Source organism: Sturnira hondurensis, unplaced genomic scaffold (genome assembly GCF_014824575.4).
Source record: "Sturnira hondurensis isolate 20B ecotype Veracruz unplaced genomic scaffold, ASM1482457v3 Scaffold0013381, whole genome shotgun sequence".
Taxonomy (NCBI): Eukaryota; Metazoa; Chordata; class Mammalia; order Chiroptera; family Phyllostomidae; genus Sturnira; species Sturnira hondurensis.
This window is the reverse complement of record NW_028086012.1, coordinates 2,955,806-3,223,310: the sequence shown is the minus strand read 5'-3', so window position 1 is coordinate 3,223,310 and position 267,505 is coordinate 2,955,806. Positions and strand designations below refer to the sequence as shown.

At 47.6% G+C, this 267,505-nt stretch overlaps 16 protein-coding genes across 29 annotated transcripts; 11 read left to right on the top strand and 5 right to left on the bottom strand.

The window, feature by feature from the left end:
* The first annotated feature begins 3,960 nt into the window (after positions 1-3,960).
* KPNA6 (karyopherin subunit alpha 6) lies at positions 3,961-48,759 on the top strand. Its single transcript, XM_037061584.1, has 14 exons — positions 3,961-4,060; positions 30,707-30,840; positions 32,510-32,602; positions 33,009-33,108; positions 33,983-34,077; positions 34,748-34,879; positions 36,645-36,733; positions 37,583-37,682; positions 37,991-38,154; positions 38,326-38,404; positions 40,002-40,127; positions 40,443-40,570; positions 42,423-42,601; positions 43,634-48,759. Exons 1-14 carry the CDS (start codon positions 4,057-4,059, stop codon positions 43,819-43,821), a joined length of 1,611 nt encoding a protein of 536 aa, XP_036917479.1. The 5' UTR covers positions 3,961-4,056; the 3' UTR covers positions 43,822-48,759.
* A 3,866-nt stretch (positions 48,760-52,625) lies between these two features.
* TXLNA (taxilin alpha) lies at positions 52,626-68,589 on the top strand. 3 transcript variants are annotated; one of them, XM_037061578.1, is made up of 11 exons: positions 52,626-52,771; positions 53,308-53,517; positions 54,289-54,627; positions 56,000-56,091; positions 58,632-58,802; positions 60,651-60,845; positions 62,764-62,883; positions 63,112-63,186; positions 63,990-64,082; positions 64,442-64,537; positions 65,214-68,589. In XM_037061578.1, the coding sequence occupies exons 2-11, from the start codon at positions 53,340-53,342 to the stop codon at positions 65,538-65,540; spliced, it is 1,686 nt and encodes a 561-aa protein (XP_036917473.1). In that variant the 5' UTR covers positions 52,626-52,771; positions 53,308-53,339; the 3' UTR covers positions 65,541-68,589. The 3 variants fall into 3 exon arrangements, with proteins under 3 accessions (XP_036917473.1, XP_036917471.1, XP_036917472.1); XM_037061576.1 differs by having other exon boundaries at positions 54,286-54,627; XM_037061577.1 differs by having other exon boundaries at positions 53,259-53,517; positions 54,286-54,627.
* A 2,934-nt stretch (positions 68,590-71,523) lies between these two features.
* On the top strand, positions 71,524-76,269 carry CCDC28B (coiled-coil domain containing 28B). 3 transcript variants are annotated; one of them, XM_037061579.1, is made up of 6 exons: positions 71,524-71,596; positions 72,777-72,963; positions 74,822-74,988; positions 75,108-75,301; positions 75,515-75,537; positions 76,073-76,269. In XM_037061579.1, exons 2-6 carry the CDS (start codon positions 72,800-72,802, stop codon positions 76,125-76,127), a joined length of 603 nt encoding a protein of 200 aa, XP_036917474.1. In that variant the 5' UTR covers positions 71,524-71,596; positions 72,777-72,799; the 3' UTR covers positions 76,128-76,269. The 3 variants fall into 3 exon arrangements, with proteins under 3 accessions (XP_036917474.1, XP_036917475.1, XP_036917478.1); XM_037061580.1 differs by having other exon boundaries at positions 71,542-71,596; positions 72,757-72,963; XM_037061583.1 differs by lacking the exon at positions 71,524-71,596 and adding an exon at positions 72,498-72,517.
* A 195-nt stretch (positions 76,270-76,464) lies between these two features.
* On the top strand, positions 76,465-79,157 carry IQCC (IQ motif containing C). 2 transcript variants are annotated; one of them, XM_037061567.1, is made up of 5 exons: positions 76,465-76,556; positions 76,981-77,124; positions 77,343-77,628; positions 77,837-77,955; positions 78,076-79,157. In XM_037061567.1, exons 1-5 carry the CDS (start codon positions 76,479-76,481, stop codon positions 78,802-78,804), a joined length of 1,356 nt encoding a protein of 451 aa, XP_036917462.1. In that variant the 5' UTR covers positions 76,465-76,478; the 3' UTR covers positions 78,805-79,157. The 2 variants fall into 2 exon arrangements, with proteins under 2 accessions (XP_036917462.1, XP_036917461.1); XM_037061566.1 differs by lacking the exon at positions 76,465-76,556 and adding an exon at positions 76,563-76,670.
* Positions 79,158-79,536: 379 nt separating this feature from the next.
* On the top strand, positions 79,537-84,542 carry DCDC2B (doublecortin domain containing 2B). Of its 5 annotated transcripts, none has more exons than XM_037061571.1 (10): positions 79,537-79,859; positions 80,962-81,013; positions 81,423-81,499; positions 81,726-81,857; positions 82,153-82,299; positions 82,404-82,443; positions 83,236-83,371; positions 83,546-83,600; positions 83,786-83,886; positions 84,137-84,542. In XM_037061571.1, exons 1-9 carry the CDS (start codon positions 79,609-79,611, stop codon positions 83,850-83,852), a joined length of 957 nt encoding a protein of 318 aa, XP_036917466.1. In that variant the 5' UTR covers positions 79,537-79,608; the 3' UTR covers positions 83,853-83,886; positions 84,137-84,542. The 5 variants fall into 5 exon arrangements, with proteins under 5 accessions (XP_036917466.1, XP_036917465.1, XP_036917468.1 ...); XM_037061570.1 differs by having other exon boundaries at positions 83,783-83,886; XM_037061569.1 differs by lacking the exon at positions 83,546-83,600 and having other exon boundaries at positions 79,543-79,859.
* A 5-nt stretch (positions 84,543-84,547) lies between these two features.
* On the bottom strand, positions 84,548-89,068 carry TMEM234 (transmembrane protein 234). Its single transcript, XM_037061575.1, has 5 exons — positions 88,983-89,068; positions 88,538-88,689; positions 87,738-87,804; positions 85,456-85,548; positions 84,548-85,294 (listed from the first exon to the last, which is right to left on the bottom strand). The coding sequence occupies exons 1-5, from the start codon at positions 88,996-88,998 to the stop codon at positions 85,200-85,202; spliced, it is 423 nt and encodes a 140-aa protein (XP_036917470.1). The 5' UTR covers positions 88,999-89,068; the 3' UTR covers positions 84,548-85,199.
* Positions 89,036-96,765, top strand: EIF3I (eukaryotic translation initiation factor 3 subunit I). The gene is made up of 11 exons (XM_037061574.1): positions 89,036-89,119; positions 89,213-89,305; positions 90,610-90,697; positions 90,984-91,049; positions 91,960-92,109; positions 92,192-92,319; positions 95,135-95,245; positions 95,373-95,462; positions 95,771-95,844; positions 96,340-96,432; positions 96,585-96,765. The coding sequence occupies exons 1-11, from the start codon at positions 89,117-89,119 to the stop codon at positions 96,664-96,666; spliced, it is 978 nt and encodes a 325-aa protein (XP_036917469.1). The 5' UTR covers positions 89,036-89,116; the 3' UTR covers positions 96,667-96,765.
* A 7-nt stretch (positions 96,766-96,772) lies between these two features.
* Positions 96,773-103,504, bottom strand: LOC118997727 (myotubularin-related protein 9-like). Of its 2 annotated transcripts, none has more exons than XM_037061565.1 (10): positions 102,818-103,504; positions 102,540-102,648; positions 102,187-102,255; positions 101,898-102,071; positions 101,175-101,401; positions 99,266-99,427; positions 98,967-99,108; positions 98,666-98,886; positions 97,209-97,360; positions 96,773-97,134 (listed from the first exon to the last, which is right to left on the bottom strand). In XM_037061565.1, exons 1-10 carry the CDS (start codon positions 102,997-102,999, stop codon positions 97,004-97,006), a joined length of 1,569 nt encoding a protein of 522 aa, XP_036917460.1. In that variant the 5' UTR covers positions 103,000-103,504; the 3' UTR covers positions 96,773-97,003. The 2 variants fall into 2 exon arrangements, with proteins under 2 accessions (XP_036917460.1, XP_036917459.1); XM_037061564.1 differs by having other exon boundaries at positions 102,187-102,312; positions 102,818-103,503.
* Positions 103,505-105,912: 2,408 nt separating this feature from the next.
* Positions 105,913-107,667, top strand: FAM167B (family with sequence similarity 167 member B). The gene is made up of 2 exons (XM_037061414.1): positions 105,913-106,543; positions 107,191-107,667. The coding sequence occupies exons 1-2, from the start codon at positions 106,283-106,285 to the stop codon at positions 107,419-107,421; spliced, it is 492 nt and encodes a 163-aa protein (XP_036917309.1). The 5' UTR covers positions 105,913-106,282; the 3' UTR covers positions 107,422-107,667.
* Positions 107,668-109,349: 1,682 nt separating this feature from the next.
* Positions 109,350-130,639, top strand: LCK (LCK proto-oncogene, Src family tyrosine kinase). The gene is made up of 13 exons (XM_037061563.1): positions 109,350-109,464; positions 121,832-121,941; positions 122,266-122,350; positions 122,537-122,627; positions 122,868-122,966; positions 123,125-123,228; positions 123,394-123,543; positions 123,795-123,947; positions 124,072-124,251; positions 126,390-126,466; positions 126,554-126,707; positions 126,791-126,922; positions 129,414-130,639. The coding sequence occupies exons 2-13, from the start codon at positions 121,837-121,839 to the stop codon at positions 129,614-129,616; spliced, it is 1,533 nt and encodes a 510-aa protein (XP_036917458.1). The 5' UTR covers positions 109,350-109,464; positions 121,832-121,836; the 3' UTR covers positions 129,617-130,639.
* Positions 130,640-133,388: 2,749 nt separating this feature from the next.
* Positions 133,389-167,248, top strand: HDAC1 (histone deacetylase 1). Of its 2 annotated transcripts, XM_037061560.1 has the most exons (14): positions 133,389-133,535; positions 143,643-143,755; positions 154,557-154,674; positions 159,116-159,190; positions 160,805-160,943; positions 161,402-161,543; positions 162,631-162,723; positions 164,104-164,212; positions 164,291-164,431; positions 164,979-165,087; positions 165,181-165,311; positions 165,595-165,747; positions 166,290-166,338; positions 166,614-167,248. In XM_037061560.1, the coding sequence occupies exons 1-14, from the start codon at positions 133,487-133,489 to the stop codon at positions 166,639-166,641; spliced, it is 1,449 nt and encodes a 482-aa protein (XP_036917455.1). In that variant the 5' UTR covers positions 133,389-133,486; the 3' UTR covers positions 166,642-167,248. The 2 variants fall into 2 exon arrangements, with proteins under 2 accessions (XP_036917455.1, XP_036917456.1); XM_037061561.1 differs by lacking the exon at positions 143,643-143,755 and having other exon boundaries at positions 133,438-133,535.
* Positions 167,249-167,433: 185 nt separating this feature from the next.
* On the bottom strand, positions 167,434-169,797 carry MARCKSL1 (MARCKS like 1). The gene is made up of 2 exons (XM_037061562.1): positions 169,510-169,797; positions 167,434-168,673 (listed from the first exon to the last, which is right to left on the bottom strand). The coding sequence occupies exons 1-2, from the start codon at positions 169,594-169,596 to the stop codon at positions 168,161-168,163; spliced, it is 600 nt and encodes a 199-aa protein (XP_036917457.1). The 5' UTR covers positions 169,597-169,797; the 3' UTR covers positions 167,434-168,160.
* Positions 169,798-188,971: 19,174 nt separating this feature from the next.
* On the bottom strand, positions 188,972-191,033 carry FAM229A (family with sequence similarity 229 member A). The gene is made up of 3 exons (XM_037061557.1): positions 189,567-191,033; positions 189,334-189,480; positions 188,972-189,157 (listed from the first exon to the last, which is right to left on the bottom strand). The coding sequence occupies exons 1-3, from the start codon at positions 189,704-189,706 to the stop codon at positions 189,055-189,057; spliced, it is 390 nt and encodes a 129-aa protein (XP_036917452.1). The 5' UTR covers positions 189,707-191,033; the 3' UTR covers positions 188,972-189,054.
* TSSK3 (testis specific serine kinase 3) lies at positions 190,289-191,960 on the top strand. The gene is made up of 2 exons (XM_037061558.1): positions 190,289-190,433; positions 191,108-191,960. Exons 1-2 carry the CDS (start codon positions 190,289-190,291, stop codon positions 191,770-191,772), a joined length of 810 nt encoding a protein of 269 aa, XP_036917453.1. The 3' UTR covers positions 191,773-191,960.
* Positions 191,961-192,949: 989 nt separating this feature from the next.
* On the bottom strand, positions 192,950-216,309 carry BSDC1 (BSD domain containing 1). 3 transcript variants are annotated; one of them, XM_037061554.1, is made up of 11 exons: positions 216,270-216,309; positions 215,947-216,007; positions 210,821-210,937; positions 209,062-209,229; positions 206,371-206,425; positions 204,328-204,443; positions 203,787-203,855; positions 203,541-203,619; positions 201,770-202,249; positions 195,421-195,524; positions 192,950-193,957 (listed from the first exon to the last, which is right to left on the bottom strand). In XM_037061554.1, the coding sequence occupies exons 1-11, from the start codon at positions 216,278-216,280 to the stop codon at positions 193,925-193,927; spliced, it is 1,293 nt and encodes a 430-aa protein (XP_036917449.1). In that variant the 5' UTR covers positions 216,281-216,309; the 3' UTR covers positions 192,950-193,924. The 3 variants fall into 3 exon arrangements, with proteins under 3 accessions (XP_036917449.1, XP_036917450.1, XP_036917451.1); XM_037061555.1 differs by having other exon boundaries at positions 201,770-202,246; XM_037061556.1 differs by lacking the exon at positions 192,950-193,957 and adding an exon at positions 194,998-195,349 and having other exon boundaries at positions 195,417-195,524; positions 201,770-202,246.
* An 8,078-nt stretch (positions 216,310-224,387) lies between these two features.
* ZBTB8B (zinc finger and BTB domain containing 8B) lies at positions 224,388-240,268 on the top strand. Its single transcript, XM_037061413.1, has 4 exons — positions 224,388-224,462; positions 229,452-230,464; positions 236,155-236,333; positions 239,326-240,268. The coding sequence occupies exons 1-4, from the start codon at positions 224,401-224,403 to the stop codon at positions 239,641-239,643; spliced, it is 1,572 nt and encodes a 523-aa protein (XP_036917308.1). The 5' UTR covers positions 224,388-224,400; the 3' UTR covers positions 239,644-240,268.
* The last annotated feature ends 27,237 nt before the right edge of the window (positions 240,269-267,505 follow it).

Sequence of the window (267,505 nt, the reverse complement as noted above, 5' to 3'; positions counted from 1 at the left end):
AGAGTCACAACCGCCTAACTAGCCTTTCTGTTTCCTTTGTCCATATAACTTCTTCCATCCACATATACAGTCCAGTCTGCTTCTACTAAAGGATGGTCCTGTAAATCAATTCAGCTAGAATAAACCATCAATTGTTTCAGTACAGTCATGTATTAGAGCAGCCAAGTCGAGATCCGAGAGAAGAGAAGCAGGATTTAACTTACACTTTTGAGGGACATGTTGGGATTGTCGAGTAGGATTGCTTGGTACCTGCTCATTTTTCCAGCAGTGAGTCACAAATTTCCCTTTTGCTCCAGCAGGCTCAACATTTGGTGGGGCATGTAAGTGGTGACAGGCTGCCCCAAAGAAAACTTTTCAGCTTCCTGTAAAAGCTGGCAGGCCCTGGCTGGTGTAGCTCAGTGGACTGAGCACAGGCTGTGAACCAAAGGGTCACCAGTTCGATTCCTAGTCAGGACACATGCCTGGGTTGAGGGCCAGGTCCCAAGCAGGGGGCAGGTGAGAGACAACCACACATTGATGTTTCTCTCCCTCTCTTTCTTCTTCCCCCCTCTCTAAAAATAAATAAATAAAATCTTTTTTTTAAAAAAGCTGGCATGTGGCTGACACAGCTCTCAAGCAGGCTGGCCACCCCTAAACAGTGTGATCTAATTTATTTAAGTATGTGATAGGCTGTGGAATGTCACTTGGCATTTGGGTGAGGACTCCTAGGGCAAGGCCCTGCCTCTCATGAATGTATAATTGGGAGCACTTTAGTAGGTTTAGAAGCCCCAAGGCCAGTGCAAGAAGCCAGGTACACTTTCAGGAACTCGAAAGCCTGATTGCACTCCTTCATCCATTCTAAAGGGATATATTCTGGCCCTTTCAGAGTTTTTCCAGTTTAATAGATCTGATATAGAAAACAGAGGACACACCAGTAATATCTAGCAAGTTGGCCCTCTGTCTCTACTTCCACTGGAAGTCTTCACAAAAGCCCCTGGAAGGGGCTTGTCCTCCACCGAATTTGGGTTCAAGACACAGACAAGTTGGGGCTCACTTTCCCCAGTTCCCTCAGCTGAGTGAGAAGGACGATCCCCCAGGGTTGGAGGGGCCATGGGAACCATGACCATGCTCACAGCAGCCATAATATGCAGATCTTCCTGGGGCCTCTGCTCTGAGCTTCTGCTATTTTCACAGGCAAGTTCCTTTTTCTCTGGACCATTAATCTATTACCTTTTAATCCTGCATCCTTATTCTGTAAACTCATGAAAGTTTCTAGGTAAGGCACTTTGTTCCACTTCCCTGATCTTTGACAAAACAATTCCAATTGCAGTCTAATACAGTAATTTCAGCAGCCAGTACTCTCCTGAGTCTAAATTATACAATATATAAGCCAAACCGTATTACAGTAAAAATCACTTTCTTTTTAGTCACAGGTTTTTGAGCATAGGTGGACCAATCAGCCAAAACTTCCCAAAAGGGCTGTTTCCTGAAGTGGAGGTTTCCCCTGCCCCCCAATTCTACCAGACAGATCTCTGGTAAAACCAGAAGGAACCTTAATTAAACCAGAAGAGAACTTTTTACCAGAGTTCTATAAACCAGAAGGTACCTTAATTCCTGCCGATCTAAATCATGACCTGGGATTGTAATCTGAACCAGAAAGAGCAGTGATTCAATCACAAGTAAAGACAAGGTGCAGACTGGAGGAGGAGAGTCCCCAAGTGAAATCATTTGGCAGTTGCTAGGGAGTCTCCAAATCCACATTCCCCTCTCTCCCAGTCCAGGCAGCCAGGGGGACTCCCAGCCAAATTCCCAGACTTACTGGAGAGTTCCAGACTCTGTCCCAGAGGAGTGGCCAGAATATGAAACCAGAAAAGCCGGCATTGGCACTGCCTGTCACCGCCAGAACCAATAAGCAGAGACAGGTATTAAATCTTTATGGGCACTTTATTCAGATGGCCAGTGATCTAGGAAGATAGCAGGTGATGTACCCTAACAGACTGTCTTAAATTCTGTTTTCAATATATTTTATTATTATTAAATTCCTTTTTAAACTGACTGTTTATAAGGAGAGGAAGAAGTGTAGGTAAGGGGTTTGGAATTCAGGGACAAAGTTAATCAGATAGAAGGTGGAGCACTCTCTCCTCTGTGTCCTTGGAGGCAGACTCTCACCCTGGAGCACAGTGGCTCAGATACCATCTTGAATTGCTTGCAGTCCTCCTGAGGCAGAAAGGTGGACCTGTTTACAGTCTCCTGGAGTAAAGGTGGAACTTCAGTCCTGGAACAATAGCTTTTACCTATATTGATTACTAAGCTTATTAGCGATTGCTTAAACTAAAATTTTCCAACTCTTGAGTCCCCCATGAAGAGCATATCTGTGGAAAACTAGTCTCCTAAATATGGATGGAGCTTGGTGTGGCCCAAGAAGCAAGGACTAGCCTGTGTTTCAGATTGAAATTTGGGGGCATTTCCTAAGGACAGACGGTAGGAAGTGCTTAAGCAGAAATATAGCCTGATAAGGAATGTGGTGGTTTTTAAAAAATTGAATTTATTTATCTTTAGAGGGAAAGGGAAGGAGAGAGAGAGAGAAATACCAATGTATGGTTGCCTCTCATGTGTCCCCTGCCAGAAACTGGCCTGCAACCCAGGCATGTGCCCTGACTGGGGATCGAACCGCAATCCTCTGATTTGCAGGCCCACACTCAATCCACTGAGCTACACAAGCCAGGCAGGAATGTGTTTTTAAGGAGGTGGTAGGTACAAATGGAAGAGCCTCAGGCCAGGTGAAGGCAGGTAAAATGGACCAAGAGATAATAAAGAGGTCTGACCTTGAGCAGTGGAACTAGAAAGAAAAGGCTAGTATTCCCTTTCCTGACCCTGAGATCTAAAAGTTGGCTTTTTGAGTTGTTTCCCTTAACAGAGGAGGCACACAACTAGAACTGGCAATTTGTTGTGACAGGACCTGGAAGCCCAGGTTCTCATTCTGCTTCCAAAAAACAGCTCCCTCTTGGGGTCAGCTTTTCCTCTATGTGTGGAGGTGAGGAACAGGAGGAATGGCCTATTATTATGCAAAAACAGAGGCCAAATGTATACCAGCCATAAATTCCACGATTCAAAAGGCACAGGAATACTCACAGTTTCAATTTTCTCATCTCTAAAAGAGAGTTCACTTCCCATGTTTTGTGTAAGCCGCAGAGCTGTTCGTTTGTTTGTTTATTCATTCAACAATTTTTTACGGAGCACATGGCACATACTAGATACTGCTCTAGGTGGAGATTGTGATGAAAAACACAGAACTGACCTCTGCCTTCAGACAACTTGCTGTAAAAATAGGTGAAATAGCTCGGTCAACTTTAAAGCACTGCACTGGTCTCATTTTTCTACTTTTATCTCCCAATAAGATTGTAATCCTGTTTACTTTTGACTTCAAGAGTCCTTATTCATATCCAGTTCATGGTCTATGATTGGCTTCNTGCTCTAGGTGGAGATTGTGATGAAAAACACAGAACTGACCTCTGCCTTCAGACAACTTGCTGTAAAAATAGGTGAAATAGCTCGGTCAACTTTAAAGCACTGCACTGGTCTCATTTTTCTACTTTTATCTCCCAATAAGATTGTAATCCTGTTTACTTTTGACTTAACTCTATATCCTTAAGCATGTCATTTTCCCTCTTCAAGAGTCCTTATTCATATCCAGTTCATGGTCTATGATTGGCTTCAACTATGAAAGTAAGGATTACTTTCTGGGAGAAAAAGTTTGTAGTGCAGGAGACTCCTCTATAAGGAAGAAATAGAGACAGAAAAGGTTGAGAACTCCTAGACAGGCTTTTTTTAGTAGATTATCTCTCCCAGTCTCCACCCATCTCTTTCATATTCCATCCTTACTCCCCTCCTTCAACAGCTGCGGTATCTTTAAGGGCTTTCCTGAGTAAACTAGGCGGTGTGGCCGAGGGCGCATTTCTTCTGGGGTTGAATGTTAAGTTGTTTGTCCGTTTCGGGCTGCCGTCCCGCAGGGTCCGCCATATTGTCTGCTGAAGCTGCTGCCGCTGCCGCCGCCAAGCAGGAGCGAGCGGAGCCGCGATGGGTGAGTAAGAGTACCAGGCAACTGGGACTCAAGAGGAGGCAGTCTCAGGGCTTGGGCTCTGGGGACAACCTGTCTCCAATCTACAGGGGGTGTCTGAGGTCCCTCTAGATAGGTTTTGGGGCGAAACCAGACCGGGAGTGCCGCTCAGGCCAGTTTGGGGCCGGCCAGGGCCCATGCGGGCGGCAGTCTTCGGGGGCTGGTTCAGTGTTGCCACGCCTGGAGACCCCCACGTGGTGGCCCTGGGCTAGAGCCCAAGCATTCCTAGGGGCTAGAAAGGGGCCAGCCCTCCGGCCTCCGCCGGGGAGACTGGGGCTGGGGGACGGGCACCGCGCCGCAGGCCCTGGCGGCGCTCAGGGATCCTCCTCCCCGCGTGAGATTGAGCGACGCGCATCTTGACTGTATTCAGTGGTTCCCCTGAAGTCAAGGAGATCTTACCTACGTCGCAGGTAGACTCTCCTCTAGTGAGGGGAGGCCAGGCGAGCCAGCTCCCGGCCCGGAATCAAGGGCAGCCATGCCAAAGACAGCCTGGGCTGCTCAAGGCCGGGAGAACTTCCCGAGCCGAGGCGGAAATGCGGTGGTTCGGTTGGGCTCAAACTGACAGCCTTCGAGGTGGTAGAAAATTAAAGGCCAAGACCTGGGGCCACACATAGGTCGGGGTCTTCAGGTTTCTGGGCCTGGCCCTGGTTAGGAGAAAAGGAGCGACCTGTTGCTCTTTCTTAAGGGACTCCCGGCTGGCAAGGTTTGTGTTCAGGGAGATTACGGCAAAGCTTTTGGTCTTAGGGACAGAAACATCAGTGGTATTTACTCTCCAGCAAAAATAAGTAAACAAATTTACTAGGCACTTCCTACGTGCAGGTATTTTTCTGAGTGCTTTACATGTCACGTTTTACTTAGTATGCGCAACCTAATGAGATTGATACTACTGTTATCCTTATTTTATGCATAAGGAAACTGAGGCTAAAGAGATAAAGTAACTTACATGTTTTAGACACACAGTGCCTAAAACAGGGTGATTACTCCAGAGCCATAGTTTATAGTCTGGCCCCCTAATGTTTGGGCTGTAAAAGCCGGAAAGAAAGCTTTTAACCCTAGGCAAAGTTGTAAAGATTTTTTTTTTTTTGGCTAGTGGGCCCACTTTGAAACCTTTAGTCTGAAGGAAATTGGAAATGTGCAAATTGAATTGCTAACACCAAATATTGTTTGTGTGGGGGGTGGCGGGGAGCTAAATGAGACTCCAGGGTTGAGTTTTGTTAAGACCCTGATCCTGAGAAAACAAATTAGTCCCCTGAGCTGCAAGGCAGTCAATGCAAGGCATTGACTGTAGAAAATATAGCATAGTCCTGCCTGCGGCTTTCTAGCTCTCATCCAGAGAAGTCACTTTGATGTCAAATGCAGTGATACATATGGAAAGCATTTAGTGTGGCCTCAATAAAATGTTATTTTTCTTTTTGATCCTTTATTTCCTCATCTCTAGGAAGAGGAGAATGGGCAATGTTCTTAAGATATTTAAAAACGAAAGATACAACACAGTCTTGGAAGTCTAGTAAGAAGTCTAGAAATATCGGAACAACCCTGGCTGGTGTGGCTCAGTGGACTGAACGCAGGCCTGAGAACCAAAGGGTAGCCAGTATGGTTCCCAGTCAGGGACATGCCTGGCTTGCGGGCCAGGTCCTGAGTTGGGGGCACAGAAGAGGCAACCACACATTGCTGTTTCTCTCCTTCTCTTTCTCCTTCCCCCCTCTCTAAAAATAAATAATACCTTAAAAAAGAAAGAAAAAGTATCAGAGCAGATTCTTTTCCACCTCCGGTAATATTAGTTCCTTTCTCTTAAATACTCTGGTTTCCAGAATCCTCCATGAAGACTGATGAGCCTGTCTTTGTAACCGCAGCCTTAGGCATCGATGAGAAATTTTAGGGGCTTTAATATTGCAGATTTTGTATTGGCTTTCAACTTCAGGAGCACTGATGCCCAAAGGGAGTGAGCTGATGCTTAGTTATTAAGTTCAGTGAAATACAATTGGTGGAGATTTACACAGTTTTTACAGATTTGGAAACTACCTCAGAGCAGATAATACACTAAGCAGCAAAGCCAGAAATGAGATTCTTACCCATTTTGCAGCACATAATCCTCTTGGAAGACTTAAGGTGTGAAGTAAAGTATTCCTTTTCTGGTAGACTTGGAAAGTTCTTCACTGGGGCGACAAAACCTGACCAAGGTCCTGAAAGAGATTTTTAGCCTAGTGTCAGACTGCCTCCCGTTTTCTTTCTGACTTCATTTCAGGTACCTCTCCCCATCCCACCCTGTCTTTCTGACCACCCCCATACCATGGATTTTTTTTTGGGGGGGGGTTGTTTTGTGTTTGGCTGATCCTTATATCATGGAGTGAAACTAGTGTAAAGATACATTTAATTCTAACACTGAATCAGTTGGTTTCTGTTTTCCTCATTTATAAATGGGTAAACTGAGGCTTTGGGATTAGGTAACTAGACCAAGGCTGGTGGCCTCCACCACACCTGCATGGATCTAGGACTTGCTGTGTTTCACCACCTCTCATACTCTTCTTCAGCCCTGGCCTATACCTCCTATGCTGTTTCTCCTCTGCCAGGCTTCACTGGCCTTAACAGACCTTTGTAGTGGTTTCACTGCCACAGGAGCCCCGTGGAGGTGCTGCTTGCAAATCTGGAAGTTAAATATTCTAACCTTTCCTAGCAGAGATGGCAGCCTCTCAAGACTGTCTTGGCAGACACTGGTGGGGTTTTTGTTGTTGTTTTTGACACTGGTGGTTTTGTCATCATTCCTTACACCTTGTTAATGAGGAATCTGGCAGCCCCTCCCCAGCCCCAGGGATAGGTCTTGATTAATATAAACTCAAAACCGGTCATTGTCATTTTAACTCCTTAGGCGGTGATTGGTTTAGGTGTGGGCATGTGTTGCAGTTCTGGCTAGTCAGATGTAAAGGGAAGTCTGGGTGACTTCGGGAAAAGCTTTCCTTATTTATTTCTATTTTACTTATCTTTTTAAAGAGATTTTGTTTTTTAGAGAGATGGGAAGGAAGGAAGAAAGAGAGGGAAAAAAACATCGATCAGCTGCCTCTCACACGCCCGCAACTGGGGACCTGGCCTGTAATCCAGGCATGTGCCCTGACCAGGGACCCCTCTGTTTGCAGGCTGGCATGCTGAATCCACTGAGCCACACCAGCCAGGGCCTTCCTTATTTAAAAGAGATTTGCCAGATTTTGTCTTATCATTTTTTGATTAAAATGTGTGTGTGTGTGTGTGTGTGTGTGTGTGTACCCCTCACCCAAGGATGTGTTTATTCATTTTAGAGAGAGGAATGGAGAGAGAACAAGACACACCAGTATGAGAGAGAAACATGGATCAGTTGCCTCCCATACATGCCCTGACCAGGAATTGAACCCACAGACTTTTGGTGTATGGGATGACACTCCTACCAGCTGAGCCACCCAGCCAGGGCCCAGTTTATAATCCAAGTATCACCAAAGTGTGAGAACTTCAAAAACAAACAAAAAACCCAGAGATTAAAAAAAGCTATAATAATAGCCAAAAATATATGGAACTTCATATGTGCTAGATACTAAGTACTATAATATATTTTTTGAGGTCTAATACCTAAGTACTATAATATTGACTCATTTAATTCTCAGACTCTCATGTTCTAGTTGAGGGAAATGAAGCACAGAGAGGTTCAGTAACTTGTGAAAGGTCAGAGATATAGCAAATAGAGGAACCACTTTCTCAGTTAGATGGTTCTACCCAAAATATGGGCTATTTGTAGGGCAGGGGTTTGCCTCTGGAAAGGAAAGAGCCCTTTCTGACTCTGAAATTGCAATTAGCAGTACTGGAATCATGAGGCAGAATTTATAAGAGCAGGCAGTTGTAAGTGTGAGGGTAGAGAAGATGGAAAGAATTTGATCTGGCCTTAAATAGTATACTGAAGACCACTTCTAGTTTGCTTTTGGGTGCAAGTAACCTTTGTAACTGATCATCCTTATGGGTCAGAAAGTAATTTAGCCCATTTCTTCTTTTAGTTTCCCTCCAGCCTGGCCCACCCACCCCACAGTTCATAACAGCTACTTGCAGAGAAAGCACTAAACTGTCACCACCTAAGTATCTCACAAGCACTGAACCCCCTCTTCTTGGCCTGCTTTTCCTGTATTTTTGTTAATGATTGTGCCATTGGCCCAGACACTAGGGTATAAGACAGAAATCATAACTATCTTTGGTTTCTTACTCTTTTCTTCCCTTCCTTTATTGGCAGTGGTTGGACACTGTGTGATGTTTTACTGAGGTCCTCCCTAAATTGCTTTGTGTGGGTTTTTCTCACAACAGAGTGCCACTAAGAGTCTTAGTTCTGTGGTCTGCAACCTTTCTGAGTGTCAGGCTCCTTAAAGTGAAAATATGGATAACACTATTTATTAATGTTGCTAGTGAAGATTCAATGAATTACTAAACGTCAAAAAATAGTGTCAACAGAAAAGGCGTTACAACCTAAGAGGCCCTCCAGGTCTTTTCTGTAGCCTCCCTGCCGCTACCAGTTAGCTCTGCTGCAGCAGATGGCTAAACCCCTCTCTTGTCACTCTCCTCCTTAGTTAGAACCTTCGCTGATTCCTTATTGTCTGCAGCAGGGGTGCCAACCTCCTGGCCCCCGACCTGTACCCGTCCAGGCCTGTTAGGAATAGGGACGCACAGCAGGAGATGAGCTTCAGTGTATCGTGCTTGAATCTTCCAGAAACCATTCCCCCCACCCTGGTCCATGGAAAAATTGTCTTCCACGAAAGCCGTCCCCGGTGCCAAAAATGTTGGGGACCGCTGTCCTACGGGATAAAATCATAACCCATAGGGTATGATATTCAAGGCCTCCTTCTTGACTTTACTAGTCTTACTCTATTTAACATTTATCTACATATCCTGCATTCCAGTCAGACTACCGCCTTTGTACTTTTCCCATGGAAATCCTGCCTGTTTTTCAAGGTCCAGTTTAAATGCTACCACTTTTGTGAATCTTTCCCAAATATTTTATGCCTTTTAAACTAGAAGTGAACTCTCCTGAATTCTGTAGTACTTTTGTTTTTGCCTTTTATATAGCCCTTTTCATACTCATTCTTGTTACAGTTATTTCATTCTACAATAAAGATAGTTCTTCAGCCTGTTGCTTAATCTCCAAAACCTCATTTTCCTCACCTCTACAGTAGGGATAACAGTATATACCTCAATGGAGTTTAGGGTGACTGAATGAGCTAATGTGTGTAAAGCATTTTAGCATGGTATTTAATCCAGTACGCACTTAATAATTACTAATTGCTGTTAGTCACTTAGTGAACACATAAAGTGCTTACTATGTGTCAGGCCCTATGCTAAATATAAAGGTGAACCATTTGTCTTTGAGCAGAAGGCAGAAACATGAATACTTGTCAGAAACTCATACTTTTAGGGCCATGCAGGCAACAGTTATTTATTAATTTCAGCAAAATGTTTATTGAATGCCTGTGTGCCATGGACTGTTCTAAGGCCCTGGAAGTACAGTGGTACATAAAATAGACAAAAGTCTGTCTTTTTGTTGAAATCCCCAGAGTTTATATTATAGTGGGTAATTGAGTGAAATCAACCAAATAGAAACTGGCTGCCAACTAGAGAGCCCCATGCAGCCTACTCACCTCTCTGCAGTTGTTGCTGTGGGGGAATGTAGGTCTAGTGGTGCCTTACTGCTTCGTTTCCCATCACTTTCCATTAGCCCTCTCCCCCTCAAAGCTGGAAATCCGAGCTTTCATATGGTATTAATGGATTAAACATTTGTAAACATTACAGCTTAACTTTAAAATCTAAAAACATTAAGCTAACCAAAGATAAGGATATTTGAGGCCAAAAGTAACCCAAGAATTAATATTCCATGTATTATAAAATATTTCTCCTTTTAAAATTGATTTTAAAGAGATAGGAAGGGAGAGAGAAACATCGATTTGTTGTTCCAGTTATTTGTGCATTCATGGGTTGACTCTCGTGTGTGCCCTGAAGGGATCGAACCCACAGCCTTGGCGAATTGAGACAGTGCTCCAACCAACCGAGCTACCTGAACAGGGCTAAAATATTTCTTATGTAGTCTATGTATTTTTACCAAATTCTAAGTATTTTTTTTAGATTTTATTTATTTATCTTCAGAGGGGAAGGGAAGGGGATAGGGAGAGAAATATCAGTGTATGGTTGCCTCTTGTGCATCCCCTGCTGGGAACTGGCCTGCAACCCAGGCATGTGCCCTGACTGGGAATTGAACCTCGGTTGTTTGGTTCGCAGGCCTGCGTTCAATCCACTGAGCTACACCAACCAGGGCCAAATTCTATGTACTTAAAACTACATATTAAAATGATAAAGACGAGTATTTTTAAACATCTTGCTGATCATGGTGGCATTTTGTATTCAGTAGGTATTATTTTTTTAAGCATAATATGTGTTTGGAGCGAGATAAACAAGAGATTATAAGTCCATATTTTAAAGTCTTCTAGATAATTTAAATGTTTGGCTGACTTAGTTTTGATTAGTTGGTCATTATATTTTGTTTTGTCTTATTGTGATACAGCAGGTGAAATTTTGGTACTTAGTAGCTCATACTTCCAGAGACATCAACTCTGCTGGGGGGGAGGGGGTTGTTCCTTTTGTGCTTAGATTATTGTCTTTCGTTTAGTTTTTTTACAGGACTCAAAACCATTTATCCATTTTGTGAATGTTAATTTAGTTAAAACTAGATAACTTATAAATCCTCTTATAACTATGCACATAAACTACAATATGTTGCAAGTATGTTGAATGTGAATGAGCCAGTGTCCTCGCCTGCTTGATATAACTCTCAGACTTTCTTCAGGAAAACTTGGCCAGCTGACCAAAATTGCTGGTATAATACAGGGTCTGGCAGAGATAAGGCCTGCCTGAGTGTGGTTGGTCAAGTAATAATATGGGTGTGACAATTTATAGTTTTAATTTGAACGTTTCACCTAACATATTCATATGGTGTGCTTGAGTATGATATTGTTATGTTACAAAATTACATACTTATGATTTTGTAATAAAAAGGGGCATTATTTGTGCTGGACCCTGTATATGTAAAATGGGTGTGTGTATCTATCTATCTATCTATCTATATATATATACATATATATATATATATGCTTGTTAATACTGGCGATTTTATTTATTTAAAAAATATTTATTTATTTTTAGGGAAGGGAAGGAGAAAGAGTGGGAGAGAAACACCAATGTGTGGTTGCCTCTCATGTGTCCCCTACTGTGGACCTGGCCTGCAACCCAGGCATGTGCTCTGACTGGGAATCAAACCAGCGACCCTTTGCTTCACAGGCCTGTGTTCAATTCACTGAGCTACACCAGCCAGGGCTGTATACTGGCGATTTTATGTACCAGTGTATATAAGCCACACCAGCCAGGGCTCAGAACTTTTTTTTTTTAAATCAGTGTATGGTTGCCTCTGCCAGGGACACACAATGTATTGTGTGTCCCCTGCCAGGAACTGGCCTGCAACCCAGGCATGTACCCTGACTGGGAATTGAACTGCGATCCTCTGGTTCTCAGGCCCGTGTTCAATCCACTGAGCTACACCAGCCAGGGCTAGAACTCTTTTGAACTCAGAATTCAAATAAGGAATCGTGGACCATGAATTAAGAATTAAGAAAAATGGCCCTGGCCCCAGCTGATTGTGTGTCCCCAGCAGAGACAACCACACATTGATATTTCTCTCCCTCTCTCCTTCCCTTCCCCTCTGAAGATAAATAAATAAAGTCTTTTAAAAAAAAGAAAAGAAAAAGAAAAATGGCCCTGGATGGTGTAGCACAGGGGATTGAATGCCAACCTGTGAACCCGAGTGTCACCAGCTTAATTTCCCATCTGGATTGAGGGCCAGGTCCCTAGTAGGGGTGCATGAGAGGCAACTGCACATTGATGTTTCNATTGTGTGTCCCCAGCAGAGACAACCACACATTGATATTTCTCTCCCTCTCTCCTTCCCTTCCCCTCTGAAGATAAATAAATAAAATCTTTAAAAAAAAAGAAAAGAAAAAGAAAAATGGCCCTGGATGGTGTAGCACAGTGGATTGAATGCCAACCTGTGAACCCGAGTGTCACCAGCTTAATTTCCCATCTGGATTGAGGGCCAGGTCCCTAGTAGGGGTGCATGAGAGGCAACTGCACATTGATGTTTCTCTCCCGCTCTTTCTCCTTCCCTTCCCCTCTCTAAAAAAAATGTTAAGAAAAATTACCCTGGCAGTTGTGGCTTAGTTGGTTGGGTGTTGTCCTGCAAACTGAAGGGTCGTGGGGTGGATTCCTTATCAGGGCATGTGCAGGGGGCAGCCAGTTGATATTTCTCTTCCACTCTTTCTCCCTCCCTTCCTCTCTCTTTGGAATCAATAAAAGAAAAAAATGTTTTAAAGAATTAAAAATGTATAAGGAGCAGGTTTATGGAGATGATGACTTTTAAATTAAAAAAAAACATGTGAGGTACTTATGGGACATGAGTTGAGGGAACCTCTTGGGTATTAGATGTGGGCTGCAGATACAGATTCAGAAGTCATCAGCATTTGTTTTCCAAAGAGACAATAATTGTCTAATGAGACATTATTAGAACTGCTCATCTTGGGGTAAAGCAAATGATTGAAAGCAGGGTTTTAAAAAAAATTCTGGCTTACTGGTCCTTACAACCTAGCTTTGTAGGGAGCAAAGGTGGAATAGAAAGATAAAGATTAAGAGAACGGAGCTATAGTGTTAGGAGGAGGGAAAACTACCTTAATAGAGAGCAAGAAAATACAGCTGTCGTCTTTGACCCAACTTCCTAGAAATTGCCCTTATGGGCAATTGAGGCCTTTCAGAGTAGGAGCTGAGAAGAAAAGGGAATTAACCATTGATTTAGCATTTTTTAAAAATTTAATTAATTTTCATTAAAGTTATTGGGGTAACATTGGTTCATAGGGTCATGTAGGTTTCGGGTGTACATTTTTGTGATACATGATCTGTATATTGCACTGTGTGCTTACCACCCAAAGTCAAGCCATCTTCTATCACCATATATTTGGTTCCCTTTACCTGTTACTATCCCCCTTCCCTCTAGTAACCACTATGCTGTTGTCTGTGTTGATTTAGCATTTAGGCCCTAGACACTTTCATACTACCTCAGCAATCCTCTAGGGCTGTAGAGTGTATTCTCATGTTATAGTTAACAGAGATAGTAACACTTGGACTGTAGCTGTCCTCAGTCCTCTGCTATGTCCCTTGCCACTCCTTGCCTTCCATCTCTAGGTCTGAGCATTGCATTTACATACAGATTCAAGGGCTAAAAGGGCCAATACATCCTAGGAGGAAATTAGGATTAGAGAACCAAAGAACTGGGGCTCTCAGGTGTCTGGTTGGTTTATACCTCAATGTGCCATACCAAGCTGAGACCTCAAGCTTTGAATATTCCATTGTATGAGCAATGGTATATTTGATCGTTTTTCCCACATGGTCTTTTCAGCAAACCACCTACTATAGTTTCGGGTTTGTTTTCTAGAGTGATCCCATTTTAGCCCAGTCCTATGAGGATCTGCTAGAATATGAGCAGCCTTGTTGTGGCCCCATCGTGAACTGACCCAATTGTCCCCAGAGGAGTCCCTCTCATTGTCTTGGTGACTGGCAGTTCTGACAGGTTTGCAGATAACACCCTGAGCACCTCATGTAGTCAGACCTGTTCCATGCTGTTTTCTTGTTTCCAGTAGTTCCTTGTCATGAAGCTCTGAGAGAAATTCCAGAAGTTCTAAAAGTTGTTACCAAACTTAAATCTACCATATCAGCACAGCCTCTAGCTATTTACAGAGTACTTGCACGTATTTCCTCGTCTGATCTTCACTGTATCTCTGAGGCACACAGGGTGTGGGTAGGAAAATGGAGACACAGGTAAGTGAGACACGAGGTGGCACGTGCATTGAGTAGCAGGGCCAGAGATCGCATGGTCTGGCTTCGTGGGTCCTCACCCACACCACACTTTCTCCAGCATGCCTCTTCGTGGTCCTGCCGGCACAGCTGCCTTCTCTCGCCTAGATATTTCCAATACAAACCCTTGAAAATGGGCCATCCATCTACATAATGTTGAGGTTTAAAAAGATTTTCAAACCCTACAGCAGACTTAAATGGTATTTATCTCAGCTCATTTTGTTTCCCTCAGCTTTGTGTTTCCTTTAACACAGCTGCTGCCATCACCAGTCACTCCCTGCACACAGGCACGCATGCACGAACTCTGCAGAGTGGTTGCCAGAAAAACAAGAACAGGGAAATTTAACTCAAATGTTTTTTGTTTTTTCTTTGAAGTGGCAGACAACCTTCAAATGACTCCCTGACTACCTGCCAATCCCTACAGTTTTCTGCCTCTGTTCATATCAGTGTCGATATCATCTGATATTTGTGTTCCTTGTTCTTGGCAAGAACTAGAACACACATAGTATTTGAGGTATTGAGTCAGGCAGTGAAACATGGACACTCCTTCCAAGGGTTCCCTTGTGGCTGTGCAGGTAAGTATTGTAATCAAGAAAGCATTGGCTTTAGCCAGAAAGGCCTGGATTAGAATCTCCCACTTACTAGCTGGGACCTTTTGCAAATTATGCTTAAGTTTCCCCACCTCTAAACTGGGGATTCTGTAAGAGCTTAGACTTAAAAGCCAAGCAAATCATTACTATCACAGTTTTCCCTGGGAACTTCTGCCCCTCTCCCAACCATAGAAGTCAGAGATTGACTCTGGGATATTTGAAGGATCTTTCAAAGGGTTATGTTAGTTCTTAGTCTGGATTTACTAGAGGCAGTTGTGCACCGCTTAACACAGATATGTTCTGAGAAATGAATGCGTCCTTAGACAGTTTCATCGTTACGGGAGCATCGTAGAGCACGCTGCACAAACCTAGGTGGCACAGCCTGCTGCTCTAAGTGTATGTGCTATGCTCTACTCTTTTTTTTTTTTAATACAGAAGCAAAGGTAATTTTTTATTAAGGAAAAAAATGCCTTGTTTTAATACAACATCACCGTTTGGGGGAATGCACACCAAATTGGCCTTTTCAAAGAACCCATCACCATAGCAGAATGTTTGATATAGTACATCTTAAGCCAGCAACCAGTCCACCATAGTGTACGTTTGAGCGCGTTTTCCTTCAAAACATAGAACAGGGCTTTCCTTCATTTGACTTGGCTCTAAGAAATTCTCTTAAACTATTTCTTGTCTAGTACAAGGAATAGTACATCGGAAATAGCACAGGGCAAGTTTACATTTTCCCGGGAGCAGTTACTTGGAAGTATGAATTGTTCTGCATTTTTAAAACACACACATACAAACAGAAGTTATCATACAGTGCTTGTGTGATAACTTCGAAGTGTGATGTTCCCAAAAAGCTTTCTATACTACTATGCACAGCACAGAAGATGTATGTGCTGTACTCTTATCCGACTGGCAGAAGAGTGGGTTTCTTTACACTGGCATCACCACAACACTTGAGTAATGTGTTGTGCTATGACATCAGGAAGGCTATGATGTCACTAAGTGATAGGAATTTTTCAGTTCCATTATAACCTTATGGGACCATCTTCGTATTTATTAATAATAGGTAGTTTGTCGATGACTGAAAAGTTGTTATGTGACATATGACTGTAATACCTTCTCGCCATGTCCAGAAACTTTTGAAAGCATTCTGGACTAAACTTGAAGACTTCTGTCCATCTAGCAGTAAGGACACAGATGTGCCATTTTCTTGGCAGGAGTATCGTGATCCTTTTCAGCCTTGGTAATTGGCACAGGCCTCCTAGTGGGATGTGGAAATATTGAGTTGGCCAAAAGTCCATATGGTTTTTTCCATAAAATACACATTTTTCATTTTTGCTGATTTGGATATTTTGTGTATGTCTGCTATCTCCTGCATGGTAGAACATTAATTGTTCTCGATATCTTGATTTGATCGCTGTCAACTTCAACTGGTCTACCCGACCATGGAGCATCATCCAGGGAGAAATCTCTTCAGCACGAAATTTCACGAACCTCTTTTGATACATTCGATCCGGTCATAGCACCTTCTCCACACACTGCACAAACCTTTTATTGTGTTTCAGTTGCATTTTTATCTTTCTTGACGTAATGAAGCATAATATGCTGAAAATGTATATTTTCTTCCATCTTCCATACTCAATGGCCACACAAAAATTCACCAATTTTGATTTTTTTTTAAATGTGTGCTGGTATGACAGCTGTCACAATACAGTCTAACAAAATTGTTTCGAATGAAGTTAAAGACAAGCACTACTAGAGCCACCTTATGGAAAAAATCAATGAACTTTTTGGCCAATACAACAAATAACTTGACACAGGAAAGGAACTTGTATATACTGCAGTAGCCTGTTGGTTTTATTATCTTAATTTTCTAATTCCTATATATAATGCCTAAAAAGAATAGGTACCCATATGGAAAAGAATGAAGTTGAACCCTGGCCTTATACCATATACAGAAATTAAGTCAGTGGATCAAATACTTAAATGTAAAGGTCTAAAACTATAAAACTCTTTCAATAAAACTCAATAAAACAGGAGTTATTTATTTAATTTTAGAGAGAGGGGAAGGGAAGGAGAAAGAGAGGAAAACATCTATGTGTGGTTGCCTTACTGGGGACCTGGCCCACAACCCAGGCATGTACCCTGACTGGGAATAGAACCTGTGACCCTTTGGTTTGCAGGCTGGCATTCAATCCACTGAGCCACACCAGCCAGGGCTATATCTTAATGTTCTGAGATTAAGATAACATATGACAGGAAAAGCACAAGCAATTTAAGAGGGGGGGTATAAATTGGACTTAATAAAAATATAAAACTCTTGTGCATCAAAGGCCACCATCGTGGATCACGGGGTTACGTCAGGGCTCACCTGTGTTGCTTTGTTTTGGCTGTCAGGTAGACATGTCAGAGTGCAACTCAAGTTTAATAATTAAATGGGTCTTTGGGTCCTGCTTATCTATATTCATCCTTCCCTATTTTCTGTACAAATTTGTATATTTTTATTTCAGATTTTTGTTTTTGTATTTTTATTTTGTTGAATTTATTATAAACCACTTCACATCCTTTGGAAAATTAAAGTTCAAAATGTTGATTGGGCCCCGGCTGGTGTAGCTCAGTGGATTGAGCACGGGCCTGTGAACCAGATGATCGTGGTTCGATTCCCAGTCAGGGCACATGCCTGGGTTGCAGGCCAGTTCCCAGCAGGGGACTCATGAGAGGCAACCATACATTGATATTTCTCTCCTTCTCTCCTTCCCTTCACCTCTAAAGATAAATAAATAAAATCTCTTTAAAAACAAAAAAATAAAATGTTGATTGGAACCCTGGCCAGGTAGCTCAGTTGGTTAGAGCATCATCCCAATGCACCAAGGTTGTTAGTTGGATTCCCAGTCAGGGTACATACAAGAGTAAACCAATAAATGCATAAATAAGTGGAACAGCAAATCGATATTTCTCTCTACCTCCTCTCTCCCTTTCTCCCCCTTCTTCTCTCCAAATCAGTAACTGAATTTTTTTTTTAATTGACGATGTTGAACATACAAAGCCCTATACTGGTTAAGTGGTGAGAATAGATTTTATTACAATAGAAGTAAGTATGAACTGATCTCAACTTCCACCTGTACAGAGGCAACAGGGTGTTTTAAAGGGAAGATTAGGAAGTAGAATGGGGTAGGAGGAGGCTCAGTAGAGTCAGAGAGGTGAAAAATTACAAAATTTGAGGAAGGGGTTCCTTCCCTTCCTCACCTGGGTTCCCTCACTGGCGCTTGTTCCTCCCACAGAGACTGTGAGACAGGCACCCCGTTTTCAGGTATTAGCTGGAACAAAAGAAATTCTTTTAGCAGTCTTGCGATTCTCAGGCAGGCACTTTAAGGAAGGGCTAGGGTCATTCTAGTGATGTGACCTTGAGCTGTTAGAAACTATATGTTAGTGTTTTGTTCAAGTCTTTTTCTTTTCTCTCTCTCTTTTTTTTTTTTTAAGATTTTATTTATTTTTAGAGGGAGGGGGCAGAAGAAAGAGAAGAGAAACATTGATATGAGAAACATCAATTGGTTGCCTCTCTCACATGACCTGACTGGGAACTGACCCCACAACTCAGGCTTGTGACTGGGAACCAAACTCAATGACCTTTAGCTTTGCAGGACAATACCCAACCAACTGAGCCACACTGGTCAGGGCTTGTTCAAGCTTTTATAGGCCAAAGTTGAGGCATAGTTGAGAAAGAGCTGAAGGAGACTGGATAGAATTTGGTTAAGGAGAGATTCTCCGGTACAGGTAGAAATCAGTTTATAAACCTGTTGTCTTTGGGGGAGGTGAAACTTTAGGCTGACTTGAGGACTGTGTGAATGGTAATGGCTTTAATTCCAAACTAGGAAGATAGGAGAAGAAACTGTTTTAAGGAGAAAGTGAGGTAGAGAGACAGCAAGTGGTCATTTGCAAATGTACTTTTAGGTAGGAGGTTGTGACTGTGTGGAATTGGTACTTGATCTGAAAGTGGAGGTTGAAGCCAAGGGAGATTGCTTGGGGAGAGGGCTGCTCCTGCTAAGACGACAAAAAGTAGAATTTTGATACACACTGACATTGAGAGATTGGCATTGGAAGAGGAACTCAGTATGAAACCTGAGAAGGAATGGCTGGGAAGGTAAGAGAACTGGGGGAGCGTAGTACTGTCCAGAGTCATGGGTAGCGTTTCAGGAAGTGAAAGTGATCATTAGTGACAAATTAGAAAGTAAAATAGAATAAATACTGACAAGATCATTGGGTTTAGCAGTCTGAATGTCTTTTTCTGAGGCATCTGTACCCTGTAGTCCTAAAACAGAGTTTTTATTTGGTTTCCCTATCTATTCTTCAGGAAACCTGTGGTTTCTGGTTTTCTAGTAAGAAACCCTTCTAAAATCTTCCTTTGGAAGTTCTCCACTCCAGTCATAATGAAGATTTTTTTGTGCTTGTGTAGCTTTTCACTTAATAAGAAGCTCTTATAGGTAGGCCTTGTGTCTGGGACAGTGCCGATGTTCATTAAGTATTGAATAAATATTTGAACAGTGATTCATTCAACAAATACTTATGAGCCTATGGTGCTGGGTATACAACAACCTCTGGAGAACTAATGCAGCCTATGGAGAACAGATTCATTGTAAATTGTGTAATGGAGGAAATAAAACAGGTGTTCTGAAAAAAATAAAGTAGCTTTCTTTGGGTTAGGAGGGAAGGATCAAGCAATTCTAAGAGCTATAGAAAGAAAACAAGAAGTGTGAAGACTGAAGCAGGAAACAGCTTGATGGGTTCCAAATACCGAGAGGACATCTGTGACAGGAGCATGTGATAAGTGAGAGTAAAGACTTGAATGAGCCCTGGCTAGGTAGCTCAGTTGGTTAGAGCATTGTCCCTATAACCCAAAGTTGTGGGTTTGATCCCAGGTCAGGGCACATACAAGAATCAACCAATGAACATGTAAATAAGTGGGTCAACAAGTCAGCATTTCTCTTTCTCAAATGAATCAATTAAAGAACAAAACAGCTGAGTGAGATGAAGATAAAATAGGACCATGAATTGGGAATATTCTACATGGGAGCAGTAGTAAGCTCTGGTTTTATTGTTTGTTGATGGATTAGTGGGAGATAGGGGGGCAAGAGATGATAGTGACTTGGATGGGGTGGGGGAGTCAAGAGTTGAGAGAATTGTATTTCGGAGGTAAAACTAGGAGAAGGATTTGGTGGTAGATTAGATGAAAGAGATGGAGGAAAGTCTCGGGTAAACATCTTCATAACAGTTTTTCGATTGCTCCCTGTTCATCATATACACTAATTAGAGATTTAATTGCCAGTAATTCTCAGGTTAAAATGACTGTGAGTAAGTAGATCAAGCTAGACAGAATCTAGTCTAAGGGCAGGACCCAAACTGGATAGAATTTTATGTGTATTGTAAGGATGAAAAGTAGTAGTTCTCAGAGGCTGGACGAAAAGAGGCCTTTGGAATTAGAAGATCTAGGTTGGAGTCCAGCTACACAATTTGTGCAAATCACAGCACCTCTGAACCTGGTTCCTGAGCTGTTAACTGGATATGCTACTAACTGACAATCTTTCTGATTGGTTGTCATAGGGGTCAATAACATCCTGTGTATGAAAACCTTTTTTTAAAACAGAAGTATGATGCTAGGATTTATTTTTACTACTTAACAAAGCCCCTGTCAAATTTTGTTTGGCTGGCACTATGTAAAAATTGAGAATGAGAGCAATCTCTGTTGTGTCATTGTAACTGCCCTGTTAAAAATCATTAATCTCTTTCTTTTACCTTTTAAGGCATTTGAGTTTGTGGATAAGCAAAATTCTGGGATGTGAGCAGATTTGTTTCTTATTTGGTGTTGGAGCAGTTTCTAACCTAGAATTCTGATGGATTTGCTGTTACCAGTCACTTCTGCTTTTAGGAAATAAGAAGAATATGGGTTTGGGGCACAAACAGGTCAGGGTTGACTTTTTACCATCATGGCTGTTACTTAACCTGTGAGTCTCATTTTTCTCTTCTGTAAGGTATATTCTCAGGATTGTTGTGAAGATTACATATTCCATCTACAAAGAATTTGACAATTATCAAACCTTACTAGCCTGCTCAGGCTATGGACTTACACTCTATTTAAGTCCTTTCTTTTTAAATTAACTAGCATGTGACCATGAGTTCCTAGTGAAAAGCCAGAGGGGCCAGCTGAAAAAAAAATAGCAAGTCCAGCCTGGGAAGAATTATGTTTCCAACATTGTAGAAGAAAGAGGTCTTAAATTGGGAAATAACAGTGTATCTCTTTTCTATCTCTTCCCAGTGCCATTAAGTAACTCTCTATGCATTCTGATAAATTGTAAAACTTTCTTAACTGTAGCATATCCCAGGAGTCAATCTGCTTGATTTAAATTAAAGCCTTGGCTCATTCTCTTTGCCTGGGCAGCTACAAATACCATTCTATTAGAAAGCCCCAAACAAGAGTCCAGCGTCCTTTTGGTTGCTGATTCCAGATGTGCTTCTGCAGGTATTTCTCCTTCCAATCTAACCTTCCCTGCCTGTCTTCTCCAGTGAAGTCATAAGCAGCTATTTGTGATAGTTTCTTGTATCCATGGTGACCAAAGAAGCACAGATTGGTTCTCCTTTCAGCCTCACTGTCAGCTGTGCCGGAAGGAGAGCCCAGGCTCAGATTCAGACAGATGAAAAACCATCTGTCAGGTAATGGGGAGCAAGAGTCAGCAGTGCCGGCGTTAGGAGTCCTTCCTATGCCTGTTAGTCCCTAGGCACAGAGGTAACTAGGGACCCCAAAGGGAGGCTACTGTAGTCCTCTAGAACTTTTTTGTTTTTATTTTTGTTTTGTTTGTTTAACAATAAATCTACTTTGGCTTTGCCAAGTGGGTATGGAGACTTGCACATTCAAAGACTCAGCTGCCACTATTGGTTTGCTGTGCTACTTTCTAGAATGACCAGAGGCACCATTTCTGAAGTTTCATTCTCTCAGTATCAAGCTCCAGAATTCACCTCTCTCCTCAACCTCGTTTTCATTTCTCTTTCACTCATATTCTCTTAACAGACTACTTTCTCCCCCGCACACTTATTTCATTTCTACCCCCAAGGTTCATTTCCTACTTGAAGAACCAGCCCAAATCTTATCCTTGGGAGATGTCCTTTTTTTCTATTGAAAAAAATTATAAAGATATTTTTTATTTATCTTTAGAGGGGGAAGGAAAGGAGAGAAGGAGAGAAATATCAATGTATGGTTGCCTCTCATGGGTCCCCCACTGGGAACTGGCCTGCAACCCAGGCATGTGCCCTGACTGGGAATTGAACCACGATCCTTTGGTTCCCAGGCCCGCGCTCAATCCACCAAGCTACACCAACCAGGGCATGAAAAAATTTTTTTGAAGATTTATATTGGGAGTAATAGACAGAAAAGTGTACTTGAAAAATAATTAAATAAATTTTTAAAAAATAAACCCTAAAAAAAAAGATTTATTTTCGCATGCCTGACCAGGAATCAAACCGGCAACCTTTCACTTTGTGGAACTATGCCCAACCAACTGAGCCACACCAGTCAGGGCACAAAAAGTGTTTTCAATTACGGTAGACAGTCACTAACTATATTACTTTCAGGTGTACAGCATAGTGGTTAGGCATTTTATATGGGGAGATTTGTTTATTTACTTTCAAGAGTACTGTATTTTCCTGGGTATGATGCATGCCCACAGTTTTGTGCTCATTATACATGGGATTGTATCTATTATACCCATGGTATATAATCATTATACACAGCAAGATACAGTATGCTTAAAGCTGGGGACAATGAAACAAGGAAGGGCTTAGGAAAGAAGAAGCAATAGGAGAGAACCTAGGCGGGCTGCTTTGGCTCTCTAGAAACATTTTGGGGGAGAAGTGAGCCAAGGCCAGGCTGCTGTCAGCTCACTGGAAAATGAGAAAAAAAAGGAGATAGGTTCCAGAGGTTAGTCCAGGATGAGCTGCCGCTGCCCATTGATCCCCTGGTTGTAAGTCTCATGGGGACCCTTATAGTTTAGGATAAAGTTCATTGGAAAAGAAGATTCAAGTGCCCCAAGGAGGGTGTGTGCCGGGAGATTTTTCTTTCTTTTTTTTTTTAATCCTCACTTGAGGATATGTTTATTGATTTTAGAAAGAGGGAGAGGGAGAAACATCAGTGTTAAGAGAAACTGTTGCCTCCAGCATATGCCTCAACTGGGGATAGAGCTCACACCCTAGGTGTGTGCTCTGACTGGGAATCGAACCCACAACCTTTATGGTGTGGAACAATGCTCCAGCCAACTGAACCACCTGCTCAGGGCCAGCCCTTTTTTTTTGAACTCACATCACAATTACCCCAACCACTCCAGAAAGGGGCAGTATTAGAGTTAGTTTTTCCTTTCTGTGTGCATAGAAAACATACTTTTAGTAACTTTCAGATTAGAAATCTAGAGGAAAAGAAATGTTTATAAAGGGAGAACCTAGTAGATAAGGCTTCCTCTACTTGTGCTTAACACAATTAGCTTTTATCAGTTTTTAAAATACTGAGTTTGTTTTAAAAATGTAAAATGTAAGGTGTGATAAAGTCACTGCAGCCACAGGAGGAGACAAATGTAGGATTTCTGAGAGAAAGCGAAGACAGGGCAGAGTAAACAGTTTAGGATTGAGCTAGTTTGAACAATAACAGAGGGCTTGGGATATAGTATGGAGTGGTCTTTAGTTGCCTACCACCTGGCCACGGAGTGATTAAAGCAGAGGAATATTGTCATCTGGGGTCTGTGGCTCTGATTGGTTAGTTTGCACATTAAAGACATGCTCTCAGGAAAGTTATCTTTAGGAATCAGTAGACCTGAGAGGGGCAGGCTCTCCCTGGGTCTGTAAGGCTCCAAAATCAAATACCAGAACTTCAAGAACATAGGAAATAAGAAAATGCAGTTAAAGTAATTGGCCCTGTGATGATGAATGCAAACAGATAAACACAAACTCTAAGAAAACATAGAACAGGATTCTATGTCAGATTTAACTGGATGCAGTATGCTGCAATTACAGATTGTGTGCGTGTGGTAAAATATAGCAAAATTTATCATCTTTACCATTTTGAAGTGTACAATTAAGTAGCATTAATTACATCTACAGTGTTGCACCACCATCACCAGTGTCTATCTCCAAATTTTTCATTATCCCAAACAAACTCTAGTCTCTAATCTACTTTCTATCTTTATGACTCTGACTACACTAGGTACCTCATATAGCTGGAAGTAATATATTTGTCTTTTTGAGTCTAGTTTATTTCACTATCTTCAGGGTTCGTCCATATTGTAGCAGGTGTCAGACTGCAGTTGCTTTCTGCGGCTGAATAATATTCCATTGTTGTGTATGCCACATTTTGTTTATCCATTCATCTTTTGATGGACACCGGGTTTGTTTTTTGTAAAAGTTTGTCAAGGGTCATTCTTGGACTTCTGCCAAGATGGGGGCATAGGTGGAAACACTGTGCCTTCTCCCACAACCAAGTTTGAATACAACAAAGGTTTGGAGAACAAAGACACAGCCAAAGAACAGAAAATTGGATTATACGGAAGTCCAACAACAGTGAACCGTTCAACCGGGACGGTAAGAGGAATAGAGCCAGCAGCGGAGCACGGTCGGGCAGGAAAGATCCTCGACCTAGGTGCACAGGTAGCCCGGACTCAGTCGGGGTGTGGGGCAGACTGACTGAGGTCGCACATTCGTGCACAGTGAGACGGACCACACAGGCCCCAGCGGTGAACCCAGTGGTGGAGGGCTGACGGTGGTGGCACACTCGCGTGCAGTGGGACGAAACGGGCAGGCCCCGGTGACAGTGGCAGGTGTGGCGGCGGCAGGCGGCAGACGGGACGCCATTGCTCCTCTTTGACCCCACCCCCACATACAGCATCGCAACCCAGCGACTGAGTTGCCCTGCTCTGGTGAACACCTAGGACTCCAATCCTGCTACATAACAGGCACGAACAGCCCAAAAGATGGCGCAAGAAGAAAAAGATGGCACAAAAGATGGTGCAAGAAGTCCCAGAGCCGATAACTCTAAGCTACTAAGAGATTGCCAGCCTCTCAGATGCATAGTTCAAAACACTGGTGATCAGGATGCTCACAGAACTGGTTGATTATAGTCACAAATTAGAGGAACATATGAAGGCTAAACTAATTGAAATGAAGGGAGATGCATAGGAAACCAACAGCGATGGAAAGGAAACTGGGACTCAAATCAATGGATTGGACCAGAAGGAAGAATGAAACATCCAACCAGAGAAGAACGAAGAAATGAGAATTCAAAAAAAATGAGAGGCTTAGGAACCTCCAGAACATCTTTAAACGTTCCAACATCTGAGTTATAGGGGTACCCGAAGGGGGAAAGAAACAGCCACAAGTGGAAAACTTATTTGAACAAATAATAAAGGAGAACTTCCCCAGTCTGGCAAAGGAAATAGACTTCCAGGAAATCCAGGAAGCTCAGAGAGTCCCAAAGAAGTCGGACCCAAGAAGGAACACACCAAGGCACATCATAATTACATTAGCCAAGACTAAAATGAAGGAGAGAATCCTAGAAGCAGCAAGAGATAAGGGGACAGTCACCTACAAAGGAGTACCCATCAGACTGTCAGCGGATTTCTCAAAAGAGACCTTACAGGCAAGAAGGGGCTGGAAAGAAGTATTCCAAGTCATGAAATCCAAAGACCTACAGCCAAGATTGCTTTATCCAGCAAAACTTTCATTTAGAATGGAAGGACAGATAAAGTGCTTCTCAGATAAGGTCAAGTTCAAGGAGTTCATCATCACCAAGCCCTTATTATATGAAATGCTAAAGGGACTTATATAAGAAAAAGAAGATGAAAAATATGAACAAAGGACAGCAAACTCACAGTTATTAACAACCACACCTAAAACAAAAGCAAACCAAGAGGACAGCTAGATCAGGAGTGGAACCATAGAAATGAAGAACACATGGAGGGTTAGCAATAGGGGAGTGGGAGGAGGAGAAGGGGGGAGAAGGTACAGAAAATAGCATAGACAGTAGGTAGAAAATAGAGGGGAGGGAGGGCAAGAATAGTGGGGGAAATATAGAATCTAAAGAACTTGAGACACGTGGTTATAAACTAAGGGGGGGGAGAATGGTGGGGGAGGGGGTGTTCAGGGTGGAGGGAATGAAGGGGGGAATAGAGCAACTGTAATGGTATAATCAATAAAATATATAAAAAAGGGTTATTCTTATCTTTTGGCTATTATGAATAACACTGCATTGAACATTGGCATACAGTGTCTGTTTGAGTCTCTGTTTCCCATTCTTTTTAATATACCAGAGTAGCCCTGGGTGGTGTGGCTCAGTGGGTTGAGTGCTGGCCTGTGAATCAAAGTGTCACTGGTTTGATTCCCAGTCAGGGCACATGCCTGGATTGTGGGCCAGGTCCCCAGTAGGAGGTGCTCAGTAGGCAACCACACATTGATGTTTCTCTCCTTCTCTTTCTCCTTCCCATCTCTAAAAATAAATAAAATCTTATTTTGAGGTTTTATTTCTTTTTAGAGATGAGGAAGAGAGGGAGAGAAACATCAATATGTGGTTGCCCCTCTTGTGGCCCTGACTAGGGACATGGCCTACAACCCAGGCATGTGCCCTGACTGGGAATCGGACTGTGATCGTGTGGTTCACAGGCCCATGCTCAGTCGACTGAGCTACACCAGCCAGGGCTTATTTAATTATTTTGAGGAAATGCCCTACTGTTTTCTCCAGAGGCTGCACTGTCTTACATTTCCATAACAGTGCACCAGGCTCCTTTCTCCACGTCTTTATCACGTTGGTACGTTGTTTTCATTACAGCCCTTCCAGTAGGTACAAAGCCATATCTTGCTGTGGATTTGATTTGCATTTCTCTAAGACTAATTGTGTTCAGTACCTTTTCATGTGCACATTGGCCAAAGGTCTGCTCAGATCCTTTGTATATTTTAAAAGTGGGTTGTTGGTTGTTTGTCTTTTTGTGGTTGAATTGTAGAATTATTTATATATTCTGGGTTTTAAACCCTTATTAGACAAATTATTTGGAAATAATTTCTTCCGTTCTCTAAGTTGTCTTTTCACTTGTTGTCTTTTGGTGGTTATGCTTTTGGTGTCATAGCTAGGATCACAAGATCTTAGTTAGATCAAAAAATTTACTTCTATTTTTCATTCTCAGGGTTTTATTGTCTAAGCTTGTATATTTAGGTTGTTGGTCTTTAATTAAATTTTTTATATTGTAGGATCCAACTTTATTCTTTTGGATCTAGAAATCCAGTTGGCCCAACACTGTTTGTTGAAGAGACTATCCTTACCCCATTGAATGAACTTGAGACCCTTGTCAAAAATCAGTTGACTATCAATAAATGTGTACATTTATTTCTGGTTTCTTGATTCTATTCCATTGATCTGTCTATAAGCTTATCCTTATTTCAGTACCATACTCTTGATTACTATAGCTTTTTAGTTACAAAATTAGAAAGTGTGAATTTTCCAATTTTATTTAAGAATCTGTTGTTTGGTCCTGACTGGTGTGGCTCAGTGGATTGAACACAGGCTTGCATACCAAGGGTCACTGGTTTGAATCCCAGTCAGAGCACATGCCTGGGTTGCAGGCCAGGTCCCCAATTGGGGGGCACATGATAGGCAACTTCACATTGATGTTTTTCTCCCTCTCTTTCTCCCTCCATTTCCCTCTGTCTATAAAAATAAAAATAAAAATAAAGCCCTGGCTGGCGTAGCTCAGTGGATTGAGCACGGGCCTGTGAAGCAAAGGGTGCTGCTTCGATTCCCAGTCAGGGCACATGCCTGGGTTGCAGGCCAGTTCCCAGCAGGGGACTCATAAGAGGCAACCATACATTGATATTTCTCTCCTTCACTCCTTCCCTTCCTCTCTAAAGATAGATAGATAGATAGATAGATAGATAGATAGATAGATATAAAAAATAAATCTGTTGTTTAGCCCTGGCCAGTATGGCTAAACAACACTAGTTTAGCTTCATCCCATAATGAAGCTAAATTATGGGATGGAATTCATCCCATAGCTAAAAGGTTGCAGGTTCGATCCCATCTGGGCACATGTGTCAGAGGCAACCCATTAATATTTCTCTCTCCCATTGATGTTTCTCTCTCTCCCTTCCTCTCTCCTTTCCTCTCTCTAAAAAGCAATGAAAAAAAATGTCCTCAGGTGAAGATAACAAAATTAAAAATTTTTTTGAGTATTTTTTAAAGATTTATTATTAGAGGGGAAGGGAAGGAGAGAGGAGAGGAATATCAATGTATGCTTGCCTTTCATGCATCCCCTGCTGGAAACTGGCCTGCAACCCAGGTATGTGCCCTGACTGGGAATCGAACCGCAATCCTTTGGTTTGCAGGCTTGCACTCAATCCAGTGAGCTACACTAGCCAGGGCAAAGTTTTTTTTTTTTAATTTAAAAAGAATTTGTTGTTACCCTGATTGGTGTGGCTCAGTGGATTGGGAGTCATCCTGCAGACCAAGGGGTCACCAGTTGGATTCCTGGTGCGGGGCACATGTCTGGGTTGCTGGCCAGGTCCCAGTTGGGGGTGTGGGAAAGGCAGCCAATCAATGTTTCTGTCCCTCTCTTTTTTCCTCCGTTTTCCTCTCTCTAAAAATAAATAAATAGTCTTTAAAAAGAAAAAGTCTATTGTTTAGTCCTTGGCCATGTAGCTCAGTCAGAGCATTGTCCTGATACTTCAAGGTTGGGTTCTGTCTGTGATCAAGGCACATGCAAGAATCAACCAATGAATGCATAAACGGAGGCAACAACAAATCTGTCTCTCTCTCTCTCTCTCTCAAAAATCAATAAAAACATATTCTCGGGTGGGGATTAAAATAAATAAAAATAAAACGACCATATGATCCAGCAGTCCCACTTCTCTGAAATGAAATCACAGCATGGATGAATCTTGAGGCCATTATGCCAAGTGAAATAAGCCAGACAGTGAAAGACAAATCAAATATAGTTGGCCCTTGAACAACACAGGTTTGAACTATTCGGGTCCACTAACAGTTTTAGAATATATGCAGATTCATTATTAAAAATCTGCATTAGTTGGGCCCACACAGTTCAAACCCATGTTGTTAAAGGGTCCATTGTAGATTTTTATGTGGAATCTAAAAACAGAACTCATCGAAACAGAGAGTAGTGGATCAGTGGTCTCCAGGGGCATGATGGGGGAAATGGACAAAGGTAGTCAGAGGGTACAGACTTCACATTGAAAGGTAAGTTCTGGGGGTCTGATGTATGGCATGGTGACTGTAGCTATACTCTATTATATGCTTTAAAGTTGCCAAGAGAGTAGATCTTAAAATTTTACCATTAAAAACAAAAAGGTAACCATACAAGGTGATGGATATGTTAACTAACTCTATTGTGGTAATCATCTTGCAATATAGAAGTGTATCAAATCATCACTTTGTACACTTTAAACTTACACGTTATTATGTGTCAATTATATCTCAAAACCAGGGAAAAATTTAAGGTGTTGCCTGTTATTTTCACTGCATGTGACATTTGTACTGATGTTTTGAAAGCAATGGTAAAACTGTTGGTACCTTAGCACAAATCAAGACAATGACATTGAAGTGTACTAGTAATCGATGTATTCTTATTCTTCACCACCACTCACTCACTGTTAGAAAAAGATGCTAGTTGCATTTAAGAATGTCCCTGATGTAATAGCACAAATTCAACCCTTGAAAATGTGTCTGGCGGACAATCACCTTGTGGGCTTAAGTAACTAGCAAAACTAGACGTGTTTTTAAATTGACACAGTTTTTACTTGAAAGAATGGCTGGCAGAAAAACTTGTTCAGACTTACGTATTGGCCAGACATTTTCTCAAAATGCAATGAAGTCATTTAGTATTGGTTGCAAATGATAAAACTTTAGCTTTCAAGTGAAAAGAGAATTTCAGAAAACTTGTATATACCACCTGATGCTCAACAACTTTTCAAAAGGTTTGTAATAGAATAAAATGGGGTGGGGTGGAGCGCCAGACCAACATAAAAATGGTTAAATTATTATATATTTATACAGTGAAATAATACAACAGGAAAAAGGAATGAAATACAGCTCCATGAAAAACATGGGTGGATCTTAGGAACCCAGTGGAGTTGAGGAAATTCTCAGAAGACTAAATACAGTAAGATACTGTATTTAGGGATATACTTATATAATTAAATACAAAGATGACAATTCAGGATAGCATTTTCTTTTGGCTGGAGTTGGAGTGGAGATGAAGGAATAGGGAAAGAATACGAAACTGAATTCAGGTATATTGATAATGTTCTTAGATTTGGTGGTGGGCTTATAGATCTTACTGTACTATTTTGCTTGGTTGGTAACAGCATTGTTTCTTTTTGTATATATCAAGTAGTATAGATTAATTTAAATTTCTTAGTTAAAATATGGCTGGTGGGCATATGGGTTATTGTAAAAAGACTTATCGTTTTCCATTAAATAGTATATACTATAATTGTATATACTATAAATATATCTGAGTTTATTGGGAAAGTCATATAACTTTCTCCTGTCATCATAAGGAGGTGATCATAGCATGTAAGCATTTACCACATGCTAAGCATTGTTCCAAAAAGTATTTTATATGTATCAACCTATTTAATTTTTCTAACAACTCTGTGAAGTAGGAACTATTATGTCCCTGTTCTAAAGATGAGATCCTGAGACATCGAGATTAAATCAGTTTATTGAAGATTTGCACAGCTAAGAAGTAAAAAAGCCAGAATCTGAACCCACACATTCTGGCTCCAGGGCTTACATCTTTGACTACTATGCTTAATATCAATTGCTATAATTACATTTATTTAACCAGCTTACTATGATTAAAGGTAACTGTGTGCTGGTAGCGTTAGAGATTTCAGGTGCTGCTGTTACTGAGATTATTGAGATTATTAGGCCTCCTTGAGAATCTGTGGTCTCTGAGTAGGGAGCTGGGTAGGGACAGAGCCCAGTGGGAAAGAAATTCTGTCTTAAGAGCCTTTGTCAATGTGTTTGTGTCTTCTCTTCTAGAAACCATGGCAAGCCCAGGGAAAGACAATTATCGAATGAAGAGCTATAAGAACAATGCCCTAAACCCTGAGGAAATGAGGCGAAGAAGAGAGGAAGAGGGCATTCAGCTTCGGAAGCAGAAGCGGGAGCAGCAAGTGGGTTAACTCACATTCTTTTTCTTTTTTCTTCTTCTTGTTGAATATTTTTTTAGAAAATGTATTTTATTGATTATGCTATTACAGTTCTCCTATTTCCCCCCTTTATTCCCCTCCACTCTGCACACCCCCCCTCACCGGCATATCCCCCCTTTAGTGCATGTCCATGGGATGTACATGTAAGTTTTTTAACCAAATATTCTTTTTAAAAATATTTATTTATCTTTAGAGGGGAAGGGAAGGAGAGAGGGAGAGAAATATCAACGTATGGTTGCCTCCTATGTGTCCCCTGCTGGGAAATGGCCTGCAACCCAGGCATGTGCCCTGACTGGGACTCGAACCCTGGTTGTTTGGTTCGCAGGCCCTCACTCAGTCCACTGAGCTACACCAGCCAGCACCATATATTCTTATATGTACTGTTTAGGGAAAGGACCCAGATGCCACAATTGGCCTACACCTGGCACTCTCACCCTTTCTTTAAGAAAGTAGCTAAGCTGCCATGTTTGATAGTTTCCTTTGTTGTAAAGAAATGTTGGAAGCTTTGAGAAAAAAGAAAATCACGCCCTTATTTTTCTATAATCTAGAACAATTAAGACACCATTTGTGTCTTCAATATAATTTATTCTAACCCCTTGTTGCCTTCTCCCATTCTTACCCTATAGTGACTAGAACTATAGTATAGTCAGTGTAAACCTGGCCTTCGGTTCCCAGCTCCAAGCCTGGCCCTTTAAGAGGTTCATCAGCTATTCTTGGCTGCCTTGCTTCTGTTTATTGGGTCCATTCTTTGTAAGTCATTCTAGGCCTGAACATATATTAATGGCTCATCATTTATGCTCTACCACACACTCACTAAATTGGTGCCTTGCCCAGTCTGACACGCAGTCACTAAGCCTGCTTTTGTCTACCCTCCTGCTTTACCATTGTTCTTTCCCTTCAAAGTCTCTTATACCTTCACCTTTTACACAGAGGACATTAGAATCTATAAAGATTTTTTTACTTATAAAAATGCTCCCTTAGCCATGGCTAGATAACTAAGTTGGTTAGAGCATTGTCCTGATATACCAAGGTTGAGGGTTCAATCCCCAGTCATACAAGACAACATACAAGAATCAACCAATGAATGCATAAATAAGTAAAACGACAAATCGATGTCTCTCTCTCTTGCCCTCCTTCTCATACCCTCTCTCTCTAAAATCAATAAATAAAATTTTTTTTAAGTTTAAAGTTAAAAAAAAATTTTTTTAAATGATCCCTTGGCCCTGGCAAGGTAGGCCAGTTGGTTAGAGCATCATCCCAGTATGCCAGGGTTGCAGGTTCAATCCCCAGTGAGGGCACATACGAGAATCAACCAGTGAATGCATAAATAAGTAGAACAGTAAATTGATGGGGGTTTTTTTTTTTCTCTCTCTCTCTCCTCCTCTCTCTGTAAAATCAATAAATTAGATAAAAATAAAAATGGTCCCTTAAAAAATACAATGAATTAGATATAATAAAAAGTAAAACCCGTGAACATCTTCCCATGTCAGTATGTTAATCTTGGCATTTTCTCAACCACGCTAGCATTTCCTTGACAGTTACGCCATAATTTAACATTGGATCCTTGTTTGATTTTGTTTTTGTGTTTGTTTCCGTGAGTAGCCTTACCACCATCTCTTCTCTTCACTTGCAGCTTTTTAAGCGGAGAAATGTGGAGATGATTAATGAAGAAGCTGCCATGTTTGACAGTCTCCTCATGGACTCTTATGTGAGCTCTACCACTGGGGTAAGGCCCTTGCTTCACGCAGGCCTCGCACGTACCTACTTCTGCAGAACAGAAATCGAGCCGTTCACATCATTCAGTAGTTTCGCTGACAGCCATGCTAAGCTCTTTCTTCTTTGGGCCCTTTCATAGCTGGTCAGCTTTAAGAGTCAACAAGGATTCATCTCTGATTGAGACACCTGAGGAAACATTTAAGGAAAGCTATCAGTTGCCTCAGAAGTTAGGAATCATTTTCAAATGTCCCAACTTGAAGCAGCCATGGACTAAACAAATACCTTCTCCTGAGCCTGTCTGTTGGGCCTTCCTCTTGCCCTCAACTCATTACAAAGCAGGGTGCCACACAGGATTATGTGCTGGTGTCTGGCTCTAGTGTTGGTTTGCAAAGCCTTGAACCTCTTTTGTGTTCTAGGAGAGTGTGATCACAAGAGAGATGGTAGAGATGCTCTTTTCTGATGACTCTGACCTGCAGTTAGCAACCACACAGAAATTCCGGAAACTGCTCTCCAAAGGTACAAAGCCTGGTCCTCCCCAGACACTCCCTACATGATTCAGTGTCTCGTTGCAGCCCACTCCCATTCACTCGTTCTGCTCCGGTCCTACTGGCTTTGATGTTCAGACAAGCCAGGCACATTTTTACCTTTGCACCAACTATTCCTGCTTCCTGACAGCCTCCACCGGGCACGTCTGTGTGACAGCTCCCTCACTTCCATGATCAGATTCTGCCTTCTCAATGAAGCCTACGCTGGTGCCCTGTTTAAAATGCCGGGCCATCCTCCCACCCTCGGCATTTTTAAGCTTCTTACCCTGCCTTACCTGTTCTTTCTCCCCTCATCATATTTACTATCTTTTATTATAATAGAACGTCTGTCCTCACCAGGACATAAGCTCTTCGAGAGCAGAGACTTTAGGTTTTGTTCACTACTGTATCCTCAGTACCTGGAACTGTGCTCAGCACAATGTGCGTGCTCGGTAAAAAATTGGTAGTAAAAGTACTTCTTGCCTTAGTATATGAAGCAGTCCTCCCAAGAAAAGAATGCTGGTCTTAGAAGGAAAATGTTTAGACTAGCGTTGCTCATCCCTTGAGCTGTCTTCTATCCCTTACTTCCCTGCTTGCTTCGGTAAGTAAAGTGGCTTACTTGCTTAGGTCCAGTAAGCAAAGGTGAGCATACTTAAATTAGGATGGGCTTTACTCTTTAGCATACCAACTGTATCATACAGTTCAACAATGACCAACTGTTGTTAAAATCACCTCACCAAAAGGGCGTTTGGGAATATTTGTAAGGATGCTCAGGTGTATATAGGAAGGATGGTGGGTGAACTCCAATGGATTCATCTGCTAAAGCCTATCCTGAATTTCTCTCTCCTTCCTTTCTCCTCCTCCAGAGCCTAGCCCTCCAATAGATGAAGTTATCAACACTCCAGGAGTGGTGGATCGGTTTGTGGAGTTTCTGAAGAGGAAGGATAACTGTACATTACAGGTGAGACCTGAGGTGGAGGTGCCAGATGAAAGCCCTCCTTTCAGGAAGTTGCAGTGGGATACCTCTGTCGCTGTTTCTCTCAGGAAATAGACACGTAATATGAGGAAACATTTAAGAGAAGCTGTTGCTATCAGTTGATTGCCTCAGAAGTCTTGGCCTCAAACAGGAGAGCCCAGATCTCTTCCAAATAATCTCAAAGGAAAGATAAAAGAATATTACAGATTGATCATTCAGTTATAAATCAAAGGTTCTAGTCGACTTCCACATTACCTGTGTGACCTGAGGCAAATCATTTAGTCTCTGGAATGGTTGGTGGGCTGATCTTTTAGTACTTACAGAAACACAGCCAAAAGGGGTTTTGAGAGCTCATCGCACTCTAATCCTGGTTTCAGAAATGGAAAGTGAAGCTTGGGAAATAAAGCGGTTTGTAAAAGGCTCAGGGGTGCTATGGTAGTGCAGGAATGTCGTGGGCCATTGAAGCCCAATTCTGGCTTCCCATACTGTTATGTCACTGTGGATACCTCTTCCTATCATTGAAAGAGGGAGAGGAAAAGGCTTGTGTTTTGATTTTTTAAATCAGGAGTAAGGGACTTAGAGCTGTTAGGCACCTGGTAGGCGTGACTGCCCTGTCTGGAATGACCTGTCAGTCATGGCTTAATCTCGCTTACAGTTTGAAGCTGCCTGGGCCCTGACGAACATAGCCTCTGGGACCTCTCAGCAGACCAAAATTGTCATTGAAGCAGGGGCTGTCCCCATTTTTATAGAGCTGCTTAACTCGGACTTTGAGGATGTGCAGGAACAGGTAATGCTCAACTTTGGCTTATTTTTTAAAAGATTTTATCTATTTTTAGAGAGGGGGGAAGGGAGGAAGATAGAGAGGGAGAGAAATATAGATAGGTTGCCCCTCCCACACCCCCAACTGGGAACAGGCCACGCAACCCAGGCATGTGCCCTGACTGGGAATCTAACTGGCGACCCTTAGGTTTGCATGCCTGCACTCAGTCCACTGAGCCACACCAGCCAGGGCAAATTTGCCTTAATTCTTGATGGTACCTGTGGTATAATAAAAAGTATATTTGGTCTTTGCTTCCAGTTCTGGCAAAGAGCTCTTAAAACGCATAGAATTTTCTGAGTGATAGTAGTATCTTTTGTTATTTGTGACCAGCCCCTTTGGAACACACCTGAGTCCATGTTAATGCGATGACTCAGAGTGGGGCTCCTGAATATCACATTTGTGGGGGTGGCTGGTCATCAGAAAGACCAAACATAGGGTTAGGTAGTAGGGACTCTCAGCTCCACCCTTTCCCTACCCCTCCACCCCAACTTCCCTCCTTCGTTTAGCTTTTTCTGAGTTGTGGCCATTATAATAAACTGGTACGTGTTGTTTTCCTGAGTTCTGTGAACCTCTAGTGAATTACTGAACCTGGGGAGGACATTGTGGGAACTCCTGAATTTGGAGCCAGTGGGTCAGAAGTACAGGTGGCACCTGGGAATTGCAGCTAGTGTGTGAAGTGGGGGCAGTCTTGTGGAACTGAACTTTAACCTGTGAGGTCTGTTCCAACTCGAAAAGTTAGAATTTAATTGAATTATTGGGCAGTTGGTATCAGATAATTAGTTGTTTGGTGTGGAAAAATCTCCACACACTTGGCATCAGAGGAGGTAGTGGAAAACAGACACCGCAGTGCCCGTTTCTCAGCGCCTGTAGATCACAGAGGCAGAGGTGCGGCTTCCATTTCCTCCACTGGCGTTTTGCTGNTGTGGAACTGAACTTTAACCTGTGAGGTCTGTTCCAACTCGAAAAGTTGGAATTTAATTGAATTATTGGGCAGTTGGTATCAGATAATTAGTTGTTTGGTGTGGAAAAATCTCCACACACTTGGCATCAGAGGAGGTAGTGGAAAACAGACACCGCAGTGCCCGTTTCTCAGCGCCTGCAGATCACAGAGGCAGAGATGCGGCTTCCATTTCCTCCACTGGCGTTTTGCTGTTGGGACAGAAGTGGAGAATGGTAATGGGGTCTGTTACAGTAAGGCCGGTCCTATGAGACTACAAGAGAGCAACTTTTTAAGATTTTATTTCTTTATTTTTAGAGAGAAGTGAAGGAGAAAGAGAGGGAGAAAAACATCAATGTGTGGTTGCCCCTCTCACACGCCCCAAACTGGGGACCTGGCTCACAACCCAGGCATGTGCCCCAACTGGTAATCAAACCAGTGACCCTTTGGTTCACAGGCCTACACTCAATCCCCTGAGCTACACTAGCCAGGACAGAAAGCAACTTATTAATCACTTTATCCTTTCCTGGGGAGCGGGGATAGAGATTTGGGTTTGATTTCTCTGTACAAAGGTTAGTCTTTCTTTGCCACTGATCCAGGAAGGCCCTCACAGAGCAAGTGCTCAAAACGGATGTCAGCAGGCATGGTATCTGAGCTAACTTAGTGTGTCTCAGACTTGATACGGTTTTCATTCTCATTATTGGTGGGTACTCACTCTGTAGTTACAAGTATAAAGTACTCAAAGAAGCCACTAGGCTCCATGGGTGACAATGTCATCATCCATCCTCTTTGCAGGCAGTCTGGGCACTGGGAAACATAGCTGGAGACAGCTCCGTTTGCCGGGATTACGTCTTGAACTGTTCCATCCTTAACCCTTTGTTAACGTGAGTAATTAATGATCATCTGTACCTGGGCATCTGTAGGACAGCTTACCTTAAGATGATAAGTAAATACAAAAATGCTAAAAGTACGTTTTGATTGCCAAAGTAAAAGCTATCTTTTAAGAGCAAGAATCGTGTGCCAGTGGTCTGCGCCAAGGTAGACCTCGTGCTTCTTCACTTCAGGGCACTGTGGGATTTCCTGTTGGTCACACCTGCCTTGTTTTGAGCCAGAGAGGAAGGCAAGATTAGCCCATCTGAAAAATCCAGCCTTCTCTACAGTGTATATTGATTTGCTTATGATTTTATGCATAGATACATCAGAGAGCTCTGTTTCAGACACCCCATGAAAGGTCAAAGACCCCATGAAAGGTCTTCTAGATCCTTCTCCCATCCCTCCCTCCCTTACCATTAAAGTAGAGCTACTTTACATCTAAACAAAATAGATGGACGAGTTGTTCTTCAGAGACCACAATCTCATAGGCTACCACTACAACTCTTCTCGGGCCCTTCTCAGAAAATATATCTTCAGCTTTCATTTCCAAAGAGAACAAGTACTTCTTGTTTAGAACTTTTGGCCATAGTTAGGGGCACAGTATGTCCTATCTTCCAAACTTTGCAGGCTTTCTTAAGATCCAGCCCTCTGTTTGCCTTAGTAACTATGGTCTTAACTAGCCGTAGCGCTGGTCCTAATCCTTTGACCCAGACGGGCTCACTTAACTTAGTTCAGCGGGTAGGAAGAAACTGAGGCTGCCAGAGTCTTAGGGCTCTGGTTGGATTTGCTCCTGGGATTTATTGGCAACAACTCTGTGCAAGGACATCATTGCTCAGGATCTGGTTTTGCTTTTCTTTCAGACTCCTTACAAAGTCCACACGACTGACAATGACACGGAACGCAGTCTGGGCCCTGTCGAACCTCTGCAGAGGAAAGAACCCCCCTCCAGAATTTGCAAAGGTGAGAGAGCTTCTTACTGGTCCCTGAGGGGGATAGCAGGTTTCTTCATATGAACGAATATTTATTTGGGAGTTTTCAAGTCCTTGGAGAACCCTAGAGTCTCTCAATCCATGGGAAACTGAAAGAGGCCATTGTCAGTGAAGTGGGTGATCTCGTGTGCATGGACTGTAAAGTGGAAAGTTAGGCCTCATGGTTTAATGTAGTAGGGACCTCCGGGGCTTAGAATTACCTGAAAGGAGGGAGGGGGCAGCAGTGTTAGTGGTGACAGAGCTGATGAGCCCTGAGCCCTCTCACTCTGCTTCCAACAGGTGTCCCCTTGTTTGCCTGTGCTGTCTCGCCTTCTCTTCAGCAGCGACTCAGACTTGCTGGCGGATGCTTGCTGGGCCCTTTCTTACTTGTCCGATGGCCCCAATGAGAAGATCCAGGCAGTCATAGACTCTGGAGTCTGCAGGAGATTGGTAGAGCTTCTAATGTGAGTGGTCTCAGAAAGGGTACAGATTCCCTAATCCCCTCCACTCTCAGACGAAAGAACTGCTGCCCTGTTCACAGGTCTGGAGCCAGGAGCGTGCTCTCAGCGCGGTGGTCGTCAGGGCTGACTACCGTGTGCTGACCCTCTTACTCACCACATCTCCCTCCTCTGCAGGCACAATGACTACAAAGTGGCTTCTCCTGCACTGAGAGCTGTGGGTAACATCGTCACTGGGGATGACATCCAAACCCAGGTAAGGAAGAGGGGAGCTGCCTGTGGACAGAACCCTTCCCTGCCAAGGACGAGGAGCAGCAGCATGGTCTAGGAAAGAAAACGTGGGCTTGAGTGGAAAAGTCCAGCTCTGCTGCTTACTGTATAATCACGAGCAATTTGGTTGCTTTCATTTTTTTCTGTAAATTGAAAGCAAGACATCATCCATGCTGTGCTTTTGAGGAAACACTAAATTAACCTAACTTAGTACCTGGAACGTTGTAAGGTGATTGTTAACAGTTTTTGAGTCCTGGTCTCTTTGAGATACCAGAAGCTATGGAACCTTACTCCTACTTCCTAGACCTTTGGGATCCCTTGGACACTACCTCGGGTTAATCTCATGTTAATAACACCTCCAGGGAGGGCGCTGTGAACAGGATTCTCTTCTGTTCAGAGGCTGAAGATCTGGGTGTTCTTTGGTTCTGGAGTAGTTGGCATAATTTGGGGGGATTCTTGACATTCTCTTACAGGTGAGAAATCTCACTCAAACCCACATTCTCATTTTCTAGGTCATTGTTATGAGTGCATGCATGAGTAAATATTCACAACATAAAATCCACCGTTTTAACCATTTTCAAGTGTGCATTTCAGTGGCATTAAGTACATTCATATTGTTATTCCACCCTCACCACCATCCATTTCAGTTTTTTCATTTCATATTGAGAGTCTGTACACGTTAAAGAATAATTCCCTATTTCCTCCTCTCCCCCAGCCCCCGGTAACCACAGTACTACTTTCTTATGTGTTTGACTACTCTAGGTACCTCATATCATTAGAACCATATATATTTGTCCTTTGTGTCAGTTTATTTCATTTAGCATGCCTTTGAGGTTCATTCATATTAGAGTACGTGTCAGGCCTTCATTCTTTTTTATCTCTAAATAATACTCCATTGTGCGTGCACACCCCGTTTTGTTGATTCATTCATCCGTTGGTAGGTTGTTTTCACCTTTGGCTGTTGTGAATAGTACTGCATTGAACATTGGTGTTCAAGTTATTTGTTTGTCTGCTTTCATTTCTTTTCTTTTGTGTATGTACCCAGAAGTAGAATTACTGGATAATACGTTCATTTAGTGCTTAATGTTTTAACAACACCCGTAGGATTTTGTGTAGTGGCTGCACCAGTTTACATTCTCACCCTCAAAGTACCAGGCTCCAGTTCTTCCCGTGGCCTTGTAGGCACTTCATTGTCTGGGTTCTTCAATAGCTGTCCTCCTACTAAGTGTAAAGCTGTGTCTCATTTGGGTTTCGGTTTGCAGTTCCCTAATGACTAGTGATGTTTGCCACCTTTTCATTTGCTTTTTGGCCATCTCTGTATCTTCTTTGGAGAAATGTCTATTCACATCCGTTGCCCATTTTTAAATTGGGTTGCTTGGATTTTTACTGTTGAGTTGTAAAAATTCTCTATATGTTCTAGGTATTAGTCCTTATCAGGTATATGATTTGCATATAGTTTCTCTAGTTCTATGGTTTACCTGTTCATTCTGTTGATGGTATCCTTCTGATGCAGAAAAGTTTTCAATGTCAATTAATCTATTTGTCTAATTTTTGTTTTGTTACCTGTGCTTCTGGTGTTCTAGGTCATTCTCAACTGTTCAGCACTCCCTTGCCTCCTCCACTTGCTGAGCAGCCCCAAGGAGTCAATCCGGAAAGAAGCTTGTTGGACCATTTCAAATATCACTGCTGGCAACAGGGCTCAGATACAGGTAGGACAGCAGGAGGGAGGTCGGGGGGCGGGCATGTCAGGTGAGAAGGCTTAGGGACATGATAGGTTTCGGAATATTTGTTTCCAGAGGAATTTGTTTCCCTTTAGAAATCGGGGTCTGCATGTACTATTGGTTAAGGATTCTGTGTAGCGGAAGCCGGGTTCCCCTATAGCCTCTCAGCCGTGGAACAAGAGCAGAGGGAGACTTCCAGGAAAAGAAGATGTATAAATATTAGCTGATTCATGGGCTGGATCTGATTTCTCTTCTTGAAGTGACTTACTTTTTCCTTTCTACCCCACCCCAATCCTGTCTCAGGCTGTCATAGACACAAACATCTTCCCCGTGTTGATTGAAATTCTTCAGAAAGCAGAGTTCCGTACAAGGAAAGAGGCAGCCTGGGCTATCACCAATGCCACATCTGGAGGAACCCCTGAGCAGATCAGGTATCACCTTTTTACCCTCTCAGCTCATGGTTTACATGTGACCTCCAAACTGCTCTTTCTGGGATAGTCTGCTCCGTCCAGCAGCATGGGTTGTAACTGATACCTGCTGCAGGGGCACTGGGGTCTGGAATAGGTAGCTGTAGACTATGTGCTTCTTTTCCCTCTGGAGAATAGAAGCCTATGACACGTCTGTCTGTCTCCTGTACCTCTTCCTGCCTGCCAGAGAATACACAGTACAAATGAAGGAGAACCATGCTTGCTATGGATCATCAGAGCAGGTTCTTTAGGAAATCATTTTGGGGAGTGATGCGTGAGAGAAGCCGATAGCTGCTTTGAGTTTGTGTGTTTTGTAGGAGTGGCAGGAATTGGACAGGTGTCTTGCGCTCAGCAAGGGAAGTATATTCAGTACAGTTCACATGCCACTTAATGACAGGAATACATTCTGAGAGTAGGCGGTGCTGTCATTGTGTGAACATCACAGAGTGCACTTACATAAACCAAGATGGTCTAGCCTGCGACACCCCTAGGCTGTATGGTGTAGCCTGCTGTTCTAGGCTACAAGCCGGTACCACACGTTACCACACAGAACAACATGAGGTGAAGTCACGCACAAGAGAAAATGGTGCGATCGAGAGGCGCAGTAAGCACGAGAGGTGTGAGGCTGCTGCCAGCGTAACACAGCACACTGACAGCAAACGTTTTTATGAGTAGAAAGAGAATACACTGTAAAATAATGATAAAAAGTCCAGTGTAGTAAATACAGAAAGCAGCAACATAGTCATTCATTATCTTCATCAGACACTATGTACTGTACATAATTGTGCGTGCTTTTGTACGGCTGCCAGTGCAGGTTTGCTTACACCAGCATCACCACAAACAAGTGAGTAATGTGTTGCGCTGTGACATTGTGATGGCTGTAATGTCACTAGATGATAGGAATTGTTCAACTCCATTATAATTTTATGGAACTGTTGTCATACATGAAGCCCATAGGTGACTAAAATTTTGTTTTGCAACACCTAACTGCATGTATAAAGCTGTAGGAGAAAAGGCATAGTCATTCAGTTAATCTTTGAAGGGTAAATACTGGGTTGTAAAAGGCCTTTAGCCACCAAGCCACACCAGTCGGAGTGCCCTTTTGGATTGGAAAAGACATAAGTATAGGTACAAGAACCAGACACCAGGAAACCTTTGCGTGTTTGTCTGGAATGGAGTATCCTTAGAAGGGAGTGATGAGAAGTGATGCCAGAAGAAGAGAATGGGAGCCAGATTGGAGAGGGCCCGTGTTGTCGTCCCTGTAGAGCTCAGACTGTGAAAACATTTACGCAGGGAAATGACGTGTTCAGAATGGTAATACTGCAGCAAGGAGACATTAGAGATAAGAAGAAGTCTGCAGCAGACTTTCACATGGAAATGAACTAGACCAGAGATTTTCAGCCAGTGTGCTGCAAGAATTTTTAAACATGCAGTACTTGACTGTTCAGTCAGGAGCACTGACCTCTTTTCCCTTAGATTGCCCACTTAAAAAAATGACAACAGCCAACACAACAGTAGCCATATGGTGCACACGAATCAAAAGGCTTTTTTGGTCAGATCAGTAAAGACATACCTACAGTGTGCCACAGAATTTTAGTAACTGGTTTATATGTTCCATGAGATGAAAAAGGTTGAAAATTGCTGAACGAGACCATTAGCACTGGGAAGGTGGAGCGATTCAGATACAGGTAGATGGTTGGGAAGGCTCAGGGGAGTGGATTGCTCAGCATGTTGACATGTATGGGGGAGATCGGAGGCATCAAGCACCTCCCTTGCCCTGCAATAATTTAGAACTTGCCTGGTCTCTGGTTCCCAGGTACCTGGTCTCACTGGGCTGCATCAAACCCCTGTGTGACTTGCTGACTGTGATGGATTCAAAGATTGTGCAGGTGGCTCTTAATGGACTGGAGAACATCCTTCGGCTCGGAGAACAAGAGGGCAAGCGCAGTGGCTCGGGGGTGAATCCCTACTGTGGCCTCATCGAAGAAGCCTACGGTATGTGCCCGCTCCCCATCGTCATCTCTGCCTTAGGTAGAGAGGTTCCAGGTCAGAGTCCTGGGACTGTAGGCCTCCAAAGTTGAATACATATGTGAGGGTATATGTTTTTTAGAGTCATCATTGAATGCAAGGTTGTTTTTTTTTTAACTGATTTGAGAGAGAGAGATTTGTTGTCCCACTTATTTACACAGTTGTTAGTTCCTTCTTGTATGTGCCCTGACTAGAGATCAAACCCGCAACCATGGTGTATCGGGACAATGCTCCAACCAACTGAGCTACCTGGCCAGGGCCTGAAAGCAAGGTTCTATTCCACCAGTTCCTTTTCCCTCAGAGAAACAATTAGACCCGTTCTTTCTGATGGACTGGACCCAGTGATTAGATATGATAGGAATGCAAAAAGAAAGCTCCAGAAAATAGAGTCAGACATCGGAGGTGTGTTTTTAGCTGAGTTTCTAGCAAGTTCCAGTTAGAATGTAGAATGTGCTTATCATTCATCTCTTGAGAGATTCAGAGAGGCTGATGATGTGCCCAGGTCACACGGTAGTTAAACACAGAATGAGGACTAGAACCTCTGCTTTATAACTGACATTTTGGTCTTTTCCTTTGGGGCCATGTAGTTTGGAGGGAAATGTTGGCTTTTCTCTTTCATAGAAGAAAAAGAGATTTGAGCCCTGGCTGGTGTAGCTCAGTGGATTGAGCGCGGGCCTGCGAACCAGAGGATCGCGGTTCGATTCCCAGTCAGGGCACATGCCTGGGTTGCAGGCCGGTTCCCTGCAGGCCAACTCCCAGCAGGGGACGTACGAAAGGCAACCATACATTGATGTTTCTCTCCCTTTCTCCTTCCCCTCTAAAGATAAATAAAATAAAATCTTAACAAAAAAAACAACAAAAAAAAGAAAAAGAGATTTGATCATATTTGTGTTTGTAAATAGCAACATACCTAAGGGAAAGAAAAATAGGTAAATGTTTCACAGAGCCATAGAAAAGCACTTGTGCAAGTTCACTCTGCCTCCCTTCTCACCACCACAGGCTTGGATAAAATCGAGTTCCTCCAGAGCCATGAGAACCAGGAGATCTACCAGAAGGCCTTCGACCTCATTGAGCACTACTTCGGTGTAGAAGATGATGATAGCAGCCTGGCTCCCCAGGTGGATGAAACGCAACAGCAGTTCATCTTCCAGCAGCCTGAGGCCCCCATGGAGGGCTTCCAGCTATAATGTCTGCCTCCGGGAAGGGGATGGGATGGGAAGCACCACCAACCAGCGGAAGAGCAGCCCTCTGGTGAGGGGGAACCAGCCCCCCACCGTCAGCCACCACACACCTCTGCTGCCCTGGAAACTGTGCTCTTGACCTGCTCCACCCCCTTCCCTGGAGGGAGCACCCTCTGGACAGACGGAACCATCTGAGGCTCGAGTTTGGGTTTTGTGACAGAAGGGGACGTGCTGGGTTTCTCTTCCTCACACTGTATTTCGGCTGCACGTGTGTCTTTAACCCGGAGCCCAGGGGTAGACAGAGGAGGACTGAGGTAATCAGTTTTGCACCTTTTTATTTTTATTTTTTCTTTAGTGGTGACTTTGTTCCCTTAATCTTCCTTCATCCTTCCCAGTTCTCTGCCCTGATCTGTGTAACTCTTATCTTGGGTACTTGAGCAGGTGGAATATTCCAGAAATGGGGGTGGGACGGGCGGGGAGAAATCCAAAACAAGTATTCTTGCTCTGACAGAATATTAATCTTGTATGCTTGGATTGAGTTATTTAATTTTTTTTCTTTTGCACATTTTCCTTGTATTAAGATTGCTCTTTCCAAGAACCGTGAGTTGCTGGTTTTAGGAATCCCAGCTGCCAGCGCCGTCTGGGACTAGAGGCTCAGGGGAGGTCACCGTAAGACAGAGGCCCTTCCCTTCCTGCCCTCTGACCCCTTCCCAGACCTCTTTAGTTTGGGAGATCCCCTCACTCTCCTGGGACAAGTACACCCGTGGGAGTGGAGCCGGGGGTGCAGGCCTTTCAGACGGGGCTTCCCATGTGTCGCTACTGATCCCACGTTTCCTTCCCACCTTCCAATGGTGCGACCCAACTTCATGTGTTTACTTGAAAATTCCCCTCAGAGATGAATGAGCCTCTGAGGTAGCTGTATTTTCTCCTAAGCATGAGACAGGGGGCTCTAGTCCTTCTTTCTCCTGAGGAGAAAGTCCTTGCTCTGGTGACCCGTAAGTTGCAGAGGAGGTTGGGGAGAGAGTGTCCTGTACTGGGGTAGCCAGGGATCCCTGCCTTGGCCTTTCTTCCTCTTCTGCCTCTCCCATAGTTGGATCATGTATATTTTACTTCCAAAGGAGAGAATGTCAAAAAGTTCTGTATTTTTTTATATTCTATATATTAAGTAGGTCAATCTGAATTGGTCTCGAGAGGAAGAACTCCTGTAATTTCTGTACGTGGAATACTGTGAGGAAGGCTGAAAGGGACTGTGGGAGCTCCCTCACTCGGAAGGCCTGAGCTTGATCTTTCCTCTCTGCTTGGGTTCTGGGCCCCACCTGGGACCAGCTTCAGCTCTGGAACCTTTCCATAGCAGGTCAGCCTGATCTGACTGTCCCAGCACCTGAAGGAAGCAAGGACGACCCAGGGTATGGTGAAGTCTACCACTGTAATCCTCATTGCTGAGCATCCCGCTTGCATCGGGAAACCCAGAAGCAGTCTGCCTTCTCAGATTTGGTCTCAGAGGCCCTTGTTCACATAAGTTAATGTACATGGTTCCTCTATTACTATGACAAAAACGTGGCAGCCTCAGGACTTTTGTGAGTTATTGTTATCTTCCCTGTTTGGGATCCTTGTACCTGGTTTGGGTTTTGCCTTTCCTTGTGACAATTATAATCCCGATGTCTTTTTTTCTGTTCAAGTAAAGCTAATGCAGTGCCACAGTGGCTTACCTGTGCTTTGGTGGATTACATATGAGAGTAAAGCCCAATTGTTGGGGGATGGGGGTGGAGATAGTTGTCAGCTGCCTGTAGAACAACCGTGAGAAGGCACGGTCTGCCTGCCTCCCTCCCTGCTTTGCAGCTCTGGTCCAGTCAGCCGTGCCCTGCTCAAGGTGTTTCTTCCCTTCCCCAGAAACAGTGCCATTCTCGCTCCCGTCTCTGCACACCTCCTTTGGCTCAGGTGAAATCCATGCCCCTGTATTTACAGATCTAAAGTTCAGGTGCTCACTGTCAGCCATTGGTGTTGAATTTGCCCTCCTACTAGTGTGAGATCCAAGTCCACAGCCACTTTCTGAGAAAGGTGGTTTGGGCTAAAGCTTTTCACTGAAAAGTCACACCGATGCTGTACCACCTCAGTGAGTGAGATGCTACTCTTCGGCTTGGGAATGATGACTGTCAACCCCCAGTCTCCCAGGCAGGCAAGAGGCAGGACCTTTTTCACATGGCCTGCAGACTCCATTACAAAATTATTCTATAGTTCAAGGGAAAACTCCACCCTCGCCCCACCCCAACCCTTGTCTAAAGGGGAAAGCACTTTACTAGGATCTACTTTGTACATCTCAAGCAATAGTTAAGTCCCTGGCATTGGGGCCACATTCTTACTGTGAGACATACATATCCTGCTTTTCCCAACTTTTCCTCCAAAATCTATTTTCCCTTTAGATCTGGGCCCTGTACCAGATGGAAGACTTTTGATCCTCAAGCTGCTGCTTAAAGTCAGTTTTCCTTAAGGACTTTAAAGGCTGAAGTCTCCCAGGGCACAATATGAGGACAGATTTCTCATCAGATAAAAGTGGCCTCTAGGAGCTTTCCTTTGTTAGTGTCTTCCTTGGACCGGACAGTGTTTTCCCATAATCTTCCTCCAGCCCCTTTCCATTGGCAGGTGAAGTTCTTCCAGCACACTGAGGGAGTGACATCATCCTTTGAGTCTCCTCCTCCCCTTTGGCCATCTTGGAAAGCAAAACAGTATTTCTTTAACCACGGCTTGACAGCCACTCTTACTGGGTGGCTCCCATCGGACTCCAGACCCTGGCTTAGCTGAGGTCAGAGGCTTTCTGGTAGATTTCTGCACAGATGTGGCAGAGATGGAGGGCTGCCAACCTCCTGTAGGGAACAGCCTGATAAGACATGGTTTTGGAGTCTTCGTATGTTGGCACATGGCTGGTATGTCCATTTAAAGATCTTTGGTGGGGGTGGAGGTGTGGATGAAGGGGACAAGGAGCCTTTTTCTTAGCCAAAGTATTCAAACCCCATTTTGAGTAATGCCAGCCGTTCTTTATTGCCAGCCCCTCTGGGCTTCCCCTCTCCAGTTCATCCTCTAGTACTAACAGGATCTCTAGTCTTAGAAGCTTGCCTTCAGTTCTGAGTGATCCCCAATGATCAGCCTGGTTATTTGGGTCATTGGGTACAAATGACCCAAGGAACAAGTAATGATGACTTCAGCTTCCAGAGAGCCTTGTTCCCCGTTATTACGACCCTTAGAGCTGTTCCTTCTACTCTCTGCCCTGGAAGCTATTTTCCAGGAGCCCATTTTTTGGGGGGAGCTGAACTGCCAGAGTATAGCTGCTACTGTACTGAGTCAGGGAAGAGCAAAGGAAGGCTCTCAGGCACAGACTTTGTTTCTCTCAAGCCAAACCAGCTTAAAAGGAAGAATGGTCTACAGAGTGAAATGGGTTTCCATTTTCTCGGGTCTGCCTGCCTTTTCCCTACATCCTGTTTCTAGCAGACTAGGAGGGAAGATGAATGCCAGGCAATACTTCCCTCATCTACACACGCTTCTTTGAATGCCTCAGCGCCTATGTTCAGGCCACATCTCTTCTCCCTGAGACTCACTCAGCTTGGTGTCCATCATCTTGGGTATTCTGTAGATTCATCTTAGGGGCTCAGATTCTGGGTTCTCAGTTGAAAGCAGACAGCCACATTCTCCAGGTCCTTATATGAACTATAGGGACCTATAGGGAAACCAGGCTGGCCGGGGGCCTCAGGAATGTGTATGACCGCCTACTTCCTTGGCACACTAACCCTCAGGAAAATGCTCATAACCAGTAGCAACATCTTCTATATAGGACTATCCTAGGAATGAGTGAGTGCCAGACTGCAGAATTGCTCAAAGTAGGGTTTTCCCATAGTCATTTTAGGATTCTAGACCAATCTAATCCAATAATTCTTCTGTCTTACCTTTGGGGTTCTTTTGTTAGACTAACAAGCTGAGAATGTAGCCCTGTGGGGATCCATGTTGTGGGCACTAGCTGCTCTGTGGCCAAGGCGTCACAAATGACTCAGTCATCCTGTTGTCTAGCCACCAGCCCAGATTAAGACCATAGCAACGGAAGAATTTGAGGTCAGTACCAACCAACTCTGAATTAAAGCTGTTATTTTTCCTCTGAGGGCATTTTGCCTCAGGTCTGGGCTGTTTGTAGAACCAAAACTGGGTATGAGAGAAGAGGCAGCATTAAATTTGGGGCCCAGAACACCACAGGAGAAAGGTTTGTGTAGCGTATAGTTTGGGCCTACCTTGCTATTTCTGGGCCAGCCTGACTGCAGGTGTCCACATTAGAACATACCTGAACCCCTCTGCTAAATGCTAGTCCTGCTCCCCTGTGCAGGTCAGATTATCAGCCCCTGGGTTTGAGGACAGAAAATCTTGTCATGCCCTGAAGAAAATCAAAGCTCAGATCCTGGAGACAGGCTGGGAGCCTCAGACTCAGAGGACGGCTTAATGAGTCCACCTGTATGAGAACTCTCAGGCCCTATAGTTGGGTATTGACCCTCAACTTCTGTGGGAACTGCCTTTGATTGAACCACTGAAGAAGTGAAGGGGTTACGAAGTCCCAACCACCCGAGACAAACCGGATGTCCCTTGAAAGCAGCTTGGGTTACCAGCTACAGACCCTAGGAAGGTGAATCGAATCCTTTTTCTCACTGGCTTTTCTTTCTGCACCCGTTTGCTTTTAGTTTTCAAAGAACTATAAACTCTGGCTATTTTCTATATTCTCAGGACCCCTGGGTAGACAGACAAAGCTTGATTTCAGAGCAGACAGAGGCCAAGAAACGGTGGCATTGAGTGTGCTGAGTCCAGACAAATGATATTTATATACACATCCAACTTTGAAGAGAAAAATGTATTTCTTTAGGTTTCGAACACTGTAATAGATATAAAGCAAAAATAAAAACCTGTTGCAAAGTTCTAAATTGTCTTTTTTGGGATGGTCCTAGACTGGATTTTTTGAAGTGAATGATGAGAGGGTAATTTAAACGTCTGGGCCTAACAGTGGAATTAAGAATTGCAACAGCTTATGCCCTGGCTGGTGTAGCTCAATGGATTGAGCTTGAGCCTGTGAACCACACAATCGCGGTTCGATTCCCAGTCAGGGCACATGCCTGGGTTGCAGGCTAGTTCCCAGCAGGGGACACACTAGAGGCAACCATATATTGATGTTTCTCTCCCTCTCTCCTTCCCTTCCCCTCTAAAGATAAATAAATAAAATCTTTAAAAAATGGAGTCTTAAGAAAAAAAGAATTGCAACAGCCTACTCCTGCTATAAAGATATTTTTTAAAACCAGCTTTATTGAAATATAACTGGCATACAGTAAATGGCACATTTAAAATGTACAATTTGATAGATTTTGACATATGTACCCATGAAACCATCACCTCATTCAAGATAGTGAACCATATCCATCACCTCTAGAAGTTTCTGCATGTTTCCTAGGAATCCTCACTCAACCCCCAGCAACCAGATCCGCATTTTGTCGCTACAGTTTGGAGAGCCCATAAAGGTCATACAGTTCACAGACTAAGTTTGAGAATTGAGGAGTTCTCAAACAATTCGCTCCAGAAAACTGAGAGGTGACTTGTGTGAAAACCTCATTTCCTCTGTTGTAACTGGTCGCACAGGTATCAAGCATGAAAGGGTGGTCGAGCGGAGAATCGACACCCAAAATTTTGTTAGACAACCAAGACGTTTTTCCCGTGAACAACTTGGTCAGGAACCAAACTCCTCAAGAACCAGTCAATGGAGGTTTGACTACACTTGCTTCTGTTTAAATCCATTCTTAAAGTAGGGATTATAGACAAGCAGCCAAAAAGTTGATTCAACCCAAAAGGAGGATTTTGGTTGCCTGATAGTGTGTTTAAGGTTTGATATGTTGCCAACATTTTAAAAAATAAAGATAGCCCTGGCTGGGTAGCTCACTTGGTTAGAGCATCGCCAAAGTGCAGTTTCGATCCCTGGTCAGGGCACATACTAGAAACAACCAATGGATGCATAACTAAGTAGAATGACAAATTGATGTCCCTTTTTCCTTTCCTCTCTCTCTAAAATCAATTTAAAACATAAAAATATCTATCTTGAAAAATACCTGGCAATACCAGTCCTGAGCTTCTACTTGAAAACCTGCAAGAGCTCTATTTGACCACAATCACCACCATTCCGAATGGTCTGTCTCCCTCAGGGAGATTTTAATATTGTTGCTATTTTCTTTGACAGCAATTTATTCCTTGCCTGCTTGTTCCACTCATTACCCAATTGTAGGCTGTAACCTATAGGCTGCTGTTGATCCCTATTACACTATTCCACCTCTCACTTTGTTCTTGATTATGTTCTTTACCTGCCTCGAACACCTTCTTTCTCTGGAAATCCATCAAGGCCTGATTTATATATTAATTCCTCAACAGATTTCCAACATGCTTTTCAAGAAATAATCAGGCCTTGGCTTCTTGAGACCTGGATTCCAAAACTTCTGGGCTTGATTTTCACCATTACAATATTATACCATATCACCTCTGTGTTACATGAACTTGTGTCACCTAAAGGAAGGGAAAGACCACTGCCCAGGAGTCCCTACCTGGGAAAAAACACTTAACATCTTTTTCTTTTTAAGATTTTATTTATTTTCAGAGAGGAGAAGGGAAGGAAGAAGAAAAGGAAAGAAACATCAATGAATGGTTGCCTCTCATGCGCCGCCCCCACCCCCACCCCACCTGGGGGCCTGGCCCACAACCCAGGCATGTGCCCTAGACTGGGAATCAAACCAGCAACCCTTTGGTTTGTAGGCCGGCTCTCAAACCACTGAGCCACACCAGCCAGGGCTTTTTCTTTGTTTTTTACTAAGAGATTTGTTGCTGCACTTTAACATCCTTTTTTCTTTGATTAAAAAAAAATTGAGCCCTGGCTGGTGTAGCTCAGTGGATTGAGCGCGGGGCCTGTGAACCAGAGGATCGCGGTTCCATTCCCAGTCAGGGCACATGCCCTGCAGGCCAACTCCCAGCAGGGGATGCACGAAAGGCAACCATACATTGATGTTTCTCTCCCTCTCCTTCCCCTCTAAAGATAAATAGATAAATAAAATCTTTTTTAAAAAAAATTGAGCCCTGGCTGGTGTAGCTCAGTGGATTGAGCGCTGGCTTGCGAACCACACAATCGCAGTTCGATCCCCAGGCAGGGCACATGCCTGGGTTGCAGGCCAGTTCCCAGCAGGGGACGCACGAGAGGAAACCATACATTGATATTTCTCTCCCTCTCTCCTTCCCTTTCCCTCTAAAGATAAATAAATAAAATCTTTAAAAATTGAGTTGTATTTTCTCCATTACTATTTATCCTCCCATAGCCCCTTCTACCTCCATCCACCCACCTCTGCAATCACTATACTGTTTTCCAGGAATAATATTTCACTTTTTAAAAATATTTCACATCTTAAGGTCCCTAAAACGATGCTGATTTGCACAATTAAAACATTCTCTGCCCCCTAGGCTTTAGGACCAGAGGATTCTTGTAATGTTCATAGATTTGTTGGCAAATAATTTCAACACCTAATGCTGTGTTAGAACTCTATATCCAGGCGTTGGGAGCTAGGACAGACTGCATGCAGAGCACTGGAGGGCGCTGAGGTAACCTTTGGGCTGGGCTTCAGAAGATTTTGTTTTTGCCAGAAGAGCATTTTGGAAGCTGAATAGCCACTGCAAAAACCTGTAAATAATAATAAAAGTGTATCTGGAGCAAAAATACCGCAGAGGGGGGTGGGCAGGATTGGCTGGAAATCCAAGCCAGGCTTGTGCACATTAAATTCTAGGAGCGTGGATTGTTGGTTTTCATTCCATTATCTATAGGCAACTGGATAAAGAATTGTTATCTCACATTTAGAGAAAAGTTTGACTTTTCACCTTCATCCCCTGTGCAAAAGGAGGGTGGGTCAGTCATAGAAAAGGCTCAGGAATCTGCTGAGACTAAAGTTCTTAAGAGGGTCCTCTCAACCCCTTCCTAAGAGGAATGCGTGCTGGTAATGGAGAGGGGGAAAAATATACTTTCACAAGTTTTTACGTTAACTCGTCCTCAGGATAAGTGGGCCATGAGGGTTATTCCTTCTGAGTGGGAGGCAGGGTGTGCAGGCGTTCCGGACTTTCTGCTCTAACCAGTCAATAGCGATGTGACCTTGGAAAAATTACCCAACATTTGCTTTACCGTCCTCACCTGTAAAATAATAACAAGTACTACTTACCTTAATGAGTAGTTATGAGAGTTAAGCTAATATATAACGGTAAAGCACGTCGTCAGCGCTCAGAGAATTGCTATTGTTATTAAAAGCTTCTATTTGAATACGGAAATTGAGGCCCTGGGAGAGAGAAGAATGCCTAGTCACAGAGCAAATGAGTAACGAAGTTAAGACTGCAGCACAGGTTTCCTGCTTTCCTGCCCAGTATTCTGTCCCTCGTCCTCAGTTCCCAGACGGTCGTACACGTTCACAGCAAAGGGGAAGGGTTGGTGGAGGTGTGCTAGAGAGAAAAGCCAAGCGTAAGGCTTTCGGAGCTGAATTATAGCCTCTGAACGACTGAAACGAAGTTGACGTGGATGCCTTTGCAGAAGGACGGGATCCTTCCGGACTTCCAGAGTATCCGGCTCCTGGAACTAAAACCCTTTCTATTGCATTTTGGGAATTGGGACTCATCCCTGGTGCATGGCGGGACGTGTAGTCCTTTCCCCTCCTCTCCTTCCCAACTCGCCTGCTTCAGAGGCCGCGTCCCTTAATCTTTCCCATCAAGCCCCGCGCGAGCGCCGGCTATTGATTGGCTGCGGGGAGCAGGAGGCTCTGCCGGCAGCGGTTACCCAGGGTTTCCGGTGCGAGACCAGAGCAGGCGAAGCCGTCAGGACGTCGGTGGTGGGGTCCGTACCCCGAAGACTAGTGGGACAAGGCTATCAAGGGTCTGTATTTCTAAGCGCTTTCGCCCAAAAGGGAAAATCACAGATTCTACGCGAGAGTTCAGGTCGGGGGGCAGGGCTGAGGCTTGTGCGCGTGCGCGGGCGGCAGGAGGGCGGGCGGCGCCCGCGGTGGGAGGGCGCGCGGAGCGTGGGTGGCTGTGCGCGCGAAGGGGGGGGCGCCCACGTGGAACCCGGGAGGCGGGGGAGGGACCGGGAAGCTAGTGTTCCGCCACGTCAGTCACCGGCCGCAAGCCAATCCCAAGCTTAGCGGATCCTGAGGGGTCCGCATTGTGCCGGGAAGAGGCTGCTGCAGGAAAAAGGAGGCCTTTCCTCCTCCGCTGCTGGAGCAGCTCCCCGAAAACCTGCCAGGGCACACCAGGCTCCCCTGACTCGCCAGAGACCAGGAGAGTACTGTTGGTTCCCTCCGGGAAAGGCCGGCCAGTTTGTTTTCAGAAGCTTTGTGCATCCGGTGTCGGGATTTCTTTTCCAGGTTGAGAATTTCGAAGCCTGGAAAATAGCGAGAGTGCTTGTTTCTGTAGGATCTGCTCCTCACCTGACATTGCAAACCACAATGAAGAACCAAGACAAAAAGAATGGGGCTGCCAAACAATCTGGCAACACTTCCAACCCAAAAAGCAATCCGGGGCAAGCGGAAGCAGGAACAGAGGGAGCCCAGGGGCTGCCGAGCCAGTCGGCCTCTGCGACAGAAGCTGAAGGTTCCGCCAGCCAGGCTCCCGGGAATACCGAGGGTGTGTGCCGGCTCTGGTTTTCTAGCGGGCAGGGGGAGGAGTTTGTGGTGCACCAGTCCAGCTCCTGGAGTTAGCGGGCCCTTTTTACCCAGAAAGAAGAAAATGCAGAATGACAGAAAATGTAGAAGAAAATGGGAACGACAGTGCTGAGTGTGAGATCCCCACCGTGTCCTAGGGGTAACAGGATTAAATAGGGTGGCAGTCAAATGAGACACCAAACTGCAAGTCTGGATTAGAAACGCCTCATGTAACAGTGGGCAACTACTCTTTAGACTTGAGGCATTTCTGAAAGTTTTTTTTTTAATTTATTTATCTTTAGAGGGGAAGGGAAGGAGAGAAACATCAATGCATGGTTGCCTCTTCTGAGTCCCCTGCCGCGAACCGGCCCTCAACCCAGGCATGTGCCCTGACTGGGAATCGTGGTTCGCAGGCCCGCACTCAGTCCACTGAGCTACACCAGCCAGGGCTCTGGAAGTTTTTTAATATCAAGAAATTATTTTCCTAGGGAGGAGAAGGGGGTTGGCTAGACAGTGAGGTCCTGCTACACGCAGTCTCTCTGTGCTGGATGCTTTACTTACTTGGTTTCTTTTATACTCAAAACAAACATGGTTGGGTGGTAGTGGAAAATAGTGTCATTTTATCGGTAAATAAACAGGCTTTAAAAAGTTAGGCAACACTTAAACCAAATCAGTTAGTTTGGGCCTGAAAAATCTCTGCCAGTGATATAACCATCTTATTTCGCACTCTGCCCCTCATCCTCTCCTGCAGTAGGAGCACAGGCCAAAACTGCTCAGTCTGGGGCTCTCCGTGATGTCTCTGAGGAGCTGAGCCGCCAGCTGGAAGATATCCTGAGTACGTACTGCTTGGACAACAATCAGGGCGGCCCAGGTGAAGATGGCGCACAGGGTGAGCCTACTGAACTGGAAGATGCAGAGAAGTCCCGGACCTATGCCACAAGGAATGGGGAGCCTGAGCCAGAGACTCCAGTGGTCAATGGTGAGAAGGAGACCTCCAAGGGGGAGCCAGGCACAAATGAGATCCGGGCAAGTGATGAGGCGGGAGACCGAGACCACCGAAGGCCGCAGGAGAAGAAGAAAGCCAAGGGTCTGGGTGAGCAGAGGGCTGCAACTTACGAGTCGGGTGAGGGGAGGAAGTTTGGACCTGACACTCCTTGGGCTGGCCTGCTCTGCTAGGATTCAGAGGAAACCCCGCTTCCCAGAGCAGTGTATCCTACTGGTTTAATCATAGCCGGGGCATGGGGCCATGGCACAAAGATGTGTGTGTTCACTGCACAACAGCTTTTGGCCTTGGGAGCAAGTGAGAACCAATATCCAACCTGCTGTCTTGAGAAAATAGAAAGTACGGGGCCTGGTGGACTCCTATGCCAGCCAGCACCATTTCTAACCCGTGCAAAGTTGGGCAAGGTCTTTCTCCTCCCTGAGCCTAGGTTGTCATTTCTCTGCGGTAAGAGAATTGGACTAGACAAGGGCTGAAAACTCAGATGAGCCAAGCTAGCCAAGAGAGTCATCCAAAAGGTTGACTGTCGCTTGGTCCCAGCAAGTCGATAGCATGCAAAACTACAGGTTTAGTCTAGACAGCCTTCCTTTTTTTTTTTTTTTAAAGAAAAGCCAGTTGCATGCAATTTCTAGATTTTTAACAGCTGGCAACTGAAATGCTAGGAGCCACACAAAACCCATTGATGGGGTGAATTTGGCCTGTGTACCGGTGATTTGCAGGCTCCACACTGATCTCTTCCCTCCCAGGGCTGCCACTTTGGAAGCCTGGTGCTGTGCTGTGTATGCAGCCCTCTAGGGAGAGAGGGAAGAATCTGGCTCAGGCACAGGCAGTGGGTGAAAGTCATTTGGGTGAGGGTGGAGATAGGGAGCTAGTGTGTCTAAAGAATCAAAGTTAGGTCTTATACCCATGCCTTAGTGCCTGCTGACCCGCCCCCTGTCATCCTGAGTTAAAGGAAGGTTTTTTTGTTTGTTTCTAATTTTAGGGTTAAATATTGGAAGTTCCTTGTTTGGCTACCTCCATTGATAAAGTAGTTCTAGAGGAGACCGATTCCTTTTTGCATTCTTTCTCTTACAGAAGGGCCTTCCTTGCATTGAACAGTAGTGGTGAATTCACAGGTGGGAGGCTTCGTAAACCTGTTGGCAGAGCAGGCAGGTTTTTTCTCCCACTTCTGATACTCACCAAGGAGATTCCACAGAGATTCAGTCATTCATTTAGTGTTTGTTGAGCATGTCCTCTGTGATGGGCACTAGGGGCAGCAGTGGGCCACAATGATAGGCAGAATTGGGTTGGTCTCAGCCCTCAGGGAGCACACAGACTAGCAGGGAAGGCAGCCAGTTCAACAAGCGAGGATAAAGTATTGGTAGGGGAGGGCTGTCTCAAGGTGGAAGAGTATAGCCCCAGGACTGGAGGGCTCTACCAGAGAAGGGGGTACATGGTACATGCCTTTACTCCCTGTACTTTGCAGGAAAGGAGATTACGTTACTGATGCAGACGTTGAACACACTGAGTACCCCAGAGGAGAAGCTGGCAGCTCTGTGCAAGAAGTATGCTGAACTGGTCAGTCCTCCCCCTTCTCCCTGCACCATCTCTGCCTTGGAAAGTCAGCACACCGCCCAGCATGGGGTTGAGGGTACAAGGGCAGATGGGTGGCTTAATTCCTGTTCAACTTCTTTGAGCCTTTTCCTCGTCTAACTTGGGGGTCAGGTCCCAGCCATCCTCTTCCAGGATGACAGTAAGAGGAGAAGTTTCACATTCCAGTGGAAGAGACCTAGCTACTTGCCTGAGTCCCACATATCATGTCACCTCTCCCCTGTGTTCTTCAGTATGTCTCTCCCCCAAATATGGAAATGCCCAGTGCCATCATCACTCTTAATAAAATTAGTCACATAATGATCTCTTAACCCCCAGGCCATAGTTAAATACCCCAGTTGTTTAAAAATGTCAAGTTTGACCAGTCAGGGTCCAGGGGAGGTCCATGTATTACATTGGGTTGTTACAACTTTTTTCCCCCTCTTTACTCCAAAGCAGTTTTCATCTTTCTGCCCTGCTCTCTTTCCTACAACATTGACTTATGGCAGATCAGTTGTCCTGTAGAGTGCCCTCCTTTCTCGCTTTGTGGTGGCATTTCACTTGTCCATTTACCTCCTTAAAGAGGAAGTTAGCTCTAGAAGCTTGATCCAAATCAGGTTCAAGTTTTTTGACAAGAATTCTTTGTGGTTGCATCACTGGAAAAACAGTGTAGTCGTTCCCCATCAGAATTTGAATTAACAGATTCATCCACTGAAGGTTAGTGTGTAATTAACGTGATTTTAAATTCTTTCATTTCATTCACATTTAGTAGCTGGAATTCTGTAAGGAACTTTTCTCATCTATAAAGTGGGGGAAATCATACCTGCTGAATGGGTTATTATGATGCTTAAGTAAAGCAAAGGAAGTGAAAAGATACCACTCTTTCAGAGCGATCCAGCCATGGAAAGATCAATGGTGGCAGAAGAGGAGGAAGCGAGTTGCTAGAATGATGTTCTAGAGAAGATGGGGTCCGTTGCACCAGGAAAGAGGTTCGCTGTGGTGCAAAGCAGGGCAGGGTCCTTGTGGCGAGAGGACAGGTATAGGTGGACTGGCAGGTGTGGGGCTGTGCCTCTGCTCCTCTGGTTGCTTCTGTGTCCTCGGGAATGGAAGTGATCATTTTAGCCGGAGCAGGGGAGATTTGAAGAGAAGGATGAAATAGTCGTCTACAAGAATGTGAATAATAGGAGAAGTATAGTAGAGCTGCTAGGCAAACCAGGGGCGGTGTGGTCATGAATTTTCAAGTGAGATTCTTTAAGCAAGGGTTGCTTCAGGGCCAGTGCAGGGTAAGCAGGAAGTTGATATGCTAGGTTTGGAATTTTTCTGGAAAAGAGGGACAAAAGAGTGGAGGGCTAAAGGAATCTAATCTGGGTAAGAAGATAAGTGATTGTTTCAAGGAAAGTGGAAGGCCCTGACCAGCATAGCTCAGTGGGTTGGGCATCTTCCTGCAAAGTGAAAAGGTCACCAGTTCGATTTCCGGTCCGGGAACATGCCCGAGTTAGGGGCTTGTGAGAAGCAACCCATCAATGTTTCTCCCCCTCTCTTTCCCCCTCTGCCCCCCGATCTACCCCTCTCTGAAAAATAAATAAGTCTTTTAAAAAAAAATAATAAAGGCAAGTGAAAGGCTGTTTGGGTCAGTGGATTAAACATCCAGTAGGGCAGTAGGTCTTTTGGGACCACAGATAGTGATTAGAGGGGCTGGGCCGGGAAGACAGGTGGTGGTGCTGGCTGGGGTGAGATTCTGGAGGTGAGTGTGGTTCTAGGTGCTGAGAGAGTGGCCAGTTGGAATGTGGCTGGCCAGATGTGCTGTGAGTATAAGGTATGCATCGGGTTTAACAGACCTAAGAAAAAGGAAAACTGTAAAATATATCAAAAATGTTTACATTGATTACAGATTGAAATTATAATATTTAGATATTAAAGTTAATTTTACCTTAAAAATTTTTTTAATGTAGCCACTAGGCAGTTGTAATTGCACACTTGAGCCTTGTTCTGTCTACTGTGCAGCAAGAGCAGGCTCATGGGAGATGGAACTGAGCTAGGAGAGGATGAGGTCTGAGGGGAGGTTAAGGACTATGAGGTCAGGGAGTCAGAAGGATTGTCTGTTGATAGTGAATGAAAAGGCCGAGATGATGATAGGAGTCGTGTTGAGGAAAGAAATGGTGCACCAGTGCTAAAAGTCTTGGAGGCGGGAGCGATGGGGTCTGTTGAGCACGAAGAGGGGTGGCAGGTGGTCTCATCTGAGGGCCTGAGTGTCTCCAGAGTTGGGGGAATGTAATGGTCTGAGAGTCCTGAGAGCTTTGTCCCTCGGGTCAGGGCTGAGAGGAAAACGGGGGTGTACTGGCTGCATAGCTCTGCTGGCCTTGTCTGAGTGTCCATCTCTGTACCCTTGAGGTAAGGGGCCCTTCAGTTATTGTGAGGAACATGTGGATCACCTCTGGAGTCAGGGGAGACGGTCAGGTCAGCTCAAGAGACCCTGGATCGCCACAGGGAGAGCCTCACAGGGCACTCACCTGCCCTCCTGTCCCCAGCTGGAGGAGCACCGGAACTCCCAGAAGCAGATGAAGCTCCTACAAAAGAAGCAGAGCCAGCTGGTGCAGGAGAAGGACCACCTGCGCGGCGAGCACAGCAAGGCCATCCTGGCCCGCAGCAAGCTCGAGAGCCTGTGCCGGGAGTTGCAGCGCCACAACCGCTCCCTCAAGGTAGGCTGCCTGGGCCCCGAGTCAGCTGGTTACCTTGACTTCCATTAATCTTTGGTGGCTTTCCTCTTAAAAACTAGCACAGGCTTTCAGTGTGGAAATAGGTTTCCCTAGTAATGCCCTACCTTAGCAAGAACTACTTGCAACCATTTGATGTGTACTTGTATTAGGTAAGGCAAAGGCTAAGGAGTAGCCCTGGCTGGCGTGGCTCAGTGGATTAAGTGCTGGCCTGCAAAAGAAAAGATGCTAGTTCGGGCGCATGTCTGGGCTGCAGGCTGGGTCCTCAGTTGGGGCAACAGAGCGCTATTTCCCACTCTTTCTCCCTCCCTTCCCCGCTCTCTGAAAACAAATAAATAAAACCTTACAAAACGGGTGGGGTGGCTAAGGACCAAAGAGAACCCAGAGGGCAGGCCTTCAGGAGTTCTCAGTTCCATCACAATCCCCAGCGAAGTCCAGAGCCAACCCGCAGCTCTTCTCCCAGAGTCGGTCAGGAATGTGGATCCTTTATCCTGTCCTAGGGCAGGGTCACTGGTGTGACCTCCAGGTCATGTTTGTGCATATATCCTTTATATGTTTCTTTTTTTTTTTTTAATGGAGGTTCCCTACTTTGTTTTCATTCTAACTGAGTAACATTTTTTTTTTAAAGATTTTATTTATTTATTTTATTTTTAGAGGGGAAGGAGAGAGGGAGAGAAACATCAATGTATGGTTGCCTTTTTGTGCATCCCCTGCTGGTAGTTAGCCTGCAAGGAACCGGTTTGCAACCCAGGCATGTGCCCTGACTGGGAATCGAACCGCGATCGTCTGGTTCGCAGGCCCGAGCTCAATCCACTGAGCTACGCCAGCCAGGGCCTTTATATGTTTCTTAATTTGGATCAGTAATATATGGTATTTTGCAGCTTGCTTTCCTTGTTTTTAGTTTGTCTTTTAAAATGTTACAATTTTAATATAAATTTGGTATAAAGAGTTCAAAGGTGACAGAAGCATAACAAATCAAAGTAATAGTCACCCACCCGCCTGCGCCCCAGTGCCAGCAGAAAGCACTGGGATATAAACCTACTAATATATGTTTAAGTGCAACCTTTTAACTTCTGTCTATAAATAAAATCTTATGAAGCTTTTAAAATGAAAGTATTGTACACGTATAATACCATGTTCTCTGCTGTAATGCCTTGACACAGTGCCTTCTCTTCCCAGTTTATATAGGGCTGGCTCATTCTTTTTAACAACACCCTTGTATGGACATACTATATTTCATAAGTGTTCTAATTTGGGTATTTTAGGTTGTTTTCATTTTCTGTATTAAGTATGGAGAGCTACAGTGAAAATTCTTATTACATATGTGCCTGGCTAATTGTAGAGATTTTATCTAGAGGATAAATCTCAGCAGTAAAGTGTCTGGGTCAAAGAGTGTACAAACTTTAAATTTTAATAGATTTTCCCAGGTTGCCTTCCCACTAACAGTGTCTGGGTGCCTATTATGCACAGCCTCATCAACCCTGGGCATTACTGAATCTCACCTACTTGGTTCGGGGTGGAGGGAGTCAAAGATGAAAGCATGTTAAAATGAGACTACTTAATAGGTCTGGAAGAACAGGCTTTAGGAGATCCAGAGTTCTCGAGAATGGCAGTTATATGCCTGCCTGCATTTTTCTGGAGAGAGATAGTCTCACTTGATGTCACCTGAGATACAGAAAGGTCCGTTAGGAGCCCCGTCGCATGACATCTCAGAGCGATGGAGAGTAGGGAGGGCTGTTGACAGAGATCATTCTGGGCTAGTCAGGGGAGCCTTGTAAGGCTGGTGGCTAGGGAACAATAGATGATGGAGTGAGGGCTGACTTCTCTTCTCAGGAAGAAGGTGTGCAGCGGGCCAGGGAGGAGGAAGAGAAACGCAAGGAGGTGACCTCCCACTTCCAGGTGACGCTGAATGACATTCAGCTGCAGATGGAGCAGCACAATGAGCGCAACTCCAAGCTGCGCCAGGAGAACATGGAGCTGGCCGAGAGGCTCAAGAAGCTGATTGAGCAGTATGAGCTTCGAGAGGAGGTGAGGTGTGCAGACAGCCGCCATAGCCAGGGAAGTGGGAGGTTCTGGCTGTGTGGCAGGCGTCGGGGGAGCCTTCTCCAGGCTTCCTTCCATTCTCTGGCTCTTCCTGCTTCCTTCCTTACAGGGGAGCGATATTGTGCATCCTTGTGTAGACAAGGAATTGAGGTCAGGAAAAGAGAATGGCCCACAGCCACACAACCACACAACCACAGATCCACAGTGTCTGTCCTAAATGCTAGGGCCAAGCATCTCGTAGAATTAGAACTGTTCTACTGTTGAGATGGGGACAAGTTCACCTTCTCTGTATTACACAGCACAACCCCAGCCGGGCCTTGCTTCTGGCAACACCCCCAAATCAGACACATTAATATTTATGCAATTTAAGAGTATACACACCTAGATCATAATTAGCCATATAGAGGTACAGGTCAGGTTTGTCTGCCAACTTCCGACAATTTCCGTTTTCAGAATTGCTGTGATTTTGTGGGGTTTTGGGGGGGTTTTTTAAATAATTTTTTATTTAATTCTTGTTCAAGTACAGCTTTCTGACTTACATTCCCAACCCTGCCCGCCCAGAATTGCTGTGATTTTGAAATCACAAGGGAGGAGCAGGACCTGTGGTCAGTGATCAGCTCCAAAGACTACATCCTCTTGATCTCTTGCTGCTCTGCTGCCCCTGTCCCCAGAAAGGGCAGGATGTCACTGCCTTGGCTGGCATTGGCTGCTTCCCAGGGCACTTGAATCACTCTTTGGTCCCCATGTGACGGTCACTTCTCTCTTCTGGACCTCTGTTTCCTTGTCATGAAAAGGGAGACTGGCAGCTACCTTGTAGCTCCGAACCAGGTTGCTGCCTAGGCCCTGGGGGTTTGGTGGTAGGCGATGAGTAGGCTGGGCAAGACCCTGCCTCCTTGGGCTCACAGTCCAGTATGGCAGTCATTGTGTGCAGAGCCTAGAGGGGCGTCCCCTGACCCACCCTGTCTTTTCCTATACTTTGTACTCTGGGAACAAGGCTGCTTGTGATGCATTTGGTTTGAGAGGAGTTGGCCTGGTTCTTGTCCCTTAGCACTGAGAGACGTGGAGGCTTACTGAGCCACCACATAGAGAGGCACCTACTTCAAGACTCTGAGGACTCCCTTCCTCTCCTGCCACCTTGCCCGCCTGCCTCACCCCAGGGCAAACAATAAGACTCGGTCGTGCCTGCAGAGGCAGACATATGGGAGCCCAGGCCCTGTGCTCCTCATTTACACCCCAGCCCCAGTCAGAATCAGGTACTGCCATCCTGCCCCCTCTAAGCCTCTGGGCTTCAGATCACAGGTGACTGAAACTCATCATGTCCCAAATTGGACACATGCCCAAGCCACCTTCCCTTCTGATTAAAAAAATACATAAAATTCCGCTTTTCAGTTGCTTTTACCTTTGAAGTATCTCTTGAGTCCACCATCTTTGCCTTCTCTCTGTTCTCTCGCCCTGTCCCAGTTCGCAGGGCTGCTCCTGCAGTTGGGACAGCCATCCCCCCGGAGAGCAAATCTTCACCTGCAGGCAGAGCTGCGCTGTTGTGTCAGCAGGGATGTCATTGTTGCCCTTCTTTCCCACTGACAAGGGAGTCGGGCTACAAAAGTGAGGGTTGTCAGCTGGTGAATTGGTCTTTCTTGGGGCTAGCGATTTAAATATTTTTTGCTTAGCTTCCTGGGAGCTGATTTCATCCGCAAACCCCTGTGCTTACCCAGAACTGACTCAGTGGAAGAGAAATAGAGTGAGGTTGGGAAGCAAAACTGGGGGCCCACACCCTACAGCACACGCGGGAGTCCAGCATGTTGGACCTAGATGGAAGGCTGGGCGGAGCGTCTGTAGCCACTGGGCCTCCCCCAGAAAGGGAATTGCTGACAGGTGGACCCCCCCCCAACATGCTTTCCTGCAGCACATCGACAAAGTCTTCAAACACAAGGACCTGCAGCAGCAGCTGGTGGACGCCAAGCTCCAGCAGGCCCAGGAGATGCTGAAGGAGGCAGAGGAGAGGCACCAGCGGGAGAAGGATTTTGTGAGGCTCAGGCCCTGGGAGTGGGGGGTCTTGGAAGAGGTGGGTTGGGTTCTGACTGTAGTCAGGTTTATATGGGAAAGGTTGCTACCTGGTCAGATCAGGGCACTGCTTCTTCAGATACCAGTCAGAGAGCAGGAAGCCGCTGTAGGTTCTGACCTGTATTGCAACACGCAAACACAGAATCCCTTGAGGCTTCTGACCAGGTCTGGTGTCCTGTCTTGGAAATAGCTCCTCAAAGAGGCAGTGGAGTCCCAGCGAATGTGTGAGCTGATGAAGCAACAGGAGACCCACCTGAAACAGCAGGTGAGACTGTGTGTCCTGACCCTGTGTCCCCAAGGTCCCCTCACTGGGCCCCATCCTGGGGGAGCAAAATGGGACCCGCGTTCTAGGACTGCCATGTGACTTTGTTGAGTCTTGTTCCCTCTGGACCCGCCCAGCACCTGTGTGGTGGTGACCAGGTGGCTAGGTGAGCTCGAAGGGCTTTGTTCCTAGTCAGAAGTGTGGTGCTGCTTTTGAGGAGGTGGAGACAGATGGTGGGGGTTTTATTTGGTTTTTTGTTTTGTTTTTGTTTTAAGATTTTTTATTTATTTATCTTTAGAGGGGAAGGGAAGGAGAGAAGGAGAGCAATATCAATGTATGGTTGCCTCTCGTGTGTCCCCTGCTGGGAACTGGCCTGCAACCCAGGCATGTGCCCTGACTGGGAATCGAACCGGGATCATCTGGTTTGCAAGCCCATGCTCAATCCACTGAGCTACACCAGCCAGGGCAGATGGTGGTTTTTAATTCTATAAATTATACTGCATTCCAGAAAAAACATTTGAAAACAAACATAGGTGGTGTATCTCTCCACACCACGGCCCCCTCCTTTCTTAGAAAGTGAATAAAAGCTTTTTTCTCTTTAAAAAAAAAAAAGGCAGGAAGAAAAGAAAGAGAAAACAAACAGAGGCAAAATCTGTCACCCCGAATTCTCCTTTCAGGCTTCTATAAAGGAAAGCGGTATCTCAGTAGAACTATCGGGTCAGAGGGCCAAGGGCGGGTCCGAGTCTGTGGATGGGAAGTGCCCACAGGGAAGTTCAGACTTAACCTGTGGGCTGTTTCTCACCCAGCTTGCCCTGTACACGGAGAAGTTTGAAGAGTTCCAGAACACTCTTTCCAAAAGCAGTGAGGTGTTCACGACATTCAAACAGGAGATGGAAAAGGTAACACTGCCCCAGGCTGGGTGTGGCCTTCAGGACGGGGCCCTCCCTGGGCGTGGTTCACAGCCGCAGTGTGATGGGGCCCAGGGAAGGCTGTGAGGCGGGGTCACCGCCTTTGCCCCGTGAAGGACATGTCCGTGGTGTGTGCACCTTCCAGGTTTTCCTGGAGGAGGGGCTCTCTTGTCATTTCCTGCTGGGGCAGTGGACATTTACCTTGAGAGGCCCTACGGTGGCACAGAAGGCACTGGCTGTGTCCTGTACCCCTTGCCTGCCCTCATGGGACCATTCCCCACCTTGGCGTCACAGGTACAGATAGTCTTGTGCCCTGACCATTTATTTCCTCTGTCTGTTGTGTAACCCAGATGACTAAGAAGATCAAAAAGCTGGAGAAAGAAACAACCATGTACCGGTCCCGGTGGGAGAGCAGCAACAAGGCCCTGCTGGAGATGGCTGAAGAGGTGGGCCGAGTGCACCCTGCAGCCAGGGGCGGGGGGTGCAGATACCAAGTATTGGGCTGTTTTCTGTAGTTTTAGGTGAGTGGTGCAGCTAGCATGGAGTGGGGCCAGGTACTTTCGTCCAGGTCCAGGGTGTGGCCAGTTTTTCCCAGGGGAGGTGGTGAGGCCTACGGTGGAAGCAAAAAATAAACTAAAGAAAGGAATAAAGGAGTAGGGGAAACAAGGGGTGCCAATGATGCATGTAGTGTGTATGCAGTGGCCCTGGTTATTTGGCTTTGTGGCTTGAGATGTAGGAGAGTAACTTAGTGCTGGGGCAGCTACTGCAGCCAGACCTGCTGAATGTCTTTGATATGCCCTTTATTGAACCTTTCCTCCAGACCGGTGAGGTTGATGTTAGTAGACAAGTTTAACAGAGAGAGAGAGAGGCTCAAAAGCCAAATACTTTGCCAAGATCATCTGGTAGATAAATGGAGGAATATATTGTCTCTAAGCCATGCCCCTCCCCTACACCACACTGTCCTCAACTGACAGCTGAATCTTGGCATAAACTAGGGCTATTTACTTGAAAGGAGCCAGCTTTGGACTCTAGTCTGTTCCCAGCGTTGTTAAAGTGTGAATGTTTTCTACCAAGTGGCAGTGTCAGGTGGAGGGTTGATGGCAGGCCCCCTTTTCTCCCTAGAAAACACTCCGGGACAAAGAGCTAGAGGGCCTGCAGGTGAAAATCCAGCGGCTGGAGAAGCTGTGCCGAGCGCTGCAGACAGAGCGCAATGACCTGAACAAGAGGGTCCAGGACCTGAGTGCTGGGGGCCAGGGCCCCCTCACCGAAAGCAGCCCCGAACAAAGGCCAGAGGCTGCCACTGCGTCCAAGGAGCAGGGTGGCGAGGGGTCCGGGGCCCGAGCACCCAGCTCCCCAGGAGCCACAGAAGCTCCTTGCTGCCCTGGAGCACCAAGCACAGAAGCATCTGGCCAAACAGGGCCCCAGGAGCCTGCCTCCACCACTGCCTAGGGAGCCTGACCCTGGGGGCATGCTGGGAAGGGAGTGAGCAACCCAGCCAAGCCTGTCCTGTGCAAGGCTCCCACTGCTAAGCAATTCAGTGCTGAGGCCTAGGGCACTCTGACCTCACTGGCATCTGACACTTACAGTTTTGGATTTTGTGGGTCAGTTTTACGTACATAGGACATGTGCAAGGCCTTGTACATTTATATCTGTAAGTGTAAAATAGGCTTGCATTGGAGGTGGGGTGTGTACAGGTGAACTCAGTGGCTCTTCTGTAGCTAAAGTGGAGCTGTCATCTGTGTAGTTGCCTTCACAGTGACCTGGCAGGACAAGTGACTTGAACATTTTCTGCCTGAGTTGAGGCTCAGACCCCTCCCTCCCTGCCCTTCAGGGGTGGTAACAAGTGACACACCCAGGCCTTGACCATGTTTCTCTTGTTCGCGGGGCTTGGGCAGCTCTGGCTCTCTTAGCTCCCCTGGAAGCTCCTTTGCTATTCTTAACCTGGAGGAGGTCCCCAGGCAGAGCCTTGGGGGGGCACTCAGAGCTGGTGTTCAAACCACTTTCCTGCCCAGGACAGGGACCTGGAGAATGTTTCTGTGTGGGATGGTGCGCTGGTAGGGAGCCCCTTGGGCACCGCTTCTCCTGCCCTATGGCAGTGTCAGGACCAGGCCAATGATGCTTCTCAGTAGCCTTATCATTCACAGGTGCCTCTAGCCTGCACAAATGATTGACAAGAGATCACCCAAAGGATTCTTTCTGAAGGTTTTCTGGTTTTTGTTTCTGTTGCACGTGACAGTGTTTGTGTTGAGGACCTTCGGAGGGAGAAGTGCTCTATCAGTCGTGCCTGGGTTCCTGGCCTCTGGTGACCCCACCCTCCCCACCCCACCTGGCACCTCTGTCCTGTTGGTGCTTAGGTTTCCCATCTGACGGAATCAAACTGTAGCAAGAGAAAGGAAAGGGCTTCTGATGGTCTTACCACAAGCGCCTGTGTGGGTCTGAACCTGGACGGCCATCGCCAGTTCCCATCACTGCTATTGCCGTGCAGCAGTTGCTGAGGCCCATGGGATCAGCTGTCCCTGCTGGCAGTGTGGGTGGGTGTTTCTGCTTCCTGCCCTTGCCCTAGTGTGTAGTCCTTGAGGTTTGTTCTGGTTCTGTTGTTCAAGGAATAAGATCTGAGGTGTATCCTTGATACCCCACTTCTTGTGTGGGAGCCCCAGCTCTCATCTGACAACTGATGGGTAAGAATGAGACTCGGCAACTGACTGAACTCCAGAAATCCACAGAATGTCTGCAGATACTTGTCAGTCCTCCTCCCATACCCCATACCCCCCACCCCTTCCATGTTACCCTGGACTCTGGAAGTTCTGCTGGCTGCACACTTGCCTGGGTATCACCCAGTCTTTGAATAGAGCGGTTTTCTGGAGCAACGCAGTCTTGGGTCAGGAAGCGAGGCTCTGCTGGGCGCGGGTGCTACACTCCACCTCCATTTCATACAGGCCTTTCATCTTTCACAACTAGCCCCCCTTTCAGCCCTTAAATCCCTCTTATAAAATAGGTTCGTGAAGAGTGTTAAGTACTCCTAAACCGTGTTCTGACTTTGACCAGAGATGGCAAATGCAAGGTACACCGTTTCTTCTCTGCCCCCGTAGTAGGTACCACTAATCTGCTTTGGAGTATTTCCTGCTCATTCCTGGTATTTCCTCATTTCTCATGGTTTGCTCAGCAGCCAGTGGAAGTGCTGAGACCTGTTTACCATCCCTGGCTAAGATACTGCTCTCCTGTGGAGAGAGAAGTGTTTTCTAAGGTCGTCTTCCCCCCTGAAATGCCTGTGTCTAGAATGGTCCTTGCCCGTGCCTCTTCCTCTTCCAGTAAGGCTCTGTCCCCCAGCCTCTGCCAGGCTGAGGTACACAAGAGCCACAGCCCCATACAGGGTTTGCTGAGCTATGGAAACAGGGAAGAGGCAGAAGCTTCCACCTGCCCCCTTTATAGATCAGGTAGGCCCGCTGTGGCTCACGTGATTCCCTGCCTATTTCAGCTACCTCTTAAAGCCCGTGGGGGTTAGTGGGGCAGGGGCTGTTGGAGCCCGAGTGATGGGATGGGAACTCGGCACAGCAGCCCTCTGAAACCAAGTCTAGCTTTGCGGAGCTACAGTGAGCAAGGCAGCCCCAGCTGGGCTTCCCAGGTCTGAAGTAATAGGTCCTGGGCAGAGTAGACCGCACTTTTGCTCTCAGCTCTGGGCATCCTGGCCAGGCATGGGTGGGGACCCCATTTCTCTAACGCCATTGACCAAATCTTAATTACTACAGCTGCTCTGCTTGCTCTGCTTTCCAAAGTCAGCCCAGGTACCTGGGTGCTACCCATGCCAGCCAGGAGCCTGGGCCAGATGCAAGGGAGGTGGCCTGTCGAAAGGCCAGTGCCTTCCTCACTGGGGTGGGTCCCATGCACATGACCTCAGTTTTAGGACCAAGAGCTGTGCTGGTTTCTTAGACTGCTAGCTTTTCCTCCAGGGACCCACAGCGGGCGAGGCGCACGCAGGGCCTTTGGCTCTGCTGAATGATTTGTGTTCAGCACCATGTTGGCTGAGAGTTTCGTGTGCACCAGATTCTGAAAGGTGTCACAGCACTTTTTTTTTTAATTTGTGTTTGTTTTCTGTGAGGTCTTTGGACTACAGCCAGGGCTCAGGCACTTTTCTGTAAGAGGATGTTACATCGGTGAAGGTGGTTATTTCCCCTCTCCCACCCCACTGTGGCGCCCCGCTGAGGGCTGCCCAGGAGGCCGGTGGGGCTACCCTGGTGTCTGGGGGAGGGCCGAGGCCTGCCCAGCTGATTCTCCAGCTGCTGCTCGGCCCTCCCACTGTGCACAGTACAGAGGGTCACCCCAGGGACAGCCAGGCACCTGCCTGGGGGAGGGGTGCTGCCATCTGTCCCTATAACTGCTTCCCTCCTGGCCAAACTTGACCTCCCAGATTTGTTTGAAGCTGTGCTAACAGCTTTTTTTTTTTTTTTTGTCTCATTTTGGTATTCACAACAGCCAGGGATTTGATTTTGATGTATTTTAAACCACATTAAATAAAAAAGTCGGTTGCCTTACTACTTCTCTCCTGACTTTTGTGATCATTTGGTGCTTCTGGATCCATCCAGTCATGACTGATCTGTTGGACCTGCTGCCAAGCCGCTGGCTGTGGTGTCTGCTGAAGTGCCCTCCCTCCTTGCAGCCCTGGGTTCCCTGGAGCCGCCTGAGTGGAGCCCTCAGCACAGGTGGCACACTGCTCACGTGTGTATGAGCACTGGAGGTGATTTTCACTCAGAACTTGTCCCTGCCCACCCCCACCCCCCACCCAGGGCTCACAGGCTGGTGAGGGAAAGGGGGCTTTGAGATGTAGAAAGGACAGCGGTGCTATGGGAACAGAGGAGGGAAGCCTGTACCTTCAGCAAGGGAACAGGCATGGATAGGTGGAAGGGCCTGTGGCGCAAAGGGCAGGTGGAAGTGTGATAACTTCCTTTAGTTAGTAACTGGTCTACCTAGTGATGCAGGTGCACTGGAGCGTGGTGGAGGCGATGAGGCAGGCACCAGATGAATCACCAAGAGCCTTTGTGCCAGGTGAAGAAATCTGGGCTAGGTCCAGAGGGCAGGGGGACAGGTAGAGTCCAGGAGGAAGGCAAAAAACAAGGACAGCCGAAACGTAGTCAGATGCCAACCCAGGTCCAAATTAAGGGGAGTGGACATCACTATACTTCTGGGGCAGCATCTTCTGGCCCTGGTCCACCAGGGACCTCCAAGTTCCTTTGATTTGGGGCATTCCTTAACAAGACCACATTCTGCATGCAGTTCTTAAAAGTAAACTAGGCCCTGGCTGGTGTAGCTCAGTGGTTTCAGCATGGGCCTGCAAACTAAGAGATCGCGGTTCGATTCCCAGTCAGGGCACATGCCTGGGTTGCAGGCCAGTTCCCAGCGGGGGACACAAGAGAGGCAACCATACATATATTTCTAACCCTGTCTCCTTCCCTTCCCCTCTAAAGATAAATGAATAAAATCTTAAAAAAAAAAAAAAAAGTAAACTGGTTTCTTGCCCTGGCCGGGTAGCTCAGTTGGCTATAGCTTTGTCTGTGTCCCTGGCCAGAGCACACAGAAGCAGCAACCAATGAGTCCATAAAAAAGTGGAACAACAAATTCTCTCGCTCTCAAATCTTTTTTTTTTTAATGAACTGGTTTCTTAAACACTCCTGTTCACCCCAAACCTAGGTGTAAAAGTTGAGGCTCCTGCTGAGGCCAGTGTAGCTCAGTGAATTGAGCACAGGCCTGTGAAGCAAAGGGTCGCTAGTTCAATTGCCAGTCAGGGCACATGCCTGGGTTGCAGACCAGGTTCCCAGCAGGGGACACATGAGAGGCAACCACACATTGACTGATGTTTCTCTCCCTCTCTTTCTCCTTCCCATCCCCTCTCTCAGAAAATAAATACATTTCAAAATTTTTTTTAAACTAAGAAAAGTTGAGGCTCCTGTGTGGCAGACATCCTGGATGGCTCACTCAGCGCCCTGTTCTCTCTGAGGGCTGGGCTGGCACGAAGAATCGTGTGTGAATGGCCAACAAATGACAGACAAAAGTGTCCCTCCAGCCCTCCACAGGCAGGTATGTCCACACTGGTGGTGACAGTCCCCATAGAGCCTCTGCCCCTTCTAGTCAGGATCCTTCCTAATGCAAAGATATTTTTCTGTGCTGGCCATATTGTTTCGAAAGGTCCTTGGGAGGCGGTCAGAGGAGGAGCCTGGAGCTCTGAGCAAAGCAGCTCTGAAAGTCTCTTTCCCTTCGAGGTGCCCCCTGGCCCTCTGCCACTCTCCTAGAGGAGCCCTGGTACCACTTTCTAGCAGTTCCGGTCAGGGAGGCAGTTCCGGTCGGGGAGGAGAGTGGCTTCTGGGTGTCCTCTCTGCCCAGGCAGCCCCTCCCTCCGATCCCTGCTCACTGAAAAAGTCCTCGGTTAACGTCCCCCCTTCTGGAACAGTCAGGGCACTGGAAGCACCAGGAAGAGTTCGCTGGCCAGGAGCTGGGGGAAGCAGTGCCTGACCCTCCCTCGCTCGGCCTGAGGCCCAGGCCCTGGGAAGTGGCCCCTGCCCAGCGGTAGGGGAAGGGGTGGGACAGCTGTGTGGCTGCCCTGTGGGAGTTATTTGAGACTGCAGGGCAGCCTGGCGGGGAAAATGCTTGTCTGCTGTTGCATCAGATGCTTCTCTGAGGACCTGAGCTGGAAGCCTAGGCCAGCTCTTTAAATAGATGCCCCATTGATCTGCCCCGCCTCCTCCCACCTGGGGCAGCACCAGCGCCCTGGGTCAGCCTCCCTCACCAGCTCAGGTTTCCTGGTGGGAGGGGAGCGGTTGCAGTCAAGCACCGGGTAATCTCATGGATTTCTACTAACGGTCTCCTAGGCCTGGGGTGGGGAGCGGGGCGGGTTCAGTCCTGTCACTTCCTCAGCCACGGAGTTCAGCCCCCCACACTCACCAGCGAGGAGGTGTCTGGTCATTGGGAGGAGCACTGTTGCCCTGAAAGACTATTGTAGGCTTTCGGTAAAACGAGATGATGACAGTGTCTTCTGTCAGGGTTGCTGAGGGTCAAATGACTACAAAGTGCTTAACAGGAGCCCCGGACTCACCTGATGGATGTTTGTCTTGAAGTTTCTTCGTGCTGCTGCTGCCATTTCTATACTTCTTACAGGCTGTTGTTCTTCTCTCTCTTCTCCCTCTTTCCATTCTTCTTTCTGACAAAGCCACCACCATTTTGGGAGACTGCAGTTTTTCTCAAAACTGATGGGAAAAGCAAAAAGGTTTTGATATGGCCATCACACAACCATCAAAGTCACCTTGTTCAAGTGGAAAGGTGAAGTCATGAAAGGGACAGCATAATAAACGTGGGGGCGCTTTCCCATCTTACTCCATCCCCAGCACTAAAGGTCACTTTCTCTTTAAATGCAAATTACCTCCTGCCAGCTAGGCTTCCACCCCTTCTGTTCCCAGTAGGAGCGTACTGAGGGCGGAGGAACACGCATCTAAGCATCACTCCAGACCCCAAACCTCCAGGTCAGTTGCCCCGAGGGAGGAGGGTGGAGTGGGAGGGGAGAGGGACAGCCTGACTCGGGTCTGGCCCGCCATTTAGGATCCTGGCTCCCGAGGTGAACGATCCCTTTGGCACATGGCTTAGGGAGTTGAGCGTGGGAAATAGACCCCAGGTCGTCCCCAGCGGTTCCTGGGCAGCAAAGGCTCCCACTCCAGTTCTTCTATCAAGTCCCTAATTGGCCCGAGCCGCCACAGGTCTCCCCTCCACCACACCCCTCAGTGCCAGCCAGCTTGGTGCCAATTTAAAGGCTTATACCCCAGCACCACCACCATCCCAGAGTGCAGAATCAAGCTTGGTGGTGGCAGCTTGGAAGGAGCAGCTGTGGAAAACCCACAGACAGACCTCCCTGGGGAGGGCCTCGGCAGACCTGGGCTTGCAGGCAGGGTCGCACTGGAGGCCAAGCAGTGTCAGTCACAGGCCAGCCATTGTCGAGCCAAGGAAGCCAGCTGCTGCCCACCACCCACCCTAGCTGAACCCGAGCAGGGACTTTCTGAGTAGGGAGGGTGAAGCAGCTGGAAACATGTCCCAGGGAACTTCTGGGAGTTGCCTGGTGTTTGCGGTTGGGGATGGGAGGAAACCCACTCTGAGCCCACCCTACACACTATAGCTTCTCCCGCTGTTAGCCATCCTCTGGTGGTTAGTGCTTTGTGTCCCCATGCTTCAGTCACCTCCCATGTAGATGCTCCCAGGTTTGTCAGCATCTGCCTAGGCAGTTGATAAATAGCACAGTGCCTGGCTAAGACACCCCCAATCTTTTTGAGCTCCTGCCAGCTCACATCCATTGTCCCTTCCTCCACATTTCCTCAGTCAGCTCCACCCCTCAGCTATTGGGGCAGGAAACTCCAGCAGCCTCAGGAGAATCATATGGGGTGCAGCCCTTTCAGGTGGCATTGGAGGGCAGGGTGGGGACCCGAGTGGGCCTCCAAAGGTCCTTCAACTACAGATCCGTAACCCCAGTCCTATGGGGGTAGGGAGTTGGCACTGGCATCTAGCCCCACCCATACTGGACAGATGAGGGGACAGAGACCCTGACAGATGTTAAGGGATAGTTGGACAGGGGCCCTTCTTTTGCAATTCTCAGGGTTTGGCGGGTGAGGGGATGACTTTGCCCCTCACATCTCGGTGGGGCTGCCTCCCACACAGGGCCTGAATCCCAGCCAGCATCAATGGAGGACAAGAAGAAGAAAAGGAGTCCCAAGCCCTGCCTGACCCAGCCTGCTGCAGCCCCAGGAACACTCCGCAGGGTCCCTGTGCCCACCAGCCACAGTGGCTCCTTAGCCCTGGGCCTCCCACATCTGCCGTCCCCCAAACAGAGGGCCAAATTCAAGAGGTGAGTACAGAAGGAAAGCAGGGCAGGGAAGGAGGGACCCTAACTCTGAGCTGAACCCTATGGGCAGGAAGGTAAAGGGGGCCTTAGCCTTTAGGTACTAAGCAATAATTGACACTTTTCCTGGGCTTGCCCCTGAGAACCCAAATGCTCAGACCCAGTCCGTGTCCTCAAGTGTGTGTCGGAAAGGCCAGTGTGGTGACACCCCTCACAGCAGGGAGTGAGCAGCCTGGCCACCAGGAAGTCAGAGTCAGAGGAGGCTGGTCAGTGCACTGGTCAGGGAGAATGTTCTCAGGGGCTTGCCTGGCACACGTGTGGGTGAAAAATGCTGCCTGGAAGGTTCAGGGAACCCCACATATTTTGGTGGCCCTGGAGTGTCATGGAGCAGCAAATGGCGAGGAGATACTCAGGTATACAACTCGAATTCTTTGCTTAATTTTTTAAATTAAATTTACTGGGGTGACACTGGTTAATAAGATCATATAGGTGTAGGCCCTGGCTGGTGTAGCTCAGTGGATTGAGCGCGGGCCTGCGAACCAGAGGATTGTGGTTCGATTCCCAGTCAGGGCACATGCCTGGGTTGTAGTCCGGTTCCCTGCAGGCCAACTCCCAGCAGGGGATGCACAAAAGGCAACCATACATTGATGTTTCTCTCCCTCTCCTTCCCCTCTAAAGATAAATAAATAAATTAAATCTTAAAAAAAAAAAGATCATATGGGTGTCAGGTGTACATTTCTGTGATGCATGGTCTGTACATCGCATCGTGTGCCCACCACCCACCCAAAGTCAAATCATCTTCCGTCACCATATATTTGGCCCCCTTTACCCACTACTACCCATACTTCCCTCTGGTAACCACCACGCTGTTGTCTGTGTCCGGGAGTTTCAGTTTTATATCCCACCTCTGAGTGAAATCCTATGGTTCTCAGCTTTTTTTGACTGACTTATTTCACTCAGCATAACATTCTCAACATCCATCCACAGCTTAATTTTTTTTAATGATTGGGGATCTGCATTCTACCCTACAACATGTCTGTGTCCATGTGTGTTCTTTCCCCGATTGCTGTGTTTTCCTATGGCTCTGACGCCCCCTGCCTCAGGGGCATGTTTGGGGACAGCCACTGTGAGTATCGCTGAAGCTCAGGGCTGGGGCAGGAATAGGAAGGAATGCAATAGGAGAGTGGGTGTGGAGGGTGGGCCAGGTTGCGAAGGTCCTTAATTGTTATCCTGAGAGAACTGCAAACTTCAAAACAGTTTTTTAATAGAAGAGAGGCAGCTCTGGCTGGTGTAGCTCAGTGGACTGAGCGCAGGCCTGCAAACCACACGATCGTGGTTCGATTCCCAGTCAGGGCACATGCCTGGGTTGCAGGCCAGTTCCCAGCAAGGGGACTCACGAGAGGCAGCCATACATTGATATTTCTCTCCTTCTCTCCTTCCCTTCCCCTCTAAAGATAAATAAGTTAATAAATTTTTAAAAAGAGGGACAGAAAGAGGTATTGTGGGGAGAGGTAAGATGGCTCTCCCAGCAATAGGGGAGTCATGTCCCCAGTTCACTGAGGACCAGTGAAAACAAGTGACTTTCACAGGAGGAATGAGTGGGGCTCAGACAGGAATCCAGGACCCCCTTCTAGCCAGAGCTCTGGCTGTACCAGCAGCAGAAAAAGACATTTTGACTCCTTACCCTTACCCCCTCCTCACCTGTTCCCTTTCCCAGTCCTGGTGCCCAAAGCGGGGCCACAAGAACAAGCACCCATTTGTGTTGGTGAGTGGACAGGAAGCTGCATCAGTGCACAGACAGCACAAAAGACCTAAGGGTACCTGGCTGCCCCCACCCCGTGACCTTGGTCATGTCCACCCCCAGGGTAGGCAAGGAGAAATGCCGCCCAGTGCTGGCTGGAGGTGGGGCTGGCCCTGCAGGCACCCCGCTGCAGCACTCATTCCTGACTGAGGTGACCGATGTTTATGAGATGGAGGGGGGACTGCTGAATCTGCTCAATGACTTCCACTCAGGCCGGCTGCAGGCCTTCGGTGAGTCCTGGGGCTGGGCTCAGAGGGCGTGTGGGTGGTGCTGGAGGACCTGGTCTCTGGTGGGCAGCAGGGACCAAGGCCCCAGAGTCGCTCCCAGGGCTTACTCAGGTGCTGTCCAGGGAAGGAATGCTCCTTTGAGCAGCTGGAGCACGTGCGGGAGATGCAGGAGAAGCTGGCCCGGCTGCACTTCAGCCTGGACGTGTGTGGGGAAGAGGAGGAAGAGGAAGAGGAAGAGGATGGGGTCACTGAGGGGCTGCCTGAGGAGCAGAAGAAGACCATGGCTGACCGAAACCTGGACCAGCTGCTTAGCAATGTAGGTCAAGGCTGGGTGCTTTGATTCCTGGGGGCATGAAGGGGTGGGGGAGGTACATGCTCCTAAGGCCATTACTGGCCTCTGGGGGAAAAGCTGGAGGTGCATGAGGTTAAGAGCTCTGGGCCCCTCAATCCCCACTAGAAGATGGCACCCAGAACATTTGGGGTTTGGCCTGGTGCCTCTCCTGACAGGGAATTCTCTTTGTCTCCACAGCTGGAAGATCTTAGTAATTCTATGTATCCTTTCCAGGGGACCCTATAGTGTCTACATGTGTATGTGCCTCCCAAAGATGATATCAGTTTCCTCTTCCCTACCGCCATCCATCTCCACACCTCTGTGTCCCACTGAGTCAGTATCAACCACAGGCTGACCCCGCCCAAGAAAAGGAGTGCAGGAAGACTTATTAGGAGAAAGCTGGTTGCAGGAAATACATTTTACCTCCTTATCTAAATCTCGGCAAGTACTTGAGCTGACGCTAATTCCATGGCAAAGCTTCACTAGTGGCTTCCTGATCTTAGAGCACTCAACAGTTATTTTCACCGATTTCGATCACTAGTCCTAGTCAGAAATAGTGCGGGTGCAAAATAGTGCGCCTGTATGATTTAGACCAAAAGGCGATGAGGTAAGCCACCTAGCAAAAAGGGCAGGCGAGGACTGCAACCTCAGACCTCGGACCACCCGAGTCCCTTGCGCAGCCCCTTTTCGCAGTTGGGGACGGGAAGGCAGGGCTGGAAAGATGGGTCCAAAGCAGCTGATCCTTGACTGGCACAGACAGAAATTGCACCTGGCGGAGAATGCAGAGCCTGAGGAACAGGCAGCTGTGTAGATGTCGGACCCAGCCAGGCCCAGGCTGCCCCTCTCATTCCCTTCAAACTGTGACTTTTTACGAACTCGACTGTATATTCCACGGGCCCCCAGGTGCTATGGGGAGGGGGGCATTAGATGGAATTAAACGACAAAGAAAGAAAGCGGCTCCGTGTCCTCCGTGTCCTCACTGCGTCTTTACTCTCTGCTGGGGTGCCGCAGCCACGGCGAATACACCTCTGCGTGGCACACTTTTCGGGAGTGAGGCTCCGGAAATGGGATCTGACGCCCTGAGGCCTCCCGCCTAAACCACGTGGGACGGTTGCTGGGAGACGGGGGGCAGGGCCTGCGCTGGCCTGCGCGATGCGTACTAATGACGCACTGTGCAGGCGCCGGCAGTTGGCACCCGATGGAGCGGGAGCAGTTGGTGCGGAAGGTGGTCGTGCTGCAGGTGTGGGGCGAGCGGAGGGAGCACATGATTACCCCCATGGGATCTCGGGCTAAGACCTTCCAACGAGATGAGGCTGTCATATTTAGTTACCTATGCGCGTGCCCACTTCTGCAGGTACCAACCCGTCCCCACCGCGCTAAAGAATGTTGGCACTCACGGAGCCCCCGCGCCCCCCCCCCCCGCAGTACCATCACCCAGCGCTCCCACCGTACGCTCCTGCGGCAGCGTGGAAATGGTAGCAAGAGCCTTAAATCGAAGAAAGGGACGCAGTCCAACATGCTTTCTTGAAGCCCCGGAGCTTTCCCGTGGCTGGGTCCCCTCTTGCAACCACTGGGATGTAGGATGACCTCCCCAGGAGAATCTGTAAAGACGCCTTCACCTTTGCAATCATGAGGGATTTCTTTCCCCTCCTTTTCTATACCAGGCCTGCGTCCGGGGTTTCCTGGTCCGACGCCATTTCCAGAGTCTTCGGGCCGAGTATGAGGCTGTTGTACGAGAGCTCGAGGGTGATCTAGGCACGCTACAATGGACTGAGGGCTGGATTCCCAGACCTAAGTTTCTCCCACAGGTAGTACACATCCTAGGGGGAGGAGGGACCTGGTAGGGCATTCGAGGGAGTGGTAGAATCCACCCTTTCTGTTGACAAGCTTTTCTCAATGGAAGAGGCAGCAGACTTCCTCACATCCCAATCCCGAATCCCCACCAACCTGTAAGCTAAATCATGGCACTCAGGTACTTGGAGGGTTTAGCCCTGGGGTTCTCATACCTCTCTGACTGATTGCTCAGAAGGCAAAGTCTCATCGGACCTGGAAAGCCAGAGAGAGGGTACCAAAACCAGAACAGGAACTACGGAGCTGCTTCTCACAAAAGGAGCCTGAGAGAGAAGTCGTCCCGGAGGAGATGGTGCTGAAGAAGTCAGGAGAGATCTCGGCAAACTCAGATAGTCTTCCCTGCAGAGATGACAGCCAGTGGCTTCGGGATGAGCAGAGCAGGAAAACCAGGAAACCCAGCCAAGAGAAGACCAGAGATTTGTCAAGGGTGGAGAACCCAGGTTCATCTCTGCTAGATCAAGGCAAGCCCCTGATCTTCTCTGGGACTCAGCTTTCCCACCTGAAAAGTGAAAGGCTTTTTCTAGATAATCTGCATCCCTTTCCTTCTTCCTTCTGCCTGGTTGAGGGCAACTCATGAGCAGGGGAGGGAGGGTCCCAGGGTCTTCTGCTAGGCCAGCACCCTGTGTCTACCCCTTAAGGCTTTCTCTTTATTTCCTCCCTCCTTCACAGAAGGCATAGGTCCAGGACTGCCCCACAGGCCAGCTGAGCTCCAAGACCTCCAGTACCTCCGCAGCCACTTGGCCATGGAACTGCTCTGGCTACAGCAGGCCATCAATAGCCGTAAGGAGGTAAGCACTAACTTGGAGCCCTCTGTGCACATTTAGGGCCAAGGGTGGCAATTAGAGAGACGCCTCCTGCCATGGCCACACACGCCTGCCCGGTACAGTGTCTGTTCTCTTCCCCAACAGTACCTAACTCTTAGACAAACACTGCAATCCCCAGAGGCGAGCCCAGACCACAGGGGACAGGCCTGTGAGAGAGCTGGCTCACAACCAGGCCCACCACGGGAAGAGCAGTGCTGCAGAGCCACAACTGCGGGAGAGCCAGGCCACGCAGATGCCTCTTGCTGGAGGCCCAAGTCACAACCCCACAAATCCCCAGAAAGACTGGCCGCTACAGACGAAGCCACTGTCGGGAACAAATACAGGGACTCATGTCACAGGAGGGCTGGACCACAGCTGCCCATACCATCCGATAATCAGGCCATGGAGAATAGGCTTGCCAAAGAGCCACACCGTGGGGACCAGACCTTTGGAGGGGCCTGCCTGCAGCTGACGAAACTCCAGGAGGACCAGACCCCTAAAGGCCTCAAACCTAAGGGCCCCTGTTCTGGAAAGGCCAGAACACAGCTGCCCAAACTCCACGTAGACCTGAATATTGAAGACAGGTCTCCCAGAGGGCCAGACCACAAAAAGCCGGAGTGCCAACGAGCTAGGCCACGAAAGTTGGGCCTCTCAGAAGACCGTGTCATCTGGGATGGGACTTTATTAGAATATGGTGGCCGGGATCTCTGGAAGACTAAACCACCCAAGGGCCAGACCCCCTGTAATAACAGCTCTAGAGATAGAGCTTCCAAGGAGCCTAGCTCTGAAGGACGGAAAACCAGAGGACTGGATCATGGAGATCAGGCCATCTGAAAAACTGTCTTCCACAGGGTTAGACAGCATAGGAGAGCACCCCTGGAGGGGCAAGCTGTGGAAAACAGGACCACCGGGCTAGTCCCTGGGGAGGCGCAGGTTCCAAAGGGAGATACAAGGAGACGGGTCCTCATCCTTGATCTCTGGTACCAGCTCTACATCTTGCCCCTCCCTTGGTGGCCAGTGGGGCCAAGAAATGCTGGAGCAAAAAGCTGGCACCACTACAGGGAGAGGAGGGAGAAGGACGTGCTTTCATCCTCTGCCTGTGGCTGAATGCGAATTCTGGACAGGGAGTTAGTTACCTGGTTAAGTGGGAGACCTGATGGAGAATAAAGGTTTTTCTTGGATTCTGAGCCTGGTTGCATTCATCTTGTGCCCGAAGGCCGGACTCAGGGCCTTCCCGTCACTTCTTACAGGCCCAGGGTCCCTGCCCCAGAGCTCGCTGGGAGCAGACTCCTAAGCTGATCCTCCTTTGAGCTCAGCCCTTGGGCTGTAGAGTGGCAGGGAGTTTCTGAGAAGCCCTCCATCTATCCAGTACTGGACCACCTGTATTTCAGAGTGCTCTCTGACAGTGCCTCAATCACTGAGCCCCAGGGTCTCACCCCATGTATAGTGATCACACCCTCTCCACTCTGGTGAGGTGCCCCCAAGGGCAGATTAAATGAGATCTTGACTTTAGTTAAGTGTTCCTGCTGAGGCTCTCCCTGCATTCCTGAGGGCAGGCCTACACCTCTGATTGGCACTGCTCCCAGGCCTGCCTTAGTTGCCTGGCAACAGCTCTGCGTCTCTAGCTGAGAACACACTATGGCAGCCAAGAGGGTAGTGGTATACCGGAATGGGGACCCTTTCTGCCCAGGCCACCAGCTGGTGGTCTCTCAGCGCCGTTTCCCCACCATGGAGACCTTCCTCAATGAGGTAACATCAGCTGTGCAGGCCTCGGTGGCTGTGCGCACCCTCTACACACCTTGTCATGGCCACCGTATTACCAACCTGGCTGACCTGCAGAACGGAGGGCAGTATGTGGCTGCTGGCTTCGAAAGGTTCTGCAAGCTCCAGTGAGTGGGCTGGGGTTGGGCAAAGAGCCTAGGGAGGGAGGTAACAGCAATGGTTCGTGTTCAGTAGTTGTTATGTGCGGGTGCTTATATGCTGTTTCTGAGGGCAGCAACCCTGCGAAGGGACTGGTCTTGCCCCCGCCCCCTTCTTTAGAAGGGGAAATCAAGACAGTGAAGTTAAGCCCTGGCTGGTGTAGCTCAGTGGATTGAGCACGGGCCTGTGAACCACAGGATTGCAGTTCGATTCCCAGTCAGGGCACATGCCTGGGTTGCAGGCCAGTTCCCAGCAGGGGATGCCCGAAAGGCAACCATACATTGATGTTTCTCTCCCTCTCTCCTTCCCTTCCTCTCTAAAGATAAATAAATAAATCTTTTTTTTTTTAAAGGAAGATCTGTTTAAAAAAAAAGACAGTGAAGTTAAGTAACAAATAGTGGAGCCAGAGTTTAGGTTGAAGTCTGACACTAATGTTCATGCTCATCACAGCCAGGACCAGCCAGTGGGAAGGAAAACACTCTGCAGTCTGAGCCCCTACCAAGGGCTCTTCCTAACTGGGTCCTCTACCACCACCAAACATGCTAAATTCATCCACCACTGCATTTGGCCCCGTCTAGGCATCCCATGCTCGGCATTAGGCCGGGGTCATTCCCCTCTGCAGATGGAGCTGTGCCTTCCAGGACAGGAGAAGAATTTGGGTGTCTGAGCTTCTGACTCAGAGCTGGCTTCCAGGCCCTACTTGGCTCTCAGCTGAGGTTACCTGCTGTAATGTAAGAAGCAAGGGGTTGGAATCTGGACAGACTTAGAATCTGGACTTTGTCATTTCTTTGGGTGAATCACTCTGAACTCCATACATGAGATAAAACCACCTACACCATGAATGAGAAAATTTCTCACATCAGTAGGATGCTTAATGAACTAGTTTCAACCTTTAATCTTACGGTTTGTGTCAGCCTAACTCAGGACACTAAGGTAGGTTCAATCACCAGCATGTTTCTGGACTGAAATGACTGGAACTGTTCCAGTGGAAGGGATGAGCTAGACCCCAGCCCCAAATTCCGGCAGCTACCAGGCTCCCCAAGATGACCGGTGATCTACCTGTGCTTTCAGCTATTCACCCCCTGGAGGGAAGGATCAAGGCGGGAAAAGCAGCAGACTACCTGTGAGTCTTCCCGCTCCTCCTGGGATTGCCCCCAACTTGGGGAGCCAGGGGCCCTAGGAAGGGCAGAATCTGCCAGTCCCATGGTGGGGAGTCTCCACACCTACTCTGGAATAGTTGGTTCACTTCCCAGGTATAAGATCTCAAGACACTTCCCTCTTGCTCCTTTCCCACCCTTTTACTTTGTCTCCAGGCTGTGGTTCCCAAAGGAAGAGGAGGCTGTAAAACTCATGGGGCAGGGGTGCTTAGAATGTGACTTAGGGAGTTCGAAGCACCATTTGGTGAGGATGTGACTAGTCTCATCTCTCCTTGCCCCCTCTCCTGCCCCCGTCTGGTTCCCTTCCCTCCCCTCCCAATTGGACTGACCCACCCATGACCAAAGGCCTCAACTCTCGCCTGACTTGGATTTCAGGGTCGTCCCATGACTCAGCACCCAGGTGATAGGGCCCTTGGACGGAGGCTACCTGCAGGTTCCCCCTGCTATATCCAGTAAGTGCTGGTGTTGGGAGCAGGAACATAGAGTTTTGTCTCAGTGAGACCAAGAAAATGTGAGTAGGTTTGTTCCAGGAGCCCCTAGTCCCTGAGTATAAGAAGTCCAACATGCCTGATGGGTGAAAACGGGCCAACACACTGGTTCTTGAACTGCCTTCTGGCCCCTTTCACATGCAGGAAACTTTGGGGATCCTTCCCCTTACCAGCCTGCTCTTTGTCCCAGTGTGTTCAGGAATGGGGACCTGTTAAGTCCCCCATTTGGCCTGAAGCTGTCCCAGGATGCCAACGAGGACTGGCAGACAGTGTTGAAGCTCCTGACCGAGAAGGCCAAATTACGGACCGGGGCTGTGTGCAAGTGAGTGTGGGGCCCGGGGCTCCCAGAAGCCTCCAAAGGGAGCCTCCTCACTGGTTCCGGCTGTCCTTGCAGATGACAAGGCCAAAGGAAAGCACATTTCCCCAGGCGGGATTTCCTTCTGTGCCAGGGGGCGAGGCTCCTCCAACGAGTTCTGGGAGCCAGGGCAGAGCCCAGGTGACCAGCCCTGGTGCCCAGGGGGCCAGTAGCCTTGGAATAGCTGTGCCCACCCCTCACAGCCTGCCAAATACGAAGAGCATCTTGTCCACCAGTCCTGTTCCACTCGACTCTCTCCCAGACTCTGCACCCTGGAGGGGCTCCCACTGTCAGCAAGGGAGGCGCTGGTGAGTGGCCGTTACTATGTGGCTGTTGGGGAAGACGAGTTCAAGGCCCTCCCCTATCTGGAGCTGCTGGTGCCTCGTCCCTCGCCGCCCAGGGGCTGCTGGTATGTATGTGTGCCATGGGAAGGGCAGCTGGCTAGAGCAGAGGAAGCCACCTCGACTCCACGTCCTCCTCTGCCTACTACCAGCCTTTTCTTTTTCGTTGCAGGTACCCCCGAGACCCAAAGGCCAGGCCCCACAAGCAGGGGGTAGGTGATGTGAGAGGCCGAAGACGGTAGGGAAAGGAAGGACAGCGACTGGCTGGCCCCTCCTGCAGCCCGGGCTCTGGCCTTACCTCACTGCATCTTAATAATCTTGTGAAAGAGAGACTTTTTTTTATTTTAAGAGACTGTTTATTTAGAAAGTTAGGTAGTAGACAGGCCCTTGAAGCTTAGGAGAGAGAAAGGCAAAGGTAACGCACCTTGGGGGGAGAAGAGGTGGAAGGGAGAGGGCACCAAAAGGGATTATTACTCCCATTTCCCAAAGGAGAGACTGAAGTTCAAAGAGTGAAGTAGTTTGCCCAGGGAGACACAGTTATTGAGTGGCAGGGGCCAGACCAGGGTCTGGGCTGAAAGTCAGCTCATCCCGGCTCCATGAGGATCTTCAGGACTGATTGCCTGGACCTAATGCCTCCTTGCCAGGCTCCAGGAGCTTATCTGCCCCACCCTGCACCGCCCCCCCACCCCCACCCCCCCATCTTATCCCAGGCCAGAGCTCTCCCATGAGATGAGCCAGTGAGCATGGGGGGTGGGGCAGGGGAGGGGGTGACACGGCGGGCGTGATTACCCTGGGCTTCTTGAGCACCAGGCACCAACTGCTCTGTCCCTGGACAAGGCAGCCTGATGGGAGGAGGGAGCAGGGAGGGAGGATGCAGCCTGTGAAGACGGACAGCCTCTCCTCTCAAAGCTCCCACGGGCACCAGGGGTGTGCACGCCTAGACTGGGAGTAAGAAGGTAAGAAGAGCCAGCGCCCACGGCCCAAGCTCAGTGTCCCGTCCACAGGCCCATGCCCACAGGGCACAGGCAGCCCAGCCCTCTCCAAAGGAACCAAGCCAAACTGAGATATCTGCTTTCTATGCCAGACACCAGCAGGCTACTCAGCCAAGACGCATGTTGCCCAATTTCTCATTTCCATCAGGTGAGGGGACCCTGGGACCCAGGCTCTTCCCAGCCACCTTCTCACTCAGACACAGGATGGTTCCTGCTGTTGCGGGGATGGTCCATGGGGGCAGAATGCCCAGGGACGGAGCTGGCCCCGACCTCTGCTGAGCCGTCTCCCATGCACAATACCCAGTTCCTGGCCCCTTTACAGGGACTTGGCATGTGAAAACAAGCACATGGAAACTCAAGGAAATGAGACTTCAGGGGTAGGGCTTGGAAGGGACGGGGATGGGGGCCAAAAGCCTGCTTCTGAACTACCCTGCCATGCTCCACGGTAATGAGGAATGTGGAGCAAAACTCGGGGGAAGAGGCTGCTAGAGGAGGTCAAGGGAAAGAGCACTGAGCGCGCCTCAGCCTGGGCATCAGCTAACGCTGCCCCTCTCACCAGCAGTCAAAGGAGTGTACATGGCTCCCCACCCAAGGAAGGAGACAGAAGGGGCCCGGGAAGTAGCAGATGATGAAGCCACCTGGACAGAGGAACCTTTGGATCAGGTGGGCTGGGGCTGGACACATTATATTAGGACAGGAAGTGTCTTGGCTGGACAGAAACTGTCAGCCCTGGGTCCCAGGGACAGTTCACCTGCAACTGTGAGCAGATATAACATCTCAAAGCCCTACTTCCTACTGTGTTAAGTGGAGCTAATTTCTAAAGTCTCTTTTCTTCCTGGGTTTGGGAGACTTGGCTGAGGGCTGGAGGAGGGATGCTAGTGGCCCACCCTGTATGGCCTTCCTCCTCCTGCAGAGGGCGGCACAGATAGTGGAAGAGGCCCTGGAAAACCAGCCTGGGGCTGGGGCAGCTGTCTCAACCTCAGCACCTGCTCTGCCATCTTGAAGGCCAGCAGTCCCAGCCAGTAACTGGGGACTGCCACTCTGCAGCCACATCTTGTCCTCAGCCCCCAGCAGCCTGTACTGGAAGAGGAAGTACCTCCCATGAGCCTGCAGGGTACTTCGGCCCCCTCAGACCCTCCCCAGTCTTCTGCTCCTAACCCACAGCCCAGTCTTCCTTTCCTGTGAGCAGAGCAGCCCTAACCACAGAGGTCACTTCCTATGGGGTTTTCTGGCCAAAGAAAGGCGTAGCCAACTGAGCTTGGAGAAGAGACCACAAATTTGAGAGCAGGTCTGTCACAATAAAAGAATACTTACTAACTTCCGCTTGTTTACTACAGATTTATTACAGGCTATTACTTGCCAGGCATTACGCAAAATGCTGGAGTTGGGCACTGCCGGGGCTCACAGGTGTCTCTCTGAGAGGGGCAGACTGTTGGGGATCCCACCGCATGGGTGGGATATGCAAGGCCAGCAGCCAGCCCCCTTCCCCACAGCTGCCATTCTGGTGCACCTTCCTCTCCTCAGTTTCCCCCACCGCCAGCCAAGGTTTCTGACTGGGTCCTGGAGGCCTCCTGTTTGCATTTCTGGCTCAAAGACTGGAGCTGGCCCCATCCATGTAGCTGGGGTTGTGCCGCCCAAGACCCCGCTGCCATCATAGTCCAGAGCAGGTCAGAGTAACAGTGGCTGGGCTGGGGGCCTGATGTGACCGCAGGGAGAGAGCTGCTGCGGCAGAAAGGCTGCTGGGAGTGTGAAGTCCGTTGGGCTAGATCCTAGCCATTGAACAGCTCTTGCAAGTTATGAAACCCTTTCACTCTTGTTCTCTTCTTGTGATCCACGAGGTAGCTATTACCCCCGCAGGAGATGAGGAAGCTGAGGCTCAGAGTGGGGAAGTGCTAGGTCCATCTGCTCACTGGCTGCACCCCGTGGCCCAGCAGACTTCCTGGAGACGGCAGAGCTGGAGAGTGGCGCTGGCCCACTTAAAGGGCAGACGGTTGTCCCTGGGTCTTGTTCACTGAGCTTGTGATGCAGAGTGTAATTCCAGCCATGGTGAGCACCATGCCTGCGAATGTTCCTGGGATAATGGGTAGAAGTCAAGTGGCTCTGAGCTCAGCTGCGCCAATAGCGCTGGTGCAGGGCTGGGGGCAGGTCCTCTCCTCACCCGCCCATGGGAGATAGCTCTGGGAAGGAACTAACCCAGTAGCCATTTCCCGCGTCTACAGTGACCTGACTTACGTTTTCCACCAATATCTTCTCCAAGGACCTTCCCGACAACCAGTGTGAAGACGATGGACAGAGAGTTACTGATGGGCACAGCTAGGGTCAGATCTGAGCAATCACATTGAAAAGAATTACTGCAATGCAAAAAAATGCCTTTCCAAGCACAAAACACTTTCATTTCATCATCAGGAGGGCCTTTTAAACAAGACCCCTAGTGACCTCATTTCCCAGGTGAAGTCGGGTGTTCTGAGTCAACTCAGTGCTCACTCAGGGCTCCAGCATGAAGATCGACACTGCAAGGTTTTGGACCACCCTGCTTTGCTGCTAAAAAGAGATCTTTGCACTCAGGGAGAGCTGCTGAGATCATGGGGACATCAGGATGGACAGGCACCCAAAGCCCCAGGATGCAGCAGAATGACCGCAGTGACACCAAACACCGCTGCCATCCACTGCGCCAGGCGCTGTGTGCGTATACCGCATTTAAACTGTGCGACCACACAGCAAGAAAAGCATTATCATCGTGTGCATAGGTAAGGAGATGAAGGCTCAACGAAGTCACATAAACTGAGGCAAATTGAGGACTCAAACCAAGGTCTGCCTGACTGCAAAGCGGAGCTCTTACTGAACTAAGGGATAGGAACAGCAGGTGGAGCAGACTGGGTTGCAGCTCAGGCTCTGGCCTCCTGGAGTTAAAGAAGAGAAAAAGATGTCAGAGGTCGGAGGCCGGTTATCCGTTCAGAACAAGCCTCACAGGGTTGGACCGCAGGTAGAGGTCACCAAAGCCCAAATTTTCACCTTAGTTTTGAAGCTCCAAGGAAGCAACTCCCAATAAACAAACTTGGAAAAGACTAATGGAGTTAACACTGTTAACTTAAAGCGTATTACACTTAAATTTTGTACCCTCAAAATTTGCTGAGGGTAGATTTCATGTTAAGTGTTCTTACTACATACACACACACACACACACACACACGCACACACAAAACACTAAGGGATAAATCAGAAGCTGAGTTACTTATTTACAAGGCAGACTCACAACAGCCAGGAAGACTGGGATGCTCATGCAGGCTCCCAGCACATTCTTTCCCAGCACTCCCAGGCCTCACCACTTCAGGCAGAGGACGAAAGAACTGTCTTGCTCCTCATCCCCTCCAAGGCCCCACCATGGCTGGCGTTACCCACCCAGGAGAGTGACACAACTCCTACTAACTCAGAGATGCTTCCTTAAGCTCACACACCTTCTGCCGAATGCTGAGGCTGCTAACCACTGATGTGCAGCCATAGGTGGGGAAGGGAGCCACTGTGGCCAGTGGAAGGGAGAGAACACTACAGTGAGGCAGACATTGGTCTCCGTCAGTAATCTTGGTTAAGTCACTTAGACACTCTGAGCCTGTTCCCCACATGTAAAACAGTGAAAGCAAGATAACATCTCCTTACACTGGGGTTGCTGTAAGATGAAATACAATAATGCTTTTATAGTCCCTGGCTGAAGCTAAAGGAAACGCTTAACAGTGACCACTGTTCTGATTATTAGAATGGGTGGGTGTTAAAGGACAGGAGCCGAGTCAGTGATAAGAACCGGGTCCTAAAGCTGCAGTTTGCTCTAAACTTGGTAAGCGGCTCAGTGCAGTCAGCTGGCCAGAGGCTTTCGAACTTTCAGAAGTTTGAAAACTGTCAAACTTTTCAAAGCACTCCTCATAGTGCTTATCTTAAAATAAGCACTATGAGGAGCCCAAAATGTAATACAGATGAAAAGTAGAGTGACTCTAGCTGAAGCTAAGGCAGCAGGTCTGGAGGTTAGCCTACCCCTTCACCCTCCATCCCATGGTTCCCCAAAGCTATGTGGGGCCTAAACTCTCTTCAAGTCACTGGGGGGCCTGGGTGAAACTCCGAGGCGGCGTGGGGCATTGGGGGGGGGGGGGGGGGGACTACAGCCAGGGGACTTCTCATAACAACATTCAAAAGCATAAACTTTAGGTAATTCATGGCTTCAAAAACTTCTACACTGACATGCTATGTAGGCCTTAAGACGGGGGAAACAAATCACAAAATGAGCCTTCCTCTTTCTTCTGCTGCTGCACAAAACTGCCAGACTTCAAACCAACTCCAGTGCCTGGCAGCGTACTCACAACCAGCCCGCTGGGCCTCTGCAGCTCAGAGAAGAAGGCGCCAAGGGAGAACCAGAGATGGTGGGCTCTCCTCCACTCGTGGAAACAAGGTGTTACAGGCACCCACCCCAAAGCGACTCTTGAGTGGCCTCCACCACTAAGCACAACTGTTCTAAGTCCGAGACCCACCTGTTGATGCCAAGGTGAGGTAGTAGAGAAGGGAGCCACACTGGTTGAGGAAAAAGGGCACCAGGTACTGGAAACAGAAGAAATCTGAAATCAGTGTGATTGCTTGGCTGAGCAGCACTGCCATCTTTGAGCTCCTAGAAATGCCTTGCCTTTTGAAAAGGACCCACAGCACTAAGCCCTCTGAAAAGGACCCTTCCAGGGCAGGGGGAACTTACTAAGTGAACTCTGTCTTTGCCTGGAATGCCCTCTCCCTCGGCCCTGCAAGTCCCTGAATGCCAATCTCACTCCCTCCAAGAAGCCTTTCCGAGTCCCCTGGCTCCAGCCTGCCTCCTCTGAACTCATGCAGCACTTTACCTGTCCCTCTCCTAGCCCTTAGCCCTGACAGGTGGCTGCGTCTGACTTGTCTTCCCACAAACCCAGACTGGCAGCCTCCAGGTCAGAGGTAGTTCTCCATATCTTTCCTTATGCTCCCTCCCCAGGGAAATTTGAGCCCCAAGCCCTCCCTCTGGAAAGGTCTGTTGAACCACCATAATAAAAATATTAAATAGCAGTCATAGACTGAGCACTAATTGTGCACGAGGCCCAATGCTAAGTTATTTATGGGCTTCACCTCAATGTTCACAACTGCGCTTTAACATGTTCACCATTATTATTTCCATCTTACAGATGATGAAGCTGAGGTTCAAGGCAGACAAGTGACTTCTCCAAGAGCTTTGAGTGAGTCAGTGCCTGGGTGCAGATTCTGCCCTGTTTGACTCCGGAGATCAAATTCTTAGCGGAGAGGTCATTCACAGACGCACCTCGATATTCAGGAAGAGAGTCTTCATCTCCTGCAGCAACTGCCGGAACCAAGTCCGCTCATGAACCGGTTGCAGGCGGGAGGAGGCCCGCCTGAGCAGCGGCTGTGTGCCGCCCCACAGAGCGGCCACAAGCACCAGAGCCAGCACCTGCCCTGGATGAAGATGCGAGTGACCGTCTCCCCGCTACCAAATAACAATTCGCCGGGCCCGCCAGCCTCCAGCCTCCCATCCCCAGCTAGTCGCCCCGACAGCCCTCCTTCGCCTTCGGACGAAATTGGGGGTTGGACAGAGCCCGGCAGGCCGGGGAGATGGATCCAAGAGCTCGGGGTTTGGGGTTGTAGCAGGGGTCTGAGTTAGGTGATGGAAACGGAGTAGGATATGAACTCTGGGGTGTGGGGATCTGCGGGTGTGAGAAGCCCACGGAGAGGATGGGTTGCCTACACACCGAAAGACGCCGCCATGGCAACGCCGTCCCTTCCACTTCCGGGAACGAAAGGGCGGAGACCTACAATCCGGAAGTGGCTCTAAAGCCTTTTCCGGTCCTACTCACGTTTTTTCTTTCCTGGCGTCACCGCAGGGATGGTGAGTTTCGCAGAGTTGGAGGTGTTACCGAGGGGTCCGGGGCTGGGGCAAGGGCCAATTTTGGGAGCTGACACTCTCGTCCTGTTCCCACAGAAGCCGATCCTGCTGCAGGGCCATGAGCGGTCTATTACGCAGATTAAATACAACCGCGAGGGAGACCTCCTCTTCACGGTGGCCAAGGACCCTGTGAGCCTCCCGGAGGGCGGGGCGGCGGGACCCTGCCGAGGGGGCCTGGGAGGGAGGAGTTCTGTTTGCCAAGGTGATGGGTAGACGAGGCAGTTTTGCCGCGAGCGGAGAATCGAAGAGCGCCGCACTCTAAGAAGTAGGGAATGACCATCCCGGGGGTAGGTGGGCGAGAGCATTCTACCGGGAATGGTGGCAAAGAACTCAATTGTTAATAGAAATGAGTAGCTGGGAAGAAAAAAAGCAAGAGACCACTGTGGAATTGGGGCGGGACTGGGGTCAGTTTGTTCAGGGGGCCGGAAGGAGACTATTCTGGAAAAGAACAGAACTATTCTACCAGGATAGGGAAGCAGACCAATTTCTGGAGGGAAAGCTGAACTCTGGGCAGCGAGAGATGCAGAGGATTTAAGGAAGGTGCCCCTGGGCTCCTTTCAGTCAGTGCTTCTGGGTTCCAGCCTGCCACTCAATGAATGCAAACAGTCCCTCACACTAACTACCTTTTGAAGTGCCTCCATGTGGAGAAAGTGAACTGCAGTGGCTTACAGCGGGGCTCTGAAGCCAAACAGACCGGATTTGAATCTTGACTCCTGCATCCACCGGCAGTGTGACTTCGAGCATGTCATTTAACTTTTCTAAATTTCTAGTTTCCTACTTATAAAACGTGGGTACTAATAGTACTTTGCTCACGGGGTTGCCTTTAGAATTAAATGAGATCATTCAAGTAAAGAGTGGAGCACAGAACCTGGTGCGTCTGAGTGCCTAATTAATGTTAGTCACTTACACTTTAAATTCCTTACACATCATTTTATTGGAATAGCCTCACAGCCGTCCTTTGAAGAAGGCATTGTCGTGGCCATCTTTTACAGGTGGGAAACTGAAGTGGAGAGTGGAGAAGCACTGTATCTGAGCTAACACAGGGAGGCAGTGGCAGAGCAGTGGCTAAAACCCAGGCTGTTCTGCTACCAACAGGTCCCCCTTGCTCAGGACAGCACAGCTCCTGTTTTCCTGGACTTGCACACAGCTTGACCTTTTCTTCTGAAGGTTTTGTAGTCTGCGGGAGGGCTGGGACAGAGGCAAATGGAGACATTTTTGTAGGCCTTCTGACTCCCCTGCCACTTCTGTGCAGGAAGTGGGAGAATTCGGGAGTTAATCTTTTTGCTAGGAATCTGCTGTTTCCCAGGAGATGCGGAGGAGTGGGCAGAGTTGGACCCGGCTAGAGGCTGCTGAGGGTTCCTGGGGCAAAAATAGGAAGCCATTGCTCTGCCTGGGTGTGTTCTGCCCTGTCACACTGTCTTTGACCCCTCCAGATTGTCAATGTTTGGTACTCTGTGAATGGCGAGAGGCTGGGAACCTACATGGGCCATACCGGAGCTGTGTGGTGTGTAGACGCTGACTGTATCCTTGTCTTTGCTCCGAGTGTGTGTTCCCATGGTCTGCCAGCAATGGGGAGGCTGTTGACTTGGAGCTGGGAATCTCAGGTGCTATTGTGGGTCCAGACACCTACCTCCTACTCCCCGGTCTGCTCACTGGTTGGGAGGACATTTACAGCAAGTTCGGTTTCGGTTGATGTGATTAGAGTGCTCTGAGGTAAGGGAGGAAGGAGGGCCCTCTGGAGCTGAACAGGGAGGTGATTGAGTTGGGCTCAGGTGAACTTGGTCATGTTTCTTAACACCTTCCACAGGGGACACCAAACATGTCCTCACCGGCTCAGCTGACAACAGCTGTCGTCTCTGGGACTGTGAAACAGGTAAGCCTGGGTCATGCTTTTCTAGCAAACAGTGAGGACCAACAGTGTACCGTTGAAGCAAATTGGGTCTGAGGAAACAGATAAATCCAGAGATGGTTCCTCCTAGTCTAGGGAGCAAGAGACAGGTGAGAAAGTAAGGAACGCAGATTGGAAAGGCGGCAGGCCACATCGAGGAAGCATAGAGCGCTGCGGAAGGCCAGGGCCTGCCACGTAGACTGACTGTCTGGAATGGGGTGGGAGTGGCCCAGAAAGATTTCCCAAGGCAAATGTCACATGGGCCGAGGCTTAAAGGATGAGAAAGAGGTCATCACTTTGGCACGTGCAGGGATGAAAGCATGGCAAGTGTCATGTCCAAGTCATCTGATCTGACAGGAGCTCCTGCTTCTTGGGGAATGAAAGGGATAGTGGAGCAGATGAGGCAGAAGCTAGAACCAGAACAGGCCTTGAATGCCAAACTTGGAAGCGTGGCATTGTTCTGCAGTACTTGCGTGTTGTGGGGGTCCCTGAGCAGGAAAGAGTGGTGGTCTGCGTTAAATTTCCTAAGATCGGGTAGTAGTGGGGAGCACTGAGAGAACTGAGACTAAAGATGGGATCCTATTCAGCTACTCAGTTTAGTGAATATTGACTGGGCACCCAGTTCTGTGCTGGGTCTATGCTGGGCACTGGGGACACCCAGAGAGATTAGAACAGGTCTTTGCCATAGTGGAGCCCATTCTGAGAAGGGGACAATTGTCTTGCATTTCACTATGAGCAGTGCCACATTAGCAGGCTGTCCAAGGATGCACTGGAAGAGGAGGGTGGCAGGTTGGAGTCACTAGAGCAGGAGAAACAGTGAGACATGGTGACAGACAGGTGTAGTCTCCCTGTGTGGCAACAGACAAGGAGTAGCCCAGCCTCTCTCTGCCCCCAGGGAAGCAGCTGGCCCTACTCAAGACTAATTCAGCTGTCCGGACCTGTGGCTTTGACTTCGGGGGCAACATCATCATGTTCTCCACGGACAAGCAAATGGGCTACCAGTGCTTTGTGAGCTTCTTTGACCTGCGGGATCCCAGCCAGATTGGTAAGGGCTGGGCCTAGGGCTGGGGTTGAGGTGAAGGGTGCATCCACAAAGTCCCAGGCCTGACGTCTGCTGGCCCACACAGACAACAACGAGCCCTACATGAAGATCCCTTGCAATGACTCCAAGATCACCAGTGCCGTTTGGGGACCGCTAGGGGAGTGCATCATTGCGGGCCATGAGAGTGGAGAGCTCAACCAGTATAGCGCCAAGGTAATGGGCTGAGTGGGACCTGAGCTCCCCAGGGTGATTTCCTACAAGAGGCAGGATTGTACAGTGGTTAAGAACGAGGACTAGACTTGAATACAGATTTTACTGTGTTTGAGCTTTGTGATCTCGGGCAAGTTACCAAACTCCCCTGAGCCTGTTTATCTGTCAGATGTTACAAGGGTCTAATAATAATTAGATGTTTGAGCCCTGGCTGGTGTGGCTCAATTTGAGTGCCAGCCTGTGAACCAAAGGGTTGCCAGTTTGATTCCCAGTCAGGGCACATTTCTGGGTTGCGGGCCAGGTCCCCAGTTGGAGGCGCACAAGAGGCAACCACACATTAATGTTTCTCTCCCTCTTTCTCCCTCCCTTCACCTCTCTATAAGAATAAATAATTAGAATCTTTAAAAAATAATAATAATAGCCCTGGCTGGTGTAGCTCAGTGAATTGAGCATGGGCCTGCGAACCACACGATCACAGTTCGATTCCCAGTCAGGGCGCATGCCTGGGTTGCAGGCCAGTTCCCAGCAGGGGACTCACGAGAGGCAACCATACATTGATATTTCTCTCCTTCCCTTCCCCTCTAAAGATAAATAAATAAAATATTAAAAAAAAATAATAATTAGGTGTTTGAAAAACTTATCACAGAGTTCTCAGGATCTGTTAATAATGATCACAGTTAAGTATTTTCCTGCTATCACTGAGTTCCAGGGCCCTGCCCCAGGGGGAGATAGTTTGGCAAACAGCTAGCACAGGAGTCAGGTTGCAGGTTGTGCCACCGTAGAGGTCTCAGTCAAGTGCAGAGAGTGTCCTCTGTGACAGAGGAGGTGGCACATACATGAAGCCTTGTACACTGAGTGGAGCTTCACACAGGAAGAGAAGTACATCATGGGCAGAGTTAAGGGAGGGCATGGGTTCTTCAGGAACTCTGGTGTCACTGGCCCGTGGCATTGGGGAGGTGGACGGGGATTGGCTTTTCTGAGTGTTAGGAGTTAAGGGGTGATTTTCCTTTAGACAATAAGGAATCTATTTTATTTTATTATTTTTTAAGATTTTATTTATTTATTTATCTTTCGAGGGGAAGGAGAGAGGGAGAGAAACATCAATGTATGGTTGCCTTTTGTGCGTCCCCTGCTGGTAGTTAGCCTGCAAGGAACCGGCCTGCAACCCAGGCATGTGCCCTGACTGGGAATCGAACCGCGATCCTCTGGTTCACAGGCCCCGCGCTCAATCCACTGAGCTATGCCAGCCAGGGCTGGAATCTTTAAATGGTTATTGATGATCAGATTTCCTCTTTAAAAAGCTTTTGCAGGCTAAGTTTGGAGAATAGACCTGAACTAGGCAATAGCCTTGGGGATATGGAGTGCCTAACAGTCAAGAGATAATTAAGGGTGACTGACGAAAATGAGATGGATGGGGGAAGAATGGATATAAAGTCCCAGCTGTCGGAGATTTCTGATTCGGGCACTTGCTTTTCTTGGGGATGCTGGGATGTAATGCTGGGATGTAATGCTGGATGTAATACCATGAAGCTTAGTCACTCACTTGGCAAGCTCTGACTGTGGTCCACTAGGCACCAGGCCTACCCACAGGAAGGGAATAGGAACCAAGGTCAAAAGCATAAATGATACTTGATGCTAGCAAATAGTAGAACTGATCTGTGCCCCCAGGTAGGCCAAACCACAAAACTGGGTCTCGTTCCCCAAAATGTAGGAGCCAGATACATCCCTACCATGTTGATGGAGAAAAAAATACATTCCTCCCTCAGAATAGGTAAAAATAAGAGAAGGAAATGAATACTATTTATTTATATATTTATTTATTTACATTGACCTTAAAGAGAGAAACACCAATTTGTTGTTCCACTTATTTATGCATTCACTGGTTGATCTTATATGTGTCCTGACTGGGGATTGAACCTGCAACCTTGGTGTATCCGGACGACACTCTAAACAACTGAGCTACCCTGCCAGGGCAGGAAATGAATGTTTTCTGAGGGTCTGCTGTGTTCAGATGATGACGGGACATAGGCCAGGTGCCTGTCACATCGAAGTCAAATGAAACCACACATTTTGGACAGAATGTTCAATAAATGATTAGGTTTACAGTATCTTCACAGTGCACTGAGCAGTGGGCTTTTAGCGATCTTGTTTTCTAGACGAACTGAGGCACTGAAAAGTACTCTTAGGGACAGACTCAACTCTGCTCTTTCTACAACACAGTCTAGCAGGTTGTGGGAGGGGAAAGCAGATGAAATGGCCCTTTGAGAAGACGTAGGAAAAGGCGGACATGCAGCAGGGCCCCTGGACTGTGGTCCAGACCCTGGCAGGGAAGAGGGATAAGCTCAGGCACGCTGCCTCTTACTGTTGACATGATCTCCAAGTCATGCCGCCTCTCTGAACCTTAGTGTCTTCCTTTTATAATTTCTGTTCAAGGATCCACTTCATTTGATAGTCGTGAGTATTAAATGAAGGTGTTAAGTGCTTAGCCCAATGTGTGGCAATTAGTAGCTGTACAATAAATATTTGTTGAAAACAGGAATAAATGGAAACTGCTCTACCATTGTTACATGGTGATTAATGAATAGGTCCTTGTGTTCTAGATGGACCGGCAGTGTTTGTGAAACTTGTGTATACATGGGCCAGGTTAGGATATAGGCTTGGGTAGGGAGAGGGAGTAAACGTCAATTCAGGGGATATTTGGTCCCCGCCCAAACACCCTGAACCCTTGATGGGACAGGAAGCAGTCTAGACTCCTGGCTGAGGAGTGGGACTGGTGGGGTTGGGGCTGGTGAGAGCCTCACTCTTCTTCCTCCCCAAGTCTGGAGAGGTGCTGGTGAATGTTAAGGAACACTCCAGGCAGATCAACGACATCCAGTTATCCAGGGACATGACCATGTTTGTCACAGCATCCAAGGACAACACAGCCAAGGTGAGCCTGGGCAGGGGTCTGGCAGGGCTGCTCCCATGCTCCTGCACAGCCCTCGAGGTGCCTGACTTCCCCCAAGTAATTTCCTTTTACAGATCCCCCCCCAACCCCACCCGCCTTCTCTCTCCAGCTCTTTGACTCCACCACCCTCGAACACCAGAAGACTTTCCGGACGGAACGTCCTGTCAACTCAGCTGCCCTCTCTCCTAACTATGACCATGTAAGCGAATCTCACCCAGGCTCCCTGCTAAAGCATCGCTGTGCTTGCAGAGTCTGGATGTTTGTCTAGCAGTTAAGACAGAACTCTGCGCGGAAACAGTGTCTGGCAGAGATTCCCCGAGCATCAGCAAGGCTGGACAATTGAAAAGCCCAGGAGTAGGGGTGGCTAAATTCCCTTTGTTCCCTGGCCTGCCTAGTACCCTCCCAGTCTGATGTGGGAGACACTAAAAGTTTATGGGGTGAGGGGGAAAAACAGAAAATGGGCTTGCCTGTCCTTTGGACCTGTCTGGAGTTCCTTCTTCCCTTCAGGTGGTGCTGGGCGGAGGTCAGGAAGCCATGGATGTAACCACCACCTCCACCAGGATTGGCAAGTTCGAGGCCAGGTAAAGCGGGAGGGAGCTCTTCCACACCAACACCTCATTGCGTGTGTTTCATGGTGGACACAAACCACGTAACTAAGGAGCCAGATGTGTGGCCCTCCTGTGACAAGTGTGTAGTGTAGCAAACAGCTAAGAGCATGAACTTGGGCTCATTCTGGCACCCTGGACACATCATTGTATTCCTCTGTGCCCAGTTATCCTCGGCTGTATTATGGGGACAGGGATAATATACGTATCCCCTAAAATTGTGCAGATTAAGTAAGTGAGTCGATACTGCTCAGCTCTCAGAGCACTGCCCAGCACATGGGAAGAAGTGTCAGCTGTGTATGCAGGCAGACGTTTGGGCCTAATTTCCCCCTCGCTTAATGTTCATACTCATTCCCCATATCCCAATTTTCCCACTTTATAGTTTATGTTGGACAGTGGTACCTCCAAAATATTTTGGAAGGAAGTGGAGAGTAAATCAACTGCCCATTATCACCACCCTTTTTTCTCCAGGTTCTTCCATTTGGCCTTTGAGGAGGAGTTTGGAAGAGTCAAAGGTCACTTCGGACCTATCAACAGTGTTGCCTTCCATCCTGATGGGAAGAGGTAGGCCTGGGGAAAGGGAGCGGGGCTCAGCCAGGTCTGGTCCCTGCCCCACAGGCGCAGGCCCCCACCCCAGCCTTTTCCCAGGCCCTGCCCCACAGGCCCACCTCCCCCGAGGGCAGGCATCTGACTGGTCCCTGGCTCTCTCTTTCCAGCTACAGCAGTGGTGGAGAAGATGGTTATGTGCGCATCCACTACTTCGACCCACAGTACTTTGAATTTGAGTTTGAGGCTTAAGAAGCTGGATCTCCATCCTGGCCAGGGAAAAAGTTTCTGGGCTGGGGGCTCACGGAAACTTTTGGACTCTGAGAAATAATAAATTAGTTTGGAAATACATGGTTTCTGGTCAGAGATTTTGTGGGGTCTGTTTAATCATTTTCCCTTCTCAATGTGACACCCCAGTGAGCTGACACCTCTATTATTTGGACCTCCCTACACTTGGGACACTGCAAACCTGGAACTTCAGTATTATGGACTAGGGCCGGTTGCAGGCACCCTGGTTCAAGGTCCAAGGATGCGGAGGGGCCTAGAGAGCTCTCGGGAGCATCTCGGCCACTCTGTGAGATGCCAGCACTCAGGGCTGGGGCTCAGAGGCTGAAACCACTGGCTGAGAGTCTTCGGTCTTCTCATCTGTCACTATTTGCCACACCCTCTCCCATACTGCCTCTGAGTGCTCAGGTGGGCGTGTCTGGCGCAAAAACAGGCCTGAGGAGGAGAAAGAGGACAGGTAAGAAAGTTGAGGGAGAGGAGAACTCCCTGGGGGAAGGAGGGAGAGTCACCTTGCCACAGTCGCAGGCTCTGGGGCTCCACAGAGGGCCAGATGGCCAAAGGATTGAGAACGTAGAGTGGGTTCCTGAGTCTTCGCTGCTCTTTTGACTGGTTGAGCCCAGACCACAAGGAGTGCGTTTGAGTTCTGACTTCACACAGGCATCTGGAGGGAGGGGGTTTCCAGACTCAGCTGTGTGCTCCGGGATTCTCAGTGGGGTGATAGCCACCCTGGGGCAGCTGTAGCCTCTCCTTTTTCCTGCATATGTTACCACCAGCCAGATCCTGTACTGCGCACTAGGATAAAGCAGCCCCAGACAAAGGCCTGGCTCTTGAGTTCCACTTGGCCTTCCCTGAGGGTGTCAGGGAAGGTTAATCAGGCACATGCCGTATGCGCTGGTTCTAGCAGCAGAAGTTCAGTAGGTGTTCACTTAGGAGGGGGAACTGCAGGTGCAAGACGGAGAAAGTGGCAAAGAGCCCCATGTGACTGTTGATAGGTCAGGACTGGTGAGTTTTTTTTCTTTAAACGGATAAATGATGAAAGTGGAAATAATGAGAGCAGTGTGGAATGTGAGTGGTCCACAGGGGAAAGAATGTGAATTTGGACTGGGATTGGTCCCAAAGAAGGGGCCTTTGACAGGAGAGGACTGGGCTAAGAAATTTATAGGAGAAAAATTGTGAAGGATGGGGGAAGGGAGGAGGTAACTAAGACAACGACTTCTGGATGACCCATGAATGGCGTTGGTAAAAACAGCGGGTGGTGGGCTAGGCAACAACAAAAGGTAACTCATCTTCCTGGAGAGGACTGAATCCTGCCCACATTTGAGTCTTAAGAGAAAAAGATGGTTTCTGGGGACTCACTGGGAGCATATGCAACAAGCCAACAGAATAATAAAAATAACCCACTTGTGTGCCCACTACCTGCCTGGCACTGTACGTAGCACATTGCATGCTTCAACTCCACTAAACCTCACCCCCGCCCCCCCTAGATGATGGCTGTGATTACGATCCTCTCTTCGCTACTGATGCGTAAACTCAGGTTTGCTTCTGATTATCCAGCAGGTGAGTGATGGAGTCGGAATCTGAGCCCAAACAATTGGATGCAGCTTTCGACCTCTATTGCTTCACTAGAGTCAACATTAATGTGGTAAAGCACCCCAGAATGATTTCTTTTTGCAGCAACTTTACCTTTCAGTCCTTGTTTTTAAGCAAGGGGGTGCATCTGCTCTTGACTCTGGACAGCGTGGGTAGGGCCAAAGGACTGGCCTTGGACCCATCCACCTCTGGGTTAAGTCAGGGGAATGAGTGAGATACGAAGGCAGGAAAGCAGAGGACACCTGGAGTTTTCCTAAGAGAGAAACTCATCTGAAAGGGAAAGAGGTCTTCTAAGGAAGTAGGGTGCTGATGCAGAAGGTGTCTGACTTTGTCCTGTGCCTGTCCCCCGACCCACCTTAACACCCCCACAGCTCACCTCTCCTTTTCGCTGTTGCAGAGGAAGGTGCCGAAAGGGGAGGCATAGGCGTGCTCAAACAGTGCCAACAGCAGCCCCTCCCCAAACTCCAGCGACAGTGGGAACTGGCGGCCCAGCTGCCACACACAGTCCAGGAAGAGGAGAAAGGTGGGTGCCTCATGCTTGGGGCGGGCGTGGGAGAAGGCTGAGTGGGCACAGCGCAGCTGGAAGGGGTGGCCAGCCTGAGGAGGGGCAGAGCAATGGGCACAAGGAAGATGGGTTTTGGGATGGAAGGGCAGGGCTGGGCTGGGTGGCCACTTACCTGGATCCACTCCCGCTCCACCAGTTCCTGGAATCCAGCCATGGTCCGGCTCAGGGGGTCCAGGATGAGTTGGGCCAGTGACGTCACCAGCAGGGTGCTGTCCATGCCTTCAGTTCCATGCACCAGAACACAAGCCCCTTCCCTGTGAGCCCAGGGCTTGTCAACATTGGCTAGTCCTTCGCTGCCTGAGGCAGCTAGGCCAGGAATAGAATTAGTATACTTCTAGGCTCTATTTGCTTACTGAGATATGGTTTTGTGCCCAAAGACTGAGAGCCACGTCCATCCTGCCCTTTTCTTACCTCTCTATTCCCTGGGCTGCTAGGCAGGCCGTGCCCAGCGCCTCCTGCACGTGTGCCAGCCAGCGGCAGCTCTCGAGCCGACTAAGCCACTGGTCCATGCTCTGCTCCAGGTCCCCACAGGCCTCCACCAGGCGCACAAAGCTTTCCTGTAGGGGTCGTCCCCTGCACGAGTGGGAGTCTGTTAACCCCTCCGCCAGGCCAGGCCTCAGTGAGCACAGCCTGGGAACAAATGCTCCAGACCAAAGAGGGAGAAATAGAACCCTCAGAGGAGCAGATCTGACAAGAGGGACCCAGGACCCTTTGGTGAGCCCACCTAATCTGATGGAAATGACTCAGTATCCTTGAGGATTCCCTAATCTGATGCAGAAGACCCATTACCCTTTGGGGAGAACTGTTCTGCGGGGACCAGCATTACCTGGGAAGGGGTCTCACAGCACTCTGGGGAAACACAGACTGCCCTGGGAAACCACCAATCTGATGGAAGTATCACAGTAGCCTTGTTGTACCCCAATTTGATGGGAGTACTGACTTCCTGGGGAGCCCCACTCTGACAGGAGAAACATGATACTCTAGGGATTCTGATACCTGCTCCTACTTCCCCAAAACAGTAACCTCCTGCCAGAAAATCTTTCAATTTTTAATTTTAATTCCAGTTGACATACAATATTAATTTCAAGTGTACAATGCAGTGATTAGACTTTTATATAACTTACAAAGTGATTCCCCCCCATAAATCTAGTGCCCATCTGAAACCATACATAGTTATTACAGTATTATTGACTATATTCCCTATGCTGCATTTTACATCCCATTTTTATTTTATTTTACTTTTTTTTACTTGATTGTCAGAGGGAGAGAAGAAGGGAGATACATAGAAAGAGAAATATCAATTTGTTGTTCCACTTATTCATACACTCATTGGTTGATTCTTGTATGCGCCCTGACAGGAGATTGAACCCACAGCTTTGGTGTATGAGGATGATGCCCTAACCGACTGAGCTACCTGGCCAGGGCTTACAGTCCCCTTTTTAAAGCCCTTCAGTAACTCTGCACTGCCTTTAGGACAAAGTCTAAGCTCATAGTCAGGGCACTGAAGATCTTGGCTCTGGCCCCTGCTGCCTCTGTAGCCCCCCGCTACCTCCACTTCACACACGACACTCCCACCAGGCCCAGTGTTACCTGCAGTTCCCCAAACAGGACAGGCGAGCAGGCTCCCAGCTCCTAAACACCTGCAGTGCTTTCCAGATGGAATGTCATCTCCTACCCTCCGTAACTCCTCTTCCTCGCTCCAGTCTCAGCTAAAACATCCTATTCTCGGAGCATCTTTTGTTAGACTGCCTGCACTAAGAGGGGCAGCTCCTCCGTGCTGCTACTTATCACACTGAACTGTAGCTGCCCACTGCTGTTCACTGGTGGTCTCTCAGCCATGTCTGGGCTAGCCATCATCTCAGCCTTTGTGCTCAGTGCTGGTTGAATAAATGAGTAAACAGAGCTTTGAATTCTGGCTAGGGGAGCAGCGCACCAGTGCACCCTCCTCAAAGCACAAATACTGTCTCAGGACCTCCTCGTGGTTCTACCCTCATCCGGAGACTGAGGGGATAGGTCCAGCTGGGCAGGTACAGGTCCTTAGGGCAGGGGGCTGGGACCAGTGCAGAGGGGGGGGGGTGTCTGCCTGTGGTGAGGTTGTTCCTGGAAGACAATTTTCAGTCTAATGTAAGTAAAGAGGAATTTTTCCTTTGCTGCAGAGTTGGAGTGGGGCTGTGCAAGTGGGGATGCCCACCGGGTGGGATGGCTTCAGGCCCAACAGTCCTCAAGGCTCCTGTAACACAGCCCTTCTCTGTCTATTCCTCTTCCCCCATCCATGAAGTGAGCTTCAGCAGAGCCTGGGAGAGTAAGGGAAGCCCCTTACCTCTCCAGGGGCCGGTGCAGCCGTTTCCAACCTGGGTAGGCGGCCTTGGATTCTGTGCCACCGCCAGTCATGCGGGCCTGTTTGGCGGTCTGGGATGAGCGCGTATCCACGATGAAGCCACGGGCCCCAGGGCGAGCCCCTGCCAGCACAGCTCGAAGCAGCTCCTCATCCTCAGCACAGCGCCGCTTCTGGGGCCCGATCAAGGGCTGGCTGGAACGTAGCAGTACCTGCAGACAAGGACTCAGCTCCAGAAGCCGTACCCACCAACCGTGGCTCAGGGACTTTGCTCAGAGAGCCCATGGGTCGGATCTACAGACGGGAGCAGGTCAAAGTTGGCAGGGGTGGGCTGGGACACAGAGGTCTTACCAACGGAACTGGCAAGCCTCAAACCGAGTCTGGGTTGCTTGTGGCGGGACAGGAAGGGACTGGAGAAGTAGACAGAGCGGCCCGGGATAGACAGCAGAGAGACTAGACTTCAGCGACCAGGGGGCGGGGCCAGGGAGTTAGACTCAGAAACCCGAGAGGGGCGGGGCCGGAATGGGGAACCCAGAATTGAGCAGAGCCTGCCGGGCCTGTTGGTGGCACCACCTGGCATGGCCAGAAAGGGCTAAAAGCCTGCAGCCAGGCAGCAGCGGGGCAGCGAATTGGCCTGGCTATTGCAGAAAAGGGCCCAGTAGGGACGCGGTTGGTCCCAGCGGCGAGTCTGGGGAGAGTTGGGCTCACGGTTCCGCTGCGAGCATGGTGATAGCTGAGCACAGGGAAGCGGCCTCCCTGGCGAAAGCGGGCGCTGCGTGCCAGGGTGGCGTCGTCCACAGCGCGAGGCACAATCACCGCGCGGGGGTAACTGGGGCACAAGCTGAAGTCCTTGTTCACCTCACTCAGCCTCCACGCGTTGGTCTGTGGCACAGGAAGTGGGAAAAGCCAGGTCTAGAGTACCCAGTGAGTGCCACTTTCCGGAGCTCCTCCCAGGCCCGACCCTTCCACAGCCCCAGGCCCCCACGAGCGCACCCACCTCGAGAGCTACTCTCTTGTAGTAGCTTTCGGGCGGGTGGAAGTGCCAGGCGTCGCCCAATCTCAAGCCCTTGGGACGATAGAAGAACGGATAGAAGGTGCTGACCGATTCCAGGGGGGACAGCGCCTGGGGAAGGAAGTCAGGAGATCTGGGAAAGGCGGAACCATCTCCCCCATTACCTTCCAGCCCCTTGATCCCGGAGCGCCCGCCTCTCCAAGTACTGCAGACCACCCTGCATCTCCTAGCCATTAGCTGTGCCCTGGGCTAACACTGGCAGCTGAATAGTAGCCTCTTTACTCTCCTTGTTGCAGGAAAGAGGTAGTTTAAGGACCCCGGGTACCCCCGTGGCGTACTTCGATGGAGCGGGCTATGCCCAGCGTCGCTTCCACTCCCTCTATGCGCAGCTCTAGCACGCGCAGGTCCTTACAGCGCAGCGTGATGGTTCCAGAGTCACCCGCGACCCTGGGGATGGACGGGTTTAGGCTTAGTATCCCCCTCCATCCATTAGGGGAGGAGAAACCAGTTTCATAAAATTGTATCTAATGCACCAGCTACAGCTGCCCCTGCCCCTTCCCCTCTCCCCGGGGAGGCGGGAGGTCCCCAACTCTGGGGTCGCCCCTGCCAAGCTCACCGTTTCTCGATGGAGTCGACGCTACGCAACAGCAGCAACCACAGGTCTGTCGCCTGGGGCCCTGAAGACAGCAGCAGGTGGTGGTCGGTAACGCAAAGCGTGCCGCGCAGTGGGGGCGCCTGCGGGCCGCTCAAGAGCTCAGCTTGGGCCTGCCTGGTGCGGATCAGCTCCGAAAACTCCATTCCGCCTGTGGTGGGCCTCGGGCCCAGCACAGGGACAGACTCCAGGAGCGTCAGGCAGAGTAGATCGCGGGCTCCGAAAGGGACAGGAACTGGCTGGGCAGCTGTTAAGGAGGCCCCTTGGACAAAGGGACCACGCCGTTTCAAAGGAATTTCCCCCTCTTATTGCCACACCTCTTAGCGAGAACCTCAGACAGAACGTGTTAAGGAAACGTTAATTTCGCCACCTGTGAAATGGAGTGAATAATCTTGCTTAAGCCCTTAACCTCGTTCCTAATTCGCAGGAGGCACTCAGTATTTTTTCTTTTACTTCTTTTCTTTTTTGGGGGGGAGGGGGTCCTTTTCTCCCCAGAATGTCTCACAAAACAGCAGAATATTACCTCTGAAGACGAGGCAAAACAATGATAGTTCTGTAAACTGTCTCTTCTCGTGCGAATCCATAGACTGCCACCGAACGACAAAAAGGATATTTTTTATTTTTTTAGACTGGCTTACTGGCACTCCTGTTGACGTAAAGAAAGAAAAATGCCATCCCTTCTCCTGGACCCTGGTGGAGGAGGTGGAAAGTGTGGGTGTAAACAAATGGGAACTGCCTACTTCCTCCTTTACATTTGAGGCTGGGTGGGGGAAATCCCTTGGTCCACCTTAAATACAAGCAGCTGTGTAGCTGGCACCCCTCCCCCACCACAGCTGGAAATCCCAGCCTGAGGGCGACCTCTGTGGTGGCCACTTCTGGTTTAGTCCTGTCCTCTGGAGCCCCATCCTCTATCACTCCGTCTTTTGACCAAATATGAATTGCCAGTCCACTGAGCTGGGCTCTGTATTTGGTGTTGGAACCAAAGAAGGATGACTGAACTCTGCCCATAGTGTTTTCAGTCTGGCAAGAGTCACACTTCAACTGGTAATTTACTTGAGATTAAACCAAGTTTCTGGAGGACTCATCAATCTACCCATACAATTATTCTTTAATTTCTTAAACACTGATGCCTACGCTGTGTTCATGCCTATACAGTGTTAAGTGCAGATTACTAAGAATAAGATGGACTTCTGCCTTCAAAGAGTCTTCTGGTCCACTAGGTTCCAAGCTTTTGTGTGTGTGTGAGAGAGAGAGAGCTGGCCTGCATGTTCTCTTGGGCGCTCAAAACCCTTCTTTCAAATTAAAAAAAAAAAAAAATCAGGCCCTGGCAACATAGTTCAGTTGGTTACAGCGTCGTCCTGATACATCAAGGTTGCAGGTTCGATCCCCAGTCAGGGCACATACAAGAATCAACCAATGTATGCATAAAAAAAGTAGAGCAACAAATTGATGTTTCTCTCCTTCTCCTTCTTTTCTCTCTCCAAAAACTCAATTAAAAAAGTCATAGGTGGACCCCCATAATATAAACACAACATTGGAAATATTCTATGAAAGGAACCAGACATAAAAGTACAAATTGTAAACTTCCAGACCAGCAGCAACTGCTGGAATGAGAATTTATTAGAAATGCAAGTTAGTCCTGGCTGGTGTGGCTCCATGGATGGAGTGCCGGCCTGGGAACCAAAGAGTCCCTGGTTAGATTCCCAGTCAGGGCACATGCCTGGGTTTCAGACCAGGTGCCCCACAAGGAGCGTATGAGAGGCAACCACACATTGATGTTTCTCTCCCTCTCTTCCCCTCTCTCTCCCTCTCTTCCCCTCTCTCTAAAAATAAATAAAAATATCTTTAAAAAAGAAATGCAAATTATACCACCCCTCCCCCGTAGATGAGGCCCAGCAATTTTTTTATAAAGATACTTTTTTAGGGCCCTGGCTGGCGTAGCTCAGTGGATTGAGCGTGGGCCTGCGAACCAGGTGATCGCGGTTCGATTCCCAGTCAGGGCACATGCCTGGGTTGCAGGCTGCTTCCTTGCAAGCTAACTACCAGCAGGGGACGCACAAAAGGCAACCATACATTGATGTTTCTCTCCCTCTCTCCTTCCCCTCTAAAGATAAATAAATAAATAAATAAATAAATAAATCTTTAAAAAAATAAAGATACTTTTTTATAATTTTTTCACAATTTTATTTACTTATTTTTAGAGAGAGGAAGGAAGGGAGGGAGACATCAGTGTGTGAGAGATACATCAATAGGTTGCATACCCCCCATCTCTCCCTCTCTCTCTCTCATGAACCCCAAAGGGGAAGGGGAGGAACAGGCCCACACACCAGGCCTGTGCTCTGACCGGGAATCTAACCAAGACCTTTCCCTTTGCAGGACCACACTCAACCAGCTGAGCTATGCTGGTTAGGGCTCAGCAATGTTTTTTAAACAAAATTTCCAGGTGATGCATGCTAAAGTTTGAGAACCACAAGAAAATATTTTTTAAATGGGCTAACCTAATCTGTGCTGAGAGGGCAGTAGCCCCCTTCAGAGTGTCGTGACAGGCCAGGAGCACAAAGGCTGCACCAGCCTGCGTGGTGGTAATGCGGTGCACCGTTGCTCGATCTGGGTGCTGGTTATAAGCATGTTTAGTTTGGGAAAATTCATCCAGCCAGGTGTTTATGATAAGTGAATTTTTCTGTTTGTATGTTATATTTCAATACAAAGTTCACAAAAGGGAACTGTTCTGGTGGAAGCCCTGGGAGGGGTCAGGAGGGGCAGGTCTAGGAGCCCATGCATAGCTGTGCCCTTAGCCTGCACACAGTCCCTGAAAGATTTCCAAGGGAAACTAAAGTTCCTTAAAGTGTAGCTTGAAAATCTGTCCCAACAGAGTCAGTGACTTATCCAAGGCCCCACACAGCCAGCCCCAGAACCCAAATCTCCTGATTTCTGGGCCAGGGCACTTCCTTTGCTGAAGGGCCAGTGGCATGAGTAAGGACATGGGCAGCTTGTCAGCCTCCTATCCCTCCCCACTCCCTTACTTGGGTCTTGGGACGAGGGCCAAGATGCTGGTGTTGGTGAGGCTTTTCTCATCCTGGAGCGACTTCCTTTCTGGGAAACTGGGTGTCTCCTTCTGAGCAAAGACAATAAAATTCATACAAGGGGCCAAAGGCACAGGGCTTCTCCTGCCCCAAACGGATAGGCATCACGTGGTTCTGGGGTTAGCAGTCAGGAAAATCCCAGCCCTTGCACACTCTGTCTCCCACACCCGTCTCCTCACTCACCCTGACACTCAGCCTCCCCTACCCACCCTGAACTTTCACCACCCATACTCCCTGGGACCCTTCTCTCACCCTCAGCTTCTGCCACCTCTCCCTGGGCAATCTTGCAAGCCTTTCCCTAATCCCAGAGCTGTAGCCTTGTTCTGTCACTCACCCCAAATTTACCATGTCCCTGGGGCCACTGAAATTCCAGGCAGTGGGTGAAGAAGATGAGGAGGATGAGGAGGGAGAGAGCCTGGACTCTGTGAAGGCACTGACGGCCAAGCTGCAGCTGCAGACGCGGCGGCCCTCGTATCTGGAGTGGACGGCCCAGGTCCAGGGACAGGCCTGGCGCAGGGCCCCAGCTGGACCTGGGCCGGGGGAACCTGGGGCCATCTGCGGCTTCGACTCAGTGGACTCTGCCCTTGAGTGGCTCCGACGGGAGCTGGTGAGTCTGGTGGGATGGGCAGCCTTGCAAAGGGCCTTAGAGATAATCCTCTAAGACCACAGGTGTGGGGCAGGGATGAGAATACACCTCACCTCCAGTGACTGCCCATTCTTGTGGCTGTGTTCAGAGACTGAGGGGCCAGGAATGCATTTGTTCAGTGTTTTATTCAGAGAGACTTGTTGAAGGATTCCATTCGATCTACGACCTCGTGGTTCTGTGCCTGAAGGGACAGAGCCTGCCCTTTGGGTCACGGGCTGTAGATGGGGAGGGCATGGGCTCCCCTACTCTGGGAATTGCTGTACCCAAAGATACTGTGAAGTACAAAATGAGGCACTGACCACGCTGGAGGCAGAATCTGAGGAGGTCAGTGTTGAATAGGTGACTCTTAACATATGTAAGTATCATGAGGCCCCGGGCTCCTAATTGGAGATTCCACTTCATCATCTGGAATGGGGCCCCGGGCACCTGTGTTTGTTTAATAATGGCTTCTTAGCCACCAGTGTGGAGCAAGCACAGAGAGATGGGGAGGGATTAAGCTGGAGGACACAGCCACAGTGCAAAGACCCAGGGTGTTGACAGGAAGGGAAGAACGGGGCGAGAGCGGCTGAGGGCTCACACGGCCCACCGATGCCCCCTCTCGACTGCAGAGGGAGATGCAGGCTCAGGACCGGCAGCTGGCGAAGCAGCTGCTTCGCTTGCGTGCCCAGCTGCACCGGCTGAAGGTGGACCAAGCCTGTCACCTGCACCAAGAGCTGCTGGACGAGGCCGAGCTGGAGCTGGAGCTGGAGCCGGGGGCCGGCCTGACCCTGGCCCCGCCTCTTCGGCACCTCGGCCTCACACGCATGAACATCAGCACTCGGCGCTTCACCCTCTGCTGAGGAGAACCCGCGTGCCTACTGAGTCACTGGCTACCCTTTCCCCAGCCCTCCCGGACAGGAGGAAGCGAGGGGTGCCCCAGAGGCGCCAGCACCTGGCACGGATGGGGGTTGGTGTGTACACTCAGCACTGGGAGCATGAAGCACCAGCCAGCATCCTCTTCCTGCTGCTGCCCCAGCTGTGTGTGGGGGTGGGGAGGAGGAGCTTACAGACCCTCAGGCTCCTCAATAAATACCCTCTCTGCTTCCCATCAAGGTCTCTTTTCATTTATTCAGGCCAAGGTCTCTAAGTGTCTTCTGTTGCTGGGACCAGGTTTCCATCGCAGGACAGAAGGTCTGGGTTGGGGGTGGACCTGAGTGAATGGATCCCCATCACCTTCACAGCTCTAGCTCTAGCTGTCTATCTTATCAAATTCAGAACTGGGAAGGAACTTAAAATGACCCCCATGAACGGTGACTTGCGGAACCGGGTTGCTGAGGAATGCAGCATCTGACAGACCCAGGTTCAGAGCCAGCCCCACCATGTGCTTCTATCAGACCCAGAGGAGGTTCCTCAACTTCTGAATCTGTTTCTTTGCCTCTAAAATGCAAGTGCTAATTCTCACTCCACAAGTAGGTGGACATGTCTTACGTGCGATAATGCACAGTAAGCACTCAATAAATGTGAACTATCAATTGCTTATTACTGTCACCCGTGGTCGTACCACTGTGCAGAGACCCAGAGATTTCCTGTGAGGGGCTTGGGTTCATAACAAGGGGAGCTGGCTGAGGCCTGTAGCCCAGACTCTGGGCTCTGTGTCACGGTAGTTTTGGGGGGTTGTTTTTTTTTCTGAAGCTTTGTATCTCTTAGCTTTTGTTTCTGTGTTACCCTCTTTGTCTGACTTTCCAACTCAGGCTTCCTCTCCCCCCCCATTTCCTGTCTCCCCCTTCTCTCCGCAGCTGAGGTGCACACTGCATCAGCTTCCACTTCACAAACCCCAACAATGCTCTGTGGGCTCCCTTCCCCCAACCTGCTCACTCAGTGTAGCTCATGGGTTGGTGACGCATCTATACTTTTTTTCTGGGAGGGGTTAAGGCTCTTGGGCCTGATAAAGGCTACCAGCAGTTTCTCATAACACTGATGACCTGGCGCTCAGCCTACGGTGGGTGCCAGCCTCAGTGTGTGGCCCCAGGTTAAAGGGAGATTCTTGGCCTGCTTGCTGTTCGAGAGAGGGTTCCTGTCTCTTGCCTATAACAAAAAGCGCTGCCAGTCTGCTGCCTGCAGCTGGGTGCTGGGGGGAGGGGGTTCGATCTGTCTTCCACCTGTTGCAGGAGATGGTACCAGGCCCCGCACCTTGAACGGGGTCTGTGGCCTTGCCTCTACCTGAAGTAGGAGTGACCCTCTGCTCTCCAACCATAATTAATGAGTGTTTTCCCGCTGCCACTTCCTTCAACAGCTTGCCGTCCAGCATCTTGTCTGTTATTCTGGCTGCAGCAGTCCTGTTAGCCTGACATCTGATTGTCCCCAGCTGCTTAGCAGGGACCCTGGACACTCCTCTGGCTCTGAAGTGGTGTTCCCTTTGCCTCAGACTGTGGCGAAAGGGTCCTTCAGCGCTTGGGCCGTGACGACAGTGCTTCTCGCCTTTCTCTGACAGCAGAGCGTGTGTCTGCTTGCCCCTGTTCATCGGGGTTTAAAGCTGCCCTTGATCTCTTGTCCAGGTGCACCTTGAAGGGCAAGAGGGAGATTCCACCTAATATCCTCCCTTCCCCTCCAAGTGCCCCCCTCAGTGTGAGTAGGGCTAGGCCTGGAGATGTGCAGGACCCTCGGGGACTGAGGGATGGGGGGCTACGTTGGCAGGAAGCTCGGGGTGCTGGAGGCTTGTGGTTGGGCTGCTGGGGCCCGGTTGGCTGCAGAGCCCTCAGGAGGAGGCAGGAAGTCAGGGTGGGACGTGGGCGCGAGGAGTCAGGTGGTGGCTACGACGGCGAGGGGAGCTGAAACTGTCTGGGCAGCCAAGCTAGGCCAGGAGGACCATGTGAATGGGGCCGGAGGGCTCCTGGGCTGGGCAGGTAAGGAGTCCTGGGAACGGGGGTCCAGGGGCTGTGGTGGGGGGCCTCACAGCTGGGGGCTTCATTTCATCATGGGGCCAGGCTACTTGGGTATGCATCAGCTCTTTAGGCTAGGGGACAGAAGAACCTTGCTGGAGGTCAGGTGGGAGGCATGCAATGCAGCCAGATCCTCTTTCCGGTCTAGTTGTTGGCTCTTGGTTCCGCCACACTGCCCGCCGTGGTCTCCACCCCACTGGGAGATCTGGCACCTGGACTGCCAGGTATTAAAAAGGCCTTTGGAAATCCCCAAGCCCAGCGCTCGCTTTGGCAACACATACACATCCCCAAGTCCATCCTCCATCCCGTGATGGATGAGCCGTCTGATACCCGGAGAGGCCCAGGCACTCCCTCCCCACAGCCACACAGCAATGCAGCGGCAGAGCCAGGCCTTGGGAAGGAGTGGTGGTCTAGGCTGTGACCCGCCCCCTGTGGAGCAGAGGAATGGTCAATCTCTAGTGAAGGGACCCAGGAATCCTTCCGGCTGCTGGGGCAGACCCCAGTGACAAGAAGGTCTTGAGAGTCACCAGAGTCACCCAGAGCATCTGGATGGACATGAGTGAAGTAGTTTTAGCCTCAGTGACTAGCATGGCCTGAGAGAGGGAAGAGTCTCCCGTTCGGAGCGGATGGATATGTGAGGACATATTTATCATCTGCGATGGGGCCTCCAGGGTGGAAATATCTGAGCGGAAGCTAGGAAGTTGGAGCGGAGGGAAAAAGGGGAGAGGGAGAGAGGAAGGGCTATTTTTATCCCAGACAGGGGTGCGGTTGGCCCTGGATGAGGAACGCGTGAACTTCCATCTGGAAAGTTGCCATTTCTGTCCCTGCCAAGTGTTGCGGATGCCCTCCCCTCTCCCCTCTCCGCTCGCTTCCGCAGCCCCATGCACACAGCAGCGGCATTTGTAGGGCCAGTTGGTCCTATAGATTCCTGCTTCAAGCCCCGGCAAGGTGGAGGCCCAGGAAAGCATATTCAGCAACCTGCCCACCCCCTCACTGTCTCTCAGGCTTCAGATTATGGGGGCAGTCCCCACCTGCCCCAGACTTTCCACGTTTCCCCTACCATTGGAAGTTTTCTTGACGCACAGTTTCCATCTGGTCAGCATATCCCAACCTTGCTTCTGTCCCCAGCTCCAGACCTGTGGACTTTCATGGGAGCCAGGGAACACATTGGCTCTCCCTGCACTTGACCAAGGCTTTTCCACACCCTGGGCAGGCTTAAGCAGTCCCCCCACCCTGCTACCAGCCTGTGCTGATAGATGACTTCGGGCTGAGGGTCAGATGTTCTTCTCAAAGGGAAAAAGGGCCAAGTGATGGGGCGAAAGGATAGGCTGGGCACCCGGAGGATGGGAGAAGACACCTCTTAGGCGATTTGGAGAAGGCTTCCTGGAAGAGTGAAGGCAGTTCTGAGAAGGACAAAAGCCTGTTTTGGAAAGCAACTAAAACACGAAGCCAAGGTCACTGTCTCTGGGTTCTGTTTCTTGGGTACCTTGAGGGTAGAGACCTCAGATCAAAACCAAATTCAGGAGAGCCAGTGCAGAGAACAGGCATCTCAGAGGCAGGCAGGCCCAGGTGCAACTCCGGTTCTGCCATTTTCTTTTTTAAAAGATTTTATTTATTTATCTTTAGAGGGGAAGGGAAGGAGAGAGGGAGAGAAACAACAATGTCTGGTTGCCTTTTGTGCGTCCCCTGCTGAGAACTGGCATGCAACCCAGGCATGTGCCCTGACTGGGAATCGAACCGCGATCGTCTGAGTCGCAGGCCCGCGCTCAATCCACTGAGCTACACCAGCCAGGGCCGGTTCTGCCATTTTCTTGAACGAGTGTTTTCGCCTCTCGTCCGAACTCCAGTTTGCTTATCTGAAAAGAAGCACTAATGAATCGCTCCCATACAGAGTGCTTGCGGCTAATCGAAGAGGAAGATACTATGATGTGCTGTGGGTAGTAACCTGACACACAGTAGGTGCTAAACAGAGGCTTGGTGCTCTCTCCTCCTGCAAGTGTGCACCAAGGGGAAGGCGGTCCACACCCAGAATTACTCCTGCTCAGCACTTGGCAGGCCAGGAACCACCCATTCCCTCACGCTTGTGGTGCGGCTTTGCAAACGAGCTTGTTTCCTGTGTATGGTGGGTGTGAGAATCGTTGTTTAGGCTACAGGTCTACTTTAGAGGAGGGTCCCCCCCATGACCACACACACTCACACACCGTCCCCATCCCAAACACCATACACATCGTCTTCGGAAAATGTATGCGTGCGTGTGTGTGTAGAGGCAGAAGCAGGGACTACACATACAATGCACACTGGGCCCTACACATCCATATACACCCCCGCAAGCTGACAGCTTCAAGGCCAAGCTTAATTCAGTGAGAACAATGCTGAGAGAAGCTGGTGTGTGGGCGGCATGGGAGCAGGCTGGCCCAAGATACCATCCAGGGATGTGGCCCTCCTCTAACAAGGAACTTCAGTGTTGGCTTTAAAGTGTCTGGAGTTGCATTTCCAGTGCTTGCCCTAGAGAATTCTAGTTCCACGAGGTACCTGGAGAGTGAAGAGTTCTGGGGTCCTAGCAACACCGCCTCAGCTGCAAACTGTCCTGTATTAGCTTCACAGTGAACATGAGCTTGTTAAAGCTCTGCACGTCCCTCCAGAGAAAGAGCCAGATTTACTTTGTCTGACCCAGAGTTTCCTAAACTTTGTCCACTGCAGAACCTTTTTCTTCCGTAGTGCTTCTTCCATGCCTATGCCTTTTCAGACAAGGAAGGGAATGGAACAGTGGGCTGGAGTGTTGATCCTCGTCAAATGATTGTGTCTCTTAGCAGAGTGTTTGCGCTGATGGCGGTCTTGTTGGTTTCTGTTTTTCGAGCACAAAAAATAGCACAGGGTTTGAATTTTAAAAATTCAAATAGTATAGAGGCACATAAAGATTTTATTTATTTATTTTTAGAGAGGGGGAAAGGAGGGAGAAAGAGAAGAAGATTAACATTGATGTGTGAGAGATACATCAAATGGTTGCCTCTCACATGCCCCTACCTGGGGACCTGGCCTGCAACCCAGGCAGGTGCCCTGACTGGGAATTGAACTGGCGACCTTTTGGTTTGCAGGCCGTTGCTCAGTCTGAGCCATGCCAGCCAGGACTTGGCATATAAAGAGACAGATGAAATGTAGCTTCCTCTAATCTCACTCCTGGAAGATGCTCACTGGGGACAATTGGGTGTGTATCCTTCCATAATTTCCTGTGTATAACTACGGAGAAGCCTTGCAGTTAGAAGCCTAGTCTCTGAAGGCAGGTAGACCCAGGTTCAATGTCCGCCCACCACTGATTTGTTTGTTATGAGGCCTCAGATAAATCGCTTTACCCTGTATGGGCCTCAGTTTTTGCATTTGTAAAATGGGGATAATAATAGCACTTACTTCATAGGATTATTATGAGAATTACATGAAATCATGCAAATAAAGGCTTAGCATGGAAGCCAGCTTTAAAAAACTTCCTATATATGCATATTTAAATGCAAATAGGTTTATACTTTGTATTCTGTTCTTTAACTTTTTACCATGTTTTATCTAGAACATCTTTCCATGTCAATATATGGAAATCCGCCCCAGCTTTTTAAGTTTTAGCTAACCATTGTCAATTTGGTAAGTGAGTAACTGCGGTGACTGAGTTTCTATTTCCTGGCAAGTATTGCTGGTTTGTATCGTCAGTGATGCTGGGAGTCACAGATGTTGCCGATCAGTGAGCTGAACAGAGGCCTTTTGGCTTCCTGTGAAAATGGAGTGAGTGACCCGCCAGAGGGGCGCCCACCTCAGCCACAGAGGACAGGGCCGGGTGGGCGGAAACTTGTCTACTTGCTCCCTCTGCGTCCCCAGTGCGAGATCAGAGCTTGGCACATAAGGAATGCCCATTAGATTTGGTCAGTCGGCTAGCTAACTGAGAAAATTGTGCCTCCCCCAACTCACTGACACAGGTCTGAGCTCCAGGTTGCCTCACAGCCTAGCAGCCAAAAAGGATGGTCTGTGCACCGTGGCTGTGGGTGAGGGGGTGTGAACGGACTCTTACAAGTGCAAATTTGTGTATTATGTCGTGTGTTTCTTTGAACATATGCTATATACTGATTTCTATTTGTGGCTGGTGATACTAGTTTTCCATTTATTGTAGTAAAGTTTCATTTTAAGTAAATATATTTCAAGGTGAGAAGGTGGTCCATGAAAGTGCCAAAATATCAACAAAACAAAAAAAAAGAAGAAAGAAAGAAAAGAAAAGAAAATGATTCATCATTTCAGTCGGGAAAACGTTTAATGCTGGTGTAATGAAATGTTCATGCTACCTTCAAATAATTATTATTCTCATTTATGTAGTCCTTCCTGTATGCTGAGCACCATGTTGAACATTTTATCATGTGGGATCCTCTGTCTATCACATGTAATGCTCACAGTAGCCCTAGACACAGGTCCCATTTTTGTTTTCATTTTGTAGAAGTCACTGAGGGAAGCTGGGAAAGATTTAGTAACCTGCCCCAAGTCCTCCTGCTGGTAAGTGACTAGGAGGCCTTGGGCTGAACTTGGGTCACTATGACACGGCTACGGTGAGCTGAGCCTCCGTGACCTGCAGACTCTCAGAAAGTTTAATAAAGCAGCATGGATTGTCAAGCTGTAAGTAAGGCTTTGTCCTGATAAAATCCCCGTGACAGCAAGTGCACACAGAGGTGCACGAGGGAGGGGGCCCACTACCCCAGATTACTAAGTACCTGTACACAACTAGTTGGAGAGCCTCTGCCCAAAATGCCAAATTTAGAATCATTGCGCGATAGCCCTTGCTTATGGCAACAGTGAACGAGCAGAATCAGTTCTATGTTCAAGCCATTCCTAGTTTGTGAGAATAAATCCAACTTGTTTGCGTGTAGGAGAAGACTTATCTTTTTGTTCTCTATTTTGGGGAACTCTGAACTCACAGAGTTCACTCGAAAGTGGCATTATATTAAAAAGGAACACACGAAAAAAGGAGGCAACTCGGGACACATCCCTGTTTCGCCCAGTAGAAATTATGTCCCATGCCTGTCAGCCCTGACTCCCGAATACTGTGACGAGGGTTCTGGGTGGGCACCCATAGCTAAAACTCTTCATTGAGCATTTGTGCCTTTGCCAATAACCAAAGAAAAAGGCCAAGAACGTGTTTTAAGTTATTCCTGGCTGGTTTTCCAGGCGGTGTGGCCCAGAGTACCACGGTGGTCTGCAGTGGAAGAGCCTGCTTGCTCTTGGCCTAAAGGACTAGCCTGAGAAACCCAGGCAAGAAGCTGGCACACATTTTGGACAGAATGTTCAATAAATGATTAGGTTTACAGTTGAGGGGAGGAAAAGTGTTGCCTTTTTTGGGTAAGCGGGCAAAACACATTCTTGGGCCAGCCAGGCCAGATCATGTGTATGATAATGTCTATGGAGTTCATAAAAGTAAAAGTTAGCAAGAATCAGAACTCCTCCTGATGAGTCCCAAACAAGCCTGGGATGAGAAAAATCTAGTCCAGGACTTCCCATCGCCTGGGATTTTTGATCAATTCATAGTAAGGCCGCTGCGTGTGCTGGGCATTTCACTGAGGGGCCAGAGGGGCTAAGGAATGAAATTGAACCCTCACTCTGCTCTCCAAATTTTTTAATGAAGGGAGGGGTGGCGCTTCTGATTGGCACAAAATGCCCTGTGGTCCACGGGTGGCCTTGAGTTTGACCAAGAACATTCCAGACCCTAGGCAGCGAAGGTCTAGAATGTACAAATTCCTGCTATTGACCTTGAATTCCTGTGTTGGGAGAAGAGAATGTCCTGTTTTATTCACCCCAGAATCTGCCCTCATTGCTGGTTCTGAGAGCCCTGGGGATTCCTTGGATTTTTTTTTCTCTTCTTTTTTTTTCCCAGACAATGAAAAATTTATATTAAGCTTTAATTTTGATTTTCTTTTTACTGACCTCATTTATTAACCTGGTTATACCATTTTGGCTACTCAGCAATGTCTGTCAAACAAAGACCAGAAGAATGGGAATCATATTTTATATAAAAAGACGTACACATATAAGGTCTCACAATTACACAGGGACAGGCACAAACTATATATATACCCCCATTTTGTACACATCCATCTGCACCCACAATTCATACACACGCATGGCTCTGCGCACGTTAGCGCAAGGCTCACTGAGTCATAGGCCTCCATGTGCATTTAAACCCTGGACTTGCACTCGCCAGTCGGAGAATTGGCGAGTACATTGAAAAGTACGCTCAGAAACACGCATTCTAGGTAGAGGGGGAATCTTGAAGAGAAAGGACTTTGTTAACAGCACGATGATCACACTTTTGATGAAGAGTGGACCCCACTCTGTCAGACCTGCCTCCCTGCCCATTTCTTCCATGACTTCTCAGGATCCCCCACCCTCTTTAGACTTCCCAGGGAATCCAGGGTGGAGGAGAGCACCTTGATGGAGAAGGTAGGGGCCTGATTTGAGTTGCGCCTCTGCGGAGAGTCCTCATGTGCCGTTGGAAAATTACTTAACTTCTCTGATCCCCTAGCCTTCCCATCTATGACATGAAACTGGTGCATTGCATTCGTGCATCTGAACTCTCCGCCCCCCCACAGGACTCCTTTGCCCCTCCCCTGTCATCCTTACCTGCCCCCGCCCACTCCCACACCTGTGGAGCTCATGATTTTCAAGTTTTTGCCATTAAACTACCCCATTTAGGTACCAATTTTCTTGGTTACCAGTTCAAATTTTAATCAGAGACTTAACTAAGTTGGCGCTAAAGAAACAGTAATTACAATTTATCAAACTAAGAAACAAATAATAATACAATTTCCCTTCAGATGGTTAAAATATTTAAATAACCCGCAGGCCTACAGCATTATCCCAGGACCTCCTGGGAGCATGTCGCTGCCGCTGCGGTGGCTTCCGTCCCCTCCCCAAAATAACTGCTGCCATTGGTCCCAGGGTCTCCTGATTGCCACCAGGTCCCACACTCCAACGCTCACCCTTTGTAGACAGCAGGGTCTGCTACCTGCAGCAGGAGGACTGGAGGAGCATAAAACGAGGCACAGAAGAAACACCTGGGGTCAGACGCTGGCACAGTTAGAGTTCCTTTCGGCTTAATTCAACACAGCTTGACTTTTTCACACTCGTGGTCCCAGTCTCTAGGGAGGTCAGGTCCCCTCTGGCAGGCCCAGATTCAGTCCAGGAGCAGGTCCTGCCTGCACAACCCTCTGGATCCTAGCCTGAGGCCTTGTGGTTTCTCTTCCTTCCCGAGGTGACCCCAGCCTGGACCAGGTACCAGCCCTACGATCTCCAGCCTAGGTTCCTTTTGCCTTTCTACTGGCCTCTTCTCCAGGCTCTTAAAAAAAAGATTTTATTTAGATATTTTTAGAGAGAGGGGAAGGGAGGGAGAAAGAGGGGGAGAGAAACATCAATTGACTGCCTCTGGCAGGGCGACTCTCATACACTTCCAGTATGGGGACCAGACCAAGCCAGACATGTGACCCGACCAGGAATTGACCCAAGATCTCTTGCTCCACTGGATGACACCCAGTCAACTGAGCCACACCAGCCAGCGCTTGAAGCCTCTAAGAATGTCAGGCTTGGAAGGGACCTCGCTGATCTCAATCCACACTCCTTTTGGTACTGGCGTCCTTACTGCACTGTAACCAACCTGTGGTTTTCCAAGGCCTGTTCGAGCATCACAAACAACAGGATGTTCACGACCTTACCATATGGCTCAGCTCATCTTAGGCTGACTCTAGGTTGTCATCAGTCCTTTTCTGGAGGCTTTTGCTACTCCCCGGTTCCTGACCATAACAAAAGTAGCAGTCAAAAAGCCATTTGCAGCCACGGATGAGTGAACTGTGACTGAACAGCATTTCTCTAACGTCTACTCCACCCGCCTCCAGGACTCCTAAACAGTAGGGGAAATAGTTGATATGTCCCCTTTTCCTCGACTTGGCTTGAAATTCCGTGTAATATTTTGCATTTTCCTCTTATAGATCTAGGTTTAGCTACATGAAGAAGGTCAAGAAACATGCTCTGGGAGGATGCACATGGGTGACTAATACACACGAGAGATTATGCATATCTCAGTGTAAGACACAGGAGATTGGCCCTGGCTGGGTAGCTCAGTTGGTTAGAGCATTGTCCCCATACACCAAAGCTGTCATTTCAATCTCCCATCAGGGCACATACAAGGATCAACCAATGAATGCATAAAATAGGTGGAACAACAAATTGATGTTTCTCTCTCTCTCTGTAAAATTAATAAATTAAAAAAGAGAAAAGAGCCCTGGCTGGTGTGGCTCAGTGGATTGAATGCTGACCTGTGAACCAAAGGGTCGCCAGTTCAGTTCCCAGTTGGGGCACATGCCTGGGTTGCAGGCCAGGTACCCAGTTGGGGGTGTGGGCGAGAGGCAACCACACATTGGTGTTTCTATCCCTCTCTTTCTTCCTCGCCTTCCCTTCTCTCTAAAAATAAATAAATAAAATCTAAAAAAAAAAGAGAGAGAGAAAAGAGAGAGAGAAAAAAAGAGGAGCTTAAAGCAAAGAGGATTATTTACCAGTACTGTGCTCCCACCCTCCAAAGCAGGGGTTGGTAGGGCAGAATGGGCGCTGGTGGAAGTCTTTCTAAGCTCTAAACTAAGCTAACATTTGTGTAAGTTTATGGGGTGATGACGATCCACATTTAAGAGAAAAGGTGAAGGGAGGTTTGGGAAGAATGAGTTCAGCAAAATCACACAGTAAGTGTCAGAACCAGGATTTGAACTTAGGTATCTCTGACTCTATGGCCTGCCCTTGAGTCTTTTTATTTATTTATTTATGTATTTTTTAGAAGTTCATTTTTTTAAAAGATTTTATTTATTTATCTTTAGAGGGGAAGGGAAGGAGAGAGGGAGAGAAATATCAATGTGCGGTTGCCTCTTGTGAGTCCCCTGCTGGGAACTGGCCTGCAACCCAGGCATGTGCCCCGACTGGGAATCGAACCTCGATTGTGTGGTTCGCAGGCCCGCGCTCAATCCACTGAGCTATGCCAGCCAGGGCTATTTATTTTTAAATTGAGCTATAATTGGCATATGTGCTCATGTTTTGCTAACTCAAACCTCCACTGCTTCTACTTCCACTTGGGCCCGGCATGTACTAACAACTCTAGCTTCGTTCTACCCAGAAAAGTTGTGTGAATCTAAGCAGGCCTCTCTGGGCCTTGGTTTGTTCACCTAAGATCAGGTAGACTTGTTGCTAAGACCTTTGCAGATGGGAGAACCTGCATTTAAAAAATGTTTTTTGAAAAGGAAAAAGGGCCCTGGCTGGTGTAGCTCAGTGGATTGAGCTAGGTGGATTGAGCGAGGGCCTGTGAAGCAAAGGGTTGCTGGTTCGATTCCCCATCAGGGCACATGCCTGGGTTGCAGGCCAGGTCCCCAGTAGGGGACACATGAGAGGCAACCACACACTGATGTTTCTCTCCCACTCTTTCTCCTTCCCTTCCCCTCTTTCTAAAAAGAAAGAAAGAAAAGGAAAAAGGACTCATGGGCATTGACAACAGTGTGGTGACTGCTGAGGGGAGGGGATTATAAGGGTTATGAATGGTAATGGAAAAAATACAATTAAAAAAACTTAAAAAAATAAAGGCCTGTATGGAGTTAAAAATTTTTAAATTTTTCAATCATGGTCGACATTCAATAGTATATTAGTTTTAGGTGTACAACATAGCGCTTAGATGTGTCTATAACTCACAAAGTGATCACCCTACCAGATATAGTACCCATCTGGCATCAAACACAATTGTTATAATATCATTGACTATATTCCCTGTGTTGTACATTATAACTCAGTAACTATTTTATAACTACAAATCTGAACGTTTTAAAAAAGATTTTATTTATTTATATTTAGAGAGGGGGGAAGGGAAGGAGAAAAAGAGGGAAACATCAATGTGTGGTTGCCTTTCATGCACTCCCTACTGGGGACCTGGCCCCCAACCCAGACATGTGCCCTGACTGGGAATCGAACTGGCGATCTTTTGGTTCACAGGCCGGCACTCAATCCACTGAGCCACACCAGCCAGGAAAATGGCAAACCTGAACTTCTTAATCACTTCACCTTTTTTACCTAGCCCCTCGACCTCTGCTTCCATCTGGCAACCACCAGTTCTCTGTACCTATGCATTTGTTTATGTTTTATTTATTCTGTTCTTTAGATTCCATGTACAGGTGAAATCATATGGCATTTGTTTTTCTCTCTCTGACTCGTTTCATTTATCATAGTGCCCTTGAAGTCCATCCACGTCCTTACTATGGTAAAATTTCGTTCTCGTTTTTGGCGGAGTAACATTCTGTTGTATATAATCATGTACCACGTCTTCTTCACCCAATCGTCTATCGATGGACACTTAGGTTGCTTCCAAATTGTGGTTATTATACATGAAATGTCCTTCTTTGTCTCTTGTTATAGATTTTGTTTCAAAGTCTATTTCGTTTGATACAAGTATTGCTACCTCAGCTTTTTTTCATTTCCCTTTGCATGAAATATCTTTTTTCTATCCCTTTACTTTCAATCTGTGTGTGTCTTTCCACCTGAAGTGGGTCTCTTGTTCGCAGAATATGTATGAGTCTTATTTTCTTATCTATTCAGCCACCCTATGTCTTTGGATGAGAGCATTTATTTACCTTTAAAATACTTATTGGTCCTGGCTGGTGTGGCTCAGTGGATTGAGGGCTGGCCTGTGAACCAAAAGATCGCTGGTTCGATTCCCAGTCAGAGCACATGCCTGGGTTGTAGGCCAGGTCCCCCATTTGGGGGCATGTGAGAAGCAACCACATGTTGATGTTTCTCTCCATCCCTTAAAAATACTTATTGATAGGTATGTAGTTATTGTCATTTTATTATTCATATTTTTATCTTTTTGTTCTTCTTCTTAAACAAGCCCTTTTGACATTTCTTGTGTTACTGGTTTGGTGGTGATGCACTCTTGCTTTTTCTCATCAGGGAGAGAATCTGTGCCTTAACCCTCTACATTACCAGTCAGCACTTGTTAATTACAATTAGTGCTGGGTGCTGGGGCATTCAGGCAAATAAAGCACAGGTTCTGTCCTTCAGGACTTCCCCCACCTCACAAACAGGATGGAAGAGGCAGGGGACAGACACTAAATCAGTCTAGTCATAGCACTCAGTGCCTGAGTTGGTGACTGTGCTCTGAGTAGAATTGTAGGAGCAAAGAGCGTTGGGAAGGCTTCACAGAACAGGTGATACGTGAGCTGAGCCTTGAAGGTTGAGTTCAACGAATGGACAAAGAGATAGTGTTCCGAGGCAGGGAAATCACACGGGCAAAGACATGAAGTAAAAAAATGGTGTGGGGTGAGACAAGAGTAGCTCAAAATACAGGCTGTGTGAGTGCGTGGGTGGGGGTGTTTGTGTGTGTGTGTGTATTTGTAGCAGAATAGACTGAGGCGATGGAGTTATCTTGCTAGTAAAGCGTCTTGAATGCATGGTAAATTAAACTTCATCTGAAGACTAGTGCTTTCCAAGTAGTTTTGACGGGCAGTCCAGGGAAGGAGGTATCTCGGGGACTTCTAGGGGCTTCAGAGAGAGGCTCCACTTTACTTCAAGCAGAACAGCTGCATTTTTGCCTGCTTTATCTATCTATGGGGTTCTGCTTGAGTTCATCTGACAAAAAGTTTCCACTGCTAAAGCAAGCAAACAAATAAAAAGGTTACTACCAATAGGGCCGCTGAAGGATTTTCTTCTGGAGAGAAGCAGAAGGAACCCTCAGAAGGAAACTTTGTGTGTGGGAGGGGTGGCGGGGCAGAGGCCTGATGGCTGACTTTTGGGAGCAGGAGTCTCTTTTATTCAGCTTCCTGGGCTGGAGAAGGGGATTGTATTAGGAGGTGGGGTGCACACGCCTCTCAGGTAGGGACAGATCAAAACTTAGGTCTTCCCCCCAGGGCTTAGGGGAAGTGTATGATCTCTAGTAGGTAGTCCCCCAACATGGGGGATGGGCAGAGAGAGAGGTCGGGGGAGAGGCAGGAAGCGGGCAGCTAGACTAACAAAGGTGCCTGTGGCGGTTTGCCCATCCCAGGTGGGAAGGCGGGGCCTGGTGTGACTCGACTTGTGGCATGGGGGCTTAGAGGGAGCGTCAGTAGGTAGCTTGGGTCCCATTTCAGCTTTCCTATGGCTGAATGGGCTTCTGGGGAGGAGAGCTGGCAGTCTCAGGTACTTCTGGAAGTTCCCAGGTCTAGGGAATGTCTGAGAACCCCCAGAACTTCCCATTTCTGATGTTGGGCAAGTAGATCTTGGGGGAGCCCCTGAAATCCCTTCTCCATTCCCCCAGGGATCATGGGCTGTAGCTGCAGCTCAAACCCTGAAGACGACTGGATGGAAAACATCGATGTATGTGAGAACTGCCATTACCCCATAGTCCCATTGGATGTCAAGGCCACGGTAAGAGGCAAGATGGGGCGGGGAGGGGGTGGGTGTGTGTCTTGGTGAGGGAGCCGGGTGGAGTGCACAACTCAGAACAAAAAGGACCATCACTGCAGGTCACTGAAATCAAAGAGCAGCCCTCTCCCCTGCAACACAGAAAGGAAAAGAGGCCCAGAGAGGGAAAGGGACTCTTCCAAGATCACACAGCAAGTAGTTGGCAAATTCAGGGATAAGACCCAGCCAAGGTGAATCCGTGAAGGAGAGCAGGGCCATAGGGAGGGGAGCCAGGGTCTGACCTGGACTCCTGCTCTCTAATCTCAGTTCTCATTCCCCACTCCACAGCTGCCCGTGGGAAATGGCTCTGAGGTGCGAGATCCACTAGTCCCATACTACGTGGACAAAAACCCGCCAGCGTCCCCACTGCAAGGTGACCTCAGCCAGCAGGGCCCAGAAGATAAGGATCCTCAGGGGCCTGGCTGTCAGCCAGCCTCCATCTCCTCTTCACCTCCTCTCTACTCCATCCTGCCTCTCTTGCCCCCAGTCTTGTGCTCTGCCCTCTATTCTCCCAGCCTACTTCAGGCTGGTTCTCCCTGACATCTTCTTGTCTTTACAGATAACCTGGTTATCGCCCTGCACAGCTATGAGCCCTCTCACGATGGAGACCTGGGCTTCGAGAAGGATGAACAGCTTCGTATCCTGGAGCAGTGAGTGCCCACTCTCTGCCATCCATCCTTGCCCTGTAGGAATGAGGGAGTGGGGATGCCCAGGTCCACAGCCCTCACCTACAGGTCCTGACTAGTTTGCGCCCTTGAAACAAAAATGGGAGGCTCAAAAGTGCTGAGCTGGAGGGTGGGGTGGCATGTAATAAGTGCAACTCTGGGGGGTGGGGGTTGCAGCCGAATCCAAGGCCGAGCAGGCCACGCTGACCACCTGCTCTTGCTCAGGAACGGCGAGTGGTGGAAGGCGCAGTCCCTGATCACCGGTGAGGAAGGTTTCATCCCCTTCAACTTCGTGGCCAAAGCGAACAGCTTGGAGCCGAAACCGTAAGTGAGAACTCGACATGGGATGCGTCAGAGGAAGCAGATTTAGGGATTCTGCAGGAGGGGTCCTTAAGCAGCATTCACTGCTTAAGGTGAATGCTTAAGGCTGATGGACGAAAAACCTTACAATAGATGACGGCTTTCCCTTCTGCCTTGCGCAGCTGGTTCTTCAAGAACCTGAGCCGCAAGGATGCGGAACGGCAGCTCCTGGCTCCCGGGAACACGCACGGCTCCTTCCTGATCCGGGAGAGCGAGAGCACCGCGGGTGAGCAGCTGGGCGGGGCCGAGGTGGGCGGGGCCGCGGCTGGCGCCCCCGAGCCCGGGTGCGGGCCTGGTGAGCCCGTGCGGAGGGGCGCGGAGGCCGAGGCACTGCTCTCAGGGGACCACCCCTCCCCCTCTTTTGCTTTTGTTTACCCATTCTTTTATTCAGGGTCGTTTTCCCTGTCGGTCCGGGACTTCGACCAGAACCAGGGAGAGGTGGTGAAACATTACAAGATCCGTAACTTGGACAAGGGAGGCTTCTACATTTCCCCCCGCATCACTTTCTCCGACCTGCAGGAGCTGGTCAACCATTACACCGGTGAGCGCAGCAGTACCCCTCAAACGTGGGCCTGAGGCTCCGTCACCTGTGCCCTATCAGCCTGCCTCCCGCAAGGCCCTCTAGGGGATACCCTCTACCCATCACTAAGTATGCTCCTTCATGCCCAGCAGTGGGTGAAATGCGGGTGACAGCCCCACACCCCCTCCAGTACATTTCCCCTAGACCGGACTGAGTGAGGGTACTCGAGTCCCGCCATATTCACCACTCTAATCCCTCCCTTGTCCTTGCAGAAAATTCTGACGGGCTGTGCACGCGGTTGAGCCGCCCCTGCAGGACTCAGAAGCCTCAGAAGCCGTGGTGGGAGGACGAGTGGGAAGTTCCCAGGGAGACGCTGAAGCTGGTGGAGCGGCTGGGGGCTGGCCAGTTCGGGGAGGTGTGGATGGGTGAGTGAGGCCCTTCAGGGCTGCGAGAAACGGGGAGGGGAGGTGTCTGCTGAGGTCCTGAGAGTCAGGCCACAGTCTGAGTGCTGGGCTCCCAGTGACTTCCTCCAACCCCTCCCCACCCCAGGGTACTACAACGGACACACAAAGGTGGCAGTGAAGAGCCTGAAGCAGGGCAGCATGTCCCCGGACGCCTTCCTGGCCGAAGCCAACCTTATGAAGAAGTTGCAACACCAGCGGCTGGTCCGGCTCTACGCTGTGGTCACCCAGGAGCCCATCTACATCATCACGGAATACATGGAGCATGGTGGGCGCCGCCACCGTGCGCGGCCGCTGGGGGGCGCTGTCGTCTCCCCTCTACTCCTAATCTAGAGGATGGAGAGAGATCTGCATTTTCTGGCTCAGCACTGAAAGTTGCTAGAGCTTTCCTGGGCCACCAAATATTCGCCTTGAAGGGTGGACAAGAGAGTGTGTCCTCTGAGTCTCTGAGAGTCCAGCCTAAGGTGGCAGGCTCTGAAAGAGGATTCAGCCCCAATCTCCCATGACCTGCAGTCCCTTTGCCTTCTTCGAAGCCCCACCTTGATGGAGCTGAGGATGCTTTTTCTCCAGAAATGAGGGGTTCCTTAATCCGATTTCTTTCCCTTCTGCTAAGGGGCAGGCCTCCCTCTTAAGAGGCCGGAGCCCTTTTTCAGTTCTGGGTAAGCCCCTTCCTCTCCCTTGGTCTGCTATTGGACAGAGTAAGAGCTGCAAGAAGGTAAATAGGAATTTTCAGGCCAAGTTTTGCCACTGATTTCATGTATGACACAGTCCAAGTCCCTGACCTGTATCTGGTGCTCAGTTTCCCTAAGTATAACAGCAGAAGTCTAAATGGTTCACCCAGAAATAATACAGAGAAGTTATTCAGGTCTCTAGAGTCGGACTGCTTGGGTTGGAATTCTGGCTTCACAATTCTGTGGCCTTGAGCTAATAACTCCTCTTTGCCATGGTTTCTTTTTTTTAATATTTTATTTATTTTTAGAGAGAGGGGAAGGGAAGGAGAAAGTGGGAGAGAAACATCAATGTGTGGTTGCCTCTTATGTATCCCCTGCTGGGAACTGGCCTGCAACCCAGGCATGTGCCCTGACTGGGAATAGAACCGGCGACCCTATGCTTCACAGGCCCGCGCTCAATCTACTGAGCTACACCAGCCAGGGCTTGCCATGGTTTCCTCATCTGTAAAATGATGCTTATAATGCAGTAGTAACTTTCTCATAGGTCTTTAGGAAGATGAAAGAGTTAATGCCTACAGAGCAATTAGAACAGTACCTGTCACATATTAACTGCTTAGTGAGGGTGTTATCTTGCTCTGATTTTTTGGAAGTACTAGATCTCTCCCTCTTCAGGAAGGGAAAAAGGCTGTTCATTGGCTGATGAATTCTGGATATAGCAAATAGGTTTTATCATGTGAGCCAACTTTGATTGGTAGTTGCTTAGAGTCCTGTGTTGAGAACGATTCTGAGGCTCACTGGAAGCGAGTGCTAGCATAGATTAGTAATGTCTGCCATGGACATAAGGGAGGAATGGCAGTATATGTGACATATTTGCTGTGTCTGGGTGAGGCCTTTATCTTTGGTGACTAATTCAGCACTCATAATGGGGACATTTAGGTTGCTGTCATCTTCACGCAGAGTTTTAAACTCTTGAGAAGGGACAGTGGTCACTAGCTCCAATCCAGCAATTCCCAGCCCCTCCGGCCCCCAGGCATCTCTTCCCATACCCTTTCTAATGCATTCAGCACACATTTATTGCTGCTGACTTTGGGCTGAGCACTGGGAGCACAGATGGACAAAACAAGTTGCCTGCTATCAGGGAAATCTCTTTTTAGTTATGCACCGTAGGAAAACCAGAGTTTGTGCCCTAGGAAAGTTCCAGCATGCCACAGGGCACGTATGATGATGTAATTTATTATGTCTTGTTAGGATCTAGAAAGGCTTCCTAGAGGAATAGTCTAGCTGGGCCATGAAAGAAAAAGTAGAATTTTTATCAGACAGAGATGGAATAAAAAGACTTTGGGGTGAGAGCCCAGTGGTCCATGTGAAAAATGTCAAAATTGTTGAGGGTGAGTGGAATAAGAGTAACAGAAGTGGGGGTGGGAAGGAAGAGAAGAAGCTGCAAAGTAGAGCCTGCAGGGCTTTGGATGCCAGGCTGAGGAGTTTGGGTTCTACCTTAGTGCTGACAAAAAGCTTACGGATCCCTGCAGGCATGTCCCATCCTAGTCCCTGGGAAAAGACCTTCCCAGGTGTCCTCACTCTGAACACATATACCTCTGTTTGTAGCTCTTCCTCTCCCTTTCGACATGTCAGACAACTGGCTCTACAACCCATCCCTCATTCTCTGTTAGGGGAGAGGGGTCTGGAGGTTCCCCCCGGGGCAACTTGGGTCTGCAGCTCTTGCTTCTGCCCACAGGGAGCCTGGTGGATTTTCTGAAGACCCCTGCAGGCATCAAGCTGACTATCAACAAACTCTTAGATATGGCAGCCCAAGTAAGGAGACGGGAGGGTGAGCATGGGCACAGGTCAGAGGGGTAAGCATGTCTGGCCCACGACTGCTGACCTATACCTGGCCTGCAGATTGCAGAGGGCATGGCATTCATTGAAGAGCGCAATTATATCCACCGTGACCTGAGGGCTGCCAACATCCTGGTGTCTGACACCCTGAACTGCAAGATCGCAGATTTTGGCCTAGCACGCCTCATCGAGGACAATGAATACACAGCCAGGGAGGGTAGGTGTGGGACATAAGGGAAGTCTGGGGCCCACAGGGTCTGGCCAAGCAGACCCAGGTAACCTTATTCTGCCTCTCCCCAGGGGCCAAGTTTCCGATTAAGTGGACAGCACCAGAAGCCATTAACTACGGGACCTTCACCATCAAGTCGGATGTGTGGTCTTTTGGGATCCTGCTGACGGAGATTGTTACCCATGGCCGCATCCCTTACCCAGGTCAGGGCCAAAGACCAGAAGTGAATAGGATGGTGGAGAAGGGCAACAAAACCCATGTCTTTCCACCCACTTCTCGGGCTCAGAATCTGAAAACTTTCTAGCTGCTTCTCCTCCACCTTCTCAGAGATGTGACTCCAGTGTCCCCAGTGAGGTAGCACATCAACCATGCTGGCTTCCATCTGTGTCTCTGGATCTCTGTCTCTCGCATCAATAATCCCAGCTCTTCTCTTTAGTTCTAACACTGGCAGCCTAGTATGGCCAGTGTTCCTCTCCAGGGAGGAACTGGCCTGGGAGACAAGACCTTTTATTACCAGGCCTGCCATGATACTGACTTTCTGATCAGGTCATTCCTTCTTTTCCCATCTGTAAAACAAGGTTAGAACATTACCTGCCCTTATTAAGCACTCAAGAGTGTTAGGCTTTGTTATTAATCATCACTTAGGGCAAGTGAGTTTGGGCAAGTGACTTCACCTGTTTCTTGATATGAAAAATGAAAATATTTGTGGAAGAACTTGACTCATGATAGGTTAGTGTTCACCAAACACTGACTTCCTTTCCCTCTGAAGCTTTCTGACTAAAGAGTGAGAGAGACGTGTGAACAACGAATTCCCATCCTTTCCCACCCTTCCCTTTATTTCCTGAACAAAATCCTTTACCCTTGCATTTAGCCGAGACAGGGATGGAATTTTTTGAAAAGAACTTGCTAGAAAACTGGAGAAGGAAATGGAACACAAAGACGGGGCACAGAGGTCAGGGAGCACAGTGGCTGGATTGAAGCTTACCACATCCTGAGAGCAGTGTGCACAGAACTTTGCTCCTTGGACACTAAAGGCACATTAGGCCCTGGCTGGTGTGGCTCAGTGGCTTGAGTGCTGGCCTGTGAGCCAAGGGGTCTCCAGTTCAATTCCTTGGTCGGGGCCAGGTTCCCAGTTGGGGGTGCACTAGAGACAACCACACATTGATGTTTCTTTCATTCTTTCTCTCTTCCTTCTCCTCTCTAAAACAATAAGTTTTTTTTTAAAAAAAGACACATTAGAATCAGGTGAGAACCTAAAGGACTTACTTCCCTCCTCTGAACTTGCCCTGTCACAGAGTCCAGGGACAGTGTTGGGGCTAGAAGCCCACGCTGGTCATCCTTGCCAAGGACCCTTACTGCTCCTCCCTGTGTCCGTAGAGGCAAATCCACTGAGAATGTCTCTGTTAGGAGAAAAAAGGTACTGAAAACGTGATGATAAATGGCAACTGACATATGGCTTCAGGGTCAGGGAGACAATAGGGGGTACTGGGGACCTGGGTGAACCTGCATCTGCTCCAGCAGATGGCTGCCGTTAAGCCATGGGGGCCCCCAAATCAGATTTTGTTTTTTCAAGAGAAACCAAAACTGGCAGCTCTAGAAGAATTTGCCCATTTCCTAACATTGGGGATTGATTCAGAGAGTTTACAAATGCTACAGAGGCCAAACCAAAGCAGGTCTGTAGGCTATATTTAGGCCGGATTTAGCCTATGGGTTCACAGCCTTGGCTCTCACCTTGGTGTTTAGTTCCATGGCCTGTGTCCTCCAATTTCCTGATTTGGAAATGTGAGGGACCCATAGCTGGAGGCCTCCTAGGGGCAAAGCCTGGAGAAAACAGTGTCTTTTGAGCAGGGTCTAGCCCCAAGCTTTGCAGGAGCGAAACTTCTATTTGGCCAGGACCCTGAAAGGGTTTGATCTTTTGGGAACTGCCTGTCACAGTCTCCCCTCAGAAGACTGAAGGAGAAATAAGAGGCCACATGGGGAATCTAGAAACAGGCAGCTGTTTCTGCCACGATCATGCAGTTCTCCAGATCAGGTCCTCGGGGTCCACATGCTAGGAGCCCGCCAGGTGGGCCAGGACAAGCACAAAGGGAGGCAGCTGGCCCCAGAATTATTTCATCTGGGTCATGGGGGGACCTGGTCGGCCTCTGCCCTGTGCAGGGCCTGCTTTGCTGGGAGTCCATCTGGCTTCCTAATGCACCATCTGATGTGCCTGCTCCCAAAGCCACAGAGGCCTCACCACTGTGTTGGCTGTGAGCTCTCATCCTGCCCTGGGCCCTGACCACCGTGTCCTCCCCACATGGTGATAATAATTACAAGTATTATTTATGCAGTTTTTCTTCAGGCACTAGGTGCTTTCTAGGCACTGTCTCATTCAATCCTCACAACAACTCTGTTCTGCTCTCATTTGTTCTGTTTTCTAAATGAGAAAACTGAGGCTCAAAGAGGTGAGGGGACTCACCCAATGTCCTGCAGCCAAGAGGTGTGTGTTACTGAGTGTCTAAGCCATAGCAGACACTCCAAGTAGCACAACTGACGGTTGGCAGGTACCTCGAGCAAGGCCTTACCATTGATGAAGACAGAGGTCCTTTTGGGTTGGTGCTCACACTGAAACAGTTAAATATCCTGAACATCACCCCTGTCGGCGGGCTTTCAAAGCCTGGAGCCTTGATGTCCCCTTCTCCTGTCAACCTCCAGGGATGACCAATCCTGAGGTGATTCAGAACCTGGAGCGAGGCTACCGCATGGTGCGACCTGACAACTGTCCAGAGGAGCTGTACCAGATCATGATGCAGTGCTGGAAGGAGCACCCAGAGGACCGGCCTACCTTTGAGTACCTGCGCAGCGTGCTGGAGGACTTCTTCACGGCCACGGAGGGCCAGTACCAGCCCCAGCCCTGAGAGTCCTAGGCGGGGCCTGGAGCCAAGTCCTAGGCGGGGCCTGCCCTCATCTAGCCAATCTGGCTGGGAAGAAGCCGTTCTTGTGCCATACTTACGTGGCCTATGCACACAGGGAGTCTGTGTGTGAATCCTGCCCACATGTGACACATACACTTCTGATGTCTTACACACTGGTTCTTCATTTGCGTGGGCTCTACACATGTGGCTTGTACATGTGCAGCCTGTGTATATATGTCTTGGAGACCTGTCCAAGCTATCCCTTTCTGGGCCCTCCCACTTCCAGAGACTACCTAAGAAAGGAGAGAGGCCTGTGATTGCCACCAGCTCTGCCCACCCACTTTTCCTCCCCCCTGGTCATCAAGAAGCTCCTTGAGGGGGCAACCTTATCTAATACCTCTTTATGCTCCTCTTTGTTGCCTGGCACACATCAGGAGCTCAATAAATGTTTGTTTGTCGGCCAAGGTTGTACATCTCTCTGCTCCCCACTCCTATCTCTTCTTCCTTGGGAGGGGAGAGTGGGGGTTCAGAAGATGATAGCCATGAATTGGGCTGAAAGAAGGGGTGAGGGGATGTCTGAACTTTTCCAGCTTGGCTGATGCTGGGGACCAAGAGGGAGTCCCTCTACTTTCCTGTACGGCTCTTTAAACCCCTGCCCCAAAGGATTCAGGGCAACCCCTGCCCAGAACTTCCCAGGGAATGGGCGTGTCCCAGGTCCCTACCCTGCCCATTATATAGGGGCAATAGCAATTTTTACAGCTGTTGATTTAAGGGCTATATTTGGCCTCATGTGTTTTGATTCACCTTCAAGATGAAGGTGAGCTTTTTAAGCTTGAGCTAATCCATTCATTTAATGAATGTTTATTGAACATCTACTGTGTCAGGCACAGTTCTGAGCTCGTAGGATATACAGTAGATAAAGTCTCCGCCCTTGTTCAGCTTACATTCTAGTAAGGGAAGACAGAAAATAAACTTTACAAAGAAGTCAATGACATGGGATGTGAGGGGGTGATGAGTGGTGAGGAGGAAAAGGAGCAGGATAAGGACCTTTAGAAAGGTCATGTTTGGGGAGTTTGGTACTTTTAGAAAATTGGTCTGGGAAGGTCTCTGAGAAGGTGACTGAGCAAAGATTTGCAAGAGGTGAGTGAGTGAGCCACTTGGGAGGGGAGGAGCCAACTGGGCACAGGGAACAGCCTGAGGCAGAAGCTTGCCTGGCCAGCTTGGAAACCTACTGGCTACCCGAGGGATGGGGGCCCTTGCAGGAGCCATTTTGAGGAGACTTGGCAGGGATTTGTGCAGAGCCACGGCATGGTTCGTCTTACATTTTAAACAATGGTTCTTACTGATCTCTTGAAAATAGACCGAGTTAATAGTCAATTTATAAAACTGAGGAGACTTTGCATAAAACTCCAGATTTCTGCTTCTCTTTAAAAAAAAAAAGGAAGGAAAGATTTGGTTCCCTTGGGATTATTCGTTTTCATAGAGGTGAGTAGTGGCCCAGCCCTTCAGATGAGGCCTGAGTTGTCCCGTTGCCAGAGTCCCCTCCCCTCCCCATTGCTCCCGGACAATGAAACTGTTAGTAGCTATTTGTCATCATATGCGCACTGTTGTTCTTATAATAAAGAGAAAAATGAAATTCTTTTGCACTCACATTTCCATTAAAAAGTGAGAAAATTAGAGACATGGTAAGATGGCAGTGTGTGTGAAGAAGGATGGGGAAGGCATTTCTTTAAGAAAGGGAAAAAGAATTCAATTTTTAAAATATGCAAAGTGCTTGAATCAAATTATATACATAATATATTATATATATATTATATCATATAACATGATATATCATATAATATGTATATGTGTGTGTATAATATATATTATATAAACCCATTTGCATCACCTGACTGACCTCTGTTGGCATTTGAGTTTGTAATTTCTGTTCTACATTTTATAAAAAGTTGCCATATTCATGGCGTTGTTTGGACACTGTTTGCAGCTATGGAGTCTGTGAACTTTGTATTCTTATTCTCTCCATTTTATAAAGAGAGAAATGGAGGCCAAGAAAGATTCCTAGGTAGGGAACAGCACAGAACTGGTAATAGAATTATTCCCTGGTTCTTGCGGTTTCTATAATAGATCTGTTACCTTTATCTATAATTAATTGCTGAAATGCAGTTCCCAAGCGAGGAACACAAGTACCCAAGCATCCTTTAAACTGTAAAGAAGCATAAAAATGTATCTTATTCACTGTAGGACCACTAGTGAATAACTTATTTGGTACCTAGTTAAGTACCCACTAAATATTAATATTGTTGTTATTTTAACTTTAATAGCCCATTTCAGTGGTTTTCAACTGTCTTTCAGCTTATGGCCAGTTGATTGATCTAGTGCAACAGTTCTCAAGGGTAGGGCGGGGGCAATTTACACTCCCTCCAATCCCTTCCCCCCTCACCCTGAGACATGCAATGTCTGGAGACAGTTTTGGTTGTCACAACTGGGAGGGAGTAGAGGCCAAGAATGCTGCTAAACATCCTACAGTGCACAGGACGGCCCCCCACAATAAGGAATTATCCAGTCCAAAATGTCAATAGCTTCAATAGCGCGAGAAACCCTGCACCAGTGTAAGGGGGCAGTTTCCTTCTGTCTAAAGCAGGGGTGTCAAACTCATTTTCACTGGGGGTCACATCAGCCTTGCAGTTGCCTTCAAAGGGCCAAATGTAATTTTAGGCGTGTATAAATATAACTACTCCTTAACAGTCAAGCAAGATCTCAGCGCTGCCAATGGGTAGAAACCAGGGGCGGGCCAGATAAAACAAGGTGGAGGGCCAGATTCGGCCTGTGGGCCTTGTGTTTGTTACCTGCGGTCCTAAGGCACTCCTTAGCCCTCTTGGGTGACTGCATGGGGAAGTAGCCTTTGGGGTAAGAAAGACTGGATCCTTCCCTTTTGTTAGTGTCTCTGGTGCATATTAGACATTCAAAATATGCTTACAGCCCTGGCTGGCGTAGCTCAGTGGATTGAGCGCGGGCCTGCGAACCAGACGATCACGGTTCGATTCTCAGTCGGGGCACATACCTGGGTTGCAGGCCAGTTCCCGGCAGGGGACACACCAGAGGCAACCATACATTGATGTTTCTCTCCCTCTCTCCTTCCCTTCCCCTCTAAAGATAAATAAATAAAATCTTAAAAAATATAAAAAAAACAAAATATGCTTACAATTTAAAACTGAATTTAAGTCACAAAGACCCCAACTTCCTTATGTTTATTTGTAAAATGGGGATAAAAGCCCTCCTCTAAAACTGTTGTGAGGGATTATTGGAATAACTGAGATAACCTTGGTAAAGTACTTGGTCGACTGCACTTTCATTTCCTTCCTCAGGTAATTTCTCCCTCCTCCAGATCTGAGTTCTAATCCAGGCTCAGCCCTTTCACTTGCTGAGTGACCTTGTGCAAGTCACTTTTCCTCCCCCGTAGACCTCGGTGGATTCTCTGTAAAATTACAAAGTTGGCTTCTGATCGTCAAGCGCGCTTCCATCCTCTAAATGGGACTGTGAAGTTTACGGACCAGCTTTCTTCCCCCGAGACTAATGGTACGGTCCCTAAGCAGCTTCCCCCACCCCCCTGTTGCTGGCCTTGGTACAGGCCCAGGGGGCCCTGGGGCAGGCTCTCCGGGCTGCCCTTGCCCCCTGCCGAGTTCCGGGACGTCCCTGCGAAAGCTGATTGGCTGGAGCGGTGCCCGGGCTGCGTGGCTATAGGTGAGCCCGAGAGGGGCGGGCGGAGCAGCTGGAGACCCGCTCCTCCCCCTGGGTCGGTCGCTGAGCGGAGCCGCGGGCGGGAGGCCTGACGGACCGACCGACGGACGGGAGGGACGGGAGGCGAGCAAGATGGCGCAGACACAGGGCACTCGGAGGAAAGTCTGTTACTACTACGACGGTGAGCACTGTCCTCGCAGCGGGGGCGGGGCCTGGCCAGGCCGAATCCCGGAGCGGGAGGCTGGGAGAGGCTTGAGGCGCTGGGGAGAGGCTGAGCACGGAGGCTGGAAGGGAAAGGAGGTCGGGGCTGAGGGAGGAGGCTGAGAGGAATGAGGTCGGGCGGAGGAAGGAGGTCGGGCCTGAGGCAGGAGGCTCGGAGGAGTAGAAAGGAGGTGGAGACTGAGGCAAGAGTCTGAGGCCGAGAGGGTCGCTTGGAGAAGCCTGAAGTCATCTTGGTCGGGAATTCTAGAGTCTGATGGGGAGAGTTTGAGGGGATGGGATTCCTAGAGGGGAGTCTGAAGAGGAAGGCAGAATATGATGGAGGACGTTGCAAGGATCTATTTTCCTCCTGGAAGACCAAGGTCTTCCAGCGCCCCTTCCCTTCCTCATCCTTTCTGGGGAGAGTCCTTCAGGAATCCCCAGCTAGTGGTCACCACTGTCCCTTCCCCAGCCTCCAAGCAGGACCTGCAGTTGCTACTGGGTAGTCGGGTCCCTGGGGTTGGAAGGAAAATGATTCCACTTTTTCATGTAGCAAAAATGTACCCAGCCGTTTACTCTGAACTAGGTAGCATTTGGGTGCTGGGCGGTGATCAGTTCACTTCTCCAGCTCAGTTTGCAGGCGGGGACAGACAGTGGCAGTGCTCTCCAGTGCCTTGCTGGGAGAAAGGAACGTGGAGTGTTATCGGGGCCGCGAGAAGAGGCACCGAGCCCAGCCTTAGGAGTTAGCGGTGGAGGTGCCTTCTCAGTTAGGAGAAGAGCAGGAGTTACTAGCCTGGCACAGGGAAGGCAAAGGTAAGAGCAAGTTTGGAGATGAGAGAGCGGAGAGCACCTTTGGCAAACAGCAGGTATATTTGTATACAGCGTGTCTGGGGTAGAGTGTAGAAGGTAGGGAGCAGGGTAAGATTGCAAGTGACGATCCTGGAGAAGTGAGTGGGGACCTCATCATGAAGGGCTGGGCATACTACCCTAAAGAAGTTGTACTTTATTCTGAGGGCACTTGTGAGTCATTGCAGTTTTATATGCAGGCTAGTGACATCATCAGATTTATACTTTAGAACTATCACTCTGGGACAGAAATTAAATTCATGAATGTTGGGGTAAGGAAGAAGGCAAAGAGCCCAAGTTTCTGATTTGGGCAGTTCGATGCTGAGTATTTGGAGGAGATCATGTCCGTTGATAACTTGGGTTGCTTTTTTTTTTTAAAGAAATACTTGCATACTTGTTGAAATGTCTGGGGGATATCTAAGTAGAGGTGCCCAGTTAGGCAGTTGGATATCATTCTGGTCTGCATTTTATAAGACAGAAATTAAAAGATAAAGATTTTGATAGTTGTCAGCATACAGATGGAAATGTTATTATAGAAGGGGACACAATCATCCAAGATGTTGTTATAGGGGGAAAAGAGAGGAGGATCCAAGGTGGAATGCTAAGGAAGTGGACTGAGGAAAAGTCTAGTGTTCTTCATGCTCTGTACTCCCAGTCATAGTCCTGTCACTGTGTGTTGGAATTGCCCATTTATTTCCTCACACTTTCTACAGAGAGTAAATGTCTAAGGGAGAGGGACAATGTCTTATCTGCTTCTCTTTGCTCAACCACCAAAACAGTGTTAGCTCCTAGTAGGCTTTTAGTAAATATTTTTTTCCTTTTTTAAAAAATATTTTATTTATTTATCTTTAGAGGGGAAGGGAAGGAGAGAGGGAGAGAAATATCAATGTATGGTTGCCTCTGCCGAGGACACACAATGTATCGTGTGTCCCCTGCCAGGAACTGGCCTGCAACCCAGGCACGTGCCCTGACTGGGAATCGAACCGCGATCCTCTGGTTCGCAGGCCCATGCTCAACCCACTGAGCTACACCAGCCAGGGCTAAATATTTGTTGACTAAATGAATAAAGATACATATGGAATGGCCAGAGATGTAAGTGAACCAGAAAGTATTAGGTTCCCGAGCTGAAAGAGAAAGGGAATGGCCAGGTGTTGGCAAGAACTGTGAACTGTTTCCTGTGCAGGTTTTGGAATTAAAGGAGTGGGTGGAGGGAAGATCAGATTGAACCCTTTTTGATGAAGCTTGTCCAGGGCAGAGAGAGAGGGGTTTTTTTGTTTTTTAATTTTTGAGATCTTTATTTATTTATCTTTACAGGGGAAGGGAAGGAGAGAAGGAGAGAAATACCAATGTATGGTTGCCTCTTGTGACTCCCCTGCTGGGAACTGGCCTGCAACCCAGGCATGTGCCCTGACTGGGAATCGAACTGCGATCGTCTGGTTTGCAAGCCCATGCTCAATCCATTGAGCTACACCAGCCAGGGCAAGAGGGTTGTTGATAAAGGGAAGATATAGTGGTTGAGAGTAGAGCATATTCAAATTTTTATGGAAAATAGCCAGAGAGCCCTGGCTGGTGTAGTTCAGTGGATTGAGCCACAGGCCTGCGAACCAGAGGGTCGCGGTTCGGTTCCCAGTCAGGGCACATGCCTGGGTTGCAGGCTGGTTCCCTGCAGGCCAACTCCTAGCAGGGGACACACCAAAGGCAACCATACATTGATGTTTCTCTCCCTCTCTCCTTTCCCCTCTAAAGATAAATAAATAAATAAATAAAATCTTTAAAAAAAAATAAATCAACCAGTGGTTTTATAGCTGAGTGGAACAGCAAGTTGTTCTCTCCCTCTCCCCCTCCTTCTCCCTCTCCCCCTCCTTCTCCCTCTCTCCCCTTCCCTCCCTTACTCCCCACCTTTCAAAATCAATAAGTAAAAATTTTTTAAAAAGGGAAAAGACCCAAACTTGAGAAGAGATGTCTTACTTTTTTTAACTTGTAATTTTTTTATTTGTTCATTTTTAGAGAAAGAGAGAGAGAAATGTTTATTTGTTGTTTCTTTTATTTATGCATTCATTAATTGCTTCCTATATGTGCTCTGACCAGAGATTGAACCCACAACCTCTGCGCATTGGGATAATCAACTGAGCCACAAGGCCAGGGCAAGACTTCTTACCATTTTTTAAGTATATTTTATTGATTATTCTACTACAGTTGTCCAATTTTTTTCTCCCCTTTATCCCTCTCCACCCTGATCCCCTCTTCCTCTACCATCCCCCCCTTAGTTCATGTCCAGGAGTCGTACATGTAAGTTCTTTGGCCTCTCCATTTCTTATACTGTTCTTAACCTCCCCCTGTGTATTTTCTACCTACCGTGTATTTTTCTACCTACCAATATTCCCTGTATCTTTTCCCCCATTCCTCCTCTCCCTTTCCTTTTTTTTTAAGGTTTTATTTATTTATCTTTAGAGGGGAAGGGAAGGAGAGAGGGAGGGAAATACCAATGTATGATTGCCTCTGCCAGGGACACACAATGTATCCTGTGTCCCCTGCCAGGAACTGGCCTGCAACCCAGGCATGTGCCCTGACTGGGAATCGAACTGCAATCCTCTGGTTCGCAGGCCTGTGCTCAATCCACTGAGCTACACCAGCCAGGTCTCCCTTTCCTTGATGATAACCCTCCATGTGATCTCCATTTCTGTGATTTTGTTCCTGTTGTAGTTGTTTGCTTAGTTTGTTTTTGTTTCTTTAGGATCAGGTTTTGATAGTTGTGAGTTTGTTGTCATCTTACTGTTCATAGTTTATTTTTTTAACTTATATTAGTTTTTTAGATTTTATTTATTTTTTATTATTTTTAAAAGACTTTATTTATATATTTTTAGAGAGGGGGAAGGGAGGGAGAGAAACATTAATGTGTGGTTGCCTCTCGTACAATCTCCTACTGGGGACCTAACCCACAACCCAGGCATGCGCCCTGACTGGGAATCGAACCAGTGACCCTTTGGTTTGCAGGCCAGCCCTCAATTCACTGAGCCACTCCAGCCAGAGCTATTTATTTTATTTTTGGAGAGCAGGGAGGGGAGGAAGAAAGAGGGAGAGAAACATTTAATGGTTGCCTCTTATACATCACCTACAATCCAGGAATGTGCCTTGACTGGGAATTGAACCAGTGACCTTTCTGTTCACAAGTGGGTGCTCAATCCACTGAACCACATCAGTCAGGGCCTATTTGTTCATAGTTTTGATCTTTTTCTTAGATAAGTCCCTTTAACATTTCATATAATAAGAGCTTGGTAATGATGAACTCCTTTAACTTGATCTTAAAGATAACTCCTTTATCTTATTCGGGGAGCACTTTATCTGCCCTTCCATTCTAAATGAAAGCTTTGCTGGATGGACTAATCTTGGCTGTAGTCCTTGCCTTTCATGACTTTGAATACTTTTTCCTAGCCTGTTCTTGCCTGTAAAATTTCTTTTGAGAAATCAGCTGAGAGCCTTATGGGCACTCCTTTGTAGGTAACTCTCTCCTTTTCTCTTGCTGCTTTTAAGATTCTATCCTTATCTTTAATTTTCGGTAATTTAATTATGACATGTCTTGGTGTGGTCCTCCTTGGGTCCAATTTCTTTGGTATGTCTGAGCTTCCTGGCCTTGCATGTCTATTTCCTTTGCCATCTTGGGGAAGTTTTCTTTCATTATATTTTCAAATAAGTTTTCAATTTCTTGCTCTTGTTCTTCTTCTGGCATCCCTGTGATTCAGATGTTGGAATTTTAAAGTTGTCCTGGAGGTTCCTAAGCCTCTTCTCATTTTTTTGAATTTTTGTTTCTTCTTTCTGTTCCGGTTGAATGTTTATTTCCTCCTTCTGTTCCAAATCATTGATTAGAGTTCCAGTTTCCTTCCCTTCACCGTTGGTTCCCTGTATATTTTATTTCACTTTGTATAGCCTTCACTTCTTCCTTTATTTTGGGTCAGTACTCAAGCATTTCTGTGAGCATCCTGATTAGCAGTGTTTTGAACTCTGTATCTCATAGATTGCCTATCTCATTGTTGCTTAGTTCTTTTTCTGGAGGGTTTTTTTAAAAGATTTTTTAAAATTTATTTTTAGACAGAGGGTAGGGGAAGTAGAAAGAGAGGGAGAGAAACATCAGTAATGTAATTGCCTTTTAGCACCCCCCACTGCCTGCCCCACCTGCCCCACTTCCTGCACTGGGTCCTGGCCTGCAACCCAGGCATGTGTCCTGACTGGGAATCGAACTGGCAACCCTTTGGTTCGATGGCCAGCATTCAGTCCACTGAGCCATACCAAACAGGGCTTCTTCTGGAGTTTTGATCTGTTCTTTCATTTGGGCCACATTTCTTTGTATCAGCACACTCGTCATGTTTTAAGGGGTGGAGACTTTGGTATTTACAAGGGTGAGACAACTCACTTTGCTGTGTTGTGGTTCTCTATGTGGGGGAGAGGTCAGAGGGAACAATACCACTTGCTCTCTTGTCCTGCTTTCAGTCATTTCCTCTACTACCTACAAGCAGACTGGGCCCTTTTGGTGCTGATTCCTTGGTGGATGACGAGTGTGCTGATACAAAGAAATATGGCCTAAATGAAAGAACAGATCAAAACTCCAGAAGAAGCCCTGGCTGGTATGGCTCAGTGGACTGAATGCTGGCCATCGAACCAAAGGGTTGCCAGTTCGATTCCCAGTCAGGGCACATGCCTGGGTTGCAGGCCAGGACCCAGTGCAGGAAGCAGGGCAGGTGGGGCAGGCAGCAGGAGGGTGCTAAAAGGCAATTACATTACTGAGGTTTGTGTACATTCTGGGACTCCTTGGGTCCTTCCAACAGACTCTCCTGTGAGACTAAGAGTTTCTCCCACTGCCAAACCCTCCACAGGTTTTTACAGCCAGAGGTTTTGAGGCTTTAGTTCCTGGTGTTGGACCCTGGGTTGCTCAGTTTGTCTTGTTCCCCAGTTGTTTCTCCCAGTTTATCCACATGTGAATGTGGGACCACCTGGTCCCCCAGCCTGCACCTTGCCACGTGTCCTCTCTGCTTCGGCTGCCCGTCTCTGCCCCTCCTTCCAGTCTCGATGAATGTTTCTTCTTTAACTCCTTGGTTCTCAGACTTCCATACAGTTAGTTTCTTTGGCAATTCTGGTCATTTTTTGTTTTTAAATCGGTTGTTGTCCTTTTGGCTGTGCGAGAAAGCAAAGTGTATCTACCTATGCCTCCATTTTAGCCAGAAGTTAAGACTTTTTACTTTTTAAGAAACCTTAAGAGGAGGAAGTAGGTGAGGACTGTTTGAAAGAAGGTGCAGGGATTAGCCAGAGTATGTATACAGGACCCAAGGACATGTTCAATGGTGTGGGGATTGCGTAAGGGAGTGGAGTGGGGGACTGGGTGGAGAGGGATAAAGGAGGAAAAATTGGGGCAACCGTAATAGCATAAATAATATTTTTAAAAAGTAAGAAATAAAAGAAACAGTTTTGCAGTGGGGTCACTAGCTTGAGACTCAGATTTGCCTCTGCTACTCAGAGGCTTTGTAGTATTAGGCAAGTCACTTTACCTTTATAGCCTCATGTCACTCTCCTATGAAAACAGTGGGGAGAGTGCTTTTAAAGTTTAAAAGTCATATCTAAATAAAAAGAATGATTTCATTTAAAGTCTCTTGGCAACCTAATTAAAAATTATTAAGAGGGCATATTTAATAAAAAAAATTATTTAAGAGGATGGCATCTCTGGGCCCTACCCTCAGGTATTCCCTTAGCTGTCTAGATAAGGTACTTATAATTGTGGAATGCCTATATGCTTTGTTTGGTGTATCTTCCATAGAGATGTCAGTGAATATGATACTTCATCTTTGAATATTTTAAGTATTGAAATAAAAAAAATAAGAAATGTGAAAAATGCCTGGCTGGTGTGGCTCAGTGGTGTGAGTGCTGGCCTGCTAACCAAAGGGTCATTGGTTCGATTCCCAGTCAGGGCACATGCTTGGGCCCTGGCAGTTGTGGGCCAGGTCCCCAGTTGAGGGCATACAAGAGGCAACCACACATTGATGTTTCTATCCCTCTCTTTCTTCCCCTCTCTCTGAAAATAAGTAAATAAAATCTTTTAAAAAAAGGAATGTGAAAGAAATAGATAGGTTATCTTAGTTCCTCAAGGCTAAGCCTTGGCTAGATCCAGGCAAGGGAGTTGCTAGGGATCAAGGCCCATACCAGAGAATGGGAAGCAGGAATCCAGTTATTTATCTCGATATTGGCCTTGTGACTGCCGACTGCCAACAAATTGGATCTTCATCTGGATGTCTCAGCCAATACCTTGAGAACCTATTCTACCTAATCAGCATGGCTGATAAGATTATTTGAGGGGCCCTGAGGACAACTTTTTTGCTCGCCTTCCTTGTTACCACATCTCAAAGTCTGTGTTTTTATAGGACAAGCGTAGGACAAAGGTCCCTATTGAATGCCATTTATAAGCTGTACTCTGGCTTGTGGCTCTGGCTGAGAGCATAGTCCCTACTCTCAGAAGCCTCACTAAGATTGGAAGAGGATGGAAGGACATTAGATAAAAAGTAAGGAAATCTGAGTCAAGTATGCACTTTGAGTTAATGTATCAATGTTGGTTCATTAGTTATAACAAATACTTATTTTACTAGTGTAAAATGTTAATAATAGGGGAAACTGGTTGTGCTTATCTGAGAACTCTCTACTGTCTTTGTAATTTTCTGTAAATCTGCAGTTGTTCTAAAAAATAAAGTCTGTTTAAAGAGAAATAGAGAAGAGGATAAGATCCTAAACATCCAACTGTTTAGAAATTTCTCAGTACCCCAGGCCATGCCTATAGCAAAGAGAATTGGAGTGTGGCTTGGATGCTGTTGGTGGCATTCCCCACAGTGCACTGATCCCTGGAATGAAACCTCTTTTTGGCACCACCAAACCAATGGATTAGAGGTTGGGACCTTTTTTTCATGGATGCTGAAAAATCTGCCTCATCCTGATATACTCCTATGGAGAGATCTATGGGTATTCAGTTCACTAGATTTTGGAATATTGTTACAGGAACTTTCTACCAAGTAGACTCACAGAGCCGTCTAGATTAAGTGCGAACTGAAGTAGGCACCTAGGAAACCCAGTGTAGCTTTTAGCACGCTGGATTTGAAGTCAGAAGAGTGGACCCCAGATCACTCATTGCCTGTGCCATCTTGAGCTTCAGTTTAACTTCTCTGAGTCTCAGTTCAAGTCTTTGAATATTTATTGAGCTTCTGTGATATACAGGGTATATTTGTCCTTGCCTTAAAGGAGCGCCCTAGTCCTGTGGATATAAATAGATATGCCAGTAATTCAAACACAAAACAAAATGAGTTAAGTGCTATATACAAATTGTCAGAGAGGAAAAGACCATTTATTCTGATCAGGAATATGTTTGGAGCTTGAGCTGGGCTCTATAGCACGAGATCATCGGAAACAGGACTTTCCAGGTCAGAGGAACAGATTGAACTAAGAATATTTGGTGAAGGCAATTGCCATGTTCAGGATGCTGATAATAGTACAGTGTGTTTACAGCAGATACTGGCAAACTTTCTGTAAAGGGTCAGATAATAAATATTTTAGGCTTTGTGTGCCATATGGGTGGATCTCCGTCACAATTATTTAACTACTCAGCTGTGCTATTATAATGTGCAGTCAGCCGTAGACAATATATAAACTCAGCATGGCCGTGTGCCAGTAAAATTTTATTTACAAAATAACAGGCATCCGATTGTATTTGGCCCAAAGGCCGTAGTAGTTTGTCTGGTGGCAGCTAGAGGATAGAGAGGGAGAGAGTTGTGGAAGAGGGTGGTGGTGAGTCTGGGATGGTAGATTAAGAAGGTCCTTGAATGCCAGGTGACTGAAATTGTTCTTCTTCTTTTTTTTAAGATTTTATTTATTTTTAGCCCTGGCTGGTGTGGCTCAGTGGATTGAGCACTGGCCTGCGAACTAAAGGGTCACTGCTTTGCTTCCCAGTCAGGGCACATGCCTGGGTTGCAGGCCAGGTCCCCAGTGAGGGGCACATGAGAGGCAACCGTACATTGACCTTTTTCTTTCTCCCTCCCTTCCCCTCTCTCTAAAACTAACTAAATAAATAATCTTAAAAAAAGATTTTATTTATTTTTAGAGAGGGGAAGGGAGGGAGATATAGAGGGAGAGACACATTGGTATGTGAGGTATACATCAATCAGTTGCCTCTCATACACCTCCAACCAGGGATCTGGCCTGCAACCCAGGCATGTGCCCTGACTGTGATTTGAACCAGTGACCTTTTGATTCACAGGTCGGCACTCCAAGCCAACCATCCCAGCCAGGGCTGAAGTAGTTCTGTATTCTTCATCCTGTGGGGTATGGGAATCCATTAAAGATTTTTGAGTGGGAGAGGGGTGGTGATATTATCAGAGCTGTTTATGAGGGAATGACTGGTGATAGTAAGGCAGATACTTTGACTTGAAGGCAGAGGACCAATGAGAAGGGTATTGCTATAGATGAAGCAAGAGATGATAGAGTAGTTTTCTGTAAAATGGGAATAAAACTCCCTGTCTTAACTGTTTTATATGGTTATTGTGAGGATCCAGTAAGAAAATAAACATGAATGTGCTTTGACACCATAAAGTATCACAATGTATAAGAGGCGAACTGTGGCTTAAAATAATCTTCAGTATTGATTGTTATTTTTCTTTTGTGGGAGTGGATTCCTTGGAGATACAGTGTCACCTCACTGGCTGCTGTTCCAAGTAGTTTTGGAATGAACCCCTCCCACTCCCTAGTAGTGCCTGTGAGTCCCAGGGGAAGAAACTGGGCTCGAGTGACATTCATCTGACCTCTCCAGGATCCCCTGCATTTTTTTTTCTTTTGGAGTTATCTTTCCTTGACATGCATGAGAATTTTAGAGACTACAATGAACCAGAAAGAGAGGTTTGTTGTGTGTGCGTGTGTGTTTAATTTTATTTTTGGTTTACAGAGATGGGGTGAGAGGGAGAAAGAGAGGGTGAGAAACATCAATGTGAGAGAGAAACATTGATTGATTGCCTTCTGTACTTGCCCCAGGGGACTGAACCTGCAACCCAAGCCCTGACTGGAATTGAACCTCCGCCTTTCGGTTCATAGAACAATGCCCAACCCACTGAGCCACACTGGCCAGGGCCAAAAGACAGTTTGCCTAGGAGTTTATTGGGAAAATTCCTTGTGTCTCTTGGGAGTAGGTCTAACTGTGTCACTGAAACTGTCACTCTTTCTTCTTCAGGGGATGTTGGAAATTACTATTATGGACAAGGCCACCCAATGAAGCCTCACCGAATCCGCATGACTCACAATTTGCTACTTAACTATGGTCTCTACCGAAAAATGGAAATCTATGTGAGTTACTGGGAGCTCCACCTCCCCCTGATCTCATCAGCTCTGGTTTCCCTTAGGTCATTTATTATCTTCTTTTCTTTTCTTTTTTTAAGGCTTTATTTATTTATCTTTAGAGGGGAAGGGAAAGAGAGAGGGAGAGAAATATCAATGTATGGTTGCCTCTCGTAGGTCCTCTGCTGGGAACTGGCCTGCAACCCAGACATGTGCTCTGACTGGGAATCGAACTGCAGTTGTTCGGTTCGCAGGCCCACGCTCAATCCACTGAGCTACACTAGCCAGGGCTATTATCTTATTTTCTTAGATACTCATTCATCAAACATGTGTTGAGTGGCTGTTATGTGGCAGACAGCCACTGTAAATGATAGAAATTCTGTTTTTGAGGAGTTTACTCTAGTGCTAGAGACAGACATGTACACAGATAATTTATAGTGTGTAAGTGCAACAATTAAAAAATGTTCAAGATGAAGTGATAAGGGGGAATGAAGGAGGAAGGGAGCCTTGGGATGTTTCCCAGAGGTGATACCTGAGCAGTTTCAAAGGTTGGATGGAATTTAGCCTGGAATTCAGGAGGGAGACTCGTATTCTAGGCCAAGGGAAGAACATATACAAAAAGACAGAGAGGTAAGAACAATATGGTGTATATGGGGAAAATACAAGTAGTTTAGTGTACAGGTATTACTATAGTGTAAAGTTCACAGGTGTGAGTGAGGGCAGCTAGAGCTGGAGAGGTCAGCAAAGATTGGATGTGCTATACTAAGCAGCCCTGATGGGCCAGGGTCAAACAATCCAGTGCCTAAAAAATGTGTGATTGGGGCTCTTGCTGCTGTGGCTCAGTGGATTAAGTGCCAGCTCATGAACCAAAAGGTCTCCTCCGGTTCAATTCCCAGTCAGGGTATATGCCTGGGTTTGGGGCAGGTCCCCACTTGAGGGTGTGCAAGAAATGACCTAGCAATGTTTCTATCACACATCGATGTTTCTCACCCTTCCACTCTGAAGATAAATGCATAAAATCTTAAACAAAAAACCACTTTATTAAAATTTAAAAATTGCTGCATCTTACAGTTTTTAAACAGAAGCTAGATACCCAGATTATTATGTAAAATCCCCCCTCAAAAATCTCCAACAAGGACTTGTTGGCCCAAGTTGTTTTTTTTTAAAAGATTTTATTTATTCATTTACTTTTTTAAAAAAACTTTTTCTTAAGATTTCATTTATTTATTTTTAGAGAGGGTAAGGGAGGGAGAGAAAGAGGGAGAGAAACATCGATCAGTTGCCTCTCACACTCCCCCAACCAGGGACCCAGCCTGCAACCCTGGCACGTGCCCTAACTGAGAACTGAACTGGCAACCTTTTGGTTTGCAGGCCAGTACTCAATCCAGTGAGCCACACCAGCCAGGGTGATATTTATTCATTTCTAGAGAGGGGGGAAGAGAGGAAGAAAGAGAGGAGAGAAACACTGATGTGTGAATGTGTAAGAGAAATATAAATCAGTTGTCACTTGCATGCCCCCAACTGGGGACCTGGCCCACAACTCAGGCATGTGCCCTGACTGGGAATTGAACCAGCAACCTTTCTGTTCACAGGTCGGTGCTCAACCCACTGAGCCACACCAACCAAGGCAATTTTTTTAAAGTTGTACAAGTAGAAACACATCAGTATATCTGTGAACAAAATTTGATCCTAAGGTTCCCAGTTTGAACTTCTTTTGGAGGCAGTGAATAATAAGTGAAGGATTTTAACATGAAAGAGCAATAGGAACAGGCATGCAATTTAGAAGCATGGAGGCTACTTAGGAGGCTGTTGCAAAGGTCCAAATGAGATAAATAAAGAGGATCTGGGGGCCCATGTTGCCTTATGGTAAGAGCATAAGAGTCTGTTGTTAAAGTGTGCCAGCAGCTTAAGTAACCTAGCAACAGCAGTATCTTTCCTCACCATTCCAGAGAATGAAAGGGGATGAGTTTTCCTTCCCAGATGGCTGTGTCATGTGTCTAAGATACCGTAGAGGCAGCTGGGGAAGCCAGAGAGAAGGTAGACAGGAACAGACATACCTTGGGACCAAAGGTTTTTCAGGTGTGAAAGGCAACTGAGAATGAAAAACATAAAAGGTAGCAAGATGTTCAGGGACTCTAGAGAGCAGACTAGAATTTAGAGAAAGAGAATACCTGAATGTAGAATAGTAAGCACCAAGACCTTCGGAGCTATCTATTGCACATCTGCATCATGCCAATCTGGCCCCACCTTGCCTCCTTCCTTGCCTCTCCCCCTTTAGCCTTCCAAATCAGTCAGATCAGATTCTGCCTCTTTCCATCCTGTCCGGACTGGAAGGATTATTTACTAGGCCCACTCACCTTACTCATCTTCAAGAATCACCTCAAGCCCTCTTTCTTGCATTCAGCATATTTTTGTTGAGTACTGTCATACCCCAGGGACTGTATTAACCTCCATGAGAGATATTGAGAAATTTAAAAATGGATTCTATCTTTAGGTGACAGGAAAAGTAAACTAATATTTATTGATTGCTAGGTGCCTGGCCTAGGGCTACCTATTATTTTATGTAATTCTTTTTTTTAAAGATTGTATTTATTTATTTTTAGAGAGGGGAAGGGAGAGGGAGAGAAACATCAGTGTGTGGTTGTCTATCAGACACCCTTCACTGGGGACCTACCCCACAACCCAGGCATGTGCCCTGACTGGGAATCAACCAGTGACCCTTTGGTTCACAGGCTGGCCCTCAGTCCACTGAGCTACACTAGCCAAGACTATTTTATGTAATTCTTATAATAACTAACTTATAGCTTAGAAAACAAGCTCAGAGAGGATAATTAACATGCCCAAAGTCACATAGCTTTTAATAGATGGGCTAAGATTCCAAACGGTATCTCTCTGATTCCAGTGTCTGTATCTGTCCTTTTGTCCTTTTTTCCTTCCTAAACAACCTTTTAACAAGAAGTCTAGAGGTAGATGTTCTTAGGATTTTTTTTTTTGTCTGCGTCATCAGGGACCCAGGCTTATTCTACTCTTCTGCTTAGCCATCCATAGCTTATGTGATTTCATCCTCTTATTTTTGCCTTGAAGTCACATGGTGGCTGTCTCCAAATAGCTTGTCTTCGTAGAGTAGAACCCCCCAAAGAGGAATGGGACAGGAGTAAGTGGACCGCTGTGCACTGTTCCCACCTATACTCCCCCATTGATTAAACTCTTTCCAGAAACTTCCCAACAGATTTCCCCTTAAATTTCAATTGGTCATTTGCCAGGCTTAGCTCATCACCAGCAGTTGGCTTAGACTAATCATATTTCATCCCTGGGGGTGGGTACATTAATACCTAAGGAAATTGGGGTGTATTACCAAGAGAGAAGGGTGCAAATGGCTCTTTGGGAAGCAACCAACAGTTGCTCTCACAGAAAATAAAATACCTTATTGGCAATGATCTCATATGTGTGGTATTCTTATTGTAAACTTCTAAAGCAAAACCTCAATATTATACCTCTCCTTCCGAAATCTCTAGACTTTGTTATCTTCAATGTGATCTTTTTCTTTCTCTGGCCCTACTTTTGCAATGAGTGTGAATCTTTTGTCCTGTTCCCCTAACATTGTTTGTCTGAATTCATCTCTCCATCTTCAGCTTTCTCTGAGCTATGATCCTAACATTCCTTTTCCAGAGCACAGGTAGCCATTTTAATGTGTTTCCTGAAATTGATGAGTTTTGAGAGTCTGTCCTGAAAGATACTCCTTAGACTTCTCATGGAAGGTGCTGTGTTCTGTCCTATACCTGAACAAGACATGTTGAGGTCTTTTTCAAACAATTTCACTCTTTTTAGTCCCTTCTCCAATTCTGTCTCCATACATATAATTAATCTCTCCTAGAATCTACATCCTCACTTTTCATCCAGGCAACCTTTCTATTTACATAATCAAAAATCTTGCTCTCTTCCTTGCCTTGGATGCTAATTTTGTATATTCCTAGGCTTCTTATTCATCGCCTTCTGTTCTTTTTTTTTTTTTTAAGATTTTATTTATTTAATTTTAGAGAGAAGGGAAGGAAGGGAGAAAAAGAGGGAGAGAAACATCAATGTGTGAGAGATACATCGATTGGTTGCCTCTTTCACATCCCCAACTGAGGACCTGGCCCTGGAACCCAGGCATGTGCCCTGACTGGGAACTGAACCAGTGATCCTTGGTTTCTCAGACTGGCACTCAGTCCACTGAGCTACACCAACCAGGGCTGCTATTTCGTTCTTTTTTTTTAAAAGTGCTTTTATAAAATATTGTAGATATTGCCCTGGCTGGTGTAGCTCAGTGGATTGAGTGCGGGCCTGCGAACCAAAGGATCCTGGTTTGATTCCCAGTCAGGGCACATGCCTGGGTTGCAGGCCCGTTCCCAGCAGGGGACTCACGAGAGGCAATCACACATTGATATTTCTCTCTCTCTCTCCTTCCCTTCCCCTCTAAGGATAAATAAATAAAATCTTTTAAAAATAAAATAAAATAAAATATTGTAGATATGAAAGAATTTTCATAAAATATATGTAAGATATTTTTTTAAAGAAAATATATATAAGATATAACAAATCACATGACAATTAATACCACCTAGTTTAAGAAAAGGAACATTTACGTGACTGCTAAACCCCCGTGTGCTCTTCTCTGGTCCTGTCTTCTTCCCAGAGTTAACCTCTGCCCTGAACTTGGGGGTGGATTATTACTTCCTAACTTTTCTGTATAGTTTTACCAGTGTGTGTTCATAAACACTACATGTTTTAATGTTGTATGTTTGCATGTTACATAGATGAAGCCATATAATATGTGATTTGCTTGCTTAACATGTTCCTGAGTCATGCATGTTGGTGTATGTTGATGCATGTGGCTGAATTTATTTTCACTATATTTCATTGAAAGAGTTACTATAATTTGCCTATTTTATTATTGGTGGGCCTTTGGTTGGTTTCTAGTTTTGGGCTATTACTAACACTGCTGCTGTGAACATTCTTAAATGTGTGCAGATATGCTGCAGTTTCACTAGAGGATTTCCTAGGAGTAGAATCGCTGGGTCAGGAGGTGTGCACATAGTCACACTTATTAGATAATGCCATTGTGGTTCCAGTTGCCAGGAATGGAGAAAAATTGCATTGTTCTAATTTTTTGACTTGATTTTGTCATCTAGTTTAATTTTTTTTGTGTGCCATTTTGAGTAAGTGTGAAATGGTATCTTATGATTGTTTTAACTTGTATTTCCTTGGTTACTAGTGAGCTTTGAGGATCTTTTTGGATATTTATTAATCATTCAGATTTCCCTGTTGAAGTTTCTATTCAAGCTTTTTGTCCATTTTTCCATTTGATTGTCTGGGTTTAATTTTTGTTTTAACTGGACCTCAGATGCACAGAATAGGGTTAATCATTATCCTTGGCTCATAAGCATCAAAAGAAGGCCCGTACTCGGCCTTCTTTTTTAAAAATTTATTTTATTTTCTATGTATTAATTTACTTACTTAATATTTTCGTAATGCAAGGAACATCCACATTGTTACAACCCAATCACTCTTATAAATTTTGTGCATATTCTCTTGCTCTTTAAAAAATAGTTATCATATGTGTATGTGCCTAAACAATATATAGTATTCATTTACTTGTTATTGAATTTAAAATTTTTTTTAATTTATTGATTTTCAAGAGAGGGAGGGAAAGAGAAATGCTGATTTGTTCCACTTATTTATGCATTCATTAGTTGCTTTTTTAAAAGAAAGATTTAAATTTATTTACTTTTAGAGAGTGGGGAAGGGAGGGAGAAAGAGGAGAGAAACATCAATGTTAAAGGGAGAAACATCTATAAGTTGCCTCTCATACACTCCCAACTGGGGACCTGGCCTACCATCTAGGCATGTGCCCTGACTGGGAGTCAGACTGGAGACCTTGCAGTCACTGGAGACCTTGCAGTCTGTGGGACAATGCCCTACCTGCTGAGCCATACCAGTCAGGGCAAGGAAGATGATGGGTTCTTAGAGTAAGATTTGCTTTTTCTTTGTAAAAGAATCAGCTTTTGAGATGGGCTTTTTCCTTCAGAAATTTGAGATAAAGACGAATTTCAGATTGCAGGAAGAACATGATCAAGACACTGTGGTGGGACACTCTGTCTTGTTGAAGAAGAGCTATTTGTCTGCAGTATAATATTTATGAAATGGCAGAGAGGAATTTGATTGGAAAAGGAAACTTCTAAAGATCCCCAATTACCATGTTAGACTTTAGAATCTTTTTTTTTTTTAGTTACTGGTTTTAGAGAAACATTGATTTGTTGTTTCACTTATTTATGCATTCATTGGTTGTATATGTTAGACTGGGGATTGAACTCACAACCCTGGCATATTGGGCCCAACTAAGCTACCTGGCCAGGGTCAGAATCTTTTATAGTTAGGAAGCCATTGAATGTTTGAGAGCAGGACATTGGCTTTTCAAGCTTTTTGTGACACCATTACAGAAGCTGAGTTAGAAGAGGATAAGGCTGGATATAAATGGGACCAATTAGGAGGCCAGAAATAATCCAAGTGAGAGTTTATTATGGCAACAGATATTTACTGAGCACCCGCTAAGTGCCAGGCATTGTGCTAGTTAGTTCCTTAGAATAAAGACAGACCTGCTCCTGGCCTTCCAGGGTGGACCAAACAAATGCAGTTTCTATGCACTTTGAATGTGATAAGGGAAGTAAGGATTCTTAGGGGTATTACTTCAGTGAGTTTCTTTTCTTTTTCTTTTTTTATTCATTTTAAAGAAGTAGAAATATCAATTCATTGATTCTTGTATGTGTCCTGACCCCAGGGGATTAATCTGCAACTTTGACTTTATTGGTATAATGCTCTAACCAGCTGAGCTAGGTGGCTAAGGCATCCATGAGTTTCTTAACTGAGACTCTAGTGGTCAAGGACAGCATTCTAGGGGAATTACCTTTTCAATTGCAACCTAAAGGTTGAGTAGAGGAAGTGAAGAGAATAGTAATGTAGTCCATAGCATGTGCACAGTTTTAAAGATGAGAGAGAAGTCTGTTGGAGAATTGCAAGTAAAATTGTGCTTGGCAGAATGGTACAATTAATGCATGAGATTTTTTGTTTAAGTACCAAGTTAGTTTACCTAATGGCTCTTTTAAGTGCTCTGAACTTGGTATTTCCTGGGCTAGATTATAAAATATTTAGAGGGATTCTAAAAAGGTGAGCAGGGATCAGGACCAGATTATTTTGGTTTCCCAAACTAGGTTAAAGAGTTCAAACTTGATCTTGTAAGTAATGAAGCCTCTGAAGGGTTTTTAGGGGGATGTGACATGATTCAGTTGAAATGTAGACAGATACTCTGGCTGTAGGGCAGTAGGATTGAGAACAGACTCACAGCTGTTAAACGTGGAAGCTGGGATACCAGTTAGGAGATTAGTGCCACAATCCAATGTGGTGCCCTGGGGATGGAAGTAGACAGATATGATAGATACACTGGCAATAATTTCAGGAGAAGTCGAATGCAGTAGTTGAGGAAAGAGGAATCAAGGGTGATAACTCAGACTTCTGTCTTGAGCAACTGGGTGGATGGTGGTTAGAATAGGAAACCCAGGAAAGAGGAGCATAGGAGGAATACAGTGGTTGATGTGATCAAGATTATGGAGGGATAATGTAAAAGGGATTGACAGTTGATTAAAGTGGAAGGCAAGAAAGGTTAGAATTAAAGTTGGCACTTAGGTTTTCGGCCTGTGTGGATGTTGGCATCATTCACAAAAAATAGTGAAAGAGAAATTCTGGAAGATAAGTTAAATAGGAAGTACCTCTGGGATTCGTGGGTGGAGCTGTCTGGGAAGCTGTTGGAATTGTGAGCAGAGATTACCATATTTTTAGGACTACAAGATATACCAGCCCATGAGATACCCATAAGATTTTAGAAGAGGAAAATAGGAAAAAATTTTTTGAAGTGAAAAATGTGGTAAAATATTTAATAACCTGTGATCCTGCTCCACCGCTGCTCCCCCCGCCCTCCAGCAAGCCAGGTAAGCTACATTCAGACTGTAAGACGCACCCCCTTTCTCCCCCCGCCCAGAATTGGGGGGGGGTGCGTCTTATAGTCTGAAAAATACAGCAAGATGGAGGGTTTGGGTAGTCACCTGTCTAGAGGAGATAGTCAAAGTGAGCTTGGAAAACATTGCCAAGAGAGTAAAGGGGTTAAAATAGTAAAACAAAAACAAACAAAAAACACCTTAGTATTTGGAGCCAAGCCTTGCTTCTTTCAGTATAGGTGGGGTTTTTTAAAAAAAGTAAAACAATGTCCATCTTTCAGTCTTACATTTCTCATTGTATTTAGTGAGGATTAAATGAGAATCAGATTGTACCTGGAGCTAGACCTCTGAGTTTCCTAGTGCACTTTACTAGTTTCTAACTTTGGGCCAATTATTTAACCTCTCTGCTGTAGTTTCCTTACTGCAAAGTGAGGATGCTAATAGTATGAAGTTTAAAAGGTTGTTGTAAGGACCATATGAGATGGTACATAAAGTGTCTGAAACAGTGACTGGCACCAAGGAAACACACTGTTAGCTGTATGTGGGAATGTTAGTTGAAAATGCTTTATAAATTATAAAAGTATTTAATTAGAAGAGTGTCATCTTTGAAGACCTACCTTGATGGGATGAGGAGAAGAGAAATTTTTTAAAGGTTCAACATTAATAATACATTTTTTAAAGATTTTATTTCACTTTTAGAGAGAAGGAAAGGGAGGGAGAAACAGAGGGAGAGAAACAGCAGTGTGCAAGAGATACATCAGTTGGTTGCCTCATGCATGCCCCCAACTGGGGATCTGGTCTGCAACCTAGGCATGTGCCCTGACTGGGAAATGAACCAGCAACCTTGCGGTTCCTTTTGGTTTATAGGCCTGTATTCAATCCACCTAGCCATATCAGCCAGGGCATGAGAAGATAATTTATTATTTTAGATTTTGTTTATTTATTTTTAGAGAGGGAGAAGGGAGGGAGAAAGAGGGAGCAAAACATCATTGTGTGGTTGCCTCTCACATGCCACCCACCTACTGGGGACCTGGCCTGCAACCCAGGCATGTGCCTTGACTAGGAATTGAACCAGCAACCCTTTGGTTCACAGGCCAGCACTCAGATCTACTGAGCCACACCAGTCAGGGTGAGAAGAAAATTTTTTAAAAGAGAGAAGGAGAAATCAGAATGTTGGGCTACCCAGGAAATTACTATGTCAAGTTTTAAAGGGAAGGATGTCATCAGAATTATTGGTGTGATGATAATTTGTAAGATTTTCCATTTACAAGGTCTGTCTGGAAAAAGTTCAGCCACTTTAATATAATGAGAATAGTTTACATGACATCAATGTAACCTGGCAGCCAAGGTGGGTGGACTGGAATGTGCATGTGTGAACAGTGATGACTTCACTGTACTAGTGGGGTGGTAGACACCATTGAGTGAACATGTGTACTGTGTGGCTGTTGCATTCAAAATGACTGAGTAGAGCAACTAGTCTGCATCAGATTTTGTGTTAAGCTTGAACATTCTTCTGTGGAAAATATTCGGATGATGTAGAAGGCACAGCTATGGGCAACTGGTGATTGGCAGTTTCCTGATGACAACACACCCGCTCATGCATCATGTTCTCTTGCAGAGTTTTTTGTTGAAACATCAAATCACCTAGATGACTCAGCCCCTCTACAGACCAGATTTGGTGCCCTGTGACTTGTGGCTTTTCCCAAAACTAAAATCACATTTGAAATGGAAGAAATTTCAGACCATTGATGAGATTCAGGAAAATATGGTGGGGCAGCTAATGGCGATTGGGAAAACTGTGTGAGGTCCCAAGGTGCCTGCTTTGAAAGGGACTGAGGTGTCATTGTCCTATGTACAATGTTTCTTGTATCTTGTATCTTCTTCAGTAGATGTCTGTATTTTTCATATTATATGGCTGGATTCCTTCTGGACCGACCTTGTATTTTAATTATTAGTCACACCTTCTTTTTGGATTTTTGAAGCCATTTGGCCCATAATTATATATTGTCATATTTGATGTTAAAAAGAAGTAGCCCTGGCTGGTGTGGTTCAGTGGATCGAGTGCCAGTCTGTGAACCAAAGGGTCACTGGTTCAATTCCCAGTCCGGGCACATGCCTGGGTTATGGCTGGGTCTCCAGTGGGGTGCATGTGGGAGGTGGCTGCACATCGATATTTCTCTCCCTCTGCCCCTCTGTCCCTCTCTGTCTAAAAATAAATAAATAACATCTTTAAGAAATAAAAAGAAGTAATAATTTGGCCCTGGCCAGTGTGGCTTGGTTGGTTGGAGCGTCATCCTGTGACCTGCAGTCTTTGTTTCTCTCTCACATCAATTTTCTCTCTCTTTCTCCTTTTTTCTGGCTCTCTCGCTCTCAAATCGATAAGTGTATCCTGGGGCAAGGATACAAAAAAAAAGAAGAAGTAATCATTTGTAAAGCGCTTCACAATTTAGAAAGATTTGACAATCTCATTCAGTTCTCACAACCTCCCTATAAGGTAGATATTACCTGTGTATAATAAATGAGGACATTGAAGCTCAAGAGGTAGACTTGCCTAAGCAGCAGAGTTTGAGTTGCAGTCTGGGCCTTCTGATAATGACTCTCCTTTGGTAGTTTTATTGCCTAATTAGACTGTCAGTTTCTTGAGGTCAGAATCTAACCAATAATTTGTTTTTATCCTTTGCAGCATCTAGTTTAATGCTGGGCAGATGTGCATTCAAAGCAGACTGAGTGAAGGTTGGCGTGTAGTTCAGAATAACGTGCCCTTTCTCCTCTCTACCTTCTAGCGCCCTCACAAAGCCAATGCTGAAGAGATGACCAAGTATCACAGTGACGACTACATAAAATTCTTGCGCTCCATCCGCCCAGATAACATGTCTGAGTATAGCAAGCAGATGCAGAGATGTAAGTCCATTCTGTTCTCTCCCTGCCCTCAAGCCCCCATTTGGATCTCCCTTTCAGTTGGAGGGGCCCAGCCTGCTTTCCTTTGTACTTCCCATTCAGCTGACACCTGATTTCCCTTAGCTCCCAAGGGACTTTTTTCTCAAGTCTGGTTTTCCTTATTTCTGATGGTAAGGAACAGAGATTTAACCTTGTCCAGTTAAGTTCACAACATCTTGCCAAGAAAACAATGGTTATTGTAATGGGAAAAGCACTGACCTGGGAGTGGGAACGTAGGTATACGTTCCCAGCTCTGACAACTTAATGGGCAAGTCACTTCCCCTCAGATTTTTCTTTCTTCAAATGGACTGGATGTCATCCCGTACAGCTGACCTGCTCCTACTGTGTCAGTGTTCACTGAGAATTTAATAGACGTGAACAAAGATGTGGGGGTTGCCTGAGGGAGTGGAGGCCGCTGGGTGGAGGGGGGCAAAGGGGAAAAATTGGGACAACCATAATAGCATAATCAAAATATGATTAGAAAAAGAATTCAACAGCTGGTTAGGACAGACTCTAGGTGATACAATCTTTGAGTTGAGGTGATTCTACCCCTGCCCTTTGGGGCTTGAAACTTAGAACAGGTTCCATCTCAGAAGCAATACTCAGTTTGTAGGAATTCTGGGGCAATATTGTAGCTGTGGGGGGAAAATATGTTCCAAGTTGGGAAGAACTATCATACATGACTTTTCGCTTGTGTTATTTTAAAAATTCTCACTTGGCACCTAATATCTTAGTAAATCAATATACTGTATCAGCATTGTTCAGAAGAGGTTTTGATGGCTTATGACAGCTTATTTTGAAATATCAGGAAATCCATGGCATTTGTTTGTTGCTACTGGATGCGAGTAGTCTGAGTCCCAAAGCAGAAAGTTATTTATTTATTGCAATAATTGTTCAGGTAATGATTACAGAACCACAGAAACCTTCTTTGAAACATTACATTTCACAACTGCAGGAGCTGCTGGCCCCTCTAAGTAAAGTATTTGCTCTCTGAATTAGCAGGGTCTTATTTCCTTTCAAGGTGAGACAAATTCATTCCTTTGTTCTAGATGGCTTTAGGGGTTTGTTTTCACTACCCTTGTCCGGTAGCAGTCAGGCTCCACTGTCGACTGCTCCACTGTCGGCAGAGAGGGCTCTTACTAGAGGAGCAGCTTGGTGTTTAGGCAAGAAAATGAAGTTTGTGTCTTGATTTGAATCCCTTAGCTCTGCCACGTAGAAGTATGTTCTTGAGCAAGTCTCCTAGCCTCTCTGAGCCTGTCTTCCCTTCTCTAAAAAGAAGACAGTAGTGCCTGTCTCATAGTGGAGGTTGGGGGCGGGGGATGAGTGAGATAATGTACTCAAAGCACTAACTCTCACTGAATAGAAGCTTTCGCTAGTATGACTTACAACTTTTTTATTTTCAAATCTGTCAAGGCAGACAAAATAATAGGACCTTGGGAGTGTACAGGTTTGGCTCTGGTTCCCAGACTGCTGTAATTTTCCTGAAACCCAACACTCTAAACTTGTACATTCATAAACTAGCTCTGGGATTTTTCTCTCATTGAAGATGTGGAGTAGGAAGAATGAGGCTCTTCTATCTTGTGGGCCTCAATAAGGACCACAAGGTACCTTATTGCCTTGATTTATAGGGTTATAGAGAGATGTCACTTAGTACAGTGCTTTTTAACCAGGGGTGTGTGCAGAAGTACCAGGGATGTAAGAACTGAGCTCTTTTTAAATATTTACCAATACCTAACCTAGGAAAGTATACCTGTAGTACCTGTAACAAGACCAACTAAGTCAGGTTTCCTTGCTCTTGGCTAGAATGAGAAATGCTTTGTGGTCACTTTGAGTCTTTGAGAAGCTTGATAAGAAGCAAAAATGGAAACATGAATAAATGCAGTTTTTTTGGCAGATAGTCTTTCAGAACATGAGGCTTATGGTGGAAACATGATAAAAGGAATTTATGGTGGTAAAATTTGGAACCATTGTCCGTTTTATAGATGTACAAACTGAGACGCAGGCAGGTAAAATATTTTTGCTAGAGTCACATAGCAAGAATGGAAAATGAGTCCTGGTTGGTGTGGCTCAGTGGATTGAGCATCAGCCTATGAACCTAAAGGTTGCTGGTTCAATTCCCTCAGACCACATGCCTGTATTGTGGGCCAGGTCCCCAGTAGGAGGTGCACAAGAGGCAATCACACACTGATGTTTCTCTCCTCTTTCTCCCTCCCTCCCCTTTCTAAAAATAAATTTAAAACCATTTTTTAAAGAATGGAAAAAGGAATTCTCCAGTGGTAGAATGAGAATGGAATTCTAGTCTCCTGACTCTGGAATGTTTTTAAATATGTTGCATATAAAATATTTCAGACATAAAAGAAATATAAGGAAATAACATAATGAACATCCATGTACCCACTACCCATCTAAGAAAGGAAATACTACCAATATAGTCGAAGCCCCCCTGGGCACCTCTTGTTGATCACACACCTTTCTCTCTCACTCCCCACTCCCGTCCATTACCACCACTGCTAAGGTGGAAGCATTGCCCAGAAGTCAGTGTTCAATCCTGTGCATCTCCTTCTGCAGTATGCTTTTTACTGCCTTTCTACCCCTTTCCGCTCCCCCATCTCTCACCCAATATTGCTCACCTTTCGTCTAAAGCCAGACTAAGAATGAGAAAAGTATTTATAGTAGGAAATGGAAAACCCATAGAAAAATCCTTCCTCACCTTACAGATTAGTCTAAATGACTGTCTGCTTTCCCATTTTCCCCTCTTTCCATCTCTAATCACACAACTGGTTGAGCTGGGAACAATGGACTGGCCTTTTGAGCCACACGTTGGTTGGGGGTCTGGAGGGAAATATTTTTTCCCTTGTGTCTAAAACACTGTTTCCTCCCATGGAGGCTCCACATCCCGAATGGGAATGCAAACAAAACTCTGGAAACCCAGACAGGCGAAACCCACTGCAGGAGGAAGCAGCCAGAGGGGGGAATCAGTTGCCAGTGGATAAATAGCCTGGCCCCAGGGACCAAAGTTCTTATTGACACAGTCTCCCAGTATTTACCCAGGGAGCTGGGGAGAGAGCGGCCCACTGCACTCTCCCTCATGCAGGCCACGCTTCCTCAGAGCACTGTGTTGGCAGGACATCGGAGCAGGGCACCCTCCAAGTTTAGGGCATCGTGGGAGTTGGTAACTCTCGTGGTTATTGCGTGCCTTGCGCTTCAGCTGTGTCTCAAGAGGTCACCGCAGTCCAGGCTGGGCTCTCCTTTTCTCTTCATTTTAGGGGTCCCCCTCCTTGCTCTAATTTGGGAACCCCTTTTTTATAACAGTGGATGCAGTGGGAAGGCTGGGACAAGAGAATAAGGCTCTAGCCCTACCCTTGCCTCTCTTTCTTCCTGTATATCACTGATGTCTCTGCAGTTTCCTTTTCTGAGAGGAGACTTGGAGCCTTAAGGTCCCTCTAGCTCTGTGAGTCTACAGCCTTCAGGTGTGCTTCCCTCCCTGTCTTTTTTCACTTCATTTACATTATGGTTTGCATGTGTTTCGTCATTATGTGTTAGTTGGTACTTTTGCCCCTTCAGGCCTGAAATAACTTTACTCCAGTTGTTGTCACTTGTGGGTATAGTAGAAAGAGCACTGGACCGTGAGAATCAAGACAGACACCTGGACTCTGGTTCTGCCATTGCCTGGTTGTATAACCTTGGGCAAGTCAATTAACTTCTCTGTATCTGCTTGTTCCCCTGCAGTGGGGTTATCTGTCCATCCATCTCATGGGGTTGTTATGAGGATCAAATGAGAAATCACTGGGGAAAAGCCAGAGTATATTTTTCATAGGCTTTTAGGACAAGACGGGCCAATACTTCAGTACTGCCTCTGCCATGTACTAGCAGTTCACCTCTGGGAGCTTGTTTCCTCATTTAAGAAATAGAACCAAATTTTACTTAATATGGTTGTGTGAGGATAAATCACATCAGGTATTGAAAGCATTTAGCAGTGTTTGGCATGTTCTTAAACGTTCAGAGAACGAGAGTTTTATAGGTCTCTGTCCTTCATTTCCTTGTTGGTCAGCCAGAGTGAGGCCCAGGAAAAAACCCAGGCTGGAAGAAGAGGCTAAATTTTTCTCTCTCAAGGAATGAATCAGTATTTTCCAAGTACTTACTTGTTAAATGCTTCCCCATATACGATTTCTATTAATCTCAACAACTGGGTGAGGTGGATATCATGATCACTTGCTATAGATAATGAGCCACAGCTGAACGAAGTTAAATGCAATGACCCAATCACACAGCCAGTAAGTAGTAGAGTCTGGACTAGAACCCAAGCCCTCTGAATCCAAATTCTGTTTTCTCCATCAGCTCATAAATCTCTAAACACAAACTAAAGAAAACTCTGGAAAATAACCTTTCGCTTATGTCTTTCAAGTCAACGTTGGTGAGGACTGTCCGGTATTTGACGGCCTGTTTGAGTTCTGTCAGTTATCTACTGGCGGCTCTGTGGGTAAGGAACACACCTCCCTCCCTGCTGGATTGTAACAGTGAGATCTGTCTTTGACGTCACTATCCTAGTAGGGTTGATCTGTGACCATGAAATGGTCCTGTTGGTTTTTAGCGTAGGTCTTCCAAATGTCCTGGTTCAGTCCCAACCCAGGCTCAACCTCTGACATGGTACTGACAAGTGTTCTTGACTGTCCTCTCCTGCCATGCGATCTTATGTACAGGAATTCCCTGCTGATCTTATGGGTTGTCGAGATGCTGTATGTAAAAGCAATTTGTTAATTGCATAGTGCTATAAAAATGGGAAGTATCATTTGTGTCTTACACAAGAGCATGGTAGTTATCTTTGAGATCAGAAAGATGCCCTATATATTGCTCACTTCCATTAGTAACTTCTAGATTACCTCTAGGTTTACTCTAAACACTTTTTCTTAAGAAATAATTATTTTCTTTTTAAATTTTAGAGAATGAGGAAGGGGTGGGGGGAGAGAGAAACATCAATTTGTTTTTCAACTTATTTATGCGTTCATTGGTTGATTCTTATATGTGCCCTGACTGAGGATAGAACCCACAGCCTTGGTGTATCAGAATGATGCTCTAACCGACTGAGCTACCTGGCCAGGGCTTAACAAATACTTATTTTCTTATGATCATTGTTTTCTCTCCTCCCCCCTCCCTCCCACCACCCATGAAATCTCAGAAAACAAAGAAGTGCACGAAAAAAAATGCCTACAATTACACTGCCATGGATACCCATTCTCACCATTTTGGAGTTTGTATGTTCGTTTGTTTTCCTGTGTGTATGTATCTCGACATAACGTATATACGTCTGTGTTTCACATAAATGTGTACATTATATCTATATACATTTGTGGCTGCATTTTTTTACTTACTAAATCTTTAAAGTTTCCCTTTCTGTAGTAGATACAGCATGAATTTTAACGGCCACATGATTAGTCCACGTTAGGGATCTGCTTCAGTTGATATAATTGGTCCCCTCTTGAGGGGTCATTTGGATTATTTCGTGTTTTTATTGCTGTTAAAATTACACTTTAACAAATGCCACAAATGCACTTGAACACTTGAGTGTGTATTTCTCTCTCACTTCTTGGATCTGTGTGTACTTTAAGCCTCTACTACCTTTGGTATCTTCAAAATTTGTCTTAATGTGAACCATGGTAAGAAATACATGTATACTTCCAGTCTAGGTTGCGTGTACACACACACACACACACGCACTCAAAACCCTTTCTCACTCTGAAGCCAGTTTTACTGAAGAGCAGTAAAGAGCAGTTACCTTTACTGTCATTCTCATATTTTTACTCTACTCTGTTTCGTTTAAAAATATATGTACTGGTCATGACCCACTAAACCAATTTTAAGATCTATTGAGGGGTTCCCACCTTCAGTTTGGAAAATAGTTTTCTAAAGTACTAACCCCATGTTTACAGCCCTGTTGGAATGAGGCAGGAGGGAGAAGACTGGCTTGTGGATTGTACAGTACAGCTGTTTTTATAGGCAGGTCCTACCTCTCACTGGGTTCTCTGGGTTTCTTTGGGAGAGGGGGAGGGGGAGAGTGGCTTGGTAATAGGCTTATGTTCTCTCTTCCCACGCCCAGCAAGTGCTGTGAAACTTAATAAGCAGCAGACGGACATCGCTGTGAATTGGGCTGGGGGCCTGCACCATGCAAAGAAGTCCGAGGCATCTGGCTTCTGTTACGTCAATGATATCGTCTTGGCCATCCTGGAACTGCTAAAGTATGCCTGCCTGGCCTTGTCTTTCGGAGGAGCACCTTAGGCCAGGTTCCCACTTACCTTTCCCCCGGGGCTTGCCTCCCTAGTTTGCTTTTCCTGGCAGTGTGCTGGCTAGGATATGTTTGGTGAGTGTCTCTGGCCAGTCTCTCCTTGACGGGGTCTTGATTTGGTCTGAGCCCGTGGCAAGATCAGGGGCAGGTGCTGCTCAGATCCTGCCTCCAGAGTGTCCCTGTGTGGCCGGAGTTGACCCTGGCTATAGAGTAGGAAGATCGGACTTGGTCGGCTTGGTCAGGCCTGTGGAGCACCCTGCCGCTCTTCCACCTTACTTCAGCCAGTTTCCACGTCTCTGGTGCTTAGAGATACCTGAGGGAGGCAGCCAGCTCGGTAAGCTGGGACCTGGCGCCCTTGGCGCGTCCCACTGTGAAAGGGCTCCCAGATCCCTGACCCCCTTTTGGTCCTAGGTATCACCAGAGAGTGCTGTATATTGACATTGATATTCACCACGGTGATGGCGTGGAAGAGGCCTTCTATACCACAGACCGGGTCATGACTGTGTCCTTTCATAAATATGGAGAGTACTTCCCAGGAACTGGGGACCTACGGGTGAGAACTCCCTTCAGGGGCCAGCCAGCTCACCTTCAGCTGCCAGCTCTAACTTTCCTGTCTTATGTCACCAGAATTGCTTCCTGTCTCTTCTGCCATTCAGAACACCATACCCAGCTTGGGACACCTGCCCATAGTCTCCTTCCTCCCCTCATTCTGGAGGAAGGAAGTAATGGGACATGCAGGGTTGGGAGGGGGAGGGTTGCCTGACTCATGCACTTCCCTCCTGACCACAGCCAAATTGCATTACACTGTTCACATGTCCCATATGGCTTGAGTTTTAGTCTAGAAACATCATGTTCTGTCCCCTGGGCTAGGAATTAGGACCCTTATAAACCATCTCAGGGTTTCTTAACATTTTTAGATTACTTCCCCTTTGACCATTTGATTGAAACCTGTGGACTCTCCCCAGAAAAGTACATGAATTTTGCATCTGATATCGAATAGTTAATAGACACCTCCCCATAACGATTCTGTCCATGGACCTGTAAGAACCCTCGGAAGCTACTTCGTCGAACAGTTCTGTTGTTAGCATGAGCACAGTGAGACCAGCCGCCTTGTCATGCCAGTGGCCCTGGGGTGAGAAAGTGGCACTAAGTCATTTGTGTGGTATGGCAAGCATAAGAGTAACCGAACATTTACTATTTTGAAGAACTCTGTTTCTCTCTTTGCTTCCCCTCCGTCCCTCCCCAGAGAGGAGAGTGTGGCTGGGTGGGGGCGGGAGAGCAGTAAAGCTCTCTGGAGAGGCTTGGTGCGGGTAGGTATTCTGTGACCCAGTCACCAGCCAGCTGTAACGCAGTCCAAAGGTAGGATCTTTGTGCTGTGGAGTAGGGTATTTAATCTCTGGCCCCATGAACAATTCTCAGTTTGGGTACAGGCTCAATGGAATGGCAAGAGATGTGAGTTAGACTTGCCATTGAGGGGAATGGCACTAACCAAGGTGTCCCTGCTCCGCCCCTGGCCCACCTCATGGGCCCAGCTTGTCTCTCTTAGAACCACTGTCTCTCTCTTTAGCCTTCCAGCCCCCAACCTTGAACTTTCTCCTAGCTTCATTTTTCAGTTTTACTTTACTGTCCCCCTTGATTAGGATATTGGGGCTGGCAAAGGCAAGTATTATGCTGTTAACTACCCGCTTCGAGATGGGATTGATGACGAGTCCTATGAGGCTATTTTCAAGCCGGTAAGTCGTTTATCCACCACCTGGGCTACAAACAGGGTTGGTCTGAGGGAGGGGTAGCCGAGCATGCTCACTGTGTCTCAGGAATCTCTCCCCACTGAGAGGCTAGTTGGGGGATGCATTTAAACCCTGGATTGCATGCTGTGTGCTCAGTTCTGAAAACAAAATTCATCCAAATATTTGTTGATGCCTTCTGTGAATCAGGCCCTCTGTTGGATACGAGGGTGTTTAAGAGATGATCTGTGGCCTACACCTCGCTGTCTAGGCCTGTAGGGGTGTCCAGCCTTTTGGCATCGCTGGGCAGCACTGGAAGAAGAACTGTCTTGGGCCACACATTAAATACACAAACACTAACAAAAACTGGGGAGCAAAAAAAAAGGTTTTAAGTAAATTTACAATTTTGTGTTGGGCCAGATTCAGAGCCATCTTGGGCCGCATGCAGCCCACGGGCTGCGGGTTGGACACCCAGGTAGGGTGTGGGAGGCAGGCACACACCCAGCAGCGTGCAGTCGGTACTGTTTTTGAGGGAAAACAGAGGAGTGAGAGTCAGACTGCTGTCTGGGCTGGGGAGAGGGCAGTCAGATGATTTCACAGAGGTGGCGACATTTGAGCTAGACTTTGAAAAATGAGGAGTTACCCATGTGAAGAAGGAGGTGGGGGCTGGGTGGGGGGAGGGGTAGCATTCAGCAGAAGGAGCAGTGGTGCCAATATGTAGCTGTGTGTAGGCCGGTGTGATGTGTGGGAGGAGTGCTGAAGGGTGTGGGAAATGTATGTTGGGGTCACTATTTCAAAGGGAGCCTTGAATAGCACGCTGAGGAGATAAATCTTCACCTGTAAGCAGCAGGGAACCATTAATAGAGTAGCCTAATAAAGTCAGCAAACACCAAATGCCTACCTACTGTGTGCCTTGTAGTAAGGATGACAGAAGCCTGACTTACGGTCTCTGTCCTCAGTAATGTTAGATTCTGGTTGTGAGAATGAGTTAGAAAAAGTGAGCAGGTTGCTCCCAACATCAGGCTCAAGTCTGTAGGACCAGGTGAGCAGAACAGGTGCAGCTGAGGGTCAGAAAGACTTACTATAGGACGTGACACTGGAGCCCAGGCAGTGAAAGAAGGGACTCGGAGTTGACGTGGAGCCCGTTCTAGGTTCAGTGCTAGTAAACCTAGGAGGCTCTTGGAGACCCTTTCAGATGGGAAAACTGAAATCCAAAATGGGGAAACCCAAGCTAATACTTGCTTTTATCTACCTCCCAGCATGTGAGAGGGTGGCGTGGCTGGAGTAGATGGTGAAGCACAGGAGGAAGTGCTGCACCTGTTCTTCTTTTGTCCCTGACGTCACATAGCTTTTCCTGAGGCTGGTGGTGACCAGGATGTGTCCTTTTAGGTCATATCCAAAGTAATGGAGATGTTCCAGCCCAGTGCGGTCGTTTTACAGTGTGGCTCTGACTCCCTGTCGGGGGATCGGTTAGGTTGCTTCAATCTGACCATCAAAGGTGAGGCCAGGTAGCATGGGGCTGTGTGGGCAGGAACATAAAGCTCCTGTGACCTTGCACCGTCTTCTCTCACCAAAGGGCACGCCAAGTGTGTGGAATTTGTGAAGAGCTTTAACCTCCCTATGCTGATGCTGGGAGGAGGTGGCTACACCATTCGTAATGTTGCCCGGTGCTGGACGTATGAAACAGCCGTGGCCCTGGACACAGAGATTCCTAATGGTAATAGTTCCAGGGGCACCTTGGGCTGAGTGGGCTGGAGCTCACGTGTCTTCAAGTTCACAACTCCTTTCCCATTGGGCATATGACCTCTCCTCTTCCACTACTAGTCATTGATTCTGCTGGTTCTCTCATGATTTTCAGACCAGAGCCATCATTTTTTCCTGAGTACTTTTTGACCCTGGCCCCTCTCCCTCTTGTGGTGTGAACAGAAGTATCAGTAGTTATTTATAGCTTTGGAATTTTTGTTCTGTAGGGTAATTGGGGTAGTAAGGAAGTGCTCCCAGTGCGCGTCACCTAAATTTTTCTAAACCCCAGGGGCTTGGGCCTTCTTATAGTGAGACACACACCCCCCGCCCCACTGGTGTGGCCATTGTAGAATGGCATTCAAAAGGATTGAAGTACTATAGGCACCCTTCTCACCCGATCTGGGAGGCTTTCTTCTCTTTGACAGTTGGGCTGACAGGTCCAGATAAACCTACAAATGCTTTTCTCGGGGTCCCTTGGTTCGGCCGGGTCTCATAACTGTCTTATTCACTATCCCAATTAGAGCTTCCATACAATGACTACTTTGAATACTTTGGACCAGATTTCAAGCTTCACATCAGTCCTTCCAATATGACTAACCAGAACACAAATGAATACCTGGAGAAAATCAAGTGAGTACATCCCCAGGCACCCCTTGATTGAACATTCCAGGCTGTGGTTTGTCCTAACTAGAGCCCAGCCACCCTCTCTACCATTGGCCATAGACAGCGACTGTTTGAGAACCTGAGAATGCTGCCCCACGCACCTGGCGTCCAAATGCAGGCGATCCCTGAGGATGCCATTCCAGAGGAGAGCGGTGATGAGGACGAAGAAGACCCTGACAAGCGCATCTCGAGTAAGACCCAGACCCAGGGTCCTGTACTTCCCGCTAAGTAGGCAGCTCTGACTTCCCTCCACTGTTCCTGCACCCACATTTCTTCCCAAGCTACCCGTCTGTTGGGAAACCCAAATTCCAAGTTCTGGTGCCTGTAGGAACAGTTAGGGAGCCTGAGCTCCCTACACCCATCTCTTTGTCCCTTTCCCTTGGTGCCTCTTGGAGGACACGAACAGGGAAGCACTGGGCACAGACCCAGAAATAAGAATCTCCTGCTCTTTCCGTGTTTCCCATTGCTTCCCAGTCTGTTCCTCTGACAAACGAATTGCCTGTGAGGAAGAGTTCTCCGACTCTGAGGAGGAGGGGGAAGGTGGTCGGAAGAACTCTTCCAACTTTAAAAAGGCCAAGAGAGTCAAAACAGAGGATGAAAAAGAGAAAGACCCAGAAGAGAAGAAAGGTGGGTTTGGGCTGAGCCAGGACTTGGGTCTTGAGCCTCAGGCCCCGGAGGGTGATGAATCTATGTAGGGCACTGGGAGGAGGGAGCCGACCTGGGCCCTGCCGGCTCCTATGGGGCTCTTCCTCAGCTCCTTGGGCCTTTCAGTTGCGCCCAGAAGTGGCAGGGCTTACAAAAGAATGAAATCCAATTCGACATCTCCACTGGCTTATTGAGCCCTGCCAGGCTCCAGAGCCAGGGACATGCCCGGGCTCCCTGTGGTCAGGAGCGTGGCTCTCACATACCACCCAAGCCCTTTTCCTGGCACTTCACTCCAGTTTCCCAGGGGGCTGCCTCCTCCCACCAGGTTCAGACTCTAGCAGGTTGGGAAACCGGTCAGACCTGTTTGTTCTCACTGGGCTTACTAGGTGGACCTGGGATGGGCTTTTCTCTTTTTTTATATCCAGTGAGCTGTACTGTGGGGAAGGGGTTTCTGGGTAAGCAGAGATCCCATGGGTCTTTCCAGAGGGGCTGTCCTTGGCTATGTGTGCACTTTTATGTTCCAGAAGTCACAGAAGAAGAGAAAACCAAGGAGGACAAGCAAGAAGCCAAAGGGTGAGGAAGGAGCTGTCTGTCGGCCATCTCCCTGGCATTGGTGCACCAGCCCCTTTGTCCCACTCCACTGAGAGGGAAGGCGCAGGGACAGCTGGTTTAGCTTACAAAGGCCTTTTTCAGGGACCAGTCTGTCTCTGTTCTAGGCAGAGCTAGGAAGCCCCGGTCCTCAGCAGTCACCTGAGCAGCTGGGGTCCTGTGAAAGTCATTGTACCCACACTTTTGCTTCAAGGCCTCTGGAGTGGGTTATCTCATACCAGTCTCTGCTCTTTCCACAGGGTCAAAGAGGAGGTCAAGTTGGCCTGAGCAGATCTCTCCAGTTTTGGCTTCTTGCAAAGTCCCCCACCTTTCTCCTGCAACACAACCCCTCAGATTTTATATTTTCTATTTCTGTGTATTTATATAAAAATATATTAAATATAAATATCCCCAGGGACCTGACAGGAACCAGGGCCCCAAGCACAGGGCACATGTGCTGGGTGAGTTCTTCTAATAGCTGCCTTGCCAGCTCTCCCCAATTCTTAATTTTGAACCATAAAGGGTGCTGGTTCTGGATGGAAGGGATTGTTCTCTTAAACATCCATTGGACAAAATTCCTGAAATGCCAAATTTCCACTTAGTAGCTTTGGAAAGATTCCTTTTGTTGAGCATTTTAGAAGGGGTGGCTGGGTCTTCTGGGGCTCCTTGTTCTTTACAGGCTCCTTAAGGTAACCTGTCATCTTTAGATTGGTTATATTCTCATAACTTCTCCACTTGCCCAAGTGAGAACTCACACTGCCTGACCTGTGGTCCCCTCTCTCCCCGCCCCCCCATCTGCAGGTGGAGATGGGCAGTTTCATTTTTAAGATATTTTCTTTTTGTGTGTGTGAGTCTTTGTAATAAAATGGTACATTTCTATACCATTCTGAGCTCATCTAGCAGTATTCCTGGGCTGATTTTGTCTCCATGTCCCTGCCCTCAGGGGGGTCCACAAGGGTACGGGCAACTGCCAACAGAACACCAACTCACCTGCCGTCTTCATGTCCCTCCCTCAAGGTTTGAGGTTAACCAGTCTTCTCACCCTTCCCCCAGAAGAGACCACTCATTCAAGAGCACCACTAAAGGGACAACATTTATTCCTTTTCCAAATGTTACAGTAAAACCAGGTGGAAGAAAATGGTTTTAGAAGTTAGAAAAAAAAAGTACAAATCGGGGGTTTGGCCATTAAAAGTTATTTACAACAATGGGAGGGGGGAAAAGACAACAAGAAGTTGTTTCACATTACAGACCTTCCCCCACCCCAAAGCCTAATACTTGCTTACCAAGTCAAAAAAGACAAAGCTGATTCACAAGCTGGAGGTTTGAACTTGAGTAAGACAAATATAAAAACCTAGACAGGGGCAGTGTCCTCCCCTAGCCCAGGTGCCACTTAGGCACAGCACAAGAGACTAAACTCAACAGGGGGAAGGCTGGACACAGGCACCCCACATCTGGCTCAGGGATTTGGGGAGTAAACAAAACCTACTTGGAAAAGAATTGGGAAAAACCAGCAATTGCCTTCTGCAGAGGTGGGGCCAGGGACAGGAGCATTTCACATCACTAACCTAACTTGGGAAACAGGGAAGGGACCATCTTCAACTGGCCTTGAGAGGAAGACCAGGTGGATGATGGGAGAATCCACAGGAGGGAAGGAAAAGAGGAAAGGGGTCGATCGTGGCTGGGAGGGGGCAACAGCCCCTTCCTTTCTGGGCACAGGAAGGCAGCCAGGGCACCAGGTCCAGGCAGTGACCTCACAAGGACAGCACAGTTTTTGCAGCTTAGAGATCACCCACCTGCCCCCACCCAGCTACTCATTCTGCTCGATGGCAGGTGTTGGGCCACTCTCCGGCCCGGAGGGAGTGGACAGCTCTGCGGCCTGGGGCCCTGCCTCCTCTTCTGTGTCTCCTGCCTTGGAGGCAGTGCTAGCCTCTGCCCCCTTGGCCTGGGGTTCCTGGCTCTCGGGGATGGCAGCAGCCTTCCCTTCCTGGGCAGTGCCTTCCTCGCTGCAGGCACCGATCTCCCCCTGCTCCTGCTCTTCCTCTGTGGGTGAGGAAGCAGACGATTCGCCCCCACCCTCCTTCCGATTTCTCTTGAAGGACAAGCCACTCAATTTGAAAGGCTTCTTGAAAGAGAATTTCTTCTTCTTCTTGGGGGTCTCCTTGGGGGGTACATCCCCCTTGGCTTCAGCTCCCTGGCTTGGGGGTGCTGGCTCAATGGTATCACCAGTGGCCCCGGTTGCCTCCTCCGTTCCGTTCACAGGGGGCGACTCCCCTTCACCCTTGGGGGATAAGTCTCCATTGCTTTTCACGTGGCCATTCTCCTGCGGGGCAGAGGGGACAGCAGTAAGGATCAGGACTCTACACCCCCACCTCCAGCCTGCCTCTGACCCCTTCCAGACAATGAGGGACCAGATCCATTCTACTGCAACCGAGTCTGATTATAGCCTCACCCCACACCCGGGATCCCGTCAAACATCTAGCTGCCTCCTCCTGCCCTTCCAGGGGCGCTGGGGCCGAGAACCGAGGCAGTGGCCAGCAGGAGGCGCTGGGGTCCCGTGGCCCCCCACCCACCTCCCCCGGGGCGCGCTCTCCATTCCGCGCAGACCCACAGGCGGCCACGGAGCCCGGGCAGGCGGGTGAGCTCTGCCAGCCGAGATTGGGCGGGAAGCCGCCCCGGGGCGCTGTTCTCCGCACCTGGACGGCCTATTCCCCGGGCTTCCTTGCTTTGTGCAAACGGCCCCCCACCCACCGCAGGCTCTCCCTACATCTAGGCTACCGCCTGAAAAAAAGGCCGTTGGCCACCGAGGTCGGAGATGCGGGTGGAGTGCTCAGAGGGGAGGACACCCGCCCCGCGGCCCCTGGGCGCCCCCTTGGCGCGGCCCTTTGTTCCCCGCGCGGCACTCGGGGCGGCCGGGGGGCAGCGCCGGGGGCCAGGGCGGCGAACAAAGAAGGCGGCGGGGCCCGGCCGGCGCCCCCTCCCCGCCCCTCCCCTCGCTTCACCCGCGGGGGCTGCGGCGCCGAGAACAAAGGGACCGGGCGGGGGAGGGGGTTGCCGCGTGTCCCGGGCCGGACAAAGCGCGCGGCCCCGGCCCAGGGCCCTAGTGGGGGCAAGGTACTCGAAGAGGGGGCCAGGGCGGGCAGTGCCCAGCGCACCCACCTGTCCGTTGGCCTTAGTCGGGGAAGCGCCTGCTGCCTCCTCGGCGGTCACGTCGCCCCGGGGAGCCTTGGAGCTCTGGCTGCCCATGATGGGGGGGTCTGCTGGGGGGCGCCCGGAGCCACCCCGGGCTCGCGCCGCAGGGGGTGGTTCGGCGGGGTCGGCCTGGCCGGCGAAGGGGTGGGGCTCGCGCCTGAGGGGGAGGGGTATCGGGGGAAATTAAGCTGCACCCCCCACTCCGTGCCCGACCCAACAACTGCACCAGCCGCCGATCTGCTCCGCGCCAGAATGCCGCCCGCCGCCCGCCGAGCCGCCTTTATATGAGCGCCCGGAGCTTGGGGCGGGGCCGGGCATTTAAATGAGCGCCCAATGGAGGGGCGGAGGCGGGCTCAGGTCGCGCGCCCCACTTGGGCAGTGGGCGACGCCAGCGGTCTGGTCCCCCACAGTCCACAGGGCAGGTGGGGTCTTGTGTGGGAAGGGGAGAGGGGAGTTCTTCGGCGAGCGGGGCAGAGGAGTGCTCCTAGGGATAAGGGGAGAGAGAAACCATTTCCTCCTCCCACCGCCCACCTCTCAGCGAGCCGCCCCAGCATCTGGAGTGCCCCCCCGCTCCGCCCCCGTTACCTTGGTCCAGCTCTGGCAGTCCCTGACAGTCTCCCTCTAGAACTCTTCGAAGGGTGACGCATCCGACGGCTAGTCCTGAGTTATGCCCCGGAGAATGTGGTCATCAAAGATGCAGGGCCCCTAGCTAGGGTCTGCTCTCCCTCGGGGCCGCGGCAGGTCAGAGGTCCCACCCACTTCCCTACCGACCCACCTCCGGGTCTGACCCTCTGCGGCATCACTCTGGTCAGACTGGCGAGGCCCATTCCTCATCCATTCGCTCAGTCCCTGGTGGCCAGTTATGCTGAGCCAGCACAAACAAGCTCACCTTTGGTCCCTCATGCCCTCGGCCTGGATCCCACCTCAGGTGGTCCTGTGGCCTCTAGGAGGGCATCTTCATCTCCATTTGAAAGCTGAGAAGCCTGGGACTCAGAGGTTAACACAGTATGTCTGACCTGGCTGTTGCTCTCCTCCCACATCTGCTCCCCCACCTCAGGACTCCCCACCAACCAGGCAGAGAAACCCCGCGAGGGGGGACTGACAAACCTGAAAACACTCCAGTTTCTGAGGAGGAGGGGTAAGACATCACCAAGGCCCCCTTCACGCCTGGACAGAGCTTCCTCATGGGAGCCCCAGAGTCACGGCTGGCCCCACGATGTGTGTGTGTGTCCAGCTGCCTGGGGCAAAGGGGCTGTGTTTGTCAGGATGAACATACAGGAGGAAGGGGATGGGGCTGGAGGAAGCAAAGTGTTGCAAAAGCAAGGCTGTGTCCTGGACAGCTCGCTCAGCAATGGTGTCCATCTTCCGTTCAACCTACAATGGGTAGGGGCTTCTAGGAGGACTGAGGCGGTCAGTTGTGGAGATACTACCCCCCACCCTGGCCTGAGAGGTCAGAAACTCCCCACACGACTGACTGCAGAGGGGTTTGTGGGAGGGGCAGGCCGAGGTGGCTTCTGTATTCAGCACTCACTCCTATACCCTCCATTTCCCTCCCCACTGAGAGGACAGAATACTCTCAGCTCCACCCCTCCTGTTTTACAGACTGGGATGCTGAGGTTCAAAAAAGGAAAGTGACATGTCCAAGGGCATACAGCAGATACCAGTGGCTGAAGGTGAGAAAGAGCAGAGAGATTGGCTAGAATGGGCTGAGGACACTAAGGAAACACCCCCCCCTCCCCGGAGGAATTCTCTGTTGAGATCTGGGGTTGCTTGGACAGTGTGGGAGGCAAGAGGAGCGAGCTTTGGGACAGGGAGGGCACCATGCCCCACTGCAGCTCTATGATATGACGGTGACTTCTCCACCCACTGCCACTAAGGGACGGACGTTGTGACCTGCATCTCTGTCTTGGCCACAATAGGGAACCCACAATGCTGCCAGGCACTGCCCGCCCCCGGTTGGTAGGGCTTAGAAGGAGGGTGAGTGAGTTCTGAGGGGTTTGGGTCAAAGGTTAAGAGCGGATCCCAAGGCTCCTGATTTCCGGGCACTGCCCTACGGGAATGAGGGGCAAATTGCTTGGATAATCCCAGAAGGAGAGAGGAACACCAGGGATAAGGGATCCAAGTCCCCAGAGCCTCTGAAGGAACTGGTCCACAGAGGAACCCCAGCATCCGCACCAGACGTTCCTGGAGGCTGGGGGTGGGGCGGTGCCTGGGAGCCCAGCCCCTCAGAAAATCCAGGTCCGGCAGAATCTGGCTTCTGGAAGAGGGAAGAGGTTTAGAGGATGCTGTGGGGGTGAAGGGGGCTGGGGCACTGCAGCCCCTACTGCCTCCTCTGTCCACACTGCTGCTCCTTCCTCCCCAGCTGCTGCAAGCCCAGACAATGTGCCCATTGTTCTGCGTCTCTGGGGGCCTGTGTGCAACTGTGTGTGTCTGTTTTTCTCTGTGTGTGACTGTGTATTGCTCTGCATCTGTCTGTGAGAGACTTTGTGGCTCTGTGTGTGTGTGACCAGGTGTGTAGAATTGTGGTTGTGTGAGCCTGCATCTTTGTGTGTGTTTAGGGTGAGAGAGGGAAACTTGGTACTCTTGGTGACTCTGAGACTTCCTGGGTGTGTGCTTATCTGTCCTCGAGGTTGTGTCATGGTGACTATTGTCTGACTGTGTTTGGGTGTATAACTGAGTGTGTGAGGCTGGGTGAGAGTATATCTATGAGTGTGTGGGCAAAAGTGAGTATTTTCTGTGTTCCTGTGGGTGGCTGTGTGTGCCTCAGTGGCCGTCAGAACCTTTGAGGTGTGAGCTTTGGCCAGGAGGAGTGGCCGGGGAAGGGGGAGTGGGAAGTGGGTGATGTGGGATGGACAGGGGGAAGGGAAGCTGCAGAGACTAGAGACCCCAAGTCTTCATCCACCCCCACCTGTCCCCAGCTCTCCTGTGGGGCTCAGACCTTGACCCCGGCTCTGGCTTGAGATGCTCCTAGTTCCCATGGACAGAAAGGCATAAACTTCCTAGGCAGGAAGACTTAGACCTCAGAGAGACACAGGGTGGGGCTGCAGGTGGAGGAGGGCGACAGAGGGCACTGTCCCATAGAGATTGGGGGAGTATTTGGGGATCTCCGGTGGGGGGCGCTGAGGTGGGGATCAGAGCAGATGCCAGGCAAAGTATGAGTGGGCACTATCTAGTCAGAGCTGGAGGTGGTCCTTCCCAGAATCAGGAAAGGCCTGGAGATGGGGAAGAGACATCAGCGAACCACTAGGTGCAGAGGCCTCGGGAATGGTAACTTGGCACAGCCTAGTTCCCAGCCTCGGGGTCCCCATCTCCTTCAAAGACCATTAACTGGACCCAGAGACCTTAGTCCTAGCCCAGGTCTGCTGCCTTTTCCAGCTCTGTGACTGTGGGTCGGTCCCCTCCCCTGCTGGGTCTCGGTTTGCTCATCTGTACAGTGAGAGGTTGGCCTCTGTGATCCAAACTCACAAAACTGGCCTGGAGTTCCTCCGGCTCTCACAAGGCGGGGTGTCATCTGTGAGTCACACAGGCCCTGCTCTGAGGGGCTTCCCGCTGAGGGAAGAAACTGGCAGCGCCTAAAGGGAGAAGAAAGACCAGACCAGGATCGGATGAGGGCTCCGTGGGCTGCAGGAAGAGGGGTCATGTGGGTGGGCCAGGGGACGGAGGAAGAACTCAGGGCAAAGAGGCAACAGCAAGCGGTTTGTGTGAGGGAAGGGACAGAGGGAGAGGCCTAGCACAGAGCGGGGTTTTGGAGACAGGCTGCCCAGGACCCCGAGACTGGCTGGGAACAGGGGTTGAGGAGGGAGAAGGCGGTGAGGAAGTTGTCGCCCACCTGTCTGTTTGGTGGTATAGTTAGCAAAGTGAATCCACTAAGACAGGGCATGGGGTGGGGGGGAGAATCGGGAGGGAGTTGCTGAAGCTTGATGAGTTTGAGGGGCCCAGGGAACATTTCCGGGGGATGACCAAGAAGGCAGCCTGAAGTTTATACGCTTTAGCACATAGACATGGGACCACAAAGGCCAGGGCCCGACCTGGCTCGTGGCCTCACAGGGACAACACACAAAAGGCTGTAAGTCCGAACTGACCCCACAAAATCTGGGCCTCTGGTCACTGCTCATAACTGGAGCCTCACAGTACATGAGGTCACCCAGGAAGCACCAGGGCAATGGGGGGCACTGCCATTGGAGGGCCAGGCAGCAGGACCGGACCCCAGGAAGGAGCCTGGGAGGGAGCCAGCAAAGAAAGGGACGGAAGCCCCCTAGTGTAGGACCATGGAGACCCTGGACGACTGGGGAGATTTTGAACAGGGCAAGAATGACCAGGAACAGTCATTATAATCACAGCTGCCAGCACTGATTACGTGCTGCTTCCCATACATTTCCTCCAGCTGGTGAGACGTGTACCATCTCTGTCCCCATTTACAGAGGAGGAAACTGAAACCCAGAGGCAGAGAGCTTATGTGAGCGGAAGGGGAGGAAGTCAGGGCTAGCGCAAAATGGTTTTCAGGAGCACGGCCATTCTGGGGTCAGGGGGCGCCATCCACAAAGGGTTCTGATGCTTCGGGTGTGGAGGAAGTAGGTAGAGATGCCGGCAGGAGAGGCAAGGCAGTCACAGCGCCGAGGCCCCAGCACCCTGGGTGTACTGGGTTCTGACACTGCAGTCAGCAGGACCCAGGCCTGCAGCCTCCCTGACAATCACCTGCCCTTGAACCTGGGTCTGGACACTAAGGCACTTTAGGGGCCGTTCTTTGGTATCCACCATCCAACCTTTCACCACATCACAGGGTCAGGGATTCTGAAAGTTTCCATTCAGAATTTTAGGCTGCCAAGAACTTTTATTTCTCCTTTCCCCTCCCTCTTCCCCTGGACTCTGTGCGTGAGTGGCTGGGGGAGGGTGGCTGCGTGAACTGGACAGGGCCCAGCCACTATCCAATAGAGCCGTTTCTCTGGCTCAGCTTCCCCAACAGCCAAGAGGTGTGCAACACCAGCTAGCCTGCCTATCTCCCCCAGGCTTGATGAAGTCATCAGAAATTCAACCCAGTTCTTCAGGGCTGCCCTGGCTCCCTTCCACCTTCCCTCCCTTCTTCCCAACTTTCGGTTTCTTTTCAGATCCTGCTGTCTTTGGGGAAGAGGTGGAATGCGGATTGCTTACAACTTTCCAGCCAAAATCCCCACTTAGGGGAAGTCCCTTTAAAAGGGAAATTGAAATTCTCTCCTAGCCCAGTCCCCAGTCCCACCCCTTCCTCCCCACACCGCTCATCACCTCTCCCATTCAGCCTCGTCCCCCAAATGATCTGGACCCAGAGTAGTGTTACCTTCCAGCTTTGTGACCCCAACAAGCCCCTTCACCTCACTGACCTCACCACGCCCACTTTACATTGAGGTATTGTTGTGTTGAAGTGATTGTAGCTATGAGGAGCTGGCTCTGTCACGTCCTGTGTAGCCCTGGCCCTTTCTTTATTTTTGTTTTATTTTAAAGACTTTACTTATTTGTTTTTTAGAGAGGGGAACGGGGGATAAAAACATCAACGTGTGATTGTCTCTTGCATGCCCCCTAACTGAGGCTGTGGCCGCAACCAAGGCATGTGCCCTGACGGGGAATCTAACCGGTGATTCTTTGGTTCACAGGCCGGCACTCAACCCACTGAGCCACACCAGCCAGGGCAGCTTTAGGCCCTTTCTGAGCCTCAGAATTCCCATCTGTAAAATGGGAGTGATAACAGTACCCACTTCTTAGGGTTATTGTGAGATAAATGAACTAGTGCAGTCAGCAAAGCCCTTAAAACTGAGCACCTGAGGCGTGGAGCACCCAGAACATTTGACAGTGCTCCTAGATGCGATTATGTGACGTGCTGGGCGAAGAAGGCCTGACACAAAGTTAGCACTCACCAGTGTGCCCCTCCCCTTCCCTTCTCTTCCCTCCCTGCCCTGGGGACCACCCTGGGATGACCTTGCGGTTGGTCCCTCCACCGTTTTTCTGGGGCCGGTGGCAGAGGGACTGACCAGGCTGATCTGGACTGACCAGGTGCTGAGTTGTTTGGAGGGAAATTGATGTAGCTCAGTCAATTCCTAAAATGGTAAGTGAATCTGTCTCTAGAACCCTGAGGATTCTCTCCCCCCTATCTTGCACCCCAGAAGTGTTCCCTTGAGGCCTCCTTTTAGTGACTTTTCCCGGAAAGACACACTCTGGAGCCCCTGCCCAACACACACTTGACCGTCCCCTCCCCTGCCCGTCCCCTCCCAGGCCCTCCACAAATTCTCCTTCCCTCCCATCTGCACGAGGGACTGCCACCCCAGCACCCCTGCCACCCCCCACCCCCACCCCCCAGCGCTCCAGGTTATGCCTCCAGGAGACTGAAATCCTGGCTGCATTTTCCTTCTTCTCTCCTCGGTCCACTGAACCTCGCATTTACTGGATTTTTTAGTTCTTCAGAGTGCTGAGTTTCTCCCACCTCAGGGCCTTTGAACATGCTGTTTCCTCTACCTGGAACGCCTCTCTCCACTTCTCTACTTGCTGAATTTCTCCCTTTCTCTTAAAACCCAGATCAAACCCAGACCTAGCTAGATTCCCCAGGAGGAAGGAATAGCGCTCCCCGCCACGTACCACGCACCTCTGGGCTCAGGGTTCCCACTCGGCGCTTCCCACACTGAATCTGCTCAGTGTCGGGGACCATAAGTGCAGCCTCGGACTTAAAGTCTCGGGTGCCTATGGGAGTCCCAGTGGAAACCTCAGGCTGGCAGTTAATGGATCAATAAACCTGGACTTCAGAGGAGGCTGGGGATGCCCTGAATTTGAAGGATCCACTGGATCCACTGGAGAGGAGTGATACACAAAGGCAGTGCCTGGAAGGGGAGCCAGCAGGGTGCTTCAGACAACAAGAAAGGGGGAAGATCAGGAACAGGGGTGCCCTGAAGGCTGAGGGAAGAAATGCTTTCCGGAAGGAGAGAGTGATCCTTCGTGCCAAACGCTGTGGAAGGGTAGAGGAAGATAGAGGGAGAGAGGTACGGGGGGTGTTGAGGGGGCAGAAGTGACAGGACTTCAGAAAGGACGAGGGATATTGGGAATGAGGAGGGAGAAGGACTCAGGATGGTGTCCAAGGGTCTGGTTTGGGCAAATGGGTGGAAGGCAATGCCGAGCCGCACACAGGAAGTCTAAAGGAGGAGCAGCGGGGTACACACGGAAATGCAGCGGTCAGCGTCGGACAGATTGGGTTGCGGTATGGTTGGAATGCCGTTAGGGTCACATGAAGTCAGTAGGATCAACGATGTCTTTGGATTTGGAGAAATAGCTGTTGGAGAGGAAGAGAGAAAAAGGTCTCTCTGTCTCCTTCTCCTCCCTGCCCCACCCACCTTCTCTATGTATGTCTGTGAGCTGGTCTACTTGCTTACAAGTCTGAATTACTATCTCCAGCCCAGATCCCTCCAAAACTCCAGCTGCCCTTGGAGATCACACCGGATGTCCCTCAGGGGCCTACAAGACAGAAAAAATAGGCCCAAGTACACACAGATTAGAGGGGACAGGGCTGGAAGCAAGAAAACCAGGGGGAAATCTATTGGACCAGCTCAGGCAAGGCAATGGTGGCCTGAACTAGGCAAGGCCCGAGGGCAGAGGAGGGGAACGTCAAGTTCAGAGACATTCAGAGAGGAGAGAGCACCAGAGATGGGGGGGACTAGGCTCCTTGGGGGAGGAGAGGGGGCTAGAAAAGGGAGACAGTTCCATTAGGTGTGGGGCTGCCCTGCAGTTACCTGTATGTGATTGAAACCTCATGAAGGGCAGAGAATGGGTCATAAGTAGGCCTTGTGGGGTGAGGAAGGGGGGCTGCTATTGACCACCAAGTGGATGAGTCCGGGTAGCAGCCCAAAGCCTCCCTCCTTAGCCATCAGCGCGCCCTCCCTCTGTAGGGAGGACCCTGAGGCAGGACCCACTCCTGGTCTCAGTCCCAAGTAGGACCTGGGAGAGTGTGTAAGGAGGAGCACGGGGACAGGTGCCAGAGGCCTCAGACCTAGTCGAGGGCTGGAGACCACTCTGCTCACCAGGTGGATCTGAGACCCGGCAAAGGCTTGAGGCCTGGAGATGCCACCATGAGACCATGTCCCTCCCCTGCTTTAAACCTGTCCATAGCTCCCTACTTCCTCCTGGAGAATGTCAAACTCCCTAGTTTGACCTTCAGAGCCTTTGAAGCTTCAAGCCCAGCTAGGCTGATTTTAGGCAGAGCCCACCTGGCTGCCAGTCCCACCCATTCCATCAGTGGAATGACCGCCTCAGGCTGCAAATCGCTACGCCTTTCTCTCCGTGCGGCCAGTTCTGCCCGCATTGCTGTGCCGCATGTGCGCCTTCCTGGTTCCTGCTCAGCCATCAAGATTCAGCCCAAGGGACCTCCCCTAAAGGCTTTTCCGACCCACCAGAGGGACCCACTGGGCCTTGTAGAAACCAATTTCACCCCCCTGGGGCATTGTCCTGGGCCGGAATACATCTCTGCCTTTCTCTTTCCGCAGCACCACGAGAGTCTGGGGAGCAGGTGCCAGGTCTGGTTCCTCTGGCCTATCCTGCCGGCGGGGGGGGGGGGGGGGGGGGGGTTGTGTGGGAACCTGTGCTCTGGGAGGGTCCGGGGTGGCGGCAGATGCTCCCCAGACTTTGGGTTCAGTCTAACTCGGTGTGTGGGGATGGGGAGCACTGAGAGAGCCAGAGGGAGGTGAAAGCAGCTTTATTTGGGCAGTGAAGGGCAGAAACATGGAAAGTCCAGGAGATGAGGCAGAGTCAGGTCATCTTCAGCCCCAGAGAAGGGACACAGGCTAACACGGCGCTCCCACGCCATCTTTCTGCTCAGCCTGGCCCGGTACACATCAGCCCCAGACCATCATGCGGTGAATCTGAAGTAAACAGACATCCGTGACACTTCCCTGGAACCCCTGGGCCACAGGGTGCAGCTGAGCACGCCAGACTGCCTGGCCTCCCATGCTGCTCTGCCATGAACTAGCTGGTGTTTGGGGGCAATTCATTTAATGGCTCCGAGCCTCAGTCTCCTCATTGGAGGATAATGGGAATAATGATGGTACCCACCTCACAGCATTACGATAAGGCTTAAGAAAGATCACTGCATGCAAACTTTAAGCATGGTACCTGGAAGAGAGTTACATGTGCAATAAATATTATTTGTTATGACTATTACTGCTTTATCAAGAGACCTGGGTTCTGGTCCCAGTTCTGCTATATTTTCCTCTCTGGGCCTGCTGAGTTTCTGTCTGTAAAATGGGGTGTTGAAGGGTTAAATGAGATAATGAATGTGGCAGAGGCTTCTAAAGGGAATGATTATCTCTTCATCTCCCTGGGGCTGGAGGGGGCTTATCACCCTCACTCTACCAGGTCTTCACTGGGCTCTCGGTCCAGGCAGTACCTGCTACCATAGGACCCGCCCATCTCCTCCCCTCTGCCCGAAAGGCAGAATGAGAGGAAAGGGCTGACCAGAAGGTATTGCAGTTAGATAGGACAAAGGACTTCCTTCTGGGCTGCAGGATACTCCCCTGGAAAGGAGCTAGAAGTCCTGGGACTGAGGCGGCTGGGGAGAAGGACTGCTTTGAGGGAAATGGCCAGGCTAGAATGGGCCAGTGGGGGTGAATCAACTCTGCAGTGAACTCAGTTCCAGAGACCCTGAAGCCTGCTCCAAGGCTCCCAGGATCACACACACACACCATACAGGAGCAGAGACTACAATAAGGACACTTGAGGATGGACAGAAGCAAAAGGCCACCCACTAGACATACGTTTCCTCTGTCCAGAACACTCTTCCCAGGGTCTGGAGTGGCTGACCCCTCGATGCATAATCCTTCAGGCCTTGTATGAAAGTTAATCTCCTCGGGCAGGACCTCCCTACCAACAAATGCATCCCCTCAGCACTCACTGAGCCCCATTTATGAGTTAGGCACTCTTCCAGATCTGTGAACAAGACCAAGTCCTTGCTCTCTACGTCTAAAGTAGCGCCTGGCCCACCTTGATCTTCTCAAACACAAAACATTGTATCTCTGACCTCTTTTTATTGTCTGTCTCTCTAACCAGAATGTAAGCGCTATGATGGCAGGGCCGGCAACTGCTTGTTTCACTAGTGTGAACCCAGTGGCTCGGTGCATAAACCTGGCACAAATCACTAGGATATGTCCTTGATAAACACTTGTTAAGTAAATGGACACAGAGACCAGAGATAGACACACAAAAACAGCCACGCTGAAAGGCGGATGCAGACACCCAGAGATGCACAGGAGTATAAACATACACAAACACACAGGATTATCACCACCTCAGTGCCCTTCAAGTGGACCCTGAGCCTTTCTGCCTTTCCTTAGGTTATTCAGATTGGTCACTAAATTAGGGGCTCGAGTCACTCCTGCCCTGGAGCTGATCTAGTTGGTGCCTGAATGCAAGGCACCAACTAGAACGGGTCCTGCATTCCCCGTTCAGGGCACAAGGTTGGCATTATTTGAGGATCCCAGGTTGGAACTCTTATTTTACTTTTTCAGGTGTCTTCTTTTTTTTTTTTTAGATTTTATTTATTTATCTTTAGAGAGGAAGGGAAGGAGAGAAGGAGAGACATATCAATGTATGGTTGCTTCTTGTGAGTCCCCCACTGGGAACTGGCCTGCAACCCAGGCATGTGCCCTGACTGGGAATCGAACCGCGATTGTGTAGTTCGCAGCCCGCGCTCAATCCACTGAGCTACATCAGCCAGGGCTTTCAGGTGCCTTCTGATGAACAGAAATTTTAATATAGTTAAATCTGTCAATCTTTTAAAAAATGTTTGTGGTGGTCAGAGAAGGGCAGAGATAAATAACCCTGCAGAGACCCCAGTCCAGCACGTAAGGCCCCTCCCACTACGGCTCACCCCTCCTCCAGGTCCCGAACACATGTCCAGGTGCTCAGACTTTGCCATCTTCCAACGCTCCCCAAGGCCCCGCCTTTAAGCCCGCCCCCTTGTGGTCGCGCCCTCTTCTGGCCCCTCCCCTCACCTGTTCTCATGGGCGGAGAGGAACTAGATGTCTCTTCCTTTTGCCCAGGTATTGGTAGTTAATGTTCTGCCACCGGTGCTTCCACCTGGAGGGAGGGAAAATTTGGCAGACGAGAGGGGAGAACCCTACTCCCTCAGGGTGTACGCCCACTTCATCTTGCCCCACCCCTGGGTCTGCCTGCTGCGGCGGCGGTGCCCTTCCCAGTTCCGCCCCCTCCACCCGCAGGCGCCGTCAAGCCCCACCTATCCAATCCCTGACTGGCCCTCGGCTCTCGGGACCCGCCCCTTCCCACAGACAGACCCCGCCCTCCGCAGTAGGTCCCGCCCCTTTCCCAGAGTGTCCCTCCTCCCCGCCGCGGTCTCTTTCTGTCTCGATCTCTGACGTCTCTGCCTCTCTTTCCTTCTCTCTCTCCTCGCCCCCGCCCCTCTCCCCGCGCTCACGTGAGGCGCGGGCGCGCGCCGTAGCAGCTGGGCCAGCGCGCGGAAGGCACGTCTGCCAGGCTGGTGGTCCCCGGCAGCAGCAGCAGGTTGCGCGTAGGCCAGCGCCAGGTGGCGCCCGGCGGGCGGCGGCGCTGCGGACTCAGCCAGTAGTCGCCCAGGCTGCGGCGGGCGGCGGGCGCCGGCAAGGCCGGGCCCCGACAGCCCCAGAAACACAACTCCTTGTCCAGGCGGTGCGGGGTCGTGGCCCGGGGCCGCCTGCGGGGAGATGGGGCGGCAGTTACCCCAAGAGAGAACTACGAGGGGGGAGGAGGGGCCGCCTCGCATCAGATGCGGCGAGGCAAGGGCCGGGGGCCACTCCTGGTGGATAGAGGGACCGGGAGGAGGATTGAAGGCCCCCATCGGGACCTTCCTTAAGGACCTGGGCGCCTCTTCCCCCAGCTGCCAGACCACGGCCCTTGTTACTGCTGGCGCCTCCCCCAAACCTCCTCACCGAGACAGAAGAAAATTCACCACGAAGTGGGCAGTCTCGGTGAATAGCATGGTGTCCAGGCCGCCTGGCCTGGCTTTGGCCTCTTTAATACCTGCCTGGGCATGGAGGGGGAGGCCTGAAAGCCCATAGTCCCCCTGGGGCCTGGCTGTTTTTAGCAGGAGGCCTCAGCTGGTAGAAGCAGGTGGGGGCAGCGCCTGCTGGGGCCTAGTCCGCTGTCTGATTTCACCAGCCGCTTTAGTGGGATGGAGCTGGTCACCAGATCTTAATGATCCCCTGAGATGCTTCGACCCAGGACAGAAGGGCAAGGACAGGAGGGCAAGGAGAGGCGGAGTCAGCAAGAAGGGGCTGAGGGCAAGAAGGTCAGCTGCCAGTTGAATAACCCTTCCCTGTTCCACTCAGGGACCTCCAGACCCCAGTCACACACCCTGTTGCTGTGCTCAGGTAGAATTCACATCTCACAAGGCCTCTCTGCTCCCACGGCCCTTTTTTTCCTTGCTCCTGGTCGCTCTTAAATGTCAGAGGCAGAAAGCTTCTCAGCCAGCTCCTACTTCAGGAATTTTTTAAAAGATTGCATTTTATTATTCATTTTTAGAGAGAGGGAAGAGTAGGGAGGAAGGGAGGGTGAGAAACATCTATGTGAGAGAGAAATATCGATCGGTTGCCTCTTGCACCTGGGCCCTAATAGGATGCCAGGCAGGTACCCTGCAACCTTTCTCTCTGTGGGCTGACGTCCAACCAACAAAGTTGCACCAGTCAGGGCAGGAATTCTTATCTGGAGGCCAGGAATGAATTTCTGGGAGTTCCAGGATCCTCAAAACTGTCTGCAGAGTTCCAAACACAAATATATTCCCAGAAAGAATCTAGAAAGAGTCCCTGACACCTCCTCTCCATCCCTCCAAGAAAAAGTCCTTGATCTGGCCTAACTCACTCTTTGCAGAAAGGGAAACAGGTTCATAGTGGGGCAGAGAAAAGCCAAAAGTAAAACTCAGGCTTCCTACTACTCTGCCTGCCCCTGCAGAGGGTGAGACAACTCTTGTGTGGTCCTGTCCTGCGGAGCATGGGGTTCAGGGCTCAGGGCTCTGAGCCCAGACTGGGCCCTGCTCCTTGACCCCTTGGGATCCCGAGGAACGTGCTGGCCCAGCTCTCTCTCCCACGCTGCCAGTTTGGGCTATTTCCCCCCCAGTGACTCATACTGGCTGCTGAGAAGAGTGGGCAGCTGTTCTGAGCCCCCAGAGTTCATCCACTACAGGCCCTGACTTGCCGCTCCATATGTGCAGCCATATTTGGGGATTTAATCTCCTCTTTTCCTCTCCTCTCCGTGGGGAATCTACCTCCTGCCATTCCTTCCCCTTCCCTCTGTCTCCAATCTCTCCCTCCCTGACCGCTCCTTCTCAGCAGCAAACAGGCTCTGGTTTTCCCTATCTTTGAAAAAGAAGAAAGCCTTCCTTCCACCGGGTGTCCTTCTCCAGCTCCCCTTCATAGCCAACATTCTTGAAAGAGTTTGTACACACGCTGTTTATTCTTTCTCCCTTAACCCCTGCAGTCGGGCTTCCTCCCCCACCATTCCACAGGAACAGCTCATCAAGGTCACCGCTCACCTCCTTGGTGCTAAATCCAAGGGATGTTCTCAAGGCTTTATCTCACTTGACCCCTGAGCAGCGGTGACTTTGGCACAAATACTCCCTCCTGTCTGAAGTACTTTTGCGTCCTTGTTTTAGACATTATGTACTCTTGACTTTCTCGACTCTCTTACTGATTGCTGCGACATGGCAAATTCCTCATCCTTTGCTCATGGCCTAAACATGGGTGTTCTTGGGCCTGCCACAGTGTGACCCAAGGGAACCTCATGGGTCCCCGTGCCTGGTTCACCTGTGTCAGAGACTCGCTTCTCTCTTTCCGCCCTGACCTCTCTTCCCCGCTCTACACCTGTCTCTTGGACCCCTCCCCCTGGATGTCCCACCTCACAGGAAACATGCCCCACACCCGCCCTTCCTCTCATGTCCTCCAGCTTGGCTGTTTTCTCAGTTGCTTGAACTAGAAAAGAGTCTGGATTGGTTCCAGACTCTTCCCTTTCTCCTTGTTTTTCATATTCAAGCAGCTACAACACCCCGTCCTCTCCAGAACATATTGAAATCCCCTTGCTCCTCTCCATTTCCACTGCTAACACCTGGTCTGAGTCTTCACCGCCTTTCACCTGGAAGGAGAGGCAGCCTCCTTAATTGTCTCCCTACCGCTCTCAGTCTCTTAGGTGGTCTCTTCCCACGCCAAGGTTTTCTTTCCAAAACAGGAGTGTGTCCCTCTGCACAGTGTCTGCTGCAAACATTTCACCCACAGCGTACACCAGTCCCAGTGCTGGCACGTCTCCGACCCCAGGGCCTTCGCCTGGGTGACGACTCTCTTCTTGGTCCCAGTGTCAGTTGCTCAGGAAGCCGTTCTGGACCCCCAGCTTTGCTCTTCCTTCTCCTCACACCACTGTGGCCTCTCCTCTGTGGACTTACCGGTCATTCATTAGTTAGTCTAATCTGCAGATGTTCTACAAACTCCTGAGCCCTTGCATTTTAAGCCCCAGGGATGAATATGACACAGCCCCCTACTCCCAATGCACCCATGTCATAAGAGGCATACACAGCTATTCAACAGGTATCCAGGAATATAGGTAAGTACACAGTGGGACAAGTAGGTGCTATGGGAGGGCAGGAAACAGGCGGTCAGAGGAGCCTTGTGAAGTGACAGTTATGGAGAGTGGAAGGGCCAGTGGGATTGGGAGGGAGGCCATTCCAGGCAGAAGGGCCAGCATGCTTAAAGGCCGCAAGAACGTGTCGTGAAGAGCTGAGGAATGTCCGGCGTGGCTAGGCAGTGATGTCACAAGCCATTGATGAGCTTTATTTATTTTTTAAAGATTTAATTATTTATTTTAGAGCTGGGGGAGGGAGTAAGAGAGGGAGAGAAGCATTGATCAGCCGCCTCTCACGCACCAACTGGGGGCCTGGTCTGCAATCCAGCATGTGCCCTGACTAGGAACTGAACCGGTCACTGTTCCATTTGCAGGCCAGCGCTCAACCCACTGAGCCACACCAGTCAGGTCCGTTGACGGGGTTTAAATAGGAGAATGACATGGCTGGGTTTGTGATCTTTATAAAACCAGTCTGGGCTGGAAGAATCAAGCAAGGAAGGAATCAGGGAGACAGGTAGGAGGCTGCTGGAGTAATCCAGATGAGTAGCAATGGCGGGGTTGGTGGTGGAATCAGAGCAGAACGGACTGTGGTCATCTGGATGGGGTGGGGGGGTGGGAAAGAGAGGGAAAATGAACATGATTCTGGTGCTCTTACTCCGAGATGGGGTGGAGAGAGGCCACGGGAGCTGGGGCACCCACATCCCTGTGGCGACCAGCTCCCTGATCTACCTGGGGCTGGGTTTCCTGATGTCTTCCAAGGGGTCCTCATTCACCTTTTATCCTAGAGGAGCAGACGGAGGCCCAAGGGCTAGAAGGCTGCTAAGAAGACCCAGAAGGAGGCAGAGGGCAGGAGAAAAGGAAGTTGGGTCAGAGTCTGGATGTGATGGGGTTTCAGGGAAAGTGACACCTGGGGTTTCCTCAGGGTCTGGAAATTCCAATTTCTCTGGATTCACCCAAAGATTCCCAAATTCTGAGATGCTCAGTCTCTGGGGCCCAGCCCTTAGAAGTTGTGGGAGCCTTCTAGGTGCTGGGAGTCTGTATCTGAAGGACCACCATCCCCTGACAGGTCCCCAGGACTCTCCAGTCCCTAGCCTCAGGGTGTCCTCCCCTGAGTCGGCCCAGTGCCTGTGATCCTGTGAGATCAGGATCCTCACACTAACCCTGGGGGTCGGCAGCTTATGCACCCACATTGTACATGGGAAGACTTCCAGGGGTTAAGGAACTTGCTCGAATTCACACAGCTAAGAAAGACGAGGCAGGAGGAGGGCTGGAATCAAGGTTTGACTGGCATTAGAGTGTGTGCTTTTAACTCCTGAACTATATTAAGCCTGTTGACCCCTGGATGATTGGCTCAGTAAGGGGAGGAGGCTTTGTGGGGAACTGCTTGTGGTTGGGGTGGCTGCCCCCCTCTTATATGAAGTGATGGGAAAGGGTAGTCCTGACGTCAGTTGTTGCTGTGGTGATACAGCAACCCTTTCCCTGCTGTCTCCATGGTAACCTGGGGGTCCATCTGCCTACTTCAACCCCTCCTTCTAAAAGGGGGCCCCTTAGGGAGGGGCTGGCTAAAAGTGTCTGAGAGAGGAGTCAGGGAAGGCAGTGATTCAAGCATCGTTTTTTTCCCCTGGGCCCCTGCCCATTCCTCAGGTGTGGACAATAAGGCTGGGATCTGGGAGTTTGGTTTTGGCATCTGGGGACAGCTTTACTCTTTTGGGTGGGGGAGGCAACTGTTTTTACCACTTGGGGATTCCCCTGGAAATTCCCCCTACCGAGTTCCCAGGCTCCTGGGCAGAACTGCTGGGAAGTTGGCAGAGGGAGGCAAGAGGGATTCCCCAATCCCCTCTCAGGCTGGTCATCACCTAGCTGCGGGGCGCCATGGCTGGCCAGCTCTCTGTTGCCCCTTGAGGTTAAATGTTGGAGAGGCAGCAGCCTCTTGTTCCAACGCTGGCTGTGCCGGAGACTCCTTCCTGGTGCTCTACTCACATGACTTTACTGAAACCTTCCACCAGGTGTCATTAATGTCCTTCCACAGATTTGGAAATGGAGACTCAGAATGGCTAAGTAACCAGCCCAAGGTTGCACAGCTTGTCAATGGCAGGGCTAAAATGCCACACTAGAATTTAGGCCAGTGACTTCTGCAGTGGGAAAAAGGAAAAAGCAACAGAGAACAGAATGGAAAAGGAGATGAGAAGTAGGAGAGAGAAGTGATCTAGACTGGAGCCCATCACACTCCCTGTCACTTACAGAACAAAGTTCAGACTCAGTGCCTCGACCCAGTGCCTTCTCTTCTGTGAACTCCTTCCCGGATCCCATGAATTCTGAGCTCTGCAAGGGCCAGGGGTTAGATTCAGGCCTGGGCTCTCAGCACCTGGTGCCACCCAGGTAGTTACTGGTGAAAGTTGATTGAACTGAGTTTCCTGGACTTGCCCTCCACTTTTCTGCCTCCAGCCTCTGCCCACAGTGTTCCTTCCTCCTGGAATGCCCTTTCCCCTTACTCATGGACATTCTAGACCTCACTACACTCAGGGTCTGGTCCCATGGAAAGGTATGTGTCTGGAGTGTCTGGAATCTTTGCATCCCTCACTATCCAAGCAAATGGAAGGAGGCAATAAGTCTTTTTAAAGGAAAGAAGGATTGAGAAATGAGACAAAGGAAGTAAGAGGGATGAAAGAAAGAAAGAATGGGAAGGAGTCAGCATTGGGGGCTCGCAAGGTCCAGAGAGATGAGCTGGTCCCCCCTGCAACCTTTTTTTTCCAACCAGTGAAGAAAAGTGCCCTGAGGGAAGGGACTTGCCTGGTGAGGTCTCCCAGGAAATCATGTGAGTTCTGTGATTTCGATGTGAGCTCTAAGCCAGGTGTCTTCTATGAGGGTCAAAGAAGTTTACCATGGAATCCCCAGTGTCCCACACAGGCCTAGTGGACCTGTATTGTCTGTGTCAGGGTCAACTAGAACCCAGGGGCCTGACCCCTGGTCACACTGACCAAGGTTCCTCCTTGCCATGGAACTGAGTTGTCACCCGGTCCCCTGCCACTCTTTACCCCTTCTTTTCAGGCTTCCTTCTCTCCCAGGCGTACTCAATCTTCCAATCTTTGCATAAGCTGCCTCTGCTCCTGGGTTGTTTTTTTCTCCATCTTCACCCATTATCTTCTGGCGATGCTGCTGATCACCTGGCTGTGCTTACATCTCAAGGGTAGTCTTACTCAGGGCCCAGACTGGTCAATTATAGTCTCGCACCTCCTTAACAATGGTAATTGGCCCAAGGAGGGTACATGTGATTTAAGAAGGGCCAACCGCTGCCCTTCCCTGGGTAGCTATATAGAGCCTGGGAGAAAACACCTCGTCCTTCTTGGGGTTTCTGAGCTGCCTGCAACTGTGTTGCCTCCCTGGAGATGACCAGGGGTGAGAGAGGAACAATGGGGCAGTCCTGGTGGGACTGACCCCTTGGTCCCATCCCAACAGATGCCCTGATTTCTCTAACCACTAGCTTATATCCTTCCCAGCCACTTGAAACAATCAATTCCTTTTCTGTTTAAGCTAACTGCAGTTGCTCTCAATGGCAAGACCATATCAATAGAGCCTGGTGATTTTTAGTCTCTAAAATGACAGTGGCCTCCTAGGGTGGGGGTGAATACTGTTTACAGGGAACGAGGCCCTTTTTCTGCAGAGCTGCAGCAGGCTGAGCAGGGCCTGTGTTAAGTTTGGTGGGGATGGAGACAGCTGGGTTATCCCACTGAATGGAAGAGCCGAGTCCCTGAGGGTTTTCCAGGCAGAAAGGGTGGAGGAGAGGAGGAGTGAAGGAGGAGAGAGAAGCCAGCACTGGGGCCTAAAGCCAAGGATTATTCTAGGGAAGGGACAAGCTCGGTGTGGAGGGGTTTCAAAGAGCCAGGATGTTTTAAAGGACCAGGGGCAGAACAGTCATCTGAAGTCCTTGCTTCGAAGTAGACCTTTCGGCAAACATCCTCTCCTTCAATCAGCCTGCATTTGGCACTGCCTGGGAGAGCGTTTTGTGTAGAAGTCACCTTTCAGGTGACCGTGGGATTTTGAAGTGCTCTAGGGACAGCCTGGTCTTCTACTTATGTAAATTAGGTGAGGAAATTGAGCCAACTGTACTTAGATCTCAGGGGACAGGAGACTGAACCTAATCTTTAGTTTACATATATTTTCCCCAATATTAAAATAATACAGTTCATTAAAGCAAAAGTGGAAATTGGAAAATACTTATTCAGCTTAAACCCTATACTCCCAGACAATTTGGTGCTGTGGGCCCCTCCTACGGGGGACGGCTGTGAAGTTTGAGGACATTCCCGTCACCCATCAGCTGACAGAGTCCCCAATCTTTTTCTGGTTCCACCACTTCTAGAAGAAACCAAGGTCAAGATGAACAGGGTACCTCCCTAAACTCTTCCAACAAAACCAGAGGTGCCCAAGGTCACAAAACAGCAGGCAGCAAAACCTAATGCCATCTTGGGAGCATTAAAGGAGCCTGGTGTGGGTGGCCATTTTCTACTCTAAGTTGTCTGCCGATCCCCTCCGATCCTGAACTTCTCTAGGCCCCGGAGTGCAGCACAATAATGTGATTTTCACTAGAGGCTATGGAAGGAGACAGAGGGGATGGGGAGAAGGAGTCATGACTAGCAAAAAATGGGGGAGTGGTGGGCGCCAGGCCAGAAGAAAGTGGGCGGGGAAAGGCCAGCCCCTGGGGCTGGGAGGATCCAAGGGATGAGGCAGCTATAGGGAAGGCACTGTGGGATAGCGCAGAGCAGTCAACGGGGCCCATCTGGCAGGACAGACATAAACGGCCAGTCCGGAGTGGAAAGAACAGTTTATGCTGTAATTTATTAAAATGTGCATCATTCTTTTATTTTAAAATGTGCATCATTGTCTCGTGCTCGGCGCGCGCGACGTGCTCAGGCGCACTCAGGTGGCGCGGGCCCGGGGGCTCCCGCCCATGGCCAGGTAGACGTCGATGGGCACGTGCAGCAGCGTCAGGCAGTGGCAGCCCGGGCAGCGGCGAAGCGGCCTAGGGAAAGCAGTGCGACAGGGGGCGCTGTTGGGGTCTTATCCATGGAGTGCACTCGGGGTTTCCGAGGTTGGGGCGAGGATGTGGGGCCTTTACCTGGGGTGGGGGTGGGTGTGACTGGGGATGGAAAGTGGGACGGGGACGACCCGGGAGCACAGGAGGGGACGCAGGCTCACCTGACAGGGTTGTGCTCCGTAGCTACTGGCTCTGGGCTGTCCTGGGACTCGGGGGTGGCGGCAAGGCCAGGGGAGTCTCCGGCCTCAATGGGGAATCTCCGACCCTGAGGGGGCTCCTGGGCACTCATGTCCAGGCCCCAGGTCGCTCTGCGCGGGGAGGGGCAAGGCAGTCAAGCTGCTGTTGGACGGCTGGGCGCCTCCACCCCGCACCTGCCCCTTGGGCCATTGCTCACCTGCTGGAGGCCGAGGCCGGTCCCAGGCTGGAAGCAGCTGCCTGAGCCCTGGCCGCGGGAGGACGCTCCGGTCCAGGCGCAGCCAGGCAGGTGTCTGCGGTGCGTGTGGGCCCGGGGGCCGTCGAGGGGGAGGGCCGCATTGTGACCTCGGCCTTGGCGTGCTGACCTCACAGAACCCGTTCCTCCCGCCAGGGAACCCGCCCACCACCTAACACCTAGTGTGGCCGTGCGCAGGCAGCCCGAGGGCTCCCACCATGGCGCTTTGAGACGGTGGTGCAGACATCCAGCAGCCCCATGGGGACGCAGCGGCGACAGCAACCAGATGGGAGGAGGCATCCACAAAGAACCTGGCATTTTAGGGAGCGCGGGCCCCCCCGGAGCGCCCCTCTACACCAGCCTGACCTGGCTCGGGGGTGGGAGCGCGGCTATGACTTAACCGGTACTGGGTTTGGTACCGGTGCTGCTGTTGGGGGTAGGCCATTTTGGCCAAGGGTCATACAATATTTACATCACAATTGGGCTGGAGTTTTAAAATGTCTGGCCCTCTCCCTCCCCACCACCTGTGGCTGCTGTGTCCAGACGGAGAATGCTCTAGCGTTGGGGGCTGCTGTGGGTGAAGTCCCTGGGGGGAAAAGGACCGGGCCAAGGGCGATGGTGGAGTAGAGCTGCCTCACAGAGGCAGCATGAGCTAATAGCTTGATAGGAAGGAAGCGCTACACAGCATGGAGGACTTTCTGCTCTCCAATGGGTACCAGCTGGGCAAGACCATTGGGGAAGGGACCTACTCAAAAGTCAAAGAAGCATTTTCCAAAAAACACCAAAGAAAGGTGGCAATTAAAATTATAGACAAGATGGGAGGGCCAGAAGGTGAGCTGGGACCCCTTTGGAGGAAGAGAGGGCTGGTTGTGGTGGGTGGGGGCTTCCTCCCCTTAGTCTGAAACCAAGATGGCGGCTCTGGAGTAAGTCACTGGGGAACCGCGGGATGCTGGGAGTCCAGGAATACCAGACCGACCAAAATCCAAGCTTGAAGGGGCAGGAGGCAAAGGGTTCTCAGAGGCAGAACCCAAGCCCATCAGAACAGACTGGCAGAGAGCACTAGACAGCAGATGCTGGTGTGGAAGCAGGTAGCAATGGGGAAAACTGGGCTCAGGGAAAGAACTGTCCTGAAGTGTCCTGGTAAGGAGGCAGGGGCAAGGGGCTGGTCACCACACTGCAGGCAAATCAGGCCTCACAGCTGAGACTGGCTTTGTCCATCAGTCCCCAAGCACCTGGACACCTGTGGTCTCACAGGCTACTCACAACAGTCCCTGAGGTTGGCAGGGAATGGTTCCTTTGAAAATAAACTAACTACAAAAATAAAGTGAATACTCTCTGCGCTGTCCAAGCACCTAAACATTTAAGACTGTTAAAAGGAATTTGACATTGTGATTAGAAGGCACCAGTCCCAGCCGGACATGGCGGGGACACAGGCAGATGTTGAAAGGCAGGAGACAGGCCCTTCTGAACTTGATACACAATCTCTTTTTCCTTCGTTCCCTCAGAATTTATCCAGAGATTCCTACCTCGGGAGCTCCAGATTGTCCGCACCCTGGACCACAAGAACATCATCCAGGTGTATGAGATGCTGGAGTCTGCCGATGGTAAAATCTACCTGGTGATGGAGCTGGCAGAGGGGGGGGATGTCTTTGACTGCGTGCTGAATGGGGGGCCACTGCCCGAGAGCCAGGCAAAGGCCCTCTTCCGTCAGATGGTTGAGGCCATCCGCTACTGCCATGGCTGTGGTGTGGCCCATCGGGACCTCAAGTGTGAGAACGCATTGTTGCAGGGCTTCAACCTGAAGCTGACTGACTTTGGCTTCGCCAAGGTGTTGCCCCAGTCACGCCGGGAGCTGAGCCAGACCTTCTGCGGCAGCACAGCCTATGCCGCTCCCGAGGTGCTGCAGGGTATTCCTCACGAGAGCAAGAAGGGTGATGTCTGGAGCATGGGCGTTGTCCTCTACGTCATGCTCTGTGCCAGCCTACCTTTTGATGACACAGACATTCCCAAGATGCTGTGGCAGCAGCAGAAGGGGGTGTCCTTCCCTACCCATCTGGGCATCTCGGCTGAATGCCAGGACTTGCTCAAACAGCTCCTGGAACCAGACATGATCCTCCGGCCTTCAATCGAAGAAATTAGTTGGCATCCATGGCTAGCAAGCACTTCATAAAAGCAATGGCAAGTCCTCCCCAATAAAGCAGGGGGAGAAAGCAAACCTAACCTGCTTCGAAAATGGTGATATATATTTTACACTCTAAGTTTACTTATCCTAAAACTTACCTACACCTTCCCCAGCCTTACTTCTCTTTCCCTTTAAAGATTTTCATGGAACCAGAGGGCCTCATTCAGGCTTCCCTTTTATTACCGCTGACAAGTGATTTTCATATGGGTATTTAACTAAAGGTAATTAAATTAGACCTCAGAGTCATATACATATGGCGGGGGGAGGAGAGGAGAGAACAATGACAATGAGCAACTGGAGCCACTGTTGTTGTCACTTCCTTTCCAAACAAAAGCAGAAGCACTGGGAGTGCAGAACTGGCCTCTTGACTCCGTGCCTTGGTGAGAAGCCTGTTGGGGTCCCCGTCCCTTCCTCATCCCAAAGGCCAAGTGGGATGAGTCTGGGTGAGGACAAGGGACTTCCCCAGGACCCATGCTACCTCCCATCCAGGCCCCCCCCAACACACCCTGGTCCAAGCAGGAAGCCACTCTGTACACTGTGTGTCCTGCCCTGACCCCAGGGCAGCTGCCATGGGGGACAAGAACAGACCCCCAGACCTTCCAGCTTCTGTTGAATCTCTTTAATGCTGTTAACGGCAAGTCTGGAAAACGTTCGGGACAAAGTTCTTTTTTCTTTCTTTTTAATTACAAAACTAACAGCTGTTAGAATCTTTTTTTTTTTCCTTTTTTCTTTTCCTGGCTACAAAATACTCTGGGGAGATGCATTATAATTTAAAATATATAATATTGCACAAACAACCAAAAATTTAACTAAACTGAAGAAATTACAAAGAGAGAAAAACCCCATCCCATCAAAAAGACTCAGCATTCTCTTCAACCCACCCCTCACTGAGGGCCTGGAGTGGGAGTGATCACCTCTCTCTCAGCAGCCCCGCTTCAATCCCCCTAAGTCACTGGCGAACACACCACACTATGTACAAGAATCACCAGAGCAGCATCGTGAAGCACCAGGGGCTCCAGGGACTCCTGCAGCCCCTCACCCCCCCCCCCCCCNGCAGCCACCACCCCCTCCCCCCCCCCCCAGAGAGGTGTCCCTTTACCAGAGTGGAGGGTAATAGCCATCAAGACGGGATCTGCCTTCAGGAGGAAGAGCTTTTTCAGAAGCCTGGTGAGTCCCAAGAATTCACCCCCAGGATATCCCTTCAAGAAGCAGAAGGGTTGAGGCAGAGAAATTGCGCTTACCAGGGATGTAAGTATTCAGCTTTGATCACTGCCCTGCACCACTTGGAGCGGGCTGTGTCCTAAAATCCAGGTGAACCAAGTTGGGCAGTTGGCTGGACAAGTTACCCAGCCAGGCAACGCACAGAAGGGCCTGAAGTGGCCCCTCCCTTCTTGGGGAGGGGAGGAGAAGCAAGAGCAGAGTCTTGCAGGTGGCACAGGTGGGCTAAGGACTTGGGTGCATCTGACATGAATAAGCCCTGGGAAAGGCGTTGGGGACAAACCAGCCTGGACTGGATGCAAAAAGGTAGGAACTCAGGGTTTGGTCTCTAGATTCTGAACCACAAGGAACCTTTCCAGAAATGGAAAATGCCTGGGAATGGGAGGTTCCCAAGAGAGGACAATTTCCCAGAGTCAAATGTCTCTTACCCACTGGAATAGGGACCAGAATGTGTTTGCCACGCCTGTCTAGCCAAAGGCAGGTGGCATGGCCTTCCTTCCCTGCTTATGGCTGGACAGTGTGTTGACTTGGCTTCCTCCAAGAGACTGGTGGTTTAGCTCCTGTCCACACAGGCACAAGCGATGGAGCTATCCCTTGGGACTTTCCAGCACGAGTCCCCAAGAACAGTGGGTATTCAGCAGAGAAATGCAGGCTCTTCTGGTGAGGGGGCAGGTTTCCTCCCCCTTAGGTCATCCCGTGGTTGGCACAAGTCAGAGTTCTTGGTTTGGATTTAGTGAGCCCCTTCCCAGCTGTGAGCAGAGACCCACAGGGCCAGCAAAGAGCAGCCCAGAATCTGTGCCTAGAGCTCTAGCTCACAGAGCTGTTTGGGGGACATTCTTGATCAGTGTCTTCCAGGGCTGGGCTGAGACGACCGCGGGAAATGGGAGATGCCGTGGAGAGGGAGCTGCTCGCCCTGGCTCCCTCATTCCCAGTCCTCCCACTCTACATCTTCCAGCTGCAAATGGGAGGGGACAATGGAGAGCACAAAAACAAATTTACTCCTCTACATCAAGCCAGGCTCAAGCTCCCCCTGCAGCCTCACTTCCAGAGAGCCCTCCCCCACCCTACTGCCCTGGCCCATACAGTGCCCGTGAGAGGGAACCACAGTCTTAAGGAACGTGTCTAGGGAGCAGAGTTGTCCTCTGCCTAAAGGGTTGATCTGCTGCTGTGATCATTTCAGAACCAAAGGAAATGCTTCCACCCACCAACGCTGGACTCTACAAGGGGATGCCCTACCCACAGGAACCAAGTCAGTCAGCTCCTTAAGTAAAACTTGTCCCCTGCTGAGCAGATTAAGAAGATGGCTCAGAGAGGCAGAGAACTGGAGAGTGGCGGCCTGGGCTACAGGTGCCCACAGGGTCTTCACTAGGGGCTCCGGCGCCTAGTCCCCAGCTGAAGTCTTCCCAGGCAACCTTCTCTTGGCCTGCTGTCAGCTGATCCCTACGACGGGTTATAGAATAACTGCTCAGGGACACTGTATGTCAAGTTTTAAAAGAGGGCTGCAAAGACAGGAGAGCCATGACACCCCCGGGGCATGACAGGGTAGCTTGGCCTTCTCTGCCCTGGGGACAGCGAGATCACGGTACAAAACGCTCTTGCACACATCACTCCCGGCACGAAAAACCAGGCCTTTTCTGTGCCTCTAATCTGTTCGCCTCTTCAGCAGGCTCATGGGCTACATGATGGAAGAAATCACGTGGTTCTGGTGTGACAGCGGAAGTAACAGTGCCTTGAAGGATATGTCTGGGCTGGGGGTCAGTCCTGCCGCCCATCAGCTACAAGAGCTTTTCTCCCAGCCTCTCACTTAGAAGGACCCATTCCTTCTAAATGAGACTTTGAGAAGTCTTGACTTTGAGAAGTAGTGAACAGTGAGTACCAGGCCTCTGAGCTTACACCTGGTCTGGGTCCCGTGGTGGATTTGGTAACATCTACTGGTGCTCCCATGTCCCAGGGACTATGCCTAACACGTCTACCTGCACTGTCTGTCACAGCTCATAATCATTCATTCCATGTTTTAGATGAAGAAATAGAGGTTCCAGTTAAGGGATCAGCCTTTGCTCGCATTGTCTTTGGTCTGCAAGGCGAGAAACCTGCTCGGGCCCCACACTGGGGCCTTGAGTGAGAAGATCTGGAGCAGCCTTTGGCATCTGTACTTTTTAATAGTTCCTTGGTGACTGTGACACAGAGCTAATGTCAGGAACTCTCCCACTCATTCATCCTGAAGCTGAAAGAAAGCAGAGCCTGCCGATGACAACTGCTCAGGGCCAGAGTAGGAGGTCCCAGCTCTCTTTCCTGCAGCCTGTCACCTCGGAGAGGCACAGGGGTCCACCCAGAGGGGACAGTGGGGCTTGGTGGGGAGAGGCCTCAGACCCTTGGCCTGCTGGGCTTGCTTCCCTGTGGCCAACCAGACCCACTCACCTCACCCGAGGCATCCACTTTGGAAAGTGCCATCTGCACTTCCTCTTCAGTCATGTCCAAGTCAAAGTCCTTCTCCCAGTCTTCGCTGATGTCTGTGCTCGAGCCTGGAACCATAACCCACAGTGTCAAACTCGGGAAGGGGTATGCGAAGAGGCTGTGGCTGGGGTGATGGCACCCTCTAAAGGACTTGACCAATACACACCGAGGGACTTTGCCTTCTGTCGTCTAGCTCACTCCCCACTTTAAGGAATCTAAGGAATAATCCTAGATTCAGTCAAAGATTTAGCCAAGAGCACGTTCATGGTAGTGCTGCTGCAGTGATGAAAATGTAAAAGCCACCTGCAAGTCCACTGACGGGAATTCCGAGCAAATAAATGGTGTGGTGACATGATGGAACATCATGCGACTTTTTCATTTAGGATGTAGGACATTTATACACATTTAAATAGTACTAAACTCTACTACTAAGTGAGGCAGGCAAAGCAAGTTAATTAGTGAAGAAGCACTCTGGTTCAGAGACTCCCTGGGAGCCACAAAAGTCTTCCGGAAAAAATAAAGAATGAATCTCTTCCTCTTTCCTGACGACATCCTACCCACACTGACTTGCTCCTCTGGAAACACACCAGGCCCATTCCCACCGTAGGGCCTCTGCAGGGCCTCTGCAGGGGGTGTCCTCTGTCCCTGGGACCCTCAGCCACAGGCCAACTCCTTCACTTCCTTTACGTTGGCTCAGATCTCACAGTCGAGGTATGGCCTAACCATCCTTTTAAATTGCAACCTACTCCCTTATACTCTGCTCTGGTCTTTCTTTTTTCCCCATTTTATCACTTTCTAGCTTATATCATCAGACGTAATATGTTCACTGTCTAAAAACACAGGAGCTGGAATGAGAGCTCCCCAAGGGCAGGCGAGATTTTTTTAATACTCCAATGGACTGGCACACAGTCTGTGATCAGGGAATATTCATGGACCCTTTGTCTAAACTAGGGGCTGGCAAACTATGGTCCGTGGACCAAATCTACCCTATCACTATTTTTGGAAATAAAAACTTGGCACCCAGCTATGGCCATTTGTGTACACATTGCCTAGGGCTACTCTGAGGCTACAATAGTGTGGCTGGGTAGCTGGGACACAGGCTGTATGCCTAAAGCTTAAAATATTTGTGATCTGGCCCAACACAGAAAAATTTACGTATCCGTTCTAGGTGATTCTGATGCCTGCTAAAGTTTAATAACTACCACTCTAAAAATTCATATTTGGTTATGACTTCTTAGAGGCAGCATTTTAAAAATGTACACTGAAAGTTATTACTAAGAAGAAAACTACAAAAATAGTCCCTATTAAAAAAAGGTATATGCAGTAAGATTCCATTTTAGAAATACGCTCACAGATGCAGCACGCACACAGAAAAGGTGAGCAATAACACACAGAATACTAACAATAGTTATTTCTAGGTGATGAGGTCATGGGGTAATTTTTCTTGGTGTTTTTTTCCCCTAAGGAACCTATATTACTTTGTCACCTTTTTTAAAGCACCTTAAAAAGCGTAGGCCCCTGATTCCCCCCAAACCATGACCCATGAATATCTCCTTATTTCTTGTCTAGCTTGCTCCTCACCAGATGCCTAGGCTTTGAGACGTCTAAGCCCCACCCCCATATTCCTCATAAGGGGTCTCACACTGTTCTCTCTTCCTAGCCACCCAGCTTGTTATAAAAGCATGCTCTAGCCCTGGCTGGTGTAGCTCAGTGGATTGAGCACAGGCCTGTGAAGCAAGGGGTTACCGGTTCCCAGTCAGGGTACATGCCTGGGTTGCGGACCAGGTACCCAGCAATCGGCACTAGAGACAACCACACATTGACATTTCTCTCCCTTTCTCCCTCCCTTCCTTCCTCTGTATTAATAAAAAAAATGCAGACTCCTGCTTCTCCAACCCTCTCATTCAGACTGAGCAGATCTAGGTGGTGTCCCAGAACTCTGCAGGTACCTGGATGGTTCTGCATAGATCAGAGCCTGCATCTTGACAGATCACAGTGTTAGTATCAGTGGTATCAATGTAAAGTGCCTGTAACATATATACATAGTGGAGACTCAACAAATAGAGTCTCCTAAAGGCCTCTTCTCAGAGTTAAGTGATGTTGCGCACGGTCCCACAGCTAGTCAGAGGCAGACCTGCAACCAAGACCCCGTGCTTCTGACTCCACATCTCAGTCTCCCTGCGCTTTCAGAACGCTGTGGTGGCCATGCACCTGACTATGGGACAGCACAGGATTCCTGTGGGGTGAAAGCCAGACTCCTGGGTGATTCATCACTTCAAAGGTGTGGCTGTGGCCCTGACAGCTTTCCCTAACCTTGGGTTACCTACTAGGGACTTGGAATTCTCTTCTTCAGCTAAACTTTAAGAGCACTTCACACCCACCCTCTAGGGTGGGCATTTACAGTTCCAATTTACAGATGAGGAAATGGAGGCTTTGAGTTAGCAGAGACATGCACCTGGGTTCAGCCACCTGCCTCTGTCCCACCATCCTGTCCTGACACACACAAAGAGTACTAAGATCTCTGTTACACAGACCTGGCTGCTGTGGCTCAGTGGATCGAGCACCGGCCTGTGAACTGAAGGTTGCTAGTTCATTTCCCAGTCAGGGCACATGCCTAGATTGTAGGCCAGGTCCCCAACTGGGGGTGTGTGAGAGGCAACCAATTGATGTATCTCTCTCATATTGATGTTTTTCTCCCTCCCTTCCCCTCTCTCCAAAAGTAACTAAATAAAATCTTTTTTTTAAGTTTTTTTGGAGAGCTTCTTTTTTTTGAAGATTTTATTTCTTTATCTTTAGAGGGGAAGGGAAGGAGAGAAGGAGAGAAATATCAATGTATGGTTGCCCCTCGTGAGTCCCCTGCTGGGAACTGGCCTGCAACCCAGGCATGTGCCCTGACTGGGAATCGAACCGCAATCGTCTGGTTCACAGGCCCGCGCTCAATCCACTGAGCTACACCAGCCAGGGCTAAATAAAATCTTTTAAAAAAAATCTCCATTATACAGTGCACGTGGCAGAAAACTCATCTATGCAACAACAGTTTTAGACTTGATGTTGGAAGCTTTCTGTTTTTTGATAACTAACCTCAGGTGGGAAGCAGCTCTGCAACGGCAGGGATTGCCCTGGGACCTGCAAATCCCTGCGGCTAGACCCCAAGAGATTCTGCTCCCCCCAGAAACCAAGCCTCCCTCATGTCACATAAGGAGGAAAGGAGTCACTCTGTCTATAAGTCTCCATTCTTCCTTTTAAGATTTGCCCTCTCCGTCCCCACTGTCCTACCCTAGTCTAAGACTCTGGCTTCCCCCCACTACCTACCACCACCTCTGGTGGGGCTTCTGCATCAAATCCCCAGCCTCTCCTTTTGTGAATCCCCAAGTGCATTAGAGACAGCAGAACAGAGTGGTTGAGAGCTTTCACTGCACCTTCCCCGTCATCTCATTTTGTCTGGTCTCTTCTACCCACCACTCATTTTTCCTGATTATGCTCTCTATTCCAATTCCAAGTAGAACCTCAACTTCTTTAACCCTCCAACTCTTTCACTGTTATTCCCCACCTTCTCCAGCTCAGATCCCATAGGCCGTCACTCTGATCACTTCTCGCACATACTTCCTCCACTGGTTTCACCTGGCTAAATTTGACCCCTGGTTAAGTCCAACTCCCCACTTGCTCTGTGCCTGCACCTGAGCAGGTGAATGGGCTGGACAAGTGTGCAATAATGCTGACCGCTGTCTCAAAACTCAGGACCACTGCCTCCAACGGGTCCTCACTACCACCCATCAGCAACCCCATACTACCTGTTGGCCCATCACCTAGCTACCCATCTACTCTCCTAAAGGACTATTTCATACTTTTCTAAATACTTATTGGGTAGGTAATTGATCTGTTTCTTACCAGTGAAAAATGGGGAAAACTGTACAGGGCTTTTGTGAAGACTGAGTGATTATGCCTATCAAGTGCTTAGTACAGAGCTATACAGAAAGTGCTCAGGGAATAGTAACTCTTTTTATCATCATTTCTCCAAAGCAGAGCTCCACTCAGATTTCTTCCCTGATCGAGGACCTGTCGTGGAACAATTACTTCCAGTTTATAGAGGAGTAAACGGAGGCTAGGAGATCAGTAAGCTTTCTGAAGTTGTATGTCTTACATGCAAAGCTGGAATTTGAACCTGGAGCCTCCACATGCAAGGCTCTTAGTACAAGTGTATATCATATAAGCAGCATGCCCTCTGCTTTGTGGCACTAAGTTCAACCTTCTAAATTCAGTTTAAGTTCTTCAGTTCTATTTCTGAGCCAATCCATCCACCCTTCTTATGCCTCCCTCTCCTAGGAGACAATACAAAAAAGTGGGCTTTGGTCACCACCCTTGCCAAGGACCCCATGCCCTCTGCTCTGCGGACTTTGTAGGCCCGCTCGGCCTGGACTGCTCCCCGGCACCTGCCCCAAACTCTCCTACATGACGCAAGTCTCTGTGGGGAAACACCCGACGACTGTACCCACAGGTTCCTTCTTTCTTTGACTTTCTCCAGTTCCACGTCTGTCCCATACTGTTTCAGCTTCATCATAATGACTGCAGCCTTGGCCCCTCCCTCCTCTGTGCCTCATAAAGACTGGGTAGGAGCTCAATGGACGACCTCACTGAGCCACAGTCAGAAGGAAAGCACTGTGATGGAAACTAGGTGCCCTGCAGTTTCCATCAGGGAGCATGGCAGAGTGGGGTGTGGGGCGGGGCCTGTTTCCCACCCACTGTAGCAAAACAGTCCCTCATTGTGCCAGCAGGCCAGCATTCACCAGCTGGCCAAGCTTTGTGGCTAACTGGTACTGAGTGTTGGCAAAACAGGATGCACGTATGTGTGAGAAGTGCTGGGGTCTTGCTGATAATCAGCTAGCTCTAAAGAGGCATTTTGGATGTGACAATTGTCCTTTAATTCACGGAGTCAGAGAGGTTTCCTCCTGGCATAAAGTCAAAGAGTGTCCAGATCAAAATTCTATTATACAGATAAGAAACTAAAGCTTTAGTTCTTAAGCTGGCTCACAGCAAGTTCAGGAGTATTAACTTTTTTTATTATTCTTTAAAAAAAATTTGTTTATCTTTCAAAGGGAAGGGAAGGAGAGAGGAAGAGAAATGTCAATGTGTGGTTGCCTCTCACATGGCCCCCCCTAGGGACCAGGCCTGCAACCCAGGCATGTGCCCTGACTGGGAATGGAACCGTGATCCTTTGGTTTGCAGGCCTGTGCTCAATCCACTGAGCTACACCAACCAGGGCTAACTTTATTATTCTTAAACTGAACATGTAAGTTGTATTTATATATTTCATAATAGTAGCTCTAGTTGGTGTGGCTCAGTGGGTGAAGGTCGGCCTGTGAACTGAAAGGTCACTGGTGATATTCTCGGGGCTCATGACTGGGTTGCAGGCCAGGTCCCCAGCTGGGAATGTGCAAGAGGCAACCAAGCGATGTTTTTCTTTTTTTTTTTAAAGATTCTATTTATTTATTTATCTTTAGAGGGGAAGGAGAGAGGGAGAGAAACATCAATGTATGGTTGCCTTTCATGCATCCCCTGCTGGGAGTTGGCCTGCAGGGAACTGGCCTGCAACCCAGGCATGTGCCCTGACTGGGAATCGAACCACGATCCTCTGGTTCGCAGGCCTGCGCTCAATCCACTGAGCTACACCAGCCAGGACTCCAAGAGATGTTTTTCTCCCTCTTTCTCCATTCCTTCCCTTCTGTCTAAAACCTTCAATCCTAAGGTCACCCAGGAAAGAAGATCCTTGACATCAATCGGTGTCATAGGAATACCCACCCCAGGACAAGGTTACACTGCACAAAAGGAGAGAACGCAGCACCGCGTGGTAGGCAGTTGAGGGCGCGTGGGCTTCAAGCCAGAGAGACCTGGATCTGAATCTGGACGTGCCACTTCTCGCCACGTGAATCTGAGCAAGTTATTTATCATTTCTGAGCCTCACTTTCTTTATTTGTAAAATGAGGACAGTAATACTGACTTCCCTCAGCTGTAAGACGTGAGAAATTAAAGGCCATGTTACAAACTTTAGCACAGGATCTGACATAAACCTTATACTGTTGACCCTAAAATCACAATTTTAAGAGGCATCCTTACTCCTGAGAATCTGTGCATCGCAGAATTGATGGTAGGGTAATAAATAATATAGAGAAGCTGTCATCATCATCATCAGTGTCACGAGAGAAGGACATCTGCTCCTAGAATCCTGACGAGGGACAAGGAGACAAGCCTGCCTTGCGAGGTGTCAATTCTCACCTGCTCTGCCCCACACACTCCCTGGGCTTTGGCCTTGACTCACCTTTCTTTCCGTTGTTGGAGGGTGTAGATTTCCCACTGTCCGAGTTCAGCTCGAACACCCGTAAGTCTGTGAGCACCTCCTCCCTGAGGGTTTCTACTCTGCCTGGAGGCCTGGGCTCTGGGCCACTGGGGCGGCCCACAGGGGTGTGGGGTTTGAACTGGGCTGGGGGCGGGGGTCCAGTCTCGCCCATGTCCACAGCCAGGCTCTGTTCCTCCAAAGACGCCTCTAGAAGCTTTTGGGACAGGTCCTTGGGCAGCGCTTGTGCCTCAGGTGTGGTGGCAGGTTTGGCAATCTGTGTCACGAGGGAGACACTCTCGCTGCTCTCTGATGGGGTCACTTCTGTTGGAGGCTCTCCTGGGATCACCGGACTCTCTTCACAGGGGTTCTGGGGGCCAGGTTCTCCTTCAAGGGATGTGGACGTTTTGGCCACAGGAGACTTTGCCTCTTTCGGAGACGTGGGTGAAATGCCAACAAGTTCTTTGGTCAAGAGAGAAAAGCAGGGAAAGCAGGCAATGTGCCTGGTTAGCGCAAGGCAACCTCAGAGCTCTCTGAAGACAGGTCTCAGGTTCCCTCCAAAGTTTACTTTGGTCAAGACCTGCCCTGGCCAGGTAGCTCAGCTGGTTATAGCAGCATCCTGATATGCCAAGGGTGCAGGTTTGATCCCCAGTCAGGGCACATACAAGAAGCAACCAATGAGTACATGAATGGAACAAATCAATGTTTCTCTCTCCCTTCCTCTCCCTCTAAAATAAAAAAGATTAAAATAAATAAATAAATAAATAAAGGCGCCAGTTTCCTCACCATTTTCCACCAGGCTCTTCTGCAGATACTGCGTGTCCAATTTTCTCCTACATCTGAGGCCTCGTTCCTATCTGGTGGGCTCTCGGCCTCCAGAAATGCAGCCCAAAGTGGTATTGCAGATTAAAAAGCCAAGGCTTGTCGGTCACTTCTATTTATCTTTACTTTCTCTTTTTAAAAGATTTTATTTACTTATTTTTACAGAGAGGAGAAAGGAAGGAGAGAAACACTGACTGAGAACTAGGGACCTGGCCCACAACCCAGGCCTGTGCCCTGACTGGGAATCAAATCTGGGACCTTTTAGTTTTCAGGATGATGCCCAACCCATTGAGCCACCCAGTCAGGGCCACCTTTTCTTCGTTAGTAGTTTTGAGTTCAGGTCAGGCTCTGTTACATCCTAAGTGTGTGATCTTGGGCAAGGCATTTGGTTAAAGTTCTTTAACTCTCCCACCTCACTCGTAAAAGAGGGATAATGGAGTTGTGGTCATGACCTTACATACAAAGCTCTTAGTACAGACTGGGCGTATGATACAAGCACTTACTAAACATCTCAGCATTATATCCTGCAGGTGGCCCGATATACTGTCCTAAGCTGAGCTGTCATAGAGGATGTTCAGCTCCCTCCCTAAGCCAGCAGTTCCCAAGTCAATTAATATTAACAAGTTTAGCCACAGAGTCTTACGAGGGACGAGGCTCTGGAATGTCACTGAGCATCCCAGGTAACTCTGAAGTAGCTGGTCCATGGCTGGCAGGGGAATCTGCTGCAACCGACACATGTGCTTTTTATACCGAAGCCTGGGATTCTCCTGGCCTTGGCGGACGTCTCATCAGCTCCGCCTGTCCTCAGCAAACGCACACACTGTACTCATTCCTCCCTCTTCCCTGGGGTGCGGCATCTCTCCAGGCTTCATAGAGCACATGGCCCAGAGAGTTCCCCATAGGCAGGACCCATTACCTGCCCATCATTTCTTACCTTCTTCCTCCTCCCACCCAGGCTCCTCAGTGATGCTTTGTTCCGCCCGCTGCTTCAGGGCATCCCTCCGTGCCTGCTCCTGAATGTCGGGGAGCAGATGGCCAGGAGCAGTCAGAGCATCCTTTTCCCACACCCTAGTCCTAACCCCAGAACTCCTGACCCTTGTGTCCCCTTCTTCCCTCAACAAAGTCCAGCCCACTTCCCCCAAGGCTCAGTGGAATACCTCCCCAGGCTAGGCCGGCATACCTGCTCTAGTTGATGAACTTTATAGAAATAGCGATGCCAGAATTCCGAATGGGAAACAGCTGCGGGCACCTGGAAGGACAGGACAGCGAAGATGAGACTTCTGAGGTGTTTGTGTGGGGTCTGCATCCCCAGCCTTATCAGCCAGCTCCTAGCCACCCAGCCTTATCAGCCAGCTCCTAGCCACTCTGAATTTTAGACACAGTAAGAGGCTGAGCAGTGATTAATCAGAGCACTTCTACCCCACACCCAACCCCGGCTACTTTCCTGGCCTAGCTTGACCCAGGAGGGAGGAAAGAAATTCCATCAAGCTTTGCCAGCCCTTCCATTGCTTACCATGATGGCCAGAAACCTGGCAGATCAGCTTCTCCCTACAGACGCTTGACTCATTTGGCTCTACAGGGTTGCCCGCTCCCCAAGCCAGCTCCCCAAGCCAGATATACTCTGAAATGACTCTGGAAGTACCTGCCCGCCCCCCCCCCCCGGCCATATCCCTACACCTCAAGCCTGGAGCTGGCTGAGGTCCTGTCAGTTGGGCCCTCACCATCTTGGTGTAGAGGGCCCGGATGGAGGGGCTGCCTACAAGGAGCTCTGAGATCTCCCCCTTCTTCTCCTCCAAGCAGAACTGGGAAAGCCAGGCATCAAACAATTCCGGGGGCCCTGTAGAAGGACAGACACTGATGGTCAGTTCCCTGAGTGTGGGGAAAGGACACTGGGCCTCCAGAAAACACACCTAGACCTGGACATGGAGGACAATAAAGAAAGCTTAAGGTCTTTTTCAAAGCCATTTGGCCCAAGCTGGGGGGAAGGCAGGGTGAAGGGGTGGACGGGCTTTACTGATACCAGGGTGCAGCACCCAGGTGGTCTCCAGGAGGGGCTGCAGACTCCATTCTCTACCATGCCTGCTCGCTTGTTAGCCCCCACTGCACTTGGCCACTGAATCTCTTCTCTGAAGCAGCTGTTCTCAGGCCACCCACGTTGCCAGATCCAATGGCAACTTCTCTGTCCTCTCTTGAGACCAATCCAGTTTCTGACCCTGAGGGCCACTGCTTTCCTCTTGAAGCCCTCCGGATCCAGGGGTCCAAGTGTCCCCCGGACATGTCTACTTGCACAGGTGCTGCAAACCCAACTCCTTTTCTTTCCTGCCCAGCCCAACTCACCCTGATCCACTGGAAAACTTGGGGACCCTCCGAGACACCTCCCTATCCAGTCACTCTGGGTTCCACCTCCTCAGTGTCTATCACGGCGCACTCTCCTCTTCACTCCTGCTGCTTCCCAGGTTCTAGCCCTACCTCTGACGTCAGGGCTGCCACCAAGCCTCCTAACTGGTCTTCCTATCCTCTGTCTCTGCCTCTATTTCATCCTTCACAACACTGTCCAGGGTTCTTTCATAAAATGTAAAATCTGATCATACCAGGCCTCAAAGCCCTGTAATAGTTCTCTATAGGAAGGCTTTTAAAACTAGGGTCGAAAGACAGGCTTCGAAGGTCAAAGAATCCCATTTTGCATAAACAATTTTGTAGAGAACTCTCTCTACAAAATTTTCATGGATTGCCATTTTCAACAGATTTTTAAAGGCCTTTCTGACAAAAAAAAAAGTTAAGAATTTTGTTTTGGGCCCTGGCTGGCGTAGCTCAGTGGATTGAGCACGGGCCTGCGAACCAGACGATCGCGGTTCGATTCCCAGTCAGGGCACATGCCTGGGTTGCAAACCGGTTCCTTGCAGGCTAACTATCAGCAGGGGATGCACAAAAGGCAACCATACATTGATGTTTCTCTCCCTCTCTCCTTCCCCTCTAAAAATAAATAAATAAATAAATAAAATCTTAAAAAAAAAAAAAAAAAGAATTTTGTTTTGGGGACAAAATTAAAAATTCAAACAGCTTAGCCCGACCCCCAGAGCACACAGACCCGCTGCCCTTGAGGCTCTCTCTGCCTCTCACCCGCGCGGCCCGTTAGTCCAGCCTTCCCAGGTGCCGGGGCCCACCCTGTTCTTCCTGGACCTCCGTGTGTTCTACTGCTATGCTTGGACACCCACCCCTCACTTCTGAAGGTAAAGTAAGTTTACTGCTAATTTGCTCTTAAAACTTCACTTCAAGTGTCACGTCACAGGCTGCCAAGGTGCGTTGGGTGCCATCCCTCTGGGTTCCCACTCCCTCGTTGGCTCCACAGAAGCAGTCACTGCAAATCTATTATCTTTGCTTTGTTCACTGTTGCCTGTTTCCCTCTTCTAAGAGCAGGTTCCTGGAGGTCTGAACCAGGTTGTAGGTTTGACTCATTTCTGACCTGGGACTTGCTCTATCATGGGGGCTTAGCAAACAGACAGGGTGGCAGGGCTGGGCGGGGGCCTGAGCTGAGGGTGAGGAAGGGGATCAAAGTCTCTGCAGACAGGGATGAAGAGAGCCTGGGTTGCGAGAGGAAAAGAGACCACCAACCCGTCCCACCAGATCTAAGGTATGCACTAGCCCCACTCTGGTCCCTTTACACAGCGGGAGCCTGGCCACTGCTACCAGACAAATGGAGCACAGCCCAGATGCCCTTGGGCTACTTGCCCCGCAAGCCCACCCCCTTACCGCTACCCTCTCACCATCTGGTTCATTGCAGTAGGTTGCCGGGTCTGACTGCAGGCTGTAGAGACGAGCCTACAAGAAACAGAGAAGACTCTTCAATGAGGCAGCAGAGCAGCTTCCCCAGCAGACACAGAGATGCACATCTTTGTGAAGACCCTGACTGGCTGGACCATCACCCTCGAGGTTGAGCCCAGTGACAACACTGAGAATCAAAGCTAAAATCTGAGACAAGGAGGGCACCCCACTTGACCAGCAGTGTCTGATTTTTGTGGGCAAACAGCTGGAGGATGGCCGCGCTCTCTGAGACTACACTCTTTGGAAAGAGCCCACCCTGCACTTGGTGCTTCATTTATGAGGTGGTATCATCGAGCCATTCCTCCACCCGTTCACCCAGAATACAACTGTGACAAGATCTGCCACAGTGTTACGCTCACCTGCACCCCCACTGTCAACTGCTGCAAGAAGTGTGGCCACACCAACAAACGTGCGCCCCAAGAAGGTTAAATAAGGCTCCTCCACCACCTCCTCGGGCCCACAGGAGGTGTCCTGCCTGAACCCCATGGCCCAGAGGCCTCAATAAAGTTTCCCTTTTGTTGACTGAAGCAGAAAAGGAAGGAAGGAAGGAAGGAAGGAAGGAAGGAAGGAAGGAAGGGAGGGAGGAAGGGAGGGAAGGGAGGAAGGGAACGGAGGGAGAGAAGGAAGGAGGGAAAAAGAGAAGAGAAAAAAGAAAAGAGAACATAAATTCTGAGGTGCTGGGCAAAGAAGGTACCCCGCCCCCCCTGCCGCCACAGTACTCAATCAACCCCAGCACAGCCCCTCCCCTGCTGGCCACCACGTTCACAGGGCACCTGTCAGTTAACAGTGTGGCTAGGGAGTGGGGTGCTGGGCTAGGAGTCCAAGACTGGGGTTCTGAGAGAAATGGTCTTTCACCCAATATTCCACTCCTGGGAACTAGGAAAATACGGTGTAAACAGGCTACAAAATTATATGTATAAAATTATGTGAAATATAAAAAATGCTAATAAAAATACCAATAAAGTCCAAAATTATGGGCAGGTTTTAAAATAATGTAACTTCCCCAAATTGAAACCACTCATTAGGATTTCTTCGCCCCGGCCAGGCTGCTCGGGTGGCTGGAGCACTGTCCCGACACAGCTCTGGGCTCACCCAGGTCAGGTCACATGCGGGAAACAACCAGTGAGCGCGTAAAAAAGTGGAGCAACGCCCTGGCTGGTGTAGCTCAGTGGATTGAACACAGGCCTGCGAACCAGAGGATCACGGTTCGATTCCCAGTCAGGGCACATGCCTGGGTTGCAGGCCAGTTCCCAGGGGGGGACTCATGAGAGGAAACCATACATTGATGTTTCTCTCCCTCTCTCCTTCCCTTCCCTTCTAAAGATAAATAAATAAAATCTAAAAAAAAAAAAAAAAAGTGAAGCAACAAGTCTACGCCTCTCTCTTCTAAAATCAATCAGTAAAAAAAAGGTTTTTAAAGAATGTCTTAATTTGACAGCCAGCGGCCAAGTGAAACTGTAAGCTGTGTTACTATTGGGGCCGCAGATGTGGCAACCTTTAGCTGGTACAGAGAGCCCCACCTTCCTTCCTCCTATTACGCGACGCATGGGCTGGCTGGCTGCACCAGAACTTCAGGTTTTGGTGATTCACTGTTCAAAATCCTGTAATTTAAACATACTCACAATTCCACTCAAATGTTCACTAAGTGGTGGTGCCAATGCTAATGCTAAAAGCACACCTGAAAAATCAGTTGGTTTGGAATGGAAATTCAATGTGGCGAAATGCTACAATGGAGGCCAAACTGTGATGACACCACACTGTGAATTTAGGAGAAAACGTTCCATGAAATCCAAGAAGGTTGAGAAAATAAAATGCAGTAGAAATACAGACATTCTCCCCTCTGCCCCCTGTGCATGTATTCCTATTAGAAACAGAAATCAGTCTTTAAAAAAAGAAAAGATTCTATTTATTTATTTATTTTTAGAGAGAGGGAAAAGGAAGGAGAAAGAGAGGGAGAGAAAAATTGATTGGTTGCCTCTTGCATGCCCCCGGCCTGTGCCCTGACCTGGAATTGAACTAGCAACCTTTTGTTTCATGGGCGATGCTCAACCCACTGAGCTACACCAGTCAGGGTTGGAAATTAGCCTTTAAGTAACCCAAATGTGGAAAAAATCATGCCTGTGCAGATGTCCCTACAAGACTCCTTATTATGGTCGAAAGGTGAGAGGAATCCACATGTGCAACATTAGGGAAATGACTAAATAAATTATGCTAGATTCCTTTGCAAGAGTTTAAAGACATTAAAAATAATGGTGGTTAGGAAAGGTGCTAAATTTATTGTAAAAATTTTAAAAGGTTATAAAATTGCACATATAAAGTGCCTTTTATGTTAGAAAAATACCCAAACTATCTTTACCCATGTTTGTAAACAAAAAGAAATGGAAGGCTAAGCACTAACAAAAGATTAGCAGTTTTTTTGAGTGATGGGATTATGGGTTTAGAAATACTTACTTTCTAAATTGGAGAATACCGATAAGCTTACCGGTATCCTGGCTTATCGGTATTCTCCAATTTAGTTATATAAGTATATTTACTTTGTAGCCTGAACATTATTGCTTCTGTGAGGACGCAGGAAGCTACAGCCCAGTGTTGTTAGGCACCTACAGGGAGGCAACTAGTGAGTGAGTGAGTACCTTGGTGCCATCATAGGGCTCAGCTGTGCCAGAGGGCGTGCCCATCAGGGTGATGACATCACAGTCGATGGTTTTGTCTGGTGAGGGAGCAAAGGTGTCGGAGATCACCCCTAAGAAGTCAGACAGACCCTTCTTCATTTTCTCCGTCGCCCCCGAGGAGCCTTCAGTCTGCAAAGAGAAGCCAGCAGAGGAAGCAAGCGGCCCACAAGCAGGCTACACCCTGGGGCACAGGGTGTGGAGGAGCGAAGTATCAGGGGGAGAGTGTACTGTGTATGTTGGGACCAGGGAGTGCTTGTGACCTCTCACCCCATTTCTGGGGCTGGAGAAGGAGAGAGAGACAGCCAGGGTTTCCATTCTCCAGATGAGGGTGCAGAATAGGGCTGCAGTAGGCCTCTGTAGGTCAGAGCAGAGCTACGTGACTGGCTGTTTCATCAAAATTTCAAGGCCAGCCAGACTCAACAAAAACTGACAGGAGAGAAGCCACGCTACGGACATTCAGAGGGGAAGAAGACCTATGAGTCTTCTTAGGTGAGAAGACTGAGAAAGGTACTAGCTATGGAGTCAAACTTGAATATGAATCCCAGCTCTACTGCTTGTTAATTATGAGACCTACACCTTCCTTGAATCTGTTTCCTTATCTGTAAAATGCAGATAAATACATTTCCTTATCTCAATTCAACAGAGTTACCATTCGTCATTCATGCTCATCAGCAGTTGTGGGTAGCAGATAGCTAGTATTTTACTACATTTGACCAAACAAGCCTGGGAAAAAAAACTCCAAAACATGTTTTTCATAATGTGACCTCTAGTCACAAGGAAATTGATTCAGCTGGTGACCAAATTAAGACACTGCAGTGTGTCTCAATACTAAACAAAATGCTGTCATATAAAACCAGTACACTGCACTTCATCATAAACTTGAGACTTGCAAGGATATCTTTAACTGTACAATTTTCATGGTCACACTGACTTCAGAATCAAACTCCTTTCTCACAAAAAGATTCTACTGCACATCTCTGAGTAATAAATTGGCACACCCTTCTGGAGGACAGTTTTGCAATAGATATTAAAAGGCCCCAAACTGTACTCACCCTATGATCCCATCCAAGATTTTATTATAAAGAAAGTGTTAAGGGCAAAGAGTGTTCACTGTAGCCCTGTTTACGGCCCTGGGAAAGATATGAAAGAGGAAACTAGGAACTAGTTAAACCCCATAACAGAATACTGTGCCATTTGTGATGCTGCGGAAAGAGGTCTGCAATGATCAAATCAAAACAAGTAGGTTACAAAACATGGTACTGAGTTGGTTCCGATTGTGAAGGAGAAAGTGTAAATGGGGGTGCCCTCCCCACACAGTGGCCGGAGTTGTCTCTGGGAGACAGACTCAAGGGCGTCTCTAGGCCTTTCCTGTCTTTCCTTCCTGCCCTTCCTTCCTTCCCTTTTCTTCTCTTTTATTTCTTTTTCTCTTTCTTTCTTTCTTTCTCTCTCTCTCTCTCTCATTTGTCTGTATTTTCTAAATTGTCTATAATGAATGACTTTGATAATAGAAAACATTTGCTAGGACAAAGTGAGAAAGCTTATTGTTATTTAATACGTATATGTAGCTTGTTTGCTTGACAGACAAAATTCTTTCAAATGAGAGTCTATGGGGAAAAACAATCACATAAAAAAATTGGAGAAAGGTTGGGAGCCCCCACCATAGTCCCAGGACGGGTCAGGCTGTGAGGGGCAGTCCCTTGGAGGAGACAGGGGTACTCACAGCCAGCTTCTCCTTGACCACGCTGGCCGTGGCTGCAATGGTGCAGGCCGTGTCATGCTGCACCACCTGGGTGAACTCTGTCAGGTCCCGCTTCATGAACTCCAAGGCTTCAGAGGACTGTGGGAAGACAGAGAAGGATGACAGAGACAGCTGTCTCCACCACCCTTTGTTGCTGTTCCCTGTGCTTCTTTGTAGCAGACAGACGCATGGAAAACTCAAGTGACACAGGAGGCCTGGGCTCAGAAACAATGCTCACTTGTCCCAATTCCACAACTGGGTATCTGACAACAGAGAGCAAAGAACTTCTTGCTGCTCTGGGAACAGCAACTGCGTACCAGCCTAGACACTTACAAGCTACTGAGCCAGGAGCTGACTCTTGTCCAGTCCTCGGCACCTCCTAGAAGACGAAGGGGGGGGGGGCTAGATGAGCAGTTCTTAAGAGCAGACGGGAAGGGGATGTACAGTCTGAAAACAGATTTTGTTGCATCACTTTGATATGCTTCAAGACATGAAGTTTATTTCAAATAACATGAAAAGATCTGTGATTTTTTTAATCAAAGGAAAGTGTTTCTATTTTCACATTTTTTGGTACAGGGAAATTTAGTTGAAATGCGGCAGCATGCTAAATTATGTGTCTGAAAGATTTAATAAACATGTTCCAATAACAATAGTTTAGAAAGCTTTTATGATTACTGGTATTATTTTAATACCAGTAAAAAATATGTTGATATTTACACTCGACAAAGGAAGTGTTAACAGAAAGACTTGACTGGATCCTCTCCCAGGCTTTCCTGGTCCCATTCATGCATAGAGCTCCTTCAGGCAGAACTGGTATTTGCCTGTGTTACACCAATCTGCTTCTGGTCCTGCACGCAGAACCAGCCTGAGACAGCGGACTCTCGGCTCTTGTCTAAGTGCTGCCTGGTCTGTTTTCCTTCACCCATGCAGGACGCCTTCCTGGACTAGCTCTGTAGTCATCTGCAAGCCCTCTCGTTTTATACATGGGGGCCACCTCGATAGCCTCCTGCAATTTTTTAGCATGTGTTTTAGTATTCTGGTGATGCTTCTTTTGTGGAAGGGTCTGCTTAGTTTTCATCAGCATTGGAAGCCTCTGAGTGAGAGAGTCTCATCTATCAGCCACAGCTACTCTGAGGGTGGGCACTATGCCTCCATATCTGACTCAGAACTCCTTAATTGGGATAGACGGGTCATTCATGAATTCTCTCTCCATCCACACTGCCACCACCTTAGTCCAGGCCAACCTGGACCCCTTCTAGGTTGCACGCATCAGGTGCTTCTATTAAATTCTCTTCCTGACACCAGTGGGAGCCTTCTAAGTCAGAGCAGGCCATGTACACTCTTTTGACTGTTACACAGTATCCTATGAGCAAGTATAAATCTTAACACTCACTTGCAAGGCCCATGTAATCTTGCCTCTGGCACTCTTTCAACGCCTAATGCTGTGCCCCTCACTGAGCTCTACCTGGCCTTCCTCAAGTTTCTCAAAAGTTCTAGCATCTTCCCTACCTCAGGAATTCTGAATATATTATTCCTCTCCTTGACACACAGTTCTAACTCTTCAAAGCAAAGCAGAGACAAACACAATGAGTGGGCCCTCTCACCTGGCCAACTGCTGTTCCTCTTTCAGATCTGTGCTTAAATGTCACTTCCTCAGAGAAGCTTCCCCGATGCCACCTCAGTCTGGGGTGGCTGCCCTGCTTCATGGTCTAAGAGACCTGCACATTGTCCGAACATTTCTCATACTTCAGACTCATGACTGCCCATTCCATGTCTATCCTCCTGCAGAGCTGGGAGTTCCATGAACATAGAACTCATTTCCTTTTAAAGATTTTATTTATTTTTAGAGAGAGGGGAAGGGAGGGAGAAAGAGAGGAAGAGAAACATCAATCCCTCTCGCACTCCCCCTACTAGAGACCTGGCCAGCAACCCAGGCATGTGCCCTGACTGGGAATTGAACTGGCGATCCTTTGGCTCACAGGCCAGCACTCAATCCACTCACTGAGCCACACCAGCCAGGGCCGAGCTCATGTTTTTTTTTATTCACTGATGCTTCCCCAGTGTCTGACAAAGAGTCAGGCATGGAATAAGCACTAAAAAAATGTTGCTTGTTAAATTTACATGTAACAAAGCAGCTTTAATTATATAACCATCCGCATGTTTATGTGATGAATGGTTGTTTCCCTCACTAGACTGTGAGCTTGAAAGGGACAAATGTGAATTAACATAGTGCTTGCCCTCAAGAAGGTCACAGTCTATTGGGGAAAATGCTCACAAAACAGTGCTGACAAGCAAGGAAAGACCAGTGACTAGAGTATTAAGCGAAGCTTGGAAAGACCTGGACTGTGCCCTAAAGAATGGGCTAAGAAGCCTGGGCATGGTGGGGCATGAGTTTACTGAAGCCTACAAGCAGTTAGTCCTAATGAATATAAAAGGTAAAGCAGAAGTAGTGAGGGAGAGGTTGCCAAGGGCAACCATGGAGCACCTGATCGGCCCTGTGGGTGATGAGGAGCCACCAAAGGTCTGAAAGAGGGCAGCCATGATGAGATTTGCATTTTTAATAGGTCATTCCAGGGACTGGTGTGGTCCAAGGGTGACAAGATTAGAAGAGGGAAGAAGATCAGTCCGGAGGCTGCTGCAATAGTCCAGGAAAGAAAATAGAAGAATAAGGACAGTGCTGGTAAGGATGAAGAGGATGAGACTGGTTCAAGAAATACCAGGCGAAAGAGATGGATTTGGTGATTAAATAGGTGTCTTGACTGAGGCCAAGACAGAATCAGGGAAGAGGCACTGGCTGTTAAACTAGGTGACTAGAGAGACGACACTGAACGGGGAGCAGCTTTAGAGAGAGATGATGACAGTGACTCTGGTCATGTAGAATCAGCAGTGACTGTGGGGTATCTGGAACTGCTGTCCAGAAGGAGCTATTCTCAAACACAAGCTCAGAGAAAAAGACTGAGTCACCCTAACAAGAATGGAGGTCACCCAGGAAAGTTGATAAACAGAGCAGTGGACTGAGGACAACTGTGAACACCACACCTTTGAGAGGCCAAGGAAGAGAAACTCCTGAGAACTGTCAGGAAAGGAAAGCCTGGGCAAGTATTTGGAGAACTGAGAGAGAATCATGTCACAAAGGCCAAGGGAGTAGAGTTTCAAGAATGAGGGAGTGATCACTAGTGTCAAATGCAGCAGAAAGCTGCCGGAAGATAAGGGCTGAAAACCACCCAGTGGATTTGGCAAGTGGTAGGTGAAGCTGCATGTGTGTATATAGATAAGTTGATACATGCTGGCTTCAAGGATGGGGAGGAATTACAGAGAGATCATGCTGTTGACCTCAAATTTTAAAATGTCAGAGCTAACGTTACCTCCTTGAAGTAAAAGAGGAGGTGGTTGAACAGGGAACTCGAGGGAAGAGTTAGGTTTGGGGAAAATTTCTGAAGGCAAGGGGAGGACATAAAGTCTGAAGATGCTTACTAGGGGTGCTCGGGCCCAGATGAGGTTGGGGCCCGAGCAATGGTAGGGCCAAAGAGCAATGTGACTTCCCCGACCAGTGTCTGTGGGCAAGTGTGGGTGCTCGCTCGCTCGCGCTCTCTCTCTCTCTCTCTCTCTCACACACACACACACACACACACACACACTGTAGGAAGAGCAGAGGCAGATTACAGCACCATTTCAGAGCTGTGGTGTACAAGAAAATTGAAAATGCTGGGAACTGAGAAGTCCAAATGGAACCAGGATAGGAAGGAGGGAAGCAAGGCCAGGAAAGCACTGAAAAACCAAGAAAAAAACGGAAGGAGAAGTGGATGGGTGGTATTTAAGAGTTTCCCCAACACTCTGAGCATTTAATAAAAATGGCCATTTATTTTATCAAATTTGCTGTGTACTAGGCATTTCTTAGTGCTTTACATATATTGTCATTTAATCCTCACACAAACCCTCCCAGGTATGTGTTAGTATTCCCATTTTACAGATGATGAATGGAAACCTAGAGAGGTTAAATAACTTGCACGGGTTCTTCTAAGAGTAAGCAGCTAAGAAAGGGAAATTAAGCCTTTTCTTTACAAATGGGGAATTGTTAAAGGCAGAAACAACATTCACTTCCTCTCCCTTTGCTTTCAAATGAGAATTCTCCAAGAACAACAATGAAAGGTTAATCAACTACTTATTTTTCATGAGTTATGGTAAACAAACCTCAATGGAAACACACAGGAGGCCTTCAAACAGACTTGTTAAATGAATGTCAGACTCTCAGTGGATTGATCAACAGGAAGCAAGCCAGGAGGAGGTCTCTTCTATTAAACCTCAGTATGAAATTCTCTTTCTTAGTCCTCATTAAAACAAACCGCTCAGGGCATCCTCAGATCTGCTGGACTGGAGCTGAGGGGTGTGTACAGGCCAGAAGAACAAAAATGCCCCCAGATTAGCCAAATGATTTAACTGAGGCCAGAAGCCTCCTGAATTCCGCGTGGAAGCAGGACTTGCCTCAAATGCTCGCGGTAAACAGTAACTACCATTCTGGAAGAACAGATTTTCTTCCAGAATCCATTTGGGTCGGTTTTGACGGATAAGCATGGAATGAAACAGAAACACACAATGGCATTGCTCACTGGCAGAGCCAAGTCTCATTCATCCCACAGGGACTGCCGTCTCCCCACCAGACTGGGAGCTTTGTGAAGCCCATGAGTACATCCGTTTGGCCAACATCGGTGTCCTTGGTGGGGACACCGGTGGAACCTGTCAGAGTGCTGGCTGTGGCATAAACGCTAATATTTAAGTGACTATAGGGGGAAGTTTCTATTGCTAGAATTGTTTATCTTCTAGGCCTACATCAAATGTTCTCTTTTCTACAAAGTTAGGAATTTCCCGAGCTGGAATAAATTGCTCGTTCCTAGTTCCTATAGATTCCTACGAAAGAGTCGCTCCGGCCTTTAAAACAATCTTTATTTCACTGTGGATAGTGTCACACTGGCCTGAATGGGGCTCTGTCCTTCCGCAGACAGAAAGGGGCTAAAAGTAGGGACAGAGTCGCTCTAATCCCTGAGGCCTGGCACAGGTCGGGCGGGGACGCTGCGACCAAGTTGCAATGAGGCGGCGCCGGTCCAGCTTACCTTTTCCTTGACTGCCTGATAGCTCTGCTGCAGCCAGCTCCGCCACCATCCCACGTCCTCCCTGTGGAAGAAGACAGATTTGGCACCCCTGCAGTGCGACTCTTGCCCGCGCAACGATCGGGTCTCAGTTTCCCCGTCAGAAGTGGCCCCAAGCGGTCTTGGCAGACCGCTTCCCAACCCCCCTCACACTGTGACTCCGCCCCGCCTTTTCAGCTCTGTCCACCGCCGCGCTGGCCTCCTGTTCCCCACGGGGACCCTGGCCCAGCACCCTAACCCTGAGAAAATTCAGGCCCCAACGCCCGAGAGTTGGATGACGGGCTCACCCTTCCGCCATCTTGCCTGCATGACATCACCACTATTTACTGACCTTTGACTTACGACACGGCACCGCCCCCTCAAGCACCGCCCCGAAGCACTCGGCCCAATCCTCTCGCGGACACCGTCCTCAGCCCAATCTTCTCCTCGCTTTATCATTAGGTCCCGCCCCCTTGAGCTTGGCCCATTCTCTGTTTCCCCCTTAAACCCCGCCCCCGAAGGCTTGGTCCAATCCTCAGTTTTTCCTTAAGGCCCACCTCCAGCATTAGCTCCGCCCCCACCAACCTCGAATCTTTGTGGATATCAGCCAACATCGCCTACGGTGGCCGCTTTGGACCGTTGTCGTCCCTTTGGGTGGGCGGTGGAAAACTGGGAGTTGAGGGGAGGGAGGGATCTTGGCGGGAGGGGGAGAGGGAGAGAGGGATCTTGGCTGCGGGGAGCCGGGCCGGAGCTCGAACGTATGGATCAGGGTTAGGACCGCCCCCCTTTATGAAACCAGCTGCGTAGCAGCTACTTGGGGTTTCTGCGGGACAATTCCTAAAGCTCAGAGTGAGGGCCTCTGGGCCAGGGTTTGGGGTTGTGTGGAGAAAAATTCAGGTGACTTAATTGCAACCTCTGGAGATAACGGGAGATACACATTCAATTACCTCAACTCTTGATCCTACTCAATAAATAGACTGTGTATTTAGGAGAAATGTAGAGACAGGCTGGAGGAGGGGTATTGAGGGTATTACAGGGAAGAGAGAGAATGGGGAAGGGACCACATATTGTTCCCTCTGCTCACAAAGCCCTTACCCCGGATATCTATGTGTTTCAGACCCTTGTCTCCTTTCGAATTTTCACTCAGATATCTCTTACCCACCCTGACCACATTATTTAAAACTGTATCTTGGCCTGGGGGCTGGGGAGCTCAGTTGATTGGGGCAACGTCCTGATATGCCAAGATTGTGAGTTGGATCCCAGGTGCACATGCAAGAATCAACCAGTGAATGCATAAATAAGTGGAACAGCAAATTAATATTTCCCTTTCTCTCCCCTCTCTATTTCTCAAAAAAACAAAATAAAAAATCTCAAATCTCCAGCATTCCCATTCCTCTCCCTTGCTTATTTTTCTCCATATCACTTATGACCCTCTGAAACACCCTCTGAAATTTTTTAAAAATTGTCTGCCTCCCTATGACTAGAAATGTGACTTCCATGAAGTCACAAGTTTTTCTTTGTCTTGTTTATCTGTCTACCCCTTGCACCTAGAACAGTCCTGGGAACAAAAGAGATAATATTTATTGAGCAAATAAAAGAATACATGTAAGGAGAGTAAGGACAAACACAGGACTAAGGTGGAGCAAGCTGGAGTGGCTAAATTACGGAAAGAAAGAGAAGATAGAGGTGGAGCTGTAAAGGTCATTGACATCTAGGTTTCTTGGATGCAACCTTTGATGCAGGGCTGAAAATTCAAACATAATTCATGGACAGAGTCACCAAAGATTTTTTGAATCAAGAAATGACTTGTGCTGTGAAGGTGACATGACCAAGTAATCATGTATTACTGTTAATAGGTGAAATGGGGCCACTTATTAGACAGCTGAGCATTTTACACAATGTACCTTGTGTGACCTTCCCAATAACCCTATGAGGTAGGAGCAATTTTTAATCTCCATGTTCTTATTGAAGACACTGAGATTTCAGTAACTTGGGAGTTACTTTCCCATGGCCCCACAGCTAGGAAATGACAGAACTCTCATTTGAACCCAGTGTTGTCTAATAAAATCAAGTTTCTGCGTGTCTTATATGTCTTAACTCTATCCAGCCTCATGTCCCGCCTCCATGCCCAAATGATAAGCTGCAGGCGGGCAAGGACTGTATTCTATCCTTTGATATATTAACGTCACACACGCTCTCATATCCAGGCCTAGCGCAGTGCTTGCCTATGAGGCCCTCAGTGTGTGTGGACTGGGATCCTCTGTTTGGATCTCTGTTCTTCCCTACACCTTGACCCTCAGCTCCCTTCACTCACATCAAGAAGATCTGGATTCAAATCCCAGCTCAGCCACTTCCCAGCAACGTGACCTTGGGCTAGTTAACTGGCCCTGGCTTTAGTGTCTTCATCATTAAAATGGGAATAAGATTCATGATTGTTATGAGGATTAAGTAAAATGAGTAAAACACCCAACACATTATACAGCAAAGTCCTCAATGAGGTAACTATTGTCTTAGCCCGTTAGTGCTGTCCTTAGAGCCTAACACACTGCTAGGCATGGGTCAATAAGTATCTTTTAAAATTTATTTTTATTACACTTTTCATTACCATTTATCTTCCTTATAACCCCTCCCCCAATAAGCTTCTTTTGAGTTAAACGGTATGTTGAAAGAAAACGACTGGGTGTCAGCAGAGGTAGATTTTCATCTTAGGCTTTGGTCACTTTCTCTCTCTGAAACTATATATTTTTTTCACTGTCCTCAGGACCTCTAGGAGCTCTTTTATCAATACCTTTTAGGTGAAATATAAACACACAGATTTACCCCAGCCTTGACCCTCAGGCCCTTCTTTGACCCACATCCGGCCTTGCACACTGCTAGACCCCTCTTGGCTGAGGATTTCTGTCCCGGGATCCTCCTGCCTTAGACTCCCAGGAGGCCCTGACACCTGATTGCCACCAGGTGGTGCTGTGGACACATTCAGTTGAGGCTGGCTCTCTGTCTCCGGGCAGGGCTTACAAGAGTAGCCCTAGAGTGACTTTCTGGCTTCTCTGAAGAGGCTGGCCTTCCTCAGCGGAAGGCAGCTAGGCTGGAGATGATTCTGGGAGGGGACATTCCTGAAGACTGCCCTATTTCTGCTGTGGAGATCGCAGCATAGACTTGGCAGCAGGACCAGCTACATAATTTGTGGGATCCATTGTAAAATGGCAATGCGTAAATTGCTGGTAGAGGTAGCACAGGGCTTACCTAAAAGCCGGTAGAAAGGTTCTAGTTCAACTTTCTAGAGCTAACTGTTAAACTTTCAAGAATTTTATAAGCTAACTGTTTAGCACAGCAACTATTATTATTATTTTTTTTAAAGAATTTATTTTCTAGAGAAAGAGGAAGGGAAGGAGAAAGAGAGGGAAAGAAACATTAATGTGTGGTTGCCCCTCGCATCCCCTGAATTGAGGGCCTTGCCTACAACCCAGGCATGTGCCCTGGCTGGTAATTGAACCAGTGACCCTTTGGTTCACAGGCCCATGCTCAATCCACTGAGCTACACCAGCCAAGGCCACAGCCATTATTTTTTTTTAAATGATATAAACTTCCTTCATTGGTGTGGTTCGGTGGATTGGGTGTCATCCCACAAACCGAAGGGTTACCAGTTGGATTCCCAGTCAGGGCCAGGGTTGGGACCTGGTCCCCAGTTGGGGGCGTGTGAGAGATGGCTGATCGATGTTTCTTTTGCACATCCATGTTCTCTCCCGCTTTTTTGCCCTCCCTTCCTCTCTCTCTGAAATAAGTAAAATTTAAATAATTTTAAATTTTAAATAATAATTTATTTACATAAGTAAAGTTTTAAAAAATAAAAATGATATAAACTTACAATTAAATAAATTAACTGAAGGTAATAAAATTCACACTATGTAACTATTTTTATACATTCCATTGTCATCTATGCTTTTGAAGTGACAAACTTACTGTATCTGAATGGTAGAAATACTATGCTGTGCCTTTTACTGTACATCTCTTACAGTAACTCTAACTCTCAGTGATGTCACATGGGTCGTTTAAAATCGATGAAGGTGGGAGTGCTTGCATCATCACAATCTACAAATACTACATGCCCCCACTCCCAAGACAGTTGTTGAACTTGTACCCCCGCCCTCGTCCTGGTTTTACTACTAATGTGCTGTGCTGTGTGATTTTTTTTAGATTTTATTTATTTATTTTTAGAGAGAGGGGAAGGGAGGGAGAAAGAGAGAGAGAAACATCAATGTGTGGTTGCCTCTTACGTGGCCCCCTCTGGGGACCTGGCTGGCAACCCAGGCATGTGCCCTGACTGGGAATGGAGCTGGTGACCCTTTGGTTCGCAGCCCGCACTCAATCCACTGAGCTACACCAGCCAGGGAAATGCTGTGAGATCTTGAGTAAAGTCCTATTCCTTCCAGCCTCACATTAATATAAAAGAATATGCACTCTTTTATAATTTGCAAAAGTGGGGACATTGTGTTCTGGCCACTGTCGTCTCGTGTAACCCTTAGAACCACTGAGCCGGTGGATTATCGTGGTCCAAGGAGCAAAGGATGTTTCCCAGGAAGAGGTGATGACTTTGGCTCCCGAAAGGTGGCTGTCACCAAAGGCTACCAGAAGGTGGTGCTGTGAACTGGTTCAGGGAAGCAAGTCACATAACCTATCAGCGCCTTCTCTGCATGGGTTAGATGATGATGATAACAAAAATAATAAATGATAGTCTTCCCAATGGCTCCAGCATTGTTCTTGGGACTCATGCATCACGAGCCTGCTTCTTGGCTGTATCTGACAGTGGGTAGATCTAGCCCCCTCTGCGTCTGCAGAAGAACACAGCTGTGAGAGATGATAACTGGCGTTTCCCTCTTACTGTGAGCACAGTTAAGGTTTTTCCCAGAAGGGAAACAGGGTTTGGATGCTTTGGGAGTTCAGGAAATGCCAGCCCCAAATATGCCACTTTGGTATATTGATTATTTTGAGTTGAAGTCACTTGAAAAACAGCAAGTTGAGGGAGAGGAACTCAATTATAGTAAACCCCCTCCCTTGGGGTTCATCAGCCAGGGGAGCCTGACCCATCACAGGAGAGGAGGTTGGACGTATAGCCTGTCAAACTGGTGCAAACTATCATATCTCCCATCTGTTCTTCTACGGGCCCATTCATCTTTCCTAAAAATTATTTACCCTCTCCCCTAAGTGGCCTACCTCTCCCCACCCCTCCCCTTATTAAGATGGTATATAAGCTTTCACACCCCACTATTTTTCCCCCTCTCCACACACAAAATGTTAAAAATGAATACATTTGTATACCTTTTCTCCTGCTCATCTTTCTGTTGTTGATTTATTTGATAAACTCAACTGTTGAACCTGGAAGGGCAGAGCTGGAAAGTGTTCCCTGCTTTCCAGTGCGCGGACCCCAAACCTGACTGCCCCATGTAACCTACTTGCTGTCACACACATACACCCTGTGTCCCAAACGTAGACTTTCTTCCACTTAGCAGAAAGCAGCTATCACTCTCATAATTGAAAAAAACAACAAAAAAAACTTCAACTCCCTAGGAAGTCACCTCGAGATCCTCATGTCCCTCCTCTAGCTCCCTTGCAATTCCTTCTCAAAAAGCTGCAATTTGCCCCGGCTGGCATAGCTCAGTGGATTGAGAGCGGGCTGTGAACCGAAGGGTTGCAGTGTTCAATTCCTAGTGAGGGCGTGTGCCCAGGTTGCAGGCCAGGTCCCCAGTGGGGGTCACGTGAGAGGCAGCCACACATTGAGGTTTCTCTCCCTCTCTCTCTTCTTCCCTTCCACTCTCTAGGAATAAATAAATAAAATTTTTAAACAAAAATCTGCAAACTCTGACTAAATTGTGAAGTTACTCTCCCTAGACAACCACCTGGAGACAATAATAGGGGAAAGGGAGAAGAAAGAGAAGAAAAACTATTTGAAATATGTAAATATGTATTTTGAGGAAAGGAGTTCAAATACAGACTATCACCCTCCCCTCCACAGCCCATTCTAAGACTGTGCTTAGATTTGTGACTTTTCTTCTTTACTATCTCAGGTTCCTTCTGCTTTCACTTAGCAACAGATGGTCAAGTTCTTGGCCCACAGAAGAGATCCAAGCCTCCATTTCTGAGAGATCTGTGCCCTGTGAAGTGGTCTTGCATAGAATTGCATTAGTCTTGCAGTAACTTTGATCACAGGATTTGTTGTAGGAACAGGATCCTCAGAGATACAGTTGAGTATCTCTAAGCTTCCTTGCCCCTGTTGTATGGTAACAACTTATTTCCCCTTGATAGCCAGAGTTTTTAACCCATATAATACCTTGATTTCTTTCTTTCTTTTTTGTTGCTTTCTGTTTAGAGGCATGAAGTATTCAAAATGGTTGAGTGGCAGTTTCAACTTTGTTTAGTAGAAAAATTTCATCACTTGGTGGAGGCATTCCTCCCTTAGTCACTAAGAGCTTTTAGCATTCCTCCCCTCCCTACAGTCATGGGGCTAAGAAACAGAAATTTTTGAGTGAGTCAAAAAGTTTTATTATGAGAGGAGCCAATCCCCTGCATGTAGCCCCCTTAGTTCTTGAACTGGGTAGTATCTGGCTAAATGAGAGACAACACATTGGTTCAGTGCATCACTGTATCCTGTAGATGGCGCTCTATCTACAAAGTGTTTAACAGAGAGGGTACCTTGTCTGGACCTTCCATTGGCCTTTCCAACATTCTAGAAGCCTGGCCAATGGAGCTCATGGTGAGACCAGTGAATCCTGCGGGTGTCAGCTCAGTGTCTCACTTCGTTATTGTGAAGTGACCTCCGTGACCAGAAATGATACTGTGTGGGCTACCAAGACTGTTTAGTAAGTTCACACATGGAGATGCTGGCAGAGGCCTTGGGGCAAATCCGAATCTAGAGTAAGTGCCTCTTCTAGGGAAACAAATTCCTACCTCCATCACAAGGGACATGGTCCTATGTAGTCAATTTGCCACCAAGTAGTTGGCTGGTGCCTTCAAGGTATGATACCAATTCAAGGATTCAGAGCTGACTGGTGCTGTGGGCAGACCGGGTATCAGTAGCGGTGGTTGCTAGCTTGGCTTTGGTGAGGGTGTTCTTTACCCCTGTCATCACAGTCCTTTGTCCACGAACCCACTGAACACATGGGAGCCCATTCATACGGCATACCTGTTGTCTCCCGAACTAGGCCTATTCAAGGCAGGGGGGTGGGGTGGGGAATCTATCTTTCCCACACCTGTTTGTCATAACCTGCTAATCTTTAGCTCTGAGCTGCTCAAATCATTAGTTACTGCCTGTGAACTGGTATAGATCTTGACCTCAGGCCCTCTCTCCTTCTAGGCAAAGTGGACAATGAGAGGCACTGCTTACAGTTCTGCCTGCAGATGTTATTAGTTCAGATGACTTTTGTATTGGAGTAGAGTGAATCCCTAACCAAATATGACTGATGTCCTTATATTTAAGAGAAAGGAAAATACGAACACAGAAGTATATACAGGGAAAAGGCCACGTGGACGTGAAGATGGCCACCTATAAGCCAAGGAGAGAGGGCAGGAACAGATCCTTTCTTCATAGCCTCAGAAATAACCGACACTACCAACACCTTGATCTTGGACTTCTAGCCTCCAGAATTGTGAGACAGTGAATTTGTGTTGTTTAAATTAATGTGTGATACTTTATTGCAGCAGCCAGACTGCAATACAGCCCACCCCCCATTAAGACTAAGTTTCCTGAGAACAGTAACCTGGTTTATCTTTTTCACAGCCACGCCAGATCTTGCCCGCGCCATTGCTTAACACCTCGTACCGCTATTTAAGTGTTATATGAACCTGAAAGCCTTTCAAGGGGAAAAAATGGTAGCTAGTATCCCATCAAAACCTGTTGAGTAAAAAGGACTCATGGGCATGGACAACAGTGGGGTGATGGGGGGCGGGGAGTGAGAGGTATAAGGGAACTAAATGACAATGGGAAAACACAATTTTAAAAAGCCTGTTGAGTAGATTAAACCATTTCACCCATTTCCAGATTTTTTTGCGGAGGGGGCACGGATAAGTCACAGCCCTTACTCTCCGGGTTGTAGTAATATGCATGACGCGCCTTTAGCTCTCCGGACAAAGAGATCAATACTTCGTAGGTCGCTCAAGTGGGACTCAGAAGACCGAAGGAAGCTCTAGCCTTTGGCAAGCGCTGGTTCTTGCCCTTTTTGGTATCTTGGTACTTGTAGTTTTGTCCACTATATCTTTCACCGAAACACAAATGCTGAGACCACAACTCCCATCACCCCACGAGCACTAGAGCCTTCAGAGCGCATCCTCCGGAGGGGGCTCGGGCACCATTGACTAACCTGTTGGTCGAAGGCCCGCCTTCTTGAGCCCAGGCGCACCCATGATTGGTCGGCTACCCCGCCTCTCCATGGAGGGGGCGACCGGTGAATGAAAGGGGGGCGTGTCGGTGCGCGTAGCTTCGTGGAAGCGCTACTGGGACCCGCTGGAAGGTGAGAACCGAGAAGCGGTTTCCCGCTGCCTCTTTCATTGGCTTGGGCAGGATCCCGGGCCCACCAAAGGTCGGCCCTGGCCAGGGGTCAGCGGGCAGGGAGCCCGATCTCAGTCGGCCTTCTTCCGACCGCCCGGCCCTGGCGACTCCGGGATCCCCGCAGCGAATGACCGACCCCCAATCTCCTCTTAAGCTTGGAGACGGGCGCCGTGAAAGAGAGTCCCCCCGCCCCCCGCGCCTTCCCTGGCATTGGGCTGTCCCCCGGCCTGGCTCACCCGGGCGATCGGGGAGCGGGCTCATCCAGAAGGTGCGGGGGCACGAGGCAGTAACCGCTGTAGCGATGGTCACTTTGTCCGAGGAGGCCACGGGAGGGGCAAGGAAGGCCTGGGTTCCCTACCCTCGGAGGCCAAAGTTCCGGTCGTCTGGGTCCGACGGGGGGGACCCCCTTGTTTTGTGAACAATTTATCAGGTGAACCAAAAATGCAATTCGCCCTGAAATTCTTTTTGTAGAAACGGAAACTTCTTCCGTGTCCTTCCCCTTTACTCCATGTTTTGGGGAAAGGAGTGACTTCCCCAGCCCTTCTCATTGTGTCCTGGAGGGTTTGGGGAGTCAGGCTGGCATGGTGGTTAAGGGTGTCAAGTCTGGAATCAAACCGACCTCAGTTCAAATCCTAGCTTTGGGCGTGTTATCTGTAAGTCTGAACCGCAGTTTTCTCCTGGGAAAAAAGAGGATGCAATGATTGTGTCTACTGCACCGGGCTCTTGTGAGGTTAAAATTAAGTAACATTTGTACAGTCTTCGTACAGTGCTTCGTGAGAAGTAGTTCTCAGTGAATGCTAACAATTGATGAGCAGATTTTTCTTATTCTCAGGTCAGTGAACCTGGAAGAATCTTGTCGAGAGTCAGTGGTTGGAATTCAAGGTTGCTTTTGGTGCCCGAATGAAGACCGTCTTGTGATTTGGCTGGGTAGAATTCCTTCAGGGGAATGTGGGAGCTCATTGCAGGTGGCAGCATTGACATCTGCCTTCTCCTGGAGGACAGGCACTATGCAGTATTAGGTTCATTTTTCTGTTCTTGGCATCTTCCTTGTATCGGGCATTGTTTGTAGCTAGTAACTGTTGAATTGGAACTGTGGGAAGGTTGGGAGGACGCCTGCCGGAGTGCGGATAAATGTACTTCTGAGAGCAGTATGCCCTAAGAGCTGCTTTCCTGGGAGAAATGTTGATCCTCAGCATGTCCCAGGGATTCAGAGCACCAAAAGCAAGTAAGATTAATATGAATAAATATTTTCACGTTATATGCCAAATGTAGGACTGAGGCAAGTTTTGAAGAAAGTATGTAGATTGACTCGTGCAAAGTCAGGGAGTATTTGCATGAGCCAATAGAGTTTAGAATATTTGCAGAGAGTAAGCCAAAGGAAAAGGATTTTGAGCGCTATTGTTGAAAAGGAGCATCTTCCAGTGGAAAAAAATGGAAGTGTCCTTACCCTGCAGGTAAGACCATTCTACAAGTTCAGAAGTGTTGTGCCTACTTACGTATTTATCTCCCTGGTTTGCCATCTACGTACCCCTTTGCCCCTCCTCCTTTGTTTGTTAGAAAAGAAACATAAAAGCAATACAAGTACACAGTAGAATGTACCAACAGTACAGGGGTTACAAAGGAAAAGGGAAGTTCCTACCACACATCTCTGGCCCACGTTCCCTCTCCTCAAGGGTATTTGCTTGTATAAGCTTTCAGAAGAAAACTTATGCATATAGCAGCAAAAACATATACACAGAGAGGATCATACTGTATATTATGTTTTGCATCTCTCCTTTTTCTCTTTTACCATATCTTAGTGTCCTTTTTCATATAAACACTCACCTCTAGCTCATTAAAAACATGGTTGCCTAGTATTTCCCTGTGTGACTACACTTCATTCATTTAACTTCTCTGTAGGTGGACATTCAGATTGTTTTTACTTTTGCATTAATACAAAAAGACCTGGTGTAATCGCTGGCATCTCTGAATTTATAATTTGATGTATTTTTTAGAATACATCCCAAAGGGTGAAATCTTAGCTTTGAAATTTCTGGGGCAAAAGATGTGAACATTTTAAGCTGGGATAAATATTCCCCTCTAAAATGGTATTCAAATTTACATTCCCATCCATAGTGGATATTATCACATTAAAAGAATGTGATTTTACCAGGGTGATAGGTTTTCTTTCAGTCCTGAGGAAGCCTACAATGCAGTATGTAAATGTAGCATTTTCCTGTATCTTGTTCCTCTCTTGCCATTTTGATTGCTGGGGCAGTAGCTGGAACGGAACTGCCGGGAAGGCTTGGGCGGAGCAGCTAGAAGAGGTGAGAGTGACTGAAACAAAACCCTAGTCCTGTGCAGACTTTCAGGGGTGATTCATTTGGAAATAGGAGAATTTTTCAGGTGTCTGACCGTTCTCTTCCTTTCAGCATCAGATGTTAATTCTAACTACTTTGGGTGGAAATTTCCAAAATTATAACATAATTTCCCTGAGTTTAGAATAATATAGGAAGATAAGTCTTCTTGATGACTTAGGCTCACCTGTTATAGCCCTGGGCTATAATTTAGTGATGTCCTTAGGCCATTTGGAGAATGTAGGAGCCCTTAATGGCCTTAGCTAAATGGCCTCAGGCTGATATTTTGGGAAAAAAATGCGTGGGTCTAGTTTTTTGGAATGGTTTTACCTTTTCCTAGCTGTCAGTTCTCACTTTTAAGTTTGTCACTTTACTTGCTTATAGAGGCTCCTCTCCACTTCTGGCCCTAATTGGCTCTCTAGTTTCCAACCTTAATGCATCGCTTGTTAGACATATGTATGAAGTGGGTATAAATTGCCCTTTAACAAGGTTGTTGTGGGTCTTCTATGAGTAAAGTCCGTGCAGTTATTGTGTTAGGCCTTTGGGAGTCTAGTTTTGCCGAGGAAAGACCCTTTTCAGGGGAAGAGAGTGCCTGATTTCTGGTTGGGCGAGGCACTGTTGTGCTCCAGTTGTAGAAAGGAACAGTGTTAAAGAGTCGTTAGCTGTGGCTGGCAGCGCTAACTAGGCTTTTTGCGATTTCAGTGAGGAGAGATGGTGTACTTGGTTGTAGACACTTCTCTGAGCTCAGTGGATCGGTAAGTAAGAGGGGTATGGTTGGATGGTTCTGTGGCTTGTGTGATGGGAAAAGATGGAGCTGAGAGCTTGGGAAAGAAGATAACTACTGTTTATATAGCCTTCCAGGAAAAATGCATGCATATACCAGCAAAAGCATATATGCAGATGGAATTTTAGCAGAAAGATTTTGAATTTGATTTATACATGTTCTACTTAGCAGTTAAGAAAAGAGTATTTCATTGTATTTAGCAAATGTACCTAGTCCAAAGCACTCTACCAGGGGGTGTGGGGGATATCAAATGAAATAAGACACGGATCATACGGCTTGTAGTCCACAGAGAGACAAGGGCCAGGACGCAGAAATACAGAAGAGTAAAGGGTAGCAGAGTCAATCAGTCAGGAGTCTCTTACTTGCAAGAAATAGAAAACCCAACTCAACCCTAGTCGGAGTGGCTCAGTTGGTTGGAGCATCATCCCCATAACCAAAAGGTTGCTGGTTCGATTCCCAGTCAGGGCACATGCCCAGTCACAGGATGCAACTGATTGATGTTTCACATTGATGTCTCTCTCTCCCTTCCTCCCTCCCTCCCTCCCCACCTCCTGCTTCCCCTCTCTCTCAAATGAGAATAAAATAAACCGAAAGAGAGAAAGAGAGAGAGAGAAAGAGAAAGAAAACATAACTCATACCAGCTAAACAAAAAGGAAAAGGGAAATTAATTGGCTTCTGGCACAGAAGAAGTTGAGGCTTAGATGGTGTCCTTGGGTCCCTCTGTTACTCCTACCTGAGCCGTGTTGTCATCCTAGTAGGGCTGAGTCTCCTGGTGGTGGCAGCAGCATCCCTTATACTGCACCTGCCTGCAGAGCAGGAGAGAGTGCACCGTATTTGAACTCCCAGTAAACATTTCATTGCTTTTCATTGGCTCTGACCAAGCCATGTGGCCATCTCTGAGCCAATCACTGTGGTCAACTGGTGGAGCCTGGGGATGGCACCAGCTAGATGCAAACCACATTGACTAAGAATGGGGGAGGGTGGTTCCAACCAGAGCCAAAAAGGACACTAAAACCATAAGAATGGTCAGTGCATGCTGGCCCAAGAATCTACCAATGTTTCCACAAAGGGATGATAAGAGGTGTGAGCTGAGACTAGTTGCCAATCTCTAAGCTGTGCATCAGGACAATGTAGACTGAACGGTAATTCTCAGGTTTGGGTATTATCTGTATTTTGAGCCTTGAAGAAAGTAGAGATAGTGCATCAGAGCATGAACTCTGGGGGTTAACCAGCCTGGTTATTTTGAGTCCTGGCTCTGGTAGAGCTGGGTCATGTGTCTTCTTTGAGTCTCTTGCCCTTATTGGAAAAATGGGGACAATATTGATGTTTCGTCATAGGGTATTTCTAAAAATTCACTGAAAGAATCAAACACCGTATACTCTGCCCACATGTAGTTAGCTCTAGTTATATTTTGTTGTTTTTCAAAAATTAACAGAGTTGGACAACCTCTGATTTTTGTTAGATCCAAAACAACCCATATATAAAGACACTATTGAACCAGTGTTTGGGGAAGAATTTTAAAAATATATAAAAAAATTCCCTGGCTGGTGTGGCTCAGTGGCTTGAATGCCCACTTGCAAACCCAAAGGTTGCTGGTTCAAGGTTCAATTTCTGGTCAGGGCACATGCCTGGGTTGCGGGCCAGGTCCCCAGTTCGGGGCATGCAAGAGGCAACCACACATTGATGTTTCTCTCCCTCTCGTTCCTCCCTCTTCCCTTCTCTCTGAAAAATAAATGAAATCTTTAAAGAAATTAAAAAATAAAATTAAAAAAATGGACACCTTATTTGTAAAGTTGGAGTTCATGAATTAACTTTTCAAAAATCTTGGCAGAGATACAGGCTGCTCCAGAATAGCAGCAGCAGCTGGAGGAGAAATGGAGGTCCAGTCCTATTATGCCAAGCTCTTAGGAGAGCTGAATGAACAGCGAAAGAGGGACTTCTTCTGTGACTGCAGCATCATTGTGGAAGGGCGGATCTTCAAGGCCCACAGGAACATTTTGTTTGCCAACAGCGGCTACTTCCGAGCCCTGCTCATTCACTATATCCAGGACAGTGGGCGGCATAGCACCGCCTCTTTGGACATTGTCACCTCCGATGCCTTTTCCATCATCTTAGATTTCCTCTATTCTGGGAAGTTGGATTTGTGTGGGGAGAACGTGATTGAAGTTATGTCGGCCGCCAGCTACCTGCAGATGAATGATGTGGTGAACTTCTGCAAGACATACATCAGATCATCCCTGGATATCTGCCGGAAGATGGAGAAGGAGGCTGCTGTGGCTGCAGCGGTGGCGGCGGTGGCTGCAGCAGCAGTTCATCAGGTTGACAGTGGAAGCCCCAGTTCAAGCAAGGAGGGGACCTCCTGTGATACCAAGAGCATGATCTCCTCTCCAGCTGAGGAAGAAGAGCGTGTGGATTGTCCAAGAGAGTCCCCTTGCGGGGACTGCAGAGGCTGCCACCCCTTGGAACTGCTGGGGAAAGACAGCCAGGGCAGTAGCTCAGCCGACAGTGACCTCTCTACTCTGCCCAAACAGATCGAGCCCAAGGTGGAGTTTGATGCTGACGAAGTGGAGGTGGAGGTTGGTGAGCAGCTACAGCAGTATGCTGCCCCACTGAGCCTGGCCCACATGGAGGAGGGTTTGCCCAGTGGCCAGGCCGTGGACTTGGCTTACAGTAACTTCCATGTGAAGCAGTTTTTAGAGGCCCTGCTGCGCAACAGTGCTGTCCAGAGCAAAGATGATGTGGACCATCACTTTTCCCGGAGTCTGGAGGGAAGACCAGATGGCATGGGAGGAGCCATGACTTCCATGATGGATGTCCAGGCTGACTGGTATGGAGAGGACTCAGGTGAGCTCCATTATCGTGCATCGTCTCCGGTGGTCATTTAGCACCCACATCTGTGCCTGTAGTCTCCCGTCATCATCATCATCACCATCACCAACATCACCAGCACTACCATCACCAACATCACCACCACCACCACTACCATCACCAGCACTTCCATCACTGCTGTCATTGCCACTGCCATCACTCGCCACATTATCGCTGCCACCACTACAGCCAATAGGCACTAATTGAGTGGGTCATTGTCTCTTTGTGTATGTGAGTATTTTACCTCTACAGCTAGAGTGTAAGCATGTTGAGGGCAGTTTGAACACTCAGAACGCCTGTCTTCCACCAACCGACAGTGGGATTTTGGTTAAATCACTAAATCTCTCTGAGCCTGTCTTGCTCAGGAGGTAATCTTCCCTGTCTGGCTTTTTCACAGGACTGAGGACCAAGCGACAAGGTGTTCATAATTTTTGGTCACATATAATATGCTTTAGACAGGTAGGAAATGGATTTTTCTTTGTGTCAACCATGCCGACTGGCGCAAAGGCGTTCACTAACGTGGCATGGTCAGTGGTGTGACCTACTTGAGAATATTTTAGAGTTGGCCTTTGACTTCGCGTGAGTAAATTTCTTATATCCTTTCGTGGGCTTTTTTGTTTTAAGAGAGCTTGATCTTGTCCCTGAACAGTTTTGAAAGATGAGTTAGTTAACTCTTCTTGACAGTGAGCTAATTGTGTGGTAAAGCATCTCGTAGGAGACAGAGATAGATTTGGCTGTCACCTTCCCGATGAAAGCACCCTATAGCTTCCAGAACCTAAAGGAAAAAGAATTAATGAGTCAAATTCTTATATACCCTTCAATATGGAACCACGACAGTATTTTAAATAATGGAGATCCGCTGCTTTTATTTGTTACTAAATGGCTACCTTCAGGTTTTTTAAATTTCAGTTTTTTGAAGCAGAACGTTGTGTATGTCTGATTAAAATTAGACTGGAAAGACTTGAAATTGCTGTTTTGGTCTCAGAGACACTGTCTCAACCGCCATGTAGATGGTAGCGGCCGTTTCCAGGGAGCGCTCAGTGGGGACTTGTTGCAGCCTCAGTGCCATGCAGGTTAGAGCCCCTCGCAGACTCTGATCGCCCTTGCACAGTCATTAGACCTTCCTCAGAGGAAGTGCGGGGCTTAGTGAGTTTCCTGAGAACGCAGAGCTGATAAGCGGTGCAGCTGAAACTAGAAACCAGGGCTGGCTTCACTTCACCTATTACACAGACTAAAGGAGCGCAGTTGGATCGAGGATTTCGGTGCAAGTATTTTGGCTTTCAGCACAAGCTGCCTGTAAGCACAAGTATCAAGATGTACTTCAGTTGCAAGGTATCTTCATTCAAGTCTTTTTTTAAAAAAAGATTTTATTTATTTTATTTTTTAGAGTAGAAAGGAGAGATAAAGAGAGGGAGAGAAGTATCAGTATGTGGTTCCCCACTGGGGACCTGGCCCACAACCCAGGCATGTGCCCTAAGACTGGGAATCGAACCTGCATCCCTTTGATTCGCAGGCCAGCACTCAACCACTGAGCCACACCAGCCAGGGCTTCGTTCAAGTCTTGAGTGGCAGTCTGTAAAGTCAGGTTTCTAGCTACTGGGTGCTGTGGCAAGGCAGCCACCTGGCCCCCGGCCAGGCCTGGTGCCTGCCAGGTTTTGATTCCATTCACACAGCTCCAGGCTAAATTTCTTCCAAGTGCCAAGGCACTGAGTAGGACTGATTTGTTTGGTCATTCATGTATTTGCTCAAATATTTGAGTACCTTCTCGGTGAAGCTACGAAGGTGAAGTCAGACAAGGATCCAGCCCTCAAAGTACTTAGAGATAAGACATGTGTATAATTGGCATGATATGGTCGAAGGGTACTAAGGCTGGAAGGCAGATGGAGGTGTGAGTTTCCCCGTTGTCCCAAAGCAGGAGAACTGCTTCCTCCTGGGATATCAGGGAGGCTATGTGAATGTGGCGTGTGAGCGTAAAAAGAAGAGATGTAGGAGAAAATTGACTAGTCAGATCATGGAAAATCCAGAATGCTAAGAGATGAGGTTTTTGTGGTTTTTTTTAAAAGAGTTCATTTATAGCCCTGGCTGGTGTAGCTCAGTGGATTGAGCACAGGCCTGCGAACCAAAGGATCACGGTTCGATTCCCAGTCAGGGCACATGCCTGGGTTGCAGGCCAATTCCCAGCAGGGACCAGTTCCCAGGAGGGGACACACGAGAAGCAACCATACATTGATATTTCTCTCCCTCTCTCTTTCCCTTCCCTTCTAAAGATAAATCTAAAAAATAAATAAATATAATTATTAAAAAATAAAGAGTTTATTTATAGATATAAATAAAGAAATATTTTTAGAGAGAGGGGAAAGGAAGGAGAAAGAGAAGGAGAAAAATATCAAAGTGTGATTGCCTCTCAAGCACCCCCTACTGGGGACCTGGTCTGCAACCCAGGCATGTGCCCAGACTGGGAATTGAACCAGCAACCCTTTGGTTTGCAGGCTGTCATTTAGTCCACTGAGCTACGCCAGCCAGGGCAGAGGTGAGGTTTTTATCTGTAGGCACAGGGGGGACCTTGGGTAGTTCCTGAGCTTGGGAGTGGACTGGATCTGTGCTTCAGGGAGTTTAATTTGGCCTCAGCACAAGGTGGTGTGCGGCTGGGAGACCAGGGCAGGGAGACGGCAGGAGGCTGTTGTGGTAGTTCTGTGTCCGTGTTGCCCGTGCCCACATTCGCAGACACAGTCAAAGCATTAGGTCCTGTAATAATCTTCTCCTTCCCGACCTTCCAACCCCAGCTCTAGCACCTCCTGTCACTTCTTGGAAAGTTCATCCACATTTGCTACCTTCACTGTTTCATTTCCCACTGCTTTCTCGGCCTGCTGCAGCCTGGCTTCTGCCCCCACACACCGCTGAAACCTCTGTCACGAGGTCAGCTACATGGTCAAGAGTGATTTTCAGGTGTTCTCTTACTTGACCTCCCGCAGCAGTGGACTCTGACCTTCCTCCCCTTGCAGTTCTTTCTTACCCTGGCTTCTGACACCATGAGTACGCATTGCTGTTTCCTCTGCCCATTCCTTCTCAGCCTCATCGTGGGTCATTTAATGTCCAGTATTCCGTCATTGGCTTGCTTCGTCAACCGTTCATTCACTCAACATATATTTACTGAGCACTTACTACAGGCCAAGCATTGTTTATTTCAGAGAACAAAAGACAGTCCTTGTCCTCATGAAGCGGACATTCTAGTGGAGGGAGACAGACAATAAACAAATAAGTAAATACATAATATGAAGAAGAACGAAAGCAGGGAAAAGGTTGATAGAAAGTGAAGGAGATGCTATTTTATTTAGCATGGACAAGGAAGCCGTTCCTAACAAGCTGCTTTTGAGCAGAAACCTCAAGGCAGTAAAAGAGCAACCTGTCCAGATATCAGGGGGAAGAACATTTGAGGCAGAGGGAAGAGCAAGGCACACCAGGTGCAGGACGGCATTTGGCGGGTGAACCAAAAGAACAGCTGGTGTTGGCTGGAGTAAAGTAAGCAGGGCAGAGAGTTCTGGGGGGTGAGCTCGGGGAGTTTGGGTGAGAGTAGGCCAGGTAGGGTCCTGCAGGCCATGAGAAGGCCGTAGGATGTTACTCTGAGCAAGGAAGCCACCAGAGGATCTCAGCCTAGCACAGTAAAAGGATCCCTTTAGGTACTGTGTGCAGTATCCTCCTAAGTGCTCCTCATGCTTCCTCCCTCGCTCTCTACCTGTAGAACCCAGGGCAGCACAGACCCAGGGCAGTAAGGGTGGAAGCAGGAGGATCACTTCAGAGAAAGTAGCTGCAGTTATCCAGGTGAGAGGTGTGCTCCTTGACTCAGTGTGGTAGCCAGAGAGAGGAGGATGACTGATGATGGAAGAGGAAGGGCAATTAATAGAGGGAAGGGGATGGGATTCTGTGCAGTAGTGGAGGGGAAGGTCTGGCTTTGGAGGGGGGAAGGACAATTCATTCACAGTACTAGGAGTGAAAGCAGAACATATGTGTTCATACAGGAGGTTGGTGGGTGGCTGGGAGCCAGGAGAGGTTCTCTTCTGCATGTTCCTCCTTTTCAGTTAAACAAGAAGCAAGGACAGAAGCTGAATGTGAGGAGGCAGTCAGAGGGGATGCAGGCTTGAGCAGAGGAAGGTGTAAAATAGTCATTGAGAAGAGTGGGTGAGTGAATGAACCAGGGAAATTTGGGGGGTGCCTGGGCAGAGCCAAGAGCTCTTTTGATATTAGTAGTTAGATGGTGATGGCTAGATGGATTTAAAGTGCGACCAGAACACACAGTTGAATATTTTTCTTCGGTGATATTGACTTGCCTTGTTTCAGGTATGGAACAGGCAGAGGACTGTATTTAACCAGAGTCTAGGTTTAACCAAGTGAATATGGGTAGAGGGAGAGAGAGGACCAAGGCAATGGAGGGTGTACGTGAAGGAGTGAGTTCACTGATGAATGGAAAGAGGAGTGAGGACTAAAGGAGGAAAAGGGCAGTAGAATGGCAGTAGAGTCCATGGCTTGGAGGTTCCAGCAGGTAAAGGACCCTCAGGGGGTGAGCTGAAAAGGTAAGAGAGTGACTGGGTAATGGGGTATTTGAAATGGAGGTTATGGAGCAAATATAGTTTAATGGCAGTATCTAGGAATGGGGCCGTGACTCTCATCCCTGCCTGTGCATTAGAATGGGAAGGGTGCTTTTAAAATGTGATCCTTGAAATGGAGATTGGACATCAGTATTTTTTTTTAAGTTTCCCAGGTTATTCTAATATGCAGGCAGAGTCGAGAACTCTGGATCTGGGGTTGGGTAGCTGAAATAGGGTGGGAGAGGACAAGGTCTTTGCAGGAAAGAAGGGCAAGGGACAGAGAGGCCAGGGTGTTGAAAGGGTCATTTTTGGTATTGCCAGGAGTTTTGTTAGAAGGCAATGAGGAGATGGCCGAGGGGCTCCTGGGTATTGTAGCAGGGAGAGGTAGCCGTAGTATCATCTGATGGTGTGAGCTTCAAAAGAGCTTAGGGAGTTTGAGGGTGGAAGGAGGGACAGGGGACTGGAAGGAGGGACAGGGGACAGCGAAGCAAAAGAGAGACCCCACCCGCCTCCAACCCAGGGGTGTCAGGGCTAAGCGTTGAGGGAAGTAGAGCACTCAGGACAGAGGCAGGGCCCAGGTGAAGCAACCGCTTCAGTCTGCCGAGGTCTCCCACAACTGCGCTCTCCCCTTCTTTCCCTAAACTCCAGGTTTATCTAGCTAATCCTGAAGGGTGTGGATAAAGGGAAGAAATCTCTGAATACTGCAAACTGTTACTTGACAGTAGCAGTTTCTATACTTGTCACCTTAATGGTTGTATGAGCAAGGCAAACAACAACAACAAAAGAGTTGGAAAAAGATTCAAGTGACTTCCTGGATATTTGGTCGTTTCAGGTACACAGAGTTAATATGATTCCAGACAGTTGGGGTTTGCTTCATAGCAAACTGCCCTGTACATGCCTGGAAGCCGTGCTGAGGAGGGGCCGTCAGAGCGTGAACCCTAGTCCGGGGGTCTGATCTATCACCTCATCTGATCTATCACCTCGATCTGGGCTGGCGGAAGCCCCCAGTCCCAAGTGCCAGCCGTCGGAGGCGGTGCTGTCGCTGCTTACTGTAGAGCTAAATCAGTCCATTTGGTTTCCCAGGTGATGTGCTGGTGGTCCCCATCAAGCTCCACAAGTGTCCTTTCTGCCCTTACACTGCCAAGCAGAAGGGCATCCTTAAGCGTCACATCCGCTCACACACGGGTGAGCGGCCCTACCCCTGTGAGACCTGTGGCAAGAGGTTCACCCGACAGGAGCACCTGCGGAGCCACGCCCTGAGCGTAAGTGAGCTGGCGGTTCTCTGGTGGTATGTGTGGGGTGGCTCCTGACATTTGTCTGATGCAGTGATTTTTAACCGGGGTGCCACAAGAATTTTTAAAATATGCAATACCTGACTGTTCGGTCAGGGGCATCGACCTCTTTTCCCTTAGATTGCCAAATTAAAAAATGATTACAGCCAACACAACAGTAGTCGTCCAGTGTGAATGAATCACAACTATACTGCTCTGGCAGGGTAGCTCACTTGGTTAGAGCATTGTCCTGATATGCCAAGGTTACGGGTTCAATCCCCAGTTGGGCCACATACAAGAATCAACCAGTGATCGCATAAATAAGTGGAACAACAATTTGATGTTTGTCTCTCTCTCTCTCTCACTCCCTTCCTCTCTTTCTAAAATCACTCAATAAAAACAAAAATTACACCTATTTTTCATCAGATTGGCAAAAAGGTATTTTTTATGTGTGCCTCAGAATTTTAGCAATTAGCATAAGTGTGCCGTGAGACAAAAAAAGTTGAAGATGACTGGTCTAATGAAAAGGTTAGAAGTATCTTTCCCATCTCTGTCCCTGGGGTATTTTCAGAGAATTTTAAACATGTTTCTACTACTAAATTGAAGCTGTGTTGCTGGCACTTAGAGAAAGTGGAAACTTACAGTAACAGACTGGTTTTCCTAGAGAAGAATTAAGACAGTTTAGATTCTTGGTCAGGGATGGTTGTCACAGGCAAAGAACCCTAGGGCCCAGGCAGGTGATTCTGAGTCTGTGTCACCTGTGCGTGTGATGCCAGAGCTCAGCCGCGTCCTCCGTTTCCCACCCAACCCCAGCACCTGTGTGGAGGTGGGGGAGGGGCGTGTAGGTGCATCTCATTTTATTACACCTTTTCTTCTTATGTTCCAGATAATTGATTTGATTCTCAGCTTCATAGACTCTACTGTTGTTTTCATGCAAATTATTCTTTATTTCAATTATCTTTGGTTTCTTATTGGATCTTTTTCATGCTGTTGAAGTCCCTGAGCACCCTAATAACCAGTGTTTTGATCTCTGCATCTGATAGATTGCATATCTCCATTTTGTTTAGATCTTTTTCTCAAGTTCTGATCTGTTCTTTCATTTGGGTCATGTGTCTGTATCTCCTCATTTTGGCAGCCTCCCTGTGTTTGTTTCTCTGTATTAGGTGGAGCTGCTTTGACTCTGTGTCTTGGTAGTGTGGTCTAATGTAGTTGGTATCCTATAGGGTCCAGTGGCATAGCCTTCCCTATCACCCAGGATGGGTACTCGAGGGCACCCTTCGTATGGGCTGAATACACCCTCCTCTTGTAGTTGAGCCTTGGTTGCTGTTGGCAGATCAATGGGTGAGATTTACCCAGGCCAGTAACCTGTGAGGGCTGTCTATGACCACTTACCACCAACCTCAGCCCTCTGTGGAGGATCAGCTGTGCAGGGACAGGGTGATGGTGCTCTGACATGGTGTGTACCTACCTGTCCACTGGGTGCACTGGCCCTGGGGTTCCAAGTAGTGCAGGCCAAAAGCGGCCCCAACCTGTGTTTTGCCCAGGCTACCCTTCCTGAGCTGTAAAGCAACAAGGCTGCTACTTGTGTTTGGCTTGGAGATTCCCAGGTGAAGCCAAGCTGTGAATCTAAGCTGCCTGCTGCTAGTGCTGGGCCTGGGACTCACTGAGGCCTGCTGTTGCTTGTTTGATAGGATTTAAGAAGTTGTGGAGTGTGAGGCAAGGCCGGCCCTTCATATGGAAAAGCAGCTTGGGTGGGCCTGTAAGTTGGGTGGGGCAGAGTCTCTGGGGATCTCCAAGGTGGGCCAAACAGTGTTAGCCAGATTGATGGAGTCTCAGATATGGCACCAGCTTGCCTGCTCTGTGGTGGGGGTTTGTAAAGGGACAGTGGCCTCTGCATGCCCTGATGCCGGACACTTCAGTTTCTCCCTGTATGCCACTGGTGCCTTTCAAGTTGTTACCCCGATGCTGGAGCCCAGAGGGAGTGAGTCTGAGTAGGTGAGTCCATGTGCGGGTTCTTTCACGGGAACTGCTTGGGATGCAAGAAGTTTCTTCCACTGACTTAGTCTCCATTGGTTTTGTAGCCAGAAGTTGCGGGGACTTCAGTTTCCTGGGACTGGAGCCCTAGGCTGGTGGGCCTGGTGTGGGGCTGGGACTCTGAGCTCCCGAGTATCCCTGCTGAATTTTTATCTGCAACATGAGGGTGAGGCACCAGCCCACTCCATGTCTGCACCCCTCCTACCAGTCTGAATGGATGTGGTTTCTTTAATTCTGTAGTTGTCAGACTTCCATTCAACTCCATTTCTGACAGTTCTAAGAGATGGTGGTTCTACATTTTAGTTACAGTTTTGTGTGAAGAGGGGAGCCATGCCTGCCTGTGCCGCCATCTTGACCAGAGGTTCCCTTGCTCAGTCATTTTCAGTGCAGCAGCTGTACGGTACACGTGTTTACTCAACTGCGTGTACTGCCTCCACTGACTAGTACAGTGAAGGCGTCACTGTTCACGCATGCGCATTCCACTCCACTCTCCTCGACTGCCTGGTTGCATTGATGTCATATAAGCTGTTCTCATTATATTAAGAGTGGCTGTACTTTTTCCAGACAGACCTCATATGTAGGGTTCAGTACTATCTGTGAGGCATTCCCAGCGGGTTTTGGAACTTATTCTGGAACTTATTTTGGGATACTGCTGTATAATCAAGGAAGAAAGAGAAGTGAAAATATATAACTAGGGGAGCTGCCCTGGCCTGGAGCATCAGAGAAGACTTCCGTGAAAGGCATTAGTAAGGGGGAGGGGTTGGCAATGGGGAAGAGGGCAATTTCCAGGGATGTCCAAGGGCTCTGAGGTGGCAAGGACCTTGGTGAAGCTGAGGTTGCAGCTGATGGAACAGCTAGAAGAGTGGTGAGAAATGAGGCTGGAGGGGCCTTGAAGGCCATGATTCAAGTCCATTTCTGTGACATTTACTTTGTCTACTTGTAATTTTAGGTCCACAGATCCAACCGTCCAATCATCTGTAAGGGCTGCAGAAGAACCTTCACGAGTCACCTGTCACAGGGGCTGAGGCGCTTTGGGCTGTGTGACAGCTGCACCTGTGTCACAGACACACATGATGACGAGGACGATTTGATGCCCGTCAACCTTAGCCTGGTGGAGGCTTCATCCGAGAGCCAAGAAAAGAGTGACGCGGACAATGACTGGCCGATCTATGTGGAGTCGGGTGAGGAGAACGACCCTGCCGGAGATGATTCAGACGACAGACCACGAATGCAGCCCAACCTAACAGATCGAGAGACACTCATGTAGCAGTACCTTGGTGGGGAAGAGATTTCAGAATTGTTATCGCTCATTCTGTGGTTGAAAGCCACCATTTGTCCAATTTTGTGGAACCCTGAGAGGAACATCTTTTCCACTTTTAATATATTTGCATTTTTGTTAGACTAGGTAGTAGAGGTTCGATTTTGTGACTCAGAGGACAAATGGCTTTTAAGTATGGCGCCCTCGGTTTGCTGATGGCCTAATTGTCCCACGTTCTGAGTGAGTCAGGGCTGGCCCTCAGGCTCCCCGCTCTTCCTGTCGTGCCCCCGAACTCTGGTTAGGAGAAGGAGAAGAAAACCTCCGTGCTTGTTTTATATTGTCTCAATCTTCTGCGTTCCTTTGTCATCATCCTCTTTCCTCTAGAAAGGTGGGCAAGAAAATATTGAAGTTTTAAGATCAGTCTTACCTCTGCCTACCTATTGATTTCCATATTCTAATTTTCTGAAGTATTTCCAAGAAAGCTTTATTGATGTAAGGCAGGCAGGGCTGCCTAACACATGATTGTAAAGAGCACTTTCTAAATCTGAGACTGCAATATTCAAAGCCGGGGGTATTTACGTGCAGGCAAGCATGGAGATAAGCTAAAAGCCTCGTTGTGGCACTTCGACTTCCCCCATTGGACTAATTTTTTTTAAAAAAAATAAAATAAAATAAATTTATTTATTTACCTTTAGAGGGGAAGGGAAGGAGAGAGGGAGAGGAATATCAATGTATGGTTGCCTCTTGTGAGTCCCCTGCTGGGAACTGGCCTGCAACCCAGGCATGTGCCCTGACTGGGAATCGAACCGTGATCGTGTGGTTTGTAGGCCCGCGCTCAATCCACTGAGCTACACCAGCCAGGGCCCATTGAATTACATTTTAAGTGAGCCCTGCGAGGAGACCCTGGGAGCGCAGGTCTGGATGGTTTTCCTGCTTAGTTCAGTATTTGATGACTCTATACACACCAGTAACCTGTTTTGTGATCATAAAGCATATTTTCTGGGCAAAACTAAAAATTCTCTCCTGCTTTTTCAGGCCATTGCAAAGGCTATTGCGGTGGAACCTGGAAATGTAGCTACCACTGACATTCTTTTACTTAGTTTTTGAAGAGAATTTGAATTGGAGGGAAAGTGTAAGCCTATATAAGAATGTAGAAGTTATATTTCTACATTTCTTACCTTTTAAAAGATCCTCTGGAAGGAAAGGGAAGTTGAGTAGAACAGGTTTTTAAAACAAGTCTGCTTTTCACCCACTTAGCAGCTGTACAATTACTCTCACAAAAGGCTGCATTTCTTTAAAGGGCTAAAGAACAGGAAATGTTGCGAATAAAAATATTCAAGGCACCCTGGCTGGTGTAGCTCAGAGGATTGAGTGCTGGCCTGCAAACCAAAGGGTCACCAGTTCAATTCCCAGTTAGGGCACATGCCTGGGTCCCCAATAGGGGGCACATGAGAGGCAACCACACATTGATGTTTCTCTCCCTCTCTCCCTTCCCCTCTCTCTAAAAATAAATAAATACAATCTTAAAAAACAAATATTCAAGGCACTTTCATAATTTTGTCTTATATTACTAAGGTATACAAAATGGATTTTAAAAGGAATCCCTAATGAAACAAATGCAAACAAAACACAGTTTCAACTTTGAAAAAAGAGAAATGGCTTTTTCTTTCTTTAATTTTATATAGTTATATTTCAAGACATGGTAAAATCACTTTCCTTTTTGCCTCTTAAACAAAAATGATCATTAAAACATCATAAATTGGCTTGTAGATGTCATTGCAGAGTTCAGAAAATGCTTAAGCTGTGCTCAGAATTTCAGCTCTAGCTGGTGCGACTCAAGAGGCGGCCCACTCACAGGTGCCGGCCTGTGGGGTGTTTAACACCAGGCCACATAGTAGGACCACGTACTGGTGTGCAGTAGATTGGAAATTTAAAAACTGGTCTTTTACCACAGAGAGTTTGAAAATTATTGTTCTAGATCGAGAGTTACAAATAGAAACTTACTAAGGACTGGAAACAATCTGAAATGAATGTATTAGCTGCTTTTTGTTTTTTTTTAAACAAGTATATATTTTTTAAGATTTTATTATTTATTTTTAGAGAGAGGATAAGGGAGAGGGAAAGAAATATCGATGTGAGAAACATCATCAATCAGTTGCTTCTCAGAAGGGCAACCCAGGCATGTGCCCTGAGCCACAATCAAACCAGCGACCTCTTGCTTTGCGGGACAACATCCAGGCAGCTGAGCCACGCCAGTCAGGGCTGCCTATTGTTTTAAAAGAGGGATCTTAGCAAAAGGCAAACCTAAATGAATGTGTGGAAGCTGTACTTTGCAAGGAGTTATGTTTGGTATTTTTGCTCTATCTGTTTATGAAGTGTTTTTGANGTCACCGGTTCAATTCCCAGTTAGGGCACATGCCTGGGTCCCCAATAGGGGGCACATGAGAGGCAACCACACATTGATGTTTCTCTCCCTCTCTCCCTTCCCCTCTCTCTAAAAATAAATAAATAAAATCTTAAAAAACAAATATTCAAGGCACTTTCATAATTTTGTCTTATATTACTAAGGTATACAAAATGGATTTTAAAAGGAATCCCTAATGAAACAAATCCAAACAAAACACAGTTTCAACTTTGAAAAAAAAGAAATGGCTTTTTCTTTCTTTAATTTTATATAGTTATATTTTAAGACGTGGTAAAATCACTTTCCTTTTTGCCTCTTGAACAAAAATGATCATTAAAACATCATAAATTGGCTTGTAGATGTTAGTCATTGCAGAGTTCAGAAAGTGCTTAAGCTGTGCTCAGAAGTTCAGCTCTAAGCCCTGGCTGGTGTAGCTCAGTGGATTGAGCACGGGCCTGCGAACCAGAGGATCGAGGTTCGATTCCCAGTCAGGGCACATGCCTGGGTTGTAGTCCAGTTCCCTGAAGGCCAACTCCCAGCAGGGGACGCACAAAAGGCAACCATACATTGATGTTTCTCTCCCTCTCTCCTTCCCCTGTAAAGATAAATAAATAAATAAAATCTTTAAAAAAAAAAGTTCAGCTCTAGCTGGTGCGACTCAAGAGGCGGCCCACCCACAGGTGCCGGCCTGTGGGGTGTTTAACACCAGGCCACATAGTAGTCTGCAGTAGATTGGAAATTTAAAAACTGGTCTTTTACCACAGAGAGTTTGAAAATTATTGTTCTAGATCAAGAGTTACAAATGGAAACTTACCAAGGACTGGAAACAATCTGAAATGAATATATTAGCTGCTTTTTGGTTTTTTTTTAAACAAGTATATATTTTTTAAGATTTTATTACTTATTTTTAGAGAGAGGATAAGGGAGAGGGAAAGAAATATCGATGTGAGAAACATCATCAATCAGTTGCTTCTCAGAAGGGCAACCCAGGCATGTGCCCTGAGCCACAATCAAACCAGCGACCTCTTGCTTTGCGGGACAACATCCAGGCAGCTGAGCCACGCCAGTCAGGGCTGCCTATTGTTTTAAAAGAGGGATCTTAGCAAAAGGCAAACCTAAATGAATGTGTGGAAGCTGTACTTTGCAAGGAGTTATGTTTGGTATTTTTGCTCTTTCTGTTTATGAAGTGTTTTTGATGTTTTCTTATGACTCTTCTACCTCACAGTTTAACTTCTCGGCCTACTTTCTCTGGTAGAGCAAGGAGCCTCTTCAGTGGCCTCATGACCTATTCATATCATCACCGGGTGCAAAATAAAAAAATTTACATTAGAGATATCATTGTAAGACAGTGATTCTCAACTGAGGGTGATCTCGCCCCCCAGGGAGATTTGGCAATGTCTGGAGACGTTCTGAATTGTTCCAGCCGGCCAGGGGCTGCTAACATCCGATGGGTTCAGGAGAAGATGCTGCCACGGATCCTACAGGCCCCCCTTCGTAGGAGGGCCTCTTACAAAGCATTAACAAAGCATTATGCAGTCCAAAATGTTAAGAGTTCAAGGTTAAGAAACCCTCCTAAAAAGTAGGATATAGAAAAGACTTTGAGTGAATTTAATTTTGTGTTATATTTTAGGCTACCTTTTACTTTCTAAATATTTAATAGGCTCTTAGGCTCCCACAAGTTTTAGAAAATAGTGGATAGTAAAGTGAGGAGTGGAGGCCAAATTATTCACAACTTGCCCCCAAATCTGATTAGGTTTGTGATGCAGAAACTTGGAAATTTGAACTCCGACTTGTACCCTTAGAGCCACTCAAGGATTTGATCATTTTATTAAATTTTAAAGTAGAAGAACCCGTGGAGGGAAAACAGAACCTGAAGTTTAATATTTAACTGATTCTCTTTTTTCCATAATGTTTCAGATTGTTGCATTCCTGGTTGGCTGTTTAGAGTTTGTGTTGGCATTTGTAGTAACTGGATCACTGAATTCTCTCACTTTTAACGGAGATCTTTGTCTGGGCCATCGGACCATAAACTGCCCTGTTTTAAATTTATGTTTATATTTAGTGGTCAGTATTTATAATCCATACAGTGTGTTTGAGGCTTAATTTGTGGAGTTGGTGATTTTTTAAAAGATTTTATTTATTTATCTTTAGAGAGGGGGAAGGGAAGGAGAGAGGGAGAGAAATATCAATGTATGGTCGCCTCTTGTGCATCCCCTGCTTGGAACTGGCCTGCAACCCAGGCATGTGCCCTGACTGGGAATTGAACTGCGGTTGTTTGATTCACAGGCCCGTGCTCAATCCACTGAGCTACACCAGCCAGGGCAAGTTGGTGATATTTTTATAGTAAGTAAATTCACAGTTGGGTCCAACACAGACCATTGGTCATTTAGGTTATGTTTTGGCATCTTTCTCACACATTCTGTTCACGTTCGCAAAGGGATACTTTTACCTTATCTTAGATATATTGCATGAATGGGTACAGGGTTCTTACTTATAATGTAATTAAAAATGGTGTCCTTGGGAAGTAGTTTCGTTTGGGGGAAGGGGACAGGCTTTCTCAGCCAGGGTTGGGGAGGAATGTAAATAAGGCCTGAAATTGTAATACATTAAGAAATGACGTAAAGCAACATAACTCGTGGTCCCTTGGCAGAAAGATGCCATTCTGGTGTAAATAGTTTGGTGGCCACTTCCGGAGACTTGAAATACTCCCGAAGAAAATGACTGACCTCGTGGTCTGCAGAGTATTTTGGAACTGTGTAGTCTGGTGGTTCAGAATGCTGTGATGGTTTTTTGTCATTGTTGTTAATTGATGTTGCAATAAACCACATAGAAAACAACAAGTAGGAAGGACTACATGCACTGACTCTGAGGGCAGTGGGGAAGGCTGGAGTGGCCGTCGGTCAAAAAGATTCAGGCTGCTCCACTTAGACTTCTGGGTTTTTATTGTGTGTCCCTCGTGAGGTGTAGCGTAACCGCATGGGGAGGGGCCGAGGGCTGGGTGGGTGCGAAACCCCTGCCGGGCTCTGGTTTGCGCATTACCTGTACTTCCTGTTGTTGTGGGTCCTTTATAGCTCACCTTGTGCTTTCATATGATCACACCATCTTCTAACCCAAAAAAGGGGGCACTTTATTCAGTTACTTCCGATGGGCGATTTTTCATTGATTTTTATTCAGTATTTCCACGACATCCCTTATTACTGTGTTCCTCAAACCTCATTATAGTGCTGAAAATTTGAATTCTTTTCATCGAATAATGCTTCTGTAGAGATGAATAAAAAGTTTTTCCTTTGTCAGAAATAGTTTGGTTGGTTTCTAACATGTCCTAGTTCTCCAAAGGTGACAGGAACTCACATCGTTGTGATCAGATGATACGGAAGCTTTCTGATTGAAGGAGGACATTTAGCATCTGCTCTGACCCTCCAGGTGGGTGATTTTCCCACTATCAACTCTTCATTGACAACTGTGATTTTTGGAGCAATTTTTTTTTTATCCATCATCTGAGTTTTGGACAAGGAGATGACCCATATCAGACAAGTATGGGAGCTGACCCAGCTTGGGAGCAATCTCTTTTATAATAACTCCATAAGCATAGCTGCTAGGGTCCCTGCAAGACACATGTCTGTTCCAAGAGTCACTGTACTTTGGGAAGCCCAGAGCTGTGGCTTCTTATTAGGTATTTATAGTTCTCCCAGTTTGGATGCAATTTGCTGATTAGAGGGTCACGTCTACCATATGTAATGTTGCCTAGCGACATAGTTGACACACTACTTTTTAATAGGTTGTCAGGGGAACAGAGCTAGGGAGTTAACCAGTGGGGTTTTTCTCATAGTGAAGGATAAAGGATTCTGTTAATCCTTTACCAAACAGTGTGCTAAGCAATTGCACAATAGATAGCCCACCTAGTTTCTCTAAAATACAGCTAGGGGAATTTCCTATAAAAATATAGCCAACACCAACAAGGTTTTCCTCTCTCTTTTTTTTTTTTTTTGGTTAAAGATTTCATTTATTTTTTAGAAAGAGGAGAAGGAGGGGAGAAATAGAGGGAGAAACATCAAGTGTGGTTGCCTCTTGCACCCCCCACTGGGGACCTGGCCTGCAACCCAGGCATGTGCCCTGACTGGGAATCAAACCAGCGACCTTTCAGTTCTCAGGCCAGTGCTCAATCCACCAGGCCACACCAGCCAGGGCTAACTTTTCCTCTCTTGAAGAGTGTTCATTCTTTGTGCTTAGCTGTTCGTAATTAACACACCATTTGCAAATTTTGCTGAGATATGTGTAAGAGTTGGATAAATAGTCAAAATGGTCCTGTCAAAATGCCAGGTACCCTTTGGTACTACTCCAAGTGGGCAGGTGTAGTATGACATGCTACGAGGACATTGGATGAAATTTCTGGGGATCCCATCAGTCACACTTTGAGGGAACCTACGTGCACCTCGCAACCACCAAACACTGGGCTCTTGGTCATGGTGCCCTTATTGCTATGTCATGTGGTGCCACTCCTGCCTGCTTCTGTCGCTCCTTGGCAGACCAATAAGTGAGGATAGTGGGCTATTTATTCAACAGTTATGCAACAATTATTTATGTAGTCCTTTATTATGTGTCAGGCACTAGGGGGACATCAATGAATAATCCAGATCTCTGCCCCTGAGGAACGTGCAGTGCATAATCAGGAGGGCTAGCAACCAAGCGACACAGTTTTGGGCGTGACAGTAGGGCCGGGACAGAGTCCACTGGCAGTGCCGGGGTAGAGCCCCTAGCCCAGTTTTAGGGCCTCGTCAACCTAACAGAGAAACATCGACTGGCCAGCCGACCAGCCGGGACTGAACCTGCAACCCAGGCACTTGTCCACCAGCCCTTTGCCGTGCAGAACAGGCCACACTGGTGAGGGCCATAGAAGGCTTTCTGGTCTAAGCTACTGTTATTGTGATCTTTCCTATCCAGTAAATGTCTAGCTTTGGGATACCATTTATAAACGATTCAAACAGTCTCAGGCATTTCCTGCCTTTTCCAAACATGGTGGTTTTGGACGTTAACAGTGTTTAAATTACTCTTTTTATTTAGGTATGTAAATTTAGTATAAACGATTTAGAATATCCCAGTCTTTAGAAAATATACGTTAGATACTATGGCTTTCTTATGAAGAAGAAACAAACAACAACTTCTCATTACCTCTATACAGTGTCGTAAGACAGAACAAAGGTAGTGTTACTGTGACAGGTGTGGAGGAGCCCCACTGCACCTGGGTTAGGTCTTGGCTGGCCACAGAAACTAGTTAATACCCCAGAAACTAGGGCAGATACAAGACCATGAATGGACAAGGCCATGAAGGGACAAGGCCATGAAGTCAAGGATTCAGGAAGTAGAAGTGATATCAGAGATAGTCTAGTCCAACTTCATTTTATAAAAATGAAATGACTGGTCCTTAGTTCCCACAGCTCTAGCTGGGATCAGATAGCAGGTCTGGCCAGGCCAATGCTGATGACAGACATGTTTGGGTGAGGAGCAAAGAGCATCTGTAGACACAGCATTTGCTTTCTTGGGGTACCGATCAGACTGAAACCACAGAAAAGGAAAAGGCTGTGTTAGCCTCACAGAGCTCTGTGTAACCCTGGCCTGTGTTCTTATAATGCTTAGACAGGGAGGGGGGACATCACATGTTGAGCGCGGGGGTGTTAATTTAATTTCCATGCCAATAATATCCACACAGATATGAAGCAACATAAACCACCATCCACACACGGCAAACAAAAATCTTTATTGTGCACTTATTTCATATGTATCAAGCATTTGATTTTAATATATTTCTTTTGTTTGTAAAAACTTTCTAAATTAAAAAATATACAACATTATCTTGAAATTACTTTTGCCCACCTCTCTAACTGATTTTTGAAATATAAATTGGACATGATTCAGGAAAGTTAACAAGGATGATCTTATTTGAAACAACAACAAAAAACCCCTCACATATATGTAAGAGAGCAACCCATATAATATTATCCGTTTTAGGTGTTTCTTGGCTCAGTAAATTTTAATAAGTGTACTGCAAAAGGTAATTTCATTTAAAGGTCCATGATAATATATAACAGTTATTAGCAGAACAGATTAGCCACTTTATGATCTAAAAAATACCTAGAAGCAGGGTTTCTGGTTGTTAATGATGTATTTATCAAATTTTGGATTAAAATTAATGCAAATCATCTTTGATTTGGTTAAACCAGCCTTGGGGGGGTAGATAGGGAATAGTCTCAAAATAAATTTTTGTGTTGGTTTATGTAAGTCAGATTGAGACACTCTAGTGACAAATTTAGAATAGGAACAGCCTCAGCCAGATTCAAGGGGAAAGTGTTTTGTTCCTTTATTGCTTATTTTGTCTTCAGAAACAAATGTAATTTGACTATTTTCTGTGCCTTCCAGAATTTTTAAATTAACCTAAATTAGATAACTGGAAATGTTAGAATGGCCAAGATCAAAATGATTAACACAGGCCCTGGCTGGTGTAGCTCAGTGGATTGAGCGTGGGCCTGCAAACCACATGATCGCGGTTTGATTCCCAGTCAGGGCACATGCCTGGGTTGCGGGCCAGTTCCCAGCAGGGGACTCACAAGAGGCAACCATACATTGATACTTCTTCCCTTCCCCTCCAAAGATAAATAAATAAAATATTAAAAAAATGATTAAAACAGTTTCTTCAGAATGGATGAAACAAACAAATCAAGGTTCGATTCCCTCACATGGATGAGTTCATACTAATCCTTCATAATTTAAATTTAGTTAACTGTTTTTCACAGTGCAGTTATTTTACAAGAATTTCTAATGAGGAATTTTACAAATAAGGTATTAGTTAAGAGGGGAAAAAAGCAAGCTATTCGAGTTCCAAACAACAGAAGCTTCCATCAAATGCCTTTTCCCGCCTCTCAGACCGATGGTGTTAGGACCAATTATTTCCTTCCTTATACAACATATTTTCTACACAGAGTAGCCCAAACCCAGATTTAGATTTTACAAAAGACGACTGACCCCTGCTTGATGAATGAGTGGGTAATCATTCATGGGATGCAATGTAAGCAAAAACTAGTGTCAGATAACATGAAAATCAGAAAAGACACAAGCATCCTAAACTCTGAGTTCTATAGTCACACACTTTTTCATAAGTCTTAGAAGAAAAATAGTAACTGACTTTATCTTTGGCTGCCAAGTTGCCAAGTGGATTCGTTCCTCTTACAAAGGCACTTGCCAAAACTGCTATCCAAAAAAGAGAAGATGAAGTTGGAAGTGATCCTGACCATTTAAATAATAGAACTGATACCTCTTCTAAGGAGTGGGAAACCTCCTACTTTTGGAACTGAGTCAGTCTTTATGTTAAAGTGGTTATGTACCAATCTGTTTATGCGGTTCAATAATGTTGTCCAGGTTGTGTGGTGTTTTCTTATTTTTACTTTTTATATATAAAGAACCAAAAATAAAATAAAGTAATAACTTAGTGGATATCATTTATATAATCTAGATCTGAGTTCTCATTTTCTGTTGTCTTGGTATTCCATTTTTTATATAAATCTTAAAGATGTGCATTTTTTATTTCAAAACTTTTTTCTGTTTAAACAACAGTTTCAAATATTTATCTTTTTTTGGTAAAGATTTTATTTATTTTTAGAGAGAGGGGAAGGAAAGGAGAAAGAGAGGGAGAGATACATTGATTGATTGCCTCTTGCACGCCCTTAGTTGGGGAACTGGCCTGCCACCCAGACATATGCCATGACTGGGAATTGAACCAGTGACCTTTTCAGTTCACAGGCTGGCACTCAATCCACTGACCCACATAAGTCAGGGCTCAAATATTTATCTTTTGAAGACAGGAGGTAGGTTCAGTTTTAGCAATGTGTTGATATCATTTTACATTTAGAAAACATGTTGAAGTTGTGTCTCTTTAAGATTGGCTGGGCTTACTTACCTTCTCAGAAAAGCATATATAGCCTATAGGTTTTTAAAAGATTCCCTATAACAATATAGAACCGCTAACACTAAACACTAAATACACTTTCCATTCTTTTGAAGACTCATTAACTTCATTTAGTAAGAGAAGAAAAAAGGACTATCTAAAACAGGTCGGGCCAAATCCTGCTTGCTGCTGCCTGTATTGTACAAGTAAAGTTTTATTGGAAACACAAACACACCCATGCCTTTCCCCAGTGTATATGCCGGCTTTTGCACTCCAATGGCAAAGTTGTGTTGTGACAGACACCTTTCATCTGCATAGCTCAAAATAGTGACTATCTGGCATTTACAGGGTTTGCCCACCAGTGATCTAGAATGTCGGTGGGGACAAGAGATTTTCATTACCTATGTAAGGATGATGGAGGTGGGGTAGGTTGCACCATTCTAGTGAGTATCACTAGTATTTAAACCAATCTAGTATGTATGGGCCAATCTGTGAGCATCAATAAAATTTAAACATGTCTAGTCCATATGAGGGTCAGTGGAGGGGCAAAGCTGATCTGTACCAGTTTTTTAGAAGGAAGTCACTGGATATATCTGATGAAGAGAAAAGATACAGAAAAGATGGAGCTGGTTATGGCTCAGCTCCAAAGAACTGTGCCTGAGTCTTCACTGTGAGAGTTACAGGCAGAAATTAAAGGAGTGTGAATCCAAAATCTTGGTGAGGTGCTGGGAGCTCAGTGGGCATCACCACTTTGAACATCAGTCAAAACCATGAAGCCCAGTGCGAGGGCAGGAGCACTGGCTGCCCTGCACTTAAACTCTGCACATCCTCGGCGTCTTCCTGGCATGGCTGTGGCTCACAGGCAGTAGCGAGAGAGGTTAAATCCACCTGGATGGGCTCTGATAGTGAGCGCTGAAGGCAGCTAGGAATTCAGCTTTTCTAGGCACGCATGAAGTCAGCAGCTAAGCCCCCGTCTTGGTCAGGGCACAGGGGGATTTGGATGCAAATTAAGTTTGAGAGCAATTTTTCTTAAATTTTATTTATTGATTTTTAGAGAGAGAGGAAGGGAAGAGAGAGAGAGAAACCTCGATTGGCTGTTCCACTTACCTATTTATGTGTTCATTGGTTGATTCTCGTGTGTGCCCTGACAGAGTATAGAACCTGCAACCCTGGTGCATCTGGATGCCATTCCAACCAACCAAGCTATTCAACCCAGGGCTGAGAACGTTTTATTAAAAGGATTTGTTTCAAAACTAAAATGAGCAATTTTACGAGCATTCTAGTGGAGGAAGTTGACAGATCACCTGAAATTAGAAAGTGAGGACTGAGCCCAGGTGGTCTCTCACGAGCACAGGTCCTGGCCCGGGCTCCTTGTCTGCTTCTCTCTGCCTGTGTGAAGTTCCCTAGCCACTCTCAGAAGCCTGGCTTGCTTCTGCCCATTCCTCAGCTATAAATGGCCACTCCAGCTCTGACATGACCGTTTCCCTGTCCTTTGGTTAAAAACTTACAAGGAAAACATCTTTCACCCAGCAAAAACTGGGTTCTCTTGAGTCACAAGGCATGCCTTAGGTCAGACAGCAAGGGCTCTGGGTGGTAAGTGTTCAGGGAATGTTATTTAGAAGTTGGGGCTGGGTGGTGGTAAAGGGAACAGATCCCCTGAGAACTGGCCCTGAGGAGGGCAGGAATATTGACTTATATGTCTCCTACACCCAGAAGATTAAAGCAGATGAAATTTTTCTGTTGAGAGCACGCATGATACACTTTCAGGTGTTCCCAGAATCAATGGGGGGGGGGGGTAACTGCAGGTGGTATGGGGTTTTCCATTAGTAGCAGAGCAAAAGTCTAATTTAGTTATATACTCAAAAGAATTGAATATGAAAACACATTCAAATAAAACTTGTATGCAAATACAAACATTCATAGCAGTATTATTCACAATAGCCAAAATGTGGAAACACCCAAATGTCAACTAATGAATGAATAAACAAAATGTGCTATATGCATACAGTAGAGTATTATTCATTCGGGAAAAGTAATGAAATTCTCATACAGGCTATCTGATGAATCTTGAAAACATTATGCTAGGCAAGAGAGGCCAGTCACAGAGGACATCATATTGTATAATTCCATTTATATAAAATATCCAGGGTAGACAAAGCCTTAGAACAGAAAGCAGAGTGGCAGTTACCAGGGGCTGGGCCGGCTGGAGGGAATGACAGCTGATGGGTGCACGTTTCACTTCCAGGTGATGGAAAAGTTTCAGAACAAGATTGTGGTGATGGTTGCATAACATCGTGAAAGTATTTAATACCACCGAATGATCCTTTAAAAGGGTAAATTTTGTTGTATGTATTTGAACACGTTTTAAAAATCACAGATTACGTTTTCAGTCAATACTGTGTCTGGAATTCTGTGGATTCACTAGAGGACAGGGGAGCGAAGGCGTGAGCCGCGGCGCCACGGGCTTTGACCGCCCAGGCGGCGGCCCCACAGGTCTCCGGCGGGGCCAGAGGCGGAAGGAGCAGAGGAGAGCGGGCACCATTTCCAACCCCGGGAGCAGCGACCTCGATGCTCCGGCTCCAAGGGGCTGGAGATTGTCACAAAGGTGGCGCAGGACACAGATCGGGGGACTGGCCCGCAAGGAGACCGGGGCGCCGCCCAGACGCCCTGGCTCTTAGACCCGGTGCCTGTCGTGCTGGGCATCCCGGCCCCGCCCCTCCAGACACCCTGGGCTGCGCTGGGAGGATCTGCGGGACAGAGGCAGCGCCGAGGCCGAGGTCGCCAGCCCCCGCCTCACCTCCCTCGCCTCCCAGTCTGGTGGCGGCGAGGCGAAAGGCGGGAAGGCGCGCGGAGCCTCTGGCGGTGGCGGGAAGGGGGCGCCTCGAAGGGGGCGCCTGGACGGTGCCAGGCGTTGTCTGGAGCCATCGGGCGCCGGGGATTCCCGGAGGGCTGGCAGCCGGCCAGGCTCGCGCTGCTGCGCGAGTGACCTGCTGCCCGCCCACTGGGGAGAACGGGGGCGGGGCAGCTAGTGCGATCTTCTTCCTCTACTTGGTTTTGTGTTTCCACTCCTTACGAGATTCAGGTTATACGTTTCATGCAGGACTATCACAGAAGTGATGCCGTGTTCTTCTCCATACCTCCTATAAAGCGAAACAAAATTTTAGCGGGTCAGTTTGTCTCATTGTTTATTGTACTCACTTTGGTCCTTGATTAAGATGCGGTCTGCCATGCTTCTCCACTGGAAAGTTACACCGTTTCCTTTTGTAATTACAAAGTATTATATATGGGGGAACTTTCGAACTACATAAATCACCTGTTTCTGGTCAAACCGTTTACAATGTTATTCATTTATTTTTTAGATCATATGGACTCATGGTTACCTGTTATATTCATTCGGCTATAGTATGAATAACATTTATTCATACCATTTATTTTCATAATCAGATTGTTCCAATTTGGCCAGTGGAGGCTCATTCCAGCCAGCTTTTGTGTCCATTCCGCATGTCCCTACTGTCACTTGAACACTTCCTTTCTTGCGCGAGATGTTCCAGGCTGATCTGGTACTTCATCCCTGTGCCAGCCCTGGAATGAGATCCTTCTCCAAGGAGCTTGGTTCTTTTTAGTGGAGAGCAGTTATTTAGAAACCAAAGTCCAGATTCAAGATGTGCTCATTGCTTTTGAAGCGTTCTGCTTTCACACCCTCTCAGTGGACATTTCCCACAGAGAGAGCTAGATAGATAGAGTGGCCGATTTATATCTAGATGTGGACATACAGAAATAACTCCTGGTCCAATCCAATACCATAGGAGTCATTCTCATTTTCTCCCTCATCATGATTTCTGGTATACGTGCTGTTAGGGTGAACACTACCACATTTATTCTTTCAAAAAATTTATTTCCCTCATTAAAGAAAACTATTACTATCAAGAACATTGGAAACTACGGAAAAGTAAAGGGAATAAATTGACCATAATCTCAGCAAAACAGTACAACTACATTTTATAGATGTACGTCTAGCCTTTTCTTTATGTGTAGATCTCCTCTTTTGAGTTACAAAAAAATATGCTGTAAATACAGTTCTGTAGTTTTCTCAGTCAATATTGCAGGGGTAGGCAAATGACAGCCCACAGGCCAAACCTGGCCTGGTACTAGTTTTTGTCCATGAACTAAAGCTGTTTTTAAAATTCTAAATGGTTCAACAAAATCAAAAGAGGAAGGATATTTGCTGACATGTGAAAATTATATGAACTTCAAATTTAAATGTTCATAAATTGTTTCACTGGGACACAGTCATGGATATTAATTTACACATTGTTTATGACAGCTTTTTGCTGACAGCAGTGTCGAGGAGTTGTAAAAGAAACTCTACTGCCCGCAAAGCATAAATACTATTTGGCCGTTTACAGAATAAGTTTGTCAACCCCTGAAATACTGTATCTGAATCATGTTATTAAATTGGCTGCTAAATCTGTCCTTTGAAATGTTAGGAAAGTGACAACAGTAATACTCAGCACATTTTAGGTGCTTAGTAAAGGGATTTCTTCCAAATTCAGGAAAGGAAAGGATTAGGTGGAAAAGAAGGAAAAAGGATAATGAATTTTAGACATGTCTCTTTTCAGGCATCTGTTGAATTTGTTATTCCCAGTGGGAAAAAAAATGTCTTCTCACTAGTCATTAAGAAGAACGATGTGCCCTGGCTGGTGTGGCTCAGTGGATTGAGTGCCGGCCTGGGAACCAAAGGGTTGTTGGTTTGGTTCCCAGTCAGGGCTTATGCCTGGGTGGCAGGCCACGTCCCCAGTAGGGGGCATGCAAGAGGCAGCCACACATTGATGTTTCTCTCCCTTTCTTTCTCTCTCCTTTCCCTTCTCTCTTAAAATAAATAAATAAAATCTTTTAAAAAAAGAAGAGGAAAGGTGTGTTTCATCAAACTTTCATGACTAAAATAATAGCTTCCCAAATGTCCTTTTAAAAAGTTATTTGGCACCAAAATAATCTTGTCACTACCGAATTAGTAATATATCTAATTTTAACTTAGCTTTGCAGAAGCTTTGGTGAATTATGTATTTATTCATTTTTAAAAGTTTAAGAGGTTTTTTATTTATTGATTTTAGAAAGAGAGAGGAATGGGCCAGGGGAGAGAAAGAGACATTGATTTTGCTGTTCCACTTACTTATGCATTCGTCAGTTGAGTCTTATATGTGCCCTGACCTGGAGGCATATGGAGATGACGCTCTAACCAACTGAGCCATTCGGCCAGGGGCACTTTGGTAAATTTTTATTTATTTATTTATTTTTAAATAAATATTTTCTTTATTTATCTTTAGAGAGAAGGGAAGGGTAGGAGAAAGTGTGGGAGAGAAACATCATTGTGTGCTTGCCTCTCATGTGTCCCCTACTGGGGACCTGGCCTGCAACCCAGGCTTGTGCCCTGACTGGGAATTGAACAGGCGACCCTTTGCTTCACAGACCCGTGCTCAATCTACTGAGCTACACCAGCCAGGTCGAGGCCTCTCCTGTCTTTATCCCTCCCCCAACCACAGACCCGTGGGCTACACAGGAATAAATGCTGAGAAACCTTTTTTTTAGCTCTCTTCAGCCAAAGAACAGTCCTGAGTTTATCATTTTTATTACTTATGTCTGTAGTTTTTTAAAGTGGCAGTAAATTATTTTAATAAATCTCCTGTTGAGAGGTAGACGTCTGTGTAGTCTCCCCTTGAATCTGGGTGGGCGTGTACTATGCCCTGTAGAGTAGCGTGGAATGGCATCTGCTTTCTGAGGCTAGGAGAGGCCATGCACTCTCCACCCAGGTTTCTTGAAATGCTTGCTTTTGGAGACTACGTCTGGGTTGCCCCCTTCCCCTCTCCCCCCGCCCCGGAACTCAGCCACCTTGTGGTGGAGAGCCAAGCCACATGGGAGAGGCCCCATGTAGGTGGTCTGGCCCTGGCCCTGTAGCTCAGTTGGTTAGAGCATCGTGCAGATACACTAAGGCTGTGGGTCAGATCCCTGGTCAGGGAAAAATAAAAGAATAATGCCTAAATAAGTGGAACAACAAAAATCCATGTTTTTTTCTCTCCCTCTCTCTCAAAAATCAATTATGTACATCATTGATTTTAATATATCAGTTATGTAAATATATATATATACACAATATATTAAATGTATATATTCTGCATGATTTTGTATATATCTGGCATGACAGACAATTCCAGGTGAGCCCAGCCCTCAGCCTTTCCAGCCCAAGCTCAGCCACATGAGCAAGAAGGCCACCTTAGGGTGAGTCCTGCAGCCCCAGCCATTCCAGCACCAGCTGAGGCCTAGGACAAGGGGGACAGAGAAGAGCATCCTCACTGTGCCCTTTCAGAATTCCTGATCCACAGAATCGATCATAAATCATATAATAAAAATACAAAAATCAATTTAAAAAATCAATGAACCCCAGCCAAGTGGCTCAGTTGCTTGGCCTATCATCTGTACACCAGAAGGTTGCAGGTTCAATTCCCATTCAGGGCATATACCTAAGCTGTGGGTTCGATCTCTGGTTGTGGGATGTATGGGAGGCAACTGATTGATGTTTCTCTCACATTGATGCTTCTCTCTCTCTCCCCTCCCCTTTCTCTCTAAAAATTAATAAACATATCCTCAGGTGAGGATTAAAAAATCAATCATAAGCATAATAAAATAGTTATTGTGTTATATCACTAAGTTTAGGATGATTATACAGCAATAGTAACTGAAACAGTACCATCTCAATAAAGGACTTTAGCCCTGGCTGGTGTAGCTCAGTGGATTGAGTGCGGGCCTGCAGACCAAACAACCATGGTACGATTCCCAGTCAGGGCACATGCCTGGGTTGCAGGCCAGTTCCCAGCAGGGACACAGGAAAGGCAACCATACATTGATATTTCTCTTCCTCTCTCCTTCCCTTCCCCTCTAAAGATAAATAAATAAAATCTTAAAGAAAATAAAAAAAATAAAAGACTTTATACAATACCATAAAATAAGTATAAATGATCAAAAAGCAGAGGGATAATTAAAGCCAAAAATAGTCAGTATATCTGAATATTAACTATAGTTCTAAGTTTTCTAGTGGCCAAAATTGTAAGCAGAGAGATTGCCAAATGTAATAGTTCTCATTTTATAACAGTAAGAAAGATGATTATTTGTCAGGAGAAAAGAAATTTTTCTGGCATTAAACTCTAATAGGACTTTATTAAACCATTTCCTCTATAAGGGATATTGAAAAATATAATTGGCAAATTTTTCATCAGCAGTTTTATAGAGTTCATAAGGGCTGTTTCTAATATGGACCATCAATAAACTCCAAGGACACAATACTAAATCATAAACTCAGATTGTCTGAGTGTAGTTTAATTCAGGAACAGAGCTTATAAAATCTAGAGGAACGAATAGTTAGCACATTCCTTTGACCCTCTGAGCAACTGTATCAACAAGGCTTTCATCAAGTACTCATCAGCCAATTAATTAAAAAATAAGTTTTCTGGGCTCAGGCCAGGTGACTAGGTTGGTTGTAGTGTTCTCTGATACACCAAGAGGTTGCGAGTTCAATCCCCAGTTGAGGGCCATTTGGGAGGCAAGCAATTGACGATTCTCTCACGTCAATTTTTCTTTCTTTCTCTTCCTTCCTCTCTCTCTAAAATTAATTTTTAAAAAGTTTTCTGGTGCCCTGGCTGGTGTGGCTTGGTGGATTGAGTGCCAGCCTGCAAACCAAAGGGTTGCTGGTTTGATTCCCAGCCAGGCAGCATGTTTGGGTTGCAGGCCGGGTCCCCAGTTGGGGGTGTGTGAGAGGCAAGCACACATCGATGTTTCTCTTCCTCTCTTTCTCTTTCCCTTCCCCTCTCTCTAAAAAATAAATAAAGTGGCAAGTGTACTACTGGAGCCTGAGGGGAACTAGAGTTACATGCAATGACATGGATGAATCTCTAACATATTAAGTGAGAGAAGCCAAAGAACTAATGGTTAAAATAGCCAATTTTGTTATCTATACTCTGTCACAATAAAAAAAGAACTGTAGACTGTAGAATTCCATTTATGTGTTATTCTGGAATCTTTAAAAAATACAAGGAAAAAAACATGGCCATGCCTACATGTCAACACGTGTGTGTTGGAGGGAGGCTATAGACCGCAGGCAGGGCTGAAGTTCCTTTCAAAAATAATCTTGAAACTCATTAGAAACAAGCAACTCAATTTTTAAAAATGAGCAAAAGATTTGAACTTCATCAAAGAAGATATATGGATGGCAAATAAACACAGGAAAAGATGCTCAATAATATTACTTATGTGGGAAATATCAGTTAAAACTACAATACAAGATAAAATCTCCTGGCTGGTGTAGCTCAGTGGATTGAGCGTGGGCCTGCGAACCACACGATCGCGGTTCAGTTCCCAGTCAGGGCACATGCCTGGGTTGCAGGCCAGTTCCCAGCAGGGGACTCATGAGAGGCAACCATACACTGAAATTTCTCTCCTTCTCTCCATCCCTTCCCCTCTAAAGATAAATAAATAAAATCTTTAAAAAAAGATGAAAACACCACACACTGATTAGAAATGATACAAACAAAAACCAAACCTCACAGTGGCAAGCATTCCAAGGACATAGATCACTGGAATTCTCATTTGTTGCTGGTGGGAATGCAAAATGGTACAGCTTCTGTGGGAAACAATTTGGAAGTTTTTTATAAAGTTAAATGCACACCTAGCATATGACCCATAAATTCTCCTAAGTGTTTATACCCAAGAGAAATGAAAACACAATCACACCATATATGATTGTTTATAGCAACCTTTTTCATAAACACCACAACTGGAAACAGTCCATATGTTCTTCAACGGGTGAACAGATAAATGGGGAGTATATTCAGCAATAAAAAGGAAGAAACTAGAGTTACATGCCACGACATGGATGAATCTCTAACATATTAAGTGAGAGAAGCCAAAGAACTAATGGTTAAAATAGCAAATTTTGTTATATATATTTTATCACAATAAACAAACGGCTACAGGCTGTAGGATTTCATTTGTGATATTCTGGAAAAAAACAAAGCTATGGGGACATAGAACAGATCAGTGGTTGCTAGGACATGGAGGTGGGAGAGATGAACTACTACTGTCAACCATGGTTGTTCATGCCAATACAACCCCGACAGGAATCTCCAATTTGAAGTAGGAAGCATAGAAGAAGGACATTTTCTTTAGTGCAAACAGCTCAATAGTAGGCAATAGAGCATGGCTGTGAAAACAGCACTACTGAGGAACAGCTTAATTGTGCTATAGTGCCACTGTGAAAACAGCACCGCCTTGAGGCTCTCCTGGGAACCATGCCCGTCTTCACCTAAGCAGCTCCACTCTACTCCATTCTGCGCAGGTCTGCTCCATTCTTCTCCACCGGTGTTGGGGAACCAGACCGCTCAGTCTTTTTGGTTGCAACCAGAGCCTGAGGGAAGCTGGCTTGTGTAGAGAGATGTACCTGCCTCTGGTTCCTGATTGGTCAGAGAGCCTCTCTGATTGGTCAGAGATGTGGGGCTCCAATTGGATGGGGAAAACCTCAGTCCTATTGGTTGAAAAAAAGCAGCCCTTTTTAAGGACTGGCTTAGACAGCAGAAACACGGTGCAGGTAGGCAATTTAGCACGGAGGCTTCTCTTCAAAGTGCAGTTTGGGTGAGAGCCCCCATGTGCAGAAATGGCTGCTGAGCTCTGCTTTTTTTTTTTTAAATAATTTGAGCCCAGTTAGCCACCAGGAGCCCTTTTTAGTCCTCAGGGTTTACACTACTAAAGTTCAGGATAAAGAAAGTTTTGGGGGGAGCTAAGAGAACTGATCTGTATCTTAATTGTGGTACTAGTCACATGACTCTATGCCTTTGTCAAACTTATAGAACAAGCCCTGGCTGGCGTAGTTCAGTGGATTGAGCGCGAGCCTGCGAACCAAACAACTGCAGTTCGATTCCCAGTCAGGACCCATGCCTGGGTTGCAGGCCAGTTGCCAGCAGGGTTCTGCATGAGAGGCAACCAACCATATAATGGTATTTCTCTCCCTCTCTCTCCTTCCCTTCCCCTCTAAAGATAAATAAATAAAATCTTTAAAAAAACTTATAGAACTATACATTAAAAAGAGTGAGTTTTACTGTATGTTAATTAAAAAAAATTAGTGGCCATGTTTAAAAAGATAAAAGATTAAATGAATATTAAAATTAATAGTCTTTTATATTTCCTTTAACTCAGAAAACTCAAAGTATTATCATTTCAACATGTAATCAATATAAGAGATTATTTAAGAAGCTATTTTTCATTCTTTTCTTTGTACTGTCTCAATAATTGGTATATATCTTACACTTATCTTAATTTAGACTAGCCACATAACAGTGTTCAATAGCCACATGTGGTTATGATAGGGGACTCAAGAGTTGGACAATTTTAGTTTAAGTAATAGTTAATAAATCATCACTGTGTGTAAAAGCTGTCATTCCAGGAACTGAAGATATGACCCACCCTGACTCCAGGAGACCACAAGCAGTCCCACCTTTGTGCCTCAGGGGGACAGCAAGCCATGGAGGTGGTGTCTGAGCCATTGTCCTCCAGAGTGAGCACAGTAGGTGAAGGCCACCGCCCAAGCCCCAGAGGAAAGAATACTGCAGCTTTTATCAGATGAACTTTTTCCCTGAATTCCAAACCCCTTACCTACACTTTGTTCTCCTTATAAAAAGAGCCATTTTAAAATGGAATTTAAGACAGTCTGTTAGGGTATGAACCTGCTGTCTTCTTAGATTGCCAGCTGGCTGAATAAAATGTCCATAAAGATTTGATCCCTGTCTGTGCTTATTGGGTTCAGTGTGTGACAGGCAGCACGAACACCAGTCTTTCCGGGTTTCAGGTAGAGACTTCCACATTGGACAGTGCGGGTCTTGATCATGGTCTGAAAAAAAGTAAAGGGAAGTGTTTCCAGCCTTAAGCAGCTCTAACCAAATCATTCAATATTTCCTCTATGTGGAAATATACCACTTAAAATATCTTAAAAGAATCATAATGGGTTGGTGTGTATCTCCATACCATGCTCCTCTCCTTTCTTGGAGAGTAAATAAAATTTTTACTCTCTTGATTCCCAGTCAGGGCACATGCCTGGGTTGCAGGCCAGTTCCCAGCAGGGGCCTCACGAGAGGCAACCATACATTGATATTTCTCTCCCTCTCTCCTTCCCTTCCCCTCTAAAGATAAATAAATAAAAAATAAAAAATTTTTTTTTACTCTCTGTACTTTCAAAAAAAAAAGAATCATAATGAAAAGTTGTGAAAATATTAACTCAAGGGAGTCATACAGTCCTATAAATGCATCCAAACTGGCATCATCTTCATAGGTGACCTCCCACTCTTACTTGCGTCTTCTGGAATTACTTCCTAAAGACGCCATTCCCTTCCATATTGCGCTTGCTTGCATTTTCTTCTGCTCTTTCTTATCCCTTCCTCACTGCACACACCCAAGTACACTTCTCCACCCTGGAGAAAACTTCTTTTTAAGACCCAGTTTCATCGGACTTTCTTTCCCCAGATCCCTGCTCCAGGAGGGCAGGAAACCTGCCTTTTGTTTTGCACAGTGGGCCCTCGACACTGCTCTTTCTTCTAATCTCAGTGAAGACCTTCAGGTGCTGAGGATACCTGGGTGAATGAGATACAGCCCTGCCCCCCAGCTATTTTATGGTCTGGTGGAAATGAAGAATCAAAGTGGCACATTAATACAGTTTGCTAAGTCCCGAAGCACAGTGCTGTGGAGAAGCCAGCTTTTCCTGCACAACCTCTGAGGTAGTCCCTTCCTGTTTTCCTTTCCACTGTGGAAGTAGCATAGGGCAGGCCTTGTATTGAGTTCTTGGGGCTACTCAGCCTCAGCCAGCTGTGGCCTCGAGTTTTATTGGGGCACTTAAGTGGAGATCACTGAGAGAGTGACCACAGAGTTTAGACCCCCTCTCTCCTTCCCCCATACTAATACTGTATGTAATGTGGGTACAAGGGACAGCAGCCTTGTCCCTTGGTGAAAGCTCCCTAATAGGCTCCTCCCTTGGAAACCCCTGTCTGTACCACTATAAAGAAACAATTCTTTAGCAGTAGCAATTTTGGGAGACATGTCCGTGGGCCAGCAGCCTCATCTGCCAATCTGCTCAGGCCTGAGACATCCAACAATGCACACAGAAGTCAGCTGTCTCAAGCTCCAAGAGCCCCAGATTTGGTGCTTCTACTATTCCTAATTTTGCTTTCAAAAGTGGGGAGGAGCAATAAGACAAGGCTGTAAGGCTAATTGAATATGCTTTATTTCTTTTTTTTTAAACCTTTATTTATTGATTTTAGAAAGAGAAGAAGGGGGAAGAGCGAGAAAGAGAAACATCTATTGGTTGCCTTTTGTATGCACCCTGACTGGGAATCAAACCTACAACCTAGGTATGTGCCCTGACTGGGATTTGAACCCACCACCTTTTGGTGCACGGGCTGATGCTCCAACAAACTGAGCAACTGGACCAGGACATTTAAAATTTTTTAATTTGTTGATTTTGAGAGCAAGCAATATCGATGTATGTGTCCTGACTGGGGATCAACCCAAAACTTTGGTGTATGGAGACAGTGCTCTAAATGACTGAGTTGCCTGGCTGGGGCAAGACTATCTATTTTCAAAACCATCAAGTTCTGGCTACCTTTTGTTTACTAGTCCTTCCTTTAGCTTATCTCTCTCCTTCCAAATTTTACTACAGGTGGCCCTCTCCACACTCTGCTTGAAGATCTCCTTCACTAGATTACCCAGTTCATCAGGTACATTTTCTACTTTTCACCTTACTGCAGGCAATAGTGTTGCTAAGTTTCTGCCAATACGTAACCCTTTCCTCCAGTGTCCAATAAGATTTTTATGAATCTGTGACCGTGACCTGACCAGAAAATTATGGCCCAAACAGAAGAACAAATCAAAGCCCCAGAGCCAATACTTTTAAGCGACCAGGAGATGCCCAACCTATCAGATGCACAGTTCAAAACACTGGTGATCAGAAAGCTCACAGAACTGGTTGATTTTGGTCACAAATTAGATGAAAAACTGAAGCTACACTAAGTGAAATGAAGGAAAATGCACAGGGAACCAATAGTCATGGAAAGAAAACTGGGACTCAAGGGAGTGGACCAGAAGGGAGAAAGAAACAAACAGAAAAGAAGGAAGAAATAAGAATTCAAAAAAATGAGGAGAGGCTTAGGAAACTCCAGGACATCTTTAAAGGTTCCAATATCCGAATTATAGGGGTACCAGAAGGGGAAGAGGAAGATAAGGATAAGTTTTCCAACAAATGGAAAACTTATCTAAACAAATAATAAAGGAGAACTTCCCCAAGCTGGCAAGGGAAATAGACTTCCAGGAAGTCCAGGAAGCTTAGAGAGTCCCAAAGAAGGTGGACCCAAATAGGAACACATCAAGGCACATCATAATTACATTACCCAAGATTAAAATGAAGAAGAGAATTCTAGAAGCAGCAAGAGATAAGGGGACAGTCACCTACAAAGGAGTGCCCATCAGGCTGTCAGCTGATTTCTCAAAAGAGACCTTGCAGGCAAGAAGGGGCTGGAAAGAAGTATTCCAAGTCATGAAATCCAAAGACCTACAGCCAAGATTGCTTTATCCAGCAAAACTTTCATTTAGAATGGAAGGACAGATAAAGCACTTCTCAGATAAGGTCAAGTTCAAGTTGTTCATCATCACCAAACCCTTATTATATGAAATGTTATAAGGACTTATCTAAGAAAAAGAAGATGAAAAATATGAACAATGAAAGAAAGGACAGCAAACTCACAGTTATTAACAACCACGCCTAAAACAAAAGCAAACTAAGTGGACAGCTAGATCAGGAGCAGAACCATAGAAATGGAGATCACATGGAAGGTTAGCAACAGGGGAGTGGGAGGAGGAGAAGAGGGGAGAAGGTACAGAGAATAAGTAGCATAGATGGTGGGGAGAAAATAGACAGGGAGAGGGCAGGAATAGTGTGGGAAATGTAGAAGCTAAAGAACTTATGACACATGGACATGAACTAAAGAGGGGAAATGTGGGTGGGAGGGGGTGTGCAGGGTGGAGGGGAATGAAGAGGGGGAATGGGACAACTGTAATGACATAATCAATAAAGTATATTATTTTAAAAAATATTTTTATCATTCTCCTTTAAGCCCTCTCACTGGAAACTTCCTGAAAGGCCATCAAGAGTCTGTTAATGCTTTTTTGAAAGGCTCAAGTTTTCACCAATGCTCACCTCCAAAGTCCTTCCAGCATCTGCCCATTGTCCAGTTCCAAAGTCCCATGTTTAGGCTTTTGTTATGGTAGCATTTTCAGGTACCACAATCTATTTCTGCATAACAAATTACACCCACGACATAATGGCTTAAAACAAAAAACATTAATTACTTCGCAAGACTTCTGAGGGTCAGGAATTTGGGGGCATCTTAGCTGGTTGGTTCTGGCTTGGGGTTCCTTATGAGGGTTCAGCCACGTCAGCTGAAGGCTTGTCTGGGGTTGGAATATACATTCCAAGGTGGCTCACTCGCTCACTCACATGGCTGTTGGTAGAAAGCCTTAGTTCATTTCCACAGAGCATCTCCCAAAACAACTGATCCAAGACAGAGAGAATAAGCAGGAAGCTGCTTTACCTTTATCACAAAGAGTCTGAAATCACACTATTCATTTCTGCTTTATTCTGTTCTTTTTTTAAAAAATATTTTATTTATTTATTTTCAGAGAGAGGGGAAGGGAAGGAGAGAGGGAGAGAAATATCAATGTGTGGTTGCTTCTCATGTGTCCCCCACTGGGAACTGGCCTGCAACCCAGGCATGTGCCCTGACTGGGAATCGAACCGTGATCCTTTGCTTCACAGGCCCACGCTCAATCCACTGAGCTACACCAGCCAGGGCTTTATTCTGTTCTTTAAAAGCAAGTCATGCTAGGTCCAACTCGCACTCATTAGGATCAACCTCTTGGAGGGCACAGTGTCAAAGAATATGTAGGCATTTTATTTATTTTTTTAAATATGTATTTATTTATTGAGAGAAGGGGAGGGAGGGAGAAAGAGAGGGAGAGAAACATCAATGTGTGGTTGCCTCTCATGCATCCCCTACTAGGAACCTGGCCTGTAACCCAGGCATGTGCCCTGACTGGTAATCGAACCGGTGACCCTTATGGTTTGTAGGCCTGTGCTCAATCCACTGAGCTACACCAGCTCGGGCTATGTAGGCATTACCACCCATAACTATCTGTGGTTACCTCTCTGCCCTCCAGTTTCAATGGGGGCAATGAAGTTACCACTTTTCCTCTCCAAGAACTGTTCTTCTATTTGAGATTTTGATCTCCCTGAATTTCCAGAAATTTAGCCATTGTGGCCCTGTCAGGCTCAATTGGTTGTAGCGTCATCCCATACAACAAAAGGTTGTGGTTTCAATTCCTGGTCAGGGCACACACCTAGGTTGTGAGTTCGATCCCTGGTCAGGACAAGTACAGGGGAAACTGATATTTCTCTCTCTCCCTTCCTCTCTCTAAAACCAATAAAATGCCCGCAGGTAAGGATTTTTTTTTAAGTCAGCCATTATTAATTATTCCTCCTATATATTCAATATCTCCTTCTCATCTTTATGCTTTCCCTCAGCATTTAAACATTTTTAAGTCTTTACTCATATCCCTTTTTAGCTAATACCCTCTTTGCCTGTAGTAGTTTTTGAACATGACTTGAAATTCTCTGACATTCTTCCCATTAAGAGATAGCAGCTATGTGCCCTTCCGCTTGAATCATAGTGGGCTTGTGGTTCCACCACGGAATGTGGCAAGTGAGGCAATGCAACCTCTGTAGGTAGGTATAAAAGACCATGCAGCTCCTTCCCAGTTCCCTTGATATACGGCCTCTTGGGGACACCCCCCTCTCAGAACCCAGCCACCATGCTGTAGAAAGCCCAAGCCACATGGAGGGGCCACATGTAGTCATTCCAGGTGACAGTCACAGCTGAGCCCATTTTTTAAAATTGATGTTTTCTAAATGTATCAATGAAAGAGGGAGAAACATAATCCCATTGCCTCCTATATGTGCTCAGATGGAGGATGGAACCTGCAACCCTGGTGCATGGCGATGATGCTCCACCTAACTGAGAGCTACCTGGCCAGGGCGCTAAACCCGTTTTTCAAATGATGGTACCCTTGGTACCAGATCTGTGAGTGAAAAAGCCTCCAGGTGATTCCTGTTCCTAGCAGTTCGAATTATCTGCCAGCCATTGGAGCTCCCCAGCTGAGACTCCAGATATTGTGAAACAGAGAGAAGCCATCTCTGCTGTGATCTGTCAAACCCTTGACCTTTGGAATCCATAGCACAATAAAATAAAATAAAGTGGTTCTTTTTTTACGCCATTAAGATTGGGTTGGTTTGTTACACAGCAATAGTAATTTAAACATCCCCTTTACAAACAAATCTCTTAAGAGTTGTCTATTTTCATCTCTATTTCTTCACGCCTCCCCCCACTTATTCTCCTAATCTGAATTTTGCTCCCTTCTTTCAAGTTTAATAATGGTCTCCGAAGTTAATGATCTCCAAGTTGCTAAATCTGATAGACATTTTTCTCTGAGACTGCTAAGAGAAATATTTAACACTATTGTCCAATTCTTCCATTTTGAATACTTTCTTCTAGTTTCTGTAACACCACACCATCCCAGGTCTCTTCCTCCATCTCTAGTTACTTCTCAGTCTTAGTTCCAATTTCAACTTCCTCTTCCCAGTCATTAGATGATGAAGTTGCTTAAGCTTGGTTCTAAGCCTTCTCATTTTATATTTTATCCATGGTTTTAATTCCCATCTGTATGACATTGATAACATCATTTTATCTCAAACAATTTTATCTATTAAGCTCCAGGTCACAAGTTTAGATGCCTTTTTAATGTTTTGTACCATTAACTGTTCTTAGGTGAACAGAGACTGGCCTTGGCTGATTTAAGCAGAAATGAATGTATTAAAAGTTCATAGAATCACAGGAAGAGCAGAGCACAGGGGTTTGAGTCTATGCTAAACAGGCAGGCACAAGAGCCGAGTCATACCACAGAACTGGCCTGGTGAGGATACCAATACTGCTCTCAGAAAACAGAGACATGGCAGCTGGCACCATTGATGGCACTAGCACTGGACAGTGAATGCTGTCACTAGCAGCAGCACTGCCTCTATGGCACTTGGAGATATCTTGTTGCAACTGTCACCACCACCAGAAAAGATTCTTTGAGGTTTTTGCTATAGCTTCTGCTTCAAAGTGCCTGGTGGGTGCATCTGATTATCAAATGTAGACCTTGACCATGGTCCTTACTGCAAGAGATTCTGGGAAAGCAAGTCACTGGCATTTCCAGGTTCTTTGCAGAAGGTAGATACTACCTCTTACCAATTAATTATAATGTAAGAAATTCTCCAATTATGTAAAGGAGTTTCAGAAGCTAGGACTGGGAAGGTGAGGAAAAAGACTTCCATGACTTACTCCTTTCAACAAAGA

Bases quoted from the DNA above. Each gene is read 5' to 3' on its own strand.
- KPNA6 (XM_037061584.1), top strand. The intron at 38,155-38,325 runs GTGAGTGGTCTC...CCTCCTCTGCAG, and splicing joins AGATTGGTAGAGCTTCTAAT to GCACAATGACTACAAAGTGG. The intron at 40,571-42,422 runs GTATCACCTTTT...TCTGGTTCCCAG, and splicing joins GGAACCCCTGAGCAGATCAG to GTACCTGGTCTCACTGGGCT.
- TXLNA (XM_037061576.1), top strand. From the start codon at position 53,340: ATGAAGAACCAAGACAAAAAGAATGGGGCTGCCAAACAATCTGGCAAC. The intron at 58,803-60,650 runs GTAGGCTGCCTG...TTCTCTTCTCAG, and splicing joins GCCACAACCGCTCCCTCAAG to GAAGAAGGTGTGCAGCGGGC. The intron at 64,083-64,441 runs GTAACACTGCCC...TGTGTAACCCAG, and splicing joins TCAAACAGGAGATGGAAAAG to ATGACTAAGAAGATCAAAAA.
- CCDC28B (XM_037061579.1), top strand. From the start codon at position 72,800: ATGGAGGACAAGAAGAAGAAAAGGAGTCCCAAGCCCTGCCTGACCCAG. The intron at 74,989-75,107 runs GTGAGTCCTGGG...GGTGCTGTCCAG, and splicing joins AGGCCGGCTGCAGGCCTTCG to GGAAGGAATGCTCCTTTGAG. The intron at 75,538-76,072 runs GTATCCTTTCCA...TGACTGGCACAG, and splicing joins GAAGATCTTAGTAATTCTAT to ACAGAAATTGCACCTGGCGG.
- IQCC (XM_037061566.1), top strand. From the start codon at position 76,581: ATGATTACCCCCATGGGATCTCGGGCTAAGACCTTCCAACGAGATGAG. The intron at 77,125-77,342 runs GTAGTACACATC...CTGATTGCTCAG, and splicing joins GACCTAAGTTTCTCCCACAG to AAGGCAAAGTCTCATCGGAC. The intron at 77,629-77,836 runs GCAAGCCCCTGA...CCTCCTTCACAG, and splicing joins TTCATCTCTGCTAGATCAAG to AAGGCATAGGTCCAGGACTG.
- DCDC2B (XM_037061568.1), top strand. From the start codon at position 79,609: ATGGCAGCCAAGAGGGTAGTGGTATACCGGAATGGGGACCCTTTCTGC. The intron at 81,014-81,422 runs GTGAGTCTTCCC...CTTGGATTTCAG, and splicing joins GGAAAAGCAGCAGACTACCT to GGTCGTCCCATGACTCAGCA. The intron at 82,300-82,403 runs GTATGTATGTGT...TTTTCGTTGCAG, and splicing joins TCGCCGCCCAGGGGCTGCTG to GTACCCCCGAGACCCAAAGG.
- TMEM234 (XM_037061575.1), bottom strand. The intron at 87,805-88,537 runs GTGCGTCTGTGA...TTCTGTTTCCAG, and splicing joins CTCTCTTCCTGAATATCGAG to TACCTGGTGCCCTTTTTCCT. The intron at 85,295-85,455 runs GTAAGTCAGGTC...CCATTATCCCAG, and splicing joins AGAAGATATTGGTGGAAAAC to GAACATTCGCAGGCATGGTG.
- EIF3I (XM_037061574.1), top strand. The intron at 92,110-92,191 runs GTAAGGGCTGGG...TGGCCCACACAG, and splicing joins GCGGGATCCCAGCCAGATTG to ACAACAACGAGCCCTACATG. The intron at 95,463-95,770 runs GTAAGCGAATCT...TCTTCCCTTCAG, and splicing joins TCTCTCCTAACTATGACCAT to GTGGTGCTGGGCGGAGGTCA.
- LOC118997727 (XM_037061564.1), bottom strand. From the start codon at position 102,999: ATGGAGTTTTCGGAGCTGATCCGCACCAGGCAGGCCCAAGCTGAGCTC. The intron at 102,313-102,539 runs GTACGCCACGGG...TTCCTTCCCCAG, and splicing joins GCATAGCCCGCTCCATCGAA to GCGCTGTCCCCCCTGGAATC. The intron at 102,072-102,186 runs GTGGGTGCGCTC...CCTGTGCCACAG, and splicing joins ACAAGAGAGTAGCTCTCGAG to ACCAACGCGTGGAGGCTGAG.
- FAM167B (XM_037061414.1), top strand. From the start codon at position 106,283: ATGTCCCTGGGGCCACTGAAATTCCAGGCAGTGGGTGAAGAAGATGAG. The intron at 106,544-107,190 runs GTGAGTCTGGTG...TCTCGACTGCAG, and splicing joins AGTGGCTCCGACGGGAGCTG to AGGGAGATGCAGGCTCAGGA.
- LCK (XM_037061563.1), top strand. From the start codon at position 121,837: ATGGGCTGTAGCTGCAGCTCAAACCCTGAAGACGACTGGATGGAAAAC. The intron at 122,628-122,867 runs GTGAGTGCCCAC...GCTCTTGCTCAG, and splicing joins CAGCTTCGTATCCTGGAGCA to GAACGGCGAGTGGTGGAAGG. The intron at 126,708-126,790 runs GTAGGTGTGGGA...GCCTCTCCCCAG, and splicing joins TGAATACACAGCCAGGGAGG to GGGCCAAGTTTCCGATTAAG.
- HDAC1 (XM_037061560.1), top strand. From the start codon at position 133,487: ATGGCGCAGACACAGGGCACTCGGAGGAAAGTCTGTTACTACTACGAC. The intron at 164,432-164,978 runs GTAATAGTTCCA...TATCCCAATTAG, and splicing joins GGACACAGAGATTCCTAATG to AGCTTCCATACAATGACTAC. The intron at 165,312-165,594 runs GTAAGACCCAGA...ATTGCTTCCCAG, and splicing joins CCCTGACAAGCGCATCTCGA to TCTGTTCCTCTGACAAACGA.
- MARCKSL1 (XM_037061562.1), bottom strand. From the start codon at position 169,596: ATGGGCAGCCAGAGCTCCAAGGCTCCCCGGGGCGACGTGACCGCCGAG. The intron at 168,674-169,509 runs GTGGGTGCGCTG...TCTGCCCCGCAG, and splicing joins CGACTAAGGCCAACGGACAG to GAGAATGGCCACGTGAAAAG.
- FAM229A (XM_037061557.1), bottom strand. From the start codon at position 189,706: ATGCGGCCCTCCCCCTCGACGGCCCCCGGGCCCACACGCACCGCAGAC. The intron at 189,481-189,566 runs GTGAGCAATGGC...CTCCCCGCGCAG, and splicing joins CCGGCCTCGGCCTCCAGCAG to AGCGACCTGGGGCCTGGACA. The intron at 189,158-189,333 runs GTGAGCCTGCGT...TGCTTTCCCTAG, and splicing joins ACGGAGCACAACCCTGTCAG to GCCGCTTCGCCGCTGCCCGG.
- TSSK3 (XM_037061558.1), top strand. From the start codon at position 190,289: ATGGAGGACTTTCTGCTCTCCAATGGGTACCAGCTGGGCAAGACCATT. The intron at 190,434-191,107 runs GTGAGCTGGGAC...TCGTTCCCTCAG, and splicing joins CAAGATGGGAGGGCCAGAAG to AATTTATCCAGAGATTCCTA.
- BSDC1 (XM_037061556.1), bottom strand. The intron at 206,426-209,061 runs GTACTCACTCAC...TGTTTCTTGTAG, and splicing joins AGCCCTATGATGGCACCAAG to GCTCGTCTCTACAGCCTGCA. The intron at 202,247-203,540 runs GTAAGAAATGAT...TCTTGACCAAAG, and splicing joins TGGGTGGGAGGAGGAAGAAG to AACTTGTTGGCATTTCACCC.
- ZBTB8B (XM_037061413.1), top strand. From the start codon at position 224,401: ATGAAAGGGGGGCGTGTCGGTGCGCGTAGCTTCGTGGAAGCGCTACTG. The intron at 230,465-236,154 runs GTGAGCTCCATT...TTGGTTTCCCAG, and splicing joins CTGGTATGGAGAGGACTCAG to GTGATGTGCTGGTGGTCCCC. The intron at 236,334-239,325 runs GTAAGTGAGCTG...TTGTAATTTTAG, and splicing joins TGCGGAGCCACGCCCTGAGC to GTCCACAGATCCAACCGTCC.